The sequence below is a fragment of the Aythya ferina genome (assembly GCF_964211825.1).
Source record: "Aythya ferina genome assembly, chromosome: 16".
NCBI lineage: Eukaryota > Metazoa > Chordata > Aves > Anseriformes > Anatidae > Aythya > Aythya ferina.
In genome coordinates, this window is record NC_140315.1 from 12,734,445 (window position 1) to 13,014,926 (window position 280,482).

At 51.7% G+C, this 280,482-nt stretch overlaps 7 protein-coding genes and 1 long non-coding RNA gene across 14 annotated transcripts in view; 3 read left to right on the forward strand and 5 right to left on the reverse strand.

Annotated features, from left to right (window-relative positions):
• The window catches only part of PTPRT (protein tyrosine phosphatase receptor type T), a 573,321-nt gene extending 562,834 nt beyond the window's left edge, over positions 1-10,487 (reverse strand). Inside the window, exons 1-4 of the mRNA XM_084537660.1 lie at positions 10,423-10,487; positions 9,658-9,716; positions 8,141-8,281; positions 5,460-5,647 (exon numbers count right to left, since the gene is read on the reverse strand). The gene's annotated coding sequence lies outside the window, so the exon portion shown is untranslated. The remainder of the gene's footprint in view (positions 1-5,459; positions 5,648-8,140; positions 8,282-9,657; positions 9,717-10,422) is intronic.
• A 30,994-nt stretch (positions 10,488-41,481) lies between these two features.
• On the forward strand, positions 41,482-70,000 carry MTCL2 (microtubule crosslinking factor 2). Of its 4 annotated transcripts, none has more exons than XM_084537782.1 (16): positions 41,482-42,268; positions 47,953-48,177; positions 49,120-49,278; positions 51,402-51,464; positions 53,286-54,512; positions 55,768-55,887; positions 56,052-56,177; positions 56,489-56,719; positions 56,836-56,943; positions 57,106-57,273; positions 57,986-58,237; positions 58,398-58,463; positions 58,855-58,925; positions 59,161-60,610; positions 60,698-60,839; positions 69,660-70,000. In XM_084537782.1, exons 1-16 carry the CDS (start codon positions 41,501-41,503, stop codon positions 69,911-69,913), a joined length of 5,430 nt encoding a protein of 1,809 aa, XP_084393908.1. In that variant the 5' UTR covers positions 41,482-41,500; the 3' UTR covers positions 69,914-70,000. The 4 variants fall into 4 exon arrangements, with proteins under 4 accessions (XP_084393908.1, XP_084393907.1, XP_084393906.1 ...); XM_084537781.1 differs by having other exon boundaries at positions 55,771-55,887; positions 58,392-58,463; XM_084537780.1 differs by having other exon boundaries at positions 58,392-58,463; positions 69,660-69,998.
• Positions 67,869-69,673, reverse strand: LOC311445547. The gene is made up of 2 exons (XR_014698502.1): positions 68,947-69,673; positions 67,869-68,822 (listed from the first exon to the last, which is right to left on the reverse strand). It is a non-coding gene; the product is annotated as an uncharacterized lncRNA (long non-coding RNA).
• Positions 70,001-71,790: 1,790 nt separating the features above from the next.
• ACSS2 (acyl-CoA synthetase short chain family member 2) lies at positions 71,791-103,052 on the forward strand. Of its 2 annotated transcripts, XM_084538461.1 has the most exons (19): positions 71,791-71,950; positions 72,067-72,262; positions 87,180-87,271; positions 87,960-88,063; positions 88,346-88,418; positions 89,214-89,289; positions 91,284-91,398; positions 92,921-92,959; positions 95,466-95,603; positions 95,743-95,913; positions 96,778-96,911; positions 97,392-97,524; positions 97,914-97,970; positions 98,092-98,172; positions 98,851-98,959; positions 99,103-99,171; positions 99,897-100,073; positions 101,021-101,095; positions 101,300-103,052. In XM_084538461.1, the coding sequence occupies exons 1-19, from the start codon at positions 71,827-71,829 to the stop codon at positions 101,425-101,427; spliced, it is 2,091 nt and encodes a 696-aa protein (XP_084394587.1). In that variant the 5' UTR covers positions 71,791-71,826; the 3' UTR covers positions 101,428-103,052. The 2 variants fall into 2 exon arrangements, with proteins under 2 accessions (XP_084394587.1, XP_084394588.1); XM_084538462.1 differs by lacking the exon at positions 92,921-92,959 and having other exon boundaries at positions 71,792-71,950.
• Positions 103,053-104,206: 1,154 nt separating this feature from the next.
• Positions 104,207-110,840, reverse strand: GSS (glutathione synthetase). The gene is made up of 12 exons (XM_084538463.1): positions 110,570-110,840; positions 110,326-110,471; positions 109,671-109,746; positions 109,301-109,440; positions 109,096-109,212; positions 108,859-108,939; positions 107,862-107,939; positions 106,709-106,775; positions 105,969-106,163; positions 105,708-105,789; positions 105,320-105,509; positions 104,207-105,203 (listed from the first exon to the last, which is right to left on the reverse strand). Exons 1-12 carry the CDS (start codon positions 110,696-110,698, stop codon positions 105,080-105,082), a joined length of 1,425 nt encoding a protein of 474 aa, XP_084394589.1. The 5' UTR covers positions 110,699-110,840; the 3' UTR covers positions 104,207-105,079.
• Positions 110,841-117,485: 6,645 nt separating this feature from the next.
• MYH7B (myosin heavy chain 7B) lies at positions 117,486-145,989 on the forward strand. Of its 2 annotated transcripts, XM_084537785.1 has the most exons (42): positions 117,486-117,620; positions 118,476-118,579; positions 120,429-120,572; positions 120,677-120,833; positions 120,990-121,017; positions 122,132-122,228; positions 123,110-123,133; positions 124,466-124,558; positions 125,340-125,403; positions 125,525-125,623; positions 126,450-126,553; positions 127,124-127,262; positions 128,115-128,233; positions 128,764-128,913; positions 129,284-129,454; positions 130,163-130,342; positions 130,427-130,559; positions 131,053-131,129; positions 132,750-132,837; positions 133,298-133,415; positions 134,016-134,139; positions 134,639-134,775; positions 135,190-135,445; positions 135,992-136,234; positions 136,618-136,794; positions 137,152-137,297; positions 137,855-137,945; positions 140,004-140,393; positions 140,805-140,931; positions 141,353-141,471; positions 141,701-141,897; positions 142,067-142,416; positions 142,998-143,122; positions 143,393-143,508; positions 143,654-143,846; positions 143,928-144,131; positions 144,217-144,342; positions 144,502-144,672; positions 144,896-145,000; positions 145,375-145,470; positions 145,602-145,745; positions 145,864-145,989. In XM_084537785.1, exons 1-42 carry the CDS (start codon positions 117,524-117,526, stop codon positions 145,870-145,872), a joined length of 5,832 nt encoding a protein of 1,943 aa, XP_084393911.1. In that variant the 5' UTR covers positions 117,486-117,523; the 3' UTR covers positions 145,873-145,989. The 2 variants fall into 2 exon arrangements, with proteins under 2 accessions (XP_084393911.1, XP_084393910.1); XM_084537784.1 differs by lacking the exons at positions 117,486-117,620; positions 118,476-118,579; positions 120,429-120,572; positions 122,132-122,228; positions 123,110-123,133 and having other exon boundaries at positions 120,680-120,833.
• Positions 145,990-146,368: 379 nt separating this feature from the next.
• TRPC4AP (transient receptor potential cation channel subfamily C member 4 associated protein) lies at positions 146,369-182,539 on the reverse strand. Of its 2 annotated transcripts, XM_084537786.1 has the most exons (19): positions 182,362-182,539; positions 173,338-173,466; positions 172,946-173,062; positions 170,340-170,397; positions 169,161-169,216; positions 167,430-167,558; positions 166,043-166,244; positions 163,633-163,821; positions 161,852-161,994; positions 157,780-157,911; positions 157,061-157,119; positions 154,579-154,680; positions 153,406-153,489; positions 152,977-153,067; positions 152,501-152,641; positions 150,749-150,857; positions 150,291-150,403; positions 149,899-150,105; positions 146,369-149,145 (listed from the first exon to the last, which is right to left on the reverse strand). In XM_084537786.1, exons 1-19 carry the CDS (start codon positions 182,536-182,538, stop codon positions 149,008-149,010), a joined length of 2,376 nt encoding a protein of 791 aa, XP_084393912.1. In that variant the 5' UTR covers position 182,539; the 3' UTR covers positions 146,369-149,007. The 2 variants fall into 2 exon arrangements, with proteins under 2 accessions (XP_084393912.1, XP_084393913.1); XM_084537787.1 differs by lacking the exons at positions 173,338-173,466; positions 182,362-182,539 and adding an exon at positions 170,944-171,235.
• A 4,982-nt stretch (positions 182,540-187,521) lies between these two features.
• On the reverse strand, positions 187,522-195,735 carry LOC311445436 (ER degradation-enhancing alpha-mannosidase-like protein 2). The gene is made up of 11 exons (XM_084537542.1): positions 195,601-195,735; positions 195,373-195,483; positions 195,260-195,299; positions 194,920-195,025; positions 193,689-193,814; positions 192,752-192,963; positions 191,433-191,574; positions 191,084-191,208; positions 190,235-190,379; positions 188,949-189,070; positions 187,522-188,163 (listed from the first exon to the last, which is right to left on the reverse strand). The coding sequence occupies exons 1-11, from the start codon at positions 195,711-195,713 to the stop codon at positions 187,678-187,680; spliced, it is 1,728 nt and encodes a 575-aa protein (XP_084393668.1). The 5' UTR covers positions 195,714-195,735; the 3' UTR covers positions 187,522-187,677.
• Between the last annotated feature and the right edge of the window lie 84,747 nt (positions 195,736-280,482).

Here is a 280,482-nt window from a genome sequence, read left to right on the forward strand (position 1 = left end):
TCAGATGAACAGTGCTTGTGTTCCCCTGACTGCCCCAGATCCCTTCACTGGACCATTTGCAGTTTGAATTCGTAGCTCTCGCACTTTTGGGAAGAGCTGCGCACACAGCTCTGATGAGATGAGACCAACCTTTGTGAAAATGAATTTGTGCTTCCCTGGACTTCCAGCACTAGCTGGAAATCCCACTTGGATATATCTGACCATTTTATTCTTGAGACCATATAATTGGCCATTAATGGTTAACCTGTGACATTCAAGTACACTCGGCCACTTCTAACAAATAGCTGAATTTTTCGCAGCTGTTCCATAAGAACTTGCCCATACGTTATATACTATTGCATTTTATCCCACTTCTATTACTTCAGTTTTCAAGGTCAGTCGTCAGTTAATAGCCCCATCCCGGTGTGCACTGACGATGCTCCCAACATTGCATGAGCTGTAAATGTCATTGGCACACTCCCACGTTCCCTTCCAAGGTCAGTGCAGAAATGAAATATGTTCAGTCCCGCTCCTGGTCCTGGGGGATGTTTACTGGTAACCTCACTTCAGAGCGATAATTCCCCTTTCGGTGTTTGCTGTCAGTGGCCTCCCTTTAGCCAGTGCTGTACCCACTTTACAGGTCCTGTATAAATTCTCCACGCGTTCAGTTGAGCTGATAATTTCCCATGTGGCACTATATCAAATGATTTCTTCGGTCCAGATAGATGAGATATCCTGCATTTCCTTTGTCTACAAAAATCATTTATCTTATCAATTTTATCACAAGCAGACACAGCTTGCCCAGCAGATTTTCATCGCTGGCAGGATGATCACGACCGCAACACAAGCTTGGGGTGCTCCCTACAGCTATGCTGGACCTGTGCATTTGGAAAGGGGGCTCCAATTTCAGAGACAAAATCTCTTACAGTACTACCCCTGGAAATGACCCAACTTGCCACTGAGGCTGTGAACAGACAACAACTCTCACTCCCATCATGGAGCTTAAAGTCAATGCCAGCGATGTATTTTCTTACAGCAGGCAACTACAGCCCTGCACACCAAGGAGAGAAGACGAGGCATTTGCCTGCTTTATTTCGCTTGCTGTTATATATCTATTTGTTTATTGTAAAGGAAAAGTGCATGTTTTTTACACAAAACTGATAAGTTTAGTGCTTTCATTTTATGTTCTGAGCAGTTAAGCCATTCAGCGTTTTAAGTGTAGCACCGGTTCTTTATAACTCAGTGCCGACAACAGGAGTGTGAGATAATGGAGCCTAAAGAGAGAGATTTTTCCATTCTTACATTGTTTCTGAAATATGGAGCGATCAAATGCACTCAGTAGAAGGTTTCTATCAGTAAATCTTCAGTAAAAGTGCCTTTAAAAAGATAGACAGAAAAATTGTGGAAGGGTAAAAAAAAAAAAGGCTTGTGGTTTCAGTAAAAACTCACAAAAGTTTTCTGAAAATTTCTTGCAGGCACTGCAGCAGGTTTTCTCCACTGTGGTTTGAAGGAAAGGGCTTCAGCCCCTTCTTATCTCAGCATTCACACAAGGAATGAATACCCAAAAATAATTTTGGGGGGTTTCCTCATCTGTGGCTCAGCACTGGGGCAGAAGAGGGAAGGGTTAATTTGAGCCGTGCTTTCCAAGCGCTGCAATCGCTAGGTGAGATCTGGGAAGCTGCTGCCATCCCCTCCAGGTGCCTGCCTCTGCTACGGGCTGTCCTGAACCTGCAGCAGAAATACCCTCTCCATTTCTCAGGCTCATCATGTCCACAAAATCCTGCCTGCTGGTTACAGCCCGCATGTTCGTTGTTTCCAGATCGCTGAGAAGTTCTCATCCCTCCTGGGTGTCTGGTTTTAAATTCCTGCCTGGGCACATTTCCTGAAGTGAATAGAAATGTAGGACTTATCTGCACATGCCGCTGATAGGATCTTCTGCAAAAACTGCCCATGGGCAATTATGCGTTGAAAGGGCAATTACACACACAGCAACCCAATTTGCATACAAAATCCAGCTCATTGCCAAGAACTGTATGTACATTTTTGTGCAGTATTCAGAAAATTGGGTCCCAAAGATATAAATCCCTTCTTCTGGTATCAAATCACTTTTTACTACTGCAACCAGAAATGGAATAAAGGAGGCACATTAGCAAAATATTAATAGAAAACGAGCAAGGCCACATCGAATCAGGCTGCAGGTCTGCCTGGCACTGGTCAGGGGTCAGAGGAGCCGTGTAGGAACAAGCCCAATGCATCCCAGGGCTCACCGAGCATCTTCTGCCAGCATTTTGTGGAGCAGTGACTTTTGCAGTCAAAGGAGGGCTTTCAGTATTCAATAGCCTGGATTATTCAGAAATAAATGGGTTATTCTTGCAGATAAAAATTCAAATAGAGAATAAACCAATTCTATTTGCTCACATATGTCCATATCAATACAGTGTCTGATGCGTAAATATGCCACAGCAAGCAGATTCCTCTCCCTGTCTCTGCACAGCGCCAATGTGGGTGCTGTGTGTGCACCCGCAGCTCTGCCAGGACTGCCCGAGCCAGCATCAGCCATCCCTTCTCCACAGCCCTTTCCTGGGGCACCATCGGCCTTGGCTGTAAGAAGGACAAGAGGCAGAAATCTCTGGTTTCTTTGCACCATCACTGAGACTTATAAACCCTAGGCCGGGCGATGTTTTCATTCAGCTGGCGTGTTTTGATAACCTTACTTCCTGCTGTCACAGGTATTCAGAGTTGAAAAATAAAGCCACCCTTTATGAAAGTGCATTTAATGAGAGTTTAATGTTCATGCAGTAAATCTGCAAGCAGCTGGATTTGTTTTTAAGTTTCCTTGACGTCTTTTATTTGTTTAATACATGGGTCTATAAAAGCCATTTCTCTGCGCCTGCTAATGAGCAATAGGGGACTCAGCAATTTAAAGCCTGGAACGTGGCATCAAAATGAAGAATGCAGTAAAGGCTGCCGGAGCGGGGAGCTCCAGATGTGACAATCGGTGCTTTATAGGGCAGGAAGATGGAGCACAGGCATGTGGCTGTGGTGTCACACAAGCTATGTGCTCACACACCCAGAGCTGTGGTTTCCATCAAGCTAAACGTGAGCTAATGAACTTGCTTCCTCTTTGTGCTAATGAGCTCAGCTTTAGTCCACGCTGTGATGGGAGCCTTGGCAAGGAAGGCTTAAGAGGATGGGTGGGAAGAAACAGGACATCTGTGGAGATCCCAGATGATCTGAAGCTGATTTCCACAGGTATAGCTGGACTCCAAAACTTCTCCAGTGCAGGTCTTCTCTGTGATTAAAAGTGGAGAGCACCAGGGCCACCATCAGCCACCCCAGTGACCCTGCCACCTCCCTGACACTAGAGCTGTTGGGGCTTTTCCTAAGAAATAGCAATGAGAAGGTAGAGCCTACCCATGGCCATTGCACTGCACAAAGTGAAGGAAGCATCTGGGAGCCTCCAGAATCAGCTGGAGTCGGGGAAGACTTTCCTTGGAACATATTCCATCAGAAAGACAAAGACTGAAATTGAAGAAAAGATAAGATTCTCCTAATATATTTTAATCTGAGAAATTGTTTTGGAAAAAGAAATTGCTAGGAAAAAATATTTAAACTAGGGTACTTTTTCTTGATGTCTTTAAACAAAGCCTTTCAAGCTACATAACAGCAGGACATTGATTTTATTTTAAAAGAATTAAAAGCTGCATAATGAAAGTCTTTCATTTCACGAGAAATATTTTTTACTTTAATTTCACTAAATGGATTTTATGAATTGCTTCAAGTTGATGTGAAATGATTTTCTTTTACATTTCCTTATTCAGGTTGTGCAACAGAGAGAAAAATCAGTTCTTTGCACAGCTTTACTCTTGAATATATTGAATTCCTCTGTGAAGATGGAAAGGATGGCAATCCTTGCAAACCGAGTAATTCAGATGAATAGTGTCTTCAGAGTCGATTACCACTGTGTGGAGCTGCTTCTCACTTCTGTCGCATCTGGACTCTCCAGCTCAATTTTTGCTCTCCCCAGAATTTCTTATTTTTCTCTTTTTTTTTTTTCTTTTTTTTTTTCCTCCAGACAAACTAGAAAGGGATCCCCTCTGTTGTGCACATGGATTAACTAGAGCGAGGAACTTTAGAACAAGTCCCAAATCCCAGATCTGCTGTACTGCATTATAAAACACCTCACCAATACCTTTGTGCACTTTGGTCCAAATGTCATCTTCATATGACAAGTCACTGGCAACCCCAGTCCTGTCTGGTTTGAACTCAGCAAAAGGGGAGAAGAGTTTAGCTTTCCCCCAAAAGTGGATGGTCAAAATCCAGCATTTCATTTTTCTGCATTCATGTTGGTTTAAAACAGCAGAGCTGCCTGCAGCGCCAGTCTCTGCCTGCCCAAGCTACCTCTGTGTAGCAAAGCCATGAATTTAAAGCACTTTGTATGCCTACTGTAACGGTCCACCATGGGCAGAAAAACTCTCTGTTACCTCCTCGCAATGTTGGTGTCCATTATATGCCTTCCTGTTTGGTCTGGCAACATGCCGGTGCACTTCCTATTCTCTATTGCTAGGGAGATAATAAATAAGGCCAATTATTCCTATCGGGGTTGCATTAAGAACCACTACTTCCTGCAGTGCAATGTAAATGCCACTTTTCATTCTTATTTTTATGATTCTTTAGCCAGTTATGGATCCATGTTGCTGTGCTTATATCAAAGGCAGTTTTAATTTATTTCAAGATTAAAATTTTATGAGAGATTGCATCAGATGCTTTTCTAAAATTCAAATAGACTGTGCCCACCACATTCCCTTCAGCTAGTAACTGTAACTCTATTTTAATAAGATATTGAATTTGTCTTCAAGATTATTATTTTTTTCTGCATAAACCCACCGTCAAAGAAATATTTTCTCCTTTTTTATTTGAGATTTAGAAATTCAATGACTGTAGCTGTGTCATACTTTTTCTGATGAGTAGGACAGTATTTACATTTCTTCCTTTCCTATACATTTCCTCCTCCTATAATTTCTCAGAAATAACTCAAGACAAATAAGTGACGCCATCTGGTAATCCCTTTATCATCCTAGGATGCGTAACTCTTCAATTAGTTGGTCTCTATGTGTTTTACATTTTTCTGAGGATTTTACTAATTTGCCTTACATCTTTTTTTTTTTTTAATGCTTTCTGTTCAGTTATGTATAAAACATCTTTAATATGAACCTGATTGTACTGCATAGACATACAGGTCATATTCTCCATGACACCCTGCACAAACCTGTTTTGTTCAGTGAAATGGATGCCCCTTGAGCTGTGCCACCTGCAAGGCTGGCTGTCGTGTGCTGGCAGGGACATCTCCAACTCCACCTCCATCTCCCAAAACCACTCTTGGAATGATGCACAGCAGGAGTTTGTGTTTCATTCCATCATAGCCTCTCCCTGAGACTGTTTCAGCTCTGATGTATAGCCTGATGTAAGGACATACATACCCTGTGTTGTGAGACTTTCCTCCGCAGAGGAGGAACCACTTCTTTCCAAAGAGACTGAATATTCACTAGTGGGGAAGGACGTCCGTAGCCCAGCTTGTGGTCACTGCATATCTGGTTCCGTATTGCCTTGATTACAGCAGCATCTTCCTCATCTTAGTGTATTCTCATCTCAGGCGGCCAACTTGCTTCTGTCAATAATAAAAATAAGTAGCAGAGCATCCAATGTATTATTGATTAGAAAATAAATAATTTAGTGTTTTTCAATAATTCAACATTGTCTTAAAAAGAAAAAAAAAAAAAAAAAAAACACAAAACAAAACACATAAGGCCCCATGAACAATGAAGAAAATTCCCCAAGCCCAGAGAGGGCTTTTGGGAAAAATGTAAAAAGGATAAAATCTGTGTTAAAAGCAGACATGCCTCTCTCATTTTTCAAAATGTTTTCAGGTTCGATAAAATAGTAGAGGGTTTGATGCACTTAATGATTCGCCTGAGCTGGTTGGGAGGGTAAAATATCTTTCCTACCTCAATAATTCATCAGAAATAATGTTGCAGTGGGAAGTATACGAAGGGTTGCACCCTCACGGAGCAAAGCAGCAAGTACCTGCTGCAGTACCATGTTTACAAGGGACTGTTTATTTTATATGCTACTTCTTTCTGCCCTTAAAGAAACCATCAGCTCCTTCTCCTCTACTACAGCTTGTGCCAGATTTACTTATTTTTACACCTAGATGAAAAAAAAAAAAAAAAAAAAAAAAAACTTTCTTCTACTTTCTATGGCAATGGCCTGCAACAGCACACACTAGTGGTAGTTGGCTGAACATTAGATACTTGTACCACGTTTCTCAGTGCATTTACTGGGAGACATATCACGCAAGCAATAAAGATCACTACAAGCACTTTTCTCCTCTTGAAAAGTGCCTTTGAAAATTGGCACCAAGGAATTCTGTGGTTGCTGTCTTTTATCATATTTGCCCGGTTTACAGCTCCAGAGGGATGGTTTCCCTGGCGCTTAGTGCTGCATAGCTATCCATATCTGATCATTAAGTTTCCTTGGCTCTGATCCAGTAATCAGTCAAAACTTCTGCACTGACTGTATTTAAACGATGCCCCATTTCCGTATAGAGGTTATGAAGTGCTAATTTCATATAAAAAGAGGAAGGCTCTATCACATCGGAAACAGAGGGCTGATGAAATGGGATTACCGTAAGCAAAGGAAGGGAGATTTACAAGAATCTCTGTCCTCCTCCAGTCCCTTAGCCTTCATGCCTCTTCCCATGCTCTTCTTCCAAGGGAACACTTGAACAGCTCCAAACAGACCCGAGTCCGCAGCTCATGAAGGGGTCAAGCCAAGAAGCAGTGGCAGTGCTGACACCTCACGTGTCCCCTGGCTCTTCACACTCTGCTGGTGTGAGTCCACATTGAACATTCACCCTGCTGGCGCTAGGCTGCTTTTATTATCTATTATTTTTTATTATTCTTGTTATTTAGCTAGAACAAAGTTAGCTTTGTTCTGCCTAGCCATTCTTGGAAAATAAGACGTGATTTGATTTTATTCTAGATGCAGACATTCAGTTTATTAATAATTATGTGAGCAACGGTAGCGTGCTAGACCTAGTTCACATGAATGGCAGGCTCACTGAAAGAACTGGCCTGGCTGGGGGATGAATCACCATTCCTGCATCAGAGCTGTGAAGTTGGGATGAAATACGCTACTGATGCTGATTCTCTCCTCGTTTAGCTCCACTTCCTAACAGAGATCAAAGATCCTATCAGACAGATTTTATGAAGAGACAGTCCCTCATCACAGACTTTGACAAAAATTGTTTAAAGAAAAAAAAAGGGGGGGGTCTGGCTCTTCCTCCAGCAGGCGTGTGCACATCTGAAATGTCCCAAGTAAAGATTTTACAAACTCATTTCCAGAATTCGCAGGAGTTCTACTGAATCTCTCCGGCTCTCTGACGCAGAGGAAGGAATGCAGAAACATCTCATTAGTTTAAATTAAAAACAAACAAGTGAGAGGAAAATGCTGTGAAAAGGAGCCATCAAAGCATTAATGCTGTGAACATAATTTAAATAACAGACTTCTATGGGACACAAGCGAGAATTGGGGCAGTGGAAGAACTTGGGCTTTGGGGGTTTTTTTGGGTTTTTCAGCCATGCTGCTCCTGCTGAGTCCCAGGGGCAAGGCACACTCAGAAAGGACAAGGAGGAGAGCAGTGGACAGGGGTGGATGTTCACTAAATACTCATACTCAAGCCAAACCTGTTCTCACTGACTTCCAGAGCTGCCACATCACCACAAAAGCCTGTGCTTGCCTTCCAAGCAGCCAAGTCACCTTTCCGGCAATAATGGTGCAGCCTACGGCAGCTCTGAAGGTACTTTACCACTCCAAGATAACATCCCTAGTACTCTCTCTGTCCTTTCTTAGCTGCTGTATACATATAAACATGTGCTACCATGACCTGAAGTCCCATAATACTGGGGTTCCATAGAATTGGAGTAATTTATTCCATAAACCAGGCCAGCTGAAAAACAAGATTTGTATTTCCATCACAAACGCATTTCAAAACTTTGTCTCACTCTGCATTGCAACCCTCTGCACCTTCTGCCCCTTTAAGTCAACATTCCTGGAAAAAAAAAAAAAAAAAAAAAAAAAAGTTTTTAAAAATCCCACTTACAGACCAAAATCTCTGGTCTTCACCAACAGAAGTTTGCCTTGATGACGGGTGTGTTGGCCGTCTGCTATTGATGACTGGTGATGGTTTTCCCTGGAGGGGATAGTCCTCACCGTATTCTAGCTCCTGCTGCTCTGCTCCTACCTGGAAAGAAGGAAAAGACAGAAATTCAGCATGAGAAACCTCCAATTTGTTCCCTGAGTGCAGCTCTGTTGCCGCAGCCTCAATGAGCTGCACACCAAACACTTTAGTTAATTGGCAACAAATTGGGAGATATGAGTTGATTGCAATAAATATTTTATTAATTTAAAGAAACAAAAGGTTGCATCCCTTCTAGCCCAGTTTGATTGTGCACAGTCGCACACATTAATATGTAATTGCCACATCAATTGGCAATTGTGGGCTCAGAAGGAGCTCATTAGGAAAAATACTTCTGCATGTATCCTCAGTAGGTGTCAATCAGCATCGCGCCATTGAGATCGATGGAGCTAGGCTTATTTATAGAGTTAAAACAACAAAAATTCACCTGGAAAATAAATCCTACAGTATTCTCATATTTAAGCTAGACAGAGGAAAAACTGATTTTTCTCTGCATTTTTTTTATTTACTTAAAAATGCAATTTTTTCTGTACCTCACCTATGCTTAGAAACCAGGTATTATGTTTTGTGCCTAACACTGTAAATAAAATACAAACATTCAAAACTAATAATGCTGTAGCTCTCTACGTCCCATGTTTGCCTTCTCCGCTCCATCCACCAGCACAATGCGAGGAGCATCTCTGTCTGGGGGGGTGGGAAAACATCTTACGTTCTTTCTGTCTCCAGTTTCGAGGTTTTCATGATAAAATCAAATGCAGGCTATGGCAGAAACATGTGTGGCAAAGCAATGACAAGAATTGGTTGAATTATTCATGGTGAATAAATTAGGGATGAGCACAGGCCCTTCCCAGTGCAGGAAGCCTCTGTGAGTTATCTCCGAGGTGGTGGAGCCCTGTGCATGTCCAGGGAAGCTCCACTTAACTGGACAGACTTTCTGGGGAAATTAGTGCCAGGATCAGATCCGTAACTTGAAACAAAGCACTGGAGCTGTTGCTGTAGTTATGCTTCATTAGAAAATATGTATTTCATTTTCATCCAAATGTTGCACAGCAAACCACTGATTTCCACACAATTTTTGATGGGAAAAAGTCAAAATAAAGCACTTCTCTCTCATTTTGATAAGGAAAAAAAAAAAAAAAAAAAACCACGTCACCTATTTAACTGACTTTTTTTTCCTTTCCTGCGTGATGTTGATGTTCTCACATTTTAGAAAGAAAGAACCACAATTATATCACTAACGTTCTTTGTAACACTTTCATCCTGTCGGAAAGGTAAACAATTTTTCTCTTCTTTGTTTTTTAAATTCAAAATTTTTCTGTAGAACAGAAATTCCTTTTTTTCTGACCAATCTGCTGTGCGGATGGGATGAATAATTTTTCCGGCTGCATTTGCTTCCTAAGTTGTTTACTTTGACTACTTACTAGTCATTCTGTGGGATATCTGAGCTGTCACTGAAGTCATTTTGGCTTTCCTTCTGCTCCTGGAACAGAGGACAAACTGTTTAAACAGAGGAATAACAAACGACGAGCAGCAACTAAAGAAATGTAAATAATTCATAACTAGTTGTTTCTGCGCATCCTGGCACGGCCGTTCCCCAACAGCTATGCACACAGAGATCTGTTTGTGCAGCGATACCCCAACCCCTTCCCACCGCTGTTCTCAGGCAGCAGCCTGGAAGCAGAGCTGAGAGCTGCGAGCGGCTGTATGGAAAGGGGGGAGATCAGGCATGGTGCGAGGGGTGCTCCCGTCAGGAGAAAGGGCGATGGGTCCCATTTCACTGGCACTTGGTGTATATGGAACCACAGAACCAACGGGTTTGGGTGGGAAGGGACCTCAAAACCCACCCAGGGCCATCCCCTGCCCCCAGCCCCCCCCAGCCTGGCCTCGGGCACCCCCAGGGATGGGGCACCCCCAGCTCCTAGGGCAGCCTGGGCAGGGCCTCGCCGCCCTGGGAATGAAGAATTTCCTCCTTCCACCCAGCCTGAGCCTGCCCTCTGCCAGTTTAACGCCATCCCCAGCCTGTCCCTACCCCCTGCAGGCTCCCTCCCCTCTCTCCTGCAGCCCCTCAGGCCCGGGCAGGCGCTGGGAGCTCTCCTGGGGCTCCTCTGCCCCAAACCCAGCGCCCCCAGCCTGGCTCCATGCCCGGGGCGCTCCACGGCTCCCCCCGGCCCCCCCCAGCTCCTCACGGGGGCCGCCGCGGGCAGGGGGCGGTGCTGCCGCTGCTGCCCCGTGCCCCTGTCGTGTCATGTCGTCAGCCGCTCTCGCGATAGCTGCGGGCTCCCCCGGAGGGTGCCTGGCTCAGCCCCTGCTGTGGGGGTTTGTGCGTGAGGGCACGGAGCTGGAGGGTTTAACCCCTGGGGCTAAATGATGTCGTTTCCTTAGGGGGACTTCTAAAAAAGATGGGAGCGTCTCTTTGCTCCTTGGTGGGTTTTCCTCCAGCTCTGCACAGACGCAGTGCAGGGGGGTCCCTGTGGTACCCAGTCCGCACCCAGCAAGGGCGATCCCACACCAAGCACCACGCTCCCCACACGGCCCATCCCCACCTCAACCTCCACAAACACCAAATTTGAACAAGAAATGGGGCCGGGCGCTTCCCTCAGCAGCCCCCTGCTTCTCCTGGGCACCTCAGCCCCGCTGCTTGGCCCCAGCCCGGAGCAGGGTCTGATGGTGGTGCCCAGGGTCCAGCTCCTCACCGGTCCGTGCCAGCTGATGGCTCTGGGAGATGCGTGCAGGGCCCTCAACCTTCTGTCTGAAGCTGTTCTTCAGGAAATAATTAGCGAGTAATCAAGTAATTCAGACTTTTTGGTTTGGCACAGGGACCGTGTGTTTCTTCCACCGTATTGAAATCTCCGTGCTGTCAACTCACAAAGTAATGACAGTGGTAGCTAGGTGAGAGTGGATACATTTTCGGGTGATGCCCTGCAGACAGCTTCCCAAGTGACCGTAGAATCATCCCGCAAGAAAAAATTAGTTTTCCATTGGCCCCCTTCTGAATCTTCTCTCTTGATTTTTTCATGGTTCCACCAGCACAGCCAGTCGCTGGGCTTTTCTCCTCTGAAGTAAAGGGCCATTATTTGCACAAGGTGAAGCAAGAACAGGGAGGGAAATGGGTGACAGGAGCGCCTGTACGTTCTTGCCCCGTGGGTCTCACTCTCTGCAGCATCATGGGAGGATAACCCGAACCCAAATCAGGAGCAGACATCCTCCATGGAGGAAATTCCCAGCAGCCGAGCGCAGTGGGTGAGCTTTCCCAGCCTGACATCCCCCCCCTTACATCCCTCTTTGTGTTTAACCCAGCCTAATTAAGTTGCTTAATTCCATGTTGCTGATACATTGTGGGAGCAGAGCTCCGTTCCAGCAATGCTAACGAGCCTCGGAGAGAAGTTAAAGCACCCACTAATGTGTTTAAATGAGTTCTTCCCTGGAGCTTTGCAGTCAGCTGGGAGATGCCAGCGGTGGCACAACGGGGCAGGGTCAACCCCAGGTTAAGGTCCCTCTTCCTACATCAGGCTCCTCAAATCAATCAAAGCCCATGGAGACCACCTGGCGGAGCTGACAGCTTCCCACATACCTCCTGAGCTTTGCCCTTCAGAATACTGTGGAGTATCAATTGTTTTTTGGTTGTTTTTGTTGTTGTTTTTGTCCTAAAACAGTTCCTGGGACGCTTCTGCATTCCTGGGGAGAAGGGAGCTGCCTCGGACTGACCCCTCTAATGCTGCCAAGAAATCTTCAGCAGCTCCTTCACCCCCCCAGGATCAATTCTGTGGAGGTAATGGATGGCTCCTTCATCAAGTCTTTCTTCTTGCAGTAAATACACTTCCTCGTAGCAGGCATTAGCATGGTCAAGTGAACTCTTTGCAATCAATGGCCGAGGGTGAGGAAGTTTCTCTGAGAAAAAGGTTGTGTTAGCAAACTTGGAGGCTTGCTGCTGGGGCAGAATTGAGGCTGAAAGGAGCAGCACTCGGCTTCTCTTGGGCTGTTTTATTCCTACACTTTTTGTGTACTTTGCATAATAATGCAATAGAGCTGACAAAAGATTTATTCCTGGCGCCTATAAAATGACACAATACAATGAGTTTTAAACAGAGAGGAGAAAAAAAATCAAGAGAAAAGGTAATTATGCGGGCTCCTCTTAAAGTCTGTAAACGCTATGGACAGAAATTCAATTAGTGCAGATGAAACTGCAGAAGCATTCATTTTCTTCTTTCTTTTTTTTAAAGCCTTTTAATGTCCAGGCAACAGGGTGGATTTGAAAGACACCGCTTGTGCCTGCACATGCATGCAGGCACATATACATGCATACATCTGCACACATATAACCATCGCTGCTCTCCTTTACATCCACACACAGCTCTTCTCTTTTATGATGGAGCACTGCTTGCTTAAGCAGAATTTTTTTTTGTAGATTATATATAATCTTAAACCAGTGGTGCTCATCCATGGACAACAGTGTGTGCATGTAGTTCTTATAAATCAGTAACTCGCTCACAGAGCACGTTTGGGTTAGAAGTACTTTTGGACTGAAAAGATGTTGATGGGAGTGCTGGGCACCCAAGCCTTCTACAGCACATTTGTTTTTTTTAAAGCCTTACCAAATTCTCTCTCAAACTTCCCAGCCCTGCTCCAAAGCCAGCTCACGTACCACTTCCTACAAAGAGGGCACCAAAAAGCATTAAAGCAGGCTGCAGTGCAGGGACACCCCACGTGCAGGACACTGCACCCGTGATGTGTTTTCTTGTGGCTCTAGCTTTCTTTTACAGAGGGTCCTTTCCCTGAGATGGAGCTTTCTGGGGCTACAAGAAGCCCTGGAAAAGATCTTTGTTGCCTACGTTGCACATTTAGCCTCAGCACCTTCTTGAAAGACACGTTGGTGGACCGTCCACAAGGGCATTTGAGTGCTGTAGCCATCAGGAGGCTCAGCACAGCCCATAAAGTGCTTGGGCATCTCCAGTTTTGCATCCTGAAGGAGTCTCGCTAGGGACAGGCTGAACAGCGACCGTCTGCTGATGCTGCGGCTGCAGGCAGCTAACGCAAAGCACGAGCACCATCTACTGCTGCACAGCGCTGGGCTGTCTGTCAGTGCCAGGGGCTCAATGAGGCGCTGTTATTATGGTCAGGTTTCTTGACAGTTGCACTAAATGTTGCTCAATAGCTTATTAGTGTTTACTAATAAGGAAAGCTCATGGAGGAATGGATTTTTCTATTCAGCACTTAGACCAAGTGCAAAACTCAGCATTTACCAGGATGCAGCAAGACCCTCCTGATGACACGTGCTGCAATACCACGATAAAGTTATTTTGCAGGGTCCAATAATATGCATTATACAATGCACAGCCCATTATAAGGCTCCTGAAACGCCGGCATGCATTTTTCAGTGGAAGAAACATGTTTGAAGAGCAAGCAGGAGCACGCCATCCTGCACAATCCAGTGCACTGATCAGCTCTGTATAAATAAACTTTTATAAAAGCAGCATATGAGTTGCACGTCCCGGTTCATCACTGAGAAGTGCTCACTGCCCCATGTGGCTGCTCCTCCTCTGGCATTTTTCCCCAAAGACAGGGGTGTCAGTGCAAGTTGGAGCACAGGGAGCCAAGGGGAGGCACCGCAGCTGGTAGCAGTGGTGCCATTCTGATCCAGCAGAGCTTTATACCCACTTTGATTTAGTGGAAAAAACAACCAAGGCACAGATCAACTGGCCTCATTTTCACAGGGAGACTCTTAAACCTCTCCCCTCCCCGATCAAGAAACATTTTATTTTCAGTCAGTTATTTAACATAAATTTGTTTTGCTGCAGGCCATCACAGGGAAAGTGGAGGTTGAATCCCAGACCTGAACAAACTCTCGCGTTTCCTTTTCCACCTTTTCCGTTGCTGTGTCACCCTGCACGTTGCAGGTTTCAGCAGTTCAGAAGGCAATGCTGAGCACCCTGGTGACTGCAGCGGTTTTCCTCGCAGCCCCCTAAATTTCTCCCAATGGCTTTTTTTTTGTCTTGCTCTTGCAGCCCCGATTTGCCCCCATTTCCCCCAGGGACACAGGGGGCCAGTGGGGTCCCTCATGGGGACAGGGACCGCCCGTTTCACAGCATTTACGGCTCATACCTGCAGCACTGTGGAGCACTTCAGAAGGCAATAATTTCTCTTTTTATGGGTTCTTAGAAAACAATTACCAGCAGGAGCGATGAATGCACCTCTAATTATATCTTCAGTCTCACCCACTCCTAGTCATGAACTCCTGTAATAGCAAAGGGCACTCAGGGAAAAATCAAAATGGTTTCATACGGGGATGATTAACCAGACTCGAAGGTTTCGTCACCGGGTTTGCTCCGCAGGGATGTCCGCAGTGTCCAGGGGTATGCGGTGCAAGGCTGAGGGTGGGAACCCAGCAGAAGGAGTGCGTCCCCAGAATGCCTGCATGTGTTTTGTATGCAGCTGCATCCCTGCTCCGCATGGCACTGCCACATCATTTGGGCCACCTAGCATTTGGAGGCACGTTCTACTGCTTTGCCTTGCAACAGTTGCTCCTTGTTAAGCAGAGAGACTCGTGCGGTGTGATACAGGTAGACAAACCAGCATGAGCTTTTAAAGCAAATCAGTTCTAGCTGTGCTGCGTTTTGGCTGTACTTTTTAGAGAAGGGTGAAAAGCATCTTTCAGGTGTTGCTTTTTTGGCTAAAATTTGTTAACAGAGGGCTTCCCGTGTGTAGGGAAAGCCTGAGCAAGTCCCTGATGGGGGAGAGGTGTCTGAGGTTCACCCAGCCTGGGAGGTCTGTTACACAGTGCTGGAGAGGCCACAAAACCACGCGCTGTCTGACCACAGCAGCACTGCTGCTACCTGCCTCGGCTGCCAGTCTGACCCCAATATCTCTGCAAGGATGCAGAGATGCAGCTCTGCAGATTTCCTTCCAAATTCCCACAGAGATCTGCATCCATTGCATTTTAACTGCTCTTCACTGGGTCTGGCCTTTGTTTCTCTTCCTTCTTCTCCCCGTTGCATCTAAGTCATTTGCATTGCGTAAACGCGCTGCAGCACTCTGCTCGTACTGCACAGGCTGCACCACGAGCCTGCCTCTCCGCTGTGCAGCTATTGAATCAGCTTTCCATTGTCTCAAAGTACTTTTTCCTCCTCCCTCCTGCAAGTCTTTGAGAGATGTATAATACCCTCTTGAAAATGGCTCATCATGGATGCAGCACCTGAGGATCTGTTTCTAACTGAGACTCACACCAAATAGGCATTATCCTTGATAGAATTTTTCATGCATTAGATTGGAGGCAAGCGTTGATCAATACGAGTTAAAATATCACTAAGCTACATAAATATAGAGCTCAAGTTTGTAATTATTTGCAATACTTGACTATAAGCTGGAAAATAACATTTCTTATCTCATCATACACAACCTTCTCCACGTGACAAAGCCTGAGCTGCCTTTCCATATGGGCTTGAGCCTCCACTGCCAACGAGGAGCCTGCCTTCAGAGAAGTCACAGCACTGAAGAAATGTCCCCTCTGCTAACCCCGGGCTGCAGCAGAAAGGGCAGCTGCAGTAATTTAACGTTACCCCAACCTTTAAGAGACACAGGTGCACAAAATAAATTTAAAATAGGTTTATAGCCCTGGACTGCCAATTGCCTGCAAATAAATAGAGATTATTCTTAGCTTTGGTAAAGGGCACAGAGCAAGGCAAGGGGGGATGCAATTGGCAGCTCCCATCAGCTGTGGCTCCTCGCAGGGGGGCTCAGCAAGCACCAGCAAATGTAATGGGGACATGGCAGCGCAGCCCCACAGCACAGCTGTCAGAAAAGCATCTCTGCCTTCAACCCTGCTGATTACAGCTCCAGGGTGGCTGATGCTCAGCCCCAGCTGTTTTGCCATCACGGAGCCTGACAGAAGAATTTTAAGTCTATTATCTAAAATATGTAGCACGCTACCTTTTATATTATAATTGAGATTTCTTTTTCTTCCCTCTGTGGATTTATTTTTTCTTTAGTTGGCTCATGGCAATCAGATAGATCTCTTCATCTTCCCAGGAAAGCTTCCAGTTCATTAGAATCCACTTTTTTGGTTCCTTTTTTTTTCTTTTCTTTTCTTTTTTTTTTTAATTACCGTGAGTCACAGAATATTTTATATTTGGAATGGCATTATTTGTAGACAGTAGTCAAGCATGTTTGGTTAGCAGCCAGATGCTGAGCACATGCAGCAGGGGAGCGAGATGAAAGGCCCCAGGTAAGCAGGGGGACACGTGCTGACAGCAAGGAGTGCACGGACTGACCCCTCCGTGCCTCTCCCCTCCTAAAGTGGGTGCCAGCACTCAAGCAGGCTGAAAGGCAAGCAAAAGCCAAGCTCAAATGGAAACCAGAGATAATTTGGAAGGTAATTTTTTAATTAACAGAAAGCAGTATGGGATAGCAAGTTCAGAAAGATTGTTCCTAAAAGCTTCAAGCTTTGTTTCTCTGCCTGCTATCTTTAGCTTTTTTATTATTATTGATACTGAATGAGGAAAGAGCTTTTTCAGGGTGCTTTGTAGGAAAGTACCATTGATGCTATAAGCATCTTTCTCATTTCTATCCACTGTGACTGCTATGGCCCTTGAACGGCTACAAAAAGAACAAATAGAGCAGAAAGGGACTCTGCTTGCCAAGTGACACATTGCAAACAGATCACACAGATCTAGAACTGCAATAGCTTCTAATTATCTTGCAGGGGTAATTTAAATTAGTTTGACTCTTATTTATGAGTGTGACATTTGTTTCTTTGCATTGCAGCCGTTCTTGAATATCTTAACGCAGGATCGATATCACTTTGTACCGAGCCAGACCCGCACAACATGCTGCTCCCCACCGAACGTTTGTTTTGCCAGAGCAATTTGCTCGACCCACCTCCTGCCAGCAGAGCAGCGAGGGACTGGGCACCCCAAGGGTTGAGCTCCCTGGCAGCCTGCCTGCACCTAGCTCCTGCCATCCGGCCGGGCACCTGCACAGCAATGCCACCAGCCTGCCACAGCACCGGGCTTTGGCCTGGACGGGGACAGATGGGGGACATGGGGATCACTGGGTGTATCAGTGCCAGGAGTACGGAGGAAGTGGGGAGCTGGAGACCTTGCTCAAGTAATCCCCCGATTATACCCTCTTTGCAAATTCACAATATAAATAGACAGTGAATATGCTGGAAACCCTTCTTTCCCATACAGGCAGCCTTTTTGTGTTCCAGTAACCCAGCCTGGTAGATGAAGTCAGCCAAGCAGCAACCTCGTGGTGCACGGCGGGTTTTCTCTGGAGCAGCAATGGCATGTGAATCTGGTGCTCCACAGACTGCACCCACCCATGCTTTGACAAAGCTTTTGATTTGTCTCCTGTAGCCACAAAAAGATGAGTTACTTGTGTCTTCATGTGACAGACACCACCTCTCAGCAGAGGCTGGGGAAAACTATAACAAATGGTGTGGGGAGAAGTCTGAACTCTGGTCTTCCAGCATATGTGGTGCTGGAGACAGGAAAATATTGTGTGAGAAAGATCAGCACCAAAAACATTTCTGTAGGACTTTTTTAGATCAAGGATCCCTCCCCACAAGATGGGCAGAAATCTGTGAGATTCGGTGCAGCACTGATGTGGGTGGCTGAGGCTCTACCCACCAGCACTGGTACGGGCAGAGCAGAAGTAGCCGGGCTCTGCCCCTTGGAGGTAAAGGCAGGCTGGAGCTGCATCCACTCCACTCATCCTCACAGGACTCGAGGCTAGACGAATACAGGCATCACCCTTTGCCTTGTTTTTCCAAGTCACTTGCCTCTGAGTCATTTTATGGCCAGATAGCCACATACACATGACCCGTCTTGGTCCAGATTAACACAGAAGTCTGTGAGCTTCAGGATGGTCAGGGACAAACTCAGTGTTCACAGCAGCCACTCAGCTCAAGGCCTTTGCTCTTGGTGAGGACTTGTAAATTCCCCCAGTGCTGCACAGCACCTGGGCAGAGGCCGCAGGGATGAGCACTGGGGCTGGAAGCAGCCCAGGACCAGCAGCTCCAGTACAGGATTTGCTCCCTGCTGCTGGCACTGGTCTCGGTTCCGCAGATTGGCAGAGGAGCACCCGAATACCAGGAGGGACCTAACCCCAAGCACTGCTGGACAAGCATGGAGAAATAGAGGGAGGAACAAGGCAGTTGTGACTTGTAAAAGGATGAAACAATTGGCATTACATTGCTCTGATATACCTGCAGATGGCAAATCTTCAAATCCAGAATATTTCCAAAGCCAGAGACGCAAATTATCGGTCCTGGTCTATCCCAGTGCCAACTCCAGTTCCACCAATGGAATTTTCTCTACAGTTACACACCTCTTGCTTCTCTGAAAAGCCAAGCTGTTCTTTTCAAACCTTGGGGCAGATGCATCAAATGAGAGAGGTGAAAGCAGTGCTTTGGTTTGATCTGCCTTTGACAGATAAAATCAGAGCCGCCCAGCCAAGCCAAGAGCAAAGCACTGAAGTCAGATTGGCAGCTCAGCAGCAAGACCAGAAATATTCCTGGAGGCCATTGCACAACCCCCCAACACTCCTCCCCAGCCTCAGTCTCCATGATGAGGGCCTTTTTTTTTGGCACAGGCAGAGATATTTGAGATCCAAGCAAGCATGGTTAGCTAGCTCTGACTGCTCCTAATAGTCACCCTCATTCATGGCCTCAAAGGACAGCTGATACAGCCCAGGAACCTCCGAGATGAACAAGCTTGTTGATAAAGGACAAGCAAGCATTATATTTTAATGATACTAAATATTAGCATATCAAAATCTTGTTCTTTCAGAAGCCTGTGTTCCTGGAGAGGGGGAAGGAGCTGCCAAGCAGTGGTTCCTCAGCACTGTAATGCCTGTGTTTCTGTTCAGCCAGCTGAAGCTCTTCATCAGGAAACTTTATCTGAATTCCTAAGTAGCCACAGCAAAGAACTGTTCATAGGGATGTGTGGCCATGCCTTAGGTCTGAGGATGCAGGCTTCATACAGGGTCTCTCCTTTCCCATGTAATTGCAGGGTATATACACAACAGAGGCCACTTACTGTCGAGATGAAAAACATTTTAGCAATTCCTCCTCGGCGTCACGGCTAAAGCACCTTAGGCATGTTTCACCATGGCTATTTCAGGAGAGGAGCTCTATGCTATTCCAGTCCTTGGGCATAAAGCAAAGGCTGCTGGAAATGAAGCAAGCCTGCCAGCAAACATTTTTGTAACTATCACTTTTGTTTTCAAATCCTGTGCGGTATTAATTATTTGCCCATAAAAACAGCATGCAAAGGGGACCAGATGAGAATTTAGTGTTTTACGAATCCAGATGGTTTCACAGCTCAAGTTGTAAGGGACAGGCAAAAAGAAAAATTCTTGCTTTTCTGACTTCTGCCTGCAGGAGCCCGAGGGGAGGGGAATGAGTGGGTGGACGGGAGTTATTGGTCCCATTAACCAAGCTGCCAAAACTACCTCTATTGTATGTATTCTTTACCCTCTCACCTACTCAACACACAAAACCACTGAAGTGTGACTGATACAAGCTAGTGTCTCACCAGCCTATCTTGACAAAAGGCAACCTTGACATCCCATGAGTAATTTTAAAAACTGTTTAGAGTCAAGATTGTATTTTTTCTTATTTTTAGTTTATCCATTTAAAAGACAACTGAATTTATCGCGCTCTCCAGAAAAGTTACATTTCCAAGGTTAGATTTCTGAGAACTTCACTCTAGCTATAACCTAATGATATTTTTGTTAAGAAATCAACACTTCAAAGCTTGAGATAGAGCCTTTGTTTGAGCTAAAGCCCAGCAGCACTTACTACTGAAGAGGATTTAATCCCATCCATCTCCTGAAGGAATGAGCATGTCCATCCCTGCAGCATATCAAGAAATTTGCATTGTATGCCCATTTGCACCCTATATAGAGGCAGTCTATATTATATCCCCATTTATTTAGAGGAATGTCTAAAGACAGACATGAACCACGCACAAAACCCAAATGCCTGGTTGGGCTGCAGTGACGCAATGACACTTCCCGCTGCCTGAAGAATAAAAGGCAGGTTTTGTAGGGAAGTATAAGACATCTATTAGACAAATACTGATATAAGCAAACCAGAGACATGCAAACTATTAAGTGCTTTGTGTAAACCATTTATGTCTTTCCAGAAAATTTGAAAAAGCAAAGAGATGCATGTTTTTCGTTCCAACATGGCCCTTTCCTTACTCTCTACAAGTCATCTGCCAAGCGTATGGCAGGGGGTGCTTTAGCCTGCCGCATACTCCTAGCAGAGCCAGGGTGTTTGGAACCTGCACTTTCAAGTATTAACACTGCTCTCAGATATGCCAATGGGGTTGCAAGAGAAAGTATTGTGGTGAAGGCTCTCTGCTCAGAATTTAAACACGGCAGCCAAACGCACAGTGGGATATACCAGCCCTAGGAACTGCAGGCAGATCTTTGAGGTCTTTCCCTAGACATGCTGGGCACACTTTTCCACTTGGCCTTGAAAGAGTCAGGCTTGTTCCAAGTCACCCAAGTAAAGGTAAATTGTTGATCAGCATCCAGAGCAGACCTGCCTGGTTGAGGCTGCAGAAGAAAAATGGCTTTATTAGAGCCTGTCAAACCATAACCCTGATCCCATGAAGAAGACACTGCTTCATGTCCATGATAAAGAACCTCTCTGCAATGACAGGCTCAACCCCAGCAGTAAGATAAATAGGCAGCAGAGCCCAGCTGTGTGCACAGTGCTGCAAGGACCTCCAGGATTTGCCCATGGTGTAACTAGGAGCATGGCCAGTGCTAAGCTGAACCTCTGAGAATAACTGACTGTGCACGCCAGAAGCCTCTTCACTTCGGGAAATGCACCCAAATCCCTGGGAAATGCAGTTGCTCAGAGGCCTGCAGAGCACAAGCTGCACTTGGTGGAACAGCTGCTTTTTAGCTCCCTAAATCCCCCTCCCAAGCAGCTTTCCTACAATTAAAGGAAACAATTCAAGATCCATCCTGGAAATACATTTTCAGCAATGTTTCGAACTCTTCGGGAAAAGACAAATAAGGACAAGCCTGGAGTAGAGAGAAAAGCAAATATAATTATCGAAGCTTCACTTGCTTCTGCTGGCAAGGTGAGAGCAGTAACAGCGGCCCTGGGCTTATCTCTGTCTGCTGGAGAGTTTGGCTAGGGCCCAAGGCAGAGGAGGGCAGACCAAGTCTGAGCCTCGCTCTTTATATCTGTGGCCTTACCACAGCAGTGAAATAGAGCTCAGACCATCCTCTGTCCCCTTCTACAAAACCGAAAGGCAGGAAGGTTCTGCTCAGCATCAGGTGCGTCCAAACAAACTGCAAGATGTGCATCCATTGAACCAAAAATAGTTTCAAAACCAGGTCACTGCAAGGTAGCCATGTGCTGTAGCCTGTGCTATTTTTCCAGCAGGGAGCGATTCCTGGTTTGGGCAGGGAGGAATTGTTCAGTCGGGTATGTCGGGACCCGAGGTGGATGCAGCCATGCTCAAAACACACCAGCAAGGACAGATGCAGACAGCTGTTACCAACACTTTCCCCAAAACAGACAGACACAAGGCACCTCTGGGCCAGACAGTCCTCATAGTCCTGTTAGCATGGCATGGAGCCCACGGTAATACGCCAAGCCTTTCAATTTATTTGTGCATTGTTTATATGTTTATAATGATAGAATCATAACTCTCTCCCGTATTAAAAGATCCCAAACAGATGCAACAATAAACTGAAATTTAAGAGAAACAGATTGCAAGGCAGAGACAGAGCAAAAAAAAAAAAACAGTACTGGTGAATCACAAATACTGAAATAAAATAAATTAATCATCCTAAATAGTCTAATTAATAAAGGTTAATTTATCATCCTGGCTAACCTGATATCTCTGAACCCATCTAACTTAATGCAAAAGGAACAAGCCAAAAAGGACAGCAGTAACTGGAAAGCCTCAGCAGAAACATTTTCCAGAAGCTGCTTTTTCTGCTCTGTAGAAAGCATCGCAGGTCCATTAGTGCACCAACATGGTCAAGGTGCACATAGATGCTCGCTCAATTCCTGATGTACAGCAGCATAATTAACAGGACATGGACTGCCTAACTTTTGATTAGGGACAGATCTTTCCCCTTCCCTTTGCCGTGAGCCACAGACGGTCAGAGGCACACAGCACAACGCCCCCACCGCACCCCGTGCAGCCTGCAGCGGGGTGGCTTCATCACACACAACAAAACCAGCATGGGACAGTCACAGGCTGAGAAATAAGCTGTTCACCAAGCCTGACTGCAGAGCAATCTCACTGTAACGTGCTACTTTTCCACATCCGTACCTACCCCCAGCTTGTACCTAATTGCAAACACCACAGTGCCTGCTGGCTCCCAGTGACTGGCAGCGCAGTTCCCTGCTGATGTGCCATACTCAGTCCTCACCAGGGCACAATCCTCCAGTGCTGATTTCTTTTAACACAGTCAGTTCTTCCTTAAGGCCCAGAACTGAGAGATGGAGGAGCTGCATGGCTCATCAGCAAGACCTTGGCACAAGTGCTGCACTTGGGGCTGGTGCAGGGGGCAGCCTCCAGACCCACTCATTCCTCCCACCACCCCACAAGCTGTCCTACACGCAGTCCTTGTGACAGAAATCCTTACTTAATACTTCAACAGCAAAAAGAAAATCCAAGTGTTGTGCTTTCTGTTGCACAATTAAGGACACCTCAGCACAAGTTGGGCAATGCCCAGGTTCTCACAAAGCGGTTACCCCTTCTTGTTCCGGGGGCTCCGCTAAGCTCTCCACACCCACTTTGACTCCTTGGTGAGTTTTAAGACTGATCTAATTTGTTTAAACTGGAAAAAGAAATGCTTGGAAGGTCTACAAAGACTGGGAATGTCCCAGGACTGGCATTTTGATGCCCCTCTGAGCTCCACACTCAGTTACACTCCGCAGCTTCCCTTCCCCGGGAGATGCTTTTGTCTGCCATAAGGAAGGAAAGATGCAGCCCCTACCAAAATGCTTTAATAACAATTTATGAAATGTGGCTTGAAATCTGCTGGTGGCAGTGGGCGGAGAAGTAGATTATACAACAGAACTATGGTTAAAAAATTGCCATTTTTTCTTCCTTTCTTTCTTCCTTTCTTTCTTCCTTTCTTGAAGAGGCCTTCTGGATTGCTAAATCCTGTACATTGTCAGTGGCAGCTTCATTTCTAAGGGCACAAATGGCTGTCACTTAGCAAGCAACTGTGGGAGGTGGTAGGAGAGTGTGTCAAAGTGTTCGCTTTCAGATGGGCAAGTGATTTTTCATTACTTTTCCTTGACAACTCTGCAGCTGCTAAGGAATTCTGCCCTCTTCCAGAAGAAAGAACTCTAAGGACTATTTTCTTTTTTTATCAAAGAGGTAAGTGCAGGCTTCGGAAGTGGAAATAGCTTCCCACTGTCTGAGCCAGACCTGGGAGCTTCAATGTGTCACTGGAAAAAACAGCAGTGCAATTCTGGGAGGTTTTAAAGGCCACAGCTTAAATAAAATGTAATTGACTTTCAAGCATTGATCCAGTATTATTAGTGTTTGTTTAATAATCAAAGCTTATCTGAAGTTATTTTGCTGCTCACTTTGACTGCACTGTTTGATTATTTCACCAAAACAAAGTAATTTTGAGAAGCTTTTCTTCCAGTAATGCTGCTTTCCACCCTTCCTCCTCATTAACTTCTCCATACCCTGATGATTGTGGAGACTTCACTTAGCTCTGAAGCAGCTTCTGCCTAGCTTTGGCTTCCTCATTGTCATCAGTGCTTCTCATTAGTATCTGTCATATCTAGAGGACTGCTCGGGTTGTGAGCTCTGGGAGGGGACAACAAGGATAACCCCAGACCCATCAGCCTCTTCTGAAGTAGCTAGAAAATGCAAATCTTTTCCATTATCACCATGAAAAGTAAAACAGCTCCCTCCATGCTCTGTTTGGTTACACTGACCCGTGAGATGCGGTCGTGAGTTGTCACGGTGGCCATCAGAAAGTCCCCAGCTTCCACCAAAGGCATGGAAACTTGTCCACGTCTCTGCGGGTCTGAACAGCTCGATTGCTGCTATCTTCAAAGAGCAGACACCACGGCCAGGATGACCGGGTGGATTAGCGAGAAATCGTTTCCAACTGCTTCTTCATTGACTGTTGCAGGGAAGAAAGCTGCGGATATTTCATTTGATAAACATCATTTAATCCATTTATCCAATTACTGGATAACAAAACAGTCTGAAAAATGTGAACAACTCCATTGCAAGCTAACAGACCTTCTTTGAGTAGAATCACGATTATTTGTCAACCTTAGACTAAGATGAGAACTGGGACTAAGTCAATGTCTCCTTAACCTTGAGCTTACAAGAAATTCCTGCAGTTTGCCAAACCCGCTGGTTGAGTCTTTAGGAGGTTAAGACTTCACAACAAATTGTGGAGATACCTTTAGTTTCCTTTAAAAGCAGCAGTTTTCATATAAATACATGACCCCAGAACCTGGCATTTGAAGAAACCGGCCAAATGTTGCAAAGGAAAAGCTCTGAGCCACCAGGATTGGCTACAAAAGGCATACAGAGCTCCCTGGAAATTACCCCAAAACACAGCCAGGTAAATGAACATAGTGCTAATACACGTTAGTCTCTGCACAGCAGCCACCACAAAGAGGTCCTGGACCTGAGGCACAACAGCAGCATAGATGTAAATAATTCGGGCACTGACCTCGTGGGACTGAACCCAAACCCAGAGCAAGAGGAGCTGCTCCGCTGAGGGGGACGGATCCCTGCCAGCTTACGCTGAGGAAGTGGCCCCAGATCTGATCGCAGCTGTGGGAGCCAGATGGTGTCTGATGATTTTTTTTTTATTTTTTTTTTTTTTTTGAGTTCTTCAGACTGGCAAGGAGAAAAGGCAGAAGAATGGCACATTGCATCAGGTTGGTGGGTGGTGATGGGGAGGGGAGGAAGAAGCATGAGTATTTTCCCAGCTCTGTGGAGTCTGACGTAGGATGAACCAGCATTACAGGCTAAGTGTAGTGCTCGATCCTCATGGGTATGAGTACGCATTTTCTCAGGGGGTGTTACTGGGCAGCAGCTCTTCCCTCTTTTCCAGTGAAGCCAGCAGGGGACCTGGCTGGCTCACTCCAGCTATGGATCAAGTTCCAGTCTCCTGCACCTCCATCCTCTGTTCCTCCTCACTGGAGGTTACCAAGCTGTTAAACACATCGAGCATATTGTTTCTCCTGCGGGTTGTCCCTCAAATCTGCCCACGCTCTACATGGGGGTAGAGAGTGAGCTTCCAAACTATTTTTTTTCTATCCTTTTTCTTTAAAAGGAGGTTTACTTCAGCTGAAACGAAGGAGAGCAACAACTCCAAAGTGGAGGCCAAGAACCTATTCGAGACCTTCCCAGTATCTTTACCTCTTGGAGAAAACTGCTGAGCTGCTGAGCACGCAGTAGCACATTGCAGCAACTTCTCAGACGAGGAAAGCTTTGTGGCAGTTCTGACAGACAGAAGCTCCCCTGGAGAGCTCACCTGCTGGGCAGACGGACAGAGGGAGGCAGCTCTTGGTCACTGATGGTCCCAGCTCTGAGTGCTCACACGGGCTTGTGCCTTTCTTCCTCCATGTCTATATGCTGTTACCTGTATGTATGCATGTGGATATGTATACATTTACAAGCTCCCAGGCAGGAACAGCTCTTCAAACGTGATATGCAAGGATTTCCATTTGAATTGATTTCCATGATTCCATTTGATTAAAATGGAAAGACATTTGCAGGCAACCCAGCTGAAATTTGCAACGTGCTGGCAGCCCCAGCGGATGCCAGAGGCAGTGGCCCCTCACAGCGTGCCTGTGTAGATAATTCCCCTGGCCACATCCTGAACTTCAGAGCAGCCAGAAATTGCACCAAGACACCCCCACATGGTGATGACAGTCACTCCTTCCTGACAGGAACCAGCTGATCCTCCAAATCACTTTTCCTTGCTAGCCTGAGGACAGCTCCTCTGTCATTCCCCCTGCGCTGAAGACAGTGGGAGAGAGGATCTGGTTTCCACTTTGGCACCCCAGTGCCTATTGCCAACCACAGAGAGATTTGCCAGGTGGCTCAAGCACAGTGGGAGTTGCGTGTTCAAAGGCAGGGAATGGCATCAATAAATCCAGGCAGCCTCTCTGCTTGCAGCGGAACACCGCGGAGAGCAATGAAACCTCTGAAACAGCTTCTAATTGCAGCCTCTACCCCTGGGAGCCGCGGTCTTTATTAATGCAATTATGATGTAGCCAAAGGCAGGGGATGCTTCTGCTGACCTTGGTAGGGGAATGGAGGCCTTTAGTCACCACAGGCAGATTGCTTCCTCCCCCGGTGAACAGCACATAACCCAGCGTGCTCCCGTTCCTGCAGATGCACCGTCCTGTCATTTGACCAGAGCCTATGCAAACCGCTGCTTCGTGCCACCCCCCTTGCCCTCACAAATCACAAGTAAAATTCAACAATCCCCAAGTTAGTCTTTTGGTAAAAGAAAAATCAACAGAAATAAAGCTTAAAGTTACACCAGAAGCACTCTTACCTCTTGATTTATACAAATTAGGAATAACAACCTTCAAAGAGCCCTGATTACAACAAATTTTGAGCTCTGATTTAACTATCATTTGATGCTTTGGACTAATTACCTTAAAAGCAGTCAACGTGGAGGCCTGTTCTCAAAATAAATGCTTCCATAAAGTTAAACTCTGGGAGCAAGGTGGTGCCATTAACAGTAATGGGGATGAGGAGGGAGATGACCACGTCTTACCTGTTCAGATGAGAGGCTTGGGAAAGCACCGTACAGACTTCACTGTGCAGACCTGCAACCAAAGCAGATTCTAGCTTCAGAGCATTGTGTAGTTTTAGTCAAAAGAGCTTTTCTTAACATTACCATAGACACTTTGTGAACATAAATCTGAAAGGGGATTACTAGCTGTGCTTGGATTGTTAAGTACCCACTGCCACCCCCCTTCGGAGATCAGTCCCAGCACTTTATACCTGGTAGCTGTAAAATCACACCAACCTGAGTTCCCCTACGTAGTGGATCAATCACAAAGTAAAAGAGCATCCTGAGACTGGGTTTCTCTATTTGACTACTCAAAGCAGACAGTGAATAGAAGGAGGAAGATTTCTTACTTTACATGACACAGACCTGGAGCAACTGGGTAGCTTGGGCAAGGTTATTCAAGAAATCAGCAGTTACGGAGCACTCCTGGGGCACTGGATCCACCTTTCCTGGTGCTGGCTGCAGCACGCTGTGGGTGGCCCCAGGACTGGCTGCGTGCTAGCCAAAGCCTTTGGCTGGGCTTCACAGCAGAAGCAAGCAAAGCCTCTGCTTTGCTGGGAAAAGGACAGAGACCTACAGGGTCTGTCTGCAAAGGAAAGGATTGAGACTTAAGGAGAAGGCACAGTGTGTAGAAGCATGGGAGGCGGGGTGGGGCAGGTCACTCACACCTACCCTGAGGACACTTTTCCCTTGTACATCTTGTATAGACTGTGACAAGGCCCCAGGGAACTGCATGCTGCCAGCCCAAGGTCCAAGGAGTGAGCATCCCATAGCTTGAGGGGGTAATATGTGACAGACACTTAGATGACATCCTCAAGAAGTCTAAGGGCTGGAGTTTTAAAAGCCAGTGCACTAATCAACATTAAAGTAACAGCCTCTGTGAGCCTCTATCTTAAAATTATGCTTTAGGGATTTACCCAAGTTGCACAGAAACTGGCAGCAGGGAGACGATGGCTCCTTTCAGCCCCTGACCACCAGGCTGCCCCTCCTTGAGGCAGTCAGACGCCCATTAATGAGTAAAGGAGGATTTGTATGCATTTATCATACTGTGTTGCTCATGGCTCATAATAGCTTTCTATTCTGCATGATACCATAGTTTAGCTTCCTACTGTTAAGCATGAAGAACTGCTATAAAGCAACAGCTGGTGCTAGCAATATCTGCTTAGCCTGTAACACCACCCAGCAAGCACTAGCACTGAATAGTGAGGAAACTCAAATCTTATTACATGGTAGCACAGTGTGCTCCTTGCCTATAGATCCCCCTTACAGCTTCTCCTTATAAAAGTAGATTCAAAATGAGGATCCGTCCAACTTCAAAAACCCACTTAACCCAAGGTTTTGAAAAAAACCCATGGAAGGGTCTCATGGCTCTGGGAAGGAGGGTTTCCTACTGCAGAAGTACAGCCCAGCTGCCAAGTGAAACCCGCGTTGGAGGATGTCAGGTCTCGCTCCATCTCAGCATCACATTGCACCAAAGGGTGGTCTCATTGTCCTGAAGACAAATTTACCACTTCAGAAAACAACACGAGTTTCCCCACAGCAAAACTTGCCAACAGAATCCAAGAGGAAAATCCTTGTTTATCAAATTCACTTTCAACTTGAAATCTTTTTCAAGTTCAAAACTGAAAGTGAAAAAAATGTGGTGAGCTGCATTAGTCCAGAAATTTCTTGGTCAGGACTTTGAGTCTTAACCCTCCCCTGGCCTAGTTGCAGCTGAGATCTTCTGTTTGACCTCATTTGCAAATTTAATAAGAACAATCTCTGGCATCTTCCAGATCATTAGTGAAAACACTGACTGGCAGTAAACCCAGTAAACGGTTGCAGGACCCCACTTTACCAAATCCTGTTTTCACAAGAAATAACTTTTTATCATGGTTTCCCTGCCAGATTTCAACCATCAAATGAAAGTTTCTTTAATGCAGTTTCCCCTACCATGATTATGAAAATATAATGGGAGAAAAATCAAAAGCTTCATTAATGTCAGGTTACATGATATCCACTGCTTTTCTTTAGAATTAAAAAAAAAAAAAAAAAAAAAAGGATGATGCTGTCACAGGAGAAAATCAACACGGTTTTAAAAAGTGCTGCTGACCTTATGTGCTAACTTTCATTATTTGTTACAGTATTTTCCTGGAAATTAAAATTAAACTTGCTGGTCTGTACCTTCCTGGAGCCCCATTTTAAAGAGAATTATTTTTTATCTTTTATCAGGAGACATCCCTAATTCTTCATATGGTCTCAAAAATAGTGGTGAACAGCTCTGAGGTTGCTCCAGGCTTTTCTCTACATACCCTACAGTGATTTTCAGCGCACCTAACTGATTTCAAAACAATCCATTCTTTTTCCTGCAGTCTTCTGTGTTAGCTGCTGGACATTTCAGTTGAAGCTGAAGCAAATTCATCACGAAATACTTCTGTGTGCTGGGCATCACCCAACCACAGCCTCCCCTCCTCACTGCAACCAACACTCCCTCTCTTCCTCCTGCATCTGATATGCTTGCACAGTAGCTTTTCATCCTCTCTGCCCTTCCTAGTTCTGCAATCATTTTGTGCCTGGGCCTTTTGACAGTCCCCAGCCTGTTCTCCTAGGCCCACACACTATCCTTTTGTATTCCTCTCTAGCAATCTGACCCACTTTCCATGGTCTCAACTGTTCCACTCTGCTTTTGTGGTGACCGAAGGCACTGTGACTTAGCACCAGCAAACAAAGCCTGTTAGATGCCCAGACAAAGCCAGCCAGAGGTATCTGGGCCACAGCCCCCTGCCCAGCACACCCGCTTTCTCCCTGCGTACTGATAAGAGAAGCTTCTGGCTGCAGAAAACCAGGAGACGGGCAGCTTTCTCAGGGATGTAATTAGTAATTATTTGCACTAACACCTAAACTGGGCTGTGACTCAGCTGTGCTAGATACTCAGTGTACTGAGCAAGGACAACTTCTTCCTTGGACAATGAAGGTACTGCACGTGGAGTGAGCAGGGGGCAGAGGGGCTGGGGACCAGACCTCACAGCCCAGGGCTGGGAGCAGCACGAGGCAAAGGGCAGGAGGAAAAAATAGGATTTAAGGGTACCCACCAACCCACTCATGCACAAAAACATCTCACAAACCTGCAGTAAGGAGATGGGGCTCCAGACCCACCACAGCTCTGAAAGCCTCCCCTGCACTGGGCTTCCCTGGTAGCACCAGAAGGAACATCTGAGCCCTCGGTGAGCCACCAGGCACGGACACTTCTGTGTCTGCAGAGATGGGTAAAAAGGCACAGCAGGAGGCTGACCTGGATGATAACCATGGTACTGGGGACAGATCAGGGAAGAAGATGGAGGGAGGAGACCGAGGGCTCACTCAGCAGTGTTGGGATTGAGCTGGTGAGAGGCAGCCCCTCTGGAGGAGACTCAGACAGCCTGAGCTCTCCCTATGGAGACAGGACAGGCCTGACGAGGCTGGAGCCATCAGTATGAGACCAGGAGCTGGATGTTTCCTTGCAGAAGGTTATTCCCAGGTAAGGCCTGAGGAGCAGATGCTGGCCAGAGGTGGATGTCCTTGCCACAAAGTCAGCGAGCAGGACTGCACCGCGGTGTGGGGCCAGGTCGAGCTGCTGCCAAACAGCCCCGAGGTGAGAACCACGGCCCGGCACGGCCACATCGCCCCAGCAGCCAGGGGCAAGTCACCTCGGTCTTAGAGCAGACGTGCAGAAAAGCCACAATGCTGTTTATTAAAGCAAAAATCTGTGGGAAGGTTACGCCTGAGAGACAGGGTTAGATAAATAAGGAAAAATGCTTTGAAAAGTATAACTGATCATCTCTTACTGCTATAGCAACAGACCTTGAAAGTCATTGTTAGGGCACTAGGAAAGGGCCCTGAAGGAGGAAGAACCCAAACTTGGATTTTGGTATGTTATTAAATGCCACTGGTGTGATATGTATTACTTGGCCAACAGAATAAATGTGTATTACCCAGCCTCAGAATAAAAAAAAAAAAAAAACATATGAAAAGGCCAAACTCACCTGATTCAGCTAATTGCACCAATGAAACCTCATTGCCTCTGGCAGCCCAGCAGCTCTCCTGGGCACACACGAACACCATTCAGAGCACACAGCTCTGTCCACACCATGCCGGGACAAATCCCACGCCACATGGGAACACAGGCAAAACCCCGCAGCTGCCACAGGTGGAGGTTTTAAGGACCCAGACAAAATCACCCCATGCCAATGGGAAGCCCAGCCAGCAGCTACCAGTCCCAGTGCATGTGCTGGAAGGCAAGGCAATCCATCTGGGGGTGCCTCAGGGCACCCCTTGGCCCAGAACACGTTTGTATAGCAAACGGTGGGAATTTTGCTCTGTAAATTATTCAGCTTCTCTGTCCAGTACTGGCTGTTACTGAGTCACTAAGGAAAAGGTCTTCCTCTGACTTCAGAGGGCTCCAGATCAAATCCCAATAACTTTATTCTACAGAGTGAACATCTGAAATTAAAATAAAGTTCAGGTTAGCATTTCACACCTGTGAATTTTTTGTATTTTCTAGATTTTTTAAAAAGCTGTGACGACCCAGATGTTTGCTTGACAAGAAAGAAGTTTGCCACAGGAACCCATTTTGTTCATTCATTCACTTTGTAACACAAAAACCTTCCAAGAACTGTCCACATGTTTCATGATGCTGATCAAAAGCATCATTATTAATGAAGAACATAATTTGACAGGACATGTTCAGAAAAACCCTTCTCTGTAAGAAGACTCAGATCAGGAACCCAGCATCAAATAAAAAATTGTTCCAAAGAGCACTCCTGTGCAGAAAGCATGAAAACAGAGGGGAAGGCACAAAAAGAGCAGTGGGGCAGAAATCCCACATTTCTCTGCTGCCTCTATGCTCAGTACAGCCACGTGCCCTGTGGTACAGAAGTGCTGTTGCCCGAAGCAGCCCCAAAGCCTTGTCCTGGGTTTGCGAGGACTCAGGACTTGCAAGGACACAGAGACACAGGGTGCGATGCAGATGTGCGGCCAGTTAACGAACACCAGACCTGAAGCTGGGCAAAAGCACTTTCAGGTTGACAAAACACAGAAGCAGGACCTAATGTACGCAGATGCCACCAGAAACAGTGATGGCAGGCATGACGTAGCCACAAAAAAAATGAAAAAGAGCAAAAGTGTGAAGACAGGTTAAAAACAGTTACCCTGACTGGACCCCAGAAAAAGCAAAACAAAATCCCCAACCCAAACATCGCGTTCCTGCCCACAAAGGGCCCAGCTGGTGACAACCTGCTGCAGCCCCCACATCGTCCCCAGACAAACTGCTGGCCTAGCAGCTGTGGGAACAGGGCAGGGCTGAGCACAGCCCCCACGTGAGTGAAAATTAGGTGCATAAAGCCATTGTAACTGTAATTTCTTCTTGCAACCAAACTTTAAAAATGATTAACTCATATATAACAATATATTCTTGGCTTTAGTTACATATAAAGCATGCTCTTTGGCCGTTTACAAAATGCTGAGCCCAACCGCAGCAATTAATGTGAGTGCACACAGGCTCAGCACAGGTCGTGTAAGTACTTTTAGGGGGATGTGGTGGTGCTTTCCCTCTGACTGGGTTTGCCCACCAAGGCAACTCCCCCAGTTACAGCAGACACTGCTTGCTCCCTGTCTGTGCTCTCTGAAGAAACCTTTGCAAAGACCACGGGAAGCCTGCTGCCAAAGCCACAAATTAATTTTATTGTGTTCAATGCCATAAAGCCCCGTAGTGATGTCTCATTTGCAGTGTCCCTATCCCACAGCACCATCTCGTGGGAGACTGCAGCTTGAAAAAATGAACCAGCAAAACCACCAATTTAGATTAAATCTACTTCCAAGCATCCCATTGCCCTTCCCAAGGATTCAAGCCCCTGCAAGAAGCTGCCTCAGCCCAGCAGGACCAACGCCGCAGGGCTCACACCACCTCCTGAGCGCATCCTAAAGGAGGAGGGACAGAGCCCCACCAGGGCACAGCACCACCAAGGGCACATTTCTCCAGGAGAAAGCCAAACATCCTGCACCATGCTGCAAAACCCGTGCCCTTTAACATGCTGGGAAGGATCTGAGCTCAGAGCAGGAGCTGGAAGTGCAGCAACCGTTTAGCCCATCTAGGAAGTGCCCTGTTCTATTTTTTTCCTCTGAAGCCCTTTGAGCTCTGCACGCTCAGCTCCTGGGACACGATTAGTGGGAGGAAGAGCCCATGCAAGACCCCGCATCTTTCAGGTCATGCCGACAGCCTGCAAAGCCTCCAACTGCTCAGCTCATAGCTCCAAATATTCCTGAAAAGTCTCCCCAGTTTCACAAAGCATCTTTGGGCAGGTTGGGAGATTGTACAGTCAACCCGAAAGCACACATCTTTGGGGTATAAAAAGAAATTTGGATTAGAAAACATTTTCATCTTCTGAAATATTCTGTTTATGGTTCTGTTGCTTGGCAGCCACAACTGAAGTGGAGCAGCCTTCGCTCACCCAGTTTCCCCCATATTTAAGAGGTTTCCCACAGCAGTGCTCCATAAAGCAAGGGCGAGGAACCCAGGGGCTGCTCCTGCCCAGGGCTGTGCCAGGGTCCTCCCCAGCATCCCAGAGAGCACACTGGAGGGTGTAATCCCCACCCCTCAGAGCAACAAAAGGGTGAAAAACGGGTTTTAATTGAGTTTGTTTTATTTTCTGCATAGGTTTACAGGAAAAGCTTGCCTGTGGCTGCAGACAGTTCACTTGGAGACAAGGGAAGCCAGAGGAAGGCACACTCCAGGTCTCTTGGGCCACATATCACTGCCTGGGTCCTACTGCAGGGCAGGGAGACGCTTCCTCCTCCCAGAAAAGGATCACCTGAGGTCACTTCAGTGGCACCACTTCTCCTCATGGGCACCCACAGCAGCTTCTTGGCACAAGCATCTCCTGCTGCCTTTTACAAAACATCTCCCTTCTGAGCCAGTGCTGCATGGGAACACAGGAGGAGTGGCAAACGGCTCACTGCCTCGTGTCTGCTACAAGCATTGGAGGTAAAGTGTGCCAAATTAGCCCTACAACTCCGTAGTAATGCCTCAGCCTACCCCAGCCACATGCTGGGACTCCCATTTGGGGAGCAGCCACCTGCTCGGGGGCAGGAGACCCAGACGTTTGGCTGCACCTCCCACACGCATACCCAAAACTCAGATTTAGCCTCTGGCTTGTGATTGTAGGAGCTCAGTGCTTCCAGTTCCTTTATATACCAGCCCCAGAGGGTTATTAGCATGCTCGATTTACACCAGCACTCTGGAAGTGGGGTGTATCGAGCATCCACCGGGCTTTCAGACAGCCTGCTGAGCTAGTGTCCAGGCCGCTTTGTTCTTCTAGCTCAGAGATCTTGGCCAGGGGGACAGCACTGCACGCGCTGGCCCCCAAACCAGTACCAGGTGCAGGCAGCAGGGGAAGCTCCTTCGTTTCCCCGTTTACACCCCCCTACGGAGAGGGCCAGCACAGAGGACGCTGTGGCAGTGCTTTGTCCTTCCCCACCAGCTGCTCTGAGCTCTGCGGTGACTCGTGGCCACCACAAACCCACCCTGCGGGGCTCAGTGTGGCCGAAGCCCAAGTTCACCCCAGGGCTTCTTCCAAGCCCTCCACAAGCCATCCCTGGCAGATAAGTTCTGCCAGCTGATGTCCTGAGGCTGGTTTTGTACATTTTCCTTCAGCCCTGAGCACTGGTGCTCTCTACCACCCAGGAAAGTCTGACCTGCCTTTACAGAGCACTGGCTGCAGGCTTAAACCTCCCCAAACACCCCACGAGCCCCCTCTCATGGGCTTCCTTCAAGGTTTATTAAACAATTTGTCAGCCTAGCAGCCCATCGGCTCCCCAGTGCTTCCAAACCCCAAACTCACAATGTTTTGGAGCCTGGCTCACACTTTGTTTATGGGACATGTGGCTAAGGAGGAAGAGAGAAGGGGTTTGCTGTTGGCGTCCAGAACTTTGGGAATTCAAATACCACATGGAAAAGCTTCCACCCCACTTCAAACTCTGCTGTGATCAGGTGAGAGACCAACATTTCTACCTACACCATAGAACTTGCTCAGAGCTTTAAAGCTGAGATTAGGCCCTCCATTTCAGAAGCACAAACTCCCAGAAATTAACCCAAAATAGGCTTTCCATTAATGAGCAGTAGTTAGGGCTGCTGCAGAGCCAAGTGACTCTGATTCCACCCAAAGCTGGGATCTGTGCTCTTGTGCACTGGCCAGCTCGTTACAGCTGCTTTATTTGCCATCTTCAGCACAGACAACATCAGAGACACCTCTCCTCTCCTCTGCCACCGGTCACCCAGTGGGAGACACGGGCCAGGCACATCAGAGCACCCAGAACTTGGTTACACCACATCTACGTGTACAAAAAAAAAATACATACATGGTGCGGAGAAACTCCTGGGAACCCCAGCTCAGCCACAGCCACAGCTGGGGGCAGACACGAGGAAGGCTCCTGCACACCCCCACCTCGTGTGCTGCAGTGCCAGCACCACACACAACTGCCCGGGAAGCCTCACTCACACCAAAACCCCACAGACCTGGTGCTGCCAATGTCACTTCTCGCCATGGCACATCCCCACACCATGGACAGGGTCAGGCAAAGAGGATGCAGTGATAGAGCTGAGCCAGGAGAGATGGGCTTTAGGCTGTAAGTGGAATGGAAGTCTGTTTATCAGGTATTTATTTTGTATTCCATATGATTGCTTTTCACAGCATCCCCTAGTTTAAAATTGTCTTGGTTTTACTGATGTTTTGTGCTCTGAAGGCATTAAAATGCCTTAAATCTTAAACAAATCCATTTTCTTTCAAGCTCAAGAAAAAGCGATGCATGTGTAAATTTTATTCCTGAAGAGCACTCCTCTAAAGAAACCCCGGATCCCCTGTTTAACACCGACCTGACACAAAGCAGCTTAACCTCAAAGAAGAGCTGAGAGCTACGCCTGTACAGCACCCACTCAGTAACAAAGAGAGGGAGAAAGGTGCGGGATCGAGGGTCCTGACTCAATCTGCAGAAGATGGGGCCTTCCTCGCACCCTGAGGGCAAGCGCTTTGGGGTACAGAGGCTGTTGGTAACAAACTCACAGGGACTGGGTAAGCAGGCCGTTCTCTTTGGCTGAACCAAGTCCCCGTGAACATCCCCTTGGTCTCTGCACTGGCTCTCTGGGTTTCGCAGCCTGAGCTCCATGCTGCTGGGGCATCATGTAAAGCAGGTGTGAAAGGCAAGGAGGCAGTGGTGGATCTAGGGCACACAGATGGAGCAGTGAAGGGCTCCCTCTCTTGTTCAGAGAGACCTCGCTGTATTTAAAGCTAATTTGAAGTCATTAGGTTGCTTCTCACATAGAGGCAGCCCTCCTCTTCCTCCCCACACACAGACAGACCCCTCGCTCCTCTTCCTCGCAGGGGTTCCCTGCCAGCCTCCACCCGCAGCCCTCCCAGCCCTCTCCCCTTCCCCTGCGAGGGCAGAAGGGGTCTCCAGGGCCCAGATCAGCAACATCTGCCTGAGCACAAGAGGCCCCAGGTATAGAGACGTGCAGAAACACTCACTGCCTTTTCCAAGCCCTCATGGTTTGTGCCCAGGTTTTCCCCAAAAGAAGCTCCTGCTGAACAAGATTGCTCGTCTGCTGAACTAAAACCATACCAAGGCACCTGGGATGAGCGTCCCTGGGATGCACACCAGCACCGGGCACAAAGCCACAGACCACAGCAAGTCGTGGGGCTCAGGACAAGGAGCAGCAGCCTCCTGAGCTGTCCCATCAGGGGCCACACGTGGGGCAGGCAGCTACTCGAGGAAACCCTCCCTGCAGCTCGGCTTCCCCTTCGGGGCTCCTCTCCCAGTGGGAGCCACATGAGCACACCCTGACTCTCCCCACCTTCAGCCTGGTAGCTGCAAACCTCTCTGCAACCCCCCAAAGGGAAGGCTGAATATGGGTGTTTCTTCTCCTTCGTGATCAGTTGTTTTCTGTATTCTGATATTAAATGTTGGCCTGATGTGATCTACTCACAGAGCTACAGAGTGCAGCCTCTGTCTTTCCTTAAGGGACCTCATCTCAGCAAGGCTTTGGTGGCTTTTGCAGTCCTGCCCGGGGGCTGCCCCGTGCTCCTGGCAGCCAAATCTTCTCCAAAAGGCAAGTGTGAGCACAGGGGGCTCGCCCAGGGGTCAAACCCGAGAGGTCTGAGCGCTGGTACGGCTTCTCAGCAGCCGAGTTAAGGAAGGAGAAGAATCTGTTTTGATTTTTCCTCATCTGTGTTTGACCCTCTGGCTGAGGGGTGGCTTTGCTGTCCCCCCCCAGCAGTTTTTGGCTGCGGGGAGCTGGAGCAGCCGCGCTCCCGGCTCAGCCTCTGGGCTGCCCCGGCCAGCTCCAGGCTCCAGCCCGGTCCTCCCAGCACCCAAACGGGCACAGCGACGTGCACAAACCCTCCTGCCTCACTTCCCCTTGCTGACTGCTTTCCGTGCCCTGTTTTTGAGGAACTGCAGCCAGGAGCTTGGTTCAAGCACCGCCGAGGAGCTGCGCTGCTCCGCTCGGGCACCAGGCGGCAATGCCGTGTGAGAAACGGGGAGGGAGGCGCTGCTGGGGCGGGGATGGCAGCACCCCCTTAGGGACCTGGGCTTGCTTTGGGGCCAGGAGAAGGCTGGTGGTGGGTGGCAGGAGCCCCTGAGCCCTGGCCATGTCCCTGTCGCAGCGGAGCAGCTCCCCCGGGGAGGAGCGAGGTGGGGGGGGGGCAGGCTGGGAGCCCCCTGCTGCAAATTGGGGCTCAGAGCAGCAGCGGCACAGCCCAGAGCCCCCCGGAGCACGTTAAGGGGAGCCCAGGGTGGGTTTGTGTTTGCTTCATCCCTCGGTATTCTCACACCTCAGGGCAGGCTGGGGAGATGCTGGTATCGTGCCTGGGAAAGCAGGGCGCTGTCAGCATCTAGGGGGCTGCTCTGAACCCCTCAAATCCCCGTGGCCATTCCCGGACTCAGGACCCCATCTCCAAACCCCAGCAGCTGTCTGGATGAGAAACACCCTCGTGTTCTGTTGTGCCAAGCCGTGCTGCTGGTGCTTGGCTTTTCCTCCCTCCTCTCCTCCCCTTGCAGGCAGGCAGCGCTCCCCACCCCGCTGCGCGGAGAGAGCCAGGCAATGGGGTGCAGCTTAGGGCTCAGGGGGCACATCAGCCCCTGTTCCCTGTCTTGTGCTTGGGCTTTTGCTTGAATCTCTCAGGCAGCAGCAAATTTGGGAGAAATCAGCATTATCCGTGCTGGGAAAGGTGGAGAAGGGAGAAGGGAGGCAGCCCGGTTGCTATGGCTGCCGCAGAGCCGGCCTCGGCGCGAGGCTGCGTGGAGCAGCACGGGGATGTGCACGGCTGGCACAGCTGGGGGCGAGCACGGCATCACTGGGGCACGGCACCTCCGTCCCCACAGCCTCAGCCTCCCTGAGGTGCTGGCTGCTCCCCTGGTGGCACATCCCCATCCTTGTCCCCCAAAAAACAAGCAAAAACCCCATCCACGCATGGCACTTACACGAGGCGGTGCGTGTGGGTGTTTGGAAATGACCCCCTGGGATTTCTGTCACTCAAATACTCACGTAGGTGCTCGATGGTGGCTTCAGGTGCAGTTTGTGTAAGGGAGGTGCCAAACGCTAAGGACTTGTAAATATTTTTCCCCTCCCAAAGAAATTACGGCATCCTCAGCTCCTTGGCTTTGGGTCGAGTTGGTAGGAATTGGGCCAGCACCTGGGGGCCTGCTACAGCCTCGGAGGCTACACCTGCTGCTGCTGCTGCTCCAGGGCTCTTTGCTATGAGCTCTTTAGCATCTTAACCCGAAATGCACTTGACAGCAGCCTCAGAGGTCTGGAGGGGAGCCAGCAGGGAGGGAGCCGGGAGCAGTCAGTGCCCGGGGCCTGATCCAGCAGGGTGCTCAGGTGGGCACGGGGAGGCTGAGCGGAGCCTTGCTCGGCGCTGCCCGCGGCCGTGCCGCATCCTGGCTCCGGCTGGCTGCCAGCCAGACCTCCCCAGGGCCCAGGGGGCTGCTTAAGCTCATTGCTTTTCTTCCAGAGGCTTCAGAAAGCCGCCCGCCCGCTTTTAATTCAAATTTATTGAATAACTCCCCCCCGGGATCAGCTAGTTCAAGGCCAGCCGCTAAACCAGCCCCTGGATGAGATGGGTTTGGCTCGGTGTCTCCCAGCTCATCCCTGCCACCCTGCCAAGGGGGTGGCGAGCGCAGGAGCGGGCGCCTGGCTCGGGGCAGTGTTGGCTTGGCTCTAATCCTGGCTGCCTGCGTGGACTCCAGCCCCAGGGAGCATTTTGAGGCCTGTTAGCGTTCCTCCCTCCTCCACCCCAAACCTGTCCCTGCCTTTCAGTGGTTTTCCCCTGGGGCAGCAGTTCTGGCTGCGCTCTCACCTGGGCTGTGGGGAGGTGTGGGGAGGCTCTGGGTGCACAGCCTGGGGACACCCGGCTACGAGCAGGGCGCCCTGGATGTGGCGTGTGCCACTGCACGCCAGGGCTGTGCACGTGGTGACGCACACAGTGTCCCCTGGGAGCACGTGGCAGCGCTGGGGACAGTGTGCAAGCCACACACCCACTGTGCTGTGCCAGCCTGGCTGGTGGGGGACACCAGGGAGCCCCAGCCCCAGCTCACCCAGCGCTCAGGGCAGTTTTGGGAGCACAGCACATGCCCCATCCTCACGGCACCACGGGGGCTGTCCCCAACATGGCATCTGGCCCCTGAACCCCCCCTCCCCGCTGCGCCATGGCTTGGTGAGGGCAGCACACGGCGTGCCTCGTGTTGTGCAATTAACCACTGCTCGATGGGACGCTAACGATCCTCGTTAATGAGCGCCGCACTGGGCAGTCAGGGCATGGCACCCCGCACGGGGCAGTCGTGCAGCAGGACCAGACCCACGGAGCGATGCTGGAAGTCAGGAGCTGGGGCCACAGCCCTTTGCTTGCAGCTGGGGGGGCTGTGCCTCGTGTGGCCACGTTGGGGACAGAAGGGACCAGCACGGCCTCGCTGGGCATGGTGCTGGGACAGGCGAGTCCCCCAGCGAGGCTGGTGGGGCCAGCACGTCGGTCACTCCCTGGCACACGGGGGTAGCCCCCATTCACCATTTCACCATTACTCACAGCCAAAATACCTGCTGCAGACACGGGGACACCATCCCCAAGGCTCTGAGGCAGGAGGGGCACAGGGGGCTCTGTCAGAAGCTGCCTGAGGTCCGTGCATGGCTCTGCGCCCTGGCCAGGCTTGGGTTTGCCCCCCCGGGGCAGCGATGTTGGTGCACTGGGGTCGTGTTGGTGCAGTGGGGTCGCGGTGCCCTGCACGCAGAGCCCAAACCGCTCGGCGCAGGGGGCCGGGGCTCCGCTTCCAGCTGCAGGGACGCGTCCGGCCACCACGCTCGTGCTGCGCTGCTGCGGGCGCAGGCACGCGGGAGCATTTTTCAAACCCAGCCTTTGGATGCTCGCCGTGGGTTTGGGGCCGGGTTGTTAACGTACGAGACGCGTGCCGCTGGGTGGGAGCGCGCGCTGCTGGCGCTCCCCCCCCTTCCCGAGAGGCACCGTGCAGCAGCACCATGGGGCCGCGCGCGCCCCGGTGGCTTGGCAGGACGCCCTAGGGTGCGTGGGGGGGGTCCCCGGGGGAGCCCCCACCCATGGGGTACCCCAGGGAGCTTTACCTCTGAGGATGCCCTGTGCTTACAGCGGTGCCCTGCTGCATCCCCATGCCTGGGGGAGTCCCATTCATCCTAAGGGGACCCTGGGGACCCCAATCAACCCCCCCGGGACCTCAGGACATGCACTGCTGAGGACACCCCAGAGACCCTCCCCTCCAAGGCTGCCCCGGGGGACCCGTGTTTGCAGGGACACCCAGGGGACCTGCAGTGCCCCAGGGGACCCTCACCCTTCGGCATCTCCCAGGCCCCCCCAACCCTTGTGACACCATGGGGAACCCTCACCCATGGGGGTACCCCTGTTCTTGGGGACACTGCCAGCCCCCTGACCCACAGGGATGCTCAGGGGTGTTGGGGGGGGGGCAGGATGCCACCAGACCCCCATGCATAAGGGTGCTCAGGGGTGTTGGGGGGACACCACCAAACCCCCACCAATAGGGATACTTCGTGGGGGGGGGGGGGAGATGGGGGAAGGGGCCACCAAACCCTCACCCATAGGGATGCTCGGGGGTGTTGGGGGACACCCCAAAGCCCCCCACCCATAAGGATGCTCAGGGGGTGTTGGGGGACACCCCAACGCCCCGCACCCATAGTGATGCTCGGGCCCTGCTGGGGGCCACCCCAAAGCCCCTTACCCCGTGTCCGCCCCCCCCTTACCCCGCGGCTGCCGGGGGCGGGCGGAGGGGTCGCTGTTGCCTCCAGCGCGGCCCCCCCGTCCCCTCGCCCCCCCCCTCTCCGCCGCCTTTTGTTCGCCGCCCGTGCGCGTCCCCGCCCGGCGGCGGGGGCGGGCGGAGCCGGGGCCGCAGCCGCAGCCGGGGCCGAGCCCAGCGCCGCGCCGCGGGGCCACGGGCACGGAGATGGAGGCCGCGGGGCCGCAGCCGGACCCCCGGGGGCTGCCCCCACCGCCTCCCCTTCCTCCCCCCCCTCCTCCTCCTCCTCCTCCTCCTCCTCTTCCTCCGCCGCTCCCGGAGAAGAAGAAGCTGCAGCGGGCGCCGTCCCCCGCCCGGCCCAAGGAGCTGCCGGGCTGGGCGCTGCCCCGCAGCCGGCGCGGGGGCTCCGCGCACCCCCCGGCGGCCCCGCGGCGAGCGGGAGGCGGCGGCGGCGGCGGCGCGGGGAAGGAGGCGAGGGCCGAGAAGCGATCGCGAGCGGCGGCGGCGGCGGCGGCCCCGGGCCGGGGCGGGGGCGGCCGGGGGGGGCCGGCGGTCCGCGGGGCGCCCCGGGCCAAGGGGAGGTGCCGCGGGGCGGGGCCGGCGGCCGGGGGGCTGCGGGCGGGGGGCGCCGCCGCCGGCACCGCGCCGGGAGCGGGGTCGGGGTCGGGGCCCGGCTGCGGGCTGAGCGACAGCGGCTCGGAGGCGTCGGAGGGCAGCGCCTCGGAGGAGGCGAAGCTGCCGTCGCTGGAGCTGAGCGGCAGCGACGGGGAGAGCCCCGGCTGCCCCCCGCCGCCCTCGGCCGGCGAAGCCTCGCCTCTGCCCGACGAGCCCTCGGCCGGCTCCATGGCCAGCAGCCGGCTGCGGCTCAGCGCCTCGCTCGCCTTCTCCGACCTCACCGAGGAGCTGCTGGACGCCGGCCCCGACGGGCTGCTCCGCGAGCTGGAGGACCTGCGCTCCGAGAACGACTATCTCAAGGTGGGCACGGCGCCACAGGGGGTCCCCGGGCATCCCTGGGGGTCCCCGGGCATGGCACAGCAGCCCTGGGCTTCCCTGGGCATCCTTGGGTGTGCCTGGGCAGAATGGAGCCTCCCTGGGCATGGCACAGCTTCCCTGGGCATCCTTGGGTATCCCTGAGCATGACACAGCGCCCCTGGGTATCCTTGTGCATGGCACGGCATCCTTGGGCATCCCTGGGCTTCCTTGGGTGTGTCTGGGCATAACAGAGCATCCCTGGGCATGGCACAGGGTCCCAGGGCATCCCTGGGCTTCCTTGGGCTTCCTTGGGTGTGCCTGTGCATAACAGAGTGTCCCTGGGCATGGCACATCGTCCCAGGGCATCCCCAGGCATGGCACAGTGTCCCCTGACATCCCAGGGCATCCCTGGGCATGGCACAGGGTCCTTGGGCATCCTTGGGTACCCCTGAGCGTGTTACAGCACACCTGGGTATCCTTGTGCATGGCACAGCATCTCTTGACATCCTCGGGCACCCCATGGCATCCTTGGGCATGGCATCTCATCCCAGGACACCCTTGGTTGTGGTGCAGCATCGTTGGTCATGGCATGCTTTGGCGTGATGTGACATCCCTGGGCATGGCACAGCATCCCCGGGCACAGCTCGCATCCCTGGGCACAGCATGGGTCACGTCCCTGGGCATGGTGGGCATGGCACAGGTGGGCACGGCTCAGCTCAGCCCAGCGTGGCCTGGCCCAGCCTGGCAGGGCATCGCTGAGCACGGCCTGGCAGGGCTCGCTCTGGTGTCATGCCCAGGGGCAGGGCTTGGCTCTTCTGGGCCTGGCATGGCATCACCAGGCATGGCCTGGCACGGCGTGGCTGAGCCCAGCTCAGCTCAGCCTGGTGCAGCTGGGGATGGGCTGGTTTGGCTCAGCTCAGCTCAGCTCAGCGTGGAGAAACCCAAGCTCGGCACGGCCCAGCTTGTGGCACGGCTCGGCACGGCGCAGGGTGGGATGCTGCTGCTGTCCTCTCTGCCTGCTGACGCTGCCAGGCCCTGAGGAGAAGATTTTCCAGCTCATTTCCCTCCACCGGTCCCTGTGCTCGCTCTCCACGGTGCCCCCAGCTCCCTGGGGCTTTTTTCCAGCCTGGCTGGCTCGCGGGCACGTGGTGGAGCCGGGGCGGGCTTGGGGACGAGGGGTTGGGGACACAGAGAGGCACAAACAGTGGACGGGCTGCGGGTACTTTGTATCCTCTGCTCCTCTTCAGGGTGCAGCTCTGGGTGAGATGTTTGTGCCATCACCCAGGCTGCGCTAACACCTCGGGAGGGGGGCAGGAGGCGATGGCAGGCTCGGTGGCTTCTCCTTCAATGTGGCAGGTTGGAAAACGGGCCAGCTCCCGAGCACAGGTGCCAGAGTTTGTGAATGCGCTGGGATTAGTGCTGCGAGGTGAAGGCTGGGCGCTGGGTGCCGCGCCGGAGATGCTCAGCCAGGCCCTTTGTCCATTAGCAAAGCCCCAGCTCGCAGCTGGTGTCCAAACTCCTGCCAGAATTAGCAGCAAGAGCTTAAGGGCTTTGATTTACTGAGAGCTGGAAAAATACAGATGAGGCCCCTCCGGTTTCCAAGAATGCGTGTGAAAACGCTGCTGCTCCGGCCGAGCGCACGCTTGCTTACTCCATCTTCACGTGATCTTCACGGCGAGCTGCGGGCCTGGAGGGCTCGGGGTATTTTGTGAGCCACGAGCAGCAACGGCCTCAGTCCCTGGCAGGCAGGGCACGGCGCCCGGGGCCATCGCAGGGACTTTGGTGTCCCCCCCGCTGCGGTCAGGATGTCCGTGCAGGTCCCGCCAGCTGTCCCCCACGGTTCCCCGCTGCCCCACGGGGTGGGGAAGCAGCAATTTGGGGGTTTTGTTCCCCTCTCCCAGCCTGAAGGCACAACACACCGGCTCCAGCTGGGCAGAAACCCCAGCCACGTGCACCCGTGGGGCTCCAAAAACCAAAGCAGAGGTCACTGGGCAGTTTGTGCCCGGCTTCTCCAGCAAGGAGCAGAAAATGGGGCTGGGCTGCAGCGGGGTACAGGGAGCTGCTGGCTTGGCTGTGAATCTGTGGGTTTGGGGCTTTAGAGCAAAAAAAGCCAACCCTAAACCAAACGACAGTGGGACCTGTCCCTGTCGAGCAGCGAGCAGGGACCCTACAGAGGCAGCAGCTCCCCTCCCCTCGGATACCGATGACCCCGACTTGGTGACGGTGACACGTCCTGAGATTGATCAGAATAGCTGCGGGTGACGTTTTAATTTGTTGGAGCCAGGTGAAATTCGTGCTTAAAGAGGTGAGGGTTTGGGGCAGGAGGGCGTTCGGCTGCACCCCCGTGTCCCCAGGGGCCATGCGGGTGCCACCACGCCGCGGTGGGCTGCTGAGCCTCGACAGGGCGAGGCGCCAGCTCGTGTCGCCTCCTTCCCCGGCCGTGATAATCAAATGTACATATTTAAGCACGCCTCACCCGCTTCCCCTCACAGCAGTGATTTCTCAAGGCTTGGAGAGAAAAAAAAAAATTGACAAAGGCTTTCAGAAAAACACCAGCAGTGCCGAAACGAGCCACAGGGCTGCCGCTGCCAGCCGCTGCCCTTGGGGCCCACACGTTGCTTTTCGGGTTGGGGATTTGGGTCGGGATTGTCCCAGCCGGCCTCCTGAGGCCCTGCCGTGGGTGCTGTGGGATGCAGCTCAAGGTGCTGATGATGGGAGCCCCCCCAGCAGCCGCCCTGCGAGGGGCTTGGCAGCGTCCTGCCCAGCCGGCAGCGAGCCCGTGGCTGTTTGCCTCTGAATTTCCAGGGGCAGGTGGAAAGCTGGGAACTGTGTTGTTTTTTTTCCCTCGCTGAAGGGTGCAAGGGGAGGGCAGGGAGGCTGATGTTTGCTCTCAGAGCTGCTGCTCTGCACTGAAAGGAACCCCCGGGGCTGTCCTGTGGGGCGTCCCTCGCTGACCCCACACCCCACTGGGGGCGAGCGCTGTGCTGGGACCCCCTCGCTGGCAGGGCACCCTGGATAATTTCCCTTAGAAATCCAGTCTGATTTTATATTGATTTTTATTTTTTTCCCTTTAACAAGTTACAGCATAATTCCCTCTTCTGTCTGGCGGGGGTTCGGAGTTAATTGGAAGCTGCTGCTCGTGCCCTGTAATCTGGGAGGGAGCGGTGCCTGCTGCTGCTGGGCGGTGACCCTGGCTCGGCACGGGCACGGCAGGCGCTGGGCACAAAGGCCCCGATGCAAAACAACCCCATGGCTCTCATCCTTCCCCTCTCCTCCTTTGCATCCCGCACCGAGGTTTTGGGGTGCACATGGTGCTTTTTGGGGTTCACATGGCGCTGATCCCTGGGTGCCGGCAGTTGCTGCTTGGCTGCGCCCCAAAGCTGGCGGTGTCGGTGCTGCCAGCGGTGCCGCTGTTTGCGTGGCTCTGTTGTGCATCTCCTGCTGCTTTCTGCTTCTAAATACTGGGAGGGATCCTGCCGGGGAGCTGCGAGCTGCTCCGGCTGTGCCACCCTGCGGGGACATCACCAAAAGACCCGCTTGCTCTGAGGGTCGCAGGGGCTTTGGGTGAAAGTGGTGCCTCGTGTTACCGGGGAATGGCCGAGGGAATTCCCCCTGCTTCTCCTTGCCCTCCTCGTCTCTGTGGCACGCTTTGTTCAGCGTTGCTTTACGGTGCTCCACGCTTCCAATGCCAGCCCTGATTTCGGGCTGTTTCTGAAGGGTTTCTCCCTGCTGCTGGCTCTGTCCTCGCCTCCATCTGTTTTTTTTTGGTTGGATTTTGCAAAGATGCCATTCCCAGGAGTTTCCTCCAGCCTGTCTGGTGGTGCCACGGGGCTGCTCTGCCTGCGAGGGCATCAGCTCGGTCGTCCTAAGCTCTCCCCCAGCCTGGTGGCGTTTCTCTGCTCTCCCACCCTAATCCAGTTACCAGGGCTTAGCAGCGCAGCCGGCCTCGCGGGGGAAGCGTCCCGTGCAGCGCCCTGGCTGCCCCTGCAGCCGTGTTCGGGTGTTTGAATTCCTTCAGTGGTGGAAGCTTTCCCAAGCCACCGGACCCCCATCTGATTTCATGCCCCCTTCTTTTCTCGCAGGCACTTCAGGGTGTTTGGTTTTCAAGTGCTCACGTTTGCCGTGCAGGATCTGCCCTGCAGCAGTCCCTGCTCACAAGCTGTTGTTTTCCCCTGTGCTGCTGCAAGCTGCCTGCTCACCTGTGATGTGTAACACATTTTTTTCCATGAAAACTCCCAAGATCTTCCCAACCCCACCCCAAAAGCTCCTCGGGCTGTCTGGGCTTTTGCTGGGCTCCCCAGGTCATGGTGGGTTTCCATCGGGGATGTCACCCTGGGGGGCACCACAGCCCTCGCAGCCCTCGTGCACATCCCGGGTCTCGTCCCTGCGGGGTTTTATGGTTGAACCAGCCCGAGGGAAGTGCCCACCACGTGCCTGCACTGATGCCCCTCAGTGGGGCCATCCCGGCTCTTCCTGGAGCATCTCACTCCCACCCTGCTCCCTCTTGGGGTCACCCCCGGTTCCTGCCCACTCCGGAGCCCCAGCACAAAGCCACGCGGCCGCCGTGGCGCTGGCTGGCTCGGGGATAATCGGGGATTGTCTCGGTGACGTCCCCAGTTTGTCATCTCGCGTTGAAATGGGGGCAGGGAAAAGGATGCTCGGGCCCTTTCAGGATCATACCGGGTCTTGCCGAGGCAGATAACACCCGCTGCGGTGGCTGGAGCGTTTACGGGGAAGATTTGGGTGGAGATCGGGGTTTTTCACCAGGTTGAGGGCTCCGTCAGGGTGAGAGCTAACGAGGCCGGGCAGGAGGTGGAGGAGGACCCAGCTCGGCGATTGCTGCCCGGGGGCAAAACGAGGGGAAGCCGCAGGTCCCCGCTGCTGGCAGCCTCTCGCTCCTGTCCCCGCGTTGCCTCTCCTCTCCTCTCTGTGCCTGCCATCTCCTCCTTCCTTCTGACACATCTTTTCCAAGACGACCTACATTTTTCTCGCTGCGGCTGCTGCCTGGGCTGCTCCTGCAGTGAATCCTCTCCTCCCCCATCTTCCTCTTTATTTCGGTTTATTTAAGCAGGAGATGCCGGGAGCCGTGCACGTGCTCCTTGGCTTGCTGGGGCTTTCACGGCACCACCGCAGCCCCCAAAGCCCTGTAAAATCCACCCCCTTTCCCTGGTGTGTGGCTCTGCAGGGCTGCACGGGGCTCGGATGGGATTTCACAGCCACCTCGGGTGCTTCTTGTTGCTTCCTCGGTGCCACAGGTGGGCTGTGCACGGCGCCGGTGACTCCCTGGGCTGATGTGCATGGGCTGCAGGCGGTCCGGTGCTGTCCCCTGGCTCCGTGGGTGTCCCCACCACGTGCAGAGCAGGGTGATGGTGTCCACGGGTCTTCCTGGTGGAGGAGGGAGCCAGCTGTAGGTCTGGGGTCTTCCCAAGCCTTGGCGTAAGCAGCGCTGCTCCATTTGCAGGGACAGTGGGGGCTTGACCCAGGGGGTTGAACATTTGCAAAGAAGGCTGGGGAGGGGTGGGGAGCACAGCGAGGAGGTGTCCTGGGGGAAAAAGAAGGAGACCGAGGTGGTAGCCCCCACCTGCAGGCTGAGCACTGGCACGTCCCATCCTGTCCCCAGCAGTGCCATCCCGGGCAACGCGAAATGGGCTGCGGGTCTGATGTGTGCCACGTGCATCTCCCCCCAGGATGAGATCGAGGAGCTGCGCGCTGAGATGCTGGAGATGAGGGACGTCTACATGGAGGAGGACGTCTACCAGCTGCAGGAGCTGCGGCAGCAGCTGGACCAGGCCAGCAAGACGTGCCGCATCCTGCAGTACCGGCTGCGCAAAGCCGAGCGGCGCAGCCTGCGCGTGGCACAGACCGGCCAGGTAGACGGCGAGCTCATCCACAGCCTGGAGCAGGACGTCAAGGTGATGGTTGGGGGGCGACGTTCCCCCTGTCCCCAGCCCCAGGTGTTCGGGGATGCCCAGGGGAAGGGGTGGAGCGAGGGGGGATTGGTCCCGAAGTGGTTTGGGGTGAGATGTGCAAGGTCTCAGGGTGCAGCTCCCCCAAAATTTGGGGTCCTGGGAGCTGCTTCTCCTCTTGGCCATCGTGGAAATCTTGCGGAGGCCTGGGCTGGCGTGGGGAACAAGGTGACTGCTGCGGGGTGGCATTGCCTCGCCCTCCCCAGCCGCCAGCCCGGTGCCAGGGAGTGTTTGCTGAGTGCTCCGTCCTGAACAGCCGCTGCCGGGGGGGTGCGGTGGCAGCCGGGGACGTCCTGGCGCCAGGGGGTGGCTTGAGGAGCAGCTCGGTTTTTTGAGAGGTGACAGAGGAGCCCGAGACCAAGCACCGGGGGGAGGCTCGGGGGCTGTTCAGGGATGCTCGTGCAGTGCTGACCTCCAGCAATGCCTCCCACAGAGGCTGGAGCCGGGGCACGCTGGGCTCTGGGGGCTCTTGTGAGGTTTTTCCGTAACCCGATGCAGCAGCTCGCCTTTCCCTCTCCGCGGGGCTCCTCTGCTCGCCCCCCTCCCAGCCGTGCAGCTGCTGTGCCAGGGTGAGCCCCCGGCTTTGGCGCCGCTTTTCCAGTGTGGTGGCGTGGAAAAAAAGCACAAAAAGGCAACGAGCATCCCGCAGCACCACGATACGATGGAGGAAAGCAGGGTTTGGCCACTGGAAATAGGGGCGGGGGGAATGGTGGTCTGGGGATGGGGTGTGACCCAGTGTGGTGTCTGCTCCCAGGGGTCTCGGCAGCACCCTGGTGAGCTCCGTGGGTGCTGTTTGGGGATGGGAGGTGCCCACGAGGTCCTGTCCTCGTGTTGTGGCTGCAGTGTGCTGCTGTGCCCAGCCCAACGACTGCCCCCTTGTATCCCCAGGTGGCCAAGGACGTCTCCGTGCGGCTCCACAACGAGCTGGAGGTGGTGGAGAAGAAAAGGATCAGGCTGGAGGAGGAGAACGAGGACCTGCGCCAGCGGCTGATCGAGACGGAGCTGGCCAAGCAGGTGGTGCAGAACGAGATGGACAAGCTCCGAGAGGTGAGAGGGACACGGAGGGGGGACCAGCGGGCGGCCCCAGGGCTCAGCCCCTAGCAGGTGTCCTGGCCCTGTGCCGCGGCAGCCCCTTGGCCCTGCTCACATCGCTGAAACCCAAACCGTGCTGCAGATGCTGGTGAAACCCGAGCAGCGCCGCCGTGATGTGCAGGCAGCAGGGCTGTCCTGACCGCCCGTGGGAGGGATGTGCTCCTGCACCACGGCTTCGTGCAGCTTGGGCTCGTCCCTTAGGGCATGACTGGGCTCGGCTGGCACACACGTGGTCCCCTGCGGGTGTCCTGGGAAGCCACGTGCATATCTGCACGAGACCGGGGTGCTCCGTGCTGTCGGTCTGGGATGAGCTCCCAGCCAGGAGCGCTGCTGGTCCCCGTGCAGCAAGGGGACATCCCATCCGCTCCATCCTCGGGGACAGGAAAGGCATCCCGGTGCCAGCACCGCTGTGTGATCCATCACGGCGCTCGTAACCCACTTCCCTACTGCCCCGAATGCCTCAGGTCCCCAGGGAGCCTGGGGAGGCGGCGCTGGCTGAGCGCAGGGCGGTGTGCCGGGGGGACACGGCGGCATCGCCCAGCCCTGCTGCCTGCTCGGGGCCACCAGGAATGGGGACAGGGACAGGGGGCTGCATGTGTGGGACAGGAGATGTCCCCTCTGCAGCCACATGAGCCTGAAGGGTCTGTGCTAGGACAGCGCTGGGGACAAATCCGGCTGTCACTGCGGGCGAGCCCTGTGGGGACAAAGCCGGGCGTGCTGGGTGCTTCTGCAGCTCCTGCTGGGCTCTGCACTGAGCACAGGGGCTTGCTTCCACTCTCGGAAAGGGCACGTCCCCAGGCGTTGGGGTTACTCACTTATTCCGGAGCGTTAATTAGAGTTAACAGCCCTCAGCCGCCTCCTCCCTTCTGCCGGAGGGCACAGAGCAGCGGCACGGCTTGTTAGCAGCCAGGCGAACAGGAGGAGGCTGGGCAGGGCTGGGCTTGCCCCTCGGGCCCGTTCTTTCTCGCTTCCATGAGTTTTTTTTCCATGGTGGGACATGCAGTGTGTCCCCCAAGGTGCCTTCACCCCCCTCCAGGGCTCGATCCCAGCCTCAGTGGCCGCAGCACCTCCAGCGCAGGACGCGGGGCGAGGGCCGGGCCGAGGGATGCCGACGTGGCACAGGGAGCCCCCGGGGGGGTGCAGCAGCTCCGGCGCTGGTCTTGGCCTTAATAGGAAAGCTGGAGCCCGGCACCTTGGCACAGGCAGCCGCTTACATTTCACAGCTGCTTTCTTTGGCTGCTGGGGCCTCAGCGCCAGCTTGGAAGCGCGCCCGGGGCGGCCCCCGGCCCCCCGTGCCTGGGGGGGCTTCGACCCCGCTGCATCACCCACCCCGGCAGAGCGGGATGGGGTGTGTGGCCGGGGACAGGTTCACACTGATGTGGGTTTTTTTAGACCCTTATGGCTCTGCCTGGGCTCCCCGTGTCTCAGCTGTCCTCACTAGCCTCGGGGTCGTCCCTTGTGCCCCCGGGGATGCTGGTGCTGCCTGCTGCTGGGTGCTTCTTGTGCTGGGGCAGTCCGAGGGACAGGAGGACGATTGCTGGGGGATTTAGGGACAAAAATCCCGCTGTCACGCTCTCGCAGGCTGTCCCCAGCAGCCTGACAGCCAGTGGCTGATCCCAGGTCTCCGTTTGCAGCTGCAGCCGGTCGGGGAGAAAGGCACCAGGGACGTGTCCCCCTGCTGCCTGCAGGCAGGGACGAGGTGGTGGGGAGGTGGTGGGGAGCATCGGCTGCTCCCAAGCTGGGATGCCCTGGAGCCATCTCGGCCTGGGATTCCCCGTGAGTCCTGCCATGACTCAGCCTCTCCGCCGCTCGCTTCCTGCTCCCTCCCTGCTCTCGTGCCCGCAGGGGTATTTCTGGCCAAGCCTCATGACACGACGCCTGGCAGGCCGGCTCCCCCATGGCGAGGGGCTCATCCCACAAGGCCTTGGCATTTTTCTGGCCGTCACGAGCCGTGGAGCCATCGGCACTGCCCTGCCTGCGGTGTCCCCAGCCCTGGGGGTGGCGGGGTGGCTCTGTGTGTGTGCACACCGGCGTGCCATGCTGCGGCCGTGGGTAACGTCCCTCTCTTCTCTCTGCAGAATTCCCTGAAGAAAAGGGGCTCTCGCTCCCTCGGGAAGGCCGAGAAGAAGCCGTCAGTGCAGGTAGGGGCTGCGGTGCCCACCCCAGGTAGTGGTGCCGGCCGCTGAGCCTGGCACAGGGGGGAGTCCCGTGCAGGGTGGCGACATCCCCTCCTTGCAGGGCTTCTCTGCCTTCTGCACAAGGCAGGGATTGATGTGCTGGGCCATCCTCCTTGTCCTCAAGGATCCCTTGTCTCCTTTATCAGTGGGGCCTCAGAGCAGGCAGCGGCTTGAACCTTTTCCTCGTGCCGGGGCTGCCTGTGCCAGCGGCCGGGCTGCAGGGTGGTCCTGGGGGGCCCGGGGACCCCGTGGGGAGCAGCTGGAGGCCGCTGCCCCTGTCCCTGCCCCGTGACAGGCTGCTGGGCCAGCACGGGGAGGGGGACGTTCCAGCAGCAGGAGGATTTCATCTGTCACTCGCTGTTGTGCTGAGCTGCCCTGAGTCCTAACGCTGTCAGCGGGGAGGGGCAGGGCTGGCTGCTGCTGGGAGGAGCCGAGGGCTCAGACACCCCCTGAGTCCCCTCCCGAAGGCAGCCCCATGGGATCTGGTCTGGGCAGCAGACCCGAGCCCCAAAGCCTGGCGGGGAGCCTCGCGAAGGTTTTCCTGCTGGGAGGGTCTCGTCACAGGGCTCCCTGGCTGGCCCCACGTCCCCGTGTCCCTGCAGTTGGCAGCACACACCCCGCTGCCCCCCTCGCTGCCGTCTGCACGGAGCTGAGGGCCCCGCTGCGGGGCCGTGGGGCAGGGCAGGAGTGGGTACAAAGCTGAATCCAGCCCTGGGCTCCCCGGGGTGCCGGTGCCCTGGCAGCGGGTCCCCGTCCTCTTCCCTCCCTCCCGCCCCAGTGCAGCCACCCGTGACTCAGCGGTGCCTTCCTGGGCCCCTTTCCTGCCCGGCCCTATGGGGCTCTCACAGAACACAGAGCTGGGGCAGGGGCAGGCTCAAAACCAAGCTCCGTCCCCTCTGTCCCCCACCCCGGGAGCTCTCGAGGTGCTCCCTGTGCTGCCTGGAGCGTGGGTGCCCCCCCGGCCATGCCAGGGGCAGGGGGAAGCGCCCGCCTGGGCGCTTTTATTTATTTATTTTTTCCTGGAAAAAACAGGAACTGAGGTCACGTCTGCCCAGCTGGGTCTGTGGCCCTGTGGCGCTGTCCCTGTGGCCATGCTGGGGAATAAGGCAGCACCCTGAGCCCAGGGCAGCCCCTCGGGGCTGGAGGCACTGCAGCGTTTGGTAGCTCCTGGAGCCCTGCAGGCACCGCTGCCCATGCTGGAGGGGCACTGGGGTGCTGGGGACGGGGCGAGCAGGCGCTGGGTGCCACCAGCGGGTCCCCTGCAGGCGGTCAGCGGGCTGCAGTGACCCCACAGCACAGGAAGCCACGAGCTGGGCGTCAGGAAATCCTGGTCCTCTGTCCAGAAACCGCTCCGTAGCTGAGAAACGGTCTCTGAGGGCAAACAGCGGGGCTGGCTGTTGTAGGATTGAAAACCGGCCTGAGCAAAACCCCACAGAGGGCTCCGGGAAGCTAAAGGGCTCGGGCAGGGCTGGGGCTGCCACCCCCATGTGTGGCGAGGGGGGCAGCGAGGACAGGGACAGGACAGGGACAGGGACGGGTGGCTGGGAGGAAAGGGGCTGGGCGAGGGGTGGGACCTGGGGAGGTTTCCAGCCCTCGTGAAAAACAAAACCCGACCAGAAGAAGGCCTCGTTCCAGCCACTTCCCCCGGCACCCGGCAGCTTTCCCTCCCCGTCACATGTGGTGGCAGGGCTGGGCTGGGTCCCCACGTCCCACCTCGGTGTCGGTGCCCCATGTCCCTCAGGTCCCCCAGGCCCTTCCTAACGCCCGTCCCCGCTCGGTCCCCAGGAGGACAGCGCGGACCTGAAGTGCCAGCTGCATTTCGCCAAGGAGGAGTCGGCCCTGATGTGCAAGAAGCTGACCAAGCTGGCCAAGGAGAACGACGGCATGAAGGAGGAGCTGCTGAAGTACAGGTCCCTCTACGGGGACCTCGACAGCTCCCTGTCCGTGGAGGAGCTGGCCGACTCGCCCCATTCGCGCGAGGCCGAGCTCAAGGTCCACCTGAAGCTGGTGGAGGAGGAAGCCAACATCCTCAGCCGCAGGATAGTGGAGCTGGAGGTGGAGAACCGTGGCCTGCGGGCCGAGATGGACGACATGAAGGGCCAGGGGGACAGAGAGCTGCCGGGGCAGGACCTGCGGTTCCTGGCTTGCCCCTCGGGCTGCGGGGACGCGGGGGACACGGTGGTGGAGCTGCGCCGGCACCTGCAGTTCGTGGAGGAGGAGGCCGACCTGCTGCGACGCTCGCTGCTGGAGCTGGAGGACCAGAACAAGCTCCTGATGAACGAGCTCAACAAGTACAAGTCGGACCACGAGCTGGACGTGACGCTGTCGGAGGACAGCTGCTCGGTGGTCAGCGAGCCCTCGCAGGAGGAGCTGGCCACGGCCAAGGTGCAGATCAGCGAGCTGAGCGGCAAGGTGAAGAAGCTGCAGTACGAGAACCGCGTCCTCCTCTCCAACCTCCAGCGCTGCGACCTGGCCTCCTGCCAGACCACCCGGCCCATGCTGGAGACCGACGCCGAGGCCGGGGACTCGGCACAGTGCGTCCCCACCGCCGGCTGGAGGGACGGGCATGGCGGCGAGGCCGAGCAGCAGGACAGGCCTGGCGGGGGGAAGGCGCTGGACGGGGGTCCCGCCGCCAAGCTCCTCAAGGCCAAGGACTTGGAGACCCTGCTGGGCATCCGGGACCAAGCGGCGCTCGTCAGCAAAGCCATCGACGTCTTGATCTCGGACGCCAACGGCTTCACCTCCAGCTTGAAGCTGTGCCTGGACAACGAGTGCGTGGGGGGGCTGCTGGCCGAGGCGGTGGATAACAGCAGCGAGGGCCCCAGCGACGCCAAGCTGATGAACGTGCTCCTCATGAGGCTGGGGGTGCTGCAGCAGGACCTGGGCTGCTTCATGAGGAAGGTGGACCACCTCGCCGGCGGCCTCAAGGAGCACGCGGACTCCTTCCCCTTCTCCGGCAGCCACGAGGCCACCAAGGAGGGGCTGCAGAAGGAGCACGGCTCCGACTTCCAGGTACGGGGCTTCTTCCCGCGGCCGCCCCGCAGCACTCGTTGCTTTATTTGCCGCTTCTCGCTCTTTTCTCCTGCTTTAACGGAACAAACCCTGACCCGTAACGTTCCCCTCCTCCTGCCTCCCCAGAGCAATCCCCCAACTAACGCTCGCCTCGATGCATGCCGTGGCACCCGGGACAGGATAGGACTCTGCTCCAACAGAGTGTGCGCCGGGCGGGAGGTGGGGCCGGGGGGCTCACGGCCGTGTACCACCCTGGCGGGGCGGCTCGGTGCTCTCCTCCATCTGTGGGCAGGCTCCTCACAGAGCCAAACGTCCCCAGCTGTGATGCTCTTTGCTGACTGGGATGGGCCCCTGGTTTGAAAGCCTGTCCAGTTGGCATCGTAAGAGCACCCCAAGTTCACAGAATCATCTAGGTGAAGAGACCTCCAAGATCGCCCAGTCCAACCTCTGACCTAGCACTAACCAGTCCTCCACCAAACCGTATCACTGAGCTCTACATCTAAACATCTGTTAAAGACCTCCAGGGCTGGTGACTCCACCACTTCCCTGGGCAGTCCATTCCAATGCCTCACAACCCTTTCAGCAAAGAAGTTTTTCCTAATATCCAACCTAAACCTCCCCTCCTAATATCCAACCTAAATTTCCCTCGCAGCCTGGCTTGCAGGCACCCAACTTGGAAGGAGCTTCAGCCCCCATTGGTGTGCACTGAGACAGTTCCCAGGCGGGGTAATTTGCAGAGCAAAAACCCCGAGGCAGCTTTGTCTCCAACGGGGAACCCTCCCCTGGAGAGCAGCCCGTGCCCTCCTGTCCGGGGAGGCCAGTTCGTGCCAGGACAGCCAGAGATGGGGACCTGGCTGGGGACACGGGTCCCACCGTGGGCGCAGGGCGCCTTTCTGGAGCACACTCGCTTGTTCAGAGTCCTATTTTTCTGCATGCTGCTGGACCACAGTCCCACCAGCCCCAGGTCCCGGTCTCCCCCAGTCACTGCATGGCACCGTAACTGGTGTTTGCACATTTTTTCCCTCTTTCTCTCTTTTTTTCCCCTTCCCCAAACAATCCAGGCCACGTGTCTCATCCTGTGTTTCCTTTTGGTTTCCACATTGTCTCCCACCATGGTGATGAAGTTCCTTCTCCTCATCATCCTTTTTGTTGTCTTGTAGTCCTTTACTGTTTCGGAGACCCATTGTTTTGTTTTCTGGCTTTCTTTTCTTCCCGCTCTTTTGGTTTGTTCTCATTAACTTGCCCACGCATGCAGCAGCCTGATTTTAGGGACGCCGACCCTTACCGCATCACCCACACCAAGGACACGGACCCCGCGCATCCCCGGAGCTACAAAACCTGCCGGCCCGATGAGAACGACTCCTACGCCACTGAGGTACGGAGCCACCTCCCAGCACAGACGGGGAGCCGTGCGTGGCCCCTCGGTGGGGCTGCCCGGGGAGCAGCTCAGTGGGAGGGCTGCAGAGCTGGGGAGGGGGTGCTGAGCACGTCCCCCTGCCCGCTGGGCACCCACCCACCGTCCCTCCCGTGCCCTTGCAGATGAAGGAGCTGCAGCTGGTGCTGTCGGAGGCCAACGAGAGCCTACGGGGGCTGCAGGAGCAGCTCTCACAGGAGAGGCAGCTGCGGAAGGACGAGGTGGACAACTTCTCGCAGAAGATCTGCCAGGTGAGCGGGCGGTGGTGGCCACGGGAGGAAGGGTCCCCATGTGTCTGGTGACCCCCCTGGTGACACCCGGACCACACAACATCCCATCCTCCAGGGGCGCAGGGACCGAGCGTGCCTCTCTGTGCACGTGGGCGTGCAGCCGTGCAGGGCTTACACCTTCTGCCTTGATGGCCCTGCTCTCCCAGGGGGGTTGCAGCTACCCGTAGGCTGAGCTGGGGGCATTATTTTGGGGTCCCATGCTGGGCCGAGGCCGTGGGGAGGAGGCACGACAGCCTGCGCGGGTGCTGGTGGCTCACCGCGTCCCTCCGCAGCTGAAGGAGGACCACCAGAAAGCCCTGCTGCGGCGGGAGTTCGAGCTGCAGAGCCTGAACCTGCAGAGGCGGCTGGAGCAGAAGTTCTGGAGCCAGGAGAAGAACCTGCTGGTGCAGGAGTCGCAGCAGTTCAGGCAGAGCTTCCTCCTGCTTTTCATGAAGCTCAAGTGGTTCCTCAAGCGCTGGCGCCAGGGCAAGATAGTGCACAGCGAGGGCGATGACTTCCTGGAGGTACCGTGGGCACGGGTGGTGGGACACTCGGATGTCCCCTGTCCCCGGCTGGGTGCCATGGGATCCTCACGGGATCCGTGGGACCCTCAGCAAGCTGCCTGTGCCGTCTCCCGCAGGTGAACAGCATGAAGGAGCTGTACCTGCTGCTGGAGGAGGAGGAGCTCGCCCCGCAGCAGCAGGCGGACAACAAGACCTGCGCTGGGGACGCCTGGACCCCCAACACGGTGAGCGGGGTGGGCAGGATCAGTCCCCACTGGGCATCACCGTCGGGCGGCAGGGTGATCCCAAACCCTGGTGGCACCCCACGTCCCTCCCCCCGGGGGTGGCAGCGTGCAGGGCCGGGGTACAAAGGTGGCAGCCCCCGCTCACCCCCCGGTCCCCGGCAGCCCAACGAGTGCATCAAGACGCTGGCGGACATGAAGGTGACCCTGAAGGAGCTGTGCACGGAGCTGCGGGAGGAGCGGCGCGGCGCCGGCGAGCTGCAGCAGCAGTTCACCAAGGCCAAGGCCGCCTGGGAGATGGAGCGTGCCGAGCTCAAGTGCCACATCGCCCAGGTGGGAGCCGCAGGAGGGGGGACGCGGGGCTGGGGGGGCGCTGCCCGCGCCGGGTGCCAAACCCTGGCTGCTGCTGGGGAGGGCTGGGAGGAAGGATGGCACGGCGGGAATCACAATGAGCAGCAGCTCCGGCAGGCGAGTTTCTATAGCAACGGGGCTGGCACGAAAATCCGACTGCGGGAGCAGAGGATGCTCTTTATTCCTCTGCTGGGTTTGTCTGGGGTGGGCGGGGTGCTGCCAGGGCTCACCGTGCTCTGGCCACGCACCGCGCTCACCCCGTCCCCTGCTGGAGCAGCACCAGAGCCCTCTTCTCCTGTCCCCTCGGTCCCCCGGCCCGTTGTGCCCTGCTCTCGTGGTGGTGAGGGGTTTTGGCTCCCTGGGGCCGTGCTGGCAGCAGCCGGTGGCTGTGCATCTGCTCACCAGAGCGGTGCCAGTGCTTCCCGGGCGGCGTTTCTCCACGGTGCCCATCCGCGGTCCCCAATTCCCCTGTCTCTTCCCCAAAAGCAAGCTGCTCTGTGGGGGCAGCACCTCTGGTCCAGATACCTTCAGGGCCAGCAGTGGAGCCTCTCAGGGAGCGCTCTGCCAGCCGCAGGCAGTGCCACCCCCACGGGGCAGGGAGGAGGGCAGTGGGGCCATCCAGCCCCCGTCCCATCGGGTGGCCGTCCGTCGGTCCGTCTGTCCCAACGGGGCTGCCAACGCCATGTCCCTGCAGCTGGAGGCCAAGGCGGGCAAAGGCCTCACGGAGCGGGCGCTGCCGGACTGGAAGGTGGCCCTGAAGAGGGAGCGCGAGGAGCACCAGCACCTCCTGGCCGAGTCCTACAGCGCCGTCATGGACCTGACCAAGCAGCTGCAGATCAGCGAGAAGAACTGGAACCAGGAGAAGGTGGAGCTGCTGGCACGCTTCAAGGAGGAGCAGCAGCAGGCGGAGCAGCAAGCGAAGGACCTGCAGAACAAACTCAACCAGGTGTGGTGTCCCCGACCGTGCGCGTGTCCTCCAGCCTCTGCTGCTTGCTCGCTGTGCTTGAACGCCCCTGGGGCACACCCGGCGAGCAAGCAGCAGAGGCTTTGTGTGCCCAGAGGGGCACACGCACGCGTTGGGTGACCGGCATGTTCTCCAGTTGCAGAAAGGAGCCAACCCATGGGCTTTGAAGCACTCTGAAATGGAGAAGCACGGCGGCAACTGGAAAGAGGTGGGCAGGAGAGGGTGGCGTGGTCCTTTGGCTTCCCACGGGGCTCAGGTCTGTGCTAAAAATTAGGGGGAGGTAGTGTGCGCCCCAAAATAGCATTCCCTTGAGCAGCAGCCTCCCAGCCATGGTTGCAGGGAGGCCACCAGGGATTAGGGAGGTGGAGACAGCAGAGAGCATGGCTCATCCTGCTGTGGCAAACCCTAGGGGCTTCAGACAGTTGCTTTAGGATAGTTTTGGTCACAGCCAGCCCTGTTTAGCCTTGGGGGTGGGGTGCAGGACCTGGGGATGTTGTGGAGGTGCCGGGAAGGAGCAGGGTGCAGCCCCTGCTCCAGCACATCCGTGTGCTAGGGGCTTGTGCCTTCTGCAACCAGAGCTTGCTTCTGTGTCTTCCTAGGCTCTCAATGAAAAAATCACAGACAAAGAGACAATCTCTGAAGAAGAAGCCAAGGGAACCAACCTAAAAAGGTGAGTGCGTCAGTGGTGTGATCCTCGGGGCGTGGAGGGGGTCAGCAGCCCTCGCAGCCAGGCCTGCCTCCAGCTCCGACTGGACACAGCCGTGGCCCAGGATTGTCCCGCAGGCGAGAAGCAGGACTGGGTGCCCAGCAGGTCCCGTTGGGGTGGAGCCTTCAGCTGTCCCCACACCGTCCCCCTGTCCTGCTGGCTGGGCGATTCGTGAACCCTGTGCTCTCTTCTCCCGCAGGACCAAGTCCGTTTCCTCCATGTCAGAGTTCGAAAGCTTGCTCGACTGTTCTCCCTACCTCCCTGGAAAGACTGCGCCCGGGCTGGGCGACCATTCCCGAGGCAAAAAGGTGTCTGCAGCCGCCCAGCTGCTGCCCAACGGGATCCGGGACAGCACCGGCCTTCCTCCCCCGAACTGTACATATGTGAATATCGAGCAACCCGCCCCTGACGGCCTGGCCAAGGAGAAGCTGGGCGTCTCCTCCTGGGACTACTCACGGGCCAGCAGCTTCTCGGGACACGACCCGGCCCAGAAGCAGATGCAGAGGAGCTACACGGCGCCCGACAAGACGGGGATCCGCATCTACTACAGCCCACCCGTGGTGCGGCGGCTGGAGGCGCCTCTGGTGCACAACAAGGAGGGGAAGATCATGATCGAGCCCGGCTTCTTGTTCACCATGGCCAAGCCCAAGGAGCCGGAGGAGTCGGCCAGCGCGGAGAGCACGTACAGCCAGTGGCTGTGCAACTTCTCCAAGCAGCAGCGGGAGCTGCTGGACGGCGGCGCGGTGGAGAGCGCGGTGCCGCCGGTGCCCCGCTTCCCACCCTCGCTGCACGACCTGGAGATCTCCGGCAACATGAGCGACGACATGAAGGAGATCACCAACTGCGTGCGGCAGGCCATCCGCTCCAGCTCGCTGGAGAGGAAGGTGAAGAGCGCCTCGAGCCAGACGGTGGGGCTGGCCCACGTGGGGACGCAGACCATCCAGACGGTGAGCGTGGGCCTGCAGACGGACCTGCCGCGCGGCGGCGTGCACGGCAAGAGCTGGTCCCCCCGCAGCTCCTCCCTCGTCTCCGTGCGCAGCAAGCAGATCTCCTCCTCCCTGGACAAGGTCCACTCCAGGATCGAGCGGCCCTGCTGCTCCCCAAAATACGGCTCCCCGAAGCTGCAGAGGAGGTCTTCCTCCAAACTGGACGCCTCCAAGGACAGGAGCCTCTGGAACCTGCACCAGGGCAAGCAGAACGGCTCCGCCTGGGCCCGCTCCACCACCACCCGCGACAGCCCCGTGCTCAGCAACATCAACGACGGCTTGTCCAGCCTCTTCAGCGTGGTGGAGCACGCGGGCAGCACCGAGTCCATCTGGAAGCCGGGCTGCCCCGAGGGCAGCAGGGCCAAGCCCGAGGCCCCCAAGTACGGCCTGGTGCAGGAGTTCTTCAGGAACGTCTGCGGGCGGGCGCAGAGCCCCACGGCCCCCCCGGAGAAGAAGGATGCCGGCGGCGGGGAAGAGGGTGCCAAGAAAACCGAGCACCCCGGCCTGGCCGCCTACCACCCGGCCGAAAGCGCCTCCCGCATCTTGAGCAAGAAAGTCCTCAAACAAAGCAGCTGCGAGGACCCGAAGCCGTCATCCCCCGGCCAAGGGAGCAAGGAGGCGGCCCCCCGGGACCCCGACCTCATCTCGGCTCTAGCCAGCGAGGTAACGAGGCGGGGTCCCCCCGCGCACCGGGGTGTCCCGCGGGGGCGGCTCCGGCACCCTCTAACCGCCCCCACTCTCTCTTTGCAGGACATGGCGTGCGACTGCAGCTCGCAGTCCCTCACCTCCTGCTTCGCCCGGCCCTCCCGCTCCGCCGCCCGCCACTCGCCCTCCAAGTGCAGGCTGCACCCCGCGGACCCCCCCAGGGCGGAGGAGAAGCCGGGGCCCCTGAGTGAGTGAGGACGGCGGGACGGGGCGCGCAGCCTTGCCTGCTTCCCACTCTCCTGCCCCGAGAGCGCCCGCGGGGCCCCTCTCGGGGACGCATCTGTCTCCTAACCGTCCCCTCACCCGCGGGGACGCTTAAGAAGCAGATGGCGAAGGGCGCCGGGCGGCGGAGGCTGCCGGCAGCAGCGGGGCGTCCCGCCGGGGTGGCCGTGTCACCGGCACGGGGGGGGGGAGCGGTGGGGTCCCCGCGGTGGCCTGGGGAAGGGGACGGCCGCCGTGCGAGGTGGCGGTGCTGCTCGGCCAGGGCTGAAGCGCCGCGGGGTTGGAGTCGAGGGATGGAGGCAGCGTGGCTCCGTGGGCTGGATCCGGCCCCGTGGCCAGCGCCGCCTGCCCGGCGTGTCCCCGAGGGCCGCGGTTGCGGGGCAGTTGCATCAGCCGCATCCGTCGGCTGCATCCTGGAGGCTGGAGGGAGGCGGGGAGGGTCCCCGGGCTGGGCGGCGCACATGGAGGCTGTCCCCATCGCCCTCCTGCTGCTGGGGGGCTGCCGGGCTCCTCTGCTGGTGGGAAGGGTGCGGGCAGCCCCCGGCGTGGTGGGGAAGCTGGGTGCACGCGTGGCGTGTCCTAATCCCTAATCCCAAAGGGCCTTGGCTGGGAGCAGCGTGTTGGGGCCCCCCCAGCAGCCTCCACCCTGCAGAGCGCCCACCTCCCTGCCCGGGGCCACGTGTAGTTATTTGCTCCTCCAAGTGCTGAATTGAAATATTGCCCCCCGTCCTTGTTTCCCCCGCACCCACCCTTTTTTTTTTTTTTTTTTTTTTTTTCCTTTCTTCCTCCTCTTTTGGCTCTGCCCAACTCCGGACAGCCTGCAATGTAAACCAAGTGCATTTTTTGAAAACAAAACAGACCGAAATGAGCTAACTTGGAGATGCACCAATTGGATTAAGAGATTGTGGGCTGGGCGGCTGCAGCCCGGCTCGCAGCCTCCGCCGCACAGCGGTCGGGCGGTCGCCATCGAGAAAAGCCTCAGCTGGGGAGGGAGGAGGGCAGCAGCCCGGCAGCGCTGGTGCCCCTGTGCGCAGCCCAGGGCGAGAAGGGTGATTTTGGAGGTGGCTGCTCGACCTATTTTCAAGCTGCGTGCCGGGGGCTGGGCAGGATTCGCACAGATGGAGCTGCCTGCAGGTGCCTGTGCCCGCCGGGGCTCTGGGCATTGCTCGGGGGGGGCTCTGGGCATTGCTCCAGAGCCTCCGGGCGTTGTTCTGAGGCTGCGTGCACTGCTCCAGGGGCTCTGTGCGTGGCCCCAGGGACCCTCAGCATTGTTCTGAGGCTGCGGACATCGCTCCAGGGGCTCTGTGCAGTGCCCTGGCGGCTCTATACACAGCTCCAAAGGCTCCTGCATTGCTCAGGGGCCGTGCGTAGTGCTCTGGGGGCTCCATGCAAGCCCCTGGGGGCTCTGTACATTACCCTGGGGGCTCTGCGTGCTGCTCCAGAGCCTGTGCACATTGTCCTGAGGCTGTGTACATCGCTCCAGGGGCTCTGTGCACTGCTGTCATCTTGCAGCCAGGCTCAGAAAACGCTCCTGCTGCCGCGGCTGCTGCCCCCTCCCGTCCAGCCGCTCGCTGCCCGCAGCAGCACGGCCGCATCACTGCCACGTCGCAGCCTCCGTCAGCATCTCCGCGACAGCCGCTCACTGCCTGTGTCTCCGGACACACCAGCATCAGCCAGGGCCAGCCGGCCCAGCACCGATGGCCTTTCGCTCTGGGGGCAGCCAGCCGGCCCCCCGGGGCCCTCGTCACCCCGGCGTGTCACCAGCAGCCAGGGCCAGGCAGCGTCCCCCCCCCGGCCACCCCCACGCCCCCGGCGGGCGCAGCGCTGCCGCCAGCACTCTCCTGCTGTACATAGATCCTTCCGGGGTGGTTTTTAGCATTTTCATCGAGGACTAGGTTTTGTTTCCGTTCCGTTTTTAAAAGACTCTCTACTTTTGGAATGTGGTTTCTCATTTTTACAACTGCCTTTTAATTATTTGTAATATCGGTCAGTTCTGTCTTACTCTGTAAATAGGGGTGCCTGGTGTTTCCCACGGGGATGGGGATGGGGACGGGGGGACGGCAGGGGCTTTGCCAAGGCTGCATTGCAGAGAGGCAGGAGCTGCTTTGGCTGAGCCTGGGGCGCTGGAAACAAATCATGAGCTGGGGAGGCAGCAGGTTTGGCCTCAGCCCCTGCAGCCTCTGCCCTTGTCCTCACCACGGTCCCCGTGCCCACCCCAAGGTCGCATGAAGGGCAGGACCTGCCCCGATGACGGCGCCCACCCGCCCCCTGTGCCGTGCCTGCTTGTCGTGTGATGAATAAAGCCCTGCAGACCCTCACCTGCACTCTCAGCGCCGCTTTCCCGGGCTGCGGAGGGGAGCGCGGGGTGGCCCCTGGCTATGGGGTGCCCCCAGACCCCGTCCCTTCCAGCTGCCCGCACACAGTGTCCCCTCCTCTCCCCATCCCCGTGTGCTGACCCCAGCTCTGCCACGCCACCGTGGCTTCCCTGCCATCGCCCTCGGGTCCTCCGTGGCCTCTCACCCCACGTGGGCTCCTCGCAGCTCCGTGGTGGTCTCGTGCCGCTGGTGCTCCCCACGCCTCCCCTGTCCCATCCTGCCCGGCCGTGTCCCCATCACTGCCCTGGCTTCCCACCCTTGTGCCCCTCATCACCCGGAGGTCCCAGCTACTTTCAGCTGTCCCTCCCTGAGCTCCTCCATCGCCTCCCATGTCACATTTTGCTCCTCCATCATCCTTTGTGTCCCACCCCTTCTGTCCCTGCTCCTCGCTCCCACCGTGTCCCATCCCTCCTTCTTGTGCCCCTCCATCACCCCATGGTGCACCCTTCCCTGCCGTGCTTCACTACCATCCACCACATCCCCTCCCTTGTTATCCTCATCCGCCTCCCACCATCTCCTAATCTCATCTTCCTCCGCTTCCATGCTGTCCTATGTCCTCACCCTGCTTCACCTCCAGTCTTTTCCTCTCATACTACTCCTTATCTCAACATCTCGCCATCCCTTCTCGTCATCCGTGAGCTCCCACCATCACTGCAACCTGCTTTAACCTCTTCCACTTCTCACCTTCTCCCCATCTTCATCCTCTTCTGCCTCTTGTCTCTTCATCCTCTTCCCCATCCAATCCATCCTCACCTCCCACTATTTCCCTGTCCCTCCAGTTGTCAACATTTCCCAAGCCTCTTCATTCACACCCACGTTTCCAGTCCCCCTCCATCTCTCACCAGTTTGTCTTCCCCTACCCCTTAAACATCTCCATCTCCTTGTCATCCTCCTCCATCTCCCATCTCCTCATCCCTCCTCTTCATCCATCTTTCCTTCCCTCCTTGTCCTCCACCACCTAGCATCTCTTCATCTCCTCTCATCTCTTCTCTCATCTTCCTCTACTGTCCATCACTTTGCCAACCTCCATCCTCTTCCACCTCCTGCTCTCCCCAGTTCCCCAGCACCTCCCACCGTGTGCCTGTTCTTCCTCCTCTCCCAGTTCCCACCTGCCTGGTTCTCCTCATCCTCCTCCAACCTCCTGTTTCCTCTTTTCATCATCCTTCACTTTTCATCTCCTGTATCTCATTGTCCTCCTCTGCTTCCCCCTATCTCCTATACCTTCTTCATCCTCCATCTCCCACCTCTTCTTCCTCCACCTCAGTCTCCCCGTCCCTCCTGCCAACCTCCCCCTTCCATCATTCCCCATCCCTTCCCACGCACTTTCAGCTCTTGCCGTTGCCTTCCTCCTCACACCTGACCTCCAGCCAGCTCACCATCCCTGGCTGTCACTCACCTCCCAGTTTCAATGTTTCTCCTCACATTACAGAATCACAGAGCTGGAGGGGTTGGAAGGGACCTCCAGAGATCACCAAACCCCCACCAAAGCAGTTCCCTACAGCAGGCTGCCCAGGGAGGCACCCAGCCGGGCCGTGAATATCTCCAGAGGAGACCCCCCAGCCTCCCTGGGCAGCCTGTCCCAGCGCTCCGGCACCCTCACCGTGCAGAAGTTCTTTGGCATGTTGGTGCGGAGCTGCCTGGGCTCCATTTTGTGGTCATTGCTCCTTGTCCTGTGCCCACAGACCACTGAGAAGAGGTCGGCCAAATCCCTCTGTCTCCCAGTCTTAAGGGTATTTATACACATGGAGATCCCCTCTCAGTCTTCTCTTCTCCAGGCTGACCAGCCCCAGGTCTCAGCCTCTCCTCACAGGGGAGCTGCTCCAGGCCCCGTACCATCTTAGTGGCCCTCCCCTGGCCTCTTTCCAGCAGATCCCTGTCTTTTCTGTACATTCTTCCGCCTCTCCCCATCTCCCCACCCCTCATTCTCCACGTGTCCCGCCTACCTCATGGGTTCCCCTCCACCTCTTCCTGACCTCCGGCCATCCTCATTTACCTCACCCTTCCCTTCCTTGCCATCCTTTCATTTTCCTTCACCTCCCAGCTCCATCCTGACCTCCCCTCTACTCCCAGCCTGACCTCTTGCCTCCTCTCTGTTCTTCCAGCACTCTTATTCCCAGCCCGTCTGGCCCCTGCTGTTACCACCTATTTCTCCTCCTCCCTCCCGTGCCTTGCATCCCATCCCTTACCAGCCCAGGAAAACCACCCCCAGCACAGCCACCCCTGCAAGCAGGAAGGGCCCCTACCACCAGGGATGGGGTGTGGGGCTGACGGATGGAGAACCAGCCTCCCACCCCATCCCCGCTGCTCGAGGTGTTTTCGTAGCAGAGGTAAGGGCCCAGCCTGCAGGGTGGGAGATCCCTGGGGCTGGTGCAGGTGGAACTGGTCACTGGTGTCCTGATTCAGCATCAGCAATAACCCTTTGGAACCAGGGAGCTCCTGAAGCACACCCGTCTGCAGGAGATTTCTCCAAGCAGTGGAGGGTTTCCAAGAGGGGCAAGACATGGCTTTGAGTGCCGTGCTTGGGATGCTGCAGGACACGAGGAACCATCCTGGCCACTTGCAGCTGCTCCGTGGTGCTCAGGCAGGACCACTCCATGCTTCTCCAGCAGGACCACCCCATGCTGCTCAGAGCCACCCCCGGCTGCGTGAGCAGGACCCCTCCGTGCTCTTCATGCAGGACCATCCCATGGCTGCTTGAGCAGGACCATCCCCTGTAGCTCAGGCAGGACCTTCCCATGTTGCTCAAGCAAGCCCACCCCACGTAGCTTGAGCAGGACCCCTCCAAGCTACTCAAGGAGGACCATCCCACGTTGTTTGAGCACCATGAGCCAAGCCAAAGTGGCTTCCTGAAAGACTTCCAGCTCCCAGGCCAGTGAGGTACCCCTGAGATGATCCCTCAGACCCCACAGCCAGGAACCCTCGCATCTCCTCCTTTTCCTTCCCTCGGACCGGGCCGTGCAGGGACATGGCCTTTCCCTTCCAGCCTCCTTACGGCTGCACCAGGGCAAGGGGCTGCTGGCGCTGCTGCCACGGGGAGGACAAACCTCTCCTCCATCCCGTGGGAGCCCCGGACCCGGAGGGACCTTCACGGAGGGCCCTCTCAGAGCATCCTACAGCACTCACGCACAAGGGCCAGCCGGCCGCAGACCTTGCCTTGCAACGTTGGGGGCTCCCAGCCATGCCGCAGGGATGCCACGTCCCACGTGCTGTGTCCTCCTGGGACACAGGCAGGGACAGGGCAGCCAGCGTCCTGGGGTGGGGGTGACATCTGTAGAGCGTTCCCGTCCAAATGCCTTCCTGGCTGGTGAGTTTGGGGGAGGGTGGAGGGAGTTTGCTACCTGTGTTAGAAACTAGCTGAACTTAACGTGTCTCCCCAAGCTGGATTTCTTATTCCAACCGTTCAAACTGTTGTATATTGTACTGGGATTTTTACATTGAATTATTGTAGAAAACAAAACAAAAAAAATCTAAACCAAGTCTGTTAAAAATAAACATTAAAAAAATCTCTATAAAAAAAAAAAAAAAAAGAAAGAAAGAAAAGCTGCCTCCAAGTCATCTTCTCACCGGTGTGCCTAGCGGCGGCGTACCTCCGGTGCTGCCTCTCCTGTTCCCTCTGCTGCTTGGCCCCTGCCTGCCGCAGCCCCTGGGGACACCGACCACGCTGCAGACACAGCTCCCGTGGCTTTGTAAGGTCCCGGGCGATGAAGGGCACAGTCCCCACCTCACAGTGTTGGCCTGACCCTGCGGAGACCCTGAACCCCAGGTGCATGGTGGCACGGGGGGAGTCCCCCAGTGCCCACACGCAGGCAGGGCACAGCTGAAGCCATGGTGAGCAATGCCTGGAGCCTGGTTTTGGGGTCCAGAGGACGTCGCTGCTGCCTGTCCCCAATCTCCCATGGGTGCCGGGAGGCTGCAGTGCCACGGGGAAGGGCTGTGGAGGATGTCGTGCAACAGAGGGCCCTGCTGCTGCTTCAGGGACCGCAGCATCCCCACCCGGGTGCCCCAGGACACACAGAGCCCCGCTGTGCTCCCTGCCTTCCTCTGCAGCCCCACGTGGCTGCCATGAATTCATGCCTGGAGGCTGCATCGCTGACACCATGGGCCACACGTTGCCAGCGTGGCAGAGCCACCTCACTGCCACTGCAGAGCCTGCAGTGCTGGCACCGAGGGCCCCATGCCCGTGCCACCACGGCCCCTGCAGGGCTGGCAGCTCAGCAGCAGAGGGCACGCCGCTGCCGCCTGCCCGCGCTGCCTGCGCTCCTGCTGCCAAGCCAAGCAGGAGCTCGCAGAGGTCGCTCACGCCCAAGCTCAGCTGTCCCTGCAGCCCAATGCACGGGGGAAAAAAAAAAAAAAAAAAAAGGTGGTTGCATTTATGACCGGGCAAGGACACTCTCTGCAGTTCTGGGACACCAATTCTGGGACAGCTGGCCTGCTGGGGAAAGCAGCTATTAAACCCCAACCTCTCTAACATGCTGCTGATTGAGGCACTGTCTCTCCTGAGCCTGGTTTCATTTTCTCTTTACCCCTGGCCTCTGCCGAATCCCTCACCAACACTGTCCCATCTTCCAGATGGAAAATAGCAGCAGGCGGCAGCGCCCAAGTAAACAAGCAAGCTGCTGTGAGAGGGGAGAGCATCTTTATAAGGTTAATTGGCCCCATCTAGGAGACAGACAGACATTGTCCTTTGGCTCGATCACTCATAAAGCTCAGGCGAACAGCAGTAATGCATCTCCTGGGTTGGATTTATAACCATGATTGCATTATTAGCTCATCTACATGCAAAATGATTATGAATATATTGTGTGCGCTCTGCAGAGGCTAAATTACCAGGTTCTGATATTCATCAGCTTCCCTTTGAAGCTTGAAACAGGCTGAAATTCAGCAGTCTGTCTCCCTGTGACAGCAGAGGCAGGAATGGGATGGCTCGGGCCTGATCCTGCCCAGCTGGGCCCATTTTTGCTCCCCAGACCAGCGGCAGGAGGGGGCTGCTGAGCCCAAGGGCTGCAGCCATGCCCAGAGCCGCAGCGGTATTGAGCAGCTCCATTTACAAACAAAGGCACTGATAACTCCCAGCAGGACCGACAGCCTGTTATCGCGGAGCTGATTAGAATTTCCTCTTGCAGCCAATGCAGAGGAGTTAGCTCTGTGGCAAAATGTGCACGCTCCAGCCTTTAACCCCACTACAGCGATGTGCCGAGCCCTTCAGCTCCAGGGACTGGCATTGCTTGAACCAGGTGGCACCATCAAGTGACACGGTGGCATCCGTGCATGCAGCAGCTGGGAGGGGGATGCAAACAAGACGGAGCGAGGGGAGAAGGGGAGCGCTGGTGGCACAGCCCCAGGGCTGTCACGGAGTGGCATGGTCCCTTTCCTCCTGTCCCAGATCCAGGCTGGCCTGGCCAGCAGCTCTGGGACAAGCGGACAGCCAGCAGGAGAGAAGGGTGGCGACCTCGGTGCTGCTCAGACACCTCAGTGCCTCCCTGGGTCGCTGTCTCCACGGCTGAGAGCTGCTCCCTTTCTGCTGCGCTGCATCCTGCACAACCACGTTTTGGCGAAGAAGACAAGACATCCAGCTGCAGAAGAGACCCTCTCATGGCTTTTGCTCAGAGCTGGTCCCGAAAGGAGCTGACCCCCAGAACACCCCAGAGCTGACCCAAACCATGCCCTGTGCAGATCTCACGCTCAGCGGAGCCTCACCCCGAGCACAGGGCACCCAGTCGTGCACTCCTGCAGGAGGACCACAACACAGCAGCCCTGCGACGTGCCTCAGCAGGGTCCTCGTGGTGGCAGAGGGGGTGAGGAACACAGGGAGCCCCTTTTGGTATACCAGCAGCAGGCACTCAACAGATTACGGGGTTTTAACTGCTGCTAGCTGACATGCATTTATCAGCAAGCAGATTTTAGAGTGACAGGGAGCTTGGATGAAGCAAGGAGGATGATGGGTGGAGGGCGGAGAATGCTGCTTGTTTCGTGTTACCCCATATCTGATATGCTCGGTTGTTTGCAAGAATGAGGATGTGTGTGCCACCCATTTCTGGGTAATTAGACCAGCAAGAAGGGCAACCCCACAACCCTGGCTGGAGCCACCCGGGTCAGGCAGCCAGCTGTTCTCCTGAAGCACGGCTTTGTCCCATTTAACACAAGTTCCCCATGCAGAGATGCTTCCCATGCACTGCTTCATACAGGAGGCCTCATTTTCTGTTATTCCAGCTTCTCTTTTCCCCCTCCAGGATCTCTAGGACTGAGATTCTGCATGTCAGGGACCGTGGAGGAAAGTGTCCCACAGCCACCACTGAGCTGCGGTGGGAGCTGCACGCAAAGGCTGCTGGCAGAGCACCCCTGCAGACCGTGCGAGCAAGGCACCACGTAACATTGATGTGTCTTATTTATGAGCTTTTTTTCCTTTACAGGAAGAGGAAGTGAAGGGCCCGAAGCAAAGCTGATTTCCTGGGGTTTCCTGGTGAGTCAGGAGCAGAGCTGGGAGCCGAGCTCCGAGCACGCCCTGCAGCTCCCGGCCCCACCAAGCTCCAGGGCAGGAGCCCAGCTGGATGCAAGCTGCTCTGGGGCAGAGGGAGCTGGAGCAGCAAAGTATGGTCATGCAGCAAGAAATCACTGCAGGGAGGCCAGGACATGTCCATATTTTGGCCATGGACCATTGAAATGAAAGTTTGGGAAGGGTCATGTCTATGCCATTGTGCTGTCCAAACAACAGCGTGGTTCACAGCCTTGTGCACAGGCATTTGGAGGATTATTGGGCTCCTGCGAGACAGCATGGGAAAATGTGCCCAGGAGGCTATTCTCAGTTTTCCTCCTGCAGGTGGTTTGCGAGAAGTGATTGCTCCCCGTCAGGCAGCTTCTTGGCCACAGCTGCAGCACAGCAACTCCTCCAGCCGTGGCAGCCCATGCCGGGCAATGCTGGATGGAGGACAGCTGGGGCACAGCGCTGCCCCGGCCTCAGGGCTCTGTATGTCCTGCCCACAGCAGGCAGCAGTTCCTTATGAGAAATCATGCTGTCACGGAGCCTGGTGGAGCATTTCAGCTGGGCAAATAAACCTGCAAAGTGCTTCTTCCTGCAGTGTCAGGGCACCTGGAGGTTCGTTAGGGAACCACCAAGCCCTGCCTGTAAATGCAAGACTGAGGCTGCTAATACTGAGGGCTGGCAGTTCATAATGGCAAATGTTTGGTGTGAGGTGGCTTCTGAAGGACTTTGGAAGTGTCGGGCTAAGTGTAAGTGGGGTACACTGGCCCTCTTTGCAGGACAGGACCAGTGCACTTTCCAGCTGGAGCAGCTGAACAATGTGCGATGTGTACCCCAGAGCTCTCGGGGCTGTGCCTGGCCCACAACTCCATGGGGTGTTGTAACTCCTATAGTTCCTAAAACACCCATGCCAGGGTGCCCAGGTTGCAGGGATGAATTCAATTTTTCTCCAGAAACATCTTTTTGTAATAGGGAGCTCGGAGGAAACAATAGTGCTGGCTGGAGGGGGAGACACCTCGCAGAGGTTGGCTGTATCTGTGTCACATCTGCCTGTGCAGGGAGCCTGGCACAGTTTTTGTTCCTGTGTTCCTGTAGCATACAGCAACACAATACTCCCAGGGAGTGCATAAAACATGGAAAACAGCAAGGATCCCAGAATAGGCTGGAGCTAATCGCTGACAGGAATATGTGCCAAGTTTGAGATTCTGGATTTTTATCTTCTGAGTGCTCCTGGCCCCCAGCCCAAACTACCACAGAAATTGCCCATGTCTCCGGAGGGAATGGCTCCAGAGACACGGTGGAGCTGTCTCAGAGGGATGGTATTCCTCACTGCAGAAGGGACCTTCAAGGTTTCAGCAGCCTGCCCCGGCAATGTAATCAGGACATCCCAGCTCAAGGCAGGAAATATTAAGGACTGAGCTGAGAATGGGTCCACTGAGGTAGGCACCAGCTCCAATCCCTCAGAGCAGAGAATCGGACTGGTTCCTCAGGGTCCAGCCTTCTGCCCCAGCACAGGCCGCTCAGGGGCTTGTCCTCTGAGTGCTTTTGAGGTAGCTGGAGGAAGATTTGGGGTGGGTGAAGGAGGATTTGGGGTGGGTGAAGAGGGTTCTCAGCCATAGCACCCTGTGCCTAGCGAGGGGAGACCCGGCCCTGAGGGGACACAGCTCGTGGGGACACTGCTGATGGCAGAGATGGCGCTGAGGGGGCAGCACTGCTAACGGGGGGGACACTGATGGCGTGCGGGGGACAGCAGTGACAGGGGGACACGGCTGGCTGGGTGGGCTCCACTGACGGGAAGACATGGCTGACGGGGGGACATAGAGGCTGACGGGGATACAGCTCATGACAGGGACACACGGCTGTCAGGAGACACCGCTGACAGAGCCACACGGCTGACAGGACCCCACCAAGCCGCCTGCGGGCGACCGCACTCTGCCCACACCGGCCCGGGGGCTGCGGGCGGGCGCTGAGGGGCGGTGCGGGGCGGTCCCCGCCGCCGTCCCCGTCCCCGTCCCCGTTGCCGGTCCCCGCCCCCGGCTCCGCGCCGCTTTGAAGCGGGCTCGGCGGCGCCCTCCCGCTCAGAGCCGGCGGCGCCCGCCATGGTGCAGCCCGAGGAGCAGGCCCGGCTCTACCCGCCGCGGCCCGAGCTGCTGCCGGCGGCTCACGTCCCCTCGCTGCCCCACTACGAGCGCCTCTACCAGCGCTCCGTGGAGGAGCCGCAGGGTGAGGGGACGGGGACGGGCCCCGGGGGGCTGCGGCCTCGCTGAGGGGGGAGCGGGAGGGGGCGGCCGCGCCGCGGTCCGGTTGTTTTTAACATCGGGCTCCCGGTGCCGTTGCAGAGTTCTGGGGCGACATCGCCAAGGAGTTCTACTGGAAGCGCCAGCACCCGGGGCCCTTCCTCAAGTACAACTTCGATGTGACCAAGGGGAAGATCTTCATCGAGTGGATGAAGGGGGCGACGACCAACATCTGCTACAACCTCCTGGATAGGAATGTCGGCGAGAAGAAGCTCGGCGACAAGGTCGCTTTTTACTGGTAAATTCCTCTTTTTATTATGATGTGGGACGTGTGTGAGCATAATGCTGGAGCATGCAACCGGTGTGGATTGCTGTCGAGGTGAATTAAAACACGATAAAACCCGAGAGGCTTTAATCTTGGCACAGGTACAGCAGGTGTTTGCTCGCTGGTGTTTGCAGGGGGCTGTGTGGCCGAGCTGCGCTGCCCAGCACGGGGTGGTGCCGGGGGGTCCCGGCTGTCCTGGGCTGTCCCTGCTGCGAGCCATGGGGTGCGCTCCTAGCAGGTGTCACAATGCCCCTGGGGAGTGGGAAGAAACAGGGTGAGGAACAGCCAACATCCACAGTCAGAAAGCAAATTAAGCCTGTTGCTGTGTTCTGTGGGTCTGGCAGGCTTCCATTCCTGTGGCAGAAAGGCACTTTCCCAAACCTTCTGTATCGATTCCTTGCACTCGAGCACATGTGATGTTGTGATGCTGTCCGAAAGGCTGGCTTTTCAGACCTTACCTTCAGGAAGAAAAGTTAACTTCCAGCCTTATCTGAATGTGCTTGTATTTTTTTCTACCCCCCAGAGTAGTTAATAGTTCGAAAAGCTCTGCAGAGCTGAATTTTTCATATTGATACCAAATAAGCTTCTCTAGTGATATGTGAGATCTAGAACCACTGCTCTGCTGCAGGACGAGCTCAGCTGGCATCACAGCTGTGCCCCCAGGTTGAGAGCAGTGCCTTGCCCACCCCTGTTTGGCTGCTCCCTCCAATTAGCATGTGTTTACTCTGCATCTGTGTTCCCTTGACTGTGCGGGGCAGTGCAGAATCAAAATGAAGCATATACAGCTTGTTAGGATGCAGTAATTTGGGTTAATCTGAGTCCCTTCAGAGGGGCTGCTGTGGAAGTCTTATCCTCGCTAAAGCAAAAAGCACCAGGTGCTGTAATGGTGATCAGCGGGCCTTCTCGAAGTAATTGGGTGCAGCTGAAGAGTCGTCCCCATGGTGTGTGGCTGTTACCTTCAGGTGATTTGTGGCTACTCTACTGCAAAAAGAAACATGCTCATAAAGTGTTGTTGTGGCTGCATTTGTGAAACTGGGTTTGTGAAAGCTGTTTCTATCCATCCAACCGCTGCTTCAGCGAAAGAAAATTGCACTTACTGCCCAGCAAGTAATCATAGTGATGACAGTACACAGGTGAAATGGTGGGAAGTATTTACTTCCCTGCTAGTCAAACACATGTGCCAGCTCACTCAGCTGTAAAAATGACTTCAACTTCTGAATGAAAACGCCTTTGTAAACTCATTCTGGTAAAGGTGTGGCAGCAAACAGCACCATTTGGCAGGCTCCTGGGCAGCCAGAGCATCCTTCTTCTTGCACATAAATCTCCTTGTGGCAGTTAGGCAGCAGCCTACAGCTCTAATTTTGTCTTAGTGAAGGCTTTTCTTGTTAGCTTTCCTGGCAGCCTTAGCAGGGTGTTTGGTGCTGAGCAATACTTGCAGTGCCACTGGTGGGTGTCAGTTGTGGTGTTTACAATGCTAAAAACGAGTCTGTCTTCATCCGCAGCAGGCAGTTTCCCATGATAATTTTGGGATAAACTCTGGGGTCTGACACAAATGACTGATTCTGAGGCTGGTGCTGGGGTGTCTGGGGCTGTCAGCTGTGGAGGTAATAGTGCAAGGGGTGGAAGAGGCACGCTGAGCATGATGTGTGCAGCGCTGACCTGCAGGCTTGTGGTGCAAGGAGCAGGGCTAAGGGTTGTTAACTGTAAAATCAGTCTCCTGGGAACATGCACATGGCTCTCTGGACACACGCTTTCATCTTCAGTAACAAAATATACTTGTTGTCATCTTGTCCTTCCACATTTTGCCTTTAAAAACTGTTGAATGAGCCTGGCTTTCTAAAAACACTTGGGACTTGTCAGACTGGTTGAAAGGTCAGAAGAGGAATGAGAGCCTCTGCAAGCCAAAGAGGTTTCCTAGGACAAAGTTGGGTTTTTGAAGTGCCTTGGCCACCTCCTTGCTTCTAAGGATGTCTGTGGAGCTGGGTAGGAGAAGGGGCTGAGATGACCCTGAGGTATCCCTGACTGCCCCAGCTGTATGAGAGCTTTGAAAAGATGCGAGGCCGTGGTCTTTGCTTTCAGAGAGAAAGCAGGAGCATGAATGGCATCTCCAGGCATGGCTGAGTGTGTCTGAGGAGAAATGTGTCCTGACAGAGGTTAGAGCAGCTCGCTGTGGCCGTGCTAAGTTTGGCACGGGCTGGAAGGAGCTGGCAGCTCATCCCCATGGGCTCTCACCAAGCCGCTTTGAAGGCTCCTGTACCCCTGCCAGTCCCAGAGGGCACAGCTCAGCCCTGCTTGGAGGATCTAAGCCCAGGGATGTGCGTTGGCCACCAGGCTCTTGGAGCAGCACCATCATCAGGTTCACTGGCGAGCTGTGTGGCTCAGGCATGGGGCTGCTCTGGCACAGAGGACAGTCCATGAGATCGCTTTGTGCTCCGGGACTTGTACGTAGGTTTCTCTGCTGTGGTATCACCCCTGGGTGCAGTTCGGGCTGCTGAGTTAAAATGTCCGCCCTGAGCTGTAGGAGATGGTGTTTCACTGCGCTATCTCCTGCTGCTTGTGAACGTTACCCGTATTTCTGCCCATGCTGCTTTTGATTCCTCTTTCTGCTTGGTATTGCTGACGTGGTCTAAAAAGGAACCGGAGAGCCAGGAAAAGTTTCTACTAAAGTGCTGGCCTGAAAAGTGACATCTCCTTCATCGCTGTGTGGGAAGTCTGAAGGCAATAAGGCTGCAGGTACTTGGGTACCTACCTGCCCTGGCACTGCACGGCCAGCTGGGACAGGGCATCTGTACTGGGCTCAGGGCAGTGCATGGACAAACCCTCACATCTGTGAAACGCCTGCTAATGATCTAGAGTAAATGTCTGCCTGGTGAGGCTGTGGAGGTAAAACTATAACCAGGTGGGAATTCAAGAAGCCACGCACCCATTACGGAGCTCTGCCACAGTCCCGCTAATTAGGCTCTGGGGCGCAGAGGTACGTAGGGGAAGCACGCTGTGTGTGTGACCTGGGCACAGCTGAAGCACCCATTGCTGAGCTCTGTTTCCCAACCCAGGCAGCCCAGCTGCAGCCCTGGTGGGACAAGGGGGCAGGAGATGGAGCTCAGCGTGCTGCTTTTTGTCTCCCCGTTGCCTTGGTGCATGGGTTTAGCAGGGTGCTGGCTTCTGCCAGCTTTGGAAGAATGAAAGTTTTTTCCTTCCTTGTGTTTCTGTATGGAGTAATGCATTTAGAAAGGAGAAGCAAAGGGTAGTGAAGGCAGCCAGAGCTCACTGCAGCTTTATTTAAAGGAGAGAATAACTGCTAATTGATCCCAGTCTGGGTCTTGAGCAAACATAACATGCAAGGATAAAATGAAGCTGTTTTTCTAAATGTAGAAAAGGATTCAGGGGGTTGTAGTCATAGGACTTCTTCCAATAAATCTTTCTGTACGAAATAAACTTGGATAATGGTTTTAAGTAAAATGAAATCAACTGGAAAGCAAAACACTACTCCCTGGTTATTTTTTTTTTTTTTTTTTAGGAAACTGGAAATAGTTTTGTGTTTTTTTTTTTTTTTTGGCAGCAGCCTTCCCGAGAGGACACAGGTTGTCCTCTGTAGCTCAGTGCTCAGCCGAAGCTGAATGCCTGTGCGGTGTGAGCGTGCTGCTGGGGCCCGGTGGGACGATGTCGCCCCTGCTGTGCCCTTGGTCTGGTGGCTGTTAGCAGAGGGGCAGCTCACGGAGTGCTTGATTCTGGGGTGAGCAGTCTCTGAGCCAAAAACAAAGCCAGATGCTGCTGTATTGCAGTTGCATTTCTGCACAGACCTGGATCTCTTCTGCTTGCAGGAATGAGCTTGCCTTAAACTGCTGGGTTTGTGGGTTTGTTTTGTTTTTCTTTTCTTCCTTCAGATAACTTCACAGGTGTCCGTGTTCCATTACTGCCACGCACACGGTTGCAGTGACTGAGGATGGTGGCTGTTAACACCAAGGGGTTCAGAGGTGCTTAATCATAGCCAGCTTCTACACCATGCTCTCAGCTCTCTACTCCCACTGGCCTCAGGACATCCGAAAGTCTGTGCCAAACTGACTTTTCTTTGGTAACTTCCTGGATGATTTGTCATACTTGAGTGACACAGCCTCTTACAACACTCTCCTGGTAGTGAAAGCACGTCCTTGAATCACACAGCTTGTTTGAAGGGGGAAAAAAAAAATATATATATATATATATATATATATATATATATATATATATATATATATATATAATCAAATCAGCCCTGGGAAAGCTGTGTTTACTGCCACACACCTCCAGGCGTGTGCCTGCACGCTGCTGAGAGCAGTCAAAGGGTGGCTGCCACCAAACTGCTGCACCCAGTGCTGCTGTCCCTCTGCTGCTGCACGGGGATCCAGGCAGGTGCTGCAGCAGCACGGGCCGTTTTTGGGGACGTTTCTGTGTGTTTGGGGTGTTACCCAGGCCCTGCACAGCTCCCTCCTGCTGGAGGGGATGCTTGCTGGGGAAGGGGTGACCCTACTGGCAGAGCAGAGGGGCCTTTTGGGGCACATCCTTGGGGCTGTGGTCTCCCCGCTGTGTGTGCTGAGAGCAGCGTGATGGATCTGGGGTCTTGGCAGATCTTAAATATCGTGGGAGCATCACTGGGCAGGCGGGTTAGGTGCCCCAGAGGGAGGTAATAACACGCACCGAGTGTACTCCTGCTCTGAGAAGCACGCATCTGTGTGCTCCAAGGGCAGCGACAGCCCAGGCTTTCCACCCCAGCAAGCAGAGCTGCCTGCTGGTGGGTCCCATGGCACCTCTGGGCATGGCAGGGGTGTTACAAAACTCTGCAGCAGCTGCACCGGAGCCCTTGGGAACAAGGGTCCTCGTCCTTCCACCAGGACACCTCTGCTCTGCGGGGTGGGGGCTGTGGGGAGCGGCAGCAGGAGCCTGGCATTAAAGGAAGGAGGTCAGATGCCTCCAGGTGTCGAGGAGGGGATGGGTTTTCCTGATTTCTTTGGGATCCTTCCTGTCCCAGTGCAGGGACAGGCACAGGGTGTGGTTTGTGCCGTGGCAGCTGTGCTGAGAGATGCTGAGAGATGGAGGTGCCTTGGGGCAGCCTCCTGAGACCTGCACAAGGGGTTGGCCCGAGGGGTGCAAAACACTGTTGGGGGTGTGGGGCTTGTTTCTGGGGGCTGTGTGTGTTTGTGCTGAGATCTGGCATCAGCCAGCTTGCTGCTCTCATGCCCTGAGGTGGCTGTGCCCTGAGCAGTTCTGTTGATGGCTCATGCTTACTGTGTTGTGTCCTACATCCTCTTTGCTTCTGGTGAAGTCTGAGGCAGTTTCCGCCTAAGAGAGCGTGCCAAAGGATGAGCTGAGTGTGTGAGAACAGCAAAATGCCTTCCTCGGGCTGCTGCTGTCCCTTCCAGCCCCAGGAGCGATGCTCAGGCTGTGCCCTCCTGGGTGCCGCGGGTCAGTGCTGGAGCCCCGCGCTCCCAGCCTGCAGGCACAGCAGGGCTGCTCCCTTCTGAGGGCAGGCTTGTCAAGCTTTGCTTCCTCGTCCCCACCAGGTGCACGAGGAAGCAAATCCCAAGCCCTGTTCTCCCTCTGCAGAGCCGTGTCCCCCTCGGGATGTGCACTGGGACGTGCTCTCAGCCCGTGCTGCTCCTGCCGGGAGGTCTCCGGCTGCTGGCAGCGGTGTGGGGGCACAGCAATGCCCGAGGACTTCTTGGGCTGCAGCAGCAGCTGGCGAGGCCCAGGCTGGCAGAATGGGGCTTTTTCTCCCCTTTTAACAAAAGGGAGCCTGTGCACAGCATGGGTGTGATTGTTCTGGGGCTGAGCTGCGAGGAGCGGGGCTGTACGAGCATCTCCTGCTTGGGAGCACGGGCTGGAGGCAATGCTGAGCAGGGCGGCTGGCTTTTGGGCTGTCCGAGCTGCTGTAGCTGCTGCTGACGGGGCTGAAGGGCTGAAGGAATAGCCAGGACGCATTTGACAGAGAAACGAGCTGGGTGTCAGGGCGTGCCCAGGATTAGGAGGCTGCAGGAACCTGCCTGGAGCTGCAGGGCTGCTGCCGGGGCTCTGCCCGGTGCAGGGGAGCAGCGGGGCGAGCTGCCCCGTGTCCCCGCGGGTCGGGGTGAGCTCCCTGTGCTGCTGTGAGGACGGGGGCTGCGTGCTGCCCTGCTGGGGCTCGCTGCGGTGGCGGTGAGGGTGTGGACAGAGCCGTCAGGCAGCCTTCATGAGGTTTCCTGCGAGATATTAATCAAGAGGCTCATTTAGCCACGGGTGGAAGAAAGGCTGCCTAATCAAGCTGGCTTAGCCGCGCTCTTGGCTTCCTCTCCCAGGATCTCAGCAGGTTCCCCAGGTACTGCTCTCCACCCTGGCCAGGCTCACGCCCCCCAGCACCTCCTGCTGCTGAGACGAAGGCTGGGGCCTGGCTCTGCCTGGTGGGTGCTGGGGCTTCCCCTAACGGGGTCCTGCCCACGGGGCTGCCAGCGTCCTACTGCTCACGGTGCTGCAGTGAGACCTGCGGCTGCTTCTGTCCTGCTAGCTGGTATCTTGCTCTCGTGCTCATCTTTGGACCAACAGGGTCTGGCTGTAGCTCAGCACAAGGCGCTCAGTAATTCTGGAGCTGTTCCTTGTACCTCTGCCCTAACGCTGCTCCAACCCTTCCCAAAGCCACCTCTCTGCACGCTCCTGGGTGTGTGGTTGCCCAATAACTACCCGGGGAAGTACAGGAGCTCCTGGATTTTCTCCCAGCCTGTGCAGCACGCATCTTGCAGCTCTGGCAGACGTTGCAGGCACCTGGGTGTTTCTAGAATAGTTTGCTCCCTGCTGGGGGGACGCTGCGGTTACGCAAGGGCTGGTGTGAGTATTGGCAGGGGCTGACACTGCAGGTGGAGAAATGGAGTTCACGGACAGGGGATGCTGACCTCCCGTGCAGACCGAGGGCACGCTCCTTTGCAGGGAAGATCAGAGCCTTCAGTTTGCTCACTGGACTGGAAAACCTGATTATTTTGGCTGCATGGCCGGTTTGTGTGCTCTCCTCCAGCACCGCCGTGTGAAAGGCAGAGACGCAGGCAAGGAACGAGGCTGGAAGCGGGTGAGGCTTGCTCAGAGTGGGGGCACTTAGAGCACACAGAGTGCTCGGGCTTTGCAAGGAGCAGTGCAGGCAGGTCCTTGTTCCAAGCACAGCAGGTTTTTCATGGGGAGCTGCGTTTGTTGTGCCTGCTGGGCTTGCTGTGCGGCTGCAGCACTGATTTACCCCTGCACTGAGGAAGTCTCTCGGCTCCCAGCAGCACAAGGAGCTGACATCTCCCCGTTCAGTCCCATGCCAGAGCTGTCACACCGTGCTGGGGCAGGCTCTCAGTCTCCCTTTGCATTTCTGCACGCCGTTCGGAGGTGTCAGCGCGTGGTGTGGGACCAAGTCAGGAGCCCCGGCGGTTCCCTGCGGGGTCAGAGCCCATCCTGCTGGCAGGGGAATCCCGTGGGGAGATCGGCCCCTTCCTGGTTGCCTTTTTGTGTCCGCATACCTGCTGGCTCAGCCCTCCTGGTGCCACTGCCCAGCCCCTGGGGGATGTTTGTGCCACAGGGTGAGGGGGCAGGCAGGCAGGTGACATCTGCCCGTCACCTGCAGGGGTTTGAGGCACGATCCCTTATCGTGGGCTCAGTGGATGTCCTCTGAGCCCCACTGAAACCCGTTTCCTTGGCCTTCAGTGTTTCTGTGTCTGGAGAATCCAGCAGTGCTCGCCCAGAGCTGCACCACTCCCCCAGCGGGGCGCTCCCCAGCCTGTAGGTGAGTTTTCTTACCCCAGCTTCACCCAGGACACGTTTCGTAGCCCAGCCACAAACTGTTTAAACAAGGCATCAGCTGCGCCGTGCTGGAAATAAGCTCCCCTCCTGTTGGGCTGGTAAAAATAGTCCGTGCTCCTCTGACAATATTCCTTATGGTAAACATCCAAAATGTTTCCTGCCGTGTCCCTCTATCTGCTGTGCTGCAGCACGCGGGGCTGGCGCTGGCTGAGGTCGGCCAAGCTCTGACCTTGCCCAGGAGCTCTGCCACCCTGCGATCCCCGGGCATGTTGTTCTGGGGGTAAATGGAGCTGGCCCGAAATAAAACGGGCAATAAGCAATCGCTTTTTTCCTTCACTGGCTGTCTTTGTGCTGCCAAATGCTTCAAGGACTGAATTAGGGTTAGCGCGTATTCTCCTTCCGTGATGGTTACTGAAGAAAAGCAGGGAGCAAGCCAAGCTGCAGGGCAGGAGGGCTCCCCTCGCTGCTCACCCCACTCCCATCAGTGCTGGAGGACCGCTGGCACCACCGGGATGGGTCTGGGGGGGCTGTCAGCTCTGCCTTCTTTGAGCAAACGTGCCAAGGCAGCAGAAGATCCTCCTTGAACAGGGCCTGAGCGGCTGAAAACGTGCCTGGAGCATCAGGTGGGAGCAGGAGCAGTGCAAGCCCTGTCTGTCGGCTTTCCTCACCTGCTGCTGTTGGCTGGCTGACAGCAACAGTGCTGTTATGGTAGCTGGGGGGGGCTCCTTCAGAGCTGTCCGAGCAGCCTGCAGCCTGCTGAAAGGGGCTTGGAGCGGATTTGGGAAATCTGCACAGCCAGGTGGATGAGGGGAAGAAGCGTGGGGAGTTGTGTCCACCTCGGGCTGCAGGCATGGCTCAGGGCACAGCGAGGCGAGCGGTGTTTGGACTGCAAAAATAAATATTATTTCTTTAGATGCCTCTGGTGCCTGTTCAGCTCCTGAGAGGCTGCGAGGAGCCGAGAATGTCCCCAATGCGAGGGAAGGACAGCAAGATGGATTGGGTTTTGCCGTGGGACACTAGCAACCTCGCAGGGTGCTGGGTGTTTCCATTCCAGGCTGCTCCCATCCTGCTGCTTCCAGAGGCCAGCAGCGGGCCCATTCCCTGACCAGAAGGCACCAGAGGGCCAGTGGTGGCCCAGGGTCCCTCTGGAAACGAGCTCCTTTGTGCTGCTTTGGCACAGCACCTGGGCACTGTGTGCTGGCCCTGTCTGGGTGTCTCTGCAGCAGGAGGAACCTGCTCTCCGGGGCTGTGTGCTCAGCTTCCAGCTGAAAAGGCTTGGCTCGGGGACAGATCTGGCAGTGGGGTTTTCGTGGGTCCTACCTGTGTGTATGGGGGCGCTGGGGTGGAAAATCATAGGGTTTCTGAGTTAACTGCGTGGATCTGAGAAGTGGTGGTGTGAAGTGTGTGTGTTTTTCCTTTTCCCCAGGATTTGTTGCCGGGTTTGCCTCGCAGCCTCCTCGTGAAGCGCTGCCAAGTGCTCTTGGAGAGGCCGAGAGCCCCTCGCCCGCTCCCTCCCAGGCCACGCTCTGTCGTTACACAACTTCTTCTTTCTCGGTCCGTGCCGTGACGCAACAGGAGCTGTGTGGCTGCAGGGAATGCGGAGGCCGAGCTTTCTGGCAAACCTCTGGTAGAAACCTTCAGCCTTCCCAGAACTCGGCTGGGAATTTCCTGCCGTGCACCACCACCGAGGTGGCTGATGGGGCGGTGAGCATGGCTGGGGTGGGCGATCTGCCCCGCTCGTAGGAAACGTTGTCACGAGTGCTTTGTGCAAACCTGCTCGAGCTCCACAGCTTCGTCTTGGAGTGCAGAGCCCTGCTGGAAACACTTCTGCTTGGAGCCATGTGTTCAGGAGCATTTCCATGTTGAACGACCCCTGTGCCAGTGAATCCCTCCTCCTTTTTCCAGCGAAGCTGTCTCATTGTCAGTGCTCCCACAGCCTCCCCAGGCCTCCACTTCAGCCTGGGCTGCTCTTGCAAGCAGTGAGACTTGAACGGCTTCTGCTCCTCCTGCGCCACGTGGGGTGAGCAAGGCTGGGTGCGGGGCGAGAAACCGCCTCTCCTTTAGCCTCGGGGGCTCTTTGAAGCCTCCGGGCTGTCCAGATCCTCCCGCAGGACGCTGCTTCCCAGGCCAGATGGCACGGGGGAGGCTGCGAGCAGGTGAGAGCCCCGCTGGCCGCACGCAGCCCGCACGTGTCAGCGCCAGCTCCGAGGTCCCGGAGCCCCGGCTGCCCACGCGGCGTGCACGTGAGCCCAGACGCTCCCCAGACAGCAGCGGCTCGGCCCGACCGAGCTGTGCCTGGCATTTCGGCGGCTCTAATTCTGGAGCTGGGGGAGCCGAGGGCTGGCTGGCTGCCCCCTCGCACGTGAGGTGGTGCAGGGAGAGCTCCGGCCTGCTGCTATCCCTGCTCTGGGGCCGGGCTGCCGGCCGGGGAGGAGCTGGGAGGCTGCGTCCCCTCGTGCACCAGCTGGGTCCCTCGCTCAGGAGGGGTTTTGGGCTCTGACCGTGCTCCGGTTTGGAGTGACCTTCACCCTCTGCCTGTGTCCGCTCTGCAGGAAGCTTTCTGCGGGTCTCTGAGCGAGTTCTCCCATCGCACTGCATCGCTGGGAAGGGTCCTCTGCTCCCCCCCCACCTCCTCCAAGCTGGAACCCCTGTTTCCTGGAGGGTGCTCGCTGCTAGCTGAGATGCAGAGCCTCTCCCCTGCACTAAGCAGAACTTCTCCGGGAGCTGCTGCAACCTCTCTGCTTGCTGAATGACCCCTGCTGGCCTGGAGGTGGTTTGCTTTGCTCTGGAAACACCTGCGGGGTCCCCAAGGCACTGGTTGCTGCAGGAGCATCCCCAGAGCACTTCCTCTGCATCACCCACCCCCTCCAGGTTCTCCCCCTTTGCCCAGCAGGCCTTATGGGGAGGTGAGAGGAGCTCTTCCTGCCTCCTTGGGACTCCTCCTTGCTGCTGCCACCTCCTTGCTGGGTTGCACCTGGAGCCAGGCCATGCCCCAAACCCCGCTGTCCTCAGGGACTGGCAGTCCCGGTGATTTGGGACCCCTCTGCTTGTGAGCTTGGGTCCGTGCTTGTGTTTGAGAGCAACACGGTCACAGAAGCTTAAGGGAGGGACAAAACCTCAGCCCCTTTGGCCCTCAGGGGGAGTGTTTGCAGGGGCTGGGTAGGCTCTGGCGTTGTGCCCCGCTTTGTTTTCAGTGGTTTGTATGATTTTAGTTTATTTTTTTCTCCTTCCCCTGCCTAGTTTGGACTGACACCCTGCGGATCTGCAGGTGTTCTGGCAGATCTTGAGGACGCCTAACTCTTCAGTTGCCCAGCTTCCATCGCTTTCTCCTGTGCGCCAGCTTCTCCTGGTGCTGCTATAACCCCTGCAAACCGCAATTATCATCAGCAATTACCTCGAAAACCATAATTTCCACTGATGCAACCTGCGCTTCCCGCTGTTCCACACAAACGCTGCGTCAGCGTTGCACAAGGGGGCTGCGTTCAAACAGGTTATGCAAATAATTGTTACTTCGAAATCTGATGAAAGAGAAACCAAAGAGCGCTGGCTTAGCGTTGGCTCAGCTCCCCCTGACCCGCTCGGGTGCTCCCTTGGCCGTGGGGCTGTAGCAGGCCAAGAAGTCCCCACCCCAGCTGGATCCGTGTGGTTAGGGCAGAGCGGTGCTGGAAAAAACCCTGCACTCAGTCCCGGTGCTCGAGGGAGTGCTGAACGCCTTAACCTGCCGTGCTGCAGATGCCAGGCATGGATCTGAGCACCCACGTGGCACAGGGTGTGTAAAACGGGGGCTTGTGCAGTGCCGGGAGCCCAGCTGCGTCCCTGCTGTGGTCCAGGAGACCTTGTGGCACTGCGATCCCTTAGGTGCGGGGTTTGGTTTGCGGGAGACAAGAAACCTGTTTGGTTTAGACTGGGTTTTGTCGGGTGTTTCACCCAGCGGCGTGTCTGGGGCTTGCAAATTGCTCTGTTCTCAGAGGCAGGCTGGCTGCTAGCTCCAACATCACACACCGGCGGTGCCTCTGTCATCTGTTTTCAGCAGCAGTGGTTAAAAAAAGACGAACCTGGGGACTTGTGCTGCTCAGAGGTGAGCGCTCCGGACATGTTTGCGTGCTGTTTGAGTGCTGTTTGTCTTTCAGTTAATTTTGGACAAGCAAGTCTGTGTGGGATGCTCAGCACTGATGGTTTTTCTTTTACCTGCTGGGCCCCGGAGGGAAGATGCTCGCTGAGCTTTGCTTCCAGGAGCCCGCAAGCTCCCTTCTGACGCACGCAGCACTTCGTAGTGTGCGAGTGGGCACTCCTTGAAGTGCCCCATCCAAAATGCTTAATTGTGGTGGCTTTTGTGCCAGAGAAGCGGGCAGAACAATCCCGGAGTGCTCTTGCAGCCCGCTGAGTGTAGCTGTGGGCACTGCGAGCTATTTTCAGACCTAGGGAGGCTCGAAACAATCGCTTGCTCCTGAGAGCTCGGTGAGGTCCCCGGGAGGCGCGCTGGCAGTGGGTGTCCCCTGCAGAAGCGTGGCTGTGGCTCCCCATAAGGGGAGGGTTGCCCTAATCTGAACACATCCTCCCAAAGCCTGAGGCTTCCCCCTCCTCGTGCTGGTGGAGCTGTTCTGCAGTCACGAGGACGAAGCGCGGGGAGGACTCTGAGAAGCCCTCTGAGAACCCTTGCAGAAGTTGTGCTCCCTCCCCGCGTCCCTCTGGCCGTGCCCTGTGGGTGCTGGCATTAGGGCCTGGCCTGCGCCCCTCCTCGTGGCCTGGAGAGGAGCAGGGCCTGGTGTGGGGGATGTGTGCACAAGGACGTGTGTGTGGGGTTGTGTCCCAGCGGGTGCTGTGCCTGGGAAGGCAGCGTGGAGGTGCCGGGTGCTGCTCACCCCAGCAGCCGTGGCCTGGGCTGTGCTGTCCCCATTGGCCCCGTCCCCATCCCACCCTCAGCTCATCCCGCGGAGCAAATGGGTGCCCGGGAGGCCTGGTGTGAGGGCAGGGCAGGGCAGGCTCTGTTGCAACCCCCGGGAGAAACGTGGCCAGCGAGTGCTCGAGGTGGGGAGCCAAACCTTGCCGGGCCTGGCCCTGATCCTCCCAGGCTCTGCACCCAGAGCAGCGCCTCCCTGCCCCTTCCCGAGCTGCTCTCTTCAGAGCAGGGCTCGTCCCCGAGGGGCAGAGCTGCGTGTGCAGTGCTCCTGGCCAGCACGGTGCTCAGCCCAGCACCAGAGCCCCGTGTGCAGTGAGGGGAAGGGACAGGAGGAGATGCTCTTCCCTCGGCTCGGCTCAGTTACAGCTGCTCGGCCCAGCTCTGAAAGCAGCTCTCGGCTCTTTGACCCTCGAGTAATAAAATCCGAAAGGAAACCTGTCATTTCCTGGTTTCTCTCTCCGCCGGGAGCCCCGCTGTGAGGGAGCCCAGCCCGCTGAACGGCCCCGTGTCACGCAGCTGAGCTGTGGTGGAGCGATGATTTTGGTTGTGGGAGGGGAAGGGGAGGAAGCTGCTCGGGCCAGGGCTGAGCTGGCCGTGCCTGAGACAAACACTGCCCCAAATGCTGCTGCTCGTTCTCATGACTCTCGGCATTCACCTTTCTTTCCTCTTTGTGCTTACAAAGGGCCAAACTTGCCTAAAGGACCCAGCTGGGAATCCCCTTTCAGGAGCGGCCGGTCGGAGGTGCTGCACATCAGCGCGGGTATCAGCGGAGCTATCACAGAGCCCTGCGCAAGCCCCAGGAACAGCCAGGATGAGCTGAGTTTGTGGGCAGCAGATCCCTGAGCAGCTCTCGAAGGGGATCGTGCACCTGTAGCCCCCAGGCCTGAAAGGCCCTGCACGGGGCAGAGGTGTGGGGCCTGTGCCTGTGGGGCTCCCCAGCAGAGCACACGGCTCTGTGCTGACGCAGAGCAGCCGCTCCTGGGGAATTACGGGAGAAAGGCGAGCATTGCCCTTCCCCGTGTCCGTGCCAGAGCAGCTCTCCTCCCCTCGCCTCGGTGCATGCCTGTGCGCTCGGGGCTGTTTGGGATGCTGGGGGTGTGAGGTTTGTGCTCCCGAGTTAGGGGGAGCCTGGCCGCGGTCCTGAGGACGGAGCCGCGTGGAGGTGCGCCCTGGCCGCTCCCCAGCGCTGGTGTTGTCTTTCAGTCCCCTGCACGTAGCCGAGGGGACACTTCTCAAGGGGAGCCGTCAGCTGGGAGCCACGGCTATTCTTTTAGGGGTCACTCGTGTCGGTGTGCTGGCTGCCCGGGGAGAGGCCAGGGGAAGTGTCTCCCTCCTTCCCCTGCCGCGTGGGAAGTCAACTTTTCCTTGCTAATCTCTTGATCTGTCAGGGTGCCACCTCGTTTCCTTCTCTGCAGCGGCTGAAGCCTTGTGTTGTGTATAACCAAGGTGTTTTTTTTTTATTTTGGTAACAGAACATTTCCCCGGGGACGTGACATTTCTGTTCTCTCTCTGGGTGCAGCTCTTGGCCCTTCTCCCTGGGGTGCCTGGTGCCAAGGTCCCGCTGGCACCGCGGTTACAGGAGCTCCTGGTTCGGGGAATCACAGACTGAGCTAGGAAAAGGCCCGTAAGATCAAGTCCAACCATTCAGCGAGGACCACAGAGAGAAAATAATGCGGAGCAGGCCTGGCACTTAACAAACACACGTGTGTATAAATACATGACCTTGGAATATAAGACAGCCCTTGGCATCCCCTCCCAGCTCATCAGGCAGGAGGTATGCAGGGGCTGGCTGCTGCTGCAGGGCAACACTGGCCAATGTCTCATGCAGACAAGTCTGCAGGCACAAGTGTGTGTGAGCAGGGTGCCACACCACAGATCCCAGCTTCCTCCTGAGCCTGCGCACTCCTGGCTTTGCTTCTCTTAGCCCCTTCTTCCTCTGGGTGCTCTCTGAAAGCACCACGTGTTTACACTGTGGGTGTTTGATTGTGTTTAGCTGGAGTCATTTACGTGGGGATGGGAACTTTGGACTAAATTGTCCTGCTACTGGAGAACTTCAGTCCAGAATTGGATTTCTGGGGTTTGGTTACTCTGTGCTCAGAAGGGCGGGTGAGGACATCAGGGTTGCCCAGAAGGGTAAGTACCCCGAGTCTGCAGGGTCACTGTTACGTTGTAGTGCCTGTGCAGTAACAAATACACCTCGTGTCCTTTTTCCAGGGAAGGGAACGAGCCTGGGGATACCATGAAAATCACCTACAGCGAGCTGCTGCACAAAGTCTGTCAGTTTGCCAATGTCCTCCGCGACCAAGGTAGGTGCTGAGTACTGGGAAAGCATCAGGCTGGTTTTTGGGACTGGGCCTGTTCTCTGCGTGGCTGCTGGTCTGTTGAGTAATTCTGTGCAAAGTGCTTCGTTTCTCCATTGGTTTCCACAGCTGTAGAGGAGGGCACATGCAGGTTTGCTCTGCAATGTATTTTTGCACGTTCATCTGCAGTTCTGTACGTGAAAGCTCCTCAGTGCTGCTCCTGTCAGCTGTACTAGGAAAGAACCTGTGCTCAAAGCTCTTGGGCTTTTCCAGCTTAGCAGTGGGCACTGGTTGCATTTCTGCCTCCTTCAAGGGACTGAACCTGTCTGATTAGAACGTGGAGCATTCATTGCAGTCACCTCACAAGAGCTGTGGGGCTTGAAAGGCAAAATGCACGTGCCTGATGTTGCTGGACAGGCTGGAGCTCTCTTTCTGGTCACCACTGGCGTAAAGTTCCTCATTTCAAGTGTCTGCCACAGCTGCGTGGGCATTGCTGGGAAATGGCAGTGGAAGCTCGTGCCTGTGGACGCTTGCTTTGGTCTGGAGAGCTGAGGTGTTCCACGCAAGGCTGGCTCAGCTCTAGCTCTAGATGAAGCTTTATTGTGTGTATATAAACACTGACTTCCTTGTATAGATCCTTCTTTGCAGTAAGGTGTTCATTTGGATGAATGACGTGTCTGTTTTTCCTCCGCAGGTGTGAAGAAAGGAGACAGAGTTTCCATCTACCTGCCGATGATCCTGGAGCTGGTGATAGCCATGCTCGCCTGTGCCAGGATCGGGGCTCTTCACTCCGTTGTGGTAGGAGCAAGCCCCGCGCGTCGCTCTCGGTGCAGGGCTGTGGGGGGGAGCAGCCCCTGGTTTTAGGAGGGTGAGGAGAGAAGCTGGAAGAGCGGAAAAGATGGGCACTGACCAGAAGATGGGTGGAAATGAAACTAATGCTCTGTTTCCAGCCCTCTTCTGCACCGTGGCATGTCCTCTGGTGCTCTCCATCGATGCTGGGTGGTGTTTATGGTGGGGGAGCAGCACAGCTGTGGCCATCCCTGTTGTGCCGCTTGTTAACCTGGTCATCTGATCTGTCAGTTTGCAGGTTTCTCAGCGAACTCTCTTTGTGAGCGGATTCTTGACTGCGGTTGTTCTCTCCTCATTACGGCAGGTAAAGCGCGCCTCAGTGCCCCTGATCCTGAGCTGTTTCTGTTGGCTGGCTGAAAGGTCTGTGTTTTAAAAGCCAGATGTGCTTGGAATTGGGAGAGAAGGAGGCAGTGCTTCAGCTGAGCTGCTGCGGGGCGGATGCGCTGCTTGTAGCTGTGCTTGAGCACAGTTTTCCCCTTTGAACGTACAGCGGAGCATCTAAGCAGCCCGCCCACTTTGTCCTGTACAGCATGATGTCACCAGCTGATAATAACATGTTTCCAAATGCTTCTCATCCATGTTTCTCTCCAAAATAAGCCAGATGTTTGCAAGATGTATCATTTATGGGGCAATCCAAATATGAGGATTCCCTCCCTTCCCAGTTTCAAGGAAATTCCTGTCTCAACTCCCAACCTTGTAAAGCAAAGACTACGGAGAGTGGTGGTGCTTGCGTGTAAGCCCACTGCGTCTTCCACAGCTGTTTTCTGAGACAGTGCTGTTACTATTAATAGCATGGAAAGGACCCACTAAACTTTACAATCTGTGCTCTTACCACATTGGATTATTCCCCCAGGATATCCCCAAGAGCTCTGTTGGGTCAAATCTGAACCTCTCCCAGGGAAGGAATTTCACCATTTCTCTTGGCATCCTTTTCTCTAGACCAAAAGGGTATATTAGGAAACCTTTCCCATCAGCCGCTTGTCTTTCCCTCCCTCTGGTGCATGAGTTCTGCTCTGCCCTCATGAGGCTGCCTGTTTCTAGCTGTCCCAGGCTGCCTTGGCTGAGGAGCCTCTCTCAAGTTTTCCTTACTGTTTCACAGATGCCTTTTATCGAGGAGACAAGCTGGTCAACTTGAAGCAGATTGCAGACGAAGCCCTCCAGAAATGTAAAGACAAGTAAGTTCAGGTTCCTTTGTGAGAAGGGCATTTATTGGAATCTGCTCACACACAAGTGGGAACGGAAACTTTTGCAGTTTGGCAGACTGGAGCGGGTCTGGCACAAGCTGCAATGAGCCTTTCAAAAGGAACACGCAATTCAACTACCTTGTTTTAAGAATATTATCTTTAAACTTTGCTCTCCTCCGTTCTGACCTGGAGGCCCACGTGTTGGGTGGGAGGACTTGCTGGGGATGTACTGTATAATCCCAAATCACTGCAACCCGGGGCAGATCTCCCAGTGCTGTAGCAGCAGCTTGTAGAGCGGGAGGGAATAACACACCTCTGTACACAGTGTGCCTGCTCTGACACAATGCTGTGGTGCATGCTGAGACGGGGCTTAAATCTTACCTAAAACCCCCTCGTTCAACAATAATGAAATAAAACAGAACTATTTCAACTTTGGGAAACGGCTGTGTAACAGGAAGCAGCACTTTAATTGGCATGCACCAACCTGTGCACAGGATCAGCGCCTGGCTGTGCACAGGTACGTGGTTAAGCTGCTCTGTTTTAGAAAAGGTCTTTGCTGAAATACTGGTACGTCGCAGACAGGCAGACATCGTCACCTTTTCCAGAAAGGGAAAGAAACATGGTGAAATGACTGCCAGGCTTACAGATGCAGTCACTGTCACACTGGAGACCACACCTAGATCCTTACACTTCCATATCAGAAGTTCCTCTTCTGATTGCTCTCCCTTCATTGACAAGAGGAGGCATTGGTAATGACTTTTTTGTAACCTTCTGTTTAGCAGGCAAGGTATTCCTGGCTTGCTAAGGTAGAATAAAAGCAACAAATCTGTAGAAAAATGTTGTTGACGTTCAGAAGCATAATCTGTGCTTCTGCATTCAGCTTCCCAAGGAATGAGTTCGGTTAGATGTTGTTTGGAGCTGGAAGTCTCCCTAATAGGTACTCAGTGCATTACAGGCCGGGATGAACACACAGGGCTCTTGTCAGCAGAGGTACAAGGAAGACTTTGGGGTGGATGTTTTCAGCTTTGTGTTTCAGATCTGCATCCAGCTCTTGACAGATACCAGCTATTACTGAGCCTCTGCTCCAACGTGAATCCCTGAGATGATGAAAGAAAAACGTGTAGCTTGTATGAGACTAAATGTAGTTTTGTAAATGAGATTGAACATGTAGATTTGGGGTAGATAGCCTGAATGTTAAAAATTCAGGCTTAAAATCATTTTCAACTCTTACGTTTGTGTTTGTAGAAGCAATTGCGTGGTAGAGCAGAAGTGACCCTGAAGTTAGGAATTGAAGCTGAAGGATTTAACTGATGGAGATGTGTTGGTACCCTGACAGGACTGAAAGGAGCTGTCTTCTGATGGGGGCTAGCAGAAAATCTAAAGCCCTGTTCTTTTCCTTGATGTGCAACCTGGCACTGGAAGTGTTTCCCCTTCCAAGCTGGCCAGTGGATCATGCTTAGGGCTGGGAGCAGCCACCTACCATCCCCTGGGTGCTGTGGGAGGCCGTGTTCAGATTCACAGACAGGCAAACTTGGGATTTGTCAGGCACCTCCCCAGCAGAGAACTGAGAGATGCTTGTGGAGCCGCTCCTTCCCCTGCAGGCAGGAGTGGCGTGCGTGTGGTTTACCTGATAGCTCCCTGGTAAGCTCTGCACAGCCCTTTCCTATTCTCCGAGCTCTGCTTTTGCTGTGGCTCGCCTCCTGCAGCAGTTCACAGGAGGCCTGACGGTTACATGGCTCTGCTCGCAGTGTAGAGGAGGGGAGGTGATCAGGAGCCTGGGGAGGGTCTCATTGCAGCCAGGGCAATGCCAGGCTGCAGAGCAGCCCTTCATGGCAAGCTAACAGCGTGGGCACACGGGCAGTGTGTGCTGTGGCTTAAGAAACACAGCTCAGGGCCTCTGCTCTGCCTTCAGTGCAGCCCACAAAACCCCCTGGGGGCAGGCTTAGCTTGAGCAGCCTGAGCTGATGGCTCCTTTCCCTTGACAGGGGCTCCCCGTTGAAAAAGTGCATCGTGGTGAAGCACATGGGCAGGGAGGAGATCGCAGCGGACGGGACGTGCAGCAAGTCTCCCCCTCTCAAAAGGCTGTGCCAGGACGTTCAGGTATGCTCCTGGGGGCTGGGAACGGGGGCTTCTTGTTGCTTCTTGTTTTTTTGGAAGTCAGAGCCCAGCAGATCACTGTGTGAAACCACTGGAGAGCTCCCCTGGATGCTCCTGACTCCTGTTCCTGCATTCTCCCTGTTTGCTGTTGTTGCTTTGGGAGTGGTATGACGAAGGGTTCCTTTGTCTTCCCGAGATCCCTTCCCTGCAGCTTTCTTTAACACCTTCCCTAGCTGCCAGCCTGCGGGATCCCTGGAAGCACAGCAGGGCGCAGCTTCCCCAGGCTGGATGCTGCTAGGACGAGGACAAGATGGTGTTTTCCTCTGTCCGGTGAAGGACTCCCTCATTTTAATCCCGTATCGATCTCCCCTTTTGTGCAAGGAGCAATGGGGCTTCCTGCACTGTAGCTGTGACGGCAGAAACAGCAGAGATTTGTTTTTGGGGCCTGAGCCCAGCCCCAAGATAACAATCCTAAGCTGGGAATAACGCAGTCGCTGTGTGGCTGGCACAGGAACTGTGTCAGCTGTTGGGGCTGGGGCTTTCCCTCACAACTGAACCCAGATGGAAGGATGCGGGCCAGGGACATGTGGTGAGAGGGGATGGAAAGAGGAGAAGGTGTCAGGAGCCGTGGCATCCTGCTGGGCTCAGCCCTGCTGCACCTGGCAGCTGGGTACTGCCTTCAGCCTCCCGTCACCTCCCAGCACTAACAGTGTGCTCCGTGCCACAGGGCATTGTCTTCTGCCCCTAAATGTTTGGTAATTAATTCACAGCAGCTCATCGAGTTACCCCTAGGTGCTGGGATATGGCCCGTGCAGGCTGGTGCTTGCCCAGAGCTGGGCTGTGTTTGGGGGACGCGTTTGAGCTTTGGGCTCTGCTCCCAAAGGGAAGGTCCCTGCACATCCTGGCAGGAGCCCAGCAGGTGAGGTGTCTTTTAACTTTGCTTGTTCAGCTGTGTTAACTTCTTTGGGGTGTTGCTCACTGTTTGCCAGCCCGGCCGTGTTACGCTGGCCTGCGTTGCCCCTTCTCTTGCTCGAAAGGGGAGCTGCAGAGGGGTGGGAAGACGGGAGCAGGCCAGCGTTTGTTGTTTCCCCAGCTGGGAAGCTGCGGTGCAGCCAGCCCCGTGCTGCTGCTTTTGGTGCTGTGAGGCTCCCGAGCAGCCTCCTGGGCGCAGGCAGGAGCAGGGCTGCTGGCTGTCAGCCCCTGGGTCGTGCTGCTGCCCTTGTTCAGACATTTCATTAAGGATCGCCCTCCCCCTGAGTGCATTTTTGCTGTTCCATTGCCTGTGTGATGGTGTAGGGGGGCTGCGTGCCTGCCCCGTGCTGTTGTGCCCTGCCTGGAGGTGGTGGGCACCTGGGGAAGGTGATGGAAGTGGTAAGGCTGCTGCTTAGAGAGCTTCTCCTGGCTCGGGCGCTGGGGCTGTGCCCTCTGCAGCCTGCCAGGCCGATTTCCCAACTCCTTGCCTGCAAAGCCTGGTCCGGATCCTCCGCTTCTCATCTTTCACACCCTCTTTGTGGATTTTTAACAGGAAAAAAAGGCTGAGAGCCCACAGAGACTCCATCCCAAGGTATTTACGCACAGCGCTGCCTTTCTCCCCTCAGCACCTCCCCTCTCCAGCCCTCCACCTTTCTAACCGCTCCGTGTGGCCGCACGTGCCCCCCTAACCGTGCTGCCAGCGGGTGCATGTCAGCTGTCAGACACCGCTCGCTGCTTGGCTGCGGTCACCGGGCGCTGCCGCCCTCATCCATCGCTCCCGTGAGGCCGCGTGGCACAGCCTGGGGTCTGCGGCACCAACCGTGCTGCCAGAAACAAATCTGCTTCTGTAAAGCCACCTGAATGTGTGTGAGTGTGCTGGCAAGGTGAATTCAGAACCCCTCGGGTTTGCTGCTGGTGCTAGGACGTTTCACCCCTTCTCCTCCAGGAGCAGTCCTCGCAACGTGCTTCCCCTCGCCCCAGGGCTGGCAGGAGTCGCGTGCAGCTCCCCAGCCCTGGCCTGGGCTCTGCTTGTTCAGCCGAGGAGCTGCAGCCTCAGGGCCCCACATGAAGCACGCACAGGCCAGGCAGCACGGGTGCTCTGCTGGAGCACTTGGAGAGCCCGGGCTTGCACGCTGGGATGGGATTTTATTGCTCAGCATCACCACGTGCTGTCGGAGGCTCAGGTGTTCCCCAGTCCTGCTGAGGCCCCCAGCATGAGCTGCCCCAGGGCCTTGCTGACCTCTCTCAGGAGGCATCCCGCTTGGGTTCTGGCTCCTGGCCTGGCTCCACGGAGCTCCAGTTACCTAAAATCCTACCTAGGATCAGGGCAGCCCACTTTGCCCAGCTCACACGCGTGGGGCAGCTCTGCCTGCAGGCACCTTCGGCTCTGCTCCGTCCCTCGGCTCTGGGTCTCCTTCTTACCCTGACAGCTTCACTGGGCCGGAGGGAGGCAGCACGTCCTGCTGGCTCCCCTGCTTTAGGAGCTGTCGGGCAGGGCTGGTTCCAGGGGCCGTGTGCTGTGCTGCAGCTCGGCCCCGCTCCGTGGGGCAGTGGAAATTTGGGGCTGAGGAGGCCTTGGGGGAAGGGTGCCAGAAGGCTGCTGGGCTGGCGTGAGCTGAGCTTGGGGGTGTTTGCCGTGGCGCCTTGCTGGGAGCTTGCTGATGTGCCAGAGGTGTGGAAACGTCCCTCCCAGGTAAAGAAATCCCAAACGGGTGCCCTGGGGATCCACGAGAGCTTTCCAAAAGGCCTCAGCCCTGCGGTGCTGTCAGTGCAGGGCCGCAGCCGCCGGTGTTGCTGCACCACGCGCAGGAGCCGCAGGCTGAGCGCTGCTGCCCAGCGCCTCCAAACGGCGTGCACACAGCTCTGGGGATGCAGAGAGTCACTGTGCCACCCCGTGGCTGCTCTCTGCGCAGAGATGCTCCAGCTGAGGGGATTTCGGGCTGCCAGACTTGCAGCACTGGCACTTGCTGCCCTCAGGCCGCTTGGTGCAGCCTGCAGCTGGGAGCCGCTGGGATCCAGCTCCCTGCTGGGGACCTCACGCCCAGAAATCCACCTGACTTGGCAAGTGCCACAAGCAGGCCACCGTGGCTGCTCAGCCACAGCATCCCCCGCAGCCAGAAGTTCCTTTTACCCATGTTTCCATCCTGCTTTACTGGGGTGACATCCTCCTGTTGCGTTTCTGCCTCTCGGACCGAAGGCAGCCTCCGGCCCCGTCTGCTCGGGGGGCAGCCTGGGGGCTGTGTGTGGGCTGTCCCACACCACGCACCCCCTTGCTCTTCCCGGAGATGTCCCAGCTGGGAGCTGACCTCCTGGTGCTGCGAGGCTTGGGGTCAGCGTGCCCAGCCTCACGGAGATGTGCGAAGCAGAGACCTGCCCTCAGGGTGAGGAGCACTGCCCGTGCTGTCCCCAGGCTCCTCCAGGGAAAGGAGAGAAGGTCGGGTGGACTCGGGTCTCGCACTGCACTGTGCCATCCCGGGGATGGAGCCAGCCAGCACGGCTCTCAGGGTGACCTCTGCCCGTCACCCATGGGTGCTGGCGGCCCCACTGCAGCTCTGGCACCTTCGGGCAGCTGCCGCTGGGCATTTCGGTGTCAGAGCAGCCACCTCTCATCAGGGGAATTAGCTTAAAACCGGGATGTAACAGGTTTTCTGGGCTGCAGGGCCAAACAGCATGAGCCTGGTGTGTTTCTGTTGGTCTTGGGGCGTGTGGTGTGCTGGGGCTCGCTGCTTTGCTGTCGGACTGCAGCTCAGGGGCAGGAGAGGCTCTGTGCCCTGAGAGCACGGAGCAGCTGGGGCTGCAGCACCTCTCCTGGCTGCTCCCGAGAGGGGTTTGTTTGTCTTGCCAATGGTTTGGAAAACCTGCTTCAAGGCTCGCAGCCGGACGCCGTGTAAAGGTTTTCCTGCTGGCTGCAGGCTGAGAAAGGAGCTGCTGGAGTGGGAGCTGCAGCTCCGATGCACGGTTTGCAGCAAGCAGCTCTGGGCAGTGGCCGTGCTGTGAGTCCTGTGGGCCAAGAGGGGTGACGAGGTCGGGGCCGCAGCCCCCTTGTCCCCTCCCTGCTTTTTGGGCAGGGGCTGTTCCTAATCCTGTGCTTTCCTCAGACCCCCTGGAACCCAGGCACGGACATGTGGTGGCACGAGCTGATGAACGGTGCCAGCACGGAGTGCGAGCCCGAGTGGTGTGACTCGGAGGACAAACTCTTCATCCTCTACACCAGCGGCTCCACGGGGAAACCCAAGGTACGGCTCGCCTGTCCTGAGTGACAGCAACGCCTCAGGGGGAAGAGGAGCTGTGCAGGGGCTGTGCTGGCTGCGGTGCTCGTCCCGGGAGGACGAGGGCCCTGGAGCTCGCTGACGGTGCTGTGCCCTCTCCCCGCAGGGCGTGCTGCACACCGTGGGCGGGTACATGCTTTATGCTGCCACCTCCTTCAAGTACGTCTTCGATTACCAGCCTGAGGACGTGTACTGGTGCACGGCCGACATCGGGTGGATAACGGGCCATTCCTACCTCACCTACGGACCCCTGGCCAACGGGGCCACCAGCGTGCTCGTGAGTGCTGGGCAGCCGCTGGGTGCCTGACTGCGGGGGGCTGGAGGTGCTGGTGCTGAGCCACATCCCTGCCTTGCTCTGTGATAACACCCCAGGACGTGCTGTTCTCCCTCGTCCAAAGCCCCATCGCGCTGTCTGCCACGTCACAGGGCTCTGTGCAGAGAGCTGGCAGTCCCCAAGGAAGATGCGGGTGCCTTCCCAGTGGTGCTGGGCAGTGCCAGGCTCTGGGTGGTCAGTTCTGCAAATGCTCCCGTGCTTCTTTCCCTTAGAAACACAAGCCTTGTGTACTGGGCTGCCAGGCTTGCTGCAAACTGATGTGAAAGCTGGACCAGGAGCTAGGGAGTGATGCTATTGACACCTGAGGTGGATCTGGCAGCCTGCAGTTAATTCCTGTGCCTGTGTCTCCTTTGGCAGTGTACAAATCGGGAACCAGAGGCCTGTGTCCAAGACTCCCGTGAGGAAATGCACACAGGGAAATGTCATGCTGGGAGAATCCTTCTTAGTGGGGTTCTGGGTGCTCCTGGTTGTGGTTTCATCACTTTGGACCGATCACCCTTTTATTTGACACAGGCAGTGTCATTGGGGCTGGTGGGACCGTGTCACTGTGAGAGCCCCCCAGCTGCCCTTGCTGGTAGGGTGCTTTGGGGGACAATTGCTAGGACACCAGCAGCAGGAAGGTGCTAAATCCATCGGAGGAAGCAGTACGAGGGGTCCTGGACTGGTTTCACACCCGGTGCCCCTGGCGTGCCTCTAAGGACACTGCTGGGCTGCAGCCGTTCTCAGGGGCTCCTGCTTGTGAGGGTGCCTCAGGCGGCTGGGAGGGAGCAGCGAGGATCAGCTGTGTCACTGCCCTCTCTCGCTCAGTTTGAAGGTGTCCCCACCTACCCGGACATCGGGCGCATGTGGAGCATTGTTGACAAGTACAAGGTGACCAAGTTCTACACAGCACCCACAGCCATCCGGCTGCTGATGAAGCACGGGGAGGAGCCCGTTAAAAAGTGAGTCAGTCCCCACGGACACGGGGCCCCTGGCTCTGGCATAGCTTCCTCTCCCAGCAGCAGCTTCCCCACTGCGCTTTCTGAACAAACCGAGACCTTTTGCCTTCAACCCAGCACCTTGCAGGCTGTGTTTCTTTGCCCCCAGCACTCCCTGCAGCATGGCACTCAGAGCAGGCTCTTCTCTTTCGCCACGAGCTGCAGATCAGCTTAGGCTTGGGCTTTTCCCTGCTCCCCACCCAAAGCTCACAGAGGTGGCCCAAGGAAGGGAAGGAGCAGAGCCAAGTGGGACCTTGCAGACAGCAAAACCACAGAGGTTTCTCCTTTTCCCCCACAGTTGAGGGCAGAGAAAGGGCTGAGCTGTTGAAACCCCAGATCCATTTGGGAGGCCCAGGGATTCCTGCAGGCTCTGCAGTGCCACAGGCTCACGGCTGCTTCCCTCCGTGGCCTGCTGAGCCCCTGCGAGCCCCCTCCTCTCTGCAGGCACAGCAGGAAGTCTCTGAAGGTGCTGGGGACCGTCGGGGAGCCCATCAACCCTGAAGCCTGGCTGTGGTACTACCGTGTGGTGGGAGAAGAGCGGTGTCCCATCGTGGACACGTTCTGGCAGACAGAGACGGTGAGTCCCCACCTGGGTGGGTGTCTCGGGGACTTCTCTTTCCCTGCTGCTCCTGGCAGGCAGCGGGGTGTCTGGGCAGGTTTGCTGTAGTGTTCCCGTGGTGCCATGGGGACTAGTTGGTTGGCTTGCCCAGGAGCTTGCTCCTAGTGGCTGGTGTAGCCTGCAAGTGTTGGTTCCCCTTCTCTCAGGGCCTCAGAGTCCATGGGGAGACCTCAGAAGGGTCTCTGCCAAGGTCTGCTCTGAGCCCTGCTCTCTCTCTCCCTCTCTCTCTCTGTTTCCTCCAGCATCTCCAAAGCTTTAAGCCCAAATGTGGGCTCCCCGTCCCCTGCTGTATCCTCCCCAACAGGCCGGCATCACCTAAACTCACTCCTTTTTGCCTCCCTTCACAGGGTGGCCACATGCTGACGTCTCTCCCTGCTGCCACCCCCATGAAGCCAGGCTCTGCTGTGAGTACTTTTCTCCTTCCTCCTGAGAGGGAAGGGTCCCCCGGATCCCCACTCCCTCTACTCTGCCCGTTACAGTGCCTGGGCTCACCGCCCTGTCTCCTTGCTGTTGTCCCCATGGCAGACGTTCCCCTTCTTCGGCGTGGTCCCTGCCATCGTGAATGAGTCGGGGGAAGAGCTGGAAGGAGAAGCAGAAGGCTACCTGGTAAAGAGGGGCTGATGTCCCACACCCTCCCCTTGTCTGTCCCCCATCACCTCCAGGACATTCCCGGTGCCGTGAGCACCTCTCTGCCTGCCCTGGGCCCAGACAAGGCTCCCTTTGGGTGGCAGGAGCTGCCCTTACTGCCCTAACTCCCTGGCAGTTCTGTGAACGAGCTGTTCAGTGATCCATGAAAACACTTGCGCACATGGGCAAGGCAGGAGGAAGAGAACAAGTTGTCAGCCGAGCTCCTTTCCCTATGCCAAGGGTGGAGAAACTTTCCCAATAGATCAGCACAGGGCAGCAGCTGAGTGTCATCGCTTAGGGCTGCCTCTGTGGCACCTCTGTAGCTGCACAGCACTGCAGAGACCAGGTTATTTTCCCTCCCCTTGCAAAAGAAATGGTTTATAAAATCCCTGGGGGAGGTAGTGCACACTGTTTTCTACCTTGGCCTTTGGAAGAGCTCCTCAGTGAGGTGGTTTCCTCCGTGTCCCCAGGAGCTGCAGAAGGGTTTTGTTCAGCTCGACAAGCCCTGGAGCAGTGTGGGCACTGAACTTGCTGGCCACTGATGCTTGAATCAGATTCAGAAACACTGACCCACAGCAGAGGCCGAGAGCTGGCTCGGTTAACAGTTGTTTTTGCTCCCACTGACTCCGGTTTGCATTTCTCATTTTCTCATTGCAGGTATTTAAGCAGCCCTGGCCAGGAATAATGCGCACGCTGTACGGAAACCACCAGCAATTTGAAACCACCTACTTCAAGAAGTTCCCTGGGTACTACGTGACAGGCGACGGTAAGGTGGCCTGGGCGGCGTGTGGGTGCGGAGGCCCGAGGACAGCAATTAAAATCCTGCAGTGCCCTGGCCTCAGGATCCCTTATCAGTTGCTCTGAGGACTGGTACTGCTTCCTCACGCTGTCACTTCTGGTTATTTTTAGGTTGCAGGAGAGATAAGGATGGTTATTACTGGATCACAGGGCGAATCGATGACATGTTGAATGTTTCTGGTAAGGACAACTCTTGTCTTCAGTGGGAGCCAGCGTGCTTTGTGGCGCGAGTTAACGAGCCACCTTGCTTTTATGGGGGACAGCTCTGCGTCTGTGGGCCTGCCCAGAGACCTGTCCCCAAGTCAGACAAGCCTGAGGCTTGGTGACTCCGGATTAACGCCTCCAGGAGGGAGGGAGCCTTCTGTAATCTCTCAGAGGAGGTCCTCAACCAGCGTTATGTGCTGCTGTGTTGGAGCACGTGGGGCCACGGGGGATCTCAGCGAGGCAGGGCAGGGCCTTGCTGTCACTGATCCAAGCTGCAGCTCCAGGTAGGGCTAACGTCAAAGCTGCATCAAACTGCACAATGCTGTGTCACCAGAGACAGAGCTTTTCCCCAAAATCCAGCTCCCTCTCAGCCCGTGCTTTGTTTAACCCTGTGGCCGGAGACAATTCAGACCTGTTAAAGAAAGAAGCCTGAAGACGGGAGGGAGAACAGCCGGGGAGGGGAGGGGGCCTTGCTCTGCAGCCTGTCCTGGGAGCGATGCCCAGCAGCCTTCTGGGGCAGCCCCACCACCACGCTGCAGAAGGCAGTTCCTCCAGCTGTTTTCTCAAGGAACTGGAACCCGACCTCTCAAACCTACAGTTCCAGGGCCTTTTGGGCTGGCAGAGCTCTTCCTGCCAGCTGCTGGAGGCTGCAGACCCCCAGCCCCACGCAGCTCTGTGCAGCGCTGCCTTTCTGCTTCCAGGCCACCTGCTGAGCACCGCGGAGGTGGAGTCGGCCCTGCTCGGGCACGCCGCTGTCTCTGAGGCTGCCGTGGTCAGCCACCCGCACCCCCTGAAAGGGGAATGTCTCTACTGCTTCGTGACCCTGAAGGACGGCCACGAGTTCAGCAAGAACCTGGCAGACGAGCTGAAAAAACAAGGTAGGGACAGCCAAAGATCTGGGTGGGGGAGAGCAGCGCTGGGTAGGCAGCAGAGGGGTTAAGGGCTTGGGCGCTTACGGGTGCGTGTGGCCTGGGGAATGCAGCACGGACAACTGTGACAAGGTGCCCCCTCTGATTAGAGAGCACGGCTGGCACAGACTAAAATTAGTTCTGCCTTTGGCTGCTCATGTGATGCCATCTCTGCCTCTCGGGAGCTGGCGGCCGTGCCGAGGACCGGGGTAGCCAACTTGGGGCTGTTGCAGCGGTGGCAAGGCTCCCGGGGCTCTCCCTGGTGGGCTGGGACTCGCACAGGGGCTGCCTGGTTACTTTGGGTGGGAAAAGGGCACGTTTGCAAGGCTGTCTCCTGCAGCCAGGAGGTGCTGGCAGAGCAGAGGCTATCAGGCAGTGCTCGAGCATCAGCTTTGTGCAGTCCTCAGGCCAGCGTGCTCCGGCTTTGGGTGTGCAAAGCAGGGCAGGCCGAGGTAACGGGGCTCATGCAAACTTTCAAATCCAGTCTGCTGTCCCCCACTGCCATAGTTAAATACTTCCCTGCCTAGGGTGGGGCTCTGGTGGTTTGTGCTGTGTGCCCGAGGCAGCTCTGACATTGCCACAAAGGACTGCATGAAATGCATCCGTGGCAGTTTTGTCTCTGCAGCAATGCAGTAGCGTAACAGTGATTGCTAGGCCATGACAGAGGGCTCTTGAAAACGGAGGGAATGGAAACAGGAGTGCTGCTGCCTGTGGGAAGACGTGCTGCACCCTGCTGGCACTGCAGGGCTTGCTGCCCCTTCCCACAGCTCTGAGGCTGGGGTGCAGCAGCCCTGGGCTCCCCTGGGGGCTGTGCTCTGTGTGTCTGAGCTCGGTCATCCTGCCTGAATGTGTGGGATCTCCTTGCACCTACCATTAAAATATTTTTTTTCTCTCCCTTCACCCCTCCTCCTCCCCAGTCCGGGAAAAAATTGGACCGATAGCAACGCCAGATTACATCCAGTATGCCCCCAGCCTGCCCAAAACCCGTTCAGGTAAGGAGTCCAGTTGCTGTGCTGGGGAGGACTGAGCAGTTCCTGCCAGTGGAAGGGAATTGTCCCTGAACTGCTTGTCTGAGGCTACTCAGACCCACGGGGAGAAACCCCAGGGCAAGCGGGATGCTGTGGGTTTGGGCACTGACTTCTGGGGCTGCTGAAGTGATCCTGAGCCCTGCTCTCCTTTTGTGGCTGTCCTCACAGGAAAGATCACCCGACGGATATTAAGGAAGATTGCCCAAAATGACAGAGACGTGGGGGACATCTCCACCTTGGCCAACCCAGGCATCATAAACCACCTGTTCAACAGCAGATGCGACACTAAACTGTAGCAGCAGGAGCTGTCCCAGCTGAGCAGGGCTGTAGCAGCAGCGGTATCCTGATGAGCAGGTCCCTCAAATAACCACTGACTGCCCTGGGAGAGAACCCTTCACCCGGTGAATCGAATGTACAAATATTAGAGACAGGAAAGGCTGGCCCCGGAGAGAGAGGCAGCACCTCGTGGGCACGGCCCTGCCTTGGAGGAGCACGCGCGTTGTGTCGCAGGTGGGAATCATCCACCTGAGCTTCGGCCTCGTTCACGCAGGGACTTGTGCTCCTCTGTTTTTCGTCACCTTGTCCTTGATTTATTTTTATTTTTGTTCTTTTTGGGAGGGGAGATGAGGTGTTAATTAGTAACTTTATGTCATTGAGGGGCCCTGGTGCCCTCCCCTTAGTGGGGAGGAACTGGGGGGTTGTAGGGGAAGTGGTACTGGAGTTACTCAATGCAGGCAGACGGGGGCGGTTCATCTGCCACTGCCCACACACTGAGTAAGCTTCCTTTCCTTCTCAGGCTGCTGTGAGCTGAGGAAAGACTTAGAAACACTTTCACATCGTAACTACAACTGAGTTTTAGTCTTGTGTCCACTGTCCAAGCTGGTTGCTAGCGGAGGTCCCCTAGCCTGAAAGGGAGTGAGGCAAGGCTGGGGGGAGCTCTGTGCTTTTGGGTGGATTTTGTTAAAGCTCACTTGTACCAAGATCTGCTACATCTACCTGCAGGGTAGCAGCTGGTTTTATTTTTCACAACCCAGGTTCCTTTGCTCTGGCTGTGGAAACAGGGAGCCAGAGGCCAGGGGCTTGATCTGATGTGCTCCCCGGAGCACTGCTGCCACCAGCTGTGGGCTCAGCCTGGCAGGGGCAGCACAGCCCAGGGCAGGGGTGGGAGCTGCTGGTACCAAAGAAAGCAGGGGCACAAAGCTGGCCATAGGCACCTCTCCCACTGCGAGCAAACCAGCTGTGGGTTACAATGCACCACAACCTGTGCTACAGCAAGGAACCCAAGGCACACGAGGCTGGGTTAGGCCTAGGTGACTTCTTATCAGGAAAAAAGAAGTTCAAAGCCACTTTGTGCTTTATGATGATGAGAAAAAACACCTCCAGCTTCCGAGTCTGAGCAGCACCAGGTCCTGGCACAGCCACCCTTTCCTCTTCCCATCGCTCACACTGCCCTCCAGCCCTGGGCTGTGCCGGGAGCTGCTTCCCTGTGCTGTGTGTAATGAGATCAGACGTGAGCTGTTGGAATTCCTACACTCAAACCAAAGGAGAAATGGGCTTTAAATCTTGCTGCAGCAGCTGTTCAGCAAATGCCACCCTACAGCCTCTGCCTGTAACCTGAGCTGACTTTTGGTGGGGCTGGAGAGGAGGCAGTGACTCTGCTGGGGCTCAGGGTTGGTGCAGGTGCCCTGGGGGCTGTTGTCCAAGCCTTGTTTCTTACCTGCTGCTCCCACCGGCATGCTACTTGTCTGTGATCTGTAATGTCAGTCGTGTGTCCCATGTGCCACCCACTGCTCTGTGCCACCTCTCTGACAAGGATTCCTACATCTGCTCTCCTCCTATGTTACTATGGGTCTGCTATGTAATTTTGGCTGGAGACAGCTAGAATTCTATGCAAAATGGAATAAAATGCAAGGAAACAACATGGAAGCGGACTTAGAGCATGTGTGGGGGTTGTAGGTGCTTGTCTGGGGGGAGGCTGGGCTGCTCGGAGGGTGCTTTTGGGCCTTGGGGTCAAAGGCTGGGGCTGGCTCTGCTGTCCCCTGCCATGGGCAGAAGCTCCAGGGACACAGCCTGGACCTCAGCTTCTTACAGGTCTCCAGCCAATGCTGCTCCACCAAGGTGCAGGGGAAGCAGGAGGCTGAGCCCCCTGCCTGTCAGCAGCCCCTGTGTGCAGGCTGGGGGCAGGAGCAATGCCAGGGAGAAAGCTGTGAGCAGCTGGGGGCTGTGGGGCTGCTGAGAGCACCCTGGGGCGTCACCGGGGAACCGGCCTCTGTGCCCTCTGCTCCTCTGCGCCACGCTCCCCAGCCTCACCTTCAGCTTCCCAGGGAAGCTCCAGTGCTTGCATCCTGCCTCTCCCAGCTGCTGCTACCCTCCTGCTCCTGGAGCAGTGCACAAACTGCATGCCCGCAGACCCAGGGCAAAGTGTTTCCTCCTGGAGAGCATTCACCCCACGCCAGCAGCTGCTTGTGCTGGGCTGGAGCTGCAGAGCTGGGTGCCAGGACACATCCCCAGCACTGAGCTGTGCAGACGGGCATTGAGCAGAGCAAAACCTGCCCCTACAACAAAGGGTTGTGTAGGGTCTGTGCACAGCTGTGCAGCTGCCCCAAAGCCAGGCCTGGCCCAGGAGCTGCTTAAAGGCTGAGCTTGGCTCTTGCCATGTGGGAGACCAGAAGGATAACGAGATGCTGAGGGGCTCCAGTGAGCTTGCAGCTGCCAGTAGGGCTTTTTGGATCAAACTGGACTTTGCAGGGGTCATGTCCAGCAGAATCAGCTCCCCAGAGTCCCAGCAGCGAGTTCGACCATCTGACTGGAATCGCTGTGAGGTGGGGGGGGTCTGAGCAGGGCCCAGTGCCCTCAACAGCCTCACCTGGAGCCTCAGGGTGCCCACACAGCCAGGAGCTGCTGTGCCCATGCCCCACAGCTCACAGCCGTGCCATGTCAGGGCACTACACCACAGCTGGCAGTGACAGAGTGCTGTAGCTGTAACCCCAGGGACACAAAGGACCCCTCACAGCAGTGCTCTGGGCACCCCCTTCCCATGGCTCCTGCCAGACAGAACTGCCCCCAGGCCGGTGCTCAGATTGAATGTAGGTTTTAATCTCCATTTGGGGGTAATCACCCCCCCATCATGAACCCCAACGTGGGAGTTGTGTAATCAGACACAGACCTGAACCACTGCAGTGCCCGGTTAGTGACTGGGTTGAGCACCCCGGCGGCGGGGTGGCCGAGCAGCCCACGAGGTCGTTCCTCAGGAGCAGCGGCTTTCCTGGTGCCACCGCCACAGCAGAGCTCGGGCTGCTTTACCAGGGCCCCTCCTCGGCTGAGGAAGGGCTGGGGGGGAGAGGGGTGTGCTGGGGGGAGCAGCACGAGCTCGGGGGCCGGAGCGCCCGCACTGTTCCCATTGAGTCAGGAAACCCGGAGGGAGGGAGGCGTCCCACTGCCGGGGATGGTCCCACAGTGACGCCAAGCGAACGAGCTGGCTGTGATGGACGCTTGGCAGAGTTAAACCAGGGCAGCTGGGGCTGTGCAGGAGCCACGAGGCTGCTCAGACACCGGGGAAGGTGGAAATCGGAGCAGCAGCACCTGAGCCGGGGCTGGAGGGGCTGGGGACAGGCAGAGCTGGTCTCAGCCTTTGCCGTGGCAAGCAGCAGGGCAGCAGGAGGGGAGGCACAAGAGGCCTCGAGTCCCACAGCTGAAGCTGCTCCTGGCACCTCCACCTTCCTCCTCCCCTTCCCTGGGCTTTGGGTTTTGGTGCCTGCAAACAGTGCGGCAGGAACCCAGGGCCAGCACAAATTTGGGGCCGGGCAGGGCCACCCTCCGGCCCTGCACAGACCCCGAGGGGACACCCCAACCCCCTGCACAGCCCAGGGCCGACCCCAGCCCGTCCCCCCGCCGAGTGCACCCCGAGGAAAGCAGCTCGGCCCCGCGGGCAGCGCAGCAGCAGGGCGCTCACACCAGGTAGGGGGTGTCCAGCACGGCCACCCCGGCCGCCACCCCGCCGTCCGCGTGCTCCACGGCCTTCGTCCGCAGGAGGTGGCCGGCCGCCTCGTTCATCACCAGCTCCTTGCCCTGCCTGCAGAGAGAAGGGCAGCTGGGCAGCACTGGAGCAGAAAGCCCACGGCCTTTCCACCACGCGGGACAGTTTGAGCCAGGTTCCTGTTCCAGGCTGGGGCGCTGACATAAACTCACCTGACATAAACGCCGAAGATCCCAAGCTCTGAGACGCACTCGGATGCTTTTAGGGGACTGTGAGCCCTCAGCAAGTAATTCCTTGTTGGCTGGGGCTGGATCTTATCCATCAGGATGTAGGAGGTTCTCTCAGGGCTGTCTTTGATCTTCTCCAGCACCTGCCTGAGCTCCTCGCCGTAGAGGTTGTTCCCTGAGCACAGGACGGGCAGGTCAGGAGCTTCCCAGCGCAGAAGCCATTTGCCCCAGCAGCCCGAGCAGATGCAGCGCTGCCCACGATTCCCCCAGCTCTGGGACCTGGAGCTCCCTCGCCACCGTGACCTGTCCCCGTGGCCAAAGCAGCTCCAGGCCTGAGCCCTGAGCCACACCGAGACCCCCCTGCAGCTCCTACCTCCGCCTTCCCGCTGTGGCTTCAGCACGAACTGGTCGGGGTTGGCGATAGCCGTAGCAGCTATCCTGTCACCCTCCTCACCCTGGCAGGAAAGAAAGCAACAGCAACGCATCAGGGAGGAGCAGGAGCTCCTTGATGGGCTGCTGTGAGCAGGATAACCAGGGTCTCAAGGCCACAGCGAGGCCCCCTCGTGTTTCTAACCAAGGAGGAGCGCCACACACGCCAAGAGCGCGCCCGCACCCTCACTCCCACCCCACTCACCACATCCAGTGAGTAGAGCCCGGCGAACGTGGCTCGGATGCGAGCAATGGCCTCAGTGCGGCCGGGCAGCAGCTTCTCCAGGGTCCCCGGGCGGCTCAGCTCCTGCTGCACCTTCTTGGTGCCGGCCAGCTGGGTGGCGATGTCGGGGCACTTCACTGCCCTCGACCTCTCCAGCAGCAACCGCGCCTCCCAGTTCTGCCAGAGAGGGAGAGCGACCGGCCCATCACAGCCAGGTTCTTTCTCCCTTCCTCTTCATTTTTTTGACAGGCAGGGACGGGAATGGCATGCCGGAGAGAGGCACACGTGTGCCTGCCCCTGCCCTGGGGAGCAGCACAGCCAGGCTGCTCCATTGCCTTCCCCTGCACTCCCCTCCCCAGCATTTTCAGCCAACAGCACGATCTGCCCTGTGTCATTACCTCCTGCAGCCAACAGTCCTAGTGCATAGTTTAGGGCAGAAAATTATTTGTAGTTCAAGCCTAAATGCTTTAAGCAGGCGCTAATCAATGTTAACCCGTATCACACAGCCACAGCTCGGTGCTGCAGATGGGGTGACCACACGAGTGGTGACTGGAGAAACCCACTCCTTTTTCTTATTACAGGAGCACTGCACGAGCAGCAAAGATGTGTCAGCTTCCCAAAGCCGCTTGGATGGGCCTGACCCACCCGGGACAGGACCACAGGGTGTTTCAAACCCTCTGGCACTGCCACAGAGCTTCTGGGAGCGAGCAGTGGGTGCTGACCTGCTGATTGTAGTTTGTCGGCACGTAGCCCTCTCTGTAGTACACCACTGCTACCTCCTGGCCATCCCTGGAACAGAAAGCAGCAGCCATCAGAGCCAGCAGCCACCAAGGGGGCTGACAGGGCTCAGACGGCGTTCGCCCCTTCTGCTTGGCCTCCCGAGCTGCTCTGCTCCTCCTCGAGAGCGCCTGCGGCACGGGGAGCTGGCACCAGGCCTCTGCCCTAACCAACGTCCCGGTAACTCAGGCACCCAGCCCAGGAGGGAGGCGAGAACCTCATTTTTTAGTAGCCTTGCGTTCCTGCAGCTGGGGGGGGGAACGGGATCCTTCCTGGATGGCGATTCCAGGCAGGACACAGCAACCTGCCCCAGAGCAGCCGCGGTGCCACGCGCCAAGCCGCAGCAGCGGAGCGCGGGCAGGGAAGGCAGCACGGACACTGCCGCGGGCAGGCAGCACGCCGTAACCGCCTCCACAGCCAGACAGGATGCTCTGCAGGAAGTATCTGCAGATACTTTCCCCTTAACCGTCTGGCGATGACAAACGCTCAGTAGTTAAACATGGCAGAGGTGCCAAAAGGTCAGAGCATGGAAAAATAAAATTAAAAAATCAGCTAACAAGAGGAAAAACATGGGCAGGCAACCAGTGCTCCTCGTGTGGCTCCAAGCACGACAGCCTGGGAACGGGACGAGCGAGGAGCCTGGGATCAGCTGCGGGCTGATCCTGAGGGCGCTCAGAGCCAAGGGAGGCCGCAAGGACTTGCAGGACTTCACTTCCTCTGCATGGGTAACCCAGCCCTGCCGCCCGCAGGGCATCACGTGGAGGCTCAGCAGGAAGCAGCTCGGTGGAAACCTCTGCAAGAGCCAGGATTTCTCGCTGCATGTGTACATGGGGGGAGAGGAGAGCACGCGGAGCTCAGGAGGCTGTGGTTTGGAGGAGGGAAATGGGGTTTCCAGCTGTAAGGGACTGATGGGTGTGTGCAAAATCCTAGCACAGCGAAAACAAAATCATTTCAGCTCTAAGGGGAATTAGCGGCAGCAGCCTGGAGCAGCAGCACATCTCACAACGCCACTATTTACACTCAAAACTGTCACCAACACTGCCAAGCTCAACCCTGAGTGCCAGCAGGGAGCCAGCAGCACACACAGCTCGTACTCACATGTACAGCCTCCTGGCTTCGTCCAGGGAGCCCTTCTCAAACACGTCTCGGAAGCGCTTCCTGATGACCCGAATGTTCCTAAAAGAGGAGCGGGACGGTCACACAGCAGGCTGGGCACGGAGGCACGCGGGGAGGAAACCTCAGCTGGAAGCAGCACGGAGCTGCTGCTCCTTCCCCAGCCACCTCAGCACACTCTCCACGGAGCAGGCAGGTCACAGCAGCTCCTGCTGCCCGCACCCACCCGCGTCCCCAGGCGTGTGCCGAAACGCCCGCGTTCGCCTTCCGCCTCCTGAAGCATTTCTGCTGGCAGCCAGGATCCTGCTTTTCTATCCCTGCAGGACGGAGCCGCTCACGGCCGGCTTCCCAGCCAGCAGCAGCCGGCGGTGTGCTCCCTGGGACCACCCCTTATCGCCCTTCTCCACACAGCGGCACTGTGGCCCCGCAGACCCCACAGCTGGTAGGGCCGGGGATCTCCCCAGCTCCGCCTCGGGGCTCGAGCTCCTCACCCCCCCTTTTCCAGCCCTTCGCCCCACAGACCTGCTAACTTTGCACAGATCCCCCACAGCGGGCTGGAGGCTCCGTTCATGAGGCTTTTATGAAATCACCCTCCAGCCAGTCCCAAGTTAGAGCGAGCAGGACCCCGTTATCCCCGCTCTGCTCCTTGTTGGCTGGCCCACGGCAGAGCCACCCCGGTGTGCCCTGAGGACCGCGTGGGGACAGCAAGGAACCGGCCCCGCACACCACAGGCTCTGGAGGCCGCTGGAGCTTCCAGCAATGAGCCCTCGAGGGGCTCTGGGAGGTTTGGGTGAAGATGAAGGGGGCGCTGAGGCTGGGCAGGGGGCCGGCAAAGGAAGGCTGAAGAGACCCCGGAGGGAAGCCCAAGGTGACGGCTGCCCCGTTACCCACCAAGGCCCCCTCACAGCCTCGGAAACCGTGACGTGTTCAGCTTCACCCTCGTGTAGGTGACCGTGTAGGAAGCAGACGGGCTCTGCTTTACCTGTTCCAAAGCTCGTTCTCCACGCATCGCTGATCAAAGATGTTCCTTTGCACCTCCTCCACCAGGAACATCACCACAGCGCTACAAGAGACACCCAGAACACCGTTACACCCCGGGACCACCACCCCCTGACCTCGGCGATCCCACACGGCTCCCGTGAGCCTCCTCCAGCCTTCCCGTGTGCTGGCACAGGGAGCAGGACGGCCCCGTGCAGCTGTCCAGGGGCAGGCTCCTCACCTCCGCGAGCCGTACAGCTCCCAGGCCTTGGCGATGCCCGAGGCCAGCCCCTCGGAGGGGTTGTTGGGCAGCAGCCGCGACGCCTCCTCGGCCATCCCCAGCTCCTTCAGCACCCGCCTGCGGAACGAGAGCGGCTCCCAGGGCCTGGCCGCGGGGCAGCCCCACGGGGCCGGGCCGGGGCGCGGGGCCACGGCCGCTCCCTCACCCGTGCACGGCGGCGGTGCGGGAGGCCAGGCCGCCGAAGCTGGCGGCGATGGTGTTTATCTCGATCTGCTTCAGCGCCGGCGCCCCGGGCGCCCCGCAGTCGAACATGTAATCCGAGCGGTTTATGCCTAAAAACACGGACTGAGGCGGGAGGAGGGGGGTGAAGCGGGACCCGCGCCCACCCCCGCTTCTCCTGCTGCCTCTCACCGCATCCCCCTGCGGCAGCCTGGCCCCAAACCCTCCCGGGGCAGATGTGGCCGCCCTGGTGCCAACCAGCACCCAGGCAAGGCGAGCCGGGGCCGCGTGGAGCCCACAGCAGGCGCGGCCCCGGTGCCCTGCAGGTCCCGAGCGGCCACGGGTCCCCGCACTACCTGCGCCAGTCCTTCCTCCAGAACCTGCAGGTGGATCCTGAAGAGCCGGGCCGTGAAGTCATCCACCTTGACCGTGCTGGGGGAACAGCAGGACCCCGTCAGCCCCCTCGCCGGGGGAAGGAGAGAATCAGCCCAGCGGGCGCCCTGCCGGGCTATAGGAGAGGAGCCAGACTGCAGGAGCTTCGCTGGGTCACCCTGCTGGGCTCCAAACCCCACACCCCATAGTGCCGAGCGCTCCGTGGGGATCGGGCAGCCAGTGGGAGATGCAAAATGAGGCCAAGGCAGGCTCCTCAGTGCGGGACCCAAAGAAGCCTCCAGCAAGTGGGATTCAAAGCCCTGGTGCCAGCACACTCCAGAGTGAGAAGCCACGAGGCTCAGACACTGGCAAAGGGAAACAAACTGCTGGAGACCCCAAAAAAACTGCTGGCCCAAGGAGACCCCAAAAAAACTGCTGGCCCACGGAGACCCCAAGGCTGCTGACATTATGTGAGGACAAACGAAGCAGAACGGAGAGGTGCCTGCCCAGAGGAGTGCACACCGCACCCCTCAGCTCCAAAGACAGAGGCGGACGGCAGGCGGGGACGCCTGGAGGGTGACAAACGCTTCCCAATTAACATCCCCCGTAATTAAACTCGGTGAAGCCCCGAAGCGTTACCTGGCCAGAGCGCGCTCCAGGAACTCCCTGTCCTGGCTGATGGCGTCCACCAGCAGGTTGAAGTCCTGCTGCACGGCGTACGCCTGCCGGAACAGGGCGCTGGGCACGGCCGAGGGCAGCAGCGTGAAGGGCGCGAAGCTCACAACCTGCAGGCAGGGAGCACAGGCAGCGCCACCCCGACCCCATTGAACCCCCAGGCCCACCCCATGGGGTTTTGGGGAGGTTGTGGGGTGGCCGGGCTTACATCGGAGGCGTTGGGCTCGGCCTCGGTGCGCATCAGCACGCCCTCCAGCAGCGCCGCGTCCACCGCCGCCAGGGCCGCCCGGCGCACGGCCGCCTCGCCCCGCAGCGCCGCGTCCCACAGCCCCGCCATGCCTGGGGCACCGCCGCGTCACCCCACAGAGCCAACGGGGGCACGGCCAGCGGCCCCAGAACCAGGGTCCCAGCGTGGGGGGGGTGAGCAGTGGCAATGCCTGCCCTGCCCCGTGCCCCGCTGAGACCTGGCACCCCACAGCCCCAAACCCAGTCCCCTAGAGACCTCTGGCCACATCCCACAGCCCCTCTGCCCTCTATAGCCCCACAGTCCCCCATAGCCACCCTGCACCCCATAGCCCCCCCTGCACCCCACAGCCTACCCACTACCCTGTAGCCCCCCCGGACCCCAGGGCCCCACAAACCCCACAGCTGCCCCGCACCCCACAGAGCCCTGTACCCCACAGCCCACCCAGCCCCCTATAGCCCCCTGCCCCCCATGGCCCCACAGCCCCTATACCCCCCCTGTACCCCACACCCCTCCCCACACCCCATATCCCACCCAGTCCCCCACAGCCCTCCCGGACCCTGCAGTCCCTATATCCCCCCGCCCCCCATAGCCCCCCTGCCCTCTGTATCCCACCCAGCGCCCCATAGCGACCACAGGACCCCATAACCCCACCATGCCCCCCCTGCACCCCACAGCCCCCCCAGTCCCCTGCAGCCCCCCCAGACCCCGTGGTCCCGCAGTCCCGTAGACCCTGATGGTCCCTGATGGTCCCCCTTGCCCCCGCACCCCATATCCCCCATACCCCCCATATCCCCTATATCCCCCATACCCCCTATAGCCCCCATAGCCCCCCGAGCCCCCTCCCGCCACAGCCCCGCCCGTCCCGTACCTGCTCCCAGTGCTCCCTGCCCGCCCCGCCCCCTCCCCACGCTGATTGGCCGCGCCCCGCTTCCCGCCCCGCTGATTGGCAGCCGGCAGGGGAGAGGGGCGGGGCTTGGGGCGGGCGTGCGCGCTGGACCCGGGGGGCGGGGGGCAGGAGCGGGGCTGGCGTCACGGCCGTGTGACGTCACGGCGTGACGTCACTCCGGGCCGGGAGACCCTGGCTGGAGGCCGGCGGGGGCGGAGGCACCGGGGCGGGGGGTAGGAAAAGGGGGGTCCCTGCCTTAATTAACGCCGTTAATCAGCTTGATTAATTAATTAATTAAGGCTGCCCGGCCACCCAGCCGTGCCTGCAAAGCATCGCTCGTCCTCTGCGCTTGGTTCCCCTGGTACCCCGTGGAAAAGAAAAGTGGAAAAAAAAACACCAAAAAGCACCCAAAAACGCCCCAAACCACCACAAACCACCACAAATGGCCGTTGTGCTGTGCAGCTGCGGTGCCTGGGGCTGTGTCATTTGTCCTGGCTGCAGGAGCAGGGGGAGCAGTGCGGCAGCAGCCACATAATGACAGCACTGGGGCTCCTGCTGCGGGCACAGCTCGGGGGGCTCCCCCAGAGCACAGCCCCTCGCCAGCCCTGTCCTGCAGGAGAAAAACGGCTCAGCTCCCGCAGCCTGGCTGCCCTGCCCTATGAGTGCCAGCTTCAGCAAGGGTATGAAAGAAATCTGTTGTCCCCCAGGCCGCCTTTCAACGCGAAATGCTCCGCTAAGGCCAGCAATCTTAAACCCCCCACACGTGTGCCTATTGTTTGAGGTGCAGAACAATTGAAGGGTGCTCTCATGGGCTAAAGATAGCCAGGCAGCTGGTGCTGTCCTTTTCGCTGTAACTGAGAATAAAACAATGCCCGCGTATTGTCTGCATGACTGGAGCGGTGACATTGGACTCTCTGCCAAGGCAGCATCCACAGGATCAATGAAACGCGGGTTATTTATAAACGGGTAGTGTCATTTCTTCCCCAAAGTAATTTCACTTCCTTAGCTTTTCCACCAGGCCTTTCTGCGCCGTGGAGCGAGGTATAAATAGCACCGAGCCGGGCTGCGAGGGAGCCAGCGGGACCAGCGGGTGGAAAACCAAATTGGGGGTTTCCACCTGAGTTTGGGTGTGCTTTTGCTTCCCGGAGCGACGCCCGAGCTCCTGGATGGGGACATGTGTGGCCAGCACTGCCCTGCTCCCCAGCTGTGGACACTCACCCACTTCTGCTCGGCTCAGCCTGCGGGGAGCAGCCCACCAGGGTGTTTCCAGGCTGGTGAGTGGAAACCTGGAATCCACGGCCAAAACAGAAGTCCTGGTGTAGTGGCCACCATCTCCTGCTCCCCTAACCTGGGCAGGGCAGCCAGGAGCAAGCCACCTCCTTGCTGTGACCTCCTGATGGGCCACAGCAACGTGGGAAGGTCCTGGCACAGCGTGGGGACACGCAGCAATGCTGTTCCCTCCTAGGTGGTGCCCAGGCTTGAGGACGGCCCAAGCCTACCAGGTCCCATGGGAAAATCCCACGTTTGCTGCCTCTCTGTCTTGAACTGCTGTCCCCTGTCATGAGATGAGCTGAGGTTGATCAAGTGGGAGAAAACACCTTGGAAACACCTTGGAAACCAAGACCAGGGCAGCTCTTGGGCTTCTTTTCCAAAGGCTGCTGTGTGCCAGGGCTTGTCCCGGCAAGCCGGCTGCAATTGAGGTGCCATTAAGTGTTCAAATAAGGGGGCGAGAGGCCCTTTTCTCTCATCTCTTTTTGTAATGCACTGCCAAAACCTCAAGCGTCTTCACTGAAGTCAGCTTACACATTCCTGTAATATTTGCAGTGTTTGTTACAACCTTTCTTCCTAAACAGATGCTGGGTCTTTCCAGTGGCCATCCCTCTGGAGAAGAATGTCCCTAAAACCTCAAAGCTGGGAAATTAAATGCAAACAAATAAAAACTCCCCAGTTTTTCCCATCTCCAGGTGACCTTGCTGCCTCTTTGCCCGAGTGGGACCTTCCCAGCACGTTGCTTACTAACTCCAGCCCCCGATTTCTCATGTCATGCCTCTTCCAGGTACATTCCCAATCCCGATCCTCATTTTGGATGCATTTTGTACATTCATTTCTTTCGCTCACTGTGGGAGCACAGTGCCCAGAGGCTCCAGTGTGCTTATGCTGCCCAAGCCTCATGCTACAGCAAGCAGCAGCACTATTCCTGAAGGCTTTTTTTGGTGAAAAAGCACCTTGCAGAGAGCACAGCCAGGGTTTAGGGGTCTGCTTTGGAGGGAGCCTCACAGCCAAAGGCTCGGGGTCCAGGCTGAGCCCGAGGGACACTGGCGGGTGGCAGTGCTGGGCTGTCACCTCCGCCTGAACGCAGACATTCCTGCTGCATGGAAATATGCCTGAAATAGCCCCTCTGCAGATTGTCTTTATCTAATCAGGCGCCTTCGCACCCCCCTCCAGTGCATTTCAGGGAGCTGATAGTGGTGATATGTTAAGTGTGGAAAGAAACCTCTAGCAAATGGCCCGGCTCAGAGAGTAATTCTCCTTCCTGCCACTTATCAGAGCCTGCTAATGGGGAGCATTCCTCCCGTGGGGTCGGGGAGCAGCAGGGAGGTCACAGGGGGGTGGCCGAGCCCCTGGCACCCCCTGGCTCTCTGGGACTGATGAGGAGCTGCTCTGACTGCAAAACACCCAAACAGTTGGGTGCTGGTGGCGTCCTGGCCCATGGGGAGAGGCTTGTCATGCCCTCAAAGGCATGGCCAAGGAGCCCCATCCTCATCTGCCACCTCACGGGACGCCGATACGTCAAGCAGAGAGCTGTAGGGGGAAAAAACAGGGTGCCTTAATGGCAGGGGAGATGCTCACAGTGCTGAGGGTGGTAGTGGAGAGCTGGTGGGATGTCTGAGCAGGCCTGGCACCAGGCGATAGCCACCTAAAGCAAGTCCTCTCTGCTCCAGATAAAGCTTTGGGCTCCTTGTCGTGCCTGTGGGGTTCTGTGGGAGGTTCATGGAGATCCCCCACCCGCTGCCCCGCTGAGGGTGCCGCACTGCACCTGTCTGAAAGGCACAGCTCAGGCCTGGCCGGGAATGGCAGGATGAGCGTCCTACCACCCTGAAAACCACATCACAAAGGCTCCAAAATCACCCGCACCCAAAGGAAGTGCGTGTCAGCAGCTGCCGGAGTGACCATTCCACATCTCCCTTTCTACAGAGCTGCTCGGCCTTTGATGGACCCTGCTGGAACATCTTCAAAGAGGGAGGGAAACTAGGGCGAGCAGAAGGAACTGCAGAAGGAATCTCCGAAAATAAAATCGCTTTAAAGATAAGGCAGGGAGGGGGTGAGCAGAGCGCGGGGTGGGTACGTGCCCTGAGAAGAATGTGTGAGGCCGGGCCAGCTGGTAGGGCCAGCACGAGCGCTCGTCCCACTGCCCATGGCAAAGGTACTTGGCACCGCACCCGCCTCAGGCCTCGGGCCCCTCCAGGGCGTGGGTGGAAACCCGACTCCGAGCTCGGGACGGGGAGGCAGAAGACCACCGGGCCGACCTCAGAGGAACCTGTGGCCCACCGCTGCCTGCTGCTCTTCCAGACGCTGCAGCCCTGCTGTCTTGGCGAGGTTGAACGCCTCTGTGGTGCCACAGCCAGGTGGGGGCTCAGGACCCCCGATGGTCTCCCCGTAGGGGAGATGGAGGAGACACATCTGTGGAGTCCAGCTCTGCAGCAGCTGCTCTCACATCCCGGTGGATGAAAACATGGACTTCAGGCCACCATAGTGGGGGAGTGCCCACGTGGTATTTGGAGATGGGGGCTTGCAGCCTGCTTCATCCTGGTGGGCTCAAGGTCACCTTGTTAGTGACAAAGCAACACGTCTTGGGCACCAGGCCACAGCCTCCTCTCCAGTTTAATTCATGGGAAGACCAGCACCATGCAAAGCCCTTACATTACACTGTGCAGTCACTGAAGGCAATAACGACCCGTCTCTGAGCTCAGCCATCCCCTCCAGCAGGGCTCCCACCCCAGGGGGAAGCTCTGGAGTCCTCCTCCATCCCACAAAGCTCCCAGGCTTCACTCCGGAGTCACCTTGGTGGGATCAGTTGGCATTTCTGTGTCCCCAGGACATGACCACAGGACTGGGCAGCCAAGAGGTGTCCCCCATGTCTGCATTGAGGCCCACCTGCTTCCCCAGGGGGTGAGGTGGCCTGGTGCCTGGGACGGAGCAGAGCTGGGCTGCAGAGGGGACCAGCCGCGAGCTGGCTGGGAGGAGGTGTGGGGGTCTTCTGCGGGCAGTGCCAGTGCCAGCCAGGAGGGCAGAAACCACTTAGGATGCCAGCAGCTACATGGCTCTTCCCTGAACCTGGCAGAGAAATCCCCGTGACACAGCCATTGGGTTGTGCTGCTCCCACCGGGCCCATTCCCATCTCAGAAAGTTCATGGTGCTGCTGCTGGGATGGAGCTGTGCTCTGAGTGGTGGTCACCACGTTGCCCATGGACTCTTTGGGGTCAGCCTGGGTAAAATGATGTGGAGGAAACCCAGCAGCCTCTCTGAACAGAGTGATTTTTCATCTGCCTCAGCCATGAACAAAGCTCTGGCGTTGAGGTGAGCATGCTCTGGAAGCAGGACCCAGGGGTTTAGTGCTGGGCAGAGCCCATCCAGAATCAGCCCCTCCAACAAACCCATTGCATTTCCATTGCCTATAATCAGAAAAGCAAATTCATGACATTTGGTGTTCAATGGGAAGCAGCTGGTGTGGTTGGGTAAACTAACCAAGCCCATGGAGAAGAAGGCAAAGGGGTATCAAGGGCTGACCCCAACGTCCTTGCCCTGGTTCCCTGCTCCCGGGCAGTCCAGTGAGGAGAGCCTGGACCAGAGCTGAGCCAGAGGTTCGGATGGGCCAGCCTGGGAAGGTGGAAAGCAAAGATTTTGATCCTGCACTCCTGGCAGAGCAGGCTCCCGGAGCTGTGCTGCCTCCCAGGGCTGCAGTCCCTCGTTCTGCCTTTGTGCTCGCCTGACAATACAGGAGTAAAAATAACCAGGCTGCATTTGCAGGGAGATAAAAGCGAAGTTTGCCTTTTGTGTCTCTCCGGGCAGTGGGACAGCAGCACCAATGGAGCTGTGTGGACATGACACATGGGAATTTCTGACATATCTTTTCCCACTCTGACCTTGACAGACACAATAAAAAGGGGCTTTGCGGCACGCACGCAGCCGCTCAGTCCTATCACCAAGGTTAGTAATAAAGAGCACGGCTGCGTGCACGCTTCTCCTCTGCTACTAACCCGCTTCACCTCCGCAGGGCGGGTGTTCCTGGGAGACAGGGGCTGACTGCTGGCACAGGGTGGGACGGACCCGAATCAGGAGTATTTTTGCTACGGTTTGTGCACTTTGCCAAATTTTGTGCACTTTACCGACTTTGCACTGGGCGCGTTCGTGGCAGCAGCAGCGTTTCGGCGTCGTGCCGTGGGACACTGCGTTAGATGGATGTTAGAAAGCAGTGTCATAAAAGTGCCTTTCCAAGCAGCTGTCAGCGCGGTCCTCTAGAAGGGCTCTTCCAAGGGATAATGCCTCCGTTCTTGCTTTTATTGTCTTGCAATACTGCTCTGCAGCACGGACACGGGTCTTTGCAGAGGCTTTGTGCAGAGCACCAGGGCTCCAGCAGGTCTGCAGAGCTGCAATAGCTCTTAGCTGGGCTTATCAAGAAAAGGGGTGCTGCTGCTGATCTCTGGTCAAGCCCTAAATGTGAATGATTTTGATACCAGGGCGATGCAGGCTCACATAGCTGGGACTTGTAGTGCGAGACTGATAGCAGCAGCAGGAGAAGTGTTCGGTGATTGTGTTGTTATTAAGGTTATTATTAGCTAGTATTGTTGTCGCTGTCTTCTCTCACTCTCTAAAATTAAAAGGACTCTTGGTGACTGTTCCTCTGGGTTAGCAGCCCAGCGGTGGATGCCTTCTCTGTGCACTGACTTCTTGCCCCTTCCCTCTCGTCAGCATTCAGGTGTTGTTCACTCTTCCTTCGCTGTCGGCAAGTCCTCCTCCAACCAGGCAAGATGTCTATGCTGGACATGAGCGAGTTTGGGGAGGCTGCTGAATACCTCCGGAAAAGCTACACAGAGCAGCTGAAGCTTCAGACAATCCCATTTGATGGTAAGCCCCAAGGCACAGCCCCAAGGAACCCATGGCCGTGGCTCTCCTTGGAGATTGTCCCCATCCCTTCCCCAGGACTGTTTCTCAGGGTGTTGCAGGTGCTGCAGAATTGCCCCCAGCACCCTGGAGGATCTCAGAAGGTTTCTGACTGTCCCCTTCTCTTCTGAGTAGCGGGAGGAGTTGGCCCATCATTTCCCCTGGCCCTGAAGGGCAGAAGGGCTGGGGAAGATGGGCTGAGGGACTGGTGGTGGCAAAGCCTTCTCCAGCTCCATTTCATTTTGGAGGTGTGCAGGGCTTGCTCTGAGGCAACCCGCTCTATCCCACACTTCTGGGCACTACAAACCAGGAGAGGGTGTTTTTGTTTTTGTTTTTGTTTTTGCTTCCTCTCACCTTTCTTTTTTATTAGAGTTTGACTGCAAGCACATGGGAAGCAGCAGACTTCTGTCACACCAAAAGTTGATCCAGGCAAATTAAACAGCTGCCAAACATGGAAAAGGCGAATAAATCCCCACTCCTATGACCAAGAGCGTAGGAAGGAATAACCACTGTCCTGCCATGTTTTCAGACTGCATTGATGCAGCTTTCAGTTGACACTTTCAATATTTTTCCTTCCTTTCCTTTCCTTTCCTTTCCTTTCCTTTCCTTTCCTTTCCTTTCCTTTCCTTTCCTTTCCTTTCCTTTCCTTTCCTTTCCTTTCCTTTCCTTTCCTTTCCTTTCCTTTCCTTTCCTTTCCTTTCCTTTCCTTTCCTTTCCTTTCCTTTCCTTTCCTTTCCTTTCCTTTCCTTTCCTTTCCTTTCCTTTCCTTTCCTTTCCTTTCCTTTCCTTTCCTTTCCTTTCCTTCTTCCCCCCCTCTAGGAAAGAAGCGTGCTTGGATCCCAGATGAGAAAGAAGCTTACGTTGAAGTGGAAATCAAAGAAAGCTCCGGTGGCAAAGTCACTGTGGAAACCAAAGATAAGCAAGTAAGCAAAATACCTTTCCTTTTCCGAGAGCCAGCAAGTGTGTGCAGAGGGGGGATACGCGTGACAAGATCACGTCTGGACCTAGCCAGGCTCTCCCTGAGAGCCCATCCATGCTCAGCAGTCAGTTGTCCCCTGAGGGCTGGCCGTGCTGTTTGTCACACCGCCGTGTGTCGGCACACACAGGACAACAACTTTCTGAGCATGCCAACCGTTCGGCATCCCCCCGCTGAGGGGCTGCTTTCGAACCCGATTTACTGGGTGAGATGGGTGGACGGGACAGCGGGCCGACTCCAGCACAGCCCCTTGTGCTGCTGAACTGTTGCTTTGCCAACCTTGAAGGTTGAAACCAGAGGTAAGGAGCCAAGTCCTGCTTGTTTTAGCCTGAATTTGCAGCAGAGACAGCGGTGTTGGGGGAACAAGCAAAGAACAACTGTACGGGGGCCATCACTGTGCCACTCGCTGCATGAACATGACTGAAGATTTGTTCTTTGCCAAATGCTAGGGTGGTGTTGGGCACTGAGGGGCTGATTCTGAGCCCTGTGCTCCCTCCTGCAGCCCAGTGGCTGCTCCCACCGCTGCCCTGGGGAGCAGGGCTGAGGCTGGCAGGCTGGGGTGGTGCAGCTCCAGCTCCGCAGCAGTGAGGGGAAGGCGAAGCAGGCAGCCGTCAGCTGGTATTTCTCCAGATAACATCCATTATGAATAGCCACAAATGGGCTTAATTAATATTCCCTTCTTGGCTGTGGGAGTTACATGCCCATGCAGCGCTGCTGCTGTGCAGAGACTTGCACTGGTGTAAAATGGGGAAAAGAACAAGGTGCTGGCCCGGCAGTAAATGATAGACGTCGATGTTTTTATTTCTTGTCTAGTCTTAATGACACTGAGAAGTGCTCATGCCTGCCCAATTGAAGTGTACGCAATTGCCTATGAAAAGTGTAAAGGTTTTAAAAAGATTTTTGTCTGAAATTGGGAAAATTTTTCTTCCTCCATGAAATTTTCCCTCCATGAAAGATAATTTACAGTGGAGGAGGGTGTCAGTTTGAAAGGTTTATTTTCCTGTTTAAAATGCTCTGGTTCGAGATCTTCAGATTATGCGAACAAAAAAGTTTCCAAACCCTTTTTGCCGTTCGCTCTTGAAACTATTTTTTAAATTTGTCATGGATTTGCAAAATCTCAAGCTATACAAGCTATACCTGCGTCCACTGGATCCAGGGTTCCAACAGAAACAGTTTCAAGAGAGAAACTCCACCCTCGTTCTTCTATTCACTTTCTGGCTTTTAACAGCTAACACCTTTTAACATCACATGCTCAATACCTGAAAAAAAAAAAAAAGAATCTCTTTGAAAGATATTGTTTCACATGCACTAACAAGCCCATTTGCTAAATCCAGCGCCTTCCATCCAGATATGTAAGGCGATAGTTCCCCAGGGCTTGGATTTACGGGATTAAATAGACCCAGCTAGAAGTGGTGGGGTCTCGTTTCAGCTGTTTGCCCAAATAACCAGAGACCCCTCTGGTGGGCTGAGGGATGCTGAGCACTTCGCGGGGCAAGCGCAGTGCCATTTCCCCTGTCCCGTGTGTGGCCATCCTGGTGGCACCTCTGGGAGGGCAGAAGGAGGTGGCACCTGCAGGGCAATGTTTCCATGGGGGTTGGAGGTTGGGGGGTGGCATCTTGGTGCCCCCAGGCTGGGAGCCCTCCTCAGCTGTGTCCCTGGGGAGGGACAGGTTTGGGGCTGCTCCTCCCAGCCTGGGGTGCTACCACCCTGCCACCCCAAAACGGAGGGCAGCCCGTTGGACTGGGGGAGAGGGTGCCCTGGAGCCAGCCCCAACGCCCCCATCCTTGCTGTGGCAGACGCGGGTGGTGAAGGAGGACGAGGTGCAGCCCATGAACCCCCCCAAGTTTGACATGATTGAGGACATGGCCATGCTGACGCACCTCAACGAGGCCTCCGTGCTCTACAACCTCAAGCGCCGCTACTCCCACTGGATGATCTACGTAAGCCGCCGCCGCCCGGGGGGACCCCGCCACCCTCACCCTACCATGAGGGGAAGGGGTGCCGGGGCTCCCCTGCGCCTCAGCCGCCCCCTTCCTGCCCGCAGACCTACTCGGGGCTCTTCTGCGTCACCATCAACCCCTACAAGTGGCTGCCCGTCTACACCGCGCCCGTGGTGGCGGCCTACAAGGGGAAGCGGCGCTCCGAGGCCCCCCCTCACATCTACTCCATCGCCGACAACGCCTACAACGACATGCTGCGCAGTAAGGGGCCCGCCGGGCACCATGGCGGCCGTGGGGCTGGGGGGGAGGCTGAGGGATGAGGTGGGGGGCACTGCCACCAGCCCTGAGGGGGTGAAAATGGTGGAGTGGGCAAAACCTTCAGGCATCCCCACTGACTGCCTGCTCCTTCCCTTGCAGACCGAGAGAACCAGTCCATGCTCATCACGTAAGTCTCTCCCTGCGCCTCCCGCCCCCCATCTCACCCCCAGCCGCCATCCGGCTGCCCTCACCAGCAGCACCCACTGCCTCAGCAGGGCCCCCAGCACCTCGCACCCCCACCCCGGCAGCTGTCAGCCCGTCCCACGCCAGGTGACAGTGCCAGGCTGCCCCGCACCCCGACAGCTGCCACCGGGCTCCCCGGCCGCCCACCGGCGCCCGTCCCTGGACCATGGCGGGCGGAGATGGAGGCCGAGGCCAGGGGGGAGATGGCGGCATCGGCAGGCGGAGGGGTGGCGGGCGATGTGGGAGGATGCAGGCCAGGTTAATTTCAAGTGACATATAGATAAGGGCTATATAAAGGACTCTAAAGGACCCCTGGCCGCTGCCAGGAGCCACGGACATTTTTAGCCTCGGCCATAGCCTAATTAGGTAACGCAGGGGCTGAGGAGAGATGCTTGGCTCTGGTCCTGCGGCGCTGCGCTCCCCAGCTCCCCCCGCTCTTTGTCATCTGGGATTACAATAGGGGAGCGGCTATCTATAGGGATGAGCTCAGCGGGCCTGTGCAGCCGGCCAGCCAGCCAGGCCCTACGCTCATCAGCCCCTGTGTGGGCACCGCCTGGGCAAGATCAGCCCCGCCACAGCACCCTGGCCGTCTCCAAGCTCCCCCAACAAAGCGGGGCGTGCTGAAACCAGCCACCACACGGCCCCGTGCTGATCCGGGACAGCTGAAGCCCTGGGGCGAGGGCTTCGTGCCCGCCAGACAAAGCTCGGCACCGCCTCGGTGTCTGCTGGCACCCCCTGACAGCCGGCTGCGTGCGGCCCCGCAGCAGAGGCAGGCAAAGCCCAGGTTGGCGGTGGGTTTGCTCCGGAGGACGCGGAGCAGGGTTTTGCTTGCCTCTGCGGGGGCCCAAAGGACACCACGTTCGCCCTCGCCTCGAAAACTGCTGCCCAGGATGGCAAGTTGGTAGCCCCGTCTCTCCCTGGTGCTCCTCTTCTCCTACCTAGCATGATGCGTGGGGTGGCTGGGCAGCCCCGGCAGGTTGGCAGGGTCTCTGTTTGAAGTTTTTTTTTGCCTGTTCTTTGCCTCATGTCCTTGATCTGTGTATTTCTGTTACTCTAAGCGGAGAATCTGGTGCTGGTAAGACTGTAAACACCAAGCGGGTCATTCAGTACTTTGCCATTGTCGCAGCCTTGGGCGACACACCGGGCAAGAAATTAGTAAGACCCTCTTTTGAAAGAAATTCTTGCTGTTTTATTCCTTCCTTTTTTTTTTTTTTTTTTTTTTTTTTCCTTTCTTTTTCCTTTTTTTCCCCTTCCCTCTTTCTTCTTTTTACTTTTTTTTTTTTTTTTCTTCCCCCAACTTTTTGCATTTGGAAGCGTGTTTTGGTCTGACCCACCCAGGGCTTGGCTTTTCCCTGACTTTTGAACAAGCAAGGCTTGAAACAATCTTGCTCAAGGGGGAATGGATGTTTTTTTAAGTGGCTGCTCAGACTGAGCAGACTGGAAGAGGTGCGTTAGATGCCCTCTTCATCTTCTCTTCCTTCTTCCACACGCCACAGATCTTCTTAAGGACCATTAAAGAAATGGAGTAAAGCTGCCATTACCCACCTTGTCTCTTTTAAGCCTTGCTTTTCGTCCTTTTCTCCTTTTTATTTTTCTCTTTTGTTCATCTTGACCCTTTTCTACCTTGTGCTTTTCTTGCTTTTGTTTTGATTCTTGCATTTCTTTGGTGCTGGTTATTTTTGAGCTGCTCTTGCAATTGCTTATTTCTTCTTGACATGTTGAGGCTCCAGCCTGCTTTCCCCTTACAGAAGCAAACTGGCTGCTTTAGGTATCAGATAAGCCATACTTCAGCATTATTTTCTTTACTCTTCTTTGGGTTTGGATTTAACTCTTCTTGCTTTTTGATGCATTTCCTCATTTTCTTGAGCTAATCTATTTAACAAGTTTTTGGCATATCTTAAAAAATTTAATCCTCCCATTTTTTCTTGGACCGTTTTTGACACTAAGTGGCCGTGTCCTGCTTTTCTGACCATGCTTCTTGTGGCTCTTGCTTGGCTTTTCCAGATTCTAAAGACAATTTTCTTTCTTTTCTCTAGGCAACTCTTGCCACTAAAACTGGGGTAAGTGTTATGGACTCTTAATCTTTAACGCTGAGGGCAGAGTTCAGCTGCACCAGAGCTCCAGCAGGACAGCGGGGAGTGCCAATGTGGGGCAGCAGTCCTGGCTCAGCCATTTCAGCAGCTCAGTTCAGTGCCCTTGGCTCCCAGCTTCTCCGTCCAGCACTGAGGGGTGGCTTTAGCTGATGCACATAGTCAGCTGCCTTCATGCCCTGTTGGGTGGGAGACGCTTGTTAATACGTGAGGCTCAGGAAAACCATTACTAAGAGCCAGCTAGTTGGAGGACTGAGACTGTGGTTCTGGGGCAGCCCATGGGGCAGCCCCCCTGGCATCTCGCAGGCAATTTTTGATGAGATTAGATTTGAATAGATCAAAGGATATCCAAGAGACAAGATAGAGTCTGCTAGTAAAGCTGTGATTCACAACAGCTCCCTGTCTCTTTTGCCCTTTAAATGCCTGGAGCTGCAGAGGTGGGGACCAGTCATGGCCCCAGCCTTGGAAGCCCAGAGCTGGTGTTTCGCCTCCAGCAGGAAGGTGCTGTGAGCTGTCATGGTGTCAGGGAGTGGGCACTGAAAGGCTCTTTCCTGACAAATCCTGCAAGTGCCAGTGCTACCAAACTCTGCTGCTGTAGTCAGACCCCACTGTCCTTCATGTGGCTTGGCAGGAGTCTCTCTCTCTCTTCTAATTCTTCTCCTGCTTTGTCTGTGTTAGGTGGTGACTGTCTCTGTCTCTTTGAACTATGTGTATGAAACATGAATAGAAAAACAAGGTTATGGGGAGATAAATCTTGGGGTTTTCTCCAAAGAGCTCCAGAGAGTTCAGAAGATGACACCAGCTGGGACCTGCAATGTGTCCCCATCACGCTGTGGCCCTGCTGTGCATTTTGTTAGCACAGGGAGTCAAGCTTCTTTTCTGCATCTGTTTACTTGCAATTTGCTGTGACTGGAACTCTCCAGGACTTCGGTTTGGTGGAAGGGGAAATGCCTGGCAAAGAGCCTGAAATGCTTCAGACTGTTGTGGTGGCAATGTGTGCTTGCTCTTGGTTTGCACATTGCAGCAGCCCAGGAAAGGGGCTAAGGACCTTGTGCAGAGAAGCGAGTTTAGGCAAAGCTCAGAGAGAACTTCACTGCAAAATCCAGCTCTTCTGCCCCTAAATCCAGCTGCATCCCCTCACAAGAAAAGGAGAGGCCTCAGAAGCAGCAGGCTCAAAAGACAATTAATGAGCATAGCATGCAGACGGGACAAGGAGCCTCATGCTCCCTTTCCCTGCAACATTGGTGACAGATCCCCTCCAGCTGGGCGAGAGCTGACACAACCTTTGGTTTTGTTTTCCAGGGAACCCTCGAAGATCAAATCATTGAGGCTAACCCAGCTATGGAAGCTTTTGGCAATGCCAAAACAATAAGAAATGACAACTCCTCGCGTTTTGTAAGTGTCGTAGGAAGACGGAGTGCTCATGTGCAGCATTTATGTAACTGAATGCATCATCTGTGGTATTTGTGCTTTTGTTCAGTGGAGTATCTAGCTGCAGAGCAGACACCTAGCTCTTCCTCTAGTGGGGTTGGTCTGCTAGGGCCAGGCTTCTGCTGGCTAAATCAGCGCAGTGGGTGGCGTGGTCAGTGTGAATTGCCTGCATCACAGCCTGGGGCTGCAGTCAAGTCCCTTACAAGTCCAAAGCTGAGGGGCCAGAAAGCACAGCTTGGAGTGCTGCAGTTGGGGCAGACAGGCATGCCACTTCCAAGCAGTATCAGCCCTTTTGCTAAGCCCAGCCTGGGTCTGCACTGGGATGTGGAGCTCATTGACCACAGGTGGCTTTGATGGCTGTTTGTGTGCCTTGAGAGGAAAGGAGGGGCTCAGGGGCTGAGGTTGCCCAGCACATGATGAACAGGAGGCTGTGGACAGGCTCAGTGTCATACTGCCCTGCGGGAGGAACAGGCCCGAGGACAGGGATTTATCTGCTGTGAGTGGAATTTCTGCCTACCCAGTGTTTAAAGACCTAGGCAATACTGACTGACCCTCAGCACATTACAAACAAGAGAACTTCACCAACCTATCCCTCACTGAGCACAGTTATTTGCCTGGCATCAGCAGAAACCTAAGAAGTGGGGAATTACCAGTGTCCTGTAGCTATCTGAGGTTTCTAGGAGCTGCCTGGAATCGTGCCTGTGTAGCCAAGCCCAGTGCTTACCTCCTTGTAAACGTTTTTCAGGGCAAGTTCATCCGCATCCATTTTGGCCCCTCAGGGAAGCTGGCCTCTGCAGACATCGACATCTGTGAGTAACACGTGCCAGCTGCAGCGGGGAGGGATTTCTTTCTCACTATTTCTGCTGATGCTTGGTCAGCTCCAGGGAAAAGCAAGCCCTCCTTTAACCCCTCTGCCCTATTTGCTTCTAGATCTTCTGGAAAAATCAAGAGTGATTTTCCAGCAACCCAAAGAGCGAAGCTACCACATCTACTACCAGATCCTCTCTGGGAAGAAACCAGAGCTGCAAGGTAAGGCAGCAAAAGTTGCAGCGTAGCCTTTACAATGCGGCAGCTTGAAAACAGCCAGAAAGAACTATGTTGTCAGGGTCCTGCTCTCCACAGAGCTGAGCAAACCCAGCTCACCATGCAGGTATGGCCCTCAAATGCTTTGATGGCTGTGCAGGACTGTAGGGTTGTTGGATAATTCATGGTAGAAGGGATTTAAAGATGTTGTCTACTCTGGCCTCCTTTATCTTCACAGACTGAGAAACCAGTCACTTCAGTCTGAAAATTAAAGCCCTTTCTGCAACTGTCTGCGAGCAGGGCAGACATATCCTAAATGTGTTCCCCAGGACAGTCTCAGCTGACCCTGAATTTGCCATGGGGCCACTCTCGTGCTCTGGGCAGCCCTGCCCTCCAGGTGCCAGGTTGCACAGAGTGCACAGGAAACCTTTGTCCACTGCAGAAGGATGGCTGGCACGACGCCCTGGGGTGGTCAGCCTTTTGGCTGCAGGCTCTTGAGCCCGCTGCTGGCTCCACTACGATACCTTATTAGGTAGTTCTGGAGAGCTGTGCTGAGCAGTAATCTTATCTGGTGGTCACAAGGGCATGGATGGCCACTTCTAAATCAGTCTACCGCCAAGCCATCTCCCAAGATAGCAACCAGGAGGAACATCACAGAAGGGATTGACCCATATGAGGGCCTGCCTGGGCGTGCAGAGATTGTCCCACTGGTTGGTGCCATCTAGTTGAGGCCACTGTGGCCTCACCTCTTCATCTACATCCAGCGTTACCCCTTTTTTACCCAGCTTCATCTCAGTCTGGCCTCACCCCCTGCATGTCTCCTCCCCTACAGATATGCTGCTGCTCTCCCTCAACCCCTACGACTACCACTTCTGCTCTCAGGGTGTAACAACCGTGGACAACCTGGATGATGGCGAGGAACTCATGGCGACAGATGTACGTGCGCTTCCTTCATGCCACAGAACCAGAAGTGGGGGCTTTAGGGAGGGCATGGCCTCACAACCACACTCATAAGGACATGTCCTGGCTTTTCTCTGTCCTTCTCTAAATTAGCTGTGGGCTCCTTCTGGTTCATTGGCAGTTGCTCTGCATGTGCTGTGAGCCTACAAGAAATGGCAGGGTGACTGATCCCCCGTGAACAGCCTCTTCCAGGCACAGAAGGGACAGGAGGTCTCTGCAGTAAGAAGCGGCTGTAGTGCATAAGCACTTCACAGAGCTCCCATGAAAAAACAAGAAATATGGTCTCTAGACCTCAACTCAGAAAACCTAGCTGTGGATGCCAGGCTGGTCTTTTTGCTTTCAGATGGATCTTGGGAAAGTTGAACTCACATTTGAAATCCTGTGGAGCAGGATTACTCAGCTAGGTGCCCACCAACTAGAGCATCCTGCCCCACTCAGCCAGTAGAGCCTCAGGACAGGGAGAGCACCTTAGGAGGCAGTAGGAGCACCAAACCTCATCTCAGATCCGTGACTTTGTCCTGTTTATGCTGCTTTGTCTCTCCTCAGCATGCCATGGATATCTTGGGCTTCAGTAATGATGAGAAGTACGGCTCCTATAAAATAGTGGGCGCCATCATGCACTTTGGCAACATGAAGTTCAAGCAAAAGCAGCGGGAGGAGCAGGCAGAGGCTGACGGCACTGAAAGTAGGTGTTGTTTTTTTGTTGTCGTTGTTGTTGTTTGTTTGTTTTTTCTTCTCCATGATACCTGACACCCAGTGTGGCCTTTACATGCAAAACTCTCTGAGAGCAGACTGTGATAACACCCCTGGCCTGGTCTGTGAAGGTCCATGATCACAATCCCTAGCAGTCAGATCCCTAGCAGTAGGTCTTAGGACTTACTTTGGGTACACAGAGGGGCTTGTCTATAAGCAGGCATTTTTGGGGACAGACTCTTGCAAGAAGTAGATGTTCTCATTTGCATCAGACCTGTCTCAGCCACAGCCCATCACAGAGTTGTGACAGACATCAAGAAACCTGCCAGTACTTCACCTTGTTCAGTGTTCTCATGCCCTTGCTCACCAGAAATGTGAACACAGGATTCTGCTGCTACCTGGTAATTAAAGAAGATTGTGATCTAGTAGAAATTATTTCCCTACAGAGCTGTTTTTCTTGCTACAATCTACTATAAAGAGTCTATGAAAGATAAGCAAGAAAATCCCTTTTCATCTGATCAGTTGAAATTTTCCGCATGGGAATCCAAGCTCCCACAGGAAAATGCGTAGAGATTCACAGATCAAGAAGACTGGAAACCATACTGGGGGCAGCAGGTCTATTAAGGCTATCTCCAACAAACTCTGACTTCTCAGGCAGGAGGTCCAGACTTTAAAAGTAAAATATGATACCCAAAGCAGGAAATCACAATACAGAGACTGGAGCAGACTATGCAGCAAGTGGATAAAATGATATAGTTAGTGTTGATCAGCAGAAGAGCTGGTAATATATATTTTTTTCATGGCTTACTTGCTGGCTTCCTCATGCCTTCCAATTGGTTTTCAGGTGCTGACAAAGCTGCCTACCTCATGGGAATCAGCTCAGCTGACCTCATCAAGGGGTTGCTCCATCCTCGTGTGAAAGTGGGCAATGAATACGTGACCAAAGGTCAGAATGTGGAACAGGTGGGTATGCCAGGACACAGGCTCCCTGCTCATACTGGTATGTGTCTCCTCTGTGGTCAGGTCTGTTGTGTAATGTTTTCTGTACAGGGTGCATCGTGCTTCAGTTCACTCTCTTTGGCTTGGGAAGAGACTCCAGAGCACCATAACAAAATGTGTCTACAGTTACTGGCTTTTAGTAGCTAGAAAAATTGGTGGCAGGGCTGGCAGAAAATTTTGGGTGTTAACCAGGGCTGGGGTTTCAGTTCAGTGTCTTTGTAATGCGGGCTGGATCACAGCCAGAAGAAATCCAAATTCTATGGGTCTGCTTCAGAGTCAGTCCCAATCCCATGAAGAGTTCAGCTCTGACAGAAATCTCATCTAAATCACTGATCTTGTGGGAAACTTAAATGCAGCAAAAATGCATCCTGTCGGCCACGTCAGAGTTAGGAATCTAGACCTGGCACGGATGGAGCTCTCTTCTGCAGCCTACTCCCTACAAAATCAGGGAGAAGCATGAGTGCTCATGACCTCATCTCTGTTTGCCTCGGCAGGTTGTCTACGCTGTGGGAGCCCTGGCTAAAGCCACCTACGATCGTATGTTCAAGTGGTTGGTGACTCGGATCAACAAGACCCTAGACACCAAGCTGGCCAGACAGTTCTTCATCGGAGTACTGGACATTGCAGGCTTCGAGATCTTTGATGTGAGTTCTGCAGGCCCTCTGCAATCAGGGGAATGTGGTAATGACACAGCTAGGTCCCCTAGTGTCCGACAGCTTTCCTCCAGGAAACTGTTGGCCTTGATAACAAAAAGAGCTCTTGCATGAATTCATTTGTCTAGAATAAACAAGTAGCTCACTACTACTGTTCTAACATTGCTGTGGGCCCATCTCCAGTGAGCTCCTGGCTACTTGTTCATGTAGCAATCCAGCTACATGAACAGCTGATGAACAGCTACAATCCAGCTACATGATCCTAGCACAGATTGCTCTTCACACCCAGACAAAGCAGAACAATGACTCCATTCACCTCTGGAGCTCCTCCTGCTGAAGCAGGTTGGTTTTGTTCTTGCAGTTCAACAGCTTCGAGCAGCTGTGTATCAACTTCACCAACGAGAAGTTGCAGCAATTCTTCAACCACCACATGTTTGTTCTGGAGCAAGAAGAATACAAGAAGGAAGGCATTGAATGGGTCTTCATTGACTTTGGCCTGGACCTGCAGGCTTGCATCGACCTGATAGAGAAGGTAAAGCATGAGCCAGGCCACAAAATTGGTATTTCTGGTAGGCAGCTTGTTTGCAAAGGCTGAAACAGTGAGAGGTGCTCTGCTACCAAAAATGAAGCAAGTCCCTCTCCCAGTCAGTAGCAAGTGCACAACTTTGTTTTGCCTGCATTTATAATCGAACCTGCAGCTCATTAGGCCCTTTTTGAGACAAATTTTGGTGTTGTAAAACCATGGCAATTCCGTTCCTACTCACTGGTGAGCCTGGTGGGGCCTTTTCCTCCAGAGAACAGTGATCTCTGCCCCCTTTTCCCCACCCTCATTGCTTCTTATTGGGGTGTTTACTGATTCAGAGAAGCTTGTATTAAATTTTGGAAACCTTTTATGGAGGAAACCCACCTTTTTTTGGAAAGGGGCACACCTGCTAGGATACAGGAGAGGGCCTCCTCTGCAATAGAATGGATCTGGGCAAGACCCATGTCTTGCAGGCCTGGCCAGTCTCACTCTGACGGGCTGGAAAATGGCAGCAGACCATGCAGCCTGAGGTACACCAGAGGAGCAGTGAGAGCTTGCCCCATGGTAGATGTCCTGCACTATTTGTCTGAATGAGGACAGGACCTCCCGGGTCAGACCTTGCCTCGCCTTGCCCAGGAGCACAGAGAATCCCCTGTACTGGGGATGGCACCTGGCAACACTGAACTCAGACCTCTTTATACCACCTTTTTCCTGCAGCCACTGGGAATCCTGTCCATCCTCGAAGAGGAGTGCATGTTCCCAAAAGCCTCTGACATGTCGTTCAAAGCTAAGCTCTACGACAACCACATTGGGAAATCACCCAACTTCCAGAAGCCCCGTCCGGATAAGAAGCGGAAATACGAGGCCCACTTTGAGCTGGTGCACTATGCTGGTGTGGTACGTCCCTTGTCAGCTCTTCTGCAGCACTCGCACTCCTCCTGCACAGCGGTGCTTACCTTTGCCTCTCTCGTTTTCTGACAGGTGCCCTACAACATCATTGGGTGGCTGGACAAAAACAAGGACCCCCTGAATGAGACAGTGGTGTCTGTCTTTCAAAAATCCCAAAACAAGCTCCTGGCCTCCCTTTACGAGAACTATGTGGGCTCCACTTCAGGTGAGGAACAACTTCATCTTCCTTCTAGCTGATCCTCCCTCCCTCCTTTTACAGCAAAGCCCTATCATGCACACCCCCAGCTGTGGGTGCAGCATTCCTGCACCTAGCAGCTTGGGCAAAGGCAAGACCCACATCAGCTCTGGAGAAGCAGAGCTGGCCTAGGGGCTTCAGGCGGGTGGGCAAGACCAGGCTGAGCCTGTGCAGTGCTGTCCTGGTGGCCCTGCCAGAGGTAACATGGGTTGTGTGAAGGGCAGCCCTGTTACCCAGAGCTGGGTGCTGTGGGAGGAACTTTTGGCAGTCCAAGGCTTTGCTCTGCAGTGTGGTGCTACCATCTCCACTTTACAGAGAGCAGGGGCTGTGGGCATTTCACTGACATCTTCATTGCAGGTTTGCTTGGAGGTGCTTCTGAGTCCTCCAAAGCAAGCTGACAGGTCATTATTTGTCATTAATTTCATGTTTGGTCATGTAATTAATCAATATCTCAACCCTACAGAGGAACCTCACAAACCGGGGACCAAGGAGAAACGTAAGAAGGCAGCTTCCTTCCAAACAGTGTCCCAGCTACACAAGGTAAGAGCCCAGCCCTCATCCAAACCCACGAGGGAAGTGTGTTCAGAGCATCCCAGTATCAATCCCACTTCCCTTCCAAGACTCCAGGGTATCTTACACACCAACTCCTGGGCCTTGAAGAACCCCAAGGCCTCCAGAGAGTTGTCTTGGCTAGGCAAAAGCTCCTGAATATCTTCTTGCCCCTGGCAAAGGTTGGCTCTGGTCCTGGCAGAGGCCCTGTCCCCGTGCTGCTAGGGAAGGACACGAGGCTGGGGCTGGTGCTGCTGCTGCCCGCGTGATGCCTGTGCTGCCCGGCAGCTCCTTCGCCTTTGAGAGAGCGGCAGTTAAGACTTGTAGTGATGTTTAGATAATGTATTACATGAACATCACTTTAAGTCTGTGCTACTTCTCTCCTCATTCTTGTCGGCGGGAAGGCCAGCCTTTGGGCAGAAGAAAATGGAGGAGCATCTTACGGGTCTCTGAGCAGGCGGCTCTCTGTTCTGCTGTTCAGGGGGAGCTATGTGACAGCTCAGGATAGCTCACACCCCTTACCCCATGCTCAGAACAGGAGTTATTTGTCCACCCCAGAGCTTAAGCAACTGAAAAACAGCTCAGGGGTATCTGTGAGCCCAAAGCTGAGTCCTGCTGCGACAACTTTATGGTTCAAAGAGGGCAACATTTCTGATAGGACCACTGACAGCCCTGGTAGCCAAGGATTTTCCTGAGGGCAAGGTCCCTGACCCAGCCCTGTCCAGGGAAACGTGATTTTCTTTGTTCTGGACAAGTCACAGACCTTGGGGAAGGTGTCTGTGGCGAGAAGTTGCCCCACACTGAGGCTTTCCAGAGCTGGTCCTGGACAGGCTGAGCCTCTGAGGAGGGAAAGGCAGCCTGGAAAGACCAGAGATACAGATGTCTTTTCTGCAAGAAAACGTAGAGCCAGGAGTCATCCCAGGATTCAGGGCCCATGATGGTGCTCTGCAGGGCTCTAATCCCAGAGACCCAATCCCACAGTCCAGGCAGGGCACACAGGCCTTGAAGCAGACGTTCACAGAGCAACCCCCATGAGCCAGACCTGGGACAAAGCTGGCTGGCAGGATGCAGAAGGCCCAGGCTGGCTCGGCAGGGCCCTGTCACAGCCAAAGGGCATGGGCAGCACTGTGGGGTACAGGGAAAACAAGATGAGATGGGGGCTGCAGGCAGTGTGGATGCCAGCACTGGGCTTGCAGGATGCTGAAGGGAGGGCTGGTGGGCACCAGCAGAAGCGTATGCCAGAACTGGTCTCAGTCCTGTGTTCCTGGCTCTTCCCTGTAGCCAAATTTTACTTACAAATACTGGTGAAGCATCTGGCTCCTCTCTGGCAGAGCAAAACCAGCAGGTGCCTATCGGCATGGCTGCCAGCCCAGTCCTCTCTGCTGCTGCACCAGCCTGGCAGAAGTGGTGCTGCTGTGGGGCGGGGGATGTCCGGGTAGCAGAGCAGCATTGAGAGCAGCGAAGCAGGAGGAAATCCCTCCTCTCCTGTGAGCGGTGGTAAGGGGCTCACAGGGTCTGCTCTCTCCTGCCCGTGGGGGGAATGTGCTGGAGAGAAGTGTTGTAGGGGCAGAGGCATCACCTCATGCCTCATCCCCCATGTCTGCCCTACAGGAGAATCTTAACAAGCTGATGACCAACCTGCGCTCCACTCAGCCCCATTTTGTCCGCTGCATCATCCCCAATGAGACAAAGACCCCAGGTAGGCACGGCACAGGAGAGCGGCCTGGCAGGTCCCTCAGGTGACAGCCCTGCACAGCAGCTGGCAGGGTGTCCTGCCCAGCTCCTGCACCCACCAGCTCCCCAAACCTTTCCTCGCAGCAGTTCTGCTGCTGCTGAGCCCTGGCCCCATCTCTGTGTGGAAACCACCATGCCCCTTCCCAGTCTCTTTTACTGGGGAACAAGAGTTTTGCCAGGCTCCCAGCTGGGCTCTGTGCTGGCAGTTGGGCTGTCTTGTGCCTGTCTGGCACCAGGCACAGATGAATCTTTCAGACCAAATTCCATCTTTTGGGGCCTGGGCTGCAGCACCAGTGCTCATCATAGACAGGTTAACACCCCTGCTCAAAAACAGAGGCTGTTTGCAAAGCTCAGGCCTGTGGTGCAGCTGCACTTCCCCATCTGCTTGGGCTGAGCCCCTGCTCCATCCCTGCTCTCCCCCCTAGGTGCCATGGATGCCTTCCTGGTGCTGCACCAGCTGCGCTGTAACGGTGTCCTGGAAGGTATCCGCATCTGCCGCAAGGGATTCCCCAACAGGATCCTCTACGCAGACTTCAAGCAGCGGTAATTGCCTCCTCTCCCCTCGCCAGCTGCCAGCACGTGTTCTGGGGGGAAGCAGGCTGCTGTGGCTCTGATTTGCCCCTCAGCTCGTGCCCGGCTGCTGTGAGCCACCAGCACAGGGTGTGCGCAGCTCAGGACAGCTCTGCTGGTGGCTCTGGGGAGCCAGTCAGGGGTAGTTTGATGCCTGGCCTGATGAGACAGCAGGGTTGCTGAGTTTTAAGATGCTGCATGCAGGACTGATGCAGGTGGATGGTGGCCAGGCTCAGGACCTCTGATCCTGGTTCTGATTTCCCTTTGCACTTGGGATCTTTGTCATTGCCCAGCCCGACTCCATCCACTCTGCTTGGGCTGGGTCTGGCCCAGGCCAGGTGAGGCCAGCGACCTCCTCCTGCACAGCTCTCCTTGGGTACAGGGACTCAGTTCTGGCTGGGATCCCTGGGCTCTGCTCTGCAGTAAAGCCCGTGCTTCAGCTGGAGCCCCAGCACATGCTGCAGTGACAGCTCCCAGGGGAACTGGCATGGCCTGGGTACAGGGACAGTGACAGAGCCATCAGCTCTGTGCTGGGGTTCTCTTGCATGCCGTCCCTCTGCTCTGTGCCTGCAGCTACCGTATCCTGAACCCAGCAGCCATTCCAGATGACAAGTTCGTGGACAGCAGGAAGGCCACAGAGAAACTGCTGAGCTCCCTGGAGCTGGATCACTCCCAGTACAAGTTTGGTCACACCAAGGTGAGGTCGGGCAACTGCTGGTCCTCAAGAGGGAGACCTTGTGGCTCCTGTCTCTCTGCAACCCCAGCTCGCTGTCACTGCCCAGCCTGCTCTCTGCCTGACCACAGCTCTGCTGAAGCTCTGGATGCTCTGTGGGTTGAGTGTGGCCCCTGAAGGGACTGAGGAGGGCAGGGGAGAAGCAGGCTGGGCAGAAACAGGTCTGAGCAGAAGGTCACTGCTGCCTGAGCTTGTATCATCCAACACAGTGGCCAGTCCCTGCTGGGCGATGTGAAGGGAAGGGCACAGGGCCAGGAGATCTGGTGCCTGGCTGTTTCTGTGTCCTGTGTGGGTGAATCTTCAACCAGTACTGAGCGTGGGTGCCTGCCCATGCAGGGCATGTTCCTTCTGCTCCGTGTATCCCTGCTTTGGGCCATGTTTTGTAGCCCTGTCTGACAGGTCACGTCACCCCTGAGCTCTGTCCTCTGTGCCATTGACTCTGTTCTCATGCCCTTGCCTGCAGGTGTTTTTCAAGGCTGGTTTGCTGGGCTTGCTGGAAGAGATGCGAGATGAGCGTCTGGCCAAGATCCTGACCATGCTGCAGGCCAGGATCCGCGGGCACCTCATGCGCATTGAGTATCAGAAGATCATCAGCAGGAGGTAGAGTTTTGGGAGGAGGCAGAGCTTTGTGAGCACCTCTTCTTGTTCCCTCTGTGTTTCAGTGGGTTTGGTTTGTGGGTCTTGCCTGTGAGTGGGAATGGAAGGGATGGAGGCGGACCTGCAGGGTCCAGCACAGGCCCGACAGGGACAGTCGCCAGTCGCTGTATCTGGGCTGGGGAAATTTGTTTTTCACTGGAAGGATTCAGTGAGATGCAGATGGAGGAGAAGTGGCAGCCAGGCCACACCACTCATCCCACCGAGGCCACTACAGTGTGCTGACAGCGTGCCATTTATGCAGCTCTCTGCCACTTGGTGGGGAACAAAACCATCTCCAAAATCCTGCAAAAGCTGGGGGTCTGCTGCAGTGAGGATGGGAATCTACACGATGACGATGCTGTGCTTGTATCCCTGCAGAGAAGCCCTCTACACTATCCAGTGGAACATCCGGGCCTTCAATGCTGTTAAGAACTGGTCCTGGATGAAGCTGTTTTTCAAGATCAAGCCTTTACTCAAGTCTGCCCAGACTGAGAAGGAAATGTCCAACCTCAAGGAGGAGTTCCAGAAGCTGAAGGAGGCTCTGGAGAAGTCAGAGGCTAAGAGGAAGGAGCTGGAAGAGAAGCAGGTCTCCATGATCCAGGAGAAGAATGACCTGGCTCTGCAGCTGCAAGCAGTGAGTGCCTCACCACGTGCCTGGCAGCACACAGAATGTGCAAGGTCCTTGGGTGGGCGAAGGAGCAGAGAGCACCAGATCCCTCCTTCAGCCTCTTGCAGTTCTGAGGCACACTCATTGCCACGATCTGTTTGAAGTGCAGCGTTGGTCTCAGTGGAAACCTGAAGCTACATCACAGACTCACTGTCTTATGGGAATTTGTGGTCCCCTGGCTTTGGAAAGGGTGATGTTGTCATGTGGAGGTGGGAGGGATGGGGATGTTTGCTCTCTCAGTTGTGGCTAATTGGTGGCATTTCTGTGTCACAAAGTGTCAGGCTAGTGTCTTCTGCTTCTGGAAAGATTTGGTTGCCATTAGCTCTTCACCCCAGTCAGTGTTAGTTGTTGTCCCACGGTCCTGCATGGATCTCCTGATACGCCTGAGCACCTCGAGTTTGCTCTGTCCCTTCCACAAGGAGAGCTTGACCCATAGCCAGGGCAGTGTGGCTGATCCTGCTGGTGTGCTCCTGGGGCAGTGGGTGAGCACCTGCTCTCCTTTGCCTGTCTTAGGAGCAAGACAACCTGGCGGACGCGGAGGAGCGCTGCGACCTGCTGATCAAGTCCAAGATCCAGCTGGAGGCCAAGGTGAAGGAGCTTACAGAGCGTCTGGAGGACGAGGAGGAGATGAACTCAGACCTCACTGCCAAGAAGCGCAAGCTGGAGGACGAGTGTGCAGAGCTCAAGAAAGACATCGATGACCTGGAGATCACACTGGCCAAGGTGGAGAAGGAGAAGCATGCCACGGAGAACAAGGTCAGTAGCCCTTTCTGCAGAGAACAGCCTCGTTGCCAAGGGGCTTCAGTGCTTGTGGGGGTACAAAAAAGAATCCCTGGGGATGAGGCTGGTGGTGTGAGGGAGGTGAGGCTGGGCAGAGGGCAAAAAGATGTGAGAGAGGGCAAGACCCTCCAGTGTCCTGCCTTATTGCACGGGAGCAAATGAGCAAATGGTTCTGTGCATTGGCAAATGACTTGGGGTTTGGGCAGAAGCCTGGCCAAGTGGAGAGGAGCTGGCTGCTGCTGAGGTGCCGAGCTGCTGCTGAACGTGAACTCCTGCCCTCCATGGGCCAGGCTGCTGGACTGGCTTTGCATCGCTTGTCTCAGAGAAGATGCACTCAATTTTTGACTTCATTGATCTAGGTTAAAAACCTGATTGAAGAGATGGCTGCCCTGGATGAGATCATTGCCAAGCTGACGAAAGAGAAGAAAGCGCTGCAGGAGGCCCACCAGCAGGCCCTGGATGACCTGCAGGCTGAGGAAGACAAGGTCAACACGCTGACCAAAGCCAAAGTCAAACTGGAACAGCAAGTGGATGATGTGAGTCATGGGCCAGTGACAGTGAAGTGGGAAAGGTTTGAGTCACACATCTCCAGGAGAGCACAGAGGCTGCCTCTGAGTGGGATCTGGAATGTGTGATCATTATCAGATCCCTGTTGAATATGGCCAGGTGATAAATAACCCCATTGCCAAACTTCCCCTGAACCACGAGGTGGTCCAGAGGACCCCATGTAGTCCATGGGTCCTGGGCTGAGGGCATGGAACTGGAGTCTAACTGGGAAACAGCTGTGAGTGACCCTCAGGGCTGGGTGAAGTTCCCACAGCAATGGACAAGGGGAAGGTCAGTGGCTTCCAGGGGTCCTTTCCCTCCCTAGCCTGTCTCCCTTCGTTCTCCAGCTGGAAAGCTCTCTCGAACAAGAAAAGAAAATCCGCATGGACCTGGAAAGAGCTAAGAGGAAGCTTGAAGGAGACCTGAAGTTGACACAGGAGTCCATAATGGATCTGGAGAATGACAAACAGCAACTGGAGGAGAAACTCAAAAAGTGAGTGAGTGACAAGTACTGGGGCTGTGTTCTTACCCTGCCAGGCCAGTGCCTGCTGCTAAACCCAGCGGACACGTGCTCTCTGCAGGGCGTGCCGGGATGTGGCTTGGAGCAGTCCAAGCAAATGGACTTAGTTTTTCCGGGCACTAAGCAGAGATGATGTGGGAGTTGCTCTCCTGAGGAACTCAGCTGCACAGATGAACAGATCATGGTGCTATAGCTTGTCCTCTGTACAAACTTGTCTGGCAGGGTCCTAATGCAGAGCTGGGACCTCATGGCCAGTTCTAGCTGGGGATCTGTAGAACAGTACCGAGGGGGATCCCAGGGAAAACCTCAGAGCCAGGCTGTCTGCCAGTACGGCTGTTCCAAGCCTCCTTCAGAGCAGTCCATGCACTGCTCTTCACCCCAGCGGGCACTTTCCTGTGTGGCTTTGTTTGTTTTGACTCTGGATCTGGGTGTCTCAGTGCAAGGAACAATCTTCCTCTGACTTCAGGACCTGGAGGGTCTTGGTGGGACAGTGCTTGTCTGACCAGAGGCTCTGCCTTCTCTCCCTACAGGAAAGACTTTGAAATGAGTCAGCTGAATTCGAGGATTGAAGATCAGCAAGTGATTGAGGCCCAGCTGCAGAAGAAGATCAAGGAGCTCCAGGTATGGTGGGAAGTGTTCTCACAGCCCAGGAGTCCCGAATTCTCATCAGACAGAATGTGAGGGGGGAGTCTGCATGGGCTGGTTCCTCTCTGAGCATGGGGACATCTCTTCAGCAGTGGGACTGTGAAAAAGTTGGCAGTGTTAGTTGAAGGAAAGCCCTCACTCTAAATGTGGTGGACAGAGAGATTAAAGAATGAACTCATGAGGTGAGCACCAAAATGAGGAACAGCTTCTGGGGTGTAGCTCTTTATCCAAGCTAAGATCATAAACACAGTCCCCAAGCTCTCCAGACCAAATCCAGTATCACAGAATCACAGAATCACAGAATTTTCTAGGTTGGAAGAGACCTCAAGGTCATCGAGTCCAACCTCCAACCTAACGCTAACAGCCCTCCACTAAACCATATCCCTAAGCTCTACATCTAAACGTCTTTTGAAGACTTCCAAGGATGGTGACTCCACCACTTCCCTGGGCAGCCTGTTCCAATGCCTCACAACCCTTTCAGTGAAGAAGTTCTTCCTAACATCTAGCCTAAAACTCCCCTGGCTCAACTTAAACCCATTCCCCCTCGTCCTGTCACCAGGCACGTGGGAGAACAGGCCAACCCCCACCTCGCTACAGCCTCCCTTGAGGTACCTAAAAAGAGCGATAAGGTCGCCCCTGAGCCTCCTCTTCTCCAGGCTGAACAAGCCCAGCTCCCTCAGCCGCTCCTCGTAGGACTTGTTCTCCAGGCCCCTCACCAGCTTCGTCGCCCTTCTCTGCACCCGCTCAAGCACCTCGATGTCCTTCTTGTAGCGAGGGGCCCAAAACTGAACACAGTACTCGAGGTGCGGCCTCACCAGAGCTGAGTACAGGGGGACGATCACCTCCCTAGCCCTGCTGGTCACGCTGTTCCTAATACAAGCCAGGATGCCGTTGGCCTTCTTGGCCACCTGAGCACACCGCTGGCTCATATTCAGCCGACTGTCCACCATCACTCCCAGGTCCTTCTCTGCCTGGCAGCTCTCCAACCATTCCTCTCCCAGCCTGTAGCTCTGCTTGGGGTTATTGCGCCCCAGGTGCAGGACCCGGCACTTGGCCTTGTTGAACTTCATGCAGTTGACCTCAGCCCATCGGTGCAGCCTATCCAGATCCTCCTGCAGAGCTTTCCTACCCTCAAGCAGATCGACACACGCACCTAACTTGGTGTCATCTGCGAACTTACTGAGGGTGCACTCGATGCCCTCGTCCAGATCATCGATGAAGATATTAAAGAGGACCGGCCCCAGCACCGAGCCCTGGGGGACGCCACTAGTGACTGGCCTCCAACTGGACTTGGCTCCATTCACCACGACTCTTTGGGCCCGGCTATCCAGCCAGTTTCTAACCCAACGAAGCGTGCGCCAGTCCAAGCCAAGAGCAGCCAGTTTCTTGAGGAGAATGCTGTGGGAGACGGTGTCAAAAGCCTTGCTGAAGTCAAGGTAGACCACATCCGCAGCCTTTCCCTCATCCACCCAGCGCGTCACTTTGTCATAGAAGGAGATCAGGTTCGTCAGGCATGACCTGCCTTTCATAAAGCCATGCTGACTGGGCCTGATCGCCTGCTTCCCCTTCAAGTGCTGCATGATGACTCTCAGGAGGATCTGCTCCATGAGCTTTCCTGGCACTGAGGTCAAACTGACAGGCCTGTAGTTTCCTGGGTCTGCCCTCCGGCCCTTCTTGTAGATGGGTGTCACGTTTGCTAGCCGCCAGAATGTTGGGCTTCTTTCTAGCAGAGACAGATGCTCAGATTCAGGCATGGAGGCTTCTCAGTGATGGGAAGCTAACATCAGCCTGGATGCTGATGGCAGGGTACAGAGGAGAGCAGCAGCTCAGTGAAGTAGGCTACCAGGGGGCACTGGGCATACCGGCCTCCGAGAATCCCAAAGCAGCCCAAGAATTTGCTCTGGGCCAGTGCCTTGCTGCTCCCCAGCATCAGAGGAGATGCCTTGCTCTGTTGTGGGGAGCAAAGATGCTGGAACTTCAGCTGGTGCTCGGAGCATCTGCCTCATCTGCCTCAACTTGTCCTGTCTCTGCCAGGCCCGCATTGAGGAGCTGGAGGAGGAGCTGGAGGCTGAGCGTGCTGCTAGAGCCAAGGTGGAGAAGCAGCGGGCAGAAGTGTCCCGGGAGCTGGAGGAGCTGAGCGAGCGCCTGGAGGAGGCCGGCGGAGCAACGGCTGCACAGCTGGAGATGAACAAGAAGCGGGAAGCAGAATTCCTGAAGCTGCGCAGGGACCTGGAGGAGGCGACGCTGCAGCACGAGTCCACGGCGGCCGCCCTGCGGAAGAAGCACGCAGACAGCGTGGCGGAGCTGAGCGAGCAGATCGACAACCTGCAGCGCGTCAAGCAGAAGCTGGAGAAGGAGAAGAGCGAGATGAAGATGGAGGTGGACGACCTGTCATCCAACATCGAATACCTCACCAAGAACAAGGTGGGTTCCAGCTCTGCGCAGGGCAGCTTCATCTCCCTTGTGAACAGGTAGCTGTGACTCCGGCGTCCGTGCAGCTTGCTGCAGTGTGTTCTGCGTGGCCATGCCCTTGGGCTGTTGTCCTCTTTGTCATGGCCACGGCCCTCTTGTCCTCATCAGGACAAGTATAGCTTGTCCTGATGCCACTGTGGCAGTGCTTGCAGGATGCTTTGCTTGTCCTCCTCAAGTCTGGAGGATTTGGGGAAGACTCTGCTTGTGAGAGTGACTGCAGAGACGCGAGAGCTCTGCCAGGCTCCTCTGCATCGTGTGCACGTGGGATTTGCTGAGCAGGGCAGCGAGGTCCGAGGGGGATGCAGTCACTGAGCCCCTCGGGGCAGAGCTGGGTCTCACGTGGGCCTGGCTTGGTGCACGCAGGCCAACGCCGAGAAGCTGTGCCGCACCTACGAGGACCAGCTGAGCGAAGCCAAGTCCAAAGTGGACGAGCTGCAGCGACAGCTGACCGATGTGAGCACGCAGCGTGGCAGGCTGCAGACAGAGAACGGTAGGTGGGGGCCGTGTGGCTGCTCCTGCGCTGGGGCATCTGAGTCAGGAAACTGCAAATATCAGGGGGAGCTCCGTCTGGCGGGGAGGGGGTGGGGTGTCCGTGTGTCCATGCTGTGCCTCTGGCCAGGCCTTGCAGGTGCCGTGTGGATTGGCAAGGGAGGGGATTTCTGCAGTGATGCTGATTGACTGGTGCTGGGAGGGATGTTCTGTGACGTCTGGGATCAGAAGGAAGGGTTCCTGGCTGTCTTGCTTCATCTTCAGCTGCTGAGGGACGCCTCTGCCCGTGGGCCCCAGCTTGCCTGACTGGGGATACAGCAGGGGGCTGGAGGTCTCCACACAGCAGAAGGCCACAGGCTGTGTGCGGGCTCTTGCCTGGGTGCTCAGCCCCAACGTGGCTGTTTGGCTCTGTCTGAACCCAGGGGAGCTGAGTCGGCTGCTGGAGGAGAAGGAATCGTTCATCAACCAGCTGAGCCGCGGCAAGACCTCGTTCACACAGAACATCGAGGAGCTCAAGAGGCAGCTAGAGGAGGAGACCAAGGTGAGGCTGCTGGGGCACGGCTGATCTGAGTGGCTCCAAGTGACACAGATGTCAGGGGATGGGACACGTGTGACAGTAGGCCAGCTTCTGGTACTGATGAGGTGGGACACTCAGTACACGCACAAGCCCCTAGCCTTGGGAAAACAACATCCTCCCCTGCTGCCCCAGCCCACCCCTGCACCCCAGCACGTCCAGGAGCTGCTCCGTTCATGAGCTGTCCCTTCCTCAGAGCAAGAATGCCCTGGCCCATGCCCTGCAAGCCTCCCGCCACGACTGCGACCTGCTGCGGGAGCAGTATGAGGAGGAGGTGGAGGCCAAGAGCGAGCTCCAGAGGAACTTGTCCAAGGCCAATGCAGAGGTGGCCCAGTGGAGAACCAAGTACGAGACAGATGCCATCCAGAGGACGGAGGAGCTGGAGGAAGCCAAGTAAGTCTCACGCCAGGAGTAGGTTCCTTACAGGTGACAGGTTTCCATTCAGGGATGGATCTTTCCCAGATCCGGGGCTGTTTGGGCAGGCCGTGGCCTTCCCTGCTCAGAGCAGCAGGGTGGGCTGGCGTTTGGGCTGGGGGCGCTCACCCCTTGCTGCTGGCCGCAGGAAGAAGCTGGCCATCCGGCTGCAGGAAGCGGAGGAGGCGGTGGAGGCTGCCCACGCCAAGTGCTCCTCGCTGGAGAAGACCAAGCACAGGCTGCAGACAGAGATTGAGGACCTCTCGGTGGACCTGGAGCGAGCCAACTCTGCCTGCGCTGCCCTGGACAAGAAGCAGCGCAACTTTGACAGGATCCTGGCTGAGTGGAAGCAGAAGTACGAGGAGACCCAGGCAGAGCTGGAGGCGTCACAGAAGGAATCGCGCAGCCTGAGCACGGAGCTCTTCAAGCTCAAGAATGCCTACGAGGAGTCTCTGGACAACCTGGAGACCCTCAAGAGGGAGAACAAGAACCTGCAGGGTAGGGCTGGGCTAAGGCTCTCCCCTCAGGCTCCCTGGGGCCCTGCTGGCAGGGGCAGCCTGTGGCTCCCATGTCCTCAGCACAGAGACAGACGTGTGGTGGGATGGGCGTCCTTCTGGGCAGGGAACAGCCCTTGGTGCTAAGCCTCAAGTGGCCCATTTCCTTCAGGCTGGGCTGTGAGGCACTGCATCCCTCTGGGAAACCAGCGCAGGGCCTGTCCTCTTCATGGGGACACTGGGCAGATGGACAGTGACATCTGACTCTTGTTTCCACATGGTGTGTGTTTTGCTTAGAGGAGGGCCATGGCATGTCACTGCTCTTTGACAAGTGGGTGTCCCTGGCTCCTCACACCTCTCCTGTGCCCTTTCTCTTCCTCTCCTTCACCCTGGCTGCAAGGGAGTGCAGGAGAGCCCAGCAAAGGGGCTGATGCCCATTCCCCAGGCACAACCTCAGCACCCAGACTGATGCTCCCAGAGGGGCTGGGGGGACGTAGGCCCAGCCTGGGTGGGGGGATAGGAAAATCCTGCGTGGGGCTGGCCCTGCAGACTTGCTCCTGACCAAACCCCTTCTGCTCCTGCCAGAGGAAATCGCTGATCTGACCGACCAGATCAGTATGAGTGGCAAAACCATCCACGAGCTGGAGAAGCTGAAGAAAGCCCTGGAGAATGAGAAGAGCGATATCCAGGCAGCGCTGGAGGAGGCCGAGGTGGGTCTGTGCTTCCCACCGATGCTCACAGGTGCCTGCTGTGCCTGAAAGCCCCTGACCCACCCTGCAGTGCCAGTGGGGTGGTGCTGGAGCAGCAACTTGCAGCTCTCTGATGCTGTGACAGTCCTGAGAGCCAGGGTGCACCCCGGGTCCTGCTCATGGGGGCTGTACAACCTCAGCAAGGCACTGGGGTGGCTCCCCGCAGCTCTGGGCTGGGGTGGCCGGAGAGTTTCCCCAAGGGCCCCCTCCCACAGCTGCTGCTGTCTGCAGGGAGCCCTGGAGCACGAGGAGAGCAAGACGCTGCGCATCCAGCTGGAGCTGAACCAGATCAAGGCTGACGTGGACAGGAAGCTGGCAGAGAAGGACGAGGAGTTCGAGAACCTGAGGTGTGTGCAGAGAGGGGACAGGCTGGGCCATCGCTGCGGGGCAGAGCTGGCACCATGGCCACGATGGGATGAGCACCTCTGGCCGCGGCTGCCCCAGGCCAGGTGTCCCCGTGCAGAGGGGGCTGATGCTTTGTCCCTCCCGCAGGCGCAACCACCAGCGGGCCATGGACTCCATGCAGGCCACGCTGGATGCTGAGGCCCGGGCCAAGAACGAGGCTGTCCGGCTGAGGAAGAAGATGGAGGGAGACCTGAACGAGATGGAGATCCAGCTGAGCCACGCCAACCGCCAGGCCGCCGAGTTCCAGAAACTGGGCCGCCAGCTGCAGGCCCAGATCAAGGTTGGGCGGAGGGGCTGCTGCTGGCCTTGGGGCCACCCCCATCACACCCTCCATCCCCACTGACCCCACGCTGCCCCGCAGGACCTGCAAATCGAGCTGGACGACACCCAGCGCCAAAACGATGACCTGAAGGAGCAGGCGGCCGCCCTGGAGCGCCGCAACAACCTGCTGCTGGCGGAGGTGGAGGAGCTGCGGGCGGCGCTGGAGCAGGCCGAGAGGAGCAGGAAGCTGGCGGAGCAGGAGCTGCTGGAGGCCACCGAGAGGGTCAACCTGCTGCACTCACAGGTGAGGGGCTGCCCACCGCCCCCCGAGAGCCAGGAGCCCGTCCGGCACGGCCGGTCCTCATGGCACTGCCCGTCTCTGCCCGCAGAACACGGGGCTGATCAACCAAAAGAAGAAGCTGGAGACCGACATCTCCCAGCTGAGCAGCGAGGTGGAGGACGCCGTGCAGGAGTGCCGCAACGCCGAGGAGAAGGCGAAGAAGGCCATCACGGATGTGAGAGCGGGGTGGGGATGGTGGCGCAGGGGGGTCCAACACCTTCATAGGGCTGGGGGGGTGGGAGGAGAGGGGAGGGTCTCGGAGCTCCTCCATGGAGTCCCTGTGTCTGGCAGGGCTGCCCGGCCTCAGGGTGATGTCTGTGCACTGGTCTTGCAGGCTGCCATGATGGCAGAGGAGCTGAAGAAGGAGCAGGACACAAGTGCACACCTGGAGCGGATGAAGAAGAACATGGAGCAGACCATCAAGGACTTGCAGATGCGCCTGGACGAGGCGGAGCAGATTGCTCTCAAGGGGGGCAAGAAGCAGATCCAGAAGCTGGAGGCCAGGGTAAGGAGGCAGGGGGCAGCCCCCAGGTGACAGTGGGCGTTGCAGGGCCCTGGACCTGCCCCATTCCTCCTGCTGTGCCGTGAGGGGCAGGCCCCAGGGACTGGTAAGCCTGGGGTGGCTCAGCCTCAGCTGCAGCTGGGAACGCGGTGTGGCCTTGGCTGGGGCTGGCACTGGGTGCCCCTGCCTGGGGAGCAGCTCGTGAGCTGGCCTCTGCCTCCCGCAGGTGCGTGAGCTGGAGGGAGAGCTGGACATGGAGCAGAAGAAGATGGCTGAAGCCCAGAAGGGCATTCGCAAGTACGAGCGGCGGATCAAGGAGCTGACCTACCAGGTACGGGCAGCAGAGGGTACAGCTCGGGCCCTGCCAGCCTCTGGGCCCAGCTCCCCCCTTTCTCTGCCCCTGATGTTAGCCAAAACCCCCAGCCCAGCACCTGGGCTCGGTGCTGGGGCCTGCAGGGCAAGGGGCCAGGCTTCGTCCAGCATCCCCCCAGTTCTGTGTCCCTCTGCCCCTTTAGTGACACCTCCTTGGCTGAGGGTGGGACACAAGGGGGGGGGGGGGTCAACCCACATGGCACGGGGTTGGTGGCTGCAAAGGGCCCCAGAACCTCAGGGACTGCTGGCACTGGGGCAGCTGCAGCCTGAGCAGGGCTGAGGGGTCTCGCACCAGCACCGGGGTCCTGCTGACTGGGTCGGGGGCACTTGCAGACTGAAGAAGACCGGAAGAACCTGACACGGATGCAGGACCTGATTGACAAGCTGCAGAGCAAGGTCAAGAGCTACAAGCGCCAGTTCGAGGAGGCGGTAAGTGCTCGTCCCTGCTCGGCTCTCCTCGGGCAGTGCCAGCCTTCCCGGGGGCTGCCTGGGAGGCCTGGCACTGGGGATGGTGTGGGGAGCGCACCCTACACCCCCCTCACCCCATCCGCGGCCCCCAGGAGCAGCAAGCCAACTCCAACCTGGTGAAGTACCGCAAGGTGCAGCACGAGCTGGATGATGCCGAGGAGCGGGCCGACATCGCTGAGACGCAGGTCAACAAGCTGCGCGCCCGCACCAGGGAAGCGATCACGCTCACCTCCAAGGTAAGGCTCGGCCCTGCAGCCCCCCAGGGCAGCCAGGGGAGCTGCACAGCGCTGCCAACACCCTCCTGTTTGGGAGGGGGCTGCACAGCGCTGCCAACACGCTCCCGTTTTCCACCAGCACGAGTAGCAGGAGCTGGGCTGCCTGCCCTGCCTGTCCCCAGCCACCCGCGGCACCTCGGAGGCCAATGGCTGCAACAGCCACCGCCAGCTTTGCTCTGCGTGAATAAACGTAGCTCTGCCAGGAGCGGCTCCTTTGTGTCTGTGATGGGTACTGGGGCTGCTGCAGCGAGCAGTGAGCTGGGGTTTTTGGGGAACGCGCTTCACAGCCAGGCAGGGGCAGAAGGGATACAGGCCTCCCTGGTCCCTGCTCTACTGTGCTGGTTTGCTCTGGGCTTCAGGGAAAGTAGGAAGAGCCCCCCCCACATTGCTCACATCAAAACTTTCCAGCCCACTCTCAGCTAGGAAGGGCCAGAGCCAAGGGACAAAACAAGGGTAGGGGCATAAGGCAAAACAGACCTTATTAAACCCATTACTCCCAGGCAGAATGTAAAACACAATCCCGCAGGGCAGAGACAGGTCAATGATGGCTTAGGCAAAGAGATTACAAAGAAAGACAGCTCCACTTGTTTCTTTAAAATAAATTTCTTTAATAAGTTTCCATTTAATATGTTTATTTGCAGTTAGTAAATTGGCATTAATCTGGGCAGCACGCACCTCAGTGAGCCGGGGGGGTAGTGCAGATTTCCAGCTGCAGGTTAGCGCCAGGGCTCCCACCTCCACCCCGTCCCCGCACAGAGCTGCTGCCGCCTTGATTGGGGTCAGCGAGCACCCCCCAGCCCCGCGCAGGCCCCTTCCTCCCTGTGCTCTCCGTAAATAAGCCACAACAAGGACGGAGCTGCCTGGTCCCTCTCGGAAAAGCTGCTTAAGGTACCTGCCGTGGACACATGAGCTGGCAGCAGCACTCACCGTGCTCATGGCCGTGCCCCCAGTGGGCAGAGCCTTTCCCCAGAGTGCTCCCTCCCTGGAGGAGCCGCCGCAGTTTCCCTGCCCATGCCCTCTGCAGGCAGCCAGCTCAGCCTCCTGTGCACACCTGAAGGTGAAAGCAAAGCCAAGCTGCCTCTAGCAGGTGAGGACCCAAAACACAGGACCAAGTAGATGGCTGTGCCCCCATGGCGGGGAGGGATCCCCGAGGCAGAAGCCGGCTGGGGTTATTTCAGCTCAGCCTCACACAGGCCCCTAGCCACAGCTTGGCCCTTACCGGTGCGTTACATAAAAACAGAGATGGAAGTGAGACTCTGCAGGGGTATAGCAGCAATCGCTGGATGCACCAATTAACTAGACTATGGAAAAGGCATCCCTTAACTTAAAAGCCTTTTAATTTGAAGCATTTATTTTAAGTGTACATCTATTACAGTTAAGAAGAAGCAAAGATACACCAAAAACACAAATACCCAAGAACAAAAAAGTACAGATGAGAAAGAAATTAGCTGGGGGGAGGGAGGGGACCGGCTGGGATGACCTGATGAAGAGCAGGGAGGTGCAGCTGCCAGTGGAAGAAGTCCCTGACCCCGGGGGGGGGGACAGGACTGGAGGGCCCTCACCAGGGCTGGACAGAGCCTGCCCCAGGGACTCAGCCCCTAGGACACCGAAGGCTCCCCAGGGGCTCCAGGCTTATGCTCAAGCTCAGCAGCTCTGAGCACCCTGCAAGCAGAGTTGTGACTGCAGGTCGGCAGCAGGACACGAAGGGTGAGATAAGCAAGAGGAGAGGGGCAACTGCTGGAGAGCAAGTCCTGCACTGGGGGCTGGAAGCCTCATCCGCTCATCCGGGCCCCAGCACAGGGACCCCTCAGAGCGGGGTTTCATTCCAGGGCATGGATTAGAGACAAAATGCTACAGCTCAGGGACACCCTGGAGGGAGCTGAAGCCAAATTGTCTCATCAAATAACAGATTTAAAAAAAAATCCAGATGCATGTTTGAAAAAGAAAACCGGTTTCCTTTTAGCTGGAGCTGCAAGATTCATACCTTTTGACTTAAATGCAGTGGCTCAGGACTTCAGGCTGTATTTCATTCCTGGGAATGTGACTGCCTTGGAGCAACACAATGGTGGTGAGCAGGCAGGGTGTGCACAGGTCTGGCACTCGTGACCGCCAAAAACCTGCTTTCTCCCTTTCCCAACACATCCTGCAAAGTTACTTTCAACTAGGAGTGTTTATTCCCAGTACTTAACACATTCTCATTCAAACTGATCCAGGAAAAACTGACATTTCCAATAAATATTGCACTTCAAGATTAATGTGTGTGTATTGATATTAAGGGCTGAAAGCAGACTGACATAAGACTTCCACGCGTAGCAGGTTAGCATTAAGAGCAATGGTCCTGAAAAGTATTTTAAAACCCGATTAGTTATCCAAGAAGGGACAAGCCCCAAGTTTAAAAAAATTAGTATTTTTTAATGCTAGTGCTCTGTGAAAAAGCCAACCCCTGTTGCAATTCCACCACTGCTGAAATGTCTCTGTTCTCTGCACCGTTGTGAAACACCTTCGGAGAGGAAGGATCTGCAGGAAAGACAGCAGGAGCAGAGGTTCTCTCCTAACATATAGACAGCGGCTGAACAGATTTAGTACCAAATGATCCAAAAGTAGATGAGAAAGACGTGACTGGAGCTAGGGCTCTCAGGAATTAAAAGCGCACACGCGCGCACACATGCACACACACACACACACTCTAACCAACCCTAAACCCGATTCCAAACCCCAACAGAAGAGGTGCACCTGGAGGGAGTCCTCGTGGTGGCTCTGCATGTGGCTGGTGTGTCAGGGTCCCAAGCAGACTGGCTCCTTGGACCTCACATTTGGAGGGCAATTTCTGTGCTTTGTGACTTGCTAGTTGGGGTAGCCATGAAAGGGAGCCATCACTAAGTTGGCACGTACAGAGAATCCTCGTCCGTCAGCACAAAGAGCTCTGACCAGCCACATTTAACGGGGCGGGGGTGGGAGGAGGGAAGAAAAAAGATCAGTTTTTGCAGGTGATTATTTTTTATCCCAGAACAACTGGAAGATACATCCCTGAATGTGTTGCCCAGAGAGCTCTCAAAGTCTCCTCCGTTAGAGATCAGAGATGGGGACCGGGGTTTTGACAATGCAGTAACAGTCAGCGGTTCCAAGCCGCGCACGCGCACACACACTACACAGCGAATCCCTGAAAATCCACGGGCTGCGAGGTACCCTCCAAGCGCTGTCCATCAGAAGCCAGAGCGAAGAATTACTCCTCAGAAAAGTCTCTGTCAATGTCCATATACGCCTCGTCGATGTAGCTAACTATGGCACAGGGGGACGTCCGGTCCGGACTGAGCAGTATAGATACAGTCTCTTTCCAGTAGGTAAAACTAATACATGAGCTCTGCGGGAAGAGATGAAGAGACCGGTTAGCGTGCTCAGCAGGTACTGCCACCCAGCAGAAGAGACATCTCACAGGCATTCAGCAGAGAAAACTGAGAATTGCTTCCTACTCAGCTTGACTGCCCCGGCCATGCACTTTTAGCCCCCGTTCCCACCCAGCCTGCCCTCCCGGGGCAACCCAGGGCAAACACCGCCCGCACGGGTGGGCAGGCAAGGCCGTCTGGGAGCAGTGCACACGCACACACACGAGCTCAAACTCCTCCTCTGTTGTCCAAACACAAACTGGGGCACTGCAGTGCTGCAGCTGAAGCCAGTGCTGGCAGCAGCTCCCGCTCCTAGGCAGGACACAAAGACAAGACAGCCTCCCTGCTCGCATCCCCCTTATGTTATTCTTTTAAGGCCAAAAAGCGTCTCCTGCAACAACCAAGTGCTGGCAGTCTCCCTCTACACCATGGATTGCCCGAAGCCTTTACACCCAGGACAACTAGCCACTTCCAAGTGCCAAGCAGCAGCTGAAAACAGCAAGTACTGCACTCTGAGACGCAGCAACGGCAGACAGCTTTGCTCTCAGCATCATCCCCTGTCTGCAGCCCAGGAAGCTACAGAAGGGTCGCTGCAAACCATGGCACAAACATTGCAACCCAGGGTCCAGGTGCTGCAGGACCCAGGGCACCCCGCCACCCCGTTTTTGCTAGGTGGCTAACAGACAGATACTGCTCTGGAGGATTCTGGCTACAGTAAGAGGTTCACGTACATTTTCTAAGCAGGTGCTGTCCTTATCCTTATTGAGGTAATGCTGTTGCCAGAATCGCAGAAGACTATGGAAGTTGTTCAGGATGAAACCTGGATATTTTTCTGTGTATTCCATCTGTTGCAAAGTGCGCAGATAAAAAGGTAGCTTTTCTTTCCTTCGGGCCAGCATTAGGATAACTAAACTTGTGTTCAAACAACTGACGTTTTCCTAAAAATAAAATAACAGCAGGTCAAACAACAACAACAACCCCTGAGGTATCAGTTGTATACATGTATCAAGAAAGAAGGGACGTGGGGTCTCCTCAGAGAAACCAGGTTCCTCCCTGTTCCCAGCCCAGTTCATCCCTACACAGTACCAATAAGATAACAACAAAGTTACTGTCAGCTCTTTACCTGTGTAAGTGTCTGTACATGAATAATATTAATGAGACGGAAAAGAAAGGACATTCTCATGGACATCTGGGACATATATGACAACAGGCGGCACTCTGACAGGACTTCTGCAACTGCGGCAAGAGAAAAAAGACAATCATCAGGTACTTAACAGTTCAGGCACATTGATCCAAGCAACTCAGCAGTAAGAACTGGTGCTCAGGCTGTAAGAACAAACCTGCAAGGTGACCTTTTCTCTGTTTGATACCAAAACTTGCAAAGCCCAGGCTTAAAATTTGAGTTCAAGAAGCATTTGGACAATGCTCTCAGACACATGGTCTGATTTTTTTGATGGTCCTTTGGGGACCCAGGAGTTGAACTCGATAATCATTGGGTCCCTTCCAACTCAGGATATTCTATGATTCTATGAAAATGAGCATTATCACAGCCGCACACCCATGTCATTTCTTATTCTTTACCTTTAGCATCAGACTGATTCTCAAATCGGTCCAGGGACAGCGTAATGCAGCGAACCAGCATGTTGGAGTCAACCAATGAACTGTTGATCTGATTCAAAAATATCTGGAACTACAGAGAAGAAATTCATAGCGTTGCATTAAAAAAATGCGAAGTCATTGTACACAAGCACTCAGAGATAAGGCCTCATGGAACAGCATTTAATAACATTTTCAGAACGTGTATGGCCAAGAGGTGTACTAACCAATTACCTCGTTGGCACAAGAGGAACAGGCCAGCGAACCTGAGCAGGAAGAGCTACAGACAGGATGCAGTGAGTAGGGCAGTCAGTGTGTTCCAGGTTCTCAACACTGGAAGAATACAGTTCTTGAAGGTTACAGGAGAAACCACACCTTGAATTTTGAGCACCAACACCTAAACCACACACACCACCAACAAAAGCAAACACCGATGCACCCAACTTCCCCTTCCCTTCAAAAAGGAGAGCAAGACCTAAGGTAGGTTCTGAATGCCAAAATGCATCTGGTCATTTCCTCACCACACCAATACATGTACTTGTTATTTTTTTATTAACCCTAACAAGAGTAACAGGAGATGCACACTCCTGATCTGCCTCGCCCAGCCGAAGCCAATACTGGCAGTGAAGGCCGTCCAAAGGATCCCTACAGTAAGTACCTTAAAAACGTTAAGGAACAGAAAAACCTCCAAGACAGTCCTGGCATTACTAATGTCTATTACGAAGCTCTCCCTGTCACGTCAATGAGATCAGGATTTCACACACTATTTCTTCTAAAAGAGACGAATGACAGAAGGGCTGCTGGGCTCTGTGGTTCCTCTAGCTCCCTATTTCCCTACACTTGCTTTGCACATCAGATAGTGCTGAGAAGGAATACAGCGAGGGATTCTTACCAACCCAAAATTTTAAAAAGTTATAGACCAGAAGGTAGAAATCACAAAGTATATAGGTAGATTCTCTAGAATGTGTGAGGACAGTTAACCAAAGAACAACCTGATATTAAATACACCTCTCTTGGAAATGCATCTCTGCTATGATTCTCCAAGATCTGCCAGACCTGACAGCAACCAGAGAAAAATTAACGTATCATAAGCAAGAGTGTGAGACCATTCAAAACCTTCCCAACAGCTGAAGTTACATACACAGAAGTGCATAAAAACAAGAAACCGTTTTGCAGAGAGCTGCCCATTCTTGATCTACATGTACAACTCAGTTTTCTAGGTAATTACATCAACTATGACATCTTAAAACACCCACGACTTCAAATAATATCAAAAGGTACAATTTTGCATTAAATATTAACGAGTGTTTTAACTCATGTACATCAGATCAGCCCCCCCCTTTATTTTTTAAAGAAGCTCCAGTGAAATGATTTTTGGAGCCTGTTTGAATGTCTGTAACTATCAGCTTAACCCAGAACTCAGTCATTTCACAGGAATTGTTCTACCATCTTTGAGCCCTGACCTTGGACCCGCGCGAGCATGTAACAGGCAACATTTTCTGAACAGCTCAGCACTTGCTGACTCAGAGCAGCTGGGAACACTTCTAAGAACATGATTGTATGCAGCAACATACGCACTTGTGAAGAGACTTTGGCAGCTCACTGCTCTGTGTTTATTGTGCACCAGGCTCAACAGATGCACCAAAAGCAGCAAAGCAATCTGAGTTTCCTAGTGCTGTATTTGGTTATAAGAGGCTGTAATCTGACCCGCTGGGGACAACTTTTACAAATATTTACCTTCTCATCTGTGTTGATGTACTTGTTGAACCTCTTGAATGCATCAATATTGAATTTCATCAGTTCTCCCAGAAGGTCAAAGTAACTCTGAAGCACATCTCGTGATTTGCACTCACTATCAACAATGCAGTAGAGAATATGCTGTCATGGGAGGAAAACATGTTATTGACATGGTTTAGCCCAAATACAGCAGAGACTTCGATTTAATCACTATTTCAAACACTTATCTGCAGGTTTAGTTCTTAAGTAACAGAACTAAATACAATTCAGACAAGTCTTTTATGAAATTAACTTCCCAATGATGCAGGCTATAGAGCTGGCCACCCCATGCCTGGTTGCCACATGTAGAATTCACAAATACCTTTCGAAAATTGCCTGATAAAAACTGCATTTTAAATTTGATTTCTTTACAGATAAATCCTTCTCAGTTGCTACAGAGATGTGCTACAGAAGAAGCTGGACGTGCAGTTCATTACCTCCAGAAGTCCTCTCTTTAGCAGAAACATCTGGTCTGCATAGGAGGTGGTGCCTCGCAAAAAACTTTCAACTGCCCTTGCCTGCCAAAACCTAAGAAATGGAAGAAGAGATTTTAACTCTGGAGCAAGGGTAGGAATTTATCACAACTATAATTTAAACTAAATTTCCTAATCAGTTTCATTCCAACCTGAAGCTGGAGAGAGATCTGTTAATCCTGCAGAAAATCACTGACCGTATTGGGTATGAGGTCCAATGCAAACTTTGGCTACAGTGGTAGTGCAGGTGAGGGAGAATGCCAAGTGCAACAAAGCCACATTCTCTTCACAGCCTATGGTTTTCAAGCATTTTCAACTGTTGTGAGCTGTATGAAAACAAATTCACCTTCCAGTCAACTCAGAACAGCACACAGCAATGTAAAATTAACTCACCTGAAGGAGGATTCAGCTGGTTCCTTCTTCATGACCTGAAGAAGTCTGGTCAACAAACCTCTTTTCCCATCACAGACAAGACTCCTAAAGGCACACGAAGAAATGACAGTATGAGCAGGAGAGCTCTTTCTATTGCACCTTGTAGGACAATGAATCCAATCTCTTCTCCAGAGGTTGGAGTGATAAATTAACTACCAGTATTGAATATGCAACATGAATATTCATTAACTTTCGTGACTTAGCTCTACCAGTGGTAGTGTTCTGCAGGGCAGCCAGAGATGCTGACACCCTTGTTCTGTTTCCTCTCTGTACACTTAGTGTACAGGGTGAATTTTTCCCCTTATGTACTTATTCAACTTATTCCAGACAAAGGCAGGCAGGTATCTGTGCTTAGAAGGAAATGGGCCAAGTAATACGGATGCCATTTCTTACCAATTAGGCAAATTATTATGATAATAGTTATAATCTAGAAATCTCAGAGAATTCCCTTTCAAAGTGAGGTAAGTCTGCCCTGTGCAGACCAAGTCCCTGCTGGCAATCTAGGAGTCTTCTGACAACTTAACTCAAAGTTTTTCACTTTGTGAGGTCTGTACATCAGAGATGCGTATTAATGTGCTCATTAAATCAAAATAGTCAATTGAACAGATAATCAAATATAATACTAGTGATTCCATAAGGAGTTTTAACACATTAATCTAATTAACTTACTCTAGTTATTAGCTGTTCTTAAAATACACAGACCTGTAATGGACATTGTGTGTGCACAAACTACTTCTCAATCAAAAAACTTAAGATTTATTCATAGCAGCAAGTCATGTACTGGAGGGATCACAGCTTACTTTCCAGCTGTGTCCGCAATGCTAGTAGTGAGAAAGGCCAAACAGGAAGACTGAGCACATAATAATGAAGTCCAGGTCATGAAACCAAAATCCCCGTTTCAAGCTGCTTCTGTTTTTAAAAGGCCTTACTCAGAGAACACAACACGCTTTAAATTTGCTAATGACCACATTGTACAAAAACAGCTAGACACTTCCTGCTGAAGAACGTCACTGAAATTAACGTAAGCGTGGCAGACCATGGGATCTCAAACAAAATAGGTGACACCAAACCTCCAATGTAAGTGTTTGCACAATGCTGGAAGCTGCTGACCTTAAATTTTGTATCCCTACTCACCTGTCTGTGTTGACAACTGCATCAACTTCAGGGATGTTGGCTTTATGGGAGATTGCACTCAGCTCATTAAGTTCTTGACTGTTTAAAAGGAGATATTTGTTCCTAAAGCAAGACAGTTGGGGAGTAGGGGAGAAAAACACGATGAATCCATTCAAGAGGCAGACAAGTGTGCAGCTCTATGAAAAGAAATGCCACAGCCCTATAAGGGCTGCAGGTCTTAGGCAATAAGTTTTCACCTCTCCAGCTCTCACAGCCTTTCACACTCTACTTCCTCGACCACAGCACGCTCCCAAACTAGGCCAACTAGCTGCTGTTTTGTAAGCTGTCTTTGAAATTTGCCAAACACAAGTTTCAACACCAAACTGCTTTGAGATTCCTATTCTTTGCTGATCTGTTCAGGATCTTATGGTTTGTTTTGTAAATATTTGCTTCCAGATGGTACAAGTTTCTGAAAATCTCAGCAAGTTTGCTGAATTTCAGTAGACTTAAACAGCAAACTTTTCCACAGCTTCCAACGCTTTTTCTCTGCCATATAGTGATCTTGCTGTTCATCAGTAATTAGCCTCAATTAGAAAGTAGAAACTGCAAAGGAGTACTCAGTCTTCCTGGTATTTTTATTACTTTAAGCAAACTGTTTACTCTGGAAATATTTAAAGACTTTATAAAACAGAGAATGGGAATGGATATTAGAATAGGGAATTTGCATAAAATAATTTATCAAATAGAGATATTTTTTTTTCCTTTATGAAAAGGAATGAGTTTATCTGTGGAAAAAATGAAGTTTCCAGAGTTTAGTAGGACAGGTCTGACAATGTAGAAATGTACTCCAGAGGCTCCCATTGCCCGACTCCTTCCCCAGTTCCAGCACGTTTCCTTAACGTCCTCCTACTGCAAATTGCTCAGAGCGTAAGGGTGTACAAAGTAGAACCTATTCATCGACATACAGCAACTACAAAGAAGATAAGTTATTAGACCAGAGAAGCGACAGGATGCCCTCTTGCTTCAAACACTATCTTCCAGATAAGTGCCCAACAAGTGCCATGTGAAGTTCCTTTTGATCTGGATCAACAGGCCTCTGTAATGAAAACACAGCCTCTCTCTCTCCATGCATGAACAGTTCTGCAAGTTTAGCTTATTCACAATTTTACTGAAGTCAGTACCAGTATATAAGCACTTACTCCCATCGTGTTCTCAGCTAACTCCACTAGACTGTGATTTCATAGAGTTTATGCAACCACTTGTTTAAAAACCTTAACCGGATTCCAGACATTCCATCTGCTCAAATGCTACAGATGAAAGCTGTTTTCCATTTAAACAAGCCTGATGTCTCTGTAGTAGTCACTTCAGTAAGAACATCATCTAGAGAGATCTTACTGGAAAACCTGGAGTGATTCCTCAGCAAACAACATCTTTAATGAAGGATCTATGACAGGTCAGCCTTCCCCTTACATGTAAAATATGTTCAGCAGCTCCCCACTCTTATAACTAACATTCCCTAATCAAAAAGGCTGCCACTTCCAATATGCATGTCTAAGAAATTTAATGGGATTTGTTAAATGTTAAAAAAATATTACCACCCTGGGCTGTAAACAACACCAGCTAGGCAATAAGTGAATATGCACATGCGTATTTAGTGCAATATGCCTCAAATGCAGAGGTTTGCTAAGGAACATGAAACCACCTTGCAGGGCTGAATTAGAGCAGCAGGACACTTACAGAACGCAAGATGCGATTCTGCAAGTCAAACTACAGCAACAATTCTCTGCATCAGAGGAAGTATGTCTCTTGAGTAAAGGCATTTAAAGAAACCTCCATCACCCCTCAACTACTACGGCAGAATCAAGCTTTGCAAGTATGCCTTCTGAAGGCAAACAGAGCCCTTCTTCCTATTTCCAACCTAGCTTCCAGATAATTATTCCCCTAACATTTTCCACTGCATAATCATGCTTAATCAGGTCTTCCTCCATTAGCTGGTATTTAGACAGCAATTGCATCTTCCCAGCCTCTTCAGTTAACCTCTTTCAAATATGTGCTGTCTTTCACCCTGATCTTTCAACAGACATTTTTGGCTTGTTCTACTCTGAATTAAACCCAAATGTGTACACACAGGGAAAAAGCCTCTTGTGAGCACACTGCTCACTACCGACTCAGGGAAAAGAGAGAAACAGCATCATGAAAGCTGCCACCTTCGTCCTGCAGCCACAAAGTAGTAACTCATCACATAAATGTTTCAGTTCAACTCAACATTAAGCAAAACAGGCTCGTCTCAATCATCAATGGACACATTAAACTTGCCCACTGGAGAACACAGCCACAGTCTTTTCACAGAGGAGCTGGAAGGCACATAACATCTGAACAAATGTTTAAGGACAGTACAATGTTCCATTCACAGAGCAGGCACCGTGCCTAGGAGACCTGCTGTAACTGCAACCAGACAAACAATACTGCTGAGCCACAATTTACTGGAGCTTTTCATACTCACTCATGGTGATCACTAAAGCTCTGAAGAAGCCTCAAGAACTGTATCTTTAAAGTAATGTCCTGAAAAAGAGAGAATAAAGGTCAACAAAACTGCTTTGGTATTTTTGGCCATCATTAATTACCAAGCTGACATGAAACAGCTGAATTGAAAACCTATCCAAATCAAACCCATTTGGACAGTAGAGCAAATGACTTGCATAAAAGGAGAAGGGTGCACTTTGCAGGCTTCCCAAAAATAGAACAGAAGAGGCTACTTGCAATCCTATGCATGTAACAGTTAATTTCTTCTCACCACAAAGGCAAAAAAAAAAAAAAAAAAAAAAAAGTCCTCACTATACTTATTGGTTTAGGGCATCTAGGTTTGAGTAACAAAACCAAAACCAACTCGACTCTTTGCAATTCATTTTCTGCTCTGTGGCTGTCCTTGCTAGACCCATCAGCTATCATTTCAATAGTTTTGGTCTTCTCCCACTTTTGCCTCCAGAGACCAAAAAATTTACCCCTTTCACAACTCCCAAACTGGGAGACTGGAAAGAGGCTGAATTGTCCTCTGCTGAATTGTTAGAATGAACCATTCTAACTTGCATTAGAAAACCCAAAAAACCTGAGTCCTACTGTACCTCACTTAACTTATACAGGCATTTAGTTACTCAGTACAATTCCTCAGAGTTACTAGGTAATAACATCAAAATCCAACACAGTACTTAAAAAGTTACTCACTGGGCTACAGTCACAATTTTGATTGTGTCCATGCAGAACAAGAGCTGATGCTGAATGCTTCCTCCAGATGAGTTTGTCAAACAAATTATTGAGGCCAGGAATCAGTCTGAACTCTGCTATCATTTTATGAACCTGGAAAAGAAGAGAAGGAAGTACTCGCTGCAGCCTTAAATACAGATATAACAGTCTGGAAAACAGATGTGCACAACTACATCATCCTCTGACAACAGAAAGAGTCAATTCTTTATCTAATAGCATGCGTGCATGGTAGCGTGCATACTGACCACGATGCATCGTTAGCTTCAATCTGTTGGTCATGGATAGGAAACCCATTCTGGGAGAAAACTCTGAGCTGCTTTTTGAATTAACCACTCTGACTCTAGGACAAGCTTTGGAAATTGGGTGATCACTTGTAACGCACTGAAAATACATCCATACCCAACTTCTGTGCATCACAAAACCAAGCTGCAAACATTCTGCTGCCAGTCACCCACTGAGCACCCTCTGCCTTTCTAGTTCACACAGCTAAAGCCAAGGCAGCCCTTTGAAGACAACATAAAATACTGATACACTTTTTGTGCATGTAACCTAGGCAGGAGTCCTTAGCAAACAGAGCCTAGCAGCACAACCACAACATGTTTGAAACAGACTACAGAGCTAATAATTCTGGTGCCAACAGCTTGCACCTACAGTCCAAGCTTTGATACTTCTGAAGTAAGCACTTAGGAGGATGAGCAGTATGAGCCATAGAAAGGGGAATCCTCATCAGTTGGAGGCCTTTGACAAGCAGCATCCCTTGAGAGGCAGTGTACGTGAAAATCATGCATGACTACATAGCCCAACAAGCCATAAAAATCAAGTCCCCAATGCAGTAAAGGTTATGTTCCTTAAAATTAAGTCACCTAAACATTAAGCTAGGCTGTCCTTGAGATGTAGCATCCTGCCTAGCAGCACTTAAGCAGACCACTCAATTTTGCTCTATTTTCCTCAAGTACCTGAATGAATTAGAAGTATTAAAGCCAGTGCTATTTTACAGTTTTTCATTCTTATTCCTGTTAGCAGCATAGCTGATGGGCTTTTGTGTTCCTTTTGGCTGTAGCCACCACCTTTCCCATCTACCTGGAAATCACATTCCTGCTTCTGGGCATCTGTGAGTATCGCATTGGAGGAAGCACCCAGCTCCTTCCCACCTCACTCAAGCCACCCTGATGGACTGTGAAGCTTGGAGTCCATGCTTGGAGTTCCAGAGCACAAACCACTCAATCCAACTGACACCTCCCTGATTTGAAACACATTCAGTTTACTTTTAGTTTGCTGAACTCTTAAGCTCTGCTGACAGACTGCTGCGTGACAAAGCTTCTGAGTCACAGTCGCTGCCTTTGGATTGTGCTCCCCCCCACGACCCCAAGCTCATTACAACTACTCCAACCAGGGATGCCAACACAATCCCTGCTCCATACCCATCCTTCAGACTCCTTTGACTTTCTTTCCCCTGTTGCTGCCCAGCCTCATATAAATTGTTCTATTACTTTCTTGCCACTAAAGCCATTATGAGCTTCTACTGTACATGGTTTGTCTCCCTGTAACAGGAGCAAGTAAAAGAACTGATTATCTGTCACAATAGAGACATGCAAGACAGCCTAGAAAAATGTATGAGGAGAGTAATTTAGGGTGTGACCATAATGAGAAGGGAGCAAAGGCAGAGATCTGCAGTGACACACCACTTATCCCCAAGGGTGTGTTCATTCCCAACATGGCAGCAGGTAGGAGCCAAGTCACTGCGAGCAGTTTTCCATTTATGCAAGTCAGTCAAGTTCAAACCAAGGATTTAGAGTAAACATTCAGCAGCAGGTTTAGTTTAGGAAGCTGCATCATGCTTCAAGCAAAATGTCAGACCATTATATTGATTACCACAGCGGACAGAAGCAGATCTGTGACGCCCTTTAGAAACTCTGCACAAAATTATTCCAATATTAAACTATTAAGATCTTTGGCTGCACAGACTGGAAGACTGATGTTACAGATCCTATGCTTTTATTTCCTGATAGGAAATGAGAGTAGCTGAAATGCTTGTCAGTACAAGTGCTGTCGCAGACACTGCCACTACCTGCTTACTGCAGCTCAGCTCCACACAGAACAGCTCAGTTCTGATTCTTAATCTGACTTCCTCTCAAGAAGGGGAATGGATTCCCGTCTGCCACACAAGTCCCTGAAAGTTTTATGCAGATAAGGAACTAGGGATATTATTATGTTCAAACAAAAGTAGTGGATTTTACAGAAGGACTTGGCTCTGGACAAAAAACATTTGGGAGTGAAATAACTTTAAATCTTGCAACAATGCAACTCCAGACCTGAATGAACCCCGGAGAAGAAGAGAACTGCATGCCAGTTTAACCCTTAGACAGTTTGCATCAGGGCAGAAATGGCAAAGAATAAGGAGATTTCCTAGCAAATAAAAGAGGAGTCAACTTCCAAGTTAGCTATTTCAGCAGCATACTTGCCACCTTGTCGCAGCTGGCAGTGGTACTCGAGAACTGACTGGGGAGGTCAGGAAAGGAGCACATCCAGCTCCCTGAGCAGGCAGTGTGGGATGAGTGCAAGTTGCAAGTAGTTTCTGAGGCATCTATAAAACTGCATTCTTGTGAAATCGGGCAGGCACGAATTATCTGACTTGATACAATGGAAGAAAAAACTCCTAAGAGATCTGTGTTCTGGTTGTTGGTAGTTCCAGTTATTTCTTGAGCATGCTTGTTTTTTTTTTGTATTATACCCAACAGAAAGATATTTTTTTTCCTCCTAAAAGGACTAACAACAGGAATAAAAGTTTCTTATGACAGCAATTGTGGTTTCTGCAAGAATTGCTAGCTTCCTCTGGTTAGTATTAAACAGAATCTATTTAATTTTAGTGCTAAGTATCCATTTGTAGGTTCACTGTGAACAGGTTAGTTATGTTGCAAAATTGTACTTCAAACGCACTTCTACTTTAAATTCAGATTAAGATATTTAAAGGACTGCCTGTAATGAGTATTTGTGAGTCCTACAGGGTGGGAGGTTGCTAGCAAAAAACAAAAAGCTCAGGATAAATGTGCTCAAGCAACAGCCCCCAAACACAGCTACTCTTGCCCAATACAACAACCCTGCAAGAACTCAAAAAAATGCGATCCTCCCAGTCTCCAGGGCATCCTAATACCCAGCTATTCCAAGCTGCTCTGCTGAGCTGAGCAGACTGCCCGCACTGGAAATCTGTCAAAACTGCACCAACAGACTGCCTCCCCTTTCCCTTCACAGTGTGCTTTTGACCTGTTTAAAACCCAACCATAGCCAAGCTGCAGTGAACGGTTCTCCAGAAGTTATGTAAGGTAGGGAAAAATTATTAATTTTTCACTTCAAAGGCAAGAAATGCAAAAGGAACAGATGAGTGGGATTTCTATGCAGTGAAAAGTTTGTACTGACAAAACTGAAGTGTATCCTCTCAGCTGAGAGTTTAACAACATGCTCACTTGGCTGAGGCACAGAAATGCACTGCAAAAGTCACCAGTGCAAAAACGACCCCAGAGGACTTCCAGAAGTGAAAGAAGCCCAAGTGGAATGCCTGGTGGGGTCTGTCCAAGCAGGTCAGCAGCACACTGGGAGGAGGAGGAAAACCCTACCAGGCAACTCCCGCAGGTATGGCCACACACTTTCTCAAAACCAGATCCAGGATCCATTTCTGGATGAGGGATTTCTGGCACTTAATGCTGCAGATTAGGGCAGCCCGCGGGTACCTTCATGTATGTACCAGATCAAGGCCTGCCATTAGCTTTTGTTGCTCTGCATCCATCTTGCACCACAGCAGCAGCAGCTCCACAGCAGCTCTCCACCCCCACGTTGTCACAAGCTGTGCTGCCCAGTGGCTCATTCTCAGCAACAAAACACTGCCTATTTGTTTGTGCATCACCGCAATGATAGGATTTGTCCAGCTTTATGCCTTGAGCTTTGCCCTTCATGTTTCTGCGTCCGTGACCTAATTAATGAGCACTTAGGTTTACAGGGACTTCAACTTTTGCATGTGTGATCATTTGCAAATGCTTACCTGATTCCTTTGTCTCCCCATGAGCAACACACAGAGAACATACAACACCTCCAGCTTATACATAATCTCGTGCATGATCTTCATGGACTGTGGAAGCTGTGTTCGTGTTGAGGTGTTGGCCAATCCACTTTCATCAGAAGACTCTGAACAAGATGGCAAAGATGTGAGCCTGAGGCAGTTTCAACAGGAAAGGGTTCGTTACAGTTATTACTTTTACACTCAGACACCACAGATGTAAGACCAGCAAGTCTACCTGAATCCTCTTCACAACTAAAAGTATTGGCATACAACAAATAACCAATTTAAATTAAATGCAAGAGAAGAGGAAAAATATAGCTGGAACTTTAGAAGAGATAAAGTTTGATTTTTTAAAACTATGTAAGTTTTCCATCGTAAGGTAAATGGCATCACCTACATAAAATAACTAGGATCACCTGATAGGAATAATAGAATACTGCATCAGAAAGGACATGGCAGGAAAGGTATTAAAAATAAGTGTGAGATTATCAGATACATTTACTATTTGCCTGCTTCCATTTTGTACCTCAATACCAGCATACTTAGGCCACAGTTAAATATTTTCATAGCCCTATTACATTGCTAAAGGGAGAAACTGGATGTAACATGCCACAACTGTAAGTGGAAAATGTGATGAAATCATGAGTGAGACACAGAAACGGGGACAGTGAAATCTGCAGGTTGCAGTTCAGAATAGAGTTAGCTCTTTACACAATTCATAACTAAGCCACGAACTGCCCTGCCAGAGGATAGCGTGAATGCTTTTCAAACCCATGGGAAGGAACAGTCACCAGACAGGAACACAGAGGAACGAAACCATCAAAGGCTAAAAAGTACAGACACTACCTTTGACTCATAAATCACTAAGCCACAAGCCACTAGAGACTGAAGCAGTATTCTGGGAAAGCATGTCTAGGTTTGCTTGCTAACTGATTTTGTGGGTCAAGAGCTGCAACAGGGCACGTTGCACCTCCACAAAATTGCCTGGTGAATTCTGTTTCAGACTACTAAGCGGTCTCTAGTTTGCACCAAGATGGCATATGAAGGTCTGAACAAGATGCTGTTGGAGCAGATACTTCATTCTTTTGTGCACTTTCAATTTTTTAGAATAGTTTCTGCAAAACTAACAAAGATGAAGAAGAAAGCTTCTAAAGAAGTAGAAAAGCAAAGATTTAGCTATCAAATTATGGGGATAATTTTCATTTCATTATTTAGTGCTTTTAATTAAATAAAACATGCATTGCAATTTTGTAATATTGAAAGGTGAAAAAAGAAACCAGGCAGTTGCTTTAAAGCTTTTTCCAAAGTTTGTGTTAACACTTCCATACACTCTCCTGGAACAAGCTTTTCTTTTTAAAGAAGGGGTCACTTCCTTGGTATGAAGTATATGGAATAAATTCCACCAGCCTAAGTTTTAGAGCAAACTCTGGTAGTCACTTACCTCAGACGTGTTCTTGTCACTCTGGGGGAGACTAATTCTAAGGATGTAGTGTTACAAGTAAGTGTTATAAGTAAGTGTTATCTAGGCGTGCAAAGGGCAGTTTGCCCTGGAACACTTTTTTTCCTTTTGCTAACTTCAGCTTGTGAAAATTAATCAGCACTACATGAGAACAAAACAGTCAGACCTAAGTGCTGATATGGCAGTCTTTCATGCAAGAAAAGGGGAATCAATACAGGTTGAAAGGAAAAGCAACAAATGACAAATACTGAAGAAGACAAAATATGCATTTTTAATGGTGGCTAGAGGAATGCAAGCCAGATACCTGTACTGCTCTGCTCTGCCTCTTCATTTGCCACTCTCATCAGTGCATCAAGCACAAGCGCATTGTCCAGCCAGGTATACCATTCTTCTAACTCCTGAAGGAAGCTGGAAGTACCCGTTGTTTCAGATACCTTCCGTGTTGCCAGTTTGCATAATCGCTCAATGAAGCCTGGAATATTCAGAAGCGTAGCTGAAAAAGAAAAATTATTTTATGACTCAGGCTCACCAACACAACAGTCATCAAAACCTCTCTACTGACAGGTACCAAAATACCTACATTAGAAATATAGGAAAGTACATAGGAACAAATTCCATCTAGTTAACAAGATCCAAAGATTGAAGTAGTTGGCGCACTCTCCTCTTAAGAACTGGGAGAGAGCGTACATATGCTAGGCATAATTCAATCAGCACTAAACTGGTCTACGCTGGACTTACACTGGATAAAAAAACAATTCTACCCTATTCTAACTGCTTGTTTCAGGACAATTCCCTTTTGCTGACACTGCTGTTTTCTAGCCCATAGTGAGTCAATATCAAGAAACTGATCTGGCTGAAAATTAAGCAGGCAGAAAATAAAGCAGCAGCCCTTCGAAGGGCCAGCTCCATCCTCCTGTGTGTGATGCCACCTCCTTAATTTTGCCTCCTGCAGTGTTTGCCTCACAGCAAACTGAACTAGCTCACTTCCGTAACTAGCTGGAAAGCTCTTAGCATTTTAAGTATTTGTTTCCCAAACTAGTTCATCATAGAGTAGAACAGGAGGGGAGCACATGATGGCAGCCCCAAGTTAGAGGGTTGTTAATTGTTGTAAACTGCACCTTTAGAAACAGCAGTTCAAGGACAGAAGTCACTGATCTGCAAGGTCTTTGGGTGGTTTAGAGGGTGCTAGTATATGCATTTTGTCCTGAAGTTTTCACAGAATGACTTAATTACAGGACCTGTTTATTATATCATAGAATAGCTTGGGTTGGAAGGGAGCTTAATGATCACCCAGTTCCAACCCCCTGCCATGGGCAGCGACACCACCCACTACATCAGGTTGCCCAGGGCCTCATCCAGCCTGGTCTTGAACACCCCCAGGGATGGGGCACCCACAACTTCTCTGGGAAAAGAAGTCAAGTTACACTGAGGTAAATACACAGCTAAGTCTTCATACTTGTACATAAAGTAGAAAAGGACAAAGAATTTAGCCACGAACACCACGTAAAAGAGCTGTGTTTCTGCCCACTAGTACCATCTGGGAAAGAATAAACTCCCGAATAAGGATTTTTAAATGGAATATGCTTTGCAGTCTTAGACACAGTCTCTGACTGTGCAAACAAAAAATGGTCAGTTAAACATTTGCTCAGCCAAGTTCAGCTCTACGGGGTCCAAGCTTATTCAGTTCAACTAATTTAAATTAAACTTTGTACCCTCACCTAGACATACTTGTGCACTGCTCTTTACAAGCAAGCTCTGGTGATCGTAAGGCAGAAGACAATACACCACCACCCCCCTTTAAAATTTCTCAGCTTCTGCCTGCCATATTATTCTATCCATCTTTCACTTGGATGCTCTATAGCTGGCAGTGGTTATGAACAGAGATTTCTTCTTCATGGCTAATACAGAACATTACAAGATGGGAAAAAACAGCTCCAAAATCCCTTTTTGTGCATCTTGAAATGGTTTGACCTGGACCTATGCAAATGTCTGCTTCAGAAGCTCAAAAGATTTTCAGTATATCAAGAGCTGAAAACAGCAGATTCCACCTTTGATGGTATTTTAATATAAATGCCATGCCCAGAAGATTGAGTATGAATTTAGGACTTCTGCATCTGAGCAAGGCTTCTGCATCTGTACTTGGCAAAATAAGAAAACCTGCACTCTGCCCACGGTTAAAGTTTAGATTAGACCCACAGATTTTCAAAGGCTAGCATGGTAAGGGTATACAAGTGACTAACAAACATACTTTTGTTGATAGACAGACATCCTGCTCATGACAATGCCCGATAAAAATCAGAGAAGGAACTACTCTGACAGCAATTGTGATGGCTGTATAGATTTAGTTCAGGAACTCATATATTAAGGAGGACATGAAATTACTGAGAGATATTAAAGGGAAGGCCATGGAAGCAACCAAGCAAGAGAAAACAAATCCAATTATTTTAAGCTATTCAGTTGATCAAAGATGGCTGAAATGACTGACTCAACTCACCTAACTACTATCTGGGTATGAAACTGAAAGCTAGGAAGCTTCATTAACAGAGAAGACTGTGTCCAGGAATTGCTCAAAGAAACTGAATAAAGACAAACACTCTGTAAGGCAGAACACTTACAGTATCTGCTAAAAACACACACTACAGATCTAAGGTTGAGAAGAGGGAAATTTCACATTATTGTGACTCTGCTGCATTTCTTCACAATGTATCAGTTACCTTGATTAACTTCAGCTCGAGATGGTCCCAAGTTTTTTTTCTGCTGAGCATTTTTGGCAAGCAGCGTGTGCTTGTCATCACTTCCCGTGTCAAGTTCAGAAATTGTGACGGCGAGGATCCTGCAGAAGTTTGCAAGCTGCTGCTGATCAAAACTAGATACAAGGCTTGCAAGATTGGGTATATCATCCAGTTGTATCATTTCCTAGAAGAGGCAATACAATCTAAGTTGTGCATGATGTTCAATAGGAGAATGTACAATACAGCCTGAAAGCTTCATCTACAGCTTCTCTGTGGTGAGATCTGCGTTATTTCAATGTTAGTAAAGCAGAAGCACACAAGCAGTGGCAAATGAACTCTGAAAACAGCTGTTAATTTACAACTGGTGTCGTTTCTCTTTATTAACTCCAGAAGCATACATATCTATCCTTTAAAAACTTTAAGGGCTCTGCATTTAAGTGAAATTTGGGGGGCTTTTTTTTTTTAATCATTTAACAGACCATTTACATTTAAACTTTCAAATCTGAAATTTTTCTGCTTCTGTCTGTAGTTTCTTAGAAGCTTACAGATGAAAACGGGCTCCTCGATTTCCTTCCCTCAGACTTGTTCATTAAAAGATATAAAAATTATTTTGAAAATTTGTTATTTACATTCAGATAAACTAAGCTTGTTTACTTCTTTAGAAATGCAATATCCTCAAATTTAATCTGAAAAAAAAAAAACAAACAAAAAAACAGTAACAAGCTAGCTACAAGACCCTGCCCCTCTCCACATAAGGTACATGTTGCTGATACATTTTGTTGACAATTTGCCCAGGGTTACAACTCTGAAGTTTTCTTTGCACCACATTAGGGTGCTACGCTGTGATGACATCAGCAAAGTTTTCAGTACAAGTTCAAAAACTCAGCTCACGCAGAAGACCTCACTGTCTGTTCCCCCAGCCTACAGCAAACAACCTCAAGTAATCTCAGGGAGATAACAAAACCCAAGGTAAGGGAGAGAAGCACAGGAAGCTTTCTGGATGTCAGCAAGATTACTGAAATATCTGCAACGTAATCAAAAGGAAAGGACTAAAAAATGAATTTGGATGCATTCCATTTTATTTTAAATATTGGCTGTGCTTTAGTAATGAGCTACTTATCCACTCCCCCCCATCAACCTCTGCAAGCTACGCAAGAGCATTACAAATATGATACCACACACATAGCTTGGCTTCTGTCTGAACTGTGATTAAAGTTAATGATCAGTGTAAAAAGGCGTGCTTCAAACAAGCTACAAGAAGTGAGAACGCTAGCTTTGAGAATTATTTTCAGCAACCCTTCACAGAAACAGCTGCATTTACTCCACTGGCCTGAAAAGCCATGCAAAAAAAAGAAACCAGTTAACAAACCTTTTTTACTCCCAAGATATCTTCAATGAGCGTTGCAGTTTGCAGGAATGTCTTTTTGTTTGTCATCAGTGTAAACAGGAACAGCACAAAGTCGTTTCTTTCTGCCAATCGCCTTGTGACTCCTTCCGTCTAGAAAGCAACAAGAAGCACACAGACCCAGAGTCAGAGCCCACCCTGACACGTCATGCTACAGGCACACGCACAACAATTTTAAGATGATGTATTATCAAATCCCCTGTTCCTGAAAACATTGTGTTTATAGTGACCAAATCTAACTGCAATCCTCGCTTGGAGTTAACAAGAGGCTTGCAAAAACTACAGGCTCCAGGATGAGAACCTTCACTCAAGGCAGAGTCGTTTACTTGCTTAAATCAAGAGTAAACACTGAATGCCTGGAAACATGTCAGAGAGGCTCGTCTCTAGTTTCCCATACAAATTATAATCAGCTCCATTTCATAATATGCAAATGCAGTCCCCAGATTCCTCCTTAACTGTTAGCATTGCTCTCAGCTGGGCAGAGTCCAAGCAACCAGAATCACGCATCAGCCTTAATGAATTCAGTGATGAACACATCAGTCATGCTACAGCACACTAAGGCACGACTTTTGGGTTCATCACAGAGTTAAGTAATGCTAGCTTTCACGCTCTGATCTCTGCTGACAGCACGGACACTCTTTTCTGGAATTAAATGTAACAAACTACATCCTCAGTGCTTGCAAAGTTGGCTATTGTGACTGACCTATCACCACTGCTCACAGAAATAGACTAGCTTACATACTTCCTAAATATTTACAGATAAGCATAAGAACAGTTTATGTTGCACACAGAAGACCTCTGTGATCCTGAACATTTCTCATTCAAATGAGTGGTAATAATGAAGTGAATCAAGTCAAGCAGCAGCTAATCCAAAAAAATGCAAACTTGTTCCTTTGCTATTACAATAATCACAGTTTGCAAAAGTTGCATTACCTCTAGTTTAAGGAACAAAATAAAATCCTATTAAGTCAAGCAAGCGGTGGTGTTCCCTCTGTTCTCCTTCCCATCTGTACACAGATACTTAGTACTCAAACTCTCCAGATAAGGTTGATGTCTTTGGAAGAGCTCCAGTCCAGTACTATCAACTTGTTTTTTTTTCATTAAACAATGCTCCCTAGGTTACGACCTAATAAACTGTGTGATTAACTAAACAATGCTGAGGATGTTCCCTGTAAGCATAATCAGAGGCATGCCCTTCTAGCTCTCCATTACAATTCTGAAGCTATTTCAATAGCTGGCACTGATCTGCCATCAATGCACAACTGCACTGGTATTCAACATACAAAGAATCTGCAGGATCAAACTTAAAGAGTTTGCCAGCACTGTTACTGAACAAGATGAGCTGTAGCTTGGGTTAAACTGCAGGCATCCATTTAGTTTCAAATTTTAAGCTTCAATACAACAAACGCTGACATGAATTTCCTATGGGAACACAGATACACAAAGATCCAATCAAGAGAGATTAAGCGTAACAATGTGCCTAAGAAAACACAAATTATTTGAACAACAATCCAAAATGTAGGGTGGTCCCACGTTTAACTAAAGGAATTCTAACGAAAAGTTTCGGAGTAATTTTAAGTTATGTTTAAAAGAGTCTGTCTGTTGTCAAATATAAAACAATCCCGTCACATGAAACCCATACCCAACAGATGCACTGGTCAAGCCAGAACACATTTTCACAGCAGTTGCACTTACACATATGCACGTGTTGTACAGTATGCTTAAACAGTCCTTGATGAGGTCATCGCTTACTGCAAAGGAGAAAACAGACATTCACTAGCCTCATCTTAACAAGTAACGTTGATCAGTGATGTCCACAGTAGCGACATGAATAGCTATAAACTGAGTGAGAATTTCAGGCTAACTACTGACTTGGATCATACCTGCAAATGTCTTGCAGATAAAAAACACAATAAATCACTCTGTATCTGCTCTGTTTGCTTACCTTCTTCCAAAACTACTGCCTAGGACTGCAGATGGAGATGTACCTGAGGGCTGGCACACTTAGTCACACGTGCAAAATTACAGGGTTTGTAAACAGTGTTTTAGAGAAGGAAAGAAGTCATAAATCAACTCAAAATTTGTCAATATGGAAAAAATGCTATAAACAAATTAGTTCCAATTATTAAACATGAAAAGCAGTCAGTCTTTAGTTCATGTGTTTTTCTCCAGGCAGCATCAGGAATTGGTAGAAAAGCTTTCAATCTGATTTATTCCAGTATTTTAATATTTAAAAATCATATGGGCACAGAACAGCTGCCTCTAGCTTAACTTCAAGTTACTTCACCTTTGAAGTTCCCTGGCTGGTGGGCAGGGACCACGGCGCATACCATGACCTTTCCTTTCCTCAGGAGAGTTGTAGAGAGTCAGAAGAATCACAGACAAGAGAAATGGAAACACTAAACTGAAGCTGCTCCAGCAGGAAAGCTGACCTGAAGCTACTGCTCCCCATTAGCAAGTTCTCTTTACAACAATTTGGAAATTAGTAGTCACTGTGACTTGGTCAGGAAAACAGCATACTTTTCATATCTCACAATCTCTGTAACTCCTATTACATAAACAATGCTTTGTAGACTGTTGTTAGTAATTGTTAACAGTAGCTATAGCCACAGTAAGGTGAAGTTTCAAGTGACTACAGATTTGCTGCGTTGAGAAATGTTCTGCTGACAGCATGAATACTGATTTTGCAGCAGGTTACTATCCTAATTCTCAACATAAATCAGTACTACAGAGAACAAAGAAACCAATGATTCATTTTGGAACACGAAATCTTTGGTATAGAAGGAAAAGAGCAACAGAAAAATAGAATAACTCCTGCTTCAAGAAGGGTACAAGGCAAAAATGGGAAAAAAATGAGCAGACCTATTTACTTACTTTTTTGTTTCTTCTTTTGTGTCATAAGAGTTGGTCTCATGAGAATTTCTACTAAAAGCTGAAAAACAATAGATAAAGAATTAAGGGAATAATCACTGGGACACAAATAACCAGTTAATTTGTCAGCAAAAAATTCAAACTTAGACCCATCTCTGTTGAAGTCACTAAGATGACTGATGGGAATTTTACAATCAAAAACCCAGTGGTGTCAAAATTACATTCACAAAAAATAGGTGTATTTACCCTGCAGAAAAATAACATACGTATAAAATAGGCTCCCACTGGCAAGTTTTTAAGCATGAGTCGGCAAAGAATGTATTTTCACACATATCCAGATAACATCAAGGACAACTATCACATATTTCCCAAAATAATGAATCTTTAGCAATAATCTGCAAAGAAATGCAGATTTTGAAAGGGCTCTTCCTAACTCCTGCTGGATTTCAAAATGTATTTCAACTTGAAAGAAGAAAATATATTTTTCAGTATTTGTTAGAGCAACTGTTGAATTAATAGGGAAGTAAAAATGAGAGAAGCACTGATGTAGTGCTCAGATTAACAGCTTAATTTTTAGGAGGAGAATGCACACCTCAAAGCCACGTACCCGAGATAAGCACACAAAGATATCCACGAACACTTGGGATGCAGGCCACCTGCTCTTCTTCTGGGAAAGAACATCTACTGCAAGCAGTGAGTCTTTAAGAGTGGCTGCAGTAAAGATCTCTTCTATCCTGCCACAGAAGCATACCCTATCTCTTTTTCTTTGTCAGTACTATAACCCACCACGTAGTTATCATCTTATCCTTGAGCACTGGTATGCTTCGCACATACACTCCAGGGACTGGACTGCAGTGGTGTCAGACACTCCTTGGAGAGGGCTTTCTTCAGCCATCCTACTGAAACCGCAACAATATGCAGCAAGAAGTGCAAGAGGCCAAAAGGCAGAGAGAGAATAGGTAAGAGGGTGCCTCACTTACCCAGAAAACAAAACAAAACAAAACAAACAAAACACAGAAATGGAGTTATGAGATCTAATTTCTTGAAATGGACTTGCATTCGTGTCCAAAGTCACTAAAGCTCATGTGTTAATTGACATGCTCGTACTCTCAGGCAGCATTTTACAATAATTCTTATATATGAATGATGCATAAATGTGCTTTTCTTCTTCCTTGATGTAAAGGCTGTCTGAATCTGAAAGTACCTACACCAATATGCTATCACACATTATAGTGTGATACTATGGAGTACACTGCATATCTGGTGTCTTCCTAAGTTACTGATACTTAGTGGTTTGAAATATCCCAACACAGAATCAGTACGTGGCACTCACAGAACTAGTAGATCAGACTAAATTGCCTTTCAAGTCCTAAAGTAGGACTTTCAAAAACACCTACCGCTGCCTTCTAACACTACCTTTAACCAGATTAAACCCACTTGGACCAGCTAAATCTCTCACCACAGTTCCAGGTAATTAGGAACCAGGTATCTATTGTTATAGTCAGAAAGCTGACTGTTACCCAAGAAAGCTAAAAACAACAACCAACAACCAAACAAAAAAAACAAACCACCAAATCATTCCCCCTAACTATCACAAAAACAAATATACATACTCATTTAAATATGAAACAAGGCTTTTTTCAGTGCATTCTTATGGTAAAAGCACTTTAATGGAAAACATCGCTTTTTCTGTTTAAAAATAAAAAGTATTGTTTTTAAACATTTTCATACTATGTTCTAAATTGCTTGGGTAGCTGAAGAATGTTGTCCTCAAATGACATGACTCCAGCAATTAAGCTAGCGTTATTTTCAAAATAATATATCCTAAATAGATGTCTTGTTGAAATAAAGGCCCATTAAGCGTAACAAGAGAGAAGTAGCAAAGACTGCTAGACAAAAAAAAAAAGTTAATCCGTTGCCTGAAAAACACAAATCATGCATTTCTAAGGAAAAGTAAGATGCCATTGTGTGTCACAATAAAATCGAGCAAACTTGGGTATATTTGTAATGTCAAATTATAACAGATAAACAAAAAAGATAAAATGCCAAAACATCTACACATAAACCTAGCAGCCCTGCTTAAGAATTTTTCCACAGATGAAGCAGCGTGCATTGCATGGCAGCAACAAAGGGACAACCTGGCCAGGAGTGTACTAGTGTGCTTAAAAACAAAGACATTCCCTTCAGTAAGTGTCATTCTTGGTGCTCCAGTAGTGACTGTAGTATTTAACCTTACAACTAGAAATCATTTGAAACTGTTGAAGACCCTAGAGGTCTTGTCTCTCAAGTACAAGCAGGCTACCTGAAGAAAATCAAATTTACAACATAAAAACCAGCATTTTGCTTTTGATGATGTAATACATTAAAAAATACATATTTATTTATTTATTTTTACATTTTGAACAACTCAAATAGGCACAATTGTAATTACTAACATCAAAACAGTAAAATGTTTCTGTTGCTTGCATTTAGAAACTTCACAAGTCTCAAAGGTGTCATTTACAGATTTAGCAATGGCGTGACTACCATGCAGAAATCTCTTGGTGTCTTTGGAGGAAAAAAAAAAAACAGCAACAAAAAGAAACAAAAACACAACCAACCACACTTACATCAACTCCTCCAAACAAGTCAAAGGTGTACGTGTTTGGGAAAGTGGACTCTTGAGCAGCTTTTCTATCTTCTGTAACAAATGCCATGGCTTCCATCGAGAGAAGTGGAGAAATTTCCTGTATGCAGTTTAAAAAAACAAAAAAACAAAAAAACAAAAAAAGAGATGATTCATAGAGAAAACTATTCATCAGTATAAACACAACTTTCTCAGACTATCCATGTGATCTGGTGACTAATTAATTACACGCATTCCTAGCTATTATTTGCATCCAGTTCACAGGTACTATCATGCACACACTTTCAAAAGTCACAGTATATCATCGTACTAGCCTTTAGAGAAAGCAACAACAAAAAAAACCACCCCATTCCAGGAGAACACAGCAGACAATACCTTCAAGATGCTTTGGCACTGGGAGAAGTCGCTGTTTGGGTGGCTATGCTCGTACAGCTTTTGCAACAGTAAGGGAATCCCATTCCACTTTGCTTGTTTATCTCTTTCCTTTAACAAGGCCTCTGTGATCTGCAACAAAAGACGAATATAATTCCCACGTGTCCCGTGCACGACACCCAGGAAAACAGCCTGCCCACAACACCGATATTGGAATATCACAGAAAATCACGTGTTGTAGACTGTACCATCAGAGAACACAGCACCTCTTCCCAAGCAGCAATCTATCCAGGGCTGGTAGCAGCAGAATTTCAGATGGTCAATGTACCTCATGTGGGACGGGGCTTAAGGCAGACGTTACCACTTCAAATACTTATTTGAAGTTACTTAGTTATTAGTTAGTATGGAAACATAATCATCTCTAAATAATTCCACTAGTGTACCTCTGATTGACAGGTCACTGAAGGAGGAAACTGGGGACCCTGACACTATCACAAACGACACTGGACTGAAGTAGAGAGCACACGCTGAAGACAGAAAGACTTCATTACTCCGTATGTTCAACCAGTAACGAGCCCTTCCTCAGCCAAGTCCCTGAAAGCGTTGCTGGTCCTAGCACTGGCCCAAAGCCTGAAGATTTACAAGCACTCCTGAGGGACGTATCAACACCCCGGTGAGACTCCTGCAGTCCTGGGCTGCTTGGAACTGGAGACCAACAGCAGCACCAGAACAGCACCGCTGCTACCCCAGGAGGCAGGCAGCAGCCACGAAGAAAACCTTAGCGTTTGTTACTGCCGTTTGCAAACCTCCTCCAATTTTCTTCCTCCTCCCCAGTATTTTACCCCTAAACAAACGAAGCAGCAGCAGAAGACTAGTGAATATTCTGCTTAGAGCACTGAAAAATCTCCAAAGGCTGAACGCTGCAGGTTAATCCCAGGGGATGCTCTAAGGGAGGAACTCTCCATCAATCCCCCAGCCCAGTCAGCATGAAGCAGAACTTGGCCCCTCTGCTTAACGTGACCTCACTGCAGGTACCGAGACAAACCTGAAGTGAGGATTTATCCTTGTAGACAAGGGCAGAGGGGACAACAAGAATTAAACCCAGCAAGACCTCTGGCTGGTTTTACAGAATTTTATATACCTTTCAAATAAAAATAATATTTTTTTAAAAAAAACGCCAATCCTCAGGCCAGCAAGACCTTACTTCAGTGCCACATGGGTGAATTTTCCCTCACTCCTAGAGCCACACTTCTCAGCTGCTCTCACTCTGGGTCAGTTAACCCGCATTGTTTCCTTCCAGCCTGCTTTAATGCTCATTGTTAATAGTTAACAGCCAGGAAATCGCCTTCCTTATTGTTTCAGCCAAGACATCCTTCTCAGCTACACCTCAGCTACCATTCCAAAGGGATGGGCCATTCAGTTCCAATTAGACGATTATATGCAAATATCCTCCTGTTTCTGACTGAGAATTTAACCCTTTTCTAGGCTTGTAAGACAGCATACAGGAAGGCAAGGAAACTGATGCAAGCACATGAAAACCTCAGACTGACACTAGTTCCTACAGGTCCTCTCCCGTCCTAGCTTCCCAGATCCTTAGGGCTCTTTTCCTGATGAAATACTCCAATTCATACTTTAAGAATTTCAAGGTCCTTAAGCACCAGTTTTTCTTCCTACAAGGAGAGACTGAAGCAATCTGAGCAAGCCTGGCACGTAACGCTCCCTCCAGTTTTAAACTTTTCTCTAATTTCTGACTTTGGAGTAAGAGTCATTCTCCAGCGATGCTGGTTGATGTGGCAGAATGCCTTCTGCGGAGGCCGCCCTTACAAGAAATGGCAGGACAAAACCAGAAAGTCGAAATGGCTTCGCTTCATTTCGCATGTGAGTAATGGGTCAGCCTCTTTGAAGTCACCAATCCCCTGCTCTCCCTGTAACACCCAGCGCGGAGAGGGCGAGGAGCTCTGCCACTACCCGGTCCCCGCCATGGGAGGAGCACACAACCCCAGGAGCTGCAGGAGGAACCGGATTAATTGCTGGGTAAAGTGCAAAGAACAAGCAGCAAAACGCCAGGGCCAGGATCCAACTATCTGGCTCCAGCTGATGTGGGAGATACCACAGGCAGCGATGACGTGAGCGGGCTGCAGCCTGAGGTTCCAGCGGTGCAGCGTGGAGTTCAGCATCCAAGTGCTCTCAGAACAGGCCAAAAGCCCTTCGGTGCTGTTTGGTGCTTAACTTTGTCCTGGGCTTCATGCTGCCTTTGGTAATCACACACACACACACTTGGTGTGGGGCAGAACCCGTCTCCGTCCTCATTTCTCTACCAGCCAGGCTTCCTCTCCCCATCCTGGCCTCTGATACGCAGCCGCTTGTGCTGGGCTGCAGAAAACTTCCAGACGTCAAATTCTGAAAGACTGAAGTAAATGTTTCCTTGCTCTCATCTCCTTGTAACTGCTTTAAAAAAAAAAAAATAATAAGCTTTTAAGCTTTTCTTTCTCTTGATTTAATGCCTGTCTTTGGTTTCGTTGCAAGCTCCAGCCTGTGGTCCTTCTGAGGCTGCCCTGGCTCGGAGTGTTTCCATTGTGGCAGGGCGGCATTTGCCAGCAGAAAGATTTTGGATTCTGCGGAGGGATTCAAATTCAATTGAACGGGATGGAGCTCTCTTTCCCTGCAACCATCTTGGTTAAGATCCGCATCTCGTGAGTTCTGTAAGAGCAGCGAGTCACCAGTTCTCATTTAGAAGCAGAGTTGGTCTCCCTCTTGCTCTCCTGTTGGGCGGACAGCAGCGAACACGCATTGAATTGGCAGCGGGGTCTTTCTGGGGCCCTCTTCTCTCTCCATTTTTTTGGTCTCACCCAAGCGGAATAAGCCCAATCCAACAGTGATATTTCAGGACTTTTCTTCGCTCCCCGAGCAGCTGTGGAGAAAACCTCAGAGATCCTGCACACAAAGCCCATGAAGTTAGGTCCCAGCTAGAACAAAGAGGAGGCTGCAGAAATGTGGCTGAAAGCGGCATAGGGTAAAGTAAAAGGTTTACTCAAGGCTGTGGGTAGGGGCTATGAGCTGTCAGGCCTTACTGGCAGTGGGAAGAGACGGCAAAGTATCAATTTACTGGGAAAACAGAAGAAACAACATCAAAACTTCCCTGCCACCCACGCACAGTTCACCAAACTGGTACCAACACCCGGGCAGCGCACGTTTCCCAGGAGTTTGCCGTAACTCATCCCAGCTCGGAGCCGCAGACCCCGAGCTCACCCCGAGGCGTGTGGGGCTGGCGTTTTCCAGCTCCCAGAGAGGCTTTGTTCTGGGCAGCCTCCGGGACGAGGTGGCACACACCGGCTCAAGCCTGAGCACCCAGCTGCCAAACTACCTAGAACTGCCTGCGCCGAGCTGGCTGGACACTGGAGGTTCCCCAGCGGGCGGATGCACCCCAGCCACCCCATGCTCCTCCTCCTGAAGCCAGCACGGGTGCACTGGGAGGACACGAGGGATCCGACTGCCGAGAAGATTCAAGCAGGGAGCTGAAATGGTCAGCATGTCCACCCATGCCTGCAGGTAGAGCACACAGAGCCTTTTCTCTTCAGCCTCTCCCACAGGGCTGCACCTCCAGGGCATTATTCCAGAGCCCAGCTGTAGCAGGAACACTGCAGAGTTTAACCTGATTGTTGTGCATAGTTTTTCCTCGAAGTATACAAAGAACTCAACACTGAGACTGTAGATGAGTGCACCTGTTTTAATTTTTTTACTCCTCCTGTGCTAGAAATCCTTTATCCATTAGGATTAAGGCAAATCCAGCATCCACGAGCAGTTCCTAATGGACAACAAGTAACAGACAACGCTGAGACCTTCACCAAGCCATATGCAGCTCCGTGTTAAAATTTACCAAAATCCACGCCTTCCTCTCACCCCCAGTTACAGCACTTGCAGCTTCGTGCCAGCGCCCTCGCACACGCACAGAGCTGCACCACGTGCTCAAACTTTTGTTACCAGCCTAAGGTCTCTCCAAGCTGTGACTGCTTCCCCTTCCAGCAACAATTTTCCCTTCTGCTTGCGTTCCTCTCCTCTGATGATTTTCACTGCCCAACAAAAGCAGCCCCAGGTTTTTGCTAACCTGGCCTCTGCCACGTTTCTGAGCTGCAGTTAGGGACACATCCACACCTTCCTGCAGATGCTGAGGAGCCCACGACAGCAGCTCCAGATGCGCTGTGAGCCAGCCTCTTTGCTCTCCAGAGGGACGGTAACAGTTTTCTAATAAAATCACATCTGGATTTCACGTTTTACCCTTCAAAAACATCACTGTCTGACTCAACGCTCAGTACAAGAGAGCGTTCTAAGTGTCTTCTGCGAGGCTGATCTCTGAAAAGGAAAAAAAAGTTCACTCAGGTGTCCAGGCATCCTCCACACTGCTACAGCATTCATTCTGGGACAGATTTTCAAGCCAAGGCACATCATTTGTCATTTTTTAAATTCTTTTTTGTTGTTGCTGTTGTCCATTATGCTAAGATCAGAAGTTCTCTAAGGAAAAAAAAAAAGCAGAATTTCCATCCCCAGTATTCTTCCTGATCGCTTGTGAAGCACCTTCAGAAGTTCTGCAAGTTTACAAGGAAATGAGGCGTATGATTCTGGATCCCAAGGAACATGCAAGCGCGTGGCCTCTGCATGTTAACAAAAATCAAAGCCTTTCTATCCCCTTTCCATTAAACCTTTTGGGCTGCACCTTTATAAAAACAGGAAACTAGTATTTGTGCAATTAAATATTCAATTTTCCTCAGAACATTAATAACTGAGGAAGTTGTGTCTGACACACTGCCAGGAACAGGATTATTCAGGATTTCGGGGACTGCCCAGTCACCTTGGTTCTTTATTATATTTTCCTTCCCAGTCACTAAAAGCCACGTGTTTGGCTACGCCGTCTCTTTCCTCGTGTGACATTTCAGAGAGAAGCCTAGAATCAAGGCAGCCCCCACCCCAATTTTCACATTAACACAGGAATACAACTGCAGGCTGCTGCAGCGATGCTGGAAGTGTTGTAAGGCAGAAGTGGTCACCCTGCAGCTGCAGGACAGTGACCGCTGCCAGGTACCTGCCAGGTCCTTTGCACCAAGCTCCAAATAAGAACAAGTAAGAGGCCCCACACTTATTTCCAAAAAGAAACCCTGTGCAGGTGGAATTAATACAGTGAAAATCCACACAAGAACCCCCACTGCCAGCCTCCTGCCAGCTCCAAGATCCCTCAAAGCACAGCTCAAGCTTCCCATCACCACCGCCTCTCCAAAGGCCTTTCTCCAGCCACCCCAAAAGCAGGGTTTGAACCCGGTGGCACCGTGCCTCAGGACAAGCCCTGCTGCAGCTGCCAGCCAGGTGTAGGCGTCCCTGCAATCCCCAAGTCATGTGCCACTCGCTGGCACTGCAGGACGAGCTGGCCTACCAAGACAGAACAGGTCTGCGAATCCCAGAGAGCCGCAGTCCTGCGAGCAGAGCATCAGCATCATCCTGGGAGCAGCTCAGCAGCAGCAGTTCTTCAGAACGTCCTGGATAGGCTGCTGGCGCTTGTTCTGACCATCTTCCGCTCAGAGAAAAATAAATCAACAAGTATGTAAAATTATATTAACTTCTCGGTGATCCCTCTTTCCTTAGAGCTTCCAAAGCTGCTTTTTAAAAAAAATAATTTTGAAAAAAAAAAAAAATAAAAAAAAATCTTAAGGATAGCTACAAAAAACACCGAAGCAAGGAACTATCACATCTGCAGCAGTTCTCTTCCCACTAATCTTCAATCAAAACAACATTACCCAAGTCTAACACCAGCACTTTTGAACATTTCCAGCGTTAAGACAGAGCTCCTGCCCCTGTTACACAAGGAGCGTGTCCAGGCTTTCAATACCAGCTAGCTGTCCTCTCCTCAAGAGCCATAAGCCTGCTAAGACCCATACAATTAGAGCTACTAAAGTGGATTATATTCACGTGAATGTTTGCTGTTGTTGTTGCCAGGAAAAAAAACAAAATTGATTAGAAAGCGAAGTGTTTTCGTGGACTTGGAGGGGAACTACTCCATAGAACTGATACTTTATAGTGGTAGGAGTTGGAAATCTGAACGATGAGGTGGAAAATGTTTCCCTTTCACAGAGGGATCTTTCAGAGTGGTTAGGGACTACGCTGCTAAGGGAAGCATCTACTCCTAGGAACAGCACATCATGAAACGCAGCTGGAAAAATGGACTCTTTTTCCATTCTGATTGTTTCAGCTACGCCTTGGCAGTCCTGAGAGACTGTGAGACCAGCGCTGGCGACCTGCTCCTGGGGCTGCACCAGAAGCATGCTAATTTGCCAGCAAATCTCTGGCTAATCCGTCATTATACTACTTCACCACAGGGATTCGCATAGCTGCACCTAAATATCTTCTGGTTTCATGTCATATACGTGCTTTTCACAGTCGCCTTGCAGCAGATAAAGTTTGTGCCCTCTTGCCACAGGGATGAAATCCTGCTTTCAGCTCGACCAGGTGAACCAAAACGTTCCTTTGCTTTCACGGAGCAGCAGCATAAACCCCACCACTTCTCTCAGCACAGCTGTGCCAGGCCAGCCAGCTCCCAAGCAGTGTTTTTCCTTATTAGAAAATGCGTGTCACTTCTGGGAAGTTGGCCCACTTCTAGTTTACCGGTATCTGAAAAGCCTCTTTCACTTGCTCTGTGCTCAGCACAAGGTTACACAATCTGATACCGGTGATTGATGCTTACATCCAGGGCAGCCGCTGATGCTAGCAATAAGGCTAAAATGGATATACGAACAGATAATGGCAACGTCCACTAAAACCTGTTTTATCCATCAGTCTTCTTAGCCCTAACGCAGACAGCCCAACCGACAAGAAAGCCGTGACTTCAGGTAGGTGAGCACAGCAGGAACACACAACAAAGACACAGATTTTAGAGGTTTAGCTGGCTTCAAAACTGCCAGACCTTCAGGTGGCTGCTGCTGTCCTAACTATTTTTGTGTCTTTCTAAGATCAGACTGACTAATGTTCCGATACAGGCCTGTCAAGTATTATCCTTACCGTGTTGAGGATAAGCCCCTACTTTCCTCACAAAATGGATTTTGAGATCACCTGAAGTTAGTACTCCGAGCTTCACTAGAAAACAATTAGCACTGTTGCCTACAGAAGCACTAATTGCCTCTCAGAGACTAGATGCTAAAACAGTGGCAACAGAGCAGGAGAACAGGACTCGGATGGCAGCGCCACGACACAGAACGGTGTTTCCCAATCTCTCTGAAGATTTTGAAGAGTTTCTCCTCCTCAGAAGACGCCAGGGGTGCAGTTCATGCAGCTGGTGACTCAGAACTTCCCTACAAAGAGCAGTAGGACAGAGCTGGAAGGGCATTCTCCTGACTTGTTCTTGGAGACCCCAACACGGCAGCTTGGAAACTCAATCTGCTCTCATGATTTTCAGGAACAAATGAGCTGAGAACCTTAAGCAAGGGCTGCACGCTGCTACTGAGGATTCAACAGAAGGAAAACTGTTAACATCTTGATAAAAATAAAACTTCAGAAAAGAAAGTACCCCAACCTGCCTCGTACTTCTTTAAAAGTTACGTCAAAGTGTTTTATATTTAGACCTTCTACAAACAAAAAACTGCTTCAAGGTAACAGTACAGAGACAATTTACAAAGTTGAAAATCGTTCAAGGAGTTGATTTTTTTTCCCCCCTCAGTGTCAGTGATTTAAAAATGCATTCCTACAGCACTTAAGAAGCGCTGGGAGCCCAACCTGTCCAAGCTTCTCTCAGTGCAGCACAGCGACACTGAAATTTACACAGCAAACAAACAAAGCAACAAAATCCCCCCCAAACCAGGGCCTTAGGAGAAGGAGGCCAGAGAGCGCAGAATTTTCCTTGATTCCTGTGAAAGCCCTGTCGTTTGCTTCAGCAGTTGTTTCAAACAATTCACAAAAGTCCCAAATTAAAACCCAGCACCACTGTGCTTCCTGAGCAAAACAAAGCCTGGAGCGAATGCAGCAGGCACACGACATTGTTACAGGTTTATTTGGCTTAAATCGCTATGGGAGCGAGCGAGCAAGCCCATGAAGGTGGGCAGGCATGGCAGTGAGGCACCACGCCGCTGCGTCTGCCTGCCCTGCAAAACACATTCCTGGAACAATCCTACAGAAAGAGATTCCCAAAAAACTAAGAGTGACGGGGTCAAATTCAAGCAGATTTGCTTTTTCTGAAGTATTTACCAACACAGTACCTGAGTGAGTGGCACAACCAGGGCAAAAAGAGCAGTTAAAAATCCCCCCCCTGCTCTTTTACCTACCTCATCTACGGGTATGGGTGCTTATTTGGGTGAGCAAGTGTTCTTGGAGAAACTGCTCAGAATCCTCGTTAATCAAGGAAAATACTCTGTTGTCTGTACTAATTAAAACTACGTAAATCCCTTTTTTTTTAAATTAAATTTCAACCCTTTTATAATACTTTAGCTCAATAAATCACCACCAAAACCTAAATTCTTTATCCCATGCTCCAGCTTCCAACTCTTTGCACCATTTCACGCATAACCTTTAAAATAAAGGCCAGCTGTTCTTCGTGAGAAGAGCCCAGCCCGGCACCCACCACCAGCTTCTCCCAAAAGCTCCTTGCGCTGGGAGCCGAGCCGATTTCACTCCTGGGCATTTCCCAACAGCATCAGCCGGGAAAGATGACCGACTTCCAAGGGACCTGGACCGGCTCCGTGGAAAACCACCAGCACCAACCCTCGGAGCCAGGCGGCCTCCGGAGCAGGATACCCCAGAGCAGGGCACGGCCCCGCCGCCTCACCCCGGGCGGGCAGCGTGGGGCCTCCCCCACGGCCCAGGGCCGCCACGGGGGGGGGGCGGTAGCCACGGGAGAGGCCCGGTAGCCCCCGGGGATGCCCGGTAAGCTCGGGGGGGCCCCACCAAGCCCCCCACACCCCCCCCACATCCCTCCCGTACCCTCAGAGCCCCACCGGGCCCCGCACCCCGAGCTCCTCCAGGCCCCACCGGGCCTCCCCCCCCCCACCCCGGTACCTGCGCCCCCCTCGTGAGGCCGCGGCCGCTGAGCTGCCCGCGGCGGAGCTGCGCCAGGATGTTGGTGGTGGGCGCTGCTCGCCGGCTCCTTCCTCCTCCTCCTCCTCCTCCTCCTCCTCCTCCTCCTGCCCCGCCGCCGGGCCCCGGGCCGCCCCCCGCTGCCGCCGCCGCCGCCATGGCGCTGCCCCGCTCGGCCGAGACAAACAGGAAGCGCCCCCTCCCCTCCCCCCGCCCAGCCGCGCTCCGCGGCGCCCCCGCGCGGGCTGCCCGAGGGGAAGGGCGGCGCCGCGGGGGGTGCTGGGAAATGTAGTCCCGGGGCCGTGAGGGGACCACAGCGAGCAGGAGGGGGCTGGGAGTAAATAAGGCCCAGATCTTCCCTGGGTCGTGATGTGGGGGCTGGTTGTCAGCCCTACTGCCCTACAAAGGTGGGATTCCCCATCCTGGCTGCTCTGGGTGCTGTGTCTCATTCAGCACAGCACCCAGAGGGGTCAGGGTGAGGGATCCCACCTTTGTCACCACAGCAGCTCCACACCCTGCGAAGCTGTCACTGCACTGCCATCCTACAGAGCTGGCCACAACTTACACACATCTCGTTTTGATACATTTCCTTCTGACAGTCTAATATCCTTACGGCATAAGCACATAGTGAACAGTCCCTGTGAATAAAGTAATATCAGAAACAGCCTGGCCACGTTGCAATAACATGTTTATTTCCATTAAATTACCCACATGCTTCCCTGCTATTAGCTGAGGGGAACAATTCAGACACAGGACTGAAATCCATAGTGCAACACCCAAGGAGCTTCTTGACTCAAACACAATCTAGCACCTCAAAGAGCCCAGACCGTAAGGTTCATGGCAAAGCTGCTCTGCCCCTGGAAGAAAAGGGAAAAAGTTGGGTTCTCACATATGGCTAAGCAGGTGCAAGAAAAAGGGATGGAGAGGGACTCTGCTTATGTAGATAATGATAGGACAAGGGGGAGCGGTTTTAAACTGAAAGAGGGGAGATTTAGATTGGACGTTAGGAAGAAGTTCTTCACTCTGAGGGCGGTGAGGCCCTGGCACAGGCTGCCCAGAGAGGCTGTGGGTGCCCCATCCCTGGGGGTGTTCAGGACCAGGCTGGATGGGGCCCTGGCAAACCAGATCTAGTGGGTGGCGTCCCCGCCTATGGCAGAGGTTGGGACTAGATGATCATTGAGGTCCCATTCTATCACTCTATGAAATACCTGAGGGTTAACAAAGCAAGCAAAAACAAGCCAGAGGTCACAGCACTTTGCAAAGGCAGACATTGAAAGCATGTTCTTGACTCGCATGCAGACAGCGGCTCCTGATTATGGTCCCCAAGATCAGCTGCCCTCTTCCTTTGCTTGCTTCAGCCTCTCCTAGACTTTTGCTGCTGTCTCCTGCCCAGCAGAGCAGCCCAGACGGGGTTTTTGTGAGACAGCAAGGATTGCAGTTTAACTTGCCCTTGGTGTACAAAGAACAATAGAAAGTAAGGACACCAGGGATTAACATATTGCTTAACAGCGTTGTCTGACCAGTGGTGTGAGATCCAAATGAGGTATTTTAAAGTTTTACAGCATCACATCTTACCTCACTAGTCACCAACATAAGTAAGCCGTGGGCCTGCTGTTGATCACACTTATTGGTAAAACGCACGATCTGCTAATGGATGACTTGCTGTTTGCATAAATTGCTGTTCACAGAAAACCGCTGAGCACTGCACTTGAAGAAATGCAAGCACAGTAATCTTTTCACTTACTACTTAACTCTCGCTGCTTCATAGCTACAAAAGGCAGCTCTCAGTCCACTTTCTTACTGCTTCCCCTACTTCCCTTCCCCCTTCCTTTCTTTCTTTATTTTTTTTTTAAACAAACATACGTTTTTGCCATTTGCCAGGAATGCATGCTAAGGTCTGACTCATTTTCCTTCTTCTCCTTGGTTAGCTCCGCTAAAATAGTCTTTCACAAGATGCTTCTCTGACCTTTCATCAATCCTGCCACATCCTCAGCCCCTCCAGATCCCAACAATTGCTTTCAAAATACCTTAAAAAATCTGGCCTTAAGCTTTGCAGGCTGCCTACAGTGGAGAAAAATAATAAGACAATTACAAGGGCAACATCAATAACAAATGCTAAATTTGGTCTCTGTGCTGTCTTTCACAGGCTCAACCAAATCCGCAGTTTCCTTCCAGCTTTCAACAGCTGCCAGGAGCATGCACTGTAGGTGGGACCTTCTGAGTTCTGACCTGCCTCACTTGGAAGCCCTCCAGAACTGCCACTACCCATCTGTGTTTCAAGCACATCTCATTCTGGATTCCTGACAAAACTCCTCCACGTTCTGCTAACGTGACCAAGTGCGCACCATATTACTTGACTGGAGCTCTCCCTCCAGCTGGAATATGCCAAAACAGAGCTGCCGTCTCTTCTCACAGATGTCCTCCATCATGAGGCTCCTGGAAAGAAAGGCAGCAGGACGCCACAAGCTGCATCTTTCTTCTTTTTTTAACTGCCTTGTGATATTAATTCGGAATCCTGCTCTAAGCGCAGAACCTCTCAAGCTGCACATACAGGGAATGGAATCTGACCTCTAGTGGGACAGCGAGCCACCAACCATTTCATCCTGCCATCCCTTAGGGAGGGGTTTCCAAACATCTGTCCTTCATCACCCTGCCTACGAAATAGTACAACTTGCACGTCAGCAAGGTCCGAGCATGCTGCCTGCCCTCCAGCAGCTAGGCCAAGTCAGTTTTCCAGTTAAAGAAAAGGTTTGCTAAGAGGTTTACTAAGGATCCTACAAAACCACATCAGAGAACTTTTTGTTAAAAGAAAGTTTTACTAAGATGGTAGTCACTCCAAACTGGAGCATGCCAAAATTGAGGCTGTATTATTCAAACACATCTGTCCTGTAACACTAATCAAGACCTCATTACTCACAGTAGAACAACATCTATGGACAGATTAATTCTTTCAGCTGCAGTTGTGCTGAGCAAAGATCTTACCTCCTAAGGCTATTAGCCCCTGCATCAGCCATGAAGCCTCTTAGGTGAGGGTACCGAAATTCCACTGTTACCACACATCTACTGTGCTGGTAATCTGCAGCCTACCCTCCAAGACCTTCATTTTCCTCTAGCTCAGGGTGGGGCAATGCTGAGAACCAGGACTGAGCACTGAGCGAAGCTGTTGGAGAACACCTGTATTTTGTTGTTCTACAAGCTGGGCAGTGAACAGTGAGAGATGTGAACAGCTGGAAAATAAAAATATAACCTTGTGGTTACAGTGAGGAGCCACAAGCAAAAGCTCTATCTTTGTCCAACAATGTTTTAGGGTGCTCCACTCTTAGTACCTCAGTACCTGCCTGCAGCAGTTGCATGCAGTATTTCTAGAAGGGCAGCTGTCCTACCTGCTGAAAAGAGAAGCACACAACTAGAAGGGACTGTAGAAGTTACCAATGCATCCAATACATCTTCTGTCTGTCCACAAATGGAAATGCCTCTTACTGTAGTTTACTCATAACTGCAACAGGATTTCCAACCTCGGTGTAGGAGTTCAGGTTTTATTTAACTTTATAGCACCAGTGCTGCTAGAGGCAGGAACAATAGCTCCCCAGAGCAGTAATCCTGCCCCCCCAGCAAAGACTGGGCCCTGACTCAGGTACATTTCAGTATTTCACTGGCCAGATGGATTTACTTATCCTGTACCTAGCCCACTCAGATAAGAGGCTACAACACACCTCACAGAGCCACGCCAGACTGACAGCATTGTAACAGACAACACAGAGGAGGAAAAAAATAGTGTTAGATGCAAAACCCAACATTCCTGGGCTGCCGGGGGTGCATTTTAAAGCCACACAAGAAACAGCTGTAATGCAGACAGCAGTAAGGCAGTATTGGCTTGCACACAGGGAGGCAAAGGACTTTCCTGGTTGTCTAAGTACTAATCTATGCAAAAGCCTCTGTAAGGCCAGCAGATACCCCTTTAATAGTGGTCCATACATTGTCTTCAAACTGCCAGCTTGGAGCTTCTCTGCGCTTGCTCCAGGCCGCTTGTGATCCAGCAGGCATGGAGAAAGACCATCACTTTTCCGCCCTTTTTTCTTCTCTTTAAGAGAGAAAAACCTCTTCACATCACTACTAAATTTGCTCTCTCATCATTGCATGCACCTGTTGAAAGCAGACACTAACAACAGTTTCGGTTTGCCAAGTCAGCTGAATGCCAGGAGTTTTCTTGCTTTTCACCTGTTGCAGCAGTGATGGAAATGCAGCTTGGTTTCCATTACAGGAATGAGCAAAAGCAGCTCTCTCACTTCCTCTTGCAGGGAGCAGCTCCTAAACTTGTGTTCAGCTGTCTCCTGCATCGAGGGCGAGTTGCATTTCAGTTTGACTCAAGTCTCCTTCCATTTTACCCTCACAGGTGCTACACGCAGCTCAGCAGGCACGCTCTGAGGCTTACTTCATTGACTGAGGTGGCTTATGCAGAGTTATGCGAGTGAGTCCCCAAAGGGAAGTTTCAAAGAGGAAGGAAATAGGGAAACTTCGCAGAAAAAGCCTATCAGGTTCTGTAAGAAGAGAGCAAGCTCTGCTGCAGGGTAAAATCAAGCCTGTGCTAGTCCATGCTCCAGCTCTGTTTGCAGAGGCATTACCTGGATGCTTACTGCTTCAGGCAGGTGGCACTGATCCGTGCTGATGCCATGTACAGAGGAACCCAGCAATTTCCTGTGTCACACGTCCCTTCCTCCCACCACGCCACCCATCGTGCTCGGCAGACATGGCAGATCTACAAATCTGAGCCTTCACCTCGTGAATCACAAGGTTTTCCTGACTAATCATGAATCTTCTCAGGCTAACCACATATTCACAAAGAGGCCAATGATAAAAGTAGAGCATATCACAGAGGAGACTTGTAGTCTCAGAATTAAAACTAGAGCTACTAATCCCGTGCTTCTTCCCTAACAACAGGGAGCCACCTCGGCTCATTTTTATGGAGCAGGGTAAGCTGTGAACTCTGCACAAGTCTGTAAAATTTCAAACTCACCATGAATTAAACACAGCACCTCTCAGCCCTGGAGAGGCTTTCTTTCTGAACACGTGTTTGTTATTCAGACAACCAGTTGGATTGAGGCTAGCAACTCTACATCGTTAACAGCTGATGTCTGAATCACATTTTATGAACCAACAGCAGCAGAATTTAATGGGAAGCTGTTTCACTTCATACAATTCACATTGTGGGGTACGGCTTTTTCCATTATGAAACCATAAAAATATATTCCCAGAGTCTGAATCAAGTTCGATAATTTAAACTGACAATTAAAAATAGAATCAGGTGTTGTCTAGGAACACCTGTCCCAGTACTGCAAGCTTAGAGTTAAAAGACTGGCTGGGGCAACTCAAGAGGGAGTGTGAGCTCTTCTTAGAGTTTCTCTTCTCTCCACCTGAAGAGGCATCTGTGGCATCTTTTGTACTTTCCCCTTCACCATGTTCAGACGCTTGTTTTAAAGTAAATTTCTTGTTTTTCTTAAGCGAATAAAATTCCCGCATCAAGTCTTCCACCTCCCACTGCTCCTCTTTCCGCTTCCTACAGCAATGCAGTGCAGCAGGGTCGATGGGATGAGCTTCGGTGTTGAAGATGTACCCTCCAGCATTCAAGACGCATTCCCCATATGGTGTGATCACCACATCAAAGTCCGAGCCATCGTTGTGAATGAAGTTGTCTGGGTCAAACAGTAGATACAAATATTTCACCGTTTCAGCCAAAAAGAAGGATTCCATACGATTATCCAGTCTGTGATCTCTCAAGTCTTTGATCTACAGGAAAAGACAACCAGTGGGTTACAGTTATATCAAATTCAAGAAATTATGAACTTTGGGGAAAGAGTAAAATCAGCTTGCAATTTACTCAAGTCAAACAACACAGTACAATATCAATTCACTCCATATTTTAAGTGATTGTATGCAAGTACATCAAGTTTTCAAGTTTTCCTGTTTTGAATTAGCATAATTTTCACTACCCAATCACTAGACTAAGTCAGAAGAAGGATTTACCTACTTCCCAAATCACAAGGCCTTCCCAATATTTATAAGGAGTTGTTTGTTTTTTTGTTTTTTTTTTAAAGAGAGCTTGATAGCATCTTTGAAATCTTCTGTTAACAGATTTTAAAGAAATCCCTTACTGCTGATCTCTTGCGCTTGATCAGATTTTCAAGGTATAATGGGAAAGCAGAATTACACAACTGACAGGCAGAGAATCTCTGCATTTCTACAGGGCACATGAGCCTTCCCGCCAATCTGGGACACCTCGTATCTACCAAGATACAGGAGAGTAGAGAAGATTCTGATGCTTTCTCATGTTTTAGGGCTCTGGTGCGACAGTCAAGTGTAGATTCTGGCCCACTTTTCAGGCTGTAGGAGAAGTTACTCCCAGAAACATGACCAGTAATTACCAGATCAGCTTCAGAGGAAAACAAGATTTCTTTGAAAAAAAAAAAAAAGAAGCCACACTGCAGCTGAAGTGATCATTTAACTTAATGGCAAAACCATCACTCATGAGAAGCCTTTCTACCTAAAAGCTGATACTTAGCAGCCACACTTACAGTTGCAAACCCACAGTCCACCTTGCTGATTTTCTCTATCGACTCCACTGCATCTCTTCCCAGTTCTAAGAGTGTGGGATCTCGTGTGGCACGGTACAGATACATTGCACTCTCAATTAGCTCTGAAAAACACAAAAAACAGAAGGTAGTTGCAAGCATATATATTATCAACCACATATATGGTGAAGAAAAGATGCTCCTTGAATTCATTTAACAATACTATTTTAATAAAATCAGGTAAGTATCCTGGTTTGCCTTGCGTTTCCTCTGGTTCAAAGAACACAAACAAGCTTTTACTGAGGATGTGTTACAAAGAAAATCACTCTAACGATGTTTCATCAACTCAGGTAAGACTGAATAATGCTCAATCCCTCCACATTCAAGAGGGGGAAGAGGAGCAACAGAGAAACTCTGAGCAACTGAGGGGATTCAGTTGTTAAAATTAGCAAACAAAGATACTTCTAGAAAGGATAACAAATATAAAACTCAAGCTCCCAAATATAATCTTTAAACAGTGCTATAAGCTTCTCAAACAGGGTTATCTAAAACACCAAGAAAACAAGCAATAAGGAAATACTCTATGTAGGTGACACGTACACTGTGTTTTCTTTAAGATTTTTTTTGGATGCTGTTAACACTAAAGAGCATTTTTGCTGGAAGTGTCCAATGTGCATTTCATCTTAACACTCAAAGAGAGAAAGGAAATCAATTTATGCTCATTACAAAGCTTTACTGACCTAATAACCAGGTGTGATTTTTTTTTTGTCAGAAAAAAAAAAAGCACAACAGGAAAAGGATAATTTCATTGCAGTCTCACAGACATAATTAATCCAATTACATATTGAACTCTACTAGTGTAACTGGAATTAGTTTATTTCAGAAACTCAGAAGAATTTGAGTGGTCTATTCATTCTCATTTTCACTTCCTAAATTTAAAGGATACAAACAGTCACAGTAACATTTCACGTGACTTTAAAAACATCCCATTACCAGAAAATCTAACACAAACTTGCCAAATCCCACACTGTGAACACAATTCACTAACTAGAGCCCTTTATATAGTAACACTAGTGTTTGCGTCCTTTAACAGGTAACTGTGCCTTTGTGAATGACAGAAACCAAAACATTTCGCTTTGACCATGGAAATCATTGGTAAAACACATGCAGGAACGAAGCCAAAGCAAAACCGAGGAGGAGCTTTTGGAGGGCAGTTACTGCTAACGTCTGACCTCACCATCAGAGCAAAAGCAGAACTCTACGTTCCTTTTTATTTCATTTCTCCTTACCTGGCCTGAGTGGATATCCTTCTCTCTTGTCCACTGTATAGCCCTGGGGAATGTTGTAGAACTCAGGCAGCCCACCAAACTGCTTCCAAACAGTGTAATAGTTGAGGAAGGTCCGCATGGCATTATCCACATCCCCTATTAGGCTCTGGAAGAAGGGCAACATCAGGGGGAAGAAGAAACAACATAAGAATTGATTCAATAACACTGCCATAGTCAAAGCAAGGCGTGGTGAAACGGGTTGTTTGGCAAGTCTGAATGGTATGATTAGTATTTAGGCATGATGATAGGTAGTACCAAAGAGGAGTTACATGCCGCTTTTCTGTTGGATCACGTTCTGTACACCTGAAATAACATGAAATCGCCTTAATTTTTAGTGTATGGAAAGCTGGGTTTCTTCAGTTTATGTTTCTTAGTCAGTCATGACATCCACTCTGCTTCAGTGGGGATAACCAAGTCCCAGACCAAACACAAGCACCAACGGGAAAGCGAACCTCTAAGCGTATTTGATGGAAAGCATTCACAAAGAGAAAGTATGTATGCTGTGGTGGTGGTAAGAGAGCTACATTTTTTTTTTCCTTTAGGTTCCCATCTGGATTATGAGATCACTATCAGTAGAGCTTGCTACAAAAAAAAAGAAAATGCTCTTGCCATGTTATGACAACTTTTTTTTTTTGAATAGACTATAGATGGAGTCAACATTTACTCTTTTAGACTCAAGAATACTGCAGATTTTATCAGAGATCAGAATAAACTTTTAAACTAGCACAGAATTCGTAATTTTTATTTTAAAGATTGACCTAAGACAGACGAACAAAATCACTCCATGCCTCCTGGTATGACAGCTCTTACCTGTAGGCCTGGCCAGTAAGCCTCCAGCGACTGAAAAACAGGCATGGACACTGTTCCTTTGTACATCTGAACCCAGAGGTACCAGTCATCAAACTTTGTGTAATTTTTGATAGCTTTGTTATACTCTATTAGAGGGGGAAAAAAAAAAAAGCATAGGTGGGTAGGTAATCCAAAAAAAATATCTTTTAAGGATGAGAGAAGTCCCTGTTTCACTTGAGCCATGTCAAATGAATGTCTCACACTTTCTTCCTTCTCTGAATGTCCCACACAGTGGGAGAATAAAAAACTTTTACAGATGCAGTCAAGGAGGCATTACTGGGACCCCTCACACAGGAAAAACTCTGCTCACCTAGGAACATGGACATCAGCTCCTTGTCCTGCAGGAGAATGGCTCCTTTAACAAGGTATTCAAAGTAGGAGTCCACTCCTGCCCCAATGCCAGCATCCTGGGCCACCCATTTGGCAGTTACCACATCAATGTGGTTACCAACCTGGAGAAAGCACGGAAAGAAGGAAAGACGGAGTTAAAATAAAGCTCATCATCTAAATGATAATAAAAAAAATCCCTTACCACCACCACACAAGAAACCCCTGACCTTTTTCAGGTGAACAGACTCAGCATAACCATATCAATGAGCATTTTCTTTAGTACAAGACATCTTTATCAGTACCACAGAAGTGTAAACCATAGAAAACAGTCACTCTGGGATTTTACGCTTCCAGTGTAAACATTGCACTGGCCAAAACAAAATGCCATTATGCTACTGTAAAAATCCACTACTTCAACACGATGCATCTGGTACCCATTCCCAAGTTACAAAAGCATAGAGAAGGATGAAGAGGTACGGATACAGAAAAGGATGCCAAGGTTGTCAGAGGCATGAGACAGCTGCCATGTTAATATTTAAATAGATCCTTCACACCTGGGACTCTTCAGCCTGGAAAGGTGCCCAGCTGATCGAGAATTCAATACACAATTGCTACTTGTCTTGCAAAGATGGAAAAAAAAAAACCCTCACAAAACAACAAAAAATATTTTCTTTCCAGTTAAAAAAAAAAAAGGGGGGGCAAAAAAAATAAACAGATCCCAAAGCAATCAGAAGGAAACACTTCTTTATATAGGGCATGAATACATCTGTTCACCTCACATATGCAACACCCTAGCTCACATAAGTTCTAAAAGCAGCTAGGTGCATCAGCTGAAGGAAGACTCATCGAAAGACAGTCAACACAGAGTTGACACTTCCAGCTCTGGATACCCCCCAAACACCAAAACTGTAGAGGCTTGAAATATCCTGGTACACTTGCTATGCTCCTATTGTCTTCCGTAGGCCACTGTCAAGCAGGCATTAGACAGACCTTTTATTTAATCTCATACAGCTGCTGCTACAAAAACTGCACTGCCCAGTACAAGGCATTTGTCTCCCAGCCACATCTGTTACGGAACAGAACAATGGCACGATGTTGGTTTGTATCACTAAAGCGGAGATGTGGGTGCTGCAGGTGCTCAGGAACAACGTCAAACACACAACTTTCAGCCCAGCTATCAGAACTAGATAAACAAACACGGTGCTATCTCCTCTCTTTGTACTTTTTACACTTGGAATTGCATCCCTCAAGATTTTACAAAAAGTAGCCTGTGAATTCAGAGTCTGTTTCCTCACTCACCAGTCCAATGTCAGAGCGATTTTTCCACAGTGCCTTCAGAGCCTTCCTGGCAACATCCTCAAACACCGGGTCACCAGTAAGGTGGCTTAAAGTGGCAAATTCCACTATAAACGTACCAATCCCAGCAGTGCAGGTAACTGGGGTCTCCCCAGGGTTTACTCCATGCAGCAAGTTCACTGTTCCGTATGGCATCCCAGTGGGAGTCTGAAAAGCTGAAACAAAGTTTTCGGTTCACACGAGAGCATCCACTGTTAGATCTGACAAGCTGTCAGGTCCTTGTGCCTCGCATTCCCCGCACCTACAGTGGCAACAAATGGAGCAATTGCTGCAACTGCAAATGAGAAGTCCAGCGTGATCCTGCAGGGGCCAGAGGAGGGGGTATCTCAAACTACACAGGCAATCCTGGGAAGTCACTGATATCTTCCATCTCTTCCCCCCTGTTCAGTTCAGGGGACTGCAGCCTTACTTTGTTTCCAGCACAAGCAGAGTAGTCAAATTAAACAGACAACTGCACAGGCTGGTCAACAGCATAAAAACACTGAGCTCATGATTACTCAGGGGTAGCCCAGGGCTCAAAACAGACATGGAAATGGTGTCATGCTATCAGAGCAAACATCCTAGCAGCAGCCCACAGAGGGGCAGTCTTGTCTTTACAAGCGGTTGTTTCAAAGCCTTTATTTATCATGTATATAAAATATATTTCCCCCCAATGAGCAATTAGCAAATCGATGTGTTAAGCACAAACAACACTTGGCACGCACACAGACGAGTGGTGTTACGTGCTTCCATGATGCTTTCCCACGTGCTGAACTTTCTTTGAGCTCAGGGAACATGGCGCTGTTGTGTGCGCATACACATCAGGCAGTGCCATCTTCCTCAGACACACCAGTTACCTCAGGAGCTACAACACAGCAGCACAAAGCAGACAAGTTCTCACCTGGCAGGAGTTTGCGAGCTGCTTCCTCTGCCATCCGCAGGAGAGGTCCAGAACACGGCCATCCCACTTCCACTTCAATGCCAGCCTTCTTTGACAGCAGATGAGCAGAAAGGAGACCACCCACCACTGGAAGGCAAGCAAGAAGCCCATTAAAGAACATTTTGGGAGGGGAACAAAATCCAAAACCAGATTTATTTTATTGTGATGCAAGGACAACATTCATGGAGAAGAAAAGTGAGATTGCTTATCTTTAATGGCATAATTCAATATGCCTCAGAAGAAGAGTCATTTGTTTCTTCCTGTCTGTTTGCAGTAGGTACCAGATATATTACTGCCATGAGAGTATGCACTTCAGACCCTATTTGCCCTCCTACACCTGCACTGTTCTGCAGACAATCAAAACAAGCTAAAAGTATACTGACCATGAACCTCTAAGAGAGAAACTGTGTTTCATTTCTTCCAGACAGCTTAATGCCATGCTTCTGTAATGTAATACAGCATTCCTTCCTAATTCCTTACGGGAAAATGCCTAGGTCAGAGTCAAGAATTTTAGTGTGACTGACAGAGGCAGGGAGTTTTAATTCTTTTCACAGCCTTGCTTGCTGTTGCATAACAAGCAGGAAGAGAGAAATTCCAGTGCTGCCAAAACGGTTTCAGCAGTGGTTGAAAGGAGAAACAAAAAAGCGTAACTGACAGTTGTGTTCAATGCTTGTGTTTTGGCGTTGCACGGTGCCAAGGCAGTGAGGTGCTCAACAGGGTACAAGATTAGGGTGCAAGACTCCTCCCCGCTGCAGGTAAAGGTCTTTGTGATTTTTGAGAAAATAAAAATAAAAATAAATAAAAATAAAAAAAAGAAGACAACTTTCATTTTACAGAGCCTAAGCAATAAATTAATAATCTCTGATTCAAAACAGCATGTAAAGAAAACAGAGTATTAGTTTTGTACCATCTCAGCAGAAAAATACATCTGTTCAAAGGCTAAAAACTTGGCACCAGAATACTGAAAACGCCACATCTGCATCCGTTTATATTGGGGCAGGAAGCAGAAAGGTGCACGACAAAGACAAAAAGGAAGTGACACTTGTTTAGGCTTTTTCTGTGCATTTCCATGCCGTATTACACTGCACTACAATATCCCTCTGACCGCTGCCTTGCATTACCCCTGCCTACAATCCCGAGAGTTGCACAGACAGGTAAAGCAGCACAACCACAACGCACAACCGTGCCTCACCTCGAATGTTGGTTTCGAAGACGGACGCATTGACATCGATGTCAAAATCCACCCCTTCCTGCAGCACGGTGACGACCCTCTGGAACTCCGAAACGTTTCCCAGAATCTGCAGCGGGGCCACAAGAGAACAAGGCTCAGCGCCCAAAGCACTGAAAACAACGGTGGAATTTAACACTAGGGTCCAACATTAGATTTGTTTCAGGGTTTTGTGCAAGAGTTGTCTTCAGGTGACACCAGATGAGCAGCTTCACCCCATCCCGAAGCGCCACAGGCCCTCGCACTGGAGCAAGGAGGTGTCGGGGCAGCGAGCTCCTGCCCGCCGGGGCCAGCTCCTACTCACCAGCAGCGTGTCCAGGGCATCGATCAGCGTGAGGGAGAAGCTGTGCGGGGAGAGGGCTGAGTGAGGCGAGGCCCAGCGGCAGCCCCAGCCCAGCCCAGCCCGGCTGCCCCTACCTGCCCCAGGTGTCCTGCCCGTCGCAGGTCAGCGGCCGCAGCTCGTCGTAGGGGAAGGCGCTCTCCAGGTAGTGCTCGTAGGCATGGTAGAACATGGCACGCACCCGCTCCCTGCAGCACGGCACAGCACGGATCGGCTCGGATCGACACGGCACGGCTCAGCCTGCTCACACCCCGCTACCCCTACCCCTACCTCTACCCCTACCCCTGCCCTCACCCCACACTCACCGGTACGCAGCCAGGTCCAGCCCCCGTGCGGCCGCAGCGGTGCCCGCCGGCGGCCCCGGGAGCCGCAGGGCGCAGAGGCAGAGCAGGGCGCCGAGGCCCCGCAGCAGCGACATGGCCGCGCCGCGCCGGGCCGGGCTGTGCAGGGCGGGCAGCGCCTGCGCCGGCAGCGCCTCAGCGGGCTCCGCCCGGCCGCGGCTCCGCACCGCCGCCCTGCGCCGCCCCGGGGCCGGAGGCTGCGTGGGCTGAGGGGGGAGTTTGTGGATACAAGCTCTATACACGAGGGGAGGATGTCGGGGGGATGGAGCCGGTCAAGAGGCAGGACGGCTCAATATGAAGGGGCACTTCTGTACTGGGAGGGTGGCAGAGCGCTGGGACAGGCTGCCCAGAGAGGTTGTGGGGTCTCCTTCTCTGGAGATATTCACACCCAGCCTGGATGCCTTACTGCACAGTGTGCTCTATGATTCTGCTTGGCAGGACTGGGTGATCTCCAGAGGTCCCTTCCCATTCTAGGATTATGTGATTGCCGTCAGGACAGGTCACGGCTGCCCTGTGGGGAGGTGCTTCCAGTCCCTGGTTCTGCCTGGAAAGGAGGCTGGGAATGGTGCAAAAATCCTACAGAGCAGCTGTTGGTGGTCTGTCAGTCCTCCTCCTGGCAAACTGCCCCCAGCCTCTTTCTCCTCTGACTTACAACCCTGTTTTCTGGGAGTTGTGTGGGGCATTAGATGCCTCAAAATGGGGCCGTGTCACCCTTCCACCTCAGGGTGCTGCTGTGGGTCACCCAGTGCCAGTGGGATTAGCTAACACAGTTTAGGACTGTGCTGTTGTTGCACCAACAGGTTACATACAACATCCTTTGTCTCTTCTTTGGGGTTGCAGAGCTCTCTCTGCTCCAACATGGTTAGGCTTTGATTCACAACAAATCCTTCTCTCTCTCCCCCCTTTGTATCTGAGGGCTGGGGGCAGCGAGGCAGGACCCTGGCAGGGGGAAGGTGAGTAAGGTGAGAGGCGAGGCCTTAGGCTGGCAAAGGTGCAGCATGTAGAAGTCAAAGCTGTAACCAGCCTCTCACAGGAGAAGGGACACAAATAACCCAACACTTTGCCACCTCATGCTGGCATCTAGCAAGGCAGAGGGCTGTTGTTGATGTTCTTTAGCAAAAGAAAACCTCTTTATCCCGAGGCAGTGCTACGCAGCAAATGCTGGTGAGGTAGTGGGAGCCAGGGGCCTTCCTGCACCAAATTCCTTGGGGTACAGCCGTCCCCGCAGGGTGGCTCCAGGGCAGAGTGGGGCTGGTTCCTCGCCCGGGGCTATCCCACTAGGTGTCAGTGCACACTCGTGTACCGCCACGCTGCCCTCGGCTCTGCCGGGTGGCTGCAACGAAAAGCCACGGAGTAATTTCGATATATTGTTCGTTTGCTGCAGCTGTAATTTAGGTTTCTAAGGCCATTTATCATAAAGCTGTCTGCTTTCTTATTCCATGGCTCAAGGCTGCTGGAGTATATCTATCTCACTGCCTTCCTGGGAGAATCAAAGTATTGGAGTTGATTTCACTAAGAGCTGTCACAATACATTATTGGAGCACATTTTATTAAAGTTCATTTTCCAGACTTAAATTTAACAGTGTTCTAGACCACTGTCATTTACCATACACTGGAACAGTAATTTCTCTATCAAAGTCAGCTATTGAATTCTAAAAGTTGACTGAAGTGTTTTTGAAACAGATACTGCATGTGAGTTGAAAGAAAAACAGGAGGACAGAGCTGTGCGTGCCTCCACCAGCTTCAGAGAGAGGGCAGGGAAGGCAGGAGTGTGCTGCCACCGTGGCCACTGGGTAGGTAAATTCCAGGGGTGCCACATTATGGGCACTAACTGAAGCCTGGTGATGAGTCACTGCACCCCACTAAATGTTTGGAACATGTTTTAATGGAAAAAACATATCTAGATGCTAACTATAACAGATTTGAGCAGACAATCACAAAAGAGCTTTCTGTCTCTAAACCTGTGAGGGCTAGTGGGTGTCCATGACCCTAATGAGCAGAGAACGGTGCAAACAAGGCTGTCCCTGCTCCAGGGACACCGATGGGCAGTGCCTGAGAGAACCAGCTGGATCGAAACCAAGCTGGCTGTGAAAAAGCCCCGTTTAGTGCAGTGCTCATCACCTTCCTCTTCTGAGAGCATTTCTGACTGTTGCACACCCCGGGGCAGATTTGGGAAGCAGAGGGAGCTATCTCCTTATTCGCCCTTGGTGTTCTGTCTCTTGAAACAGCTGCAGCTTCACTGCAAGCCCCACTGGAGCAAGGGGAATGTGCTGTTACACCACAAGCTCCGCAATACAGAGGCTGAGAAAAGTGTCTGTGGGGGGCTGGGAAGGAGCAGCTCCCATTTCAAGAAACAGCGCCTTGTGCTGGGGCTGGCTGGGTTGGAGAGCCTGGGCAGCAGATGCTGCACGGCCCCTCTGCTTGGGATAAACTGGCACTGTGGCAAGCACCTGCATGTAAATAAACACAAATACAGCTGGTAGAACAGAAATTACTTGTAGGAATAGGTGGTTTCTGAAGTGGCCGTAGCATATACTAGAGGAATATTAATGTGGTATGCATATTTCCTCAGATCATGCAAGTTATGTCGGCCTTCATGCCACAAATTGGAGATGTGGGGAGTGGTGCTTTCAAATGGACATAGCACGTTAAAATATTTAGGCTGTATCAGAGATAAGTGCTTCTTCAGATGTCTCCTGCTCATCAGGCATTCAGTCTTTATGAAAAGGCCACTGGCAAAATAATACAAAGTTTGATTTGGATGTGGGGGAGAGTGTAATTATAGGGGCGTTTAACACAGGGTTTATGACATCTTCAGGATGACGACTTGTTTACTACTTGCTATTACTGTAAGTAGTGCTGTTGCCCTGCTTGCAATTTTGATGCCCATTAAGATGGAAACTATATGTAAATCAGGATCAGCCATTAATATTTATAATTCAGGGTGGAAGGTAGGAGTTTGTCTGTTATGAGAAGAAACATAAACAGGGGTTTTATGAACACTGAAAACTGTTGCTAAGGTGGTTCTCTTGAAATAATTTTCCTTTGCAACCAAACATCAATTCTTAATTTTAGTAGCACACATAGCGGGATGGAAACGATGATTGATTTTTCTCCAAGCGCTGTGGGCTGCTGCAGTTGAGATTTCACTATAAAAGACTAGACATTTCCAATTGCTTTTTATAAGTTCAGAATTGATTTTATTTGTTTAGCACCTGACTAACATAATAAAAGAGAGAAGACATACGGCCAAATAGAAGACAGAAATCTCACAGGCTGCCAGGTTTCTGTCCTTCCTCTTGGCACTGTGATATCAAGTCATGCTGCAAATTCAAAAAGAAAGATCTGGGATCTGAACTCTAGCTGTGACTGGCAAGGTGTCGCAGTGCTACGCAGCTCCACACTCCCAGGCAGGTGAACAGAGAACATCCCACCAAGACGGCATTTAAAAATGACAGCAAAAGATGAGAAAAGGTGAGCTGATGCTGCAGCACTCCACTGTGCATCTTCCCTGCCTTCAGCTCATTTTCTTTAAATCTCCCCATCCTTGCTTCTTTTTTTGCTAACTATCTTAACTAACTTAACTGACATGTAGTTGCAGAAGCTGTTGGTGGGCAGCAAGCAGAGAATTAATGCAGTGAGGGCTCCTGTTCCAAACAGGCTCGTGCAGGAGCTGTTTGTACTGTGTTCACAAAGAACGATGGCTCCATATAGAATTGAATATCTTATGCAAGTCTGGCTTACTGTTGGGATTTTGACAAGTGAGAAAGCAAAAATAAAATGGAGTTAACATCAATGTGTCTTGGTTTTTAGTGTTGGGATTTATGGCACCTGTGTTACATGACATTGATAAAATCCAAAGCTGCCAACTTGTGCGACTGAGGTTTCATTTTCTCAATCTGAGTGCTAGGATTTTCCCATAGGGATTGTGGCTTTGATATTCTTTTACCAGGAAGATTTAGAGGTGTTGAGGTGATTGGTGTCTGTGGAATGCAGATAGGCAAAAGCAAAGGACAGACTGCATTTCCCTTCTACATCAGTTCATCATGTTCCAAAGTGATGCGACCATCAGGGAGAGGCATGGGCCTGCCTGTGGTCAGCAAAGATAGAAAAAAAAAAGTGGCCTTGAGACTATAGAAATTCAGCCTTATTCCACACATGGCTGGGAAATCCAGTTTGGTTATCAGCTCCAGTGCAGCTGGGATTTTGACCTAGAAGCTCAAAACACTTTTTTTTTTTTTTTTTTTTTTTTTTTTTTTGTCTGGGAAAGTCACCCAGCTTTCACATTCACATGTTGAACGTGGTAAAAAAGATGGAGTTTACAGCTGGCAAGAAGCAATGAGTAAATCCTTCCGTGTCTGGAAACATGGAGAGATTGCAGAGACATTTTATTCCCTAGTTTACGACCGTGTAAAACAAATTCACTGAAACTTGTCACAGAACAAGGGGGCTCCTGCTGTTAGGTAAAGGTCAGAACAAAGGTAAGTTTGTTTTTCAGAGAAGGAGACAAGGACCACGTGCATGAGTGGGTAATGCTGCCTGAGGCTGGGGAGCCAGGGCAGGTGGATCTGGAGCTGCTGTAGGGGCTGAAGAAATGCGAATTTTGTCCTGGGGATTCCTGGGGACTGGAGCCACTTCTGTCCAGCATTCTCCTTTTTGATTTCCTGTTTTTGCTTTCAGCCTAAAATAACTTCATTGCCACGACACCGGTTATGTCACGGCTGCTCAGGTGGCAACCTGATGGCTGCCTTCTGTTGCTAGGCCTGTTTTTTGACAGGAGTGAATAGGAAGCTCCTCCCTGGTTGTATTCCCTGTGAAAATCACTTTGGTATTAAATAACTGCTAATTTTGTGATGCCCAAATTACCGTGAAGACAGCACGATTTGTCTCCATAAGTGGTCATCAGCAGAGGCGACTGCCCTGTGGTGCTTGGGAGCGGGGTGGCTTGCAGGTGGACATCAGAGCAGAGGGAAGCCCTGTCCCTGCTGAGGTCTGCAGGGTTTTGTCACAGGTTTCAACGGAGCACTCTCCCACAGGGGTTTTTCTTCATGCTGCCTGGTGAAGCTGTGGACAAGGACAGCTTTTGATGGCCAGTACCCGCCCAGAATTGGCCACTTCTACAGCAGCTTGGACAGAGGTGCCAGCCAGAAAGTGAGCTGCTCACAAAGATGTTTACATTGAAAGCTCTCTGCCACACTTGGTGGTTTATAGAGAACAGAAAGAATGAAAAGTTCACTTTAAAAACAAAACTTTCAGTTTTCAGCTGTTAGTTTGGTATTACTGGTAGAAATCGAGCATGCTTCCACTGGCAGGGCCTGGCCTTGGCTCTGCTGGTTGCCTGCAGACTCTTTCATGGAAGGATTATTTGACAACTGCTGTTCATTTTAGCTTCCTCTGAAGCACAAGAGATTGGCATGTGTAGCACCGGGCTGCTGGTGCTCCAGCTGGTCCTAGTGTCTCTTTGGAGTAGCGCTTGTGCTCTTGGGTGTTGGCAGTGACCATCAGGCTCTTCATGTTCTGGCCCATGGGCGCGTCACTGCTCTCGCTAGGCTCTGCTCTCTTCTCTTCTCTTTCCTTCTCCCAGGGACAGCTGCTGTGCGGAGGGACAGCCACAGCACCACAGAGAGCTCAGGCAGCCACCAGAACTGTCAAGGTGGAAATTATTTTTAAAGAAGACCGCATGCATTTGTTGTTGTTATGAGTGGTCTGATCCTTTCTGTGCCACAAGAGGCCTGTTTTCATGGCAGTTCTGCTGCTGCTGCCTGCATCCTCAGGTGTCACTGGGCTGAAGGGCTCCTGCCTCTCTTATTTGAAGATGGTATTTATTTCTACTCTGTTGATGTTTTTCCTAGAGCCTGCTAGAGAGGCTCACAGACAGGTGCTGGCTCTGCTTTCTCTTCAGACAAAATGCATTGAGGGACCTTTCCAGCTCCAGCTGCAGAGCAACTTTGAGACAGTGAGGTGGCACACTGGCAGTGAGCTTTGAAAAGACAGACTTCCCGATGGGAAGATGATGTGCTGGCAGTGTGCAGGGCCATGCAGAACCCCCTGCCATGACCTCCCAGCTCCACTGAAACAGAAGCAGGCTCCTGTTGATGTCAGCACAGCAGAAGATCTGACATCCAGAGGTGGGCCGTGGCTCTGGATGAGACTGAGCAGAAGACAGAACCACCACCTGCCTCTGAGCTTCTCAACCACAGTGAGCCCAACCATTTGTTGAGCTGGGTACGGTGAAGACACCAGCAGTGGTACAAGGGGGCATCCCAGCTTCTCCGCCATTATGGCACGGGTGTCTGAATCTCAGAGCAGGCAGAGGACGCTGTGGGCAGTTGGTGCACAGAACCTTCCCGCAGCACTTTGAGGGTGCAATGCATTTATACCTGATCAGCTGTTGCGTTCGCGAAGTCCCCATTTAAGCCTGTGCTTCATCTGTTTTTCCGTGCCAAATGTATTAGCACTGTGGCTTCTGTCTTTCAAGTTTTTGGTTGTGATTTCTCAGACTTGTTGGATGAGTACCAACGAGCAAATAACGACAACAACATACCAGCCTACTGCAAAAATACACTGCAGTTTTGGGACCAGGTTTCTTTGGATTCTGCCAGCAGATCTGAATTGATTTTTGCTCATTATGAGACCTAGTTGTTGGGGCTCGTTTCCTGTCTTCCTCTTTCTTGTTTTCTCATGATGTGTCAAAAATCTGTGAAGCTTAACATTAGAAATGGCTTAGGGCTTTACTGAACCATGCTTGGAAGCTCTAAAGACATTTTGGAGAACATCTTTTGTATCATTCACTCTCAAAATGTAGTGAGCTTAGTGAAATGTAGTTAAAATTCAGCTGACTAAGCTTGGCTGCTTATCTAGATTTTTATCTAACAAGCCTTTGTGGGTAGTATCATGCACCAACATATACTTTCTGTATTTGTATACATGTATTCAGGTGAAAGAGCAGTTTTCATAGCTGGAAGGGGAAAATACAACCTCTCCAAAACTCTGAAACTTCCCCCTTCTCTCCGAAATAATAATAAAAAGTCCAATGGAAAGCACTCTGAGAGGTTTCTTTTGAGGCTGAAGGAGGGATCTGCTAACCTGTAGTTGAAGAAAGCCCCAACTGCGTTCTGCAAGAGCTCCTAGTAGGCCATATTGAGCAGATGATAAATGATCCTTAGGCTTTGGGACTTTGAAATCAGGCGATGGGCTGCAAAATTAAAAAGTTTAAAAATTTTTGAGCTCATCCTCTTTGTCTCCTTGTTTCAGAGTGTTGAAGGGTCAAAGACTGAAACTTGTCCAACTTTCTATTGCTACCCTCAGTGCTAGAAATAAAACATTTTCCTTACTGACAGATGATAATTTTGACTGACCCACAGGGCTGAGATTTTAGGAAACAAAGCCAGTCTCACGGGAACCATTGGTACTTGCCCAAGGCAGCAGCAATTTGGGGCACGCCACACTGCCTGGGCCTCATCCAGAATCAGGCACCGTGATGTGCGGGGCAGCACCGCCACCCCACAGGGCTTGGAGCCGGGACTTTTTGGGTGCAAGCTGGTGTCACCTACACTGTCCCATAGCCGTGTCACACCTGCCACCGCCGGAGCTGCAGCAGCGCCTTGGGGCAGCCTGGCCAGCTCATCTCACAACTGCTGTCATTGCTGCACGGCGCTGGGAAGCAAAGCGAGGCAGCGATAGAGATCAGAGGTGCTCGTGCTCCATGCAGCACCGCGGGCGGGGGGTGAGGAGTGGTTATTCTGCCCTGCAGCACCCGTGAGATATCAGACACCTTCCCGTGATGGGCTGAGGTGGAAACGTGGCTTTCTGACTTTTCTCATGAGAAGCACGACTTGCCCGCTCCAGCCATAACACGGCCAGTGGCCAGGTTGGGGCTGTGCCTCCTGCGGGTCTTCTGCCTCCTTCCAGACCCACCAGGAACCAGGGGATCCTCATCTGGTGCTCCCCAAGTCCCCTGTGAAGCCTGTGCTGTGGTGAGGGCCTCCAGTCTCTCCGTGTCAATAACAAAAAGAAGTAAATGCTCTTTTGCTGGAGAAGTCAGCTCAAACTTGGTCATCAGCCTCCATAATGAGGGCCTCTAAGCAATGGTGATTTTGTTTCTGACTTTAACCAGATTGTCTTCTCAGACCAGAGAAACCTTTTTCAACACAAATTTCAGAAAACTTAGCACATCACAGGTTTTAAAAAAAATCCGGTTATAAAAATCCATGCTTTCCAAAATAGAGTAATGCTTTCAAAAACCTCAAAGCAGGGTAATTAGGAAATTCCCATTTGGCTTCACCTTGCTTGGTCTTACTAAAATAGAAAGTTCTGGGTTTGCATGTTTACTCCATTAAGAGCGTGGCTGCTGTCAGGCTCCTCCAACCTCAGTGTGTGGCTGGGGCCAGCCGTGCCATGGACTGTCTCTGGATGGTGGCACTGCGGGGGCTGGTGCCATGACCCGCTTTGTTTGTAAGCATCAACCACACAAATTGTCCTGCCTGACCTGGGCTTCTGAAAAGGTCAGATTATATAGATGGGTACGTCCCCTTGGTGCAGCTGCAGAAAACATCACCCGTGATGAGGAGAGAAGGAGTGAGTGAGGAAGAATGGGGATGATTTGTTTGCAAATCATTGTTCCTTCGCATGGACTTGAGCTGAAACATGTCCATGAGCTCACTGTGGCTGCAGAGGCCATGCTGTTCATCTCCAAGAGTCCTTGCTGTTCATTTCCAAACTTTGCTGCAGTCCATGAGAAATCTGCTCCGGCAGGGACCGGGGTGTTTAGGGACTGGTTTGGGACCACTGTCCCCTTATTACAAGGGATGACTTGGGGACCGATGGCCAACCTGACCGGTGCCCAGGTGGGAATCCCTCACTGGCCACTGAGGAGAAATGTCAGAGGGTGAATTTTCATCAAAAGCCATGCAAAGACTTTTCCCTCTTCCAGTCTTTGTCCCGAGTCTCTCTGGACACGTGTCCAGCAACCATTGCACCAAGACCTTTTGTTGCACTGCCATGGCCTGACACAGGGAAGTGCAGCCATACATCAAAGCCAGCAAATATGAAATACAAAATTGGTCTTGAAAATGACTACTGAGGAAACGAAGCTTTTGGATCCTGTATAATGGGCTGGCAACAGCTTATGAGCCGCTGTGTCTAAGGCATAGGAGTAAAAGATGCATTAAAAAAAACATAATTAACTGGTGGCCCTTTCTTTGGGCATTTTCAGCAAGGCTTTGGAGCCTGGAAAGGGGGAGTCATTTTTCTATGGGGATGTTTTGCTTTTCCTATAGAAACATGCCACACTTTGGCTGTATCACAAACCTTTGGGGAAACCACATTGTGCATACACTCAGCAGGGGGCTCGGCAATAATTCAGCAGTTAAAAGCTCCATGGCTCCTGGCATGGCATTGGCCAAGGCTGGGAGATGGGCTCCCATGGGTGCTCCTGGCCCTTTCCTGGGTACCGAGCAGGAGAGCTGGGCCACAGCAGGGAAGAAGATGTAGGAAGGGGTGGAAAAAAAATCCCAAAACTTGTGGGGAGCTGAGGCTGGAGCCGGGCAGCTGGGATGTTGTTTGGTAAGGGAGCTGGGGCTGGGGCAGGAGCGGTGCTTGCGAGGTTTGGTGGGACCTGCAGCTTCCTCGGGGGAGTTTCCTGCCCTGCTAATGACCCACATGGGTGTGATTATAATGACAAAGGAAATAGTTACTCCAATGCATTCTCTTTTTCAGAAACCCATCTCTTCACACCCTGGTGCCCGTTAGCAGAGCGGGGAGAGCTTTGCACATCCAGAGTGTGGGAGGGAGCCCAGCCTGCTGGAGTGCGGGTCGTATGCACCATCGGTGAAGGCAAGAGCTGCAGCAGCATGGCTCGAGTCCTGCAGGTCCAACAAGGCTGCTTGGAAGTCAACATGGGATGAAAAAATCCTGTGAGCCAAATCCTGCCTGGTGCTGAGACAGCTCCTCATACTGTGGCAAGTACCCTCAAGTCAGCCAGCTGCCTCTCAAGACCTGCTGAGCACCCAAAGTCGGTAGATTTTGGCTGTGGCCATCATTACTAAGCCCTCAGAGGGTCAGCAGTTTCAGAGAGCTGATCTAAGCCTGGCCTCTGTATCAGCTTTATGGAACATGCATCTATCTCAACCCACCGTTAGGTGTTACAATTGTTCCTTACTGATGGGAAACAAAGCGCGGCTTTGAAAAAATAATATATCCTGGTGATGTGTTTTGTTTTGCATTTCTTTGTGACAAAAGTGATTAAACTGCTAAATCACAGCTGCTTTTCTCATAAAGAAGACAAAGCATCTTTAGATCCCTACATCATTTCAAGAGTTGCAGAAAGCTCAAGGTAACTGGGAGTGATTAGATATATCTTGGTTTTATCACTGTATCTCCTACACCCACAGGCTCCTGAGCAGGGTGTATTTGCTGTCTCATGGCTTAATAGCTTCCTGTGTTACTCATAACTTAAACACTGAGGGAGAGATAAGGGATTGGGTTTGGTTTGTTTCCTTTAAGAAGAAATGAACATTAATAAATATCTCATTACCAGAAAGTATCATAGTGAAAGTACAGCGCTTTCTCCTGTTCCTGGCTCTTTAATTTTCACTGTGGTCTAACAACAACATGAAAACCCTGAAAAATGATCCCAGTCACACCCAGCTGAGTTTTCAATAACTGCAGGATCAGATAGGGCTGAGGGCCGGTCGTGGGAGATGATCAGATAGGGGCAGCACACTGCCGCAGCCCTTGCTCAGCACGAAGCATCCTCTGGTGATGCCCATTGAAATGCTGAAATTTGCAGCACCTCAGCCAGGAAACTTTCTGCTCTCTCACTTCAGGTGCATGTGGGACATGAGACCACCACTGGTCTGCAAGTCCAGGAGCTATCATGGGGAAGGGTGATACCAAGGTCAAGGTGAACAATTGGGGCAGGACTGATTTGATGCCTGGGTTTGGATGACAAATGCTTTGGGGCAAACCGTGTTCTCCAGCCCCTTGAGAGCAGCAGTGAATAAGCAGCGTGGTGGTGCTCATGCTTGAAAGGTTCAGGTATGGGAGTTAAGAGGTCTGAAGTAGACCCCAGCTTGAATTTAACATAGCTGCCAGGAATAGAGGGTGGAGAGGAAAGCTTGAGAAATAGGCAAATGAACAAGCAAGGGTCATAAAGCAGAGGAAGGTCCACCTTCTAAACTGCTAGAAAAGAAAAATCTCATAATTTTTAGGCCAATCTCCTAACACGTGACTCCAAGTTTTTGAGCATGTGGGCTTGGCAATGCTGTGGATTATTTGTTACAAATGATTTACAAGGCCCTTCAGAGGGAAATAAATTTCACAGGGCAGTGCCTCCAGGGAAAATAATATGTATTTGGATGGGTGATCCATCATTCTGCATTAAGCCCAGAAGCTCAGCTGACATCGAAGTATACCTGATAATCTCTTATCTAAATAATTTTCCCTTGAAATCCTCCATCTGTGCAGCTTTGTGCTGTTGATGTGAGGATAAACTGTTGGGCCAGAATTTCTGTTGAGGAAGCTGGCCTAGGAGTGGCATGGTTGGGATGGAGGGCTGCTGAGTCTGCCCTAGGAGATCACCCTCCCCTGCACTGTTCTACGGGAGGCACTGGTGGTGCTGGGTGACCCCAGGTAAAGGGGTTAGAGGTCAGCTCTGTGTTTTCTGGGAATCTGGGTCACTTTAATGCTTTCGGGGATGACCCACCTGGTCATATCTTGGCTCATGGTCTGCACCAGAGGAAGGCTGAGAGCCTTCTGCAGAGCCTCCTTGATCTGGCTTGGCCAACAGGGAGTTTTCCCCAAGCTTCAAGGGACAGTGGCTATCTTCACTCAGACACTTCAGCAGACTTTACATCTTTTATTTGCAGCTCTCAGTCCGGTTCATCTTTGTTAGCCATCCTGGGATCAAGTCGAGACAAATTTTGGGCTTCCAAATCATCTTCCAGTGGTAATGCTGCAAAACTAAGAAGGATATCCCAATATCCTCCCCAAACTTTTTGTTTGTTTGTTTGTTTTTGTTTTTGTTTTTGTTTTTTTGTTTGTTTGTTTTACTTCACCTTTCTGTGGTCTCTCCACCTCTGGGGGCTGCTTTGCCATGGGGCCGCTGGCCACCTGTAGGTCGTCATTGCTGCGTGCTGTGCGTTGGGGCAGGACAGCCCCAGCCGTGATGAGAGCAGAGCTAGAAAAGGTGGTTGTGGCTCTGGAAGTGAGCCCTTCGGGGGTCCTGCAGCCCCATAGCACCCTCCTGTTGCACGGCCCTACAGCGGTGCTGTGCAGCAGGGACACTAGAGGTGGGATGTGAAGCATGCAGTGTCCTCTGGCCAACCCACCTCGTGGTCTGCATGCAGCCGACTGGCTTGGGAGGTCAATGTGTTGCTCGTGCTGCTGAATTCAAGAAATTATTTGCCAATTATAGCAGCCGCCCACAGTGTCCCCAGTAATGTAGCATCTGAGAAGGTCACGAACCCCGTGAATCACCTCTGAATCCAAATGTAACCGGTAAAATAACAGGAAATATCGGCATACTGAGATGTCACCCCACTGCTGACTGTGCCGACAGCACGCACCGTGCTCGGCCCTTTGCCCTGGGAGCAGGTTTGGATGGGACCCAACGGGGTGAACACCCTGCGGATACCTCTCCCCTGAGCTCAGGCTGCACAGGACCGGTGGGGGAGACTTCAGAGAGCTTCTACCCAGCCCCGACAGCCCTGCTGAGCCTGGAGCTCCCGTCCCTCCATCCCTCCCTGTGGAGGGGCTGCAGGCCGGAGCGCTGGGGACCCTTCCCAGGGCGGCTCTCTGCCTCTGACACAGTTTCTGTGCCGGTGCCGCGGGCGGTGGCAGGGCACGGCTGCCGGTAAGCAGCATCGCTACAGCCTCTCAGATGTGGTTATTTTGTTTTTCTCCTTGTCTTTTTTTTATCTTTTTTTTTCCCTCCCAGGGGAAAGCTGCAAGTTTGGGTGCGCCATGAGAAAGGGGCTCACAGCCCAGGGTGCACGACAAAGCGTGGGTGCCTGTGTGGCTGCAGGGACCGGCTGCCTGCCATCCCATAGGTGATGGCATCAGAGCTGTGTCCTAGCCCCTCTGTGTCTGGCCCCATTTTGGGCAAGCCCCTCTGCTCCCCATGCTCCCCCCGAGCCCCACTGCCCTGCATCCGTGGTGCTGCCTGGCTCCCAAGCTCCCTCCATCCCTACCAGGAGCCCCTCGCCCCTGCCCATTCCTCCCAGCCTCTCCCCACCACTCTCCTAGCACCCCAAAAACCTCTGCTCCCCCTCGTTTCTCCCTCTCCCTGCTTCCTAAAGCCCCGTCTTGGCGCTCCCGCTCCTCCCTGCCCCTTGCCCAGCGGCAGTTTGTGTGAAATTCAGCAAAACCTGGGTGTTTTGGGAGGGCTGAAGGGATCTGCAAATTTGCTTTGAATATAGCAGCATGTTTTGGCTAAAGGGAACAGGAGAACATTTTGAAAATGTCAAAATATTGTGTTTAGGCATTTTTTAAACAAAATGTTTCACTTGGTAGTTGACAAAAATAAAAAATAAAAAATAAATGGTTCAAAGTCTCCAAAGCAAAACCTTCCCACTTGTGTTTAGAAACGGCACCTGCACGTGTGAGCTCAAACTACGAAGGCACGCCGGCAGGTTTCAAATAATGCCCAGGCACCGCATGGGAGTTTCTCTGGGGAAAATCAAAATGTTTCCATGGGAGTCAAAACATTTTCAGATTTTTGGCCCTGTTTCACTGGGGAAAAAATACAAACACCAAAAGCACAACAACAAACCTGTCCTTGCAGGGCTTGAATCAAGGACAGCTGCTCACTTTTTTCTTGGCCGCTAAGTAGAAGTATTTGTGACAATGCCTGTGGCTCGCTAGCTGGTCAAATCTACTTCGTGGAGGCATATTTAATTTGGGGTCAGGTCCTCTGCTGTGAGCCTCCCTCTCTGTGGCTGTCTCACTTTGGCTTCTCATCCCATAGGACGGCATCCCACAGGATGAAGAAGCCAGAGGAAATCTCTTTGTGTCTGTTTGCTCCAGTCCTTGGTCTGCCCTGCACCTCCTGTAGGTTTTTTCCAAGCAATTTCTTTGGGTTTTCCAAGCCTTTCATATTCCACAACCTGTCTGGCTCTCCAGTCCCAGCTCTTTCCATCCTCTCAAGTGCTGCCGATCCCTATGGTCGTGGTCCAGCTCCCCACCACCACTTTGGCTGCACCAAGCCTCTTCTAAAAAGCCTCAGGCCAACACACATCCCATTTTTTTCTGCTTTTCTGAGGTGACAAAGCACTGCAGTGGTGCCAGCTGCCTATTTGTCTTTCTGCCATCTGTCTGTCAGTCCCCCACCGAGCTTTTAAACGCAATGACTAATTCCCAGCCAACTTGCCCAAAGCCTTGGAGGAACGAAGTCCCGACAAGCGGAGGGCCCAGTGTTTTGCCCTGAGTTTCTGCCCATAATGACGTGTGGTTACTGAACCCCGTGGCAGGATGGAGCCCTGCTGGGTGTCCCCTCCAGCCTCACATCCCCGGGGCCAGGGGGTGCACGGCTACTGCAGCTCAGCTCGGTTTTGAAGTGAACACCCAGCCCTTGAAGCAAAACTCACAGCCTCTCCATGCACCTTGTGGGGAGGTCAGGACTGAGACAATAAAGGTGAAACCTCTGCGTTGAGGTGAGCAAAGCTCAAGTTTTGCCAACTTCGGCTGCTAGAATTACAAATATTTCAAGCCTAGTTTAATAGTCACCAGATTGTAGAGACCCACAAATGTTTATCCACTGTCTCTAGTGTTCAGGGGCAGATCGCCTTCTGATGAACTGCAGCTTGCCCTTAGACCGTGGTGATGTGACAGGAGTTTTGAGCATGAACCCCTAGCAAACAGCCCCTCTATCCTACCTGTTGATATACCCGGTCCTTGGAATTCCTGAACTGTCCAGTGATCTTCATGATATCCAGTATTTTTCTTATAGCCGCAGCTCCTGAAGCTGTAAGTGTACCAAAAATCCATCTGCAGCTGAAGAAAAAAATCTAGTAGAGCTTGGTGAATGTTTCTGCACAAAACTCTCTGGTGGTAACAGAACCTTGAATTTTTGGTCCATCAGAACTGCAGCATTTTTGGGAACTAGAATGGTTCATTCCTAAAGCATCCAAGCTGGCATGCACCACAAAGATTCACTTTCTATTCTGCATCACCTCTGTGTCCTGATGTTTGCAGATCAAAGCACAAAGAGATCTGGATGTAGTTTAAAGGCTTGGAACCCAGAAGGTGATGAGAAGAAGCCCAAAGCATGCATAGATATGAAAAATGTTCACGTAGATACCTCTCAGCAGCAATTAGAGGTAGACCATATGAAGTTTATTATCATCTTTTATTAATAAGGTTAATTATTTGGCATGATGATATCCAGACTAATGTGCTGTGGTTTGAAAGAAATCTTTTAATTTCTCAGGCTGGACCTGTATCACCTCTCCTGAGCTCCTGTTGTGGAGCAGGAGGGCACTGAGATGTTCCTGCCACGGGGGGAGGTCTGCAGCGTCTGGGAGAGGGCCAGAGCCGCTCTGCCTGCTCCACATCCACCACATTTCTTCTTGCTGGATGTGTCCTGTGCCTCAGCCCCCCACCAGGTGGGCCTGGTGCTGGTGAGCTCCCCAGAGGAGCTGGGCAAAACCTTCAAGCTCAGCCCCGACCCCATCATGCTGGCCCAAAAACCCTTTGCACACACTTAGCGCAGAGCTCCGGGGGGTTTCACTCTTTTGACAGTCCTGCAAAGCAGGGGACAAGGCAAAGGACTCCGAAAACACCACCTCAGGGCATTGGGGAGGAGGTGGCCAGGGCACATCTCGATGTGTGCACAATAACAGGAAGAGCAAACACAGCCCTGGCACCAGCTGGGTACAGCAAGGAAGGCAGCGCCGCCCTGGGTTATGGAGCTGCCCGGGGTGTGCTGTCCTCCTCACACCATGGGTAAGGGGAGAAGTTATGCAGAGGAAATCTGGCCTGGAGATCGTGTCCTCTGCTCACATTTCAGCTTGCATTGTCCAGGCTCATGGGAAGTGAGCACTTGTGCCCAAATCTGCCTCCGGTGCTGCCACAGCCCTGGCTGCAAGCTGATGTTGGGGCTGGGGTGGGGGTGTTCCCCCGGAGAAGAGCCCAACAAATACCGAGGGAGCCTCAGCATCTCTGCAGGAGTCACCTGAAACTAGCTTAATGTCAAGAAAACACTGCAAGGAAGAGGTTTAGGGATACGAGGTCAGTTCTGGCTTTGGACTATGTGAGAATGACGGGGATGAGCTTGGAGGTCTTAGCACGGCGCCGTCTCTGTGTGGCCGTGAGCTGTAAAGTCCAGCTCAGAAGGGGAGCCCAAGAATCTTTGCCAATTTAGTTCCATGGCAAAAATATTAGGAGATTCAGGCCAATGTCTGGAAATGTTTAATAGGGAGATAAAAAGTAAGAAGTAAAACCAAGTGTTAGAAAATTGAAATTTGACCTGTCTAGCCAGGATGTGCTGGGAGAGGAGAGGGCTCTGAATATGCCCTCCCACCAGAGCTTTTTTCTTTTTCTTTTTCTTTTTCTTTTTCTTTTTCTTTTTCTTTTTCTTTTTCTTTTTCTTTTTCTTTTTCTTTCTTCTTGCATTCTTCTTCTTCTTCATTCCCCTTCCCTTTTCTTTGTTCTTTTCATTTTTTCTCTTCTCTTCTCTTCTCTTCTCTTCTCTTCTCTTCTCTTCTCTTCTCTTCTCTTCTCTTCTCTTCTCTTCTCTTCTCTTCTCTTCTCTTCTCTTCTCTTCTCTTCTCTTCTCTTCTCTTCTCTTTTTTTCCCCTTTCCCCTTCCCTTCCCTTCCCTTCCCTTCCCTTCCCTTCCCTTCCCTTCCCTTCCCTTCCCTTCCCTTCCCTTCCCTTCCCTTCCCTTCCCTTCCCTTCCCTTCCCTTCCCTTCCCTTCCCTTCCCTTCCCTTCCCTTCCCTTCCCTTCCCTTCCCTTCCCTTCCCACTGTTATCCTGAAAACCTTAAATACTACCTCATCACACTGCTATTTGTCCTGAATTTCACAGGAAAAGGTGGTTTTTGTTTTGTTTTGTTTTGTTTCAGCATTATAAGCTCAGGCCAAAATTGCTTCCAGTTTTGACATCCTGCTTCCCAGGGTTTAGCCAGAAGGAGACTCTTGCAGTTCAGGCAGCGAGAGAGGAATTGCATGCCAGGGTGCCCCGCAGTTCTGCCTGACACGCAGAGAATACATGTCATAGATGTGTCCATGTATAAACGCATGAACAAATACAGAGATATACACGTCTATATCTGTATCAACGCCATCTATACCACTCGTGGCTGCCACCCACCGAGTTATATCGCGCGGGGTTCGGCTGTGCACCACTAGAGGCCAGTGTGCGCCTTAAATGCGGAGCCCGCTGCGCTAATTGAGAACCTGCTGCGAGGACAGCGCTGCCTGCGGGAGGGGGCTCGTTGCACAGGGGGTGCTGGCCGGGACCCAGCGTTAGCAGCGTGTCGGGATGGGGAAAACCTTCCAGCCTTGGGCCCTTTCTAGTCTTGGAAACTTTTTGCGAGATCCTGGAGCACGGTCACAGCCTGGGGACCGGCATCCCCATCCCTTCCCACCACCCGCACCCGGCTGTGGAGCTCCAGGCTGGAGGTGGGCAGAGGCAGACAACTGCCTGCCTGCTGCTCCGGCTGTGCCCTAAATGCCAGGTTCTGGACGGTCCCAAAAAGTAAAGTCAACTTCTGAGGCAATTGTGAGGCTTGGCTTAGGTTACAATGTTGAGTTTCACGTTGTTCTGCAGCAGCTTTCATCCTGACATCATCATCAGCAAACTGAGGCACCTTTCTCCCTACAAGTCCATTCTGAAGCAGTAACAGAACCCTTTTTTTTTTTTTTTTTTTTTTTTTTTTTTTTTTTTAACCAATTCTCAAGATGAAAAGTGCAGCTTTTTAAAATATATCCTGTGATGAGCGCATCTGAGCCGGAGCTCCCTGCCAGCCCCAGACCCCCTGGGGTCTCAGCTGGCTGGAGGCACAGGCAGCACTGGGATGTGCGCTGCGCTGTGTGATCGCCTCCTTAATGCAGCTGTGTTTGGGGAGCTCCTCCTTCACAGCTGATATCACATCAAACCTTGTTTATTGCTCAGCTGCTTTCATTTTTTGTGAGACCAGGCTTCCAAAGTGTTTTCTTTCCTCCTCTTAGGAATGTTTTTGTCTTCCCATTCACAATCTCTTTGCTAGAAGGTATTCTGCTTACCCAGAAATAGGCATCTTCACCAGGCTGCCCCAGGGCAGCTGATGGCAGAGAGCCAGGGGTGCCGTACAGCCCTGTGCCACAGCCACCTGCATGGGGTTAGGTGGGTGCAAGCCACCCGGCATTCTCCTCGTGCCAAGCTGGGGCTTGCTGCTGCCTACAGCTTTGGAGACCCCAGGGGACCCTGGTTTGTTTAACCCAGGACATTCCAGCTGGGAAATATCAGGTTTCATGAGCCGCTGCTGGGCCCCTCACGCCTGGTGGCACAGCTGTGGGGAGATCTGCTGGGTACTGGGGGATCTGCAGGGCATCACCCCGGCACCCTCTGCAGGACTGGCCTTGTCAGCCTGCACTTTTCTGGTGCAGAAAGGGATGCTGTCTCTGCGTGGCGGTAGGGTGCGAGCCTGAGGATCACTTAGAGGTGTTTGTCTGCCTTTGCACAATGTCTGTCCTCTTGCAGGATCTGCCACGGTGCTGTTCCTGTGAGCTCCTGTGTTGTGGAGGGAGCACGGAGCTGCATTAACACAGGACAAACAGGCAATCCCCTCCCCATCCTCCTCCAGAGACCCACCGAGGAAAGATGCCCAAGAGCACCCCGTGGGACACACAGACCTCCCTCCTGTGCTCCCCCAGCCCACCTGGGAGCACGGAGCCAGCACAGGAGCTGCGACCTGGCAGGACAGGCAGGGAGCACCGCTGAGAAGAAACACCACCAGACCCACCTTGCTTTCCACCCCCCATCCCAAAGCATGGCCCCATACCCCACCCAGGGCTGTGCCAGCACTGCAGGAAGGTGTAGGACCCCGCTGGGTGTCCCGGAGCGGTGCTGGCATGCAGGGGTTAGCCAGGACTGTCCCTCCCTGCACCTCTCTGCATCCAGCCTGCTGGAATCTGCTGACAGGATTGGCACCGGGAATTCATGCACTGCACTGTGTTAGGAAAATAAGGGCATGAAATATATTTAGTCTCTCATTTTGGAGCTGTCTCTGACATCTAAGTTAAATAAAATGTTCCTGAGGTCATTAAAAATCAGAAATAGTACAAGATTTGGGTTTACCATAGTTTCAGAATGAATCAGGTTTCTGAACTTGTTTTAATCTGTATAATTGCTTTTCTGTATACGGTAACCTTTAGAAAATGAGTTTAATAATTAGTCATCTCAGCCTAGTTAGAGACAACATCCTGCCCTCAGTTCAGTCTTATTTTCAGCAACAACAACAAAAAAAACAATGCCAAAGTGAATTCTTCACCATAGCTGGAAACATGGGTTCAGGCTCCGTGTTCAGCAGGTAAAATAATTCATGTGTTAACCTTCCTAGGAGCCTGGAAGCTTAGCAGTGCTCATCTTGGCCTCCAGGGAGATGGCTTTTTCCTCTTCATCTACAAGAGGAACTGGAAGTGGAAAACATCAGGTAGCAGCACCAGCACAGAGCCTGGGACCAGCGCCAGGAGGGGCTGACACTGGGGCTGGAATTGGGACCTTGGGCCCAGACCCCTGGTTTGCAGGGTGGTGGGGCTGGGCAGAAGCTGGGCTCAGTTTCTGACTCCTTTGGTCCCAAGCCCAGTGCCTGCCTCCAGGGAGAGCATTTAGGGACAGAGGCACGAGGGCTGGCACTCCCAGGGGACAGAGATGGAAGAGGCAGCTTTTCACCACTACGTACTGAGGGGAGCTCTTTTAACCCGGGAGCAGAGAAATAAAGACAGTTCTGGCTGGGCAGACCTCTCACAGATCAGCTCAGCCCCTGAGCATCTTTCACCCTATGACTCACCTCCCAGGGCCAGTCCTTGGCCGGGTGCAGTGTCCTTGGTGGAGCCAGCAGGTGCTGGAAGGGCGATGCTGGCCCCACGCTGCTGCTGTCCAGGACTGCCAGGCACTTCGGACACTGTGTTGGTAGCGTGGTGAAAATGTGGTACCAGGGAAAGTGTGGGAGTGAGAGAGAAATACTGCCAGGTACTTCACCATCCAGCGTGAGGTTTTCCCTCTGCATTGCCTTGTGCTTTATTTAGTTTAAGTTTCTAAAGTGATGGACCTGCCACTGTTTCCCTGGAGAGATTATTTCGACAGCTGTTAGATCTCACTCTGGGAAATGCTTCCTGCTACTCACCTCACATTTTCCTTTTCTCAACTTATCTCATTATTCCCAGCTCTAACCCTGTGGCTGATAGCCATCCCGGTCCTCCCTGCTGACAGAGCCCCTACTTGGATTTGCAGGAGCTTTTGGAATTTGTGGGCCAGCTCATTCCCACTGAAGTCAGTGGTTTCGGTGGTGTGCAGGGCAACGACAAGTGCTCTGGGCTAGAAGAGACCCTCTTGGTCATCCCGTTCCCCTTGGAGGAACTGCAGCCCCACGCTGCTCACCTGTTGCATCCAGAAATGCATTAACCCCACCCTGGGGTCTCCAGGATCCTACTCCCAGCCCTGCCAGCCCTCAGCCCCCCACTCCTTCTGTCTCAGCACAGAGCACTGTGCAGCTCAGGCTGAGGAAAGGAAACCAGAGCCTGTGTGGAGGCCAGAGCAACTCCAGGAGAAAAGGCCCACAGGAACCAGCTGCATCGCTGCAGAAACCAGGGGAAGCTCACCGGAGTGAGTGGTGAATGACACTGCTGGTCAGCATGTCTGGGGCTGTGGGTAGGAGGGCTCTGCCCAAGCTGAGATCCCACCAGTAATGGACATTGTCTTTCTTTTCACCCTTTCCATGGAGTAAAAATATATTTAACATATCCTCTGTATCGTCCATGTGCCATGAGCCTTTACTGGGCTCGGAGAAGAAGGATGCACCTGTGTTAGGGCCATGGTCCCAAATACCCCTGCACAGTAGAAGCATCTCCAAGGATTAAGGGCCTCAAACATCTGTCTTCTACAGTGCATCCCGTGGAGACACTGACACAGGGAATGCTTGGGAGCTCTGTGGAGTAGAGGAGCACTGGCTCTTGTTTCAGAGCAGTCTGGGGAGGCAGGAATATTCACCCTCCTCTTGTCTTGGGGTCTGAAGGAAAGCTTGCATGGAAAACCTTGAGAAAGAACTGGTTCTAGTCATAAGCTTAGCTCTGGTACCAAGGCAGAGGGATGTTCTGGATGAGCCCTGAGTCCAGGTACTGACACTCCCCTGCTTCCTGGGAAAGATGCTCCAAAAGGCAGGAAAAGGTGAAGCTCTCCTCCTTTGATATATTCCTGGGGAAGAGCAACAGGCTGGAGACAAAGGTGATGAAGAAGCCTGGAAACACGACACGAACTGACTGCACAACGGGTCAGCCAACAGCCTCCTAATCCAGCCTCATCACGTCAGTCCAGCCTCCCTGCAAGAGTATTTCTGTTGCCAAGACACTCTAGGATATTCTTTCAAACCACTCATAGCTTAGGTCAGCGTTTGACCGTAGTCCTACCCCATGGTCACCTTACAGCACACCCACTGCACATATTACACAGGTGTAAGGTGTTAACACGTCCTCTCTGGAAGCCAAAGAGAAGGCAGGAGCTCGGTGGGAGCAGGTTGCATGGGTTTGGATGGCCGGGGTCCATGGTGGGGATGGATGTAGTGGAGGTGGGAGGGAGAAGCAGGAATGCCACCGTCCTTGGGCTGTTGTCACTCTGACTGGGGGCTGCTGGGTTTAAATATATGCCAACAGGCCCCAAAGCTGTGGCTGGAGGAGTTCACCAAAGTCACCAGCTAACGAAGGAAGTGCTGGGCATGCCCAACACACTTGGTCCACAACACACAACATCAGCAGAAGAAGGTCCCTTCCCCCTCCCTCCACTGCATGAACTTCTGCTCTGATTTTACCACTGAGCAAATGAAGACGACAGCTGTGATATTTAACAGTGCGTTTTACTACCAACAGAGAACGGTCCTTAAAAACATGCAAAATGCTGTGTGCCCTTCCAGTGAGAAGTGGAATTGCAGGTTTGGACAGAATGACCCAAACAATAAAAGTGCAGCTGGAGCATTAAAAATATGGTCTGTGGCAAGGATGGTTGGGTTTGGCTTGACTAAGCTGAGTGATGATCAAAAGGACGACTACGCTGAGCTGTTTGCCACATATTGCAATAACAGCAAACCTTAAGGATTGGTGGTTATTCAAAGAAGTGATCCAAAGTAAAAACCAAACCAAAACAAAAAACATACCTTTATTGCTATTAAATTTCTAAAGGTCATTCAGATCTCATAACAGTTGCTTTGCAATGAAGACCTTGGATGCAGTAAAAGAACAGAGGTTACCATGCCTGTGCCGAGTGAAGGAGACAAAAGCAGCTGCTGAGGCCAGATCTGAGCTGGCCTGGAAATGGGCACCAAAAGCAGTGAAACCACAGCAGCATGCGACTCAGCACATCCTCGCTCGAGATATTTCCCCTACTGTCAGCTTACTTCTTGGGCTTACCTCCTTGAGCTGCCTTAACCCCCAGATTGCAGCGTGGGCTAGCAATGAGGCTGGGGAAAAGGGTAAGCCTGAATATTCATGCTGCCATGGCAAGGAAAGTTGTGTGGAGAATTCCTGTCTGACATGAGTGACACAACATATCCCGTGTCTTGTCTGAAGCACTCAGAAATGAAGCTGGAGCGTGCAGGGCATTTTGAAACCTAAATGGGAGTGTTTGCCAAAGCTCAGGTGACAGTCAAGGGAGATGTGATGCATCTTTGGGGTTAGTTTGATGCAAATGGGCACTTGAAAAGAAATGTGATGGTTGGTTAGCCAAAGGCAAGCAGTAATGCGTGCTAAAAAAGCTATTGTATTGATTGAAATGCATCTAGAAAACATCAGTCTGATGTAAAACATGAGTAATCATCAAAAGCTAAAGGCTATTCCATAGAGCTCCCAAACATGTGTTTCTGAGCACCCTTCATTAATAAATCAATGAAATGTTCGTGTTGGCAGCGGGTTCAAAGAAGCCCTTGGTGAGCTGCCAGAGGAGGTGGCTGCATCTTGGGCTGCTGGGGGAGGTGTCTGTGCCTCTGGGGGGGTGGTGAGGACACCATGGGCCACCCAGGGACACCAATGTCTCCACTGGTGTCCAGCAGCTACGCAGGGTGGTGGCCCTGGGAGCTGGCTGCCAGGGACACGGTGCTGCAGAGCACTGCCTGCAGAGAGAGCGATCTGTGGGGTGCACACAGGACCAGCAGCCCAACTCCTGCCACGCTGCTCTCGTCCTGTATCTGCTGTGCAAAGGTCTCCAGGGGTCTCTTTACAGAGAGGTCTCCGAGCCTGGCAGACAGCTGGAGAAATGCTGTGGGTCACAGGAGGCAGAAATTTAGAAGACACACACAGGGCTTGGCATGCCAGAAGGACCTGTGAAATGTCCCTTCAGAAATGTAAGTTTTCTTATAATTGGTTGAACTTTCACTGCCCCTCTTGGTGCCTCCCTCCAGTGGTCTCTCTGCACTTCTGCTGCCGCTTACTTGATGGACTGAGATGGTTTCTGTCTGCGGGATCTTCTGCACACCCAGGGGACCAAGTGGGCTCCTGAGGAGCCCTCCCCTGTCCCACGCGGGGACCTCACAGAACCCCTGGGAGGTTTCACCACAGAGCTAGCAAGCTGCCCCTGTCCTGAGTTAGCTGTGTTTTGCAGATCCCTGATCTTTGCCCGAGTTTGCTGGGGGCAGGCCCAGCTAAGGACAGAAATAAAGGTGCTTTCTGGCTGCCCTCCCCTCCATGGCAGCCACTGCCTGCAGAGCAAAACACCTTTTCAGTACATCCTGGGTGTCTCCGTGCTTCTGAAGAGCTCCCTTCCTGGCAGCAGTTTTAGCTACAGCATCCTTTCTGCTGGGATTTTCAGCCTGGCTACCCTAAGATACAGACTGGTGTGAACTGCAGTTCCTTGATCCTGCCCGTGGCACAGCAGCAAGGCTTTGGGATTGGGGGAGCATTGTCTTCACCGTACTGTTGGGCCATGCTCCACGAGTTGCAGTTGAGCTGCCCCCCGTAATTGTAACACGGGCTGATGGCACTGTCACGGTGAGCAGCTGTGACACTGGCTGGCTGACGTGGCCCTGGGCTGTACCCACACGGTGGGCATTTGCCATGGCCGTGCCGTCACCATGAAGTGATGGTGATGCTGGAGGACACAAGGTCGTTGTGGTGAGATGGCGATGGGCTGTGATGGTTCCTTCATGGGGACTGGCAGCAGGGGCATGGTGCTCAGCAGCGTGGTGGCACCGCAGTGTCCGTCTGTGGTGGGTGAAGGGATGGATGGGGTAGAGGTGGTGGGTTGCCAGGACCACTCTCCTCCATCAGTGGGTTCTCTGTGTGACCACGGGCACAGCTCCAGTGGGGACGTTGGCTGGCAAATGGTTGGGCCATAGCACGCTGCTTGCAGAGCTTGAGCCATCCGCCAGCCCCAGGTCCTCCAGCACAGGGCATAGGATGCATGCCCTGCATTGCTGTTGTGGCCATGATCTCCCTGAGTTTGTAGTCTGAAGCCTGTGAATTTCTGAAAGATGCTAGAAATTAGTGTGTAAGTAAAAATTAAGTCTGGTGCTCACAGCCTCGTGCCTTGTCAGTGAGCAAACCATGTGCCAAGGACTCGTGTCTGAGTGGCACATCTCGGGGTGCCTTTCTCCATGGTCTCATCCAAGCACAAGCAGCACCACCTTATAGCAGAGCCCTCTGTGAGCTCAGCTGGTCTTGGCTCATCCTGCAGCCCACCCCACTCCCCTTGGCAGGGGGCTTCCCCCAGGCAGAAGTGTCTGCGTCCCTGGGGGCAGCAAACACCCAGCACCACGACCCTGGTGCACGCACCACAAGGGTAGAGCCAAGCCATCTGCCCAAACCCTTGTCCCAAAGCCCAGGCGGCTCCTGGCCATCCTCAGGCTCGTATTTGCACTGAGAGCCAATGGGAGTCCCTGCAGTGAAGTCCTGCTGTTTTGCAAAACTCTGGGCTTTGTGTCTTTCTGACCCAAAAAAGTTTGAGAGGGGAGTTTTTTGGAAAGAGCTGCAGTTCTGCTGTGTCTGTAATGTGCCTTGCAGGGACCACCGAAAGCAAGACGAAGAAAAATGCAGCAAACCTCCCTGTGCTCAGCCCCCTCTTTCCTATTACCACCAGTTTGTACAGTAGAGGTTTTCCTTCAAGAGCTGTGCATTTTTAATAGATTTTATTTACATAATTCTTCTGTCTATTAAGATGGGCTTTAAATGCATTAACTGCAGCATAGTTACCTCAGACCTTTGGAGAAAAGAAACTACAATAAAGATTCTTGTCTCTTAATGCTCTGGGTTTCAGGCAAAAATTATACTATAAGATAGGAATGCTTAAAAAAAGCCGCCATAGTTCCACTGAACAAGAAAATCCAGTTAGAAAAAAAAAAATGCATTGGAAAACATCTATTTGCCCACAAAATAATGTAAAAATAATGAGTCCATATTCCTCTTTGATGTGTGTGGCACATGCTCCTTTAAGGAGAAATTCTGTATTTCAGAGATAGTGTGCATATCGTGGAATGAAACGGTTGTTATGGCAACAACTCTCAAAAGCAAGTACTTAACTGAGAAATGTGTTCCACATAGCCATAGAAAAATGAAAACATGAAAACAGAGACAGGAAGAATGGACAAACAGAAGCAGTATGAGACGGCAGAGACATTTCGGATTTTCAAGCACACAGAGAAGCAGCACTGAACTAGCTTTTTGCGTTTATTTTTTATTTTAATTTAAAGCCAAAGTTTAAAGCTGCATCTGTTCCTGGAAGGTTTAATATGTCTTTTACTTGCTGTTGGTGATCCAATAATTAAAAATACCGTGTTATATTAGGCCACCCTTATTGCTGTGGAGCTGAACGATGGGATGCAGATGGACTGGTCTTTATTGATGCTGTATTCAGACAGCCCAGGACATGGGGAGGAAGCACCATGGGCGGCTGCATCCCCAACATCCCCAGTATCCCCAGCACCCCCAATATCCCCAGCATCCCCAGCACCCCCACCATCCCCAACGTCCCCAATATCCCCAGCACCCCCACCATCCCCAACATCCCCAATATCCCCAGCATCCCCAACATTCCCAGCATCCCTGGATTTGGTCTCCTACAGCTCAGAGACAGAGTGCACTGCACATCCTGCCCCTGAGCAGCAGCACTTAGCACTGCTCTCTGGCCTGGGAACTTCATTCAGCACGACCTCTTTTAACTGCACCCACATCCACCTGGTAACTCCTGTCTTCATTCCCAGAATCTCTACTGAAAGAATAATTTCCCATCAGACCCTGTATACAATATTTTGTTTAAACCTAGACAGATTAGCTCCTCTGCTCCTGTCTGTTTTCCTATTAAAATTATATTAAATTAGTCTAATATGATCTACTTTGATAAAACCTTCCTGCATTTTTTTTCCTCTCATTTTGTATTTGTCTTCATGTCATCCAAGGTCCATGTCTTAACAATGTTTTCTAGGACAAATGAGAGGGCCTGAAACCAGAAGGGGAAGCAGCACAGAAAAACAAACAAACAAACAAAGAAACCCTCTAGCACTTAAGCTAACCCAAACTGATCTTCCTGCTTCCTTTACCTGTGTTGGTGCATACTGCTGATCCAAGCACTTACAGAAATGACTGAGCTGTAGGAACTGACTCAGTTGCAAAGTGAGATATACCACTCTGCCAGCCTGCCTCACGAGGGTTTTTGCTTTGGGGTTGAGATGGGCTGGATGCACGAGCAGAAATCCTGCTGCAGCCCCGCTTTTATACCCTGTGTGTCCGTCCCTGGCCTGACTTCATGTGCGTGCAGCCTCTACTTTGCAAGAGCCAAGCCATGGAGGAAGAAGCCTGGCTTTGGGGGTAGAAACCTGGGTTTGTGCTCTGGGTGACTTTGCCCAGCCTTGCTCTGTGGGGGAAATGGTCACTGCTGGGGCGTGGCAGCTTGGGCCTAGTGACACCTGGTGTGTCCATGGCTGGGGGACCCCCCTGTGGGGGTGTCACCGACATCCTCAGGCCAAGCACAGCAGGATCACATTGAAGGCACGACTGAGGCTGGTCTATGGGGCCTCTCCTGCGAGTGCTTTGTCCCTGTCCCACTGTGGGGGCTGTGGAGGGGCGGCACCTCCACAGCGCGGGTGTCCCACATGGCGCCTGAGCCAGGAGGCTGCCACCCCTGCGGAGACGCCGTTCCTCTCCATTGACTTCTCCGAGCTCATTACAAGCCCCAGGCTTCATCTGGGAGACGGCTGCGGGCCGGCTGGATGAGGGTTTATCCTGTGTCGCGTGTGACGATGGAAGAGAAGGATTTCTCAATCCAACCCAAACGGCGGCAGGCCTGCCGAATCCTCCTTTGTAAATAAGTCACTTACATGTCCCAAAGGCAAAGCAAGAATTTGTAAATGAAAACTTTTTCAGATAAATCTTTTGTAGGATTTACAAACCTTCTGATCGGATTTGTAACTCCAGACACAGATTTGTATACTTGCTGTGAGATTTGAAGGATTTAAAAATCCATCTCTTGACTTGTGAAACAATCTAATGTTTTAGAAACCAGGTAGCTAAATCTAAGACTAAAAGCACACAGCACTTGGGGCTGAAGGTTTAGTGACAGGATTTATACATTAGAACTGGGAGATAATGTAACTCAGGTGTATTAAATCCTGATTTATTAACAAACTCAGAAGTAATAGCTTTACAAATAACTCCCAAGACATTTAAAAGAGCTTAACCCTTAGAGTACTAGCATTTGTCAGGCTGCCACTTCCACGAATGCCAAGCAAGGGGTTTAAATATTCCAGGGAAAATTCAACTGTGCTGCAGATGAGCACTGCAGTCCCTGTTGCTGGCATTTTCCTCCCCAGGGGGCCTCCCTAGGGTGCTGGAAGGAGCACCCCTGAGTGCTGGGCACCTCTGGCATGCTCCTGGGGGGCTCTCATCACGTTCAGCCACCAGCCATGGCTGCACGTCTCTGCCTGGCAGCATGAGTCCTCCTCCCGACATGTCCCAGTGCCACCTCTGGAGACATCATGGATGGGCCCAGGAACCTCTGCTAGGACAGGGGGCTGAGGTTCATTGGAGAGGGCTGATAGTGTGTGGGGACCAGGACAAGTTGTCCTGCTTATCAAGGGCTCTGAAAAAAGGGTGGTGGGCTCTTTCTGCGGATGCTCTCCCTGCATCACCACACTCCCCTCTTCAGCAGTGTCATTTTTACTTCCTATCCAGGCTACACAGCTTTGAGCTCCTCAGGGGGTGGAGATGGAGGACTTCCCCTTTGGGATGGTGAGGCAGGATTTCATCCAGCTATTTAAGGGCTCTGTGTGCTCAGGGGTCAAGCAACAACCAAAAGCTGATTTCTTCCTGCTGGCAATCAGTTCTGCGGTAATTTTACCTTTGCCAAATGTGTTCGAAGATAAATGTTTTTGTTGTAGAACCAACTCTTCTCCATTCATGTTTATGCCAAAAGCACCGGCAAAACAAAACAGAATTTCCAGAGTAGTTGTAATTTTTAGACAGAAAAACCATAATTACCTGGAGGAGTCTGACAGGGCTGCTAATTCCCCTTTCCTCTTCCCTCTGGTGCCCTATTAGCTTTTGTTTAGCATAATTGAGTTCTCACGGCAGCGGCATGCCCCAGCGAGCAGCGTGTTTCGGGATTGCCCTGGGCACTTGACAAGCTCTGCGGGTATCTGAGCCCTCGTGTGCGGAGAGGTGCCCAGTGTGTTTTCAGCTGGTGAAAGAGCTGGATGCTGTTTGTGTCCAAACTTGCTTGCAAACAAAATGACCATTCACAACAGCTTGCTCCGTTAATGGTACAAAGTGCACTAGAAAATGATTGTGAAAATAATAGCTACTTCTTAATGAGAGAGCCAAGAGCAGCAAGAAGGGCCAGAGCACTGCATGCAGAGAACTGGAATGGAAAAGGCACTTGACATCTCTCGTGGGTTCAGCTTGCACAAGCAATTAAACATTTTAAGAAATGTAACTCCTATTCCCTTTGGTGAGCTTTTCTCTCTTCCTTCTAGTTGACTCTTCATCAGATGGCTGCTCATTATTTTCGGAACGCTTTTCCCTCCTCCTTTGATCAGGACTGAGTGCATGTGGCTTGGGAGCACCCAGAAACTGGGCCCTGGTAAAATGTGGGCGAAGATTCCCTCCTGCTGAGGGCTTTGTGCTGCTGTCCCACCAGGCACCACTGCCACCCCTCTGGGCGCCACGTCCTCACCTCCCCACATTTTTTTCAAAGATCTGAAGTAAGTTAGGGATGAAATACCTGCTGCACTTCCCGTTATCTGCTTAGCTCTTGCATTTTTCAGTTTAGACACTGAAAGGCATCGGGACAGGGGCAGAGGGTGGGATGGGGAGAGGGAGCAGCGGGAGCAAAGGGTCTCCCACTCCCTCCACCCAGCTGGGCTGCCCCTTCCAGCCCCAGACCACCAGGCCAGAGCACTGTGGGTGCATGGAGCAAGCAGAGGGACAGTTGCTCTGCCCAGGGCAGCAGGTCAAGAGGAAGAAGAGGTGGTGATGGCCCTTCTCGATTCAACCAGGTGTGGGCAAAGGGCCGTTGGGTCACCCAGGCACATCCTGCTCTATCTGGAGCATCTCCCAGTGATGGTACAAACACTTGGTTGGGTCCAACAGCCCTGCCTGTGCTTCCATCCTCCTCCTCACAGTTTAGGTGACCAAAAGAAGGGAAAGGGTTAAGAACAGAGTAATTAATATAAGAAGACTGTTCATTATTATGAGACGTCTGTGTATCATTAAATTTCATTTGAGCTTTAATTAGACATATTTTTTTTTTCATATAAAAGTCTTTGTTGTGTCAATTAGTTGATTGACTATCATCTGGTTTCTGGGTTAGTGAAACCTGATCCGTTGTGAATGAATTTGTTTATCAGGGAAAAGGGACCAGGGGATGGAAAAAAATTCAATTAAATGTCAATGTGTGGAGTGACAAGCAGTATTCGATAGGGCTTTTAGTTTAATTGCTTGTATTTCATTAAGAGATTTATTTATCAAGAGAATTCTTCATTTTCAAAAGATCTTGGACAATTTCTTGTTTGCTTCTGGCTTCTTAGGTGCTCTTGTATTATTCCAAAAGCAGAGAGATCTCTCTTTTAATTAGAAAGAGTACTTCATTGTGACATGTCCTGAGACTGCCACTTCACTGACATGCAGTGGGAGCCTTTTGATGAGATCCACATGCAAATCGCTGAGGACAGGGTGTACCCCTGCAGCACTGAAAGGCTATCATTGAAGATCTGCCACTCCCTCTGCTGTTCTGCAGCCCGCGACCACGCTGAAAATAGCGTGTTAATCCTGAAAGTTTATGTGAGGAGAAAATTATTCAGCTCCCAGCCCTCAGAACATTTTGGAAGATCTGTTTTAAATCTTTGAAAGGCTGTAAATCCCTTTGGGAGGGATGGTTTTCATTTGTGTTTTATTTGGATTCCAGCTCATCACTTGCGGTTGACAAATAAAAATGAAATAGCTTTTGGTAGGGGGCTGGCAGGCACCCTCCCAAGGCAATGTGCTTGGTTTCGTTGCATAGAGGCATAGCCTGGAGTATGTGCACTCGCACCAGAATAAAGCAGTGAGAGCACTGAAGTTTATTCTGATACCTTTCTGTTTATTTCTAATCCAGCCTAAAAACTACGAGCAGAAAAGCATGCAGCAGACTTGTCTGAGAGATGACATCAGGCTTCCAACAAAACTTCAGAAATGTTAAACGAGTGGTTATTTTCCTTTATGTCCAGGGAAAATTCAGGAGCCATCCCTGTGTGCAGAGCTCGCCTGCAGGAGGCATGGTGGGATGCTGCTGGAAGGACACGAGCTGTGGTGGCACAGGACCTCCAGCAGCCCTTTATAAGCCTCGTTGCTGAGCCAGGTATGAGCTAGCTCAGAGCAGAGGTGCCTGTGGATCAACCCTTGGCTGCTTTCTGAGGCTGCAGTGCAGTTTTCTGGCTACTGCAACTCTTCTGCTTGCATCGTTTCATGTGAATATCGGGAGTGTTTGTCCACTCACCCACAAGTGCTCCAAGGGGCCAGGGTAACTCTTGTAGAGCACAGGGGATGGGATCCCAGACGGGATGCTCTACTGGATGTAGAGCAATGGGGCCAACAGCTTTTGTGACAAGAAACACTTTTTGGCCTGGGAATAGGTAACAGGCCAGGCCAAACAATCAATCTATTGGGTCTGGAGAAGAACTGGAGCAAAGGAGCACCATGACACCAGCTCCTGTCTTCTGCTTCTCCAGGAAGCCCTATTGTGTGTCACATTGGTGAACTGACCAAGATCCACCTTAACACTAGCTTTGTTCTGTGCCCTTGGGAGATTTCCTTTTGAGACAGCCTGGGAGCAGAGAGTCTCTCTCCATGGATTTGCTCAGTGCCCAGCAGAAATCCTGGCAGGGCCTCTGGGAGCGTCTGTATGATAAGTGGCTCTAATGAGTACTAATTACACCCAGCGCATGGGTGATCAAGCTCTTTTCTGAAACATGTCAGTACAGTTCAGGATTTTCTGCCATGTCTCTATTCTGTGCCCCCATTTGCTCAGAAAGTACAGCCAGGACAGGTCTGTTCTCAGAAACTCATTTCTCCTATTCTGTGATGAGAACCCACTTTCAAGGAGTTCAGATAATAAGTTGGGAGGCAACACATGAAGCAACTGGCAATTACATCCTCCCTGAACATTTTGTCTGCAATGCTACACCAGCATTATGACAGCAATTCGGAAGCCTGGGCTGCTACACGAGCAAAAAAGAACATCAGGACACCAAGAAGTGCTCCAGGTTGTTGTCTCTGGGGAAGCTTTATAAATGTCCTTGGAGAGGCCCCAGGTTCAGCCAGGGCAGAGCTGACACAGGTGCAGAGGCTGTATTTCACCTAAAGCTACCAAGGAAGGAAAAGTGAGCAAAGACCAGTCTTTCCAAGGCTTAGTAGCAACAGCAGAAGAGGAAGGTGTGTGATGTTTGGGAATGGCTATGAACAATTCTGCCCTGCCTGATGCTGGACAAGAGCTTTAGAAGAGTAAAGGGAGCATGCTGTGAACATCACACACTGCCATCAAATGCTCCTCCACGCTTCCATCTGGGATGAGCTCAGAAAACTTTGATTATTTTGAAGGCTGAGGGAAGCAGCTTCAGGTCGTTCAAGTCTTTTGGTCTGGCCCTGCTCAGCATCTCCTCTGCTAGGAGGATGTGCCTATACCAGGCTCCTGGGAAGGTTCCCTTCAGACCTTGCTCACGCCACCAGTTTTAGGGTTTCCCTGAGCAGCGGAAAGAGGGACCATGTCCCACAGATCACCTACTGGGCATCCTCACCCTGTCCTTTGCTCCACAGGAGCTCCATGGAGCTGTCCCCTGCCATCCTGGCTGCAAGCCCACGGTGGGGGTGAGGGCTGGGAGGTGCTGCAGGAAGCTGCTTTGGCGTACAGAGCAGTCCCAGCCCGTGACAAAGGTTCTGTTTTCATCTCTAAGTAGCCAAAGTGCCTATCAGTAAATCTCCATCACCCCAACTGCAGCGTGTTTCCTCAGATAAGGGTGCTGCGTGATGGCAATTATGTTTTCATTTGTTGTGGGAAAAGTTAATACGCAGAGTGGCAGAGATGTTATTCATCCTCTGTTAATTATGAGATACTTACTGGAGGGAATCATGCAAAAACAACAGCAAAAAAAGTGTAATCAAATAAAATAAAGGGGAAGCGAGCCTCCGTGATGGATGGAATTAGCTCCTGCGATGCTCTGCCACTAGTTATTGCTAATAACACCGTGTGGCCCTGTGTGGGACCTCGCTGAGGCTGGGCAGCGCCGTAACTCCCTGGGAAGGTCCATGAGATCCTGCCGGAGGGCAGACACTGGGGACAGCCACCAACACACCCCTGGCACCGGGCTTGCCCCAGCTCTGTCCCTGCATGTCCCAACATGGGGCCGCACATCGCTGAGGGGGAGCTGCAGGAGGGTCCCAGCAGAGCCCCAGCAGGACCCAGGAAAATTAGATGTTGCTTTTTCATTCACTTATTTATTTATTTTTCCACTTTGCTGTGATTTTCCCAGGAAAGATGCAGCAGGAAAGAAAAGGATGGGGTCTCTATTAGGGTCACCACAGGGCCCGAGGCCCAGGAGCGGGGCCAGTGGGCCCTGTAGGCCCAGGGCCAGGCACCCAGCCCAGCACCACAGCTCCCACATGGTCTAGCGGTTAGGATTCCTGGTTTTCACCCAGGCAGCCCGGGTTCGACTCCCGGTGTGGGAAACCCCAATATTTCATATTGCTGTGCCCATTTTGGGGCTTTGCAGGATGAGGAAGACACCAGACTGACAGTGGCAATGGGTACAAGGTGGAGCAGGGGAAGCTGGAGGCAGGATTTTATCACCACAGGATTTTATCACCACGCAGTGCTGAGGCACTGGAAAAGAGTCTCAGGGAAACAAAGGGGTCTCCGATCCCAGAGATACTCTGAACCCAGCTGAAAAAGGCCTTGGGGGACCTGTTCAAAATGGACCTGCTTGGAGCAAGAGGCTGCAGAAGAGACCTTCATAGCACACTTCTGACCCAGATTTTTATAAGATTCCCTCATTTCATGGCTCCAAGAGCCAGCCAGCCACTACCCCTTTACAAGGGCTGTTCTCCCAGCCCTCGAGGTGACTTGTCCTAACACTACAAGGTCTTACCACGGCCAGGTGTACAGACACTGGAAAACAGAAGAGCTTCCAAATAATGCCATCATGGATCTGTGCCATATCAAATGAAAACTTCCTTCTGAGCTCATGCCAGTAGGTGTTTGATAGAAGGTGCATCACCTGCATTTTGCATCCCCTATATATAAGTATAAAGGGAGATGCTTTTACAGAGGTACCCACCCAACACCTCTGCAGGGTGTATAAAACCTGGATTTTTCAGAGTTCGGTGTCACCACCAAGTAACTTTGCTTTTGTCTCAGAAGTATTTGCAGCCAAGTTCCTCAGACCATAGCAGAGGAATCATCAGACCTAAAACCTTGTGAGCATGTTTGAGCCTTAAAATGGACACAAGCTGCAAACTGTGCTATTTGAGACACTTGAATAATGTCTAAATTCTTGATTACTTCCAGGAATGACCAGGAACAAAAAAAGAAGTGAGATTCGTCTTCTCAGCCCTCAGCTGTGATTTTTTTTGCTCAGCTCTGCTGCTGATACTGAGAGCAGATGCTTCCTTACTCTGCAGAAACGCAGCGTGTGAAACAGTATTTTAACAGCTTTATCTGATATTTTATATCTCACTGTCAAACATAGCAGTGATTCCACTTCTATTTGGGTAAGTAATCTGAAAAGAAGGCAGCAATAATCTCTCAGGAGAGCCAGGCACGGGACTAATTACTCCAGCTAGAGATTTGTAAAGACACATTTTCAGTGCTGGGATTTTATCATTCCACAGGGTAATTAAAAGACAGCCCTGTCAAAGGAAGTTTTGCAGTCTTAAATATTCTTTTTTTCTCTATGAAGAATAACCCTTTCCAGGCCCAGCAGAGGGATGGTTTTATTTACCAGTGATGAAGGCTGCCCATGACATGTGCTCGGGTGCTTGAAGTGGCTGGGCAGAGCTGTGGCTGTTTCTGACATCTATTTATGACCCTGTAGTGGTCTCAGGTTGTGCCAGGTTGGGGGGTGGTTAGGCTGGATATTAGGAAGAATATCTTCACAGAGAAGGTGGTCAAGCACTGGAAGGGGCTGTCCAGGGAGGTGGTGGAGTCCCCATGCCTTGAGGTGTTTAAGGGACATGTGGATGTGGCACTAAGAGACGTGGTTTAGTAATGGCTGGTGATCTTGGACATTGATGGTTGGACTTGGTGATCTGGAAGGTCTTTTCCAACCTAAATGGTTCTGTGATTCTGCAGAGGGCTGCGAACTTGCTTATTGGAGGCCAACACCCAGGCAGAAATTATCTGTCCACTTTGCTTGTGTGTGCTGATCAGATTGTAAAGTGCTATAATTTGGAGTCATGCATTGAGGGCTGACCAGAGGCAGGATTTCTGCCTGAAATATGTTTCTTTGGTGAAGCACCTGCTGAAACCAGAACAGGGAAACCTCATTGTGGTGGCTTACAGCTCGGCCACCTCCTAAGCTGGGATCCACAGCCTGGGACCTGCAATGAGATCCCAGCAGGAGGGAAGGGGCTGCTGTGTGCTGCCACGCACCCTTGGGCACCCTGGCGTGGGGAGGAGCTGGGCGCAGGCTGAGCCCAGACCGTGTACAGAAAGGCAATGAGACAGGGTGGTCCGTGCAGATGCAGGCAGGAGGTGGCCTGCTGGGTCAGCCCAAGTCCTCTGCTTTGTGCCAGTGCCCCACGCAGCCCCTTTCTACATTTTACTCCTTTAAAAAACCTGTCTTTTAAGAGGGGTTTTGTGTCCAGTTCTAATTCTAATGAATTTAAGGGTTTGGTATTTAAGGAGTTAATTTTTAGAGAAACAAAAACTTCGAGGCTGATTCAAGTGTCCTTGAGTAGAGAAGGAAAACACTGGCCATGGTCTGAGCACAAGGCACTGCACCTGCACCTCCTCTCATTGCCAGCTCGTCCTTCCCGTCCCCGTTAGTACCTTTTGATGGATACGGGGACCATGGATGTGACAAGGCAGTGAGCCTGATGTGACACATGTGATGAGAAAGAAATAGTATAAAAAGCAATGGTATTGCAAAATTATCATCTCCCTGCAGCCTGTTCCTTGGCATCGCGCCGATTTCCATCTTTATCTGGGTGTTGTTTAATTGCCTAATTGTTATACTTAATTTATTTATGTTTAACTTGCCGTGAGCATGTAGAAATGTAAATTTAGCATAAGGAGATCACTTAACAAAGGATTCCTTTTTAGGGAGGTTCGCTTCTCATATTGCAGCTTGCAAGTTTGCCTGGGATAGGAATTTTTCCTCCATTTCCTTCATTCTGTTCAGGCTGAGGAGCCTCGGTGCCAATGGCATTAAGCTACACAGCCATTTACTATTTTTTTTTTCTTTCCAAGTCAGTGTTTAGAAACTTTCTCATGTTTCTATGAGGACAATTCCTGATCCCCCTCTTTATCTGCTAGAGTTCTCTGATCAATGGGAACTTCATGCTAGAAATGGCCTAATTAAGGAAAATTAGCATTCTATCATATAATACTGGCATTTAATCCTATATTCAGCCTGTTTAAAATATACTCCCTGCACATCCCTTCCTGTAAGTCTCTCATGCTATGCCAGCTCCACTCTGTTTTTATCTATAAGGAGTTGTGCTCGTACCTGTGACAGGTGCAGAGTGTGTTAAATCTTTTGATCATCACACACACCACTCAGCCTCGTGTCCTTTAATCTAAGCAATGCAAAGAAAATCCTGTGCACTAGCTTTAGGCTTCTTCCATCTCCCCGAGTTTAAACAGGAGGCTCCGCAGCTCCAGATCAATGGACCTAAATTGTTTGTCTTTAACTTAGGTGGGTTTAAAGGAAAGCTGCTCAGCCCAGCTGTCTGGAGGATGGGAAGGGCTGTGTGCTGTCTGGTGAGGAGGGAATTGGAGTTATCTGTCTTTGAAACTTGGTTTGGTTTTTATAGCAGTCAAGTAATTAAATGGGGAAAAAAATCACAGCAAATCACTTTCTGAGAGATCTTCCACAGCTTTCTTGTTGTCCTGAAGCTAATAGTGGAATTCTTTAACTTACCAATTGTTAAGAATTTCTGCAATCCACAAATGCAGTCAGGATTTTTTTTTTCTCTGGGAGTTATCCCCTGATAATTCACGTGGAATAGTCAATACTCAACTATTGCCATTGCTTCACATGGGTGGTGTGAGCCACCTGCCTGGCTGATGCTGGTACCCAGCCAAGGAGGTGTGAACAGAAGGATTCATTTTTTGCCCTTTGATGCTTTCCTAGAGGCTCAAGCCCCTGGGCACCACCACATTGTCAGAAGAGCTTGAAGGGATCCCAAAAGGGAGGTGCCATCAGGTAACATCAGGCAATCATCTTATTTCTGCCCAAATAAATGTGCATGCAGAGAAGGTCTCCAGGAGGCCCCCTAGACTGCTGTAAAGGCGCCTCACTAATTAGTCTTATAGTTAACTGAAAAGTTACTTTCAAATATAAATATACTTCTGTGAGTGGGGAGAAACATTTCTCACTATGGGACAAAAAAAAATAATATCCTTTTCTAGCAAAAATAGGTGCCGTTCCCTTTAATGTTGCCATCAGGATGATACAAGGAAAAAAAAAAAAAGAAAGAAAAAAAAAAGCCCTCCATGCTATGCAAAATATCACAGAAACCTTTTTTCCATTACAGTGGTCACAGGCCATTTTGCTCTTCACTGGTGACAGGGGACCATTAGAACACAATCCCCGATGCCTGCATATCATAATGAAAATCATATTTCTTCCTGAACTGGTACATCAATTGTCTTTTTAGTAACCTGGGAAGTGCAGCTGTATGCAAACCAGGGAACGGTCCTTCACTCCTAATCTGTTCTCCTGCAAGATAAGTGATAACTTCTTAATGTAACTTTCCAGTCTAGTAAATAAGAAGTAGCTACAACATGATCCCGTGGTTTAAATAGAATCATCTTCCTGAGACTTAGGAGCTGCTCCCTGGGCAGGAAAACTGATTTTGATGAAATCAGAGTGCTCCTCTCTCTCTCTTTCTTTCCCTGAAAGTCTGCAGGCACAGTCTGCAGGAGCACACTGAGCAGAATGGCTCTGCACAAGTCCCTGTCCCCATGTCCCAAACACATCATTCAGCATGAGGCGAATTTCTGTCAAGTGTGCTGGCTGTGGAAGGGGCTGCCAGTCCCTGCTCTGCACCTCGTGGGGTGTCCTGTGGGATGGGGACACCCTCCCAGCAGAGGGACAGGCCCCAGACTGAGAAACCAGGGGAAGAAATTCGAATCTGAGACATTTTACTGGGGGCAGCACCGCAGGCTGGCTTTGGGAAGGCTTTCCTCCTGGAGGATTTTTCTTTATGTGGTTCTTTTTTAAATGAACTTTTAAAAGGAAGTGTAAGATTTCTTTCTGCAAAAGCTGCTGTGCGGCTCCTGGCCACAAGTGACCCATGAGATGTGCCCAGCACCACCAGCAGCAGCTCCCTGAGGGCACTGGAGGCAAAGCAGCCTCAACTCTAAGAGCAGCTGCAGGCTCCTGCCCCAGCCCAGGGACACGCCGGGCTCCTGACGCCTGGGACAGAAACTTTTCTTTAAACCCCTTTTTCAGGCAGCAGCGCTAGTGAGGAGAGGACATCCGAGTGGCTCTGCTTTCTTCTCTCTTCCTTTCCCCCCTCTCGCTCACGTGCATGGGGAAGCTCGAGGAACAAATGACCCAACCTGCTGCTGGATTGCCCAGGACTCTAATGAAAGCGCAATTTATTTAGCATCCTCTGCACCACATCTCCAGCGACACGGCAGGGGCTGAGCAATAACAGGCCTGGCAGCAGAGCGCGGGGAGGAGAGCGGCACCAGCGCAGGAGCCACCCCTGCTCCAAAAATGTACGATTCCAGTTCCTGCTTTAATTGGAATTTATTTTAAGCGGGTTTGCATCAACTAATGAAACAACTGGCATTGATGAACTGCTGCCGGGCAGGCTCGAGTGGGTTTTAATCTCCCACCAGCAGCTAGTGCGAGGGGAGCCCGAGGAAAGTCTATTAGAGATAGACATCAATTCAAAATCACTCATCTTAAGGCAGTGTCGACGCAGAGGGTGCAGAATACAGAGCTGTGTCATTAAATAGCCAATCCAGATTTGGTGTTCAGCCTTAAAAACTACATGATATTGTGGTCAGCTTGTTGCTGGAAGGGGATATTTCTTCCTGGGTCATCACACCTCCACAGTCCATGCCGTGTTTGGGGAGGAGTTTTGGAGACCTGTGGCAAAGGGCCCCCCACCAGCAGCCCAGGGAAGTTGTGCCCAAAGGAGAAGTGAAAATGTCGTCCTGCTGGTGGGGAAACTGAGGCACAGCAAAGCCTTGCCGAGCCCTTGTGGGTAACCCATCCACTGCTCATCACAGCAGTAAAACTGGTGGTCCTGAGGGCTGCTCCTGCAGGCCAGCACCTGTGGGATCTTTGCCCTCCAGCAGCCACGTCTGTGCTCTTAGTCATGCGGTCTGAATTTTGGGGTAAACCTCCTTGTGCCAGGAGTTGGACTCGACGATCCTCGTGGGTCCCTTCCAACTCAGGATATTCTGTGATTCTAGCCGCAGGTCCTTAATCCCAGCTATTAAAGCAGCTGGTAGTCCTGTAAGGAGCCCCAGAGGGCATTTGTCAGACCCAAAACTTGCCATGCCCTGGGTGTGGGCTGGCAGCGGCCTGATGTGGGCCCCAACTATGAAATCCCAGGGGATGAGTGCCTAAATCGCCTTTAGTCGATCACTAAATTGCCATTTCCCCTTTGCTTTCCACTGCAACTTGACCTGAAACAACCCCCAGTGCCCCTGGATCCAGGCACCAGAAGTGCCGGCCAAGGTCTCCCCCAGGCTCCCAGGGGAAGAGGCTGGTGCCAGCGGGTCTTGGTGCCCTCTCTGCAGGGCTGGGGACAGAAGGTGGCCTGTCCCACAGGGCTGGGGGCAGCAGCCCCCTCCCCAGCCTGGGCTGCTCCCCGCCAGGGGTGACGGAGCCGGGGGTCCTGCTCCCCTGGTGGACCCAGGCAGAGGTGGGGCAGGAAGGCAGGTCACCCAAGGGATGCTTGGCAGAGGGGAATTTCTTTTCACCTCTTTCCTTTAAAAAGCAAGGCAAAGCAAAGCAAAGCAGAACAAGCTAGGAAATTACAGGCGTGCTTTTGGAATGAGACAGTAGCTCAGGGTCATCTGTGTTTATTTCCAATGTTTTATCTTATTTCCTTGTTCACTTTTTCAAAGCGAGTTTTTTTGTTTTGTTTTGTTTTGTTTTTCTCCTTCCATTCAGTCTGCATGCCCAGCAGCCTGGGCTTGCAAAGGGAACCTGGAGCTGCCAGAAACAACCCAGGACTGCCCAGCAGGCACACTCCTCCTTCCCCACCAGTGTCCCCCTCCTCCCCTGGCCACTCACGCAATGGCTTTTTCTTTCACCACTTACGGGCCTGGAGAGGACTGAGCATGAAAACACATCCCGCAGTATTTGGGACCACCCCAGTGACCCCACAGCCCCTGCTGTCCTGCTCCCTCTCTGAGAAGCCACTTTGGAGGGAAAAAGAGTTGGGTGTTATTTTATTATTTTTTTCATCAGAGGAAAACATATGTTATACATCTTTCTTTCTCTTTCTTTCTTTCTTTCTTTCTTTCTTTCTTTCTTTCTTTCTTTCTTTCTTTCTTTCTTTCTTTCTTTCTTTCTTTCTTTCTTTTTCCTTTTTTTTTTTTTTTTTGGGATGAAATGGAGTTTTTTGATATATTGAATATATTTAATATTCAAATGCTGTGAATTTGCAGGACAGAGCAGGCAGAGACTGCCTCTTGCGATAAGAGACATTATTACTGTTGTGAAGAATTCCTTTAAGATTCCATCTTAATCGTTCTGCTATTGAAATGGAAGAATAAAGTAATAAAATTAGATGTTTTGAAAAGACTTGATTAAAAAAGTAATTATCCCACTGGCTTGTGGGCTCCCACTTCCTGCTGGATTCCTCCAGCTCCCCTGGCTCTGTCTGCTCGTGGCTGGGCATCTCCAACCCACGTCGCCTTCTTCCCCTGGCCAAGCTTTGGGGATATTTTGGGGCTGCTTCTCTATGGCCCTCTCCACAGCCTGGGCACCCCCTGCACCCTCTACCTCCCTCTCCAGTTGAGGTGTCCCTGCCCAGGCTGTCCCCCAGCCTGCTGCAGGTGATGTCACCACACCCTGGCCAAGGTAGGCAGGGGACACAGGACGATGCCCCAAGCCTGGGAGCATCCTCCCTGGGATGGCTGTGAGCTGCTGTCCCTCCCAGAGCCTCGCAGCTGTGGCTGTGGAGCTCATTCATCCTGCATTTCTAATGGGGAAACGCAGATGGTGACAGCTGAGTGCAAAATGCATCTATTAAAATCTGCTGCTGATTGTTCCTCATAATGGGCTTTGGGGCTTTTGAAGTGTGCTGCAGAGGAGGCACGTCCTCATCTGGGGATGCAGCAGGTTATGGAGACTTGTGCCTGGGTTTGTCTTTGTCTCTTGCCCACTTCTGGCCATTTGCTGGCCATCATTTAGGATTCTTGTAGTAGAATTACTGGGGCTCCGTCTCCACAGGGAGGGGAGTTACTGACGCTCGGTTCCCAAATGGAGAAGCGGGGCTGTGCGGGGAGGACACCCTTCCCCAGAGAAGGGCGAGCTCTTCTCAAGGCCACCCTCCAAACAGATGGAGGCTGCTGAGGTGAGGTGCTGGGACACTGCAAAAAGAGAAAACAGGCAGCAAAAAGAGAAAACAGGCAGCAAAAAGTTGCTGTTGGAGACCTGCACTCTTGAGAAGCCTGACAGAAGGGGAGGAAATCCTCAACGCCCTTCCACTGCCTACAGGGGAGACCAGACCCCACGGGGGACCAGACGGAAAACCTGTCAGGCGTGGAGAACACCCAAATGTCTCCGTGTGTCAGAGCACGCCGGGGTCCCCGTGCCCGGACCGGGACATCCCGGCCACCCTGCATGCTGCCAGCCCCACCGGGAGGCTCTTCCTGCAGCCCGGCAGCGCTGCACAGCCCCGAACGCCTGCACCGCACGCTCTGCTCCCTGCCTCCAGCCACGGAAACCACGGCATCCACGGCATCGCTGGGGGAAGTCTCAGAGTTGGCAAGGTGCCTCCCCAGCGGGAGGCTCAGCAAAGCTCCCACCGCCCTGGCAGTGACCCTGTAATGAAGCGGTGCAGAGGACGCTGCTCCCGGCCAGCTCCCCGGGTGCTTATATTTCAGTTTGGGCTACATCCAGCTCTAGGAAATCCATTAATTACACTTCATACAGTGGCATTTACCGACAAACGAAAGATTTCATTAAGTCTGCCTGCTTCCTAAAGCACGGCAAGACCTCGGAGAAGCTCCCCCGGGCCTCGGCCCTGGTTATTTAAGCAGTGGTGCGGTGCCTCCTCACGACATCCCTCCTCACCGGCCGGCAGGATTTAACCACTGGTTTTTCATCACAGCCATCCAGCTCCATCCCAGGCAGAAGGCAGGACTGGATCTGGCCATGCACCTTGTGTTTTTTCCATGCAGGACACCAGGAGCCAGCTCACTTCCAGGCAGAGAGAAGAGACACATTAAACTTTCATGGAAACACGGCTGCGATGAAGGCAGGACACGAGCTGTTCCCTGTGGTGGCTCAGGAAGACTCTCTGGGAACCAGCCTCGCAGCACGAGGACCAGGCACGGACAGGTAGGGCAGCCTCCTGAAGAGGCTCTGGGCTGTGCTCCAGGGGATGCCTGTGTGCCCGTGGCACCTCCACACTTACTGGCTGAAACATTCCTCCAGAATACAGTGGGGCAGCCTGGAGATGGGACAGCCTGAAAGGATGGGGTCTCGGCCCCAGAGCACCTCTGGGTGTCGGCTCCTTCGTGCTTCAGCTGGAAGGACCACTATGGGAACAACCAAGCTGGGGCTGAAGCCCAGAAATCTTGGAAATTTGCTGGCACCACTCATTGCTCCAGCAGGCTCCAGGCCTGGAGTCCTCCCCAGCTCCCAGACTGCCACCCCCTTCCCTGCAGACCCTGTGTGCCCTCTCCTCCACCCGCACCCAGGTCAGGCTGGGAAAGGACATTCCCGTCTCATGCTCTGGGCACGCTTTCTTGCAAATATCTTTAACAACTATCTGGTGGCTGCTCGGGGGGAAAAGCATCTCAGCTGATACTTTCTGTGATTTCTACATCAGTGCTTGGATTTAGGAATGAATGCTGTTTCCTCTGCTCCTCCTGTGACGTGTTGGCCAGCACCAGGTGGTTCAGCAGCTTCCCAGGGCTGGTTTTGTTGTTGTTGTTTGTTTGTTTGTTTTTGTTTTGTTTTGTTTTGTTTTGCTTTGTTTTTGGTGTGGGAATGGCTGGAAGCAAGATCCAAGAGTAAGGTAGGTATGGCTGCTCTACCTGATGGTATTACTGGAGACAGAAATGTCCTGACCTCTGGCTACCTGACTGCAGGCTGACAGAGGCTTTGTGGGGTCCAGCAATAGTTAGGTGAGATTTTCTTCTCCCCAGGTTTTATATGAATCACCTCCAAGCCCGGACGTGAGGCACAGACTATCCCACATTGATATTTTCCTCAATAGGATGGCCGTGAGCAGGTTGTGACACTGATGAGTAACACCAAGTCTACACGAGCGGTATGGGATCCATTGGAGCTTGGCTCCACGAGGAGGAGGTTTTCCAGGATGGGATCCTCATGTCCTTCCTTCCTTCCCCTGTGTTAGGAATGTTTTAACAATTCTCCCCAGAGGCTGCGCTGCCCTCTGCCTCTGGTGGGGATGCGAGGTGATGGGATGTGCAAGTACCTGCCGAGCATTACACCTGAGCAGCCTGTGTTTGAAGCAGCATCCACAGCAACTTCGAACTGCCAACCACCAACCCACCTTCAGACCCTTTAATCTGGAGCAATTTTCCACATTTTTCACTGCCCAGCAAGGCTTCTGTCTCAGCTCCTGCCAGCCCTGCGCCCATCCCCTTCCCGAGGTCCCACCACACCTGGCTTGCACCAAGCACAACTCCTCTCACGTCTTCCTGGCTTCATTCACTCCTTGCCCTCCCCAGCAGGGATGTTGGCAAGAATAAGGCTGTCCTCAGGGTGCTGGGCAGGGGCTTGACTTCCAGGACCACTTCAGCAGCATCCTCAGCGACACCGTGATGCCACGTGAGGCCTCAGCGCCAGGCAGGAGGCAGGAGGCTTGGTGTGAAGGTGAGGTGATGGTGCCCAGAGGAGAGATTTGGCAGAGGTGGGAACGGAGGAGTCAGGGCAGGAGGGGTGGGCTGCACCTTGGTCACCGCAGAGCCAGGGTGATGGGTCATGGATGGGTGCTGGGGCATATTTGGGCTGGGGACTAGATGTGGAGGAGCCGACGTGTTCTGTTTGGTGTTTGCAGCTCAATGCATCTCCAGAAGGACCAACAGGGACACGAGCAGCACAACTGCAATAAATGAACATGGGAAATGAGGCTGCCCGAGGTACAGCTGACCAGCAACTTCCACACGAAGCAGCAGAGCCATAGCAAAACCTCCACGGGCTCCTGCACCAGCATGCGAGGTGTGCAGTCAAAATGGGTGCCCAGACTGCTTGGCACCCCTTGAATGGACATTGAGGAGGCCTGGTTGAAGGAGGATACCCACAAAATGTGGTCACGCTGTGTTACCAGCATTATGAGAATGACACCGCAGGGAACCAGGGTAGGTGGGAGGGTGGCATGTAAAAAAATGTGCATTAAAATGGAAGGTGAAAAGAGTAGCCCCAGGGAATCCCTGTGGGTGGAAAACCTGAGCCCTAGCAATAAAAATGTGCTGCAGGACTGCACTAGGGTGACAGCGGTGGTGAGGAAACAAGAAGTGGGCTGAGTAAAGCTACAAATTTAGGCCAGACAGTGACAGTGGGAAATGTCAGCTACCCACACACCGGCCATGTCAGTGCCTCATTGAGTCCAAAGGAAGAGACTGTACTTCGGGACGTGATAGAAACTGCGTCCGAGGGCAGGCAGCCCTATAACGTGTGAGGAGCCATGCTGGGCTGATTTTGGTCTGGACTCACCATGTGCCTGTGGGACATCCCTCCTGCATGGGTGACCACAGCTTGGTCAGGCGTGGCGTGTTGGAAACCACCATGCTACATGGATGTTCAGCTTTGGAAAGAGAATTATGTAAAAATGAGGTAAATCGGCTAAAGGAGCAGTGCAGAGAGCAAGAAGGAGCAGAGTGGTGCAAGGGGAATTTGATAAAGTAGGTGGGAGCTTAGTGTTAAAACAAGAGAAAATACAGCTTTCCACAGCAAACAGTGAGGTTTTGGAGCTGCCTGCCACATGAAGGCAGGTGATATCAATAGGGTCAAAAGGGGCTGACACGAATTCATGTCACACACAAAAAAAATAACAGTCACCTACCAGATTTATATAGCCAAATAGTGGGCAGATGCTCTCCTGGTGAGAGTGGGGAGGGCTTGGTAAATTCAGAGGAGCTGCACAAAGTGCCCCAAGCACAGAATTCGAAACCTTATCTCTGCTGTTAAATAAAACAAAGCAAAACAAAACAGCTAAGGAGAAAGCAATCCTCTCCCCTCCCTCCACTCTGCCGTTTGTCACCAAAGGCCTCATTAGCCTCACAGGCTCCCGAGGTGCTCGTTAAAACCTCAGGGCTCTAGGAGCGGGTCCCTGGGTGGCTGTGGGTATCTGGTGCCACCAGCGCAGGTCCCCAAGGGTCCTACCCATCCCCAGTGTCAATGTAAAAATGGCTTTCCTTGTGCTTCCCCAGCCTTGGCAGACTGGTCCTGACACTTTGTCCCTCCTCAGTTCCTTCTCTTCCTCCCTGCAAAAACTACAGCGATAACGAAGCCTCCATCCTTCAGCCCCAGCCTTTCCATGCATGCTTGCAGGGCTCTGACAGTAAAAAATGGTCTTTTACGTGCTGCAGAAGTTCATAACGTTCCAGTGTTGATAGGAATTGAGTGCAAAAGAAATAAAATCAATAAAATATTCAAAGCTTTCACATTATAAGCTCGAGCAAAACTTTTTACCAAATGTTTACTGTATAATAAATTCTATTAAAAAGCCCAAGCTTGCATGGTGAAGAGGGGTGGAACATTGTCACTTTAATTGCAATGGCATAAATATTTGATATTCAGTAAATTAGATCTGTAGCTCTGAAAACATTCTTGCAAATGGATTTTTACCTGTAGCACAGTGCCATTAGCAGGAGAAAGTCAACACAGCCCCAGGGCCTGTAATTAACTCAACCCAAGCAGAACTAAACATTTTTGACAGTTTTCCTGGTCTGGAATTAACTGTCATAGCAGAGAATGAAAGGAAGTGCATTGTCACATTATGTTTACGTAAAGTCTGTAAAATGCTGTGTTTTGTATTTTTGTTTTGTTAAGTCTGGGTTTCATGCCCCATTATTTTGTTCATCATTAGAGACATGCTTAAAAACAACTAATGATGTATTTTATATCCTCAGACTAGTAGCGAAGCCTTCCGAAAAAAGGGGGAAGACATTAGCTGTAATTCAATTTTTTTTTTTTTCTTCTCTATAATGAAGCACGGTACACTGTGTACTGGTATAAATCATAATGCTGTGACATTTGAAGACATTAGAAACTCTGGTTTTCCTATCTGATTCAAGGTTCTTAGATAATAAGCAGTTGTCTAGCCCATGTCTGTCTATTTTACTGGGGATGGGGGAAGGCGTTATGTATGTGTTTTTTTTTTCTTTCCTTCCTTTCTTTTCTTCCTTTTTGTGTGTGTGTGTATTTACAAAAATAACTGTCACTCTACTGAAATGCAAACCCTTGAGGGCAAATCTACTTAATGCTTCCCTGAAAGCTACTTATTGTCCAGAAGCTCAGAGAAAATCTGTACAGCAGTAATTGAAGGGATGTGTTGAGCTTTCTGACATTTTGTCCTAGAAATTATCTTACCTGAAAAAGAAAGGGATGTTTAGCAAGAGAGCTCCCGTGCAATTTGGAAATGTAAGGATACTCATAAACAAGCTGATTAAAATAGATGTGGCTGGCTACATCTACAGTAATAACTTGGGCAAACGTGATAGCTTACATTAAAAGGGAAAAACCAACCTGTTTGGATGGCAAATGTATGTCTTTTGCTGAAAGCGGGGATTGTGTTATAATCTTGTCTGCTTCCTGACATATCGAGAAGACAAGCAAATAAGGAAACAAAAATGTCAAAATATTTTTTTTCCTAAAGATTGTCAGATAGAGAGAAAGAAAAAATCAAGGCAAAATTAACACCGCTCTCAGGTTCTGTCTGTGCTGTTCTGCCTCGACGCTCCCCTAAACTAAAAGCTTTTATTTTGAATTTCTGAATATCTCAGGGAAAGAAGAGAAACCCCTCTTTTCCCAAGATACATCATGCAAGAAATGACCTCAGCTAGATGTAATTTTTATTTTGCAATCCATTTCAGCATAGAAGTCCCTCTTGTTTTCCTACACCGGTGCTGGTCGCAGAAGGGATTTTAATGGTCTCTAATCAGCGTGCGGCTGCCTGCTCACTTCGGTCTCCTATTATGGCAGTTTCTACATCTTCATCCATAGCCAGAAACACTTTTTTTGACGAGCACGCAACATTTTCATTAAGAGAGAGAGAAAGGGAAGAAAGGCAGGAAGGCAGCCTCTGGAAGAGGGGGATCTGTGCAAAACCCCTTCTGCCAGGAGCTTTCTAATCACAACAGGAAAGGGACCCTAGTGCAGGGAATAAACAAGCGCCAGCAGATGAGAGTTTAACTGCTCTTGACAATCAGAGGCTTGGTTTCAAGTGACTTCATTCAGGTTAGAAATTGCAGCCTCTGCCACGAGGAATATTAAATGTTTTTATCTGTATCTGCACATGGACCAGGCACGGTGCGGTGCTGATGCTCGATGGGCACTGATGCGCCCGGTGGGACCCCCAGGGGCTGTGCAGCTGCCCAAGGGCGCTCAGCCCCTGGCAGGACCACAGCCCTTACCAGCAGGGCTTTCTGCTGCTGCGGATCTTCCGACTGAATTAAGCAAATTACGGTGCGCTGCGTCTTCGCTAAATTAATTAGCTCAATTAGGCTGGGAGGGAGGGAGAGGCGTGCGTGCATGTTTCTTCTCGCTCTCCCTCTCCGATTGCTTACCTGCTCCTGGAGGCCCTGAGGGGATGAGGAGCACACTCCAGTGTGTCGCTGTCCCCCATGGGACGGTCACCCGCTGTCCCCAGCCACCACACCCATCCTCCCCCACCAGGAGGGGGCTCAGGACCCCCTCCTCAGCCCCATGCTGGGGCAGCGCCGAGGTCTGGCCCCTGCCCCGCTCCTCATGCCAGCTGCTGCAGGAAAACGCCCCAGGAAGCTGCTGCACCCAAGGCTCCCGTTTCTCATCTTGGGCACGATAAAGGATTCAGCACATGGAGGACAAACCCAGTTCTGATTTATTGGTAGCAGCTAAACGGTAAAAGACAGCGCAAGGTCCATCAATACTGCTTAGCGGTAAAACCCGGTGTAATCCGCTGCATGGCAAAATAATCAGGAATGTCACTTTTCATAGGGTTCATCAGAAACAATAAGACATTTCACAAACAATCCTCGCCCAGCATTAATGATCAGACGTAAAAAGGCCTGAGTGCAATTACTAAAGAAAACAATTATATGTCAGCAGATATATTCATCTTCATTTGATTTAAGCACCCAACTTCCATGGCTATGAAAGGTACCTGAATGCTAACCCAGTCTACCCTTGTCAGCATGAATCTGGTGTCAGCAGGGTGCTGGGAGGGGAGGCGAGGGATGGAGCAGACACACGGATGATGCCACTCCAGGACGGACATCCCCACCTGGGGGGTCTGCACAGGAGCTCCTTAGAAGGCCTGGACGCTTTCCTTCAGGCAGGTTCCTGCCTGCGAGGGGTCGAGCAGAGGGTTGACATGAACCCCTCTGCTTTCAGATGTTTCATCACTTTGCCTATCCTAAATCACAATTTTCCTGTGAAAGAGGATATGCTTGGTGAAGTCTCGTATAACTGGGAAACCAGTTTTGGATCAAAATCAATCTCCATGAAAAGAAATCTCTTAAAATCAAAAATAGTACACACAAACACACACACACACACACATATATATAAATATTATTTTTTTGATAGGCAAGAATAAAACACTTGCTTGTGTTAGAAGAAAGCAGTACTTTCAGCAGATCTTCGCCGTGGTCACTGCCTGGAGGCTGTGATGCACAGCAGAACTGGGGCTTTCTTGTTCTTGGGCTCTGATCTCCAGATCCATGGGCACTCAGGCACATTCTCCAACTCATGAGTTTCAGTTGCTCCTCCAACACGCCGCTGTTACTTTCTGGGGTACCAGCCCCAGGTGCTCCCTGCGCTGTGGAAGCCACAGCGCTGTGCCTGTGCAGCCGGCTCCTGGCCCACCTGTTTGAATTTTGCTGCTTCCTCTCATTGTGAGCTCAAACCGTTGTGATCAGGTTGGAAAGAAAAGGAAAGAGGAGAAAAAAGGCTTTTTGTTTGTTTGTTTTCATTTGTTTTGTTGGACTGTCATTCTGAGTCCCATACAATCAATTTGATTTATTTTTTTTGCTAGGTTTGAATACTTACCCTCTCCTAATGATTACCTCTACCTTACCCTGGCATGATGCTGAGGTTTTTTCAACCCCCTAGAATCAATCACATGCTAATACATCTTCCTGCTGCCTGTTCCCAGCCCCATCCCCCCGACATGCCCCAGCACAAGATTACCTCTCTGAATGCAGAGAGAAACGAGGAGAGGCTCACAGAACATGTGAATCACAAGGAAGTGGTTTCCCTAGTGACAGTAACCACATGAAAGCTCTCACATTTACTCTCACGGGACCTTTTAGCACTTTGGATTGTGGGGAGAGCAAGAAAGCTGGTAAAAAACGCTGTGGTTGGTAAAGAAACAAGCTAACCCTGAAATGCTAAATGGTATGGGCAACCCATGAGAAGACACCAGCTCCTGGGGATTTTCATGAGCTTCACAGCTGCTCACAGAGCCCTCCTCCAGAAGACCAGAGACCTCCAAAAGGGGCAGAACAGCCTGCCCGGGTCCTCACCCCCAAGTGTGGTGGCAGCCGGGGTGGCAGGCAGCTCCCCAACACACACTTGGCTTCCTATCCTCTCCCCTTGTCGGCGTTTCCCCCCACCGTGCCGTATGGGGAGGCTGTGGGGACACTGGTGGGGGGGTGAGCGGGACTGTGGTGGCACCGGCACCAGTGCTGGGGACACCGGGTGTCTGCATGCTGGGGGACAGCACGAAGCCTGGCATGGAAAGAGTACAGCAGTAGACAGAGAGGCAGATGGAAAGGGTGAGTAGGCAGATATCAGTGTCTTTGGCTCACACCCAAGAGCTTTTCCTCCTTGCTCTGAAATGTCTTCAATTTTTCAGAGCACCTCTGAAAGCCATGCCCCGAGCAGTCACACTGAGGGAGCCCAGAGAAGTGGTGTCCACATGGGACAGAGACCACGAAGTAGGAAGTGTCTTCGGCTGAAACACGACTGTCTTTCTCTCCTATCTTGCCACCCTGGGCACATTAGCTTAATAACGAGCTTTTTAGCAGATTTCAGTGAACAAGAAGCAATTTATTTGTCGTCATGGAGACAAAGAAGACCTTCTGGAAAAGAGCGTTGAATGGAGAGAAGAAGGTTTATTGTGCAGAGCAATGAGGCATTCACTTGGAACATTAGCATCACACAAAGCGGACCATACAAGAGGTCTTGCTAACTTCTGGATGCATGGCTGGATGCATTTTGGGTCCTCACTTTCCCTGGATAAGCCAGGGAACTGGCAGTTGGAGTTTTGCACACATTATTTGATGTCCACCCCTGTTCCTAGAAGACTCTGGGGGAAAGACAAATGCTCCTTGTTGGTAGCTGACATGGCTGAACCTCACTGGTTGCGTTTCTGGTGGATATTTCCAGGGACTGAATTATCAGATTCAACTGCCAACTGAACAAACCCAAATAAGCCAAGAGCATGCATCTCAAAGTGTACTTTGTTCATTTATTTTGACAACTCTGGTGTTTCTTTAATTATTTATAACACTTCATACTGTACTGGAGTAGATTTTTGTAAAAATAATGAAGCCTTAGTAGTATAGCATCTACAATCAGATCTGCAGGGGAAGGGGAAGATAGGCAGAGATTCGCTCTCTGACGTGAGCAGAAAGTGAAATGTAGGTTGGAAGCAAATACTTCACTGCAACAGTTTTCAAAGACTAAAGCTGGGGAGACCCAGTGCTATGGGGGTTAAAAGGAGACTTTGGGGGTGACTTCTTGCACTTGAAGAGCAGCTTCCTTCGGGAAATGGTGATTCACTTGCTTGACTGTGCCAGAAGGTGCACAGGGGCTGCGCATTGCTGGGTGGGCAATGCAAAACCTGTCTTTTTCACCCTGATTCCTGGGGTTGCTTCTTTCCCAAGGCAGATGGGAGCACCGTGGATCTGTCCTCCTTGTAGCACATCCTGATAGTGTCTGCCCCAAAGTGTCGGTGCAAGAGGGAAGGTCACAAGGGAGGCGACATATCTCCCAGAAGTCATTACAGACATAACAGAAACTTGGTCCTGGAGCAGTGCAGGGAAATACTGGCTTCAGCCAGGGGCTGCTGTGTGCCACACGTCCTCCCCTTGCTCTGAGGACGTGACTGGAGACCCAAAACCTCCCCACCAAAAGGCCTGTCTCCGTCCCACTTGCAAGGCATGCTCTTATTGGAAAGAAAAACTCATTCTAGCAGGCACATGCTAAGAGAATGCAAAACCACAAAGAGTTTATATATTTAACCCACCCAAGGAATATAATTATTCTTTTTAATCAAGTCTATTCAAACCATTTATTACTTTATTCTTCCATTTCAATAGCAGAATGATTAAGATGGAATCTTAAAGGAATTCTTCACAACAATAATGTCTCTTATCGCAAGAGGCAGTCTCTGCTCTGTCCTGCAAATTCTCAGAATTTAAATATTAAATATATTCAATATATCAAAAACCTCCATTTCACTCCTATAAAACAATTCAGAGGATATGAGGAAGAAACAGAAAGGGTCCCATTACAATCTGCAAACAAATTCAAAAAAGCAGAAGGGAAAAACTCCAGCATACATAACAAGCTGCAAATGTAGCTCCTGCGCCAGAAGTCCAGCTTCACGGCAGAGCAGGCCTGGGGGATAAGGACATTATCATTTTGAAGACTCATTTATTTCAGTGCATGCTGTACATTATATAAGAGCCAAGCTTTTTTTTTTTTTTTTTTAACTCGCAATTTGTTGTCATCTTGTTTTTCAATGCCATACCTTGGTAAGAACAAAACTTCATCTGCACCCTGTCCAGGACACATTTTTCAAGCTTTTCAGAGCACATAACAGAATAATAAAAAGGCAGAAAGTAGTGAGCTATGAATAAAATGTGTACTTTCTGCAGCATGAGTAGTATCTCAACAGCAAAGTCACAGACCCTGCAGTGAAGCACAGGGTGCCCAGGTGGGTGCTGAGAGGCAACATGGGCCAGTCTGACTGTCCGGGTGTCCCAGCCCTTTGGGACCACTGTCAGGACACAGGTCATGTTTATATTCTAATTTTAGGTCCTTGATAAGCTTAGGTTTCAAAATGTAGGTCTTCTAGCTGAAGAGAAGCATGGTGGTTACGTTATCTAAGCGAGTTTTTCATTCTGCTTTTGACTGTGAAAAGAGGTTTGGGATACCATGAGATGTATCTTACATAATTCCAAAGACGTTGTTTTGGGGATTCAGTTAATGATTTTTTATATCAGATTACTTCATGTATGGTGGATAAAGGCTTTAGAATCACTGAGTAAATGATAAACAATATAGGAATGAATTTAATTTATTAAACTGCTGCTGGGACCAGCTTCTATCTATTGCTTGAAGGCCTGGCAGAGGAGTTTCAAAGCTGCAGTAGGCTTCAAGAGGATGACAGGGCAGGGAGTTGGAATTGGATGATCTTTAAGGTCCCTTCCAACCCGAACCATGTGATGGTTCTAGGGGTGTTCCACTTGAGCCGTGACATGAAGGGGCCCCGGGCAGGCCGTGGACGTGCTGCGTGGCCCTCCCGTGGTGCTGGCAGGAGCAGCCCAGGCCACGTCCCTCTGACAGCTTCCACAGGGTAGTTGTTGGAGCTGGGTCTGAGCCAGGACACCAGATCCCCTCAGCAGACTGCACCATCAGTATGAAGAGCCCAAACTTGGGCTGGTAACCCCTGCCCTGGCTGCAGTCTCAGTGTGGAGAATGGCAAGGCCCAGCCCTCCACCACCACATAGACATGTCTGAGCACCTGAGCAAGTGCTGATCCACCTCAGTTCCTCTTAACATGCGAATGGAGACACTCAGAGCTGACCACAGACAATGCAGCACCTCCCAGATATTCTCAGCAGAGACCCAAAAAGTCAAATATTATGAAATGTAAAGCAATATGTGAAGCTTGGGGGTTATCCTGTGACTCCTGTTTGCCCCACATTTATTTGTCTTGATCTGCAAGTGAGAGGAAGAGGCTGGCCTGCTCAGGCAGAGAAGACAGAAATCTTCGGGGTGCAGTAGAGGTGCTACATTTCCTTGGGTGTTTTGTGCAAAGAGGAGAGTTTCTGGGGTGAAGGGGATGATTGCTGGGTGCAGAGGGACTCCCTGAACCAGAATGCCTCATGTGGTTCAGGTAATAGAACAAGATCAAAACAGACCCGACACATCTAGTCTAATCTACCTAGCACACAGCCTGGTTTTGTGTGGACAATGCAGCAGCTGCAGCCTGAGATATAAGAGGAGTACCTACAGGGACCCCCAGCCCCTCAAAGCACCCATGAATAAATCAATAAGGATTGGGTTAATAGGCAAACAGTGAGACCATGCGTTCCACCCGGGTGAGCAGAACTTTCAGTGAAATGAGAAATCAAACATTTCTTCAGCAGTCTTTGCCAGGCTCCTTCCCTTTCCGTTATCATTATCTGTATTGATTTGGTACGTAGTGCTCAAGGTTAAACAAACTGTCTCCACCGCTCGGCCTTGTTGGGGTAGGTTTGGAGGAGGCATGCCTGGAAACCGACCTCTGCAAGGCAGAGGTATCCGAGCTGGACATTGTGCTGCCCTTGCTGAGAGCTTCACTCCCTTCAGCCCCAGCCTCTCTGTCCCCTCTTTGCTGGCAATGGCCCTGACAGCTGGAGCCCTTCCTCCCTTTGCAGTTTGAATCCAGATCACAAAAGCTCTGCCTGAGGTCTTCCATCTTTTCCTGTCCTCCTTCCCTGAAGAGCTGGGACAAGCCCTCCAGTGAAGCTTCAGGACAGCACTGTGTTCAGTGAGGCTCCAAGACAGGAATGTGTCCCCACCATAGGCACCCCACTGCGACAAGCACTGAAAAAGTGCCAAAGAGACAAAAGACACTGAAATCTGCAGCTCCCCCAAAAAGTCAGCCACTCCCAAAGGTGTATTCTGCCTTTTTAGTCAGAACGCCTTCACAAACTACCACCCCCTTGCTGTCTTCTACCATGTCCACCTACAGAGTTTCTCTGCAAGACAAGAGGAAGCAATTTTCCTTCAACATGCCTCAGAGGGGATGAGTGAGCATCAGACCTGGGATCAACGTTTGCACTGCTGCTTCTGCCTAGCTTGCCTCCAGCTGGAGCCAGAGGTTTCCAGCATGGTCCCAGAGCAAAAATGCTATCAAACATTACAACAGCTGATGTTGCAGGTCCTCACACTCCCTAGGACACTCTGCTCCTCTCAGACCACTCAGTTACCTTAGAAGATGGGGTTTGGAGAGCAGGTGAGCAGGTGGGTCATCATGTGGAGATGAAGAACAATGTCATCTCTTTGCACACAACTCAGCCTTCTTTCAGCCAGGACCAGTGGGGAGGAAGAAAACAAAGTGAGTAAAGTGCTAAAGGATGGAAAGGAGGGGACTGTGAAGCAGAGGGACGTAGCAAATGAAGCAGGGAGGAAGGAGATGAAGTCATGGGAAAGAGCTATATGGGAAACTATAAACAGGAAGGAAGACAAGGTCATCTCAGAAGGGAGCATCAAGGTGCAGGTGGGGTGCAGGGAGTCAGGAGCTTTTTCAGAGACATCCCCCTCCCATGGAGCTGCTCAGAAGAAGACCAGCACCAGTTGTGCTCTGAACTAGGGTGAGCATTTCAGTGCCTCTAGAGAAAATGGAAAGATGTTGTCATCAAAGCTGACCAATATGGGGTGACTTTCAGCACTTTTTAGACTGACCAATAACTGTGGTGACTAAAACTCTTTCTGACTGGGAGAGCTATGGTCCTTAAAAAGGAGGTGACAGGTCTGACTATGAGGAAAAATAAAGTACTAATGAGAAGAGAAACACACGGAGATGGAGAAAGGATCAACAAGGAAAGAACCTGGATGGAGCAGGGCTGGGAAGGGAGAAGGACCTGCACGAGAAATGTGGAGCACAGTCACAGGTGATGGATGGGAGTAACATCAGCCCCTTCATTCTGCACTGCTGTCTGGGGATATTTCCAAGCAAGTTTTATCCCAGTATGGCAGAAAATAGATGCAATTTTTGTTCTGCCTCTCAGGAAACAGCAGGGACATGCCTGTGTAGGAGGGAGCTTCGAGTGCGAAGGAGCTCTGAGTGTGGGGGCTCCCAGGCTCGGTGTGCCCACACTTTGCACAGGGCAGCTGCTCTCCGGTGGGAGCAGCAGAGCATTTAATGCAGAATAAAAAGGGATGAAACGCTTCTTGCTCCTCCTGGCATCAACAGGAGCTCTGGGCATTTGACACTTCTGAAGCCTGATCTCAGAAGTGGGTAGCAATAGTCTCAAAGTGCCTTCCTCAGGGAAAAGCCCTGAAAAGGGGTGCAGAAACCAGGCTCACCCCAAGTGCTTGCCCAGCTGTACACTGAATGCTCTGTTGTAACTAATGATCATAATCACAATTTAGCCCATTACTATTATCACTGTTTCTATGGGAAAAAAAAAAAAAAAAAAAAAAAAGAACTCTCAAACCTGGGTATAGTTATGAAATTTTCTTTTGGCCTTTATAAAACATTTCCATGTAATTGTACAAAGAGTAGAGTTGAAAAGGATCTGCACACAATTGTCATAAAATGTAATTAATTTTGAGTAATTCACAATGGAGAAAAAGTGTTGTAGAGAGTAAATTGGACAGGAGACTTCTGTGCCGGGGAGATGAGGTTTTGAAAGGCTGCTGACTAATACAGCACTGACCTGAAAGCAAATCCTTACATTCATGCTGGACCAGCTGTTTCCATGACAACAGTTGTTATTAGTAACTGAAAATGTATTGCTGTTACGAGTGGCAGCATATTTTTTTTTTCAGTTGAATTCAAGAGCAGCTGGGTACTTTACTCATGAAGATAAAGTGCTCAGATCGCTCCAACACTAATGTTATGTGCTGCACCTCTCATAATACAAGCCTTATACTTACACATGATACAAAGAGATGTGTGGATTGCTTTAGGGAAAAGACCTCAGAAGGCATAGCGTAAATGGCAACTTGTATCAAAGAAATCAAAAGAAAATAACCACAGTCATCACCGTGCTTTAAATTAACTCTTTAGTGAGATTCCCTGGGGATTCGGGCTGACTGCAGTGTTCAAGTAACAGGTAAACCCTGTTAGGAGCTTGGCGAGCTAGCCTGGCATCCCCAGGTGCAATGCCTGCCTCCTGAGAGGCACCCAGCACATCCTTCCCTTTAAATTAAGCTCCTTCTTACACCCCACCCCCTTGTGTTCCTGTCCTGAGAGCAGCAATTTTTATGACTTCCAAGGAAACCAACCTGTGGGGAACCTGGTTGAGACCCAGGCAATGCCACCGACTCCGATAGCACCCCCAGCTTTGACTGGTGAAGGCACTGAAGGGCTGGAAGCTGAGGCAGTGCCACGGCTCCTGGTGCTGCCTGCCTCCCCTCCCTCCATGCCACCAGCCCTCAGTGGCACCCAGCTCCCCCTGGCTTTCCCCTGGCTTCCCCCTGGCTGATGCGATGCGAGCGCCGTCAAGCTCAGCTGTGGGGGTTGCGCTGGTAAATAGATTTGGGATATCCCCCTCTGGGTCCTGTGAAGGCAGCGCAGATCTTTACACCGCTGTAAGAGAGAGGAGTGGAGCCCAGACAAATGCTGGTTGTCGAAGTTGCTCATGTAGGCAAAATTCCGTGCGTGGTATGAATGAGCCTGCGAACAGCAATAACATCATCAGGAAGCAAATAAGTTACAATCCACAATCAAAAAATGTTGCAAATTACATCCTTAATAGATTACATTTATAATCTACTTGAAAGAGATCTTTAGGCACTTAATTGACATATTCCAAGATAGCTATAACATATTGGCTAGTTAGATACCAATTGACATACTTATTAAATATCAATTAGCGCATTCCATAATTTGGTACCTAATTAGCTTGCTATAGCTATTCTATCAAATGCCAATTAGATGCTTGAAATTTCTTACAAGTTGGCTGTACTAAGATAATAATTAAGAATGCATTGCTTAAGTCATTTTTAGTTAATTACATGGCAAACTAATTTTGGCTACACACATTAGACCTTTCAATAAATCCCTCTTTATCAATCAATTGGTATCTAATGAACTCATTATTCTTTCACAGCATCTGAGTGAAGGGCTGATTTGCCATCCTCCTGGTGGTTGTATGTAGATGTAGCGCAGCATGGAGGTGCAGCGCTGTGTGCTCATACCCCAAGCTCTCTGGTTGGGATGTGAAATGCCCCATTCCCAGCCTGGGGAGTAGCACCTGTCCCTCTGTCCATGGATGCAGGAACCTTGTGGGGTTTGGGGATGGGTGGGTGTCCAGGAGTCATGGTGGTCCCCCTCTTCACTGTGCCCCAACCACCTGAAACGTGGAGGGCTCAGCACTGACCTTTGCAGCATCTATAGAGAAGCTGGGGTGCAAGAGCCAGGGTGCCCAAGAAAAGGTTGAGAAGCATGAGTTTGGGCTAGGAGGAAAGGGACGGTTGTCTGGAGCTGCTCGTTGGTGTGGGATGTGAGAGGGTGGAGGAGGCTGAAGGTGGTGGTGATCCTTCAGGCGAGGTGGAAAAATGCTGTAGCATGATCTTGCACTGATCCAATACAGTGACATGTCTTCCTGAGCTCTTCGTGTCCCCTACGGCAATGAGCACCACTCAAAAAATAAAAATAGCATGTTGTATTAATGTCTTCTCTTTTTCCCCCAGCAGCTATGAGTAAGCTGCCTGATTAGGCTATCGCCATATGTGTGAGCATCTTTTATGTCGGAGGAACCTATTGCACAAAGATAGGCAAGTTCTGCATGTACTTTTGGATGTGATGACCCCTCTGGTTGCCCCATTCTTTGCTAGAGGGAACGGTACAGTGCCTGCCCCATTCCCGAGACTCGCTGTGCTTAGCTGGGCAGTTGTAGGTTTTGCTACAGAGACCTCTGCGGGGCTTCTAGCTTTGAAAAGCAGGCTGGAAATTTGGCTACTGACTGCAGTGAGTAAGACTGATGGGGTAAATTGCAAGTCATGTAACTCCAAGATGGTGCACATGGGTGGCTTCACCTAGTCTGAGAAGAAACAGAGGAGCTTTATCTCATGACTCTGCTCCATCACCTAGTGTCCTGGTCTGCTTGTCAGACCCTCTCTTTGTCTCTCATCTTTGACTGCAAATAAAATGGGATTTATTGTCCAGAATTTTGCCCATAGGTTCTAGTCTTCTTTTTAATTAATTTAATAAATATGATGAAAGACATGCCAAAAATACCCTTATTTCCCACTTTCCAGCTTTTGCTCACATGTATTTTTGATGCGCATATGCTTAACTTAACAAAGGGATTTCAATGAAGCAGAGAGAGATTTTTCAAAAAGACACGGGACGTCTGAATTTCCTTTGGGCACGCAGTGAGTGCACTGTTCTCTGCTCACCCCCCAGGGCTGAAAGGCTAGAGATGAGCAGAATCTCCAGAAAAACCAGCAGCAGGAGCTGCCTTGCCTTGAAGTCCTGGAGCCATGCTGGCCATCAGAGGTGGCATACAGAAGTGGCAGATGAGCACAAGCCCAAGAGGACTGGAATGAGTCTTCCTCAGCACTAGATAGTCAACCTTTATTCCAGTTATACAAGTGCTTGGGCTTTCCCAGCATAGCCTGATGGTCTGAGCCCACCCCAGCTCCTGCCCCCAAATGGCTTGGGGCACAGTCTTGGAGAAGTCAGTGACACTGTGTCCCAGGTTCTCCACGGAGCTGATGAGACAACCTAATGCCTGTCACTCATGGGAGACTTGTGGGGCTTTAATTATGATTATTTGTGCTACAAAAATGTCCAGCAAGCTATGTCTGGTACATTTGCTTATGTACAATTCATAGATATGGCATCTAAAATCTGAACAGATGTGTGTGCCTGCACATACATGTACTTGGGAGGACATATATACATGTGTGTGTGTGTAAGAGTTATATGTGTGCATGTCCTGAGAGTCTGCAGCCTAAAGAAGGGCCTGCTCAGGGTACAGCCCTGCAGAACACCATGCCTGCTAGAAGTGCTTCCAGCTGAGCATGGACAGCCGTCCCTGGAAGGCACTGCTCAGAGCATGCAACCACACCATCCAGGCAGGAGAAATGAAGGGGAAACGCAGACACAGGATGTTGATGGGAGGCTGGGGCAGAGCTACCTCTGAGCAAGGTCTCCTTCCCTCCTGTGCAGCACCCTCACCTGCCTCTGCCCTTTGTCCGTGTCCGTCCTGGGCACAGGGGGCATGGCCTTGAGGCCAGGACAGCTGCACCCCTACACCGACCTCATCCATGTGCATGCTGCAGTGAGACCTCAGCAAAACAGTCCTCTTGCTCATGTCTGTGGCAGGCAGCGAGGCTGTGAGTTTGCTCCTGAAGCATGGTTCTGGTCGTAGTGCTTGCTCTTCCCCCATGGGCCTGCTGCGGTTCTCCATGCCAGAGCCCCGTCCGAGCAGTGCTTCTGGGGAGAGACAGGATACGTCCCCCTTCAGCCCTGCATGGATCTGAGGGGTTATGTGCTCATGCTAACAGGGTGGGGAAGAGCAATTCACTGTGTGGGGCTTGACAACTACATTTTTTTACATCAAGCAAAGCCAGAAGCTTGAACAAATGCCTTTGTGGTGACAGAATGAAAGGGCTGCACAATTTTTTCTTCGTTTTGACATAATGAAAAAAGGCTCTTGACAAAATCCATTCTGCCCTTTGAATGAAGTTATTTGTTTGACTAAATGCACTGACTCCATCCAAATTATTTATTAGACTTGCTTGTCATTGCAAGCAACCTGGATTCTTGCAGGGGTGGGGGCAAAAGGTGGGTTCTGGATTAACCTAATTGACTGATAACAAGGCAAACCCCCAAAAGATTACTTAAAAAATACAAATAAAAAAAGGAGTGAGGGGACAAACCCAACCACTGCATGTCTTGCAGGTATGGTCTAGGATCAGAGGCTCACATTGGGCTCTTTCCTTCCCACAGGTCCATGACACTCTTGATAAAAACTCATCACTAGGTACCTGTACAGTCACAGTGGTCACCACCAGCTCTTCAGAGGATTCAGGAGATCGGGACTTAGGAAAAAAAGAACTGATGCACTGGAAGGATTCCAGCTCCTCTCCCCATGGGCTTAGAAGAAGTAAAGAAGGGAGAAGGCAGGACTCCTGAAGATGTAGGAAAAGGAGAAACAGGAAATAAGTAATTTGAGAACATGCAGTAGAACAGGGAGAGAAATTAAAAGCTTCAGTGAAAAGGGATGGATAAGGGAAAAGTGAGAGTTCAGAGTTAGCCAAAAGGTTGCCACAATTACGAAGGAGACTGGGGAGGGCATCACAAAGAGAGGTTAAAGTAAAATAGCATAGGAAGAAAGAAAGAGAGGGAAGGGACTGTAGGAGTGGGAGCCACACTTCTGTTATTGAGGAGCCCTCGTGTCCCTCCGTTACATTTGTGGAGGGGACAAGACCTGGGAGAAGGAGCAGACGCCATGCCAGTCTGTGCTCCTGCTGCTTCCTCTAGCACTGGCATCGTCTCCCCTCCCCTTCAGTTCCTGTTGAAATCCTCTTGATTTCAACATCCAGATGGCTCTGCCAGCTCCACGGGGCACCCTGAGTGATGTGCAGAGAGAGACATGTGAGGCGGAGATAAAGCAGAGGGGCATATTTTAGGCACTTATTGCCCAGGTGGCAGCATGCAAGAACCAAGAACATCTGAAGATGTAGGGCACTAGGATCATGTACAACAACAAACAGACTCAGGGGGACCGAGTCCTCCATCCAGCCCTTACTCAGACCTGCCCATCAGAGGTCCCTGGGATGTCCCAGCCACGAAACTGCTGCTATTTAATGTATGGTGCTGGAGTGTCCATCATGTCTGGTTTTCAGAGCCTGTTTTGCCAAGGGAATTCACAAACACGTGCTCAGCCCACAGGCACACTAAGAAGGAGAACTGTCAGTCTATATAACCTTGGCGAGCGCTGGGTGACTCACAAGTACATTAAAAGGACACTGAGACCCCAAGAACTGTTCCTGTGCATTAATCTGAACCTTAGCACAGCTATGCAAGTTGGTGAGGTCTTCATTAGGACTGAGGTTTCTTTCTTGGTAGGATGAAAGCCATTTAACCTGTGCTGTTCAGGGGACACGCCTGCTGTTCTGAGAAGCCAGCAGCTCCTCCTGCATTCAGCTGAAATATTGCTAGAAACTGTTCTCTCTCCCTGGACTAACAGAAATGATTCTTCCAGCAAGAACACCTGCACCTTCATTACTCTTCTCCTTACACAGCCTGGGGAAAGGAGTCCCAGGGAGAGGTGAGTTTTAAAACATATCTGGAAACATATCTAGAGTATCAACTAATAATATGGACCCAGCTTCAAAGAGCAAGTTTTTGGAGGTGCACGCACTGACTTTAAAACATGAAGAAGTTCAGAAAAAGAGGATCAGGATGGCATAGTTAAGACTTAAATACATTTTTCTTGGTTCCTTGTCCTTCTCATTGCCTACTGCCTATCCTTGCAGAAAACAATAGCAATAAAAACATCATGACATCTCTTGCTGGGAGCCTTCCAAGATCTCCAGGTATGTTGTTGTTAGCACTGAGAAGCAGAGAGTGATGGGGAACAAAGGTAGAGAGTTAGCATTTTATTTCCCATGGTTTTATTTCATTGGTTTCTGAAGTGGCTTAGAGCACTACAGGAGCAGAGAGCTCACTTCTATCCCCTTGTGTGGAGCAGGGACCAGAGAGGTCTGGAGCATCCTACGGTTTCCAGATGGCCCTTATGGAAGGGAGGATCTGCTGGAGGACAAAGAGAGCAAAGTGTATTGGCCAGGCCCTGGCTGCTTCTCTGTTCTGCGGTAATTTGGGACATTTCTGTTGATAGTGGATGCAGAGGAAATACTGCCTATAAATAAGAGACTGTACAGAGGGGAGATCTGTCCTCTGCAGTGGTGGGAGAGAAGGTTAGGTCTATAGCTGGGAGAGGGAGCCCTAGGCAAGGCAGGGGAGAATCAGAAGCTTTTATCCAAGGTCCTTCATTATAGACATCCTTGATTATCAACTTGTTTTGTTTTTGTTTTTCCCCTTTCCCTGTAAAACTGCTCCCACTCCCCTCCCTGATGACTCAGGCAATGGTATTTCACTCCCCAGGTCTGTCAGGGTGGCCATGGCTGAGCACACTTAAATAGGATGAGGCCTCTAACTGCCTGCCAGCTCCTGGAAGAAGGAATGCCTGAGACTATAAAGCTATGATACCTCTGGAGCCGAGATGAGAATTCTCAACACTGTCTTGATGGTATCTCTTTCCTAGTCTGTAAGACTTTCTGTTGGGTTCCTTTTGGGCAGACATTTAAAATAGAATAAGTTTTAATAATAACAATGGGGAGGACCTGCCAGCCCTGAGCACCAAACCTCCCCCTGGGGCCCTGATGATGATCCCACCAGGGCTCATGCTACTCCATGTAATAAGGTTGCAAGTGAAGAGTCCTTCCCACAACATCTCTTCCTTATCCTCAGCATCAATTAGTTTGCAGACATATACTTTAGGGATTCATTAATTTAAATCCTCTTTATTGGCCAATGCAACTACACTGGTGCCATGCAAGGCTCTCTTGCTCGGCTGGCGTCAGGGAAGGAGGGACGTGTGTGCCTGCCTCGAACTCTTTGAACGCAGCCATCCAGCTGGGTTGGTTAGTCACAACCAGAAGAGCTCACAACCTGAAGAGCAGATTTTTCCTGGCAAATTGCCTTGTACCATGAGCAGAACAGTTCCCAGAAGGAAGTGGATGACCAGAAAGCCATGACCCAAACACAGGACTTGCCCGATGAAGAAGGTGTTTTGCTGCAGTTTAGGCATCTGAGCCCATACTATGAGGATGTGACTTTCCATGACTGCTGCCCGCCCTGGAGCTGCCAATAGTCAGACACTTTTATTTGAAATTGTGCCCGTATCTGCCCACCTCAGGACAGGCCTGATGCAGGAACAAGGTGCTCCTTTGCCACAGCCAGCCCTGCCCCAGGCACTGCTGTCTCTGCAATGCTCCCTGCAAGCATGGCAGGAGGACTATGGTGGTGGTTAAGTCTTAGCAGCCAAACACAATTCTGTTGTCTGCCTTTTCTTGGGCAAGACCTCTTTTGGCAGTCTACGTGAGGAAAGTGGGCTGGGTAGAGTAATAATTCATCTAGGTCACTTTTCTCTTTAATGTGACTTTTCCATCTATCAAGCATAATTTTTTACCCCTATTTATTTGCGTCCCTCACTGACTTGTCCTGAGCTCAGTTGCTGTCAGTGGAAACTACTGACATCTGAAATGCTGACTCTGAGGTTACTGAAACTGAACTAACACAGCCAGCTGCTCATCTGCTGTGTGGAGGCATACAGCCCTCTCCACTTCTCACTCTTCCTCCTTGCTTGGTGCTTTTGTGGTGCTTCTTGGTTGGGGTTTCACACCTTTGATTCAGTGGATGGTCTACCCTTGCCGGTTGGTGGTGGGTGGGCTAGGATGGGCTTCTTCACTCTCAGGTGACCTTGGAGATATTTTTTCTTGAAATCAAGGATCGTGCGTCACAGGGAGCGGGACCTTCCATTTACGTAAGGGGAAAAATAAAATCAGACTGTTTTGTAGCTCTGCAGTTACGGGAATGGGAGAGCTCCTTTCCCCCCACCAAAAAACCCAGCCGAGCCATGGCCTGGGGTCACATTGACTAAACCTGAGAGCAAAAAATGCAGAAAATATGTGGAAATCACCAGGCAGAAAGAAACCACAAAAGGAAAACTGTACAACTTTTCATATTTGACTTTGGTGCGAGGAACCTGCGTTACGGGAAATATTTGCCATGGTGCTATTAATAAAACCTGCTGAACAAATAGCGAGCTACTAAGCAGTTATCCTGCACATTAATAATCAGATATGGCATAATATCTAATCTAATCATTTAGTCTGTAACGGGACTAGCTGTTCCTTTGCTTTTAATTACAGCTTTCATTTTAAGCTAACTGTACAAATTGGCGAGATTTATGAAGCACCACTGAACACCATACCTCTGCCTGCCTCATGGCTCCACCATTACAATGCTCATTTCTGAACAGTAGATCTGTTTAATCTGGTAAAGACCCTTTGAATTTACTTGGACAACTATTTTAGCCTTCATTCTTTCTGAACAAACAGGGGCGCACGGGAAATCGAAACCAGTTCAAAGTGGGTGCACAGTGATACTGTGGAGCTTTGTCTGATTCTTACAGAGAAAAGAGTGTTTCAGTCTCTGGCATGTATTTGGGATGAGATAGGCATTTCCACTTGTTTCTCATTGATAAATTCTAGTTTTAACCCCTCTCTTCTCACGATCAAGCCTATTGCTTTTGTTAGCAAGTTATCTCAAGCCTACAGCTAGCAAGAAAACCAGGACATCACATCGTGAGTGGGACACAGGACTCCTGTTCAGGCTGCCTGAAGACTCAACGTTTCAGTGCGTTGGTGCATTGCTCATTCTGGTTTTATGTTTTAAATGCTTTATTTTTTTGAGCAGTGCACAGAGAAGGAATACAGATGTTGTCTGCTTTACAAAAGAAATTATTCTGTGATGATAAACAGCACTAAGAGAAAAGTTCTTCCTTATGAGATTAAGCAGTAAAGACATAGCTCTCCCCTACCCTACCAGGAAAAAGCTCCACAGAAATGAACAATGAGTTATTTCACCAAATCTATCTTTTATTCCCTCTATCTTTAGATAGACATTTGAATTTAGAAGTCTCTGCCTTCCTTTTCTGCATTTTCCCAGTGTTCCTATTGTGGAAACCAGGCAGCCTCATGTAAGGGATGCATGGGTTTGCAGTGCCCATACCCAGCATGGCTCTGGCTCACAGGTGGTCTCCACACCTAGCTCTGGCTAGGCAAGGAAGACAACCTTTGGTAGACAGAAGTTGCTTGTGGGAAAGGAGCATTGCAATGTATTATTGAGGCTAAGACTGAATGACATTGCCTTGAAACAAAGCAGAGCAAGACGCTGCATTTCCTGGTAGGGGTGATGGGAGACGACGTGGCAGCCCTGCTGTAACACAGGCAAAGCAGGCAGCTGCCTGGAGCACTCATGGCATACTCCAGGCTTGTAAAAGCTACTCCACATCCATAACATCTCCAAAATGACCATAGACTTGTCCCCTCCAGTAAAACCTTCTACAGCAGCAGGCAGAGGGGAAGCTCCTTCCCTTCCAGCATCACCTCTCCAGCCTTCCTAGACCCCTCTGCCCTACGGTGGTCCTCTCCTTCAGAGTGGAGAAGGAGCTCAGCCAGCTCCATGTACTCCCCAGAGCTGTGCCTGCATTGCACCCACCCACCACCTGCTGGCCTGGCACCACAGCTCCCTGCGCCTCAGGCAGCACTGGTGTGTCTTTAAGTTTCATTTCTGAGCGAGGCAGTCTGTGTCTACGAGGAAATGAAAACTAGAAAGAGGGTTTTCCAGTGCGAGCAGCCCCCTCACATGGCCCCTGTCTCACCCAGCCCTCAAACCCAGCAGTGGGTGGCTGACTCAGCCCCTGCCGCACTCCCACTGCGGGGACCAGCAGGGGAAACCTCCTGGGCACCAGCAGCAGGGAAGTGGTGCCTGCAGCCGCCAGGACCAGACAGGTCTGCAAAAGCGCCGTGTGCTCATGCCGGTTTGTAGCACCCAAAGTACTGGTGCTGGGCTGTCACTGGGATGGTCCTGCACTGTGCTGCCTGCTCTCCCACACCACCTTGTCCCTCTCCCTTTCAGCCCTTGCTCTTTTCTGTCACCCCTGCTTTCTGCGCTTTTACCCTTTCCTTGCATTTTGTTTGTTCTTGCTCTGCTCCCCTTCCCTGCTGATGAGGCAGTGCGTATCTGGGATGAAGAACGGGATGAAGGACCCCACCGTGCTTGGCACCACATCAGAACCTCTCTGTGGTGGGCTACCAGGAAGGTGGAAGCCCCGTGCCACCTTCCCAGCCCTGATCCACATCCCGAGTCATTCTGCTGTGAGTGGCGGTGGTCATCTTCATGACAGCCAAAGAGCTGAGCTCTTCCAATCCAACTACCTCTGGACCATTTGTATCTTCTGCAATGGTCCCCAGGCTCCACCTGAAGGAACACCTCTTCCTTTGGGAGTTTGTCCCAGTGATTCCAAAAACCATCTCTCCTGAAAATGTGTGCCTCGTTTCTAAGCTGAAAGTGTCCAGCTTCAGCTTCCAGCCTCTTGTTCTCTCTTTCCCTGCCAGACTTTTAAGCTCTTTAATACCAGACTTCTCTTTACCACTGTCATCAAGTTGATTTTCATTGTTCATTTTGCTAAGATAAACAAAGATTTCTATAAACTTCTCACTTCAAGACATTTTTCTCCTGCTTTGTCATGATTTCTTTGGCTGTTTCCTGAACATTTCAACATCTGATCTAAAGCATGGATGCCAGAGCTCTGCAGACTTCTGCCACACTCGTGTCAGCAGTGCCAGAACCAGAGATAAGAGCACAACCTCCCTTCCTCCCTCCTCCACCACCTGATGGAGGTGCCCCGTGTGCCACAGCGTGCCAGCAGAACCCCCCGAGCCTCTTCTGAAGAGGGTGGGCTTTGGGGAGATCCTGCTTGGAGCTCTTCTTTTCCAGGCTTGCTCTGTACTCTTTTCTTCATGGGTAACTTTGCATTTGGCCACATTAAAAAGCTTTTATTTCCTTTTTCCTTAACCAGTTTACCAGGTGACCCAAATGGCTCCATGGGGCGATGTGTGAGCGGCACCTGTGACCAGCAGGCCTCTCAGGTGCACCTCAGGCTTTTGGTGGCAGGAGTGGCAGCGGGCAGCCCTCTGCCCACCACCAAACCCTGTGGCAGCTTCCATCCACCCTTCCCCATGTCCTCTCCGCAGCGACGCCTCCCCGGCAGGGCCTGGCCCCATGGCGGGCAGGCCTGCTCCCTCCCCGAAGGGCCCGCTTTGGGCACGGGGTGGAGGCAGTTCTTCAGCTGTTATAGAAATCATTCTGGACTTAATCAATAACCACGGACCTGTGCACAGGGTGAGCACAGGAGCCTCCAGCAGCCAAAGGCAGTGGCATATTATCTTGTATCAGACAGCGCTGCCCGAGACAAAGACTGTGAAATTAGCTATTGAGTGTAAAACACAGGAAGGAGGTTTTCTGATGCAGGTTTCGACCTGGAGCAGGAAATATGTTGTTTTCAGTTCTTTCCATGAGTTCTGATGTACTCATATATGCCACCCTTCCACTCTGTTCTGGATTAAGGACACTGACAGTGGCTGAAAAACAGCCTGAGTTCACATCTGCTATGGGATCACCAGGCTTTGCTCTGGTCTACATGAAACTGTAGCTCCCTTTAGAGCACATGGGAGAACCTGGGCATTGCGTGAGATGAAGCAGGCAGTCAGCCTTGGGGTAAACACAACGCAGTGTCTCACCTTATGTTGGCTTTATCTCTCTTGGTTTAGTCCAAGAGATTCCAACAAGGATCATCCAGTTCTCCATCTCTGAACAAGAAACCATTCCTGAGGCACAGTATGGGCAGGAGGTCTGATCCATATGCTCGCTGACCTTCCCCATCAGCCCTGCCCATATACTTGGATTTCTTATAGGTACTGAGGTCCTATCTGAATGGGCATCCACCTTCACCCATTAACAACAACAACAACAAAATAACGGTAATATAGGGTCATGCTGGTTTAAATAGAACAGGAATTTAAGTCACTCTAATGATTTTTGCCTTCTTCTGACTTTTTAGTTTGGAAGGACCAGTGTTTCCTGCCTCACTCCACTGGGCTCCTTGAAGGGGGAAAGGATATTTCCGACAAAATATTCTTTAAAGTTAGAAATTAATCTTTGTGGAGACTGAGGGTCAGTTTCAATGACACTTGTGTGTAAAAACTTCTTTTGGAGAAAATGTAAGAAAAAATCTTGCAAGTCTTCAAATAGATTTCTTGGTTTCAAATGTTGAAAGTACAGTAATCATGAAGGCTTTTAGTAAGAAATCAAAAATAGAATCACAAAATATAAAGCTGTAGCTATTCCAAACTGTATGAACTGAATTTCAGATTCACGGTGTTTGAAATGTTGACGTTTCAGTCAGTCTGCAATCTGCATACCAACAAGTCCTAGCTCAAAAGGCAGCCCTAACATTGTATAGGAATCTGAAAGCCTAAGGACGAGTGATGGGGCCTGCTCTCGAGTCATGCACTCTTTACTTTCCTCCAAAGCCTGTAAGTCTATAAGGGAAGTCTATGGAGCCTTGAAAGTAAATAGATAAGGAGGTCAGAGCAGGGAAGAACAAGGACTAGATGTGCATACTGAGAAGCATTGTTCTGAAGGTTCACAGTAGAATTAAAAACTTCATGAAGCCAGAACCAAACCAGTGAAAGGGACAAAACCAGTCTCCCTTTCGAGTGTGCTCTGCTCGTCTGATTGTGCAATGGAACAAATGGAGCAAAATGGAACAAAGAGGTATTGCGTTTCCCTGCAGCTCGACAAGGTGCTCAGGAGAGATTGCTCAAGAGAGTTGGATTAACATCCACTGGCACGACTTGTCTCTACAAAATGTTCCTAAGCCAGGGACATTTTCTTCCCTAAAGTAGTGGGAAAGCACAATAAGAGGCACCTTTGAAGACAATAGGGGTTTGGAACTTTTTTTTTCAGGGCTCTGAAATATTTGCGTGGGATTTTCTCAAGCACATAAAAAGGAGAAAAGGCTTAAAATGTGAATGAGAGCAAAGACAGTGGAAAATAATAACAACTAGGCTAGTAGCCCACACAGATTCGAGAAAGTACCTCTGGTGTCTGTTGCATACAAAAATGTCGCTAATAAGCTGCGCACAGGCCCCACCATGAAGCTAGAAAGGCTGCGTTATCATGAAATTTTGCCATTGCTTCTTTCAGAAAGACAAAGTTTCCCCCTCTGTGTGCTCCCCATGACTACTCACACAGCCACCCCATCCCTGCTGCTGCAAGACCATCTCCAGCAACCCCATCTCATGCATAGGCACGTGAGCATTGTCTACAAGCTGTGCCACAAATTGCAGAGATGAGTTGCCTGTGCTTCAGCTGCTGGGTGGAAAATGCACATAGAAGACTGCCTGTAAAATGGTCCTACTCCTTCCATTTCCTCACTTAAGTTCATTATCTCGGCATGCCTCTCCCTGAAATTGTGAATTAGCAAGTTGCCAAGGTGAAAAACACTGTCCAAACCATAAGATGGGATGTGCTCCAGACAGCCCCTCTGCTACCATCTAGGGACTTGCACAGGATTTGGGTGCATTGAAATTTGATCTCAGAGCTGGCTGATCCCAAGGTGTTTGCAGGCACCAATGCCCTGGGATCTTCTGAAGCGCCTGTGCAGGTTTCCTGATTGTTAGGGAGGAACAGTTTCTCAAGGAGAACAGTGCAGCATGCAGATTTATGGGGTCTGGGTTAGGAGAACTTGGGAACCCAGAGTTAAAGGAGGCTGAAATCTAACATGACTGCGAGCTCAAGGCTTTAGAGGAGGTTTTAGAAGATACTGCCATGGGGAGGCATTGGAGGGAGCTGGCTGCAGACCCTGAAGGCCCTCCCTGCACACAGACTTGGGCTGCTGGGAAGTGGTAGGAAACCTCCACCCCCATGCAGCACCTGAGCCCCTAAATGCTCAGAGGTAACAAAGGCATTTGAAAACTACTTTATCAACACTTCAATCCAGGATGGAGATTTGGTTTTGTTTTGATAACATTCTTTAACAATCGCCATTTTACTCACAGAAGTTCTGTAAGGAAATGCAAGACCAGTAAATAGTGGAGAAAAATAGTTTTGAAAGATAGGAAATATATTTACTGTGTGACTAAATCAACTGCTTTAGAGAGGGGAATAAAGATTTTGTCGTGTTGAGAGGGGCTTACATGGGAGAGAAAACGAACAATAACAGACATGCCCTAATGAAACACATGGCTTATTGGAAGTCCCTGAGAGCTCTTGTACAACAGCAAGCCCGTGATCTTTCCTTTCTAGACATGTGGCAAGAAAAAAGGGTACACAGAGCTGTCCACTTTAACAGGGCATGTAACTCAATACAGTGACACAGCGCCAGCATATGGCAGAGTGCAGTTGCAAATAGGTCAGTTGAAGTTATCTTCACAGCTTATATCTTTGAAAGATGGACTTGGGATGCTTGGACCCTGTAGAACAAGATGACTTGCAATTAGCTCAAGTAAATCAGCGCTTGCTTTGAAGTCTCTGCTGTAAACATATTTGTTGTCCCAGCTTCCTCGGGTGCTAGTGCACAGTTTTCCTGCATGGAGGCCAGCAGAACTCACAGGCACGGGGCCCAATCCTGCTAAGCCTTATACAGAGACTGAAGCAAACATGATGGATAATCCCAAGTGCTTTCCAGCCTTCCTAGGGATAGTTCTGATTTGCACTCAAATTTCAAAGGAGTGCATGAAGGCTGCTGGTTTCAAACAATTGTTTCTGCAGGGAGAATGTGCTACAGCACCAGACCTCCAATAATGAAGGGGAAATAAAGCATGATTCAACGTTGGTTCCCCGCTACTGGTATTTATCATGAGCTGAACCTCATGCTTTTGAAAAACTTGATCCTGTAAGACTCTGGGGGACTCACTCCAGCCCAGGTTATCCTTTGATGATCTGGTTGGGACTCAAGGCTTTCTCTTCCATCATCTGTGTGGAGTGGGTGTTTTCTGCTGTTGGGCAAGACACCGCAGCTCTCAGCTCCTGCTGCTGCAGGACAGTGCTTGCTCAAGGACCCCACTGGGGTCTTCACTGCTGCTCACCATCAGAAGAAGTGTGTGATGGTGTGTTGTCAGGAAGGCATGCTGCCACAGGTGAAATGAATCCTTGCCGTCCCTCTGGCCCAGGCACAACAGGCTGTCCCGTCCTCCCTCTTCCCTGCCAATGGATCTTGGAGCATCGTTTGACAGCACTGAGGCACTGAGCTGAGGCAAGCAGCACAGCAACAAGTGAAAAGGTCATTCGGTGATAAAGCGCTCACTTCCCACACACCGATTTTCACTTTGCTAGAAGCAGTTAATAAGTTACACCCTGGCTAGCACCAGCCGAGAACAGCACATGCAGATATCACTAATTAATAGGGTTTTTCAGTATTGGTCTGAGACGAAAGCAGTCATCAGAAATAGGGGTAGGCGCGGTAGGAATAAGAAATCGGCACCTTCGCAGAGCAGCCTTTTAGCCACAGAAATCTTGATTTAACGGAAAGTCACAGCTCTCTGTGCGCATCAGTTTCCGGAGCCGATGCATTTATCAGACCTCCCTGGAAAACAATGGCTCCCTCGTCTTGAGCCCAGCCCAGGGTTTCTTTCCACATGGGTTAATGAACAGGCCTGTAGGTAGCTGGGAAAGGACACGTGCTGCTTCTCCCACTGAAGGTTCACCTGCATGGGTGCAGCTGATGACACAAAGGGCCCTCTTAGGACTATCACCCCTGCCAGCTATTGAGGGATCCACGTTCACTCCCCAGAAGGAATGCACTGTTGGAACAGATTCTGCTTTTCCCTGCTCTTTTCTGCAGCTCTTCTCTTGTAATCTTCCCCCAGAAAGCAAATGAGCAAGAAGGCTGGGCATGGTCAGGCTGGGCCTATCTCCCCACGCTTCACTTCCAGGGGAAGGAGGGAAAGGGAAGAAGCATGGAGGAGAATTGCTGCAGAGGTGGGAGGGATTGTGCCCCTTGCACTCAAGTGCAGAATCCAGTCCCTGAACAGGCTATAAAGCAGCTCATCACCGCAAAAGTCTCTTATCTCTATTTTCCTTCCACTACAACATAGCAGCAATGTAGAGGTGAGAAAAAGGTATCTGTGGTCTGTGTTTTCTTGTGTTTTGAGGCTCTTTCACCATCTGTACTCTGAGTTTTCTGGAATCGGGTCCTGCATGGCACACAAAGTGTCATCCGACCCAAGGTCATTCTTGTCTTGTGAATTCCAGGCTGCAGAGAACACATGGACATGAGAGCTCCTTCTTGCTTTGGGAGAGGAAAGCTCCTTTCCAAACCAGCAGATAGCACAGGTGAGAGGTGCAATGGTCAAGGAGAACACAGTACTTTGGCACTTGGGATTGAGTGGGTCTTTGTTACCAGCGTGTTTATTAGGTGTTAACGCATCTCATCTTTCTCTTCCAGTGCCATTCCAATCACCAAGCAGACTCTAAGAATACATGTATGATTCTTGGACAACCTGATAGCAAAGGAGAAATGCCATTTTAAATATTTTTAAATCCCATGATATTTACAACTCAAGTTGGCAGTGTGATCTGGAGCATGAACTATGATCTGGGATCACTTGGTGTTGACAAGACCAGAGACAATCTTGCTTGGGTTTTGGGACTTGTCCCATCAACTGAGTGGTGAGGAAGGAAAGTGGGCACCCTGAAGGCAAGGCCGTGACAGTATCCTTGGGGGAACAGAGGGTGCCTAGGGCCTGGGAGTGCTCAAAGATCACAAATGGTAGGAAAAATCAAGGAGGGCATGCAGTACCTCCAGACAAAGACAGAAGAAAGCTGTCTCAGGTGCTCAGTCCTATCACTAAGGAGCCCCTGTGGTGGCAACACCAGGGAAGCTGAAATTAAAGAAATAGAAGGGATTGTCCACCCAGTAGTAGTTACTCTGGACTGGGAAGTCCTATGTGCCACTGTCTCCTTCCTACAGGGCCAGACCCTGCAGAGCATATTTGAGGTAATAGCAGAGCGAAGGCATAGCAAAGGCAACAAAGCACTGCTAGGATGGGGTGAGGAAGGTGACAGCACCATCAGCATGGGTTGAAACCCTTCCTACAGTAGCTGTGGTGTCCCACCAGCAAGGAGCATGTCACTCCTGAGCTCCCTATGGGCTGGGTGGCAGAGCCCCACTAACAGCCTGGCTGTGAGGGCACGGGGCCATCCTGCCCCTGAGCTGCACAAGAGAGCAGTGTCTGCACAGCTCCACAGCCTTCCACCCCTTTCAGGGACTAGTCCAATATTAGCTTGCACTGGTGGGTGATGGCAATCTTGCCTTGTTTGTCAGTTGTTGCTGTCTCACTGAGTTAACCTTTCTTTTTCCCTTGTTGTTTGGCCCTTTGGGTTTATGCTGGTGAGTCAGGAGATGATGCTGATTAAGATCACTGAGAAATCAACTCCCAGCTGTAAGCCAGGCAAGTGAGACACTGGCTTGCTAGAGGAACTCTGCAGAAATCAAAGCAGGGACTTGAATGGGCTGAGCAACACCTGGTGGAAAGGCTCACGGTGGATGGCCCGATCTGGTTCACAGATGACAATTCTTCCTCACCAAATCCTGCCAGCAGGATTTCCAGACGCAGCTGTGATGTTGTTGGCTGTCTGCGCACAGCAATTTTTTCTCTTCAAAACCGAAACTGAAATAAGGAAAAACTGAATTCAGGATGACCTCAGATATTAAAATTCTGGCTTCTAGAAAATCTTCAGAAACTTTAGTTGGGTTCACACAGCATGGCAGTTTTGATCTAAACCAGAATGTTAATAGGTTTTTATGTTCATAATACCTTTGTTTACTAATAGTAGTCTCCTGAGATTCCTGTCCTCTTTGTATACCTTCAGTCCCCTTTGGCTCTAAGCATTCAGCTTCATATGTCCTTGTGTGTTTTTTTTTGTTTTGTTTTGTTTTGTTTTGTTTTGTTTTGTTTTGTTTTTGTTTTGTTTTTTGCTAAAGATCATTCCAATTTAACCTTTGGGCAGACTCAACAGAAGGATTTGGGAATCTCAGTTAAAAAAATTAAAGCCACAGAAATCTCATTGCCAAGCACATCAATATCTCCTGTAAGAAAGTTTCTGAGGTCATGTGAAGGTGATTTTGTTCCACCTCTTAAACTTGTAACCACTAGTAGCAAAGCACTGTCCCTTTTGGCGATTACTATAAAGCAAATGTTCTTGTGGTTTTTGTGTACCTCCACTGCAGGATTAGAGCTAAAGGGATAGCTTATGGGACAGAAGTACTTCCATCCTTGGGAAAAAGAAAAAAAAAAGGCAAAAAAAAGAAAAAAAAAAAAAAAACAGCACTCAGTCTGAACATTCAATTTCAACAAGTATTTCAGTGACAGATGGGACTTCCCATTACAGGCCACTTCCTCTGAGAGAAGGAATCCACTAATATCGGAAGCACAATATACGGCCTGTGCAGCCTCTCCATGCTCATCTGGCCCCCTTCATACACCGAATGTGACATTCCATCTGGTAACCATGTGCATTCGAAATACATTTATGGGGAGACAAATTACGTAGCTGTAGGAGGCATTTCAGAAGCTCCATTCACAGTGCCATCAAAGACTGCAGGGAATGGGAGCAGAAAAACCTCGCCTTCCATATAACACCAGTTGCGTCCTCTCTCGTGGCTGCCAAATGAGAATTTTTATGGGCCTGCAAGAGATGGAGGTGGTGAAGGAATAAGGTTTTGGTTGCTTGTTATGTCGAGCCTGATCATGTCCTATTTACAATAAGGTCTAGCGGGCAGCAAAATGCAACTGTCTCGAAGGCTCCTGCCTCTGGTAGCAGTGGCAGCGGGTGAGTGCTAAAAAAGCAGGAGGATTGTACTGGCAGATGACTGCAGGATAGCTACTGTTTGATCTGATGTACTAAATATGATCCTTTTGGTTCAGCTACCATGCTTTGATTACAGGCTAAAAGCTCTGTGCGTACTTAAATGCGTGAGCAAATATACTGAACTGTTTCTTGGAAAGCAAGCTCTCACAGTTTAATTTATCTCACTTATCCCTCCAGTCTGGCAGCTTATAAGTAACTGCTATGATCAGAGTTGTTTCCCGTTCTATCTGGAGGCAAATAATAGCTTCACAGAGCAGGATCCGAGGCTCTCTGTACCTAAGTGTTGCTCACAAACAGAACATTTGAAAATCGTGATCCAAGCGCTGGGTGTCAGGCAAATAGTCACCTTTCGCTTTTTGTGGTGAATCTGCTGCCTGGACATGGGCCAGCATGATGCGCTGTGGATCAGGTACATCCTGCTGTTAATGAGGCAGTGACAACACAACCACGATTGTGTTCTTCATAATAGGAACTAATGGGGCATGGCTGCAGAGTAAATGATGCCACGTATGTAACTGTGAGACGGATGTGTGAATTTAATAGGGCAGAGATTAGAAAGTAATCAATAAGCCTGGACGGTAGCCTTAATGGAGACGATATGGTGAAGAAGCATGGGGAGGCAGAATAATTTTTGTAAAACAACACAAATTCCCAAGTGGGGCTTCCAGGTTGCCTTCAAAAGGATACTTAGCACCTGGGGATGCACCTCTTGGAGGGGGGTGCATCCAACACAGATGCTGCTGAAAAGCTGGGTCTTCCCTTATGAGATATATCACCATTGACTCAGGGACCAACCTCTGTAGTGATGTTGCTCAAAAGCAGCTCCATTTGTTTATGACATCTCTTTATTTGTTTGCTGGGATCCTCATGGGCAGTTTGCGACCTGCCAGGTCTGGTGTGACTTTGCTCAGGAGCTAGCACTGGAGCAAGGAGGGCACATTGCGTGGGCTGGAACGATGAGCTGTGCTTTTGTAGAGTGATCTACTGGCTACAAAACGGGTATTTTCAGTGAAAGCATAGCTCAAAGGGCTTAAAAGAACTGCCTGCTCAATCCTGTACATGGGATGTGTCTCCAGTGACACCCCTGGGCTGGGGGAGGTAGGCAATGGTAGGGCATCTCCATCTTCACCGGACACCAGGCTACAGCAGACCTGCATGGCTCATTAGGAAGAACTCTTTGTAAAATTATGTGGAAAGAAGCACATTGCATCCTTTTAACTGAATGACACTAGCTTAGGTAACAGTATTTTACTCCCTGTGGTGCTAAGCAAGTCATAAATCCTTGGAGAATTGAAGTAATAGACATAACCCTCCCCTCTTTTCTTCCCCCTGTGACTCCACTCTTCTCCACTCCTGTATTAATGGATATTTTAAATCTGGAAGGAATTCAAGAGTCTGTAGTAGGTAGTTAAACATCCAGATGTATCAGTAATAATTATGCTCAGCTTGGGGAGGCGAGGCACTTGAATAACAGGCATGGTTTCCATGGATGGCTACAAGATTATAAACATAAAATTTATAAGTGGAATGGGAACATTTGGTTTATTTTCTCTTCTCTTTACAATCACTGCAGTTTAAATTGAAAACAGTGAAGGGTAGCAGAGCCAGGCAACAACCTGAAGATTGTAAACAAAATAATTCATGTCTTACTGATGGGATATGGTCATATAATCAGTAAATTAATTTAGCCTACTCTAGTTTCACCATTAACTTTCTATTTTCTCATTTCTTTGGCATTTCCCTGCCCAGTTTATGTCTCTCCTCAATACATATTGTGCTATAAACCAGAAGCAAATATCTTGAAGGGTAAATAAAGAGGTAACGAGTCTACAAAAATGATGTTATTGAGGCACATTAACTCCTGGTAACTATTTTTTAAACTTTTCTTGATCCAAGATTCAGTTTTACTATTTGATTGGTTTCCAATATAAAAATAAAAGCCAGGACATTAGACTTTTACACCATGCCCTTAGTACATAATGGCAACAAATGTTTCCCTGATATAAGACAAGTATTTATGACCTGGAAAGGAAGGGAAGCCTTGCAAGCCTGAGGGCCTGAAATCAGGGTGACTCAGGACAGAAGCTGGAAAATCACTTCAAAAGGTCTTCCTAGACATCTTGGACAGTTGCTGATCTGAGCCATGGGCTGGCAAGAGAGGTACCAATAATTCCTGTTGATTTAAAGCCATCTTTGCTAAAAAACAGACACCTGATATCCATGTGCAAAACCTGTTTGTGCAATAGCACATCTGTGAGTGTGTGCAATTAGTGCAATTAGAGAGCAATTTATATGTAAATGCCCAGCCAGTCAAATGTGCCTTTACTTAATTTGTGTATGCACTGGAATATAATTCGGGGGGGGGGGGGGGGGAGGGGGGGGGGATTCAGCATTTCAGAATCTGCCCCTTAATGATTGATGTGAGTGCTCACACGACCCAAGCCATATTTTAACCTCCAGCTTGCAGTGCTCTGACACAGCTGCCAACAAGAGCTGGTGAGGTGCTGGGACAAGGATCTAGCCCCCGTGCAGCAGGGCAGAGCCTGCTCTCTCTGCTCGCTCTAGAAGCAGCAAGGTATGAGAGATGAGTGAGCTTGGTCTGTGCCCAGACCCTGCTGACTGTCCAAACAATGCTCCTCCTGGCCCTGCAGCCCCACGGGTGGACCCATGCTGTGTCTGGCTGGCTCTGAGTGAGTGAAGCCAGTGTCATTTCAGGACCCCCAGCGATGTGCTCATAACCTGCTAGAGTAAGGTGGGTTCTAATGGGTCAAAATGAGGATCAGATTCAGGCTCTGATCTACAAGAATGTGTTTGGGGTGGTAAAACTGAGAAAAATGACTCGTAGGCCACTGCTGTTCTGAGAAAGACCAGGCTGCTACCAGGGATTCAAGCCTTTACTCTGACCCAATGTTCTTAGGTGGCTGTCGGTTTCTCACCCACAAAAATATTACATGATAACACTCCTTTGCCTCCTTACAATGCATCCGAGGACAAGAGGACCTTAGCCTCTCCAAGTGCAGGAAGAATACAGCCTCTTCACCCATTCCTGCTTTTGCCAACAGAGGATTTAGATTGGTGAAACACGTAGGGCCATGATAATTAGCAGTGCACATCACGAGTAGGTTAAGTGGGGTACAACATCACCTCTTCTCCCCCCCAAGGAGGCTGTGCCAGGCTGCTTGAAGGCTGAAAGCACAGAGGGGATGAGTAGCAGTTGTGTGAGCACAGCATGCAACACATGCACACAGGTTTACCAAAAAGAGGATAAATTTTAATAGCAAGAATATTTTAACTGTTCAACATGTAAACAGCATTCGGGGCTGATCTGATCAATGCTGCTTAGCAGACCACATTTGGTATGGTGCTATATATAGTGTTCCTGGAGTTTTATTTAATAGGATGGTACATTTGATCCTAATGTGCCATCTCAGAAGTAATGAAGCAGAAAAGATCTTTATCTTCTCTGAAAGTTGCAGTTATTGGCATCCATTCAGAAAAAAAAAATAAAAGTAATTGCACAATCTTTGGAGATATTGTATTGCTAACTGATTTCAGTGCAAAGCTTGGGTGGTTTTCATTCTGAGTTAATCAGGCAGTGGACCATGTATGTGGCAAATACATCACTTTCAGCCGCTCTCCAGATATTGACAAATACAATTGCTGGGGCTGCTGCCTGAATGAAAGCTTTCTGTGTCTTTGGATCCCTCTTTCCGAGCAAAATAAATAATGAAAAAAAAAAAAAACGAACAGAAGAAGGAAGACTCTCAAAAATGTGCTAAAAGCATCCCTCTTCCTAGAGTACCGCATGGCTTGCCGTTCACTTGCCTTATTTTTGAACAACTGATGCAGATGGCACAAGAACTCATATGTTTGTGATTGCTCAACATGCTAAATATAGAGCTGGGAATGAAGACGGGGGCCTAAATTCATAAGAAGAGAGACTCGGGGATGCAGTGATTACATTTTAGTGCTGCAACCTGTAAGACAGGAGCTAAACTCCTCATGTACGGCGTGACGAGACCTCACTGCCTGCTAGCCCTGAAGTACCCATGGGTCAGGAAAATGCTTTATTGCTGGGTTGATAAAAGAGTAAAGCAGGAGCTGCTGATATGATGGGAGGTGCTGGGGAGGGGTCTGTGGGCTTTGCCCCCTGACGACATGACTCCAGGCTGGTGGAGGCCTCTTCCTCCAACGCCTTGCTGATTTACCTGAGTGCTGGGTGAGCTCACCCACCCTTCTTTCTGCCTGAAGACTTTATAAGTTTAAATTTCTGAATAGCAGAAACCCAGGATTATATGACCACTTGTGTCCTGACATCAGCTGACGGATGATCAGGAGGTACCGGGCAGATGGGCAGCTTCCTGGCTCTGCTCTGCTTGCTGGTGGGGCTGCTTTCCCCACCACCCCTGGGTTTTTGCTGTGAACCATCCTTGTTGCAGTCTGGATTTGCCCAGCCTGCAGCTGTGGGCAGCTCCTGTGGGCACGGGTTCAGTGCATGCTATGGCCAGGGAGGTGTTTTTCACATATGGAAGTTATTGGTATCTCACTGGAAAGACAATAAACAGAGGCTGGGCAATAAGAGTTGTTATAAAATGGTCATACAAGCTCTGTCTCATGGGGTCGTGGGTAGAAAATCCGCCAGTTTTCAAAAAAAACATTCCCCAAAAGATATTTCAAACCAACCCGAATCTCTTTGTCTGCCTACGGCCTGCTTGGGGGTCACCCCAATAGATCTTAGAAAATAATGTAGTGAAAACCATCTGAAAACGGCAAACGCTATCTCATGTGCTACATCTCCTGGGATGATCTTTCACCCCTCCCAGTGCAGGGCTCTGCCAGTAGGGTGCTGTGGTCTTGGAGGCCAGGTGCCTGCTGGCATCCTCCACTCCAGGGAGTCCATGACAGGCACGAAACCTGCCCCTCGTGAAGCTGGGAGGAGATGCAGCTTTCCGCAGCCTGCTCAAGCTCTTCTGGCCTTTTGTGGGTATTTCCTGGGAGTTTTTGGGGCTCTGCGGGTTTGAATCATGTTACCGTGAAGCTCTCCACAGGCGCTGCGACACATTTGGCAGCTTCCCCCCTCTTCATTTTGTCATGTAAATGTCAACATGAATCATCAGGACAGAAGCAACAGTATCAGAATGGCTGGGTTTCCTGCCCCGGCAGTGACATTTAGAGCATTATTCAAGGCAGCGATCTTGATAGCGGGCACTCACGGGAGCTTGTCAGAGGGCCCGAGTCTCTTGAGCATAGCCTCATCGGAAGACTTGCGGTAAAGGGTGCACAATACACAAAACTGTGCCTAAAAGAGGGCATTTTAGCCTGACTCACGGCACAGCACCTTCCTCGGGGTGTCTGCGGGGACTGCTCTCCATTGCCCTGCCCTGGGCTGCCACAGTGTCTCTGGGCTCCTCTCGGAGCTCTTCATGAAGTGGTTTGGATATAAACCACCCTTGCTGCTGCTCGCTCACCCCAAGCCTCCGAGCGCTGCTTCTAGCACAGCCCAGGCTCATTCTGGGTTCCCAGCCCCAGGAGGGGGGATGCTGGCTCCCACCCCGCTCAGCAGGAAGCCTTTGGGTTTTCCCTGGAAGAACAGCTGTCCCAGTGACCGAGTACCAGGCAGCAAGGATGCTCCTGAGCTGGGGGAGCTGTTTCTCATTTTCCTTGGGTGAATGACTTGAGCTTCTGTGCTCCCCTTCGCAGCTTCTGCCCTCAAGCTTTGGTGGCTACCTCCATACTCCCAGCTGAAACCCGTGTTTTTCAGGGGGTTCTTATAAAGAGTGACAAAATTCCCATTGGGAAAATAGTTTGGCAGGTGTTTAATCACCACAGGGAAGGGAACTAGGCTGTAAATGATCCGTTTTCAATCATCTTCTCCCTCAGATACTCTTCTGCTCCCAAGACTTAACTGAAGAAAGGATGTTTGGGGGTACTAAATTAAGAATAAAAAATTCTACCTCTGGCCCCCATACTAGCAATTATTTCTTCCATCCTAAAAACCTGATGCATCCACTCACTGGAGTGAACTGAGATGAGCAACACTGTCTGAAATCAGTAAAAGCCCCCTTAGGCAACATCTTTTTAGCTTCACTCTATTCCTCTCTGAAACTTCCCTCTGTGATTTGTGGTGAAGGAATCTTTCTCTATTTTTAATCACCTTCATCATCATCTCTGTTTTATCCATCCCCTCCTGGCTCAGAGACTCCTTGCAGGAGCTGCCTGTCCGTCTGTCTGTCGGTCAGGGGGAATTGGTGCAGTTTGAGGAGTGACAGATTGCCAGTGGGAAGACAGGCACAGTCTGGGAGAGCAGTCTTTAGCTGATAATAACTATTTCATCAACATCAGTTCTTCTGTTTTACAAAGCATAATTCATAAAAAGAAAACCCTCTTGGAAATTCTCACAATACATAAAAGCATATAAATAAAATATAAATGAAGAAAACAAGACACATTAATTACATACAGCAGAACAGGCTCATCTAAAAAGCTTGCTTGTCAGTTTTGATCTCAAGTTTGCTGGTGATACGCTGTTTTTTTATGGCTGGTGGAAGCAAGGTGGAGAATAATCCTATCCAGAGATGAAAGGCCAGTGTGGTTTGAGCCCAGAAAACTGGACACCCAAAGGCTCTGGGCTACAGGTACCAGACAACAGGGGCAAACAGAGGACTTCAGACCAAATGAGCCCATGGACCCATTTCAAGGTGGGATGGAAACTTTTGAAATTCAATGCAGCCTGAGTTCACAGCTAGCAAAGGGTGCACAAAGCAGGGGAGATGGGATGAGTACATTCGCAACCGACCAAAAGCAGGACAGCTGCCTCTGTGCACACAGAAGAGAAGGGATGTAAGGGAGGGAACATGAGTGTAATTAAGCCTGGACGTGCTGGTGTGTTAATCCACATCTCCACAAGACATGGAGAAGCTCTGACAACAGCTATGGGGACTAGCAATAATTCATAAGTGGAACAAAATGAAGCAGGCATTGCAATTGATCCATGGACAGCATGCCTTGGCTCTGGGAGACTGTGAAGCTACATGTGTAGAAAGCACAGGTCCAAATCCCCACTGGACACCCTCCAGCCCTGGGCACCTACAGCCAGCATTGCCTGCTCGCCCAGCCTGCCGGCCCAGCCCCTGCTGATTCAGGGCGATGGGAGAAGTCCTGCAGGCTCCAGAAGGTCCCTGCTGGGCCCAAAAGGTCCCTGCTGGCTTGTTGTCTTCATGCTGTGGGGCTGCAGGAGCACCGTGCTGGGACTGCTTGGCAATGAGTATGTTCAGCAGGGAGAGCTAGGGAAACAAAGGAGAAAAATGTAAAAATTTGCTTTGTAGAAAAAGCAAATGTGAAGCTAACGCCTGGGCAGGGCAATGCTCAGCCACTCCTGCAGAAACTCCGTGGAGCAGATTCAGACCAGGCCCTCACAAAGCCCAGCCTTCACACGACTTCTCCCATAGCAGACACAATCTATATTTTCATGCTTTGGGTCCCAGTGACACTGGGAAAGGCCTGCACAGAGGCCTTTGAAGAGCGCTGTTTACAAAACCTGTGTGCAAGCACAGCCATTCAGATGCTCGTTGTTTGCGAGGGCAGAGTCAGAGGCCATCGCAGTGACTGTATCAGTGTGTGTGGGACATGTGGGTAAACATACGATGAAACGAGTGTCACCGCTCACTGCTGCCGTGCCAGAAAGCATCCGTGTCAGCTGCTGGCAGGGGCTCCAGCGAACTCGTGGCTGCCTGCATCCCTGGGTTTATCAAAGACCGCACAGCAGCCAACAGCCTGTCGCTGCCTCCAGACCAAATAAATCCGTGGCTCGCCTCCCAAGGTCTTTCCTCAGGCTCCCGTATCTCTGCCAGGAGGAGCGCTGCTGGAGGAGGGCGGCTGGTTCACACACTTGCTGCTGTCTCCTACGCGCCGTCTCAGCCCCCCGGGCTCACATCCTGGGGGCGTGAAGGCGGTGTGAATGTCTGGCACGGGCTGAGGAGGCAGCGTGAGGCTCCGCTGCTCTGCCGTGGCCTCAGGAGTCTCCAGGAGGGAGTTTCCATGAAGGAAACTCCTCCTGCAAAGCGCAGTCTTGCCCCAGGTTCCTCAGGTGGCTGCAGCCCCATCCTCTGCTCTCCAAAAGGGGAAACTGAGGCCCAGTATCTCTGTCCCCAGGCTGATGTCAGAGTGGGTTTCCCATGTCCCAGCCCAAATACAGCATGCTCATGCTTCCCCTCCTCTGCCCTGAGTTCAGCATGGTTTAAAAGGGTTGGGGTAAATGCAAAAGGGGCGTTTTGGGGGCATGGAGCTGGCTGGGGTGCAGGGCTGGGGACAAGCTCTGCCCTACACAGACGATTACAGAGGAACTAAGACAATGGGTGGGTTTCGCTTCACACCTCTGTGTTTTCTACATTTTTGTGTAGCTGGTAGGGGCATTTTGGGTATTTTCTTTTCCTTTTAATACTACAGTGTCAGCAGCATGACTGGAGAGTGTATTTAGAGAAAGCCTTATTTGGGTGAAGAAATTGCAGGTATCTAAAAACATGAAATGCATTCAGACTCATTATGGTTATGAAAGCTTTTTCAAATTCTGAAAAACACAAAACATATTCCTTTTATGATTTGAAGTTAATGCAGTTTTATTCAAAACATTGTAAAAATGAAGAAAAAAAAAAAAAGTATGAAATGAACAATGCTATTTTGGGCCAAACAAAACGTTCAGTTTCACCATGAAGATTTCTTCCTATACTCACTGGCTGAATTTTTTCCTCTTTTCTTTCCATGGCTGCAGACCAAGACCACACTTACTCACCTGCTGCCACTCACCTGTGACCAGCACTGATCCAAATGCACCAGGGGCCCCTTGAGACGCAGTTTTGTCTCCTGGCCAGCTCCATGCTCGGAGCCACAGTCAGTGTGAAGGCCTTGCATGGACACCGCAAGTAGCTGAGCACTGCAGACGCCTGGCTTACCAGTGGAAATGGTGGCTGTTACCCTGTCAGCACAAAACTTGGCATACCCCCCTTCACTGCACACCTGCTGACCTTGATGTGATTGCAAGTCCTGCTCCCATCTTCCCTGGTCCCATTCCGACACCCTCAAGGGACCTTCACAGTGCCCAAATCTGTTATTTCCATAACATGAAATCCATTTAATATGGCATACTTTCTATTTTAACCCCTTTTACCCCATTTTGCTGGTGAGGAAGCCACAAGAACAGCATCCTGCACCTAAACCCTATCTCTGGGCACCTGCAGGCAAGTGCAGTTTTACTTTTGCTGTGTGCAGTTCCTTTTATCCATTTGGCAGGGGAGCCCCTCTTGATGGTCTTAAAAAGGACCATGGGCATTTCTTGGCCCCTCTGGTACCATGGGTTTAAATGGAAGAGTTTCTTCATGGCAACATATCATGTAAACTTTCCCTTCTAACAAATTGCAATCTTAAGTAATGCAAAAGCTGGTAAAATGAACGTTTACATGTCAGGCTCCCGCAAAACTCACTAGGACAGGTCTTGCTATAAAACCCTGCAGAGAAGCATGAGGATTTGAAAATTATGCCTGTTACTAGAAAATGATCGGACTGAACAGGGAAAATTTAAGACACAGTCAGGTTTCAGACCCTTCCTGTTTGAAATATAGAAAACTGAAGAAAATTACAAGGATATTTCAAGCTAAGATGTGAGAAACTTAACTTGCAGAAAGACAAAACAGGCATTCCTGCCCATTCACAATGGCTTTTGGAGTGAAACCCTGGATATCTCTCCACTGGCAGCAGAACTGCCATTGCTTCAGTCCCCAAGTCCCCAAGTCCAGAAGCTGGGGCTGGGAAGGGGACGATTTCTCCTCCAAACTGGAGAGAAATCACCAGATGCTGAGAGAGAGAGAGATGATGTGGCCAGTAGCAAAAAAAAATGTAAATTGGGGGACAAAAAAGAAGCAGCCAGATTTCATCAGCTGCTTCTACTCTTCCTGTGTCCCAAAATCTCTGGTTCAGGCTGAGCAATGGATAGCACTACCATGCCTGGGCCAGCAGCAACCCCAGCAGGGCTGTGTGTGGCAGCAGCCTCTTTAAATGCTGTTAAACTACTGCTAGTTTGAGAAACCCCTGTGGGTCTGGGGTTGCAAAGTGCAAAGCCTCCCTCAGCACTAACTGTTGTCAAATATTAATGCTG

Coding starts and splice junctions, on each gene's coding strand:
- MTCL2 (XM_084537780.1), top strand. CDS start 41,501: ATGGAGGCCGCGGGGCCGCAGCCGGACCCCCGGGGGCTGCCCCCACCG. Junction 42,269..47,952: donor CCGAGAACGACTATCTCAAG/GTGGGCACGGCG, acceptor ATCTCCCCCCAG/GATGAGATCGAGGAGCTGCG. Junction 54,513..55,767: donor AGCACGGCTCCGACTTCCAG/GTACGGGGCTTC, acceptor CCACGCATGCAG/CAGCCTGATTTTAGGGACGC.
- ACSS2 (XM_084538461.1), top strand. CDS start 71,827: ATGGTGCAGCCCGAGGAGCAGGCCCGGCTCTACCCGCCGCGGCCCGAG. Junction 88,064..88,345: donor GGGCTCTTCACTCCGTTGTG/GTAGGAGCAAGC, acceptor CTGATCTGTCAG/TTTGCAGGTTTCTCAGCGAA. Junction 88,419..89,213: donor TTCTCTCCTCATTACGGCAG/GTAAAGCGCGCC, acceptor ACTGTTTCACAG/ATGCCTTTTATCGAGGAGAC.
- GSS (XM_084538463.1), bottom strand. CDS start 110,698: ATGGCGGGGCTGTGGGACGCGGCGCTGCGGGGCGAGGCGGCCGTGCGC. Junction 106,164..106,708: donor CGACAAACTACAATCAGCAG/GTCAGCACCCAC, acceptor CCTCTCTGGCAG/AACTGGGAGGCGCGGTTGCT. Junction 105,790..105,968: donor GGCTCTACTCACTGGATGTG/GTGAGTGGGGTG, acceptor CTTTCCTGCCAG/GGTGAGGAGGGTGACAGGAT.
- MYH7B (XM_084537785.1), top strand. CDS start 117,524: ATGTCTATGCTGGACATGAGCGAGTTTGGGGAGGCTGCTGAATACCTC. Junction 120,573..120,676: donor ACTCCCACTGGATGATCTAC/GTAAGCCGCCGC, acceptor TCCTGCCCGCAG/ACCTACTCGGGGCTCTTCTG. Junction 128,914..129,283: donor CAGGCTTCGAGATCTTTGAT/GTGAGTTCTGCA, acceptor TTGTTCTTGCAG/TTCAACAGCTTCGAGCAGCT.
- TRPC4AP (XM_084537786.1), bottom strand. CDS start 182,538: ATGGCGGCGGCGGCGGCAGCGGGGGGCGGCCCGGGGCCCGGCGGCGGG. Junction 170,398..172,945: donor ACTTGTTTGGAGGAGTTGAT/GTAAGTGTGGTT, acceptor ATTGTTTTTCAG/CTTTTAGTAGAAATTCTCAT. Junction 150,404..150,748: donor GAATCAGTCTGATGCTAAAG/GTAAAGAATAAG, acceptor CTCTTGCCGCAG/TTGCAGAAGTCCTGTCAGAG.
- LOC311445436 (XM_084537542.1), bottom strand. CDS start 195,713: ATGTCGCTGCTGCGGGGCCTCGGCGCCCTGCTCTGCCTCTGCGCCCTG. Junction 195,484..195,600: donor CTGGACCTGGCTGCGTACCG/GTGAGTGTGGGG, acceptor GCCGTGCTGCAG/GGAGCGGGTGCGTGCCATGT. Junction 195,026..195,259: donor ATGCCCTGGACACGCTGCTG/GTGAGTAGGAGC, acceptor GCCCCGCTGCAG/ATTCTGGGAAACGTTTCGGA.